The following is a 288,358-nucleotide window of genomic DNA, read 5'->3' as shown; positions in this document are numbered from 1 at the left end:
TTACATTTTGCCGTAATATCAAGGAGGAATCTATTTTTGTTATTCCCAGAGGACGTATCCATCACACTTAAGACCTGTCCCCTTAGGGTTCTTAGGTGCAGAAGTTTTCTGGACGTATGGGACAAGCACTCCTCATATGTCCTTTTCTACCGCAGTATAGACACAGACCCTCTTTTCTCCTATATTGTCTTTCTGCCTCTGACAGCCTAGTGACTGCATAGGTTCAGGTTTGGACTGTACAGGGAGGTCAGGAACAAAAGGTCTGGAGAAACAAGGTGCTAATGACATAGCCATACTATTACTGGTTGTTTCTCTAGTTCTAAGTCTGTTATCAATTTGCATGACAAATGTTATAAACTCATTTAATTTTTTAGGTAGATCTTTGACAGCAATCTCGTCCAGAATTGCTTCAGATAATCCTTTTTTAAATGCAGAGATTAACCTGCTATTAATCCAGTCTACCTCAGAAGCCAAGGTGCGAAATTCTATGGCATAATCTGAGAGACCGGTTTCCTTGTTTGGGTAGACTAGATGGGCTGAATGGTTCTAATCTGCCGTCACATTCTATGTTTCTATATGCATTAGGGCAGTTTTCCCCAGGTGGCCCAACCTACACACGACCAGTATGGGTAAAAGTTAAAATCCCTATTCTGACAGTCAGGATCTAGTTTTTTTTTTTACTAGAACACAAGTACTTATCATTGAACCCATAGGTCCGTACCCAATCCAAGTTGCTGCATCTATTCCTGAAATTGCTTTACAAGCATCAAAAAGTCATATGCCCAGGGATGTGATGGTACTTATTAATGTCTTATTTATTAAAGTCCCCTGGGAATGTGTATTTCAGAGAAACAACCAAATTGTACGAGGTTGAAGTCGTGGGTCAAAACATTTTGGTTTTCCTGTAGCTGGCTGTCAGACACTATAACCAGTGTCTAAGTATCTGCATTTAGACACAGATCCTTTGCACTCATAGTGAGAGTGCCAAATGAGGGTTTGGGATATCTGATTGCCTGTTCTAGTGGTCTTAATACATTTACTGCAACTTGTTGGATCAGATCCCACCCACTGCATAAATAACAATAAAACAAACAGGAAAACCACGCATTATAGCAGGAGTCATCCTATAATTTTTCAGCACCTCAGCTTCCGGATGTGAGGGCTGCAAGGAATGTAGTACGTCTGATCCTCTCTACCCTTCACAGAGGTCCCTTATGGATGCTCTGACAATGTACCATTGGTAGGTGGTCAGGCGTTATTATGGCCATCAAAACACCTACTTGTAGCTTTTTAATGTCCACTCGATGAGGATACACAGGTGTGGACTTGAAGTTATGTTTCTGTCCTTGTTACTGCTTGGTCACGCCCTAGTGACTGGGTGATGCGCTTTAACCGAATTTTGCAAGGATTCTTTGGATCAGGGATGGCTTGCCATGAGTCTGCAGCTGTTTTAACCATAGAGTAATGTATCCAGGGTGTCACTTCTGCCACCTTTACAGCTGTTGGGGTAGATAAAAGAACAGCGTAATTACCTCTCCAATTGGAGCCCAAGGGAACAATATTCCATTCATTAATCCACACTCAGTCACCCGGGTGGTGGAGGTGGATGGGTGGATATATATTGACAGGCATCCTATCCTGCACCCATTTCTGAACCTGTTCCATAGTTTTACCTAATTCTATAACTTGTTGCCGGGTGATATTATCACCCAGCTGACATACATCGCCTTGTAGGTGACCGATTATAGGTGTTGGGCGACTGTACATGATTTTGAATTGGGATAGACCCATACTTCTGGTGAGTGTACTATGAATGCGTAATAGTGCTACTGGCAGTAGGATATTTAATTTGAGCTTAGTTTCTTGGCATATTTTGGCCAGTTGGATCTTCATTTTTCCATTTTTCCACTTTTCCAGAACACAGAACCTTTGCCCCTCTAATTTAAGACTATGTCCTCTTGTTGTGGTAGTTTTTCTTCTTTAAATAGTTGTCAGGGTACCTGTGGTCTCTACCTCCGAAAGAGGTAGAGACTTAGCTGTTCCTCCATGCAGACGGTCTGATGGCTCCCTTCCCTGCGGTCTATCCGGTCATGCTAGGCCGGCCGCGAGGGAGTGAGTGCCTTTTACAGCATCTAGGCAGGAAGTAGTCATCAGGACACTCCCCCGGAACGACCTGTCAGTCAATTGCTGCAGGACCAATCAGGACGCCTCGGAGGCGTGGTTACTGCTCTGAACAGGGTATTTAACAGAGCTTCTTTCATTAGCTCATTGCCCTGTCGTGGTTCTAGCTTGTTCTAGTCACTCAGTGCTTGTGTATTCTATTATCCCTTTTGGTTTTGACCCGGCTTGTTTACCTTACTCTGCTTATCTCTGTTACCCTTGATTCGGCTTGTCTCTCGTTTACCTGTCTTCTGTTACCCTCGACCTCGGCTTGTCTTTGACCATTCTATACTGTACTACTTACGTTAGTCCGGCCATTCTAAGGTCCGGTATACGTATCTGGCTACTGTTTGTACTCTGCGTGTTGGATCCCTGTCCCGATCCTGACATTACGACAGGGCCAATGGATCCTGCAAGTACAAACAGTCAGCTGGCTTCTCCTGATCCTAGGTTTGAAGCCATGGATCACAGAATGGATCAGATGGCGCTTGCGCTACAGGCTCTATTATCTCGTGCCAATAACCCACCAGAGGAGATACGTAATACCCCTGTTTCTCCTGTCGGTTCAGGTCTAGAGGTAGCCACAGTGGGTGCTTCTTCTCGCATTACCCCCCCAGTACGCTATGGTGGGGCTCCTGAGAAGTGTCGTGGTTTCTTAAACCAAATTAGTATCCACTTTGAATTGCAACCTCACTCTTATCCTACAGATAGGGCAAAGGTAGGATTTATTATCACCCTACTTATTGAGAAAGCTCTGAGATGGGCCAACCCATTATGGGAGAACGATAACCCATTAGTTTATAACTATAACGCCTTTGTAACTGCTTTTAGAAGAACATTTGACCCTCCAGGTAGAAAGGTTAATGCAGCCAGATTACTGTTGCGTCTGAAACAGGAGAACCAAACACTGGTGGATTATGCACTAGAGTTCAGGTCTCTGGCGTCAGAGGTCAAGTGGAATGAGCAGGCGTATATGGATGTATTTTTGAATGGCTTATCTGAAGTAATCCTTGATGAGGTTGCTACCAGAGAACTCCCTGAGAATTTAGAGGATTTAATTTTGTTCATCTCTCGTATAGATGAACGTTTAAGAGAGAGACAGAACACTCGAGAGAGGAACCGGAGACCTTCTTTTAGGTTAGCCCCCGCTTTTCCAAGTCCTGACTCCACGGTATCTTTGCTTCCTGAACCTATGCAGATAGGGTATACCCGCCTCTCTGAGGAGGAAAGACAGTACAGGAGAAGAGAGGGTTTGTGTATGTATTGTGGAGCTAAGGGTAATTTACTCTCGAACTGTTCTAACCGCCCGGGAAACGCTCGCACCTAAGTCTCTCTAGAGGACAGGCCTTGGGTGTTTCTATTTTGTCCTCTACTCCTAATTATAAAGATCACAGGCTTCTGCTACCAGTTTCCTTAACTTGCGGGAGGGAAGTAGTAAGGGCTATGGCTTTGATAGATTCCGGTGCTGCTGAGAATTTTATCGACCAAGCCTTTGCTAGTAAAAACAATTTCCCATCTCAGCTAAGGGAGACACCCTTGGCCGTTGAGGCCATAGATGGTAGACCACTACTAGACCCTGTTATCTTTCGTGAGACCATACCCATTGAGTTAAATGTTGGTATCCTACACGTGGAGAATTTATCTCTTCTGCTCATTTCGTCTCCTTCCGTTCCCATAGTTCTGGGGTACCCATGGTTGAAAGAACATAACCCTATTATCGATTGGGAGTTAGGGGAGATACTCTCGTGGGGCCAGGGCTGCCAGGATCGGTGTTTGTGCAAGGTTTCTCCATTAGCTAATATTAACATACAGGAGAATCCTACTCAGTCCACAGAGAGACAAATACCAGACCTTTACCTAGACTTAAGGGCAGTGTTTGACAAGAAGAATGCTGATTCTTTGCCGCCACACAGGTCATTTGACTGTAAAATTAAGCTTCTACCCGGGACTATGCCTCCGAGGGGCCATGTATATCCTTTGTCTGTTCAGGAAAACTCGGTTCTAGAGGAGTATATTCAGGAGAATTTAGAAAAGGGATTTATCAGGAGGTCTTCTTCTCCGGCCGGGGCGGGGTTCTTTTTCATTAAGAAGAAGGATGGCACGCTGAGACCTTGTATCGATTACCGAGGCTTGAATAAAATAACTGTCAGAAATGCCTATCCTATCCCACTGATTACCGAGTTATTTGATCGTCTTAAGGGCTCCAAAATCTTCACCAAGTTAGATCTCAGAGGGGCTTACAATTTGGTGAGAATCCAGCAAGGTCACGAGTGGATGACGGCATTCAATACCCGGTATGGCCATTACGAATACACTGTTATGCCATTTGGACTATGCAATGCTCCTGCAGTATTTCAAGATTTGATTAATGAGGTACTTAGGGAGTTTCAGCATGATTGTGTCATTGTTTACCTGGACGACATACTAATACACTCTAAGGAGATTGAGACTCACCATAGACAGGTCAGAAAGGTGTTACACAAACTTCTGCAACATGGCCTATACTGCAAATTGGAGAAGTGCAGTTTTGATCAGTCTCAGGTAGACTTTCTTGGGTACGTGATTTCTGGGGAAGGTTTTAAAATGGATCCTGGTAAACTCCAATCTATTTTAGACTGGCCTTTGCCCAAAGGACTCAAGGCTATCCAAAGGTTTATTGGTTTTTCCAACTACTATAGGCGCTTCATTAAGGGTTACTCCTCTATCATTGCGCCTATTACCAATATGACCAAACAAGGGGCTGATACTAAGTTCTGGTCTGAGGAAGCTCTTGGTGCTTTTAAGACTCTCAAGGAACTTTTTGCCTCAGCTCCCATTCTAGTTCATCCTGATACGACTCTGCCTTTCTTGCTCGAGGTCGATGCTTCTGAGACAGGAGTTGGGGCTGTTCTGTCTCAAAGGTTAGGGGTGGATAAACCGTTACACCCTTGTGGTTTCTTCTCTAAAAAATTTTCTGGGCCTGACAGCAGATATGACATCGGGGAGAGGGAACTGTTAGCGGTCATTAAGGCTTTAAAGGAGTGGAGACATTTACTGGAAGGGACACTACACCCTGTTACTATTCTAACGGATCATAAGAACTTGTCTTATATTGGGGAGGCGAAGCGCTTGTCCGCCAGGCAGGCTCGCTGGGCCTTGTTCCTCACTCACTTTAATTATGTACTTACGTATAGACCTGGTTCTAAGAACTCTAAAGCCGATGCATTGTCTCGTCAATATGAACCATCCACTATAACTGAACCACTTCTGTCCTCCATAGTTCCTAAGGGGAATATCATCGCGAACACGAATCTCAGGATTCACTCTCCATTGCTTTCTGAGATCATGAAGTTTCAGCATTTGGCACCCAAACAGACCCCTGGGGATCGACACTTCGTTCCTGCCGCTCTCCAACTGGAGGTGCTACGCTGTCTCCATAACAGCAAGGTGGCTGGGCATCCTGGCATCCGCAAGACTTATGCGCTGGTCTCTAAAGATTTTTGGTGGCCTGACTTACGCAAGGATATTAAAGAATTCATCGGGGCATGTGAAGTTTGTACCAAGACCAAGCTACCCCATTCGCTTCCATGCGGATTTCTGCACCCTTTAGAGGTTCCTGAAAAGCCTTGGTCCTGCCTGGCAATGGACTTCATTGTTTATTTGCCTATCTCTAAAAAGCAGACTGTCATCCTCACTGTGGTAGACAGATTTACTAAAATGGCTCACTTCATTCCCTTACCTAAACTCCCATCTTCGCCCGAATTAGCGGAGATATTCGCCAGGGAGATTTTCCGTTTGCATGGGATACCTTCCCAGATTGTCTCTGACAGAGGCTCCCAATTTGTTTCCCGTTTTTGGAGATCATTCTGCTCCCAACTAGGCATCAAATTGAATTTCTCCTCTGCCTATCATCCTCAGTCCAATGGAGCTGCTGAACGCACTAACCAAAAAGTTGAACAATATTTACGTTGTTTCGTTTCAGAACACCAGGACGATTGGGTCGGTTTGATTCCTTGGGCGGAGTTTGCACATAACAATCTCATTTGTGATTCTACGCATTCTAGCCCTTTTTTCTTGAATTATGGCTTTCATCCTTCCATCCTTCCTTCGGAGTCTTCTTCTCAAGGGATACCGTCGGTGGATGTTCATGTTGCCAATTTAAGAAAGTTGTGAGATCAAACTCGACAAATCCTTCTGCACAATTCTACGCTGGTTAAAAAACACGCTGACAAACGTAGAAGGGCAGCACCGGTGTTTGTTCCAGGCGATAGAGTATGGTTAAGTACTAGAAACATTCGGTTAAGAGTGCCGTCCATGAAGTTTGCTCCTCGATATATTGGACCTTACAGGGTACTGTCTCAAATTAACCCAGTTGCGTATCGTTTAGCGTTGCCTAATGCTTTACGCATTCCTAATTCATTTCATGTTTCCTTGCTAAAACCATTAATATGTAACAGGTTCTCCTCCACGATCGCCCCTCCCCGCTCAGTTCAGTTGGAGGGTCAGGAGGAGTATGAGGTCAATTCCATCGTTGATTCTCGAATCTCCCGGGGGAAACTGCAATATCTGGTCGATTGGAAGGGTTATGGTCCTGAGGAGAGAAGTTGGGTACCTCAGGAGGAGGTGCATGCTCCCCGTCTCCGCAGGGCGTTTCACTCTCGATTCCCTTCTCGCCCTGGTGTATTCCGCCCGGTGGGTGTATCTGAGAGGGGGGGTACTGTCAGGGTACCTGTGGTCTCTACCTCCGAAAGAGGTAGAGACTTAGCTGTTCCTCCATCCAGACGGCCTGATGGCTCCCTTCCCCACGGTCTATCCGGTCATGCAAGGCCGGCCGCGAGGGAGTGACTGCCTTTTACAGCATCTAGGCAGGAAGTTGTCATCAGGACACTCCTCCGGAACGACCTGTCACTCAATTGCTGCAGGACCAATCAGGACGCCTTGGAGGCGTGGTTACTGCTCTGAACAGGGTATTTAACAGAGCTTCTTTCATTAGCTCATTGCCCTGTCGTGGTTCTAGCTTGTTCTAGTCACTCAGTGCTTGTGTATTCTATTATCCCTTTTGGTTTTGACCCGGCTTGTTTACCTTACTCTGCTTATCTCTGTTACCCTTGATTCGGCTTGTCTCTCGCTTACCTGTCTTCTGTTACCCTCGACCTCGGCTTGTCTTTGACCATTCTATACTGTACTACTTATGTTAGTCCGGCCATTCTAAGGTCCGGTATACGTATCTGGCTACTGTTTGTACTCTGCGTGTTGGATCCCTGTCCCGATCCTGACAATATCCACTTCAGTTATTCATAGGGAAGGGTTTAAGTAGAATGCTCTAATTTAATAATTTAATAATATAAAGGGAATTGATTATAAATACAAGTATAACATATTAAGCACAACATATAAGGTACAAATCACTAAATATTAATTTATTAAAACTTCAAAAAAATTAGATATTTCAAAAGTAGTTCACTTAATTGAGATAATGGGCATGTTAATATATGATTCAATATCATCAAATAGTGCACATATGATATTGATATAATGTAATATATTAAACAAGCATTATATAAATTGTCCAATTACAAACATGTTTATCACACAATTGATTATTCATAAGTGTATATAACACATATGGAATGTATTATAGGCATTCTATATGTGGTTATGCAGTGGGACTATTTATAAGTATATTTTTGTGGCTAGGCAATGCAGATCGTCAATGGAACGCATGAGAAACAAAGATGGAACGCACGCAATTTCAGGTTTTGCGTGGGGAGATGGAACGCATAGCACTTCCGGTCTTGGGAACGCACAGAAGGGCCGAAATCTAGCAGAGGATTATTGACGTGGTGAGGATCAGCTGTGAGGACGGACAATCTAACAGGAGACTACCAACAGATGATATCCATTCACACAGGACCAATGAGGAAGGAAGAACAAGCCCATGTGATTGAATTGTACTTAGGGATTAACCCTATTTAACCCATTAAGGACACATGACATGTGTGACATGTCATGATTCCCTTTTATTCCAGAAGTTTGGTCCTTAAGGGGTTAAAGGACTTGCGAGTGGGGGGTTGTTAGGCTGCTTTTTTGGTTGTACTGTATTGATTGATTTGTTTTTAATATTGTGGTCCCTAAGGATGTTCCATATTTTGTAGAAGGGACGAAACACGTAGGACCAACTTTTGTATTTTTTTTTTTTTTTTTTAAATTCTTTATTTATTGTGCTTTGAATAACAAACAGCTTTGCTTCGCCACGACAGCTGGAGCAAGCAATGCAGTAACAAACATTGGCATGGCATAACAAGACAGCACATTTTTATATTATAGTATAGAGAATAACAACAGTTGGTATCTTAAGACCTGCTTTCATCAGTAAGTTAGGGAAAATAGAGCGGTGTCTGAGAAGGTCTAAGGCAGATTAATTAGAGTGGTAAGTAAAGATTGGAAACAAGAGTAAGCTCCCAGGGGGGTCCCAGGCTGGCGACATTCAGTATGCTGGACATCAGTATAATACGATATTGGCAGCACTATTTTGGCGTTTTACATCATAATGAAGGTAAAGCTGTGTATATAGCACATTACACATGGAGAACTATGCTTTATGTAACACATGAGACGGAGAACAGGCTGGGTCTAGAGCTTAAAGTTCACCTTATCACTGGTCCCTGCACAATGCCAGCTGACAAAATTAAGTTAATAAGTAAATAGCATATACACAAGGGCATGGTACATCTACTGGTGGCTATCTAAACACTTTCAACGCTTAAGAATTAGACAGCAGGCTTATGCCCATTAGAGAGTCACCGGTCAGCCGATTCCAAGGCTCGGGAAGAGGAGTGTGCTGTAGTAGGTAAAATGTCCTTGGCAGAGTTGGTTGCTCAGGTTGGTGATGCATGCCCCTGATGCCCTCCATTGTTATCAGTTAGCAGTGGAAGAAGCTGGTCTGTACGTCGGGTCCAGGGTCGTTGAGGTGTTTTCGACGGGTGATACTTTATGGCTGTCCGAGGGTGATTTGCAGCATCTAGCATGGGAGGCTGGTTTGTGTGGGCGATGTGTGGCGCTAGGCTGTGTCTCTGTCCCCTCCGCCTGGCTCCAGTGTCCGATGGTGAGTGTCATAAGCATCATGCTTGGGCACTTGTGTTTGAGTGCCAGGCTGGCTGCTGCGGCCATTCAGGTTTCAAGTGGTGCAGGGAGAAAGTTTGTCCCTCTCCATAGGTTCTGGCGCACGTGGCCTCCGCCATCTTTAATGGAGGCTGCGGGTCACAGTGGTGATGTCGCTTTTGCCCTGGATGCTTTGTAGCGGTCGGGGCCCCGGGGCGTGGGCCGGGATCACCCCCCCGGCCCAGAGGGGGGGAAACGGGGCCGGTACCTCGTGTGCTTAGGTCCCTGGGTGGGCACCGTTAGGCGGGATAGCGGAGCAGCGGCCGTCTGTCCCGCTCACCGCCGGAGTAGGCCTCCACCGGGGTAACGAAGGTCTCTCCTCCAAGGGACTGCAGCTCAAGGAGCCAGCCTCTCCCTGGATCCAGTGTCCCACACTCATCGAGAGCTGCCGCTGCGGGTCAATATCACCTTCCAGGATCATAGTTTCATGGTTGAAATTTAGCTAAGTTGTTGGAGCTGATCTGTCTTGCGGCCATCCAGCTCGGCGGTCCGGCCCCGCCCCCGACTTTTGTATTTATTTTATATATTTTTATATATTATTAAAGCCGCTATTTTTTTCAACCTTCACCTTGAGTCCTGTACTTGAGTGGAAGTATCCAGGGAAATCTCCCAGGCCCCCCATGCCATCAGGGGAGGCACCATAAATGCCTGAATCATACAAGATCCTGTGAGTGCATTTCAAGTTGCGCAGTATTGTAATTGTACAACAGTATTACACTATATTACTTTTGTATATTTTCATTTAGATATCAGCCGGTTCCCTCGGTTTGTGTGTATATATGTACAGAAATTGGTGTTAGACTACTTGGCCTCCTAGGGAAAATGCGCAGTTCATGAGGACTAGTCTAGTGGTCTCTTTCCTTGTAGCCCCTATAATAGTGACGTTTTTTCCTGATTGTGGGGCTATTAATTTTGTTACCACTGAATGTTCAGCACCTGTGTCAACCATAAAATAACTTTTCTTTCCCCCTATTATTAACTCCACCATAGGCTCCGCTTGGTCAAGGGGGATGGACCCCGGTCTGTCTCAATTGTCTTCCAGGATTGTATCAACCAGATCCATGAAATCCCTATCTCTCGGTCTCTGAGTACAAGTGTTATATCTATCATCCTGAACCTCACCTCTATGCTGACCGTTATTCCCTTTGTATCCTCTTCTTCCCCTCTTCTCATCTTGCCTGTAACCTGCTTTGTGTCCTTACTGTGGGCATTCATTCTTCCAGTGGCCTTCCTCTTTACAACAGGCACACTGGTTTCTACCTAACTGTGGCCTGTCGTTCCTAGTCTCACCTCCCCTTCCCCGTCCTCTCCCTCTGTCGCACCCCTGTCTACCCATTAGTGTAATTGCTATAGCTAACATATCTACTTTCCTTTTCATCCTACGTTCCTTATCACGCTTAATTTCCACTTCCCTGTTCATATATACTTTGTTTGCAACCTCCATCAACTGTGTAATAGACACTCCTGAGAAACCCTCCAACTTTTGTAACTTTCTCCTAATATCACCATTCAGGAAGCAAATAGGTTTATTATAACCGGCCGGGTCTCAGCCGACTTGTGTCTAGGTCTGAGCGCTGGAATTTTGAATCACAGGTTCTTTTATAGTCTATACATCCCCCAACTGTACCTTTACACTAATCAGTCAGCCCTATGCACAGGATTACCTTATATGGATTGCAACAAGGAGAGATTGGAATGTGGTTTCAGATTTACACTAGTTGTAGGTTTGATTGCTGTAACTTAGATACAGTTCAGAATGCTTGGTTCTGTTACATTGTATCTGCGATCTGCTGTGTGATCGATACAGTCCAGAATTAGTGGTTTTGTTACATTGTATCTGCTATCTGCTGGTGATCAATACAGTTAGTGAAGATTTTGGGCTTAAAGCGGCACTGTCATGGCCGAATCCCGTTTTTTTTTTTTTTAACCCCCCTCCTTCCTCCACTACATCTAACTGACCCCCTAGTCACTCCCAAATGCCCCTAAGCCCCCCATATTACCTATTTATTAATCTGTATTTTCTGCCCTGATCTATATTCAGGGCGCCGCCATCTTTGTGTGGGTATGCGAAGTCCCTGTGGGACACGTCATCTGCCCACACTAGATAGCACTGAGATTCCCGCACATGCCCAGTTAAACACCTGGACATGCGAACGGGAATTTCATCTATTCATTCATTCATCAGACAGACGAATGAATGAATAGAAAAATCAGACGAACAAACTAACACTGTGTATCAGTGTTCACTTGTTCGTTCAGTTTATTACAAGGAGGGAGCTACCGGCACGCAGCTCCCTCCTTGTAATATGTAAAGATAGAAGCGGCAGGGAGCAGTGCTCCCCGCCACTTCATAAGCACCCCAGGTCCCCCTCTCACTCTATGGGGGTCAATATGACCCCCATAATAGCACAAGAGAGATTAAAATCTCCCAAATGCCCCTACTCGCTATACCGAAAGTAGGGGCATGTCCACTAAACAGTGAGCAGCCTGTGGCGCTCGGGTTTTTTATTTTATTTTAAGTTCGACGGGTATGATGGCTTTTTATTTGCCCTTTTTTGGGGCTGAAAAATGAGGATTTTAGAAAAAAGAAGACGCCAAATGGTAAGTTGAATTTTTGTTTACAGGTTAGTTATTTTATCCCCCCTCATTATTTTTAGGGTGAGGGGGCGTAGGTAGGGGATAGTTTTATTTGGGTGGGGGGGGGGGGGGGTGACTAGGGGCTTGGGACCCCCAGTCACCTTGATTGGGGGGGGGGTTATTTAGGGCCCCCACCCGCCGCTCTGGGGTGGGGGCGGGGGGGACGACAGTAGGTCCCCCCCTTATTGTTTTTTTAGGGCCCCCACCCACCGCTCAGGGGTGGGGGCTGGGGGGGGAGAACAGTAGGTCCCCCCCTTATTGTTTTTCTAGGGCCCCACCCACCGCTCAGGGGTGGGGTTGGGTGGGGGGCAGAGGACAGTAGGTCCCCCCCATATTGTTTTTTAGGGCCCCCACCCACCGCTCAGGGGTGGGGGCCGTGGGGGGGAGGACAGTAGGTGTCCCCCCCTTATTACAACATACTGGGTAGTGTTTGCACTCAATTACTCGGTGGTGCTGGTATTTAAGAGGTATCCCCCTACTATAACCTCCAAAATGTGAAAACCAAAATATAAATAAAATACCGCACTCTTAATGTAGTATCAAAAATGAAAAAGAATAGAAATAATGTAGTATGCAAAAAATAATTTAATAAGATATATATGTAATCAAAAATTGATAAATATACATACAAAAAAAATTGATGATCTCAACCATTATTTGAAAATTCATCTGCTTACTGCTCCAACCATTATTCTAAACAATATGTACTAGTAGTCAGTCCTACGAAATGTATCAAATTAGAAATTACTTGAATAAAGCAGAACCTGCCTCAGAATACATGTTTATACACATACGCCTTTGATAATCCAGAAAATGTCTCAAAATTCATATATATACACAATCACAGCTCTGCATAAAGGACAGACCATAACTCAATCCTTTGAAATTCATTGAGTTAAAGTGACGAGAATATAGCAGAACCTGCCTCTAAATTCATATATGTACACATTCAAGGATCATTCTATAACTCAGATCTCTGTATAAACGTCAACCAATAAGTGAATATAGAAATTGTATCAGTTATCATATCTATAGAAAAACAAACAGATAAATACACTGCTTTTGCATAAAGGTCAGTCCTTAATCAATGCCATGGATCAGAGACTTATATCACCACATATAAATCTGTATATAGCACTCTAACATAACACAGTCCTGATGGATCCAAATCCTTGCAAGGATAAACGAAAGAACCATATGAAAAAATGAAAAAATATGGAGAAAAAAAAATCAAAATTGAAAAAGATGAAAAAATGAAAAAAAGAAAGAAAAATGAACGAAAAAACAAAGAGCAAAAAAAGTCCTGTGCAAAGTCACTATACACATGTGTAATATTTCTATGGATGGATCTCACCGCTTAGTGTGTTTACAATTCCAACTCCCAGTTGTTTTGCCGTCACTAGTACGTTGTTGTGAGCTGTCCTGGTAAGTGATATTGGTGTGAAAGGTTCTGTGTGTTGAAAAATAAAGTAAATTCCACGTAATTAAAGGTGTTTCATACAGCAAGATGAATGTCGATCAGCTGGATAAAGTAACAGATCCACGGATTGTATTCCTCGGGCTGCGCGCTCGGGACAAACCATCCCTTCAATGGCCCTGGTTTCTCTTCTGAGTCAAATCTTTTAAATGCTGAATACGGCGGTAAAACACAGCGTCCACTTCCGCGTGGACGTGATGACGTCATCCTAATACGGAACGTCATACAAAATACAAAATAAACTTTATTGACCTTGTGACAACGGTGTAAAAGACACCAAATATAATATTTTGATTATAACACTGATAACAATTAGGAACGTAATACAAAATACAAAATAAACTTTATTGACCTTGGTGTAAAAGACACCATATATAATATTTTGATATAACCCTGATAATAAATAGGAAGGGTTGTAAATACTTGGTTATTGAGTAAAAAGAGGGAACCCTCACTAACTACAATGCAGAATATTAAACAACTAGTAACCATTTGTACCAGAATACTTAAAGGAACATCATGCAAGTAACAGGGAACTATTATTATGAATTGGTTACAGTCCATAGCTTAATTGTTCACACGTAGCAGAGTGTTAGGGGTGATTGTCAAAAGAGTATTCATGACAAAAAAATTTTTGTTTGTTAATTATATTTTTTTAAATAAATTGTAAAGTTTTAAAGATATCTTTCAGTAAAATTGAATAAGAAAAAATTTGGAAAAGTTTTTTTAAAATTAATGTATATACTCACCGACCTTGGGGTGTATCCCCATGTCTCGGGATATCCTAGGTGAGGGACCCTGGGAAGATACAGCCAGGTAGCGGACCCACAAGGGTCAAAGAATTGCCGAGAAAGAGAATCGGACCAAACGAGATGGTCTGTTGGGAGCACTGTAGAGAGCACAAGGTATACATTAGCCCAAAAGTATAAAGAAGACTGGTTAACTTCACAGAAAGTGTTTCAAGTCATAATCCTCATTAAGTCCTGAGGGTGACAGTGTTTCTAAGATACTAATCCATTTGGTCTCCCTTTGCATAAGTAATTTTTGTCTATCCCCACCTCTTCTCAGAGGGGGTATTCTGTCAATGACTTGAAATCTTAATTGGTTGACCGCATGGCCCTGTGTCTTAAAGTGTCTCGCTACTGGGGCCTCACTGGTTCCCCGTTGTAGGGCTACCCTGATGCTTCTCTTGTGCTCCCCTATCCGCTCTTTGACGGGTCTGATGGTCTCCCCCACATATAGATATCCACACGGACATTTGAGGATATATACCACAAAGTCTGAATTGCAGTTGTAATAGCCATTCACATTAAATTTTCTCCCTGATCGGGGATGAACAAAGTACTCACCCTTGATCACACTGCTACAATGTGAGCACCCTAGACAGGGAAACGTACCTTTCTTTGGTGCTGAAAAAAATGTGGTCTGTCTCTTAGAGCTGCCAATGTCAGATTTAACTAGTAGGTCTCTTAAATTAGGAGCCCGTTTATATGAAAAAAGTGGTGGGTTCTGAAATTCTAGAGGGAGTTGTTTATCCCCCGCAAAGAGTTGCCAGTGTTTCATAATTACTTTTCGTATATCTCTGTTGATCGGGGTGTAGGGAGATATAAAAGATATCCTGTCCATCTTATTCTGTCTAGATGGACAGTATAGAACCTCTTGTCGGTTAAGAAGTTGGACCTTTTCTTTTTGTGCTTGTACACTCTGTGTTGGGTAACCCCTATCGATAAATTTTTGAGAAATGAAATCCAATCCTATCGGTACTTTCTCCTCTTGTGAGATTATCCACCTCACTCTCAGTAGCTGACTGAATGGTAACCCTTTCTTTAGGTGCGTAGGGTGATAGCTATCATGTAGTAATAAGTTATTCCTATCGGTAGGTTTAATATAAAGGTCACTGCATAGTTGGTTGTCCAATCGATAAACTTGGACATCTAAGAATGGAACTGTTAACCTATCACACTCCATAGTAAATTTAATAAAGGGGTCTTGTTCATTGAGTGAATTAAAGAAATCCTGTAGCTGGGCTCTAGTGCCTCTCCAACACACGAACACATCGTCAATATAACGTCTCCACACCAAGCAATTGGTGTAGAGAGGATGATTGTAAATGCACGTCTCTTCCATGTGGTTCATATAGATGTTGGCGTATGTTGGAGCGACATTAGAACCCATAGCCGTACCCTTAATCTGTTTGTAATAATTGTCACCAAACATAAAATAATTCTCGGTCAGGATGAATGTCAACAAATCCGTTATGTATTTTCTGGTGTCTCCTTGTTGTACAAGACTCAAATCTTTATCTAATGTCCAATTTACGGCCTCCACTCCTCTCTTATGGTCAATGGAAGTGTACAAAGATTGCACATCCATTGTCACCAGCCAGAAGTCTCCTTCAGGCACTACTATGTTGTCAAGCAATCTAAGGAAAGACGTAGTGTCCTTGATGTAAGATTTTTGTGTCGACACATATTTAATAAGAAATTTGTCTAGAATTTCAGCCGGTTGTTGTAATAAAGACCCTGTCCCACTGACTATGGGTCTGCCTGGTGGAAATAAGGGATTTTTATGAATTTTGGGCAAGGTGTAAAAAACCGGAATTATTGGATGTTTAATATTCATATATCTGTACTCTCCCTCCGAGATGATGCCTTTGGATAATGCCCATTTGTTCAACAGATCTAATGTACTTTTCAAAATATGTGTGGGGTCTTGTGTAATGGGTAAGTAGTTATTAGTATCCCTCAACTGTGTTTCTATTTCCTTAACGTAATATGAACGATCCATTATGACCAGGGCACCCCCCTTGTCGGCCGGTTTGATCATAATGGATTTATCCATTTTAAGGTTATTAATATTTGACCAATCTTGTTGTGTGAAATTGATATTACTTTTTTTTACCTCTATTTGTATGGTTATATTTTTTCCTAAGTTTCCACACATCTCTCTTTACTAAGTTGGTAAATATCTCAATTGAGGAATTGACATTATGAGGAGTAAAAGTGCTCTTAGGTTTCAGACCTGTGTTCAATGAGAGTGTCAGTTCCTGTTCTCCCTGAGTCGATCGTGCGAGGGTAGCAACTGTGTTCCCTTCTTCCTGTGACAATGTTTGTGATGTATTAGTCAAGAGGTTGGTATTTCTCAATGTTCCAGCTTGTCTGGCTGCAGTATCTGAGGTATAGGTATCTGTAGAAAAAAAGGACCGTAATTTTAGTTGACGGAAGAATTTGTATAGGCTAACATCATATTCATACCAATGAATTTTAGGAGTAGGAATGAAGGAGAGCCCCTTATTAAGAGTGTTTTCTTCATCTAATGTAAGTTGCCTACCTGATATATTATGAATCAGAGACGGCGTCTGGATAGAAGTAGTTTCCCTTTCTTTCTCTCGGTCGTACCTCTTGTTGTAACCCCCCCTCCTGATTAGTCTTCGTATCGTGTGTCCCTCTCTAAAAAAGTGGGTCTGGATGATGATATTTATTATCAGGGTTATATCAAAATATTATATATGGTGTCTTTTACACCAAGGTCAATAAAGTTTATTTTGTATTTTGTATTACGTTCCTAATTGTTATCAGTGTTATAATCAAAATATTATATTTGGTGTCTTTTACACCGTTGTCACAAGGTCAATAAAGTTTATTTTGTATTTTGTATGACGTTCCGTATTAGGATGACGTCATCACGTCCACGCGGAAGTGGACGCTGTGTTTTACCGCCGTATTCAGCATTTAAAAGATTTGACTCAGAAGAGAAACCAGGGCCATTGAAGGGATGGTTTGTCCCGAGCGCGCAGCCCGAGGAATACAATCCGTGGATCTGTTACTTTATCCAGCTGATCGACATTCATCTTGCTGTATGAAACACCTTTAATTACGTGGAATTTACTTTATTTTTCAACACACAGAACCTTTCACACCAATATCACTTACCAGGACAGCTCACAACAACGTACTAGTGACGGCAAAACAACTGGGAGTTGGAATTGTAAACACACTAAGCGGTGAGATCCATCCATAGAAATATTACACATGTGTATAGTGACTTTGCACAGGACTTTTTTTGCTCTTTGTTTTTTCGTTCATTTTTCTTTCTTTTTTTCATTTTTTCATCTTTTTCAATTTTGATTTTTTTTCTCCATATTTTTTCATTTTTTCATATGGTTCTTTCGTTTATCCTTGCAAGGATTTGGATCCATCAGGACTGTGTTATGTTAGAGTGCTATATACAGATTTATATGTGGTGATATAAGTCTCTGATCCATGGCATTGATTAAGGACTGACCTTTATGCAAAAGCAGTGTATTTATCTGTTTGTTTTTCTATAGATATGATAACTGATACAATTTCTATATTCACTTATTGGTTGACGTTTATACAGAGATCTGAGTTATAGAATGATCCTTGAATGTGTACATATATGAATTTAGAGGCAGGTTCTGCTATATTCTCGTCACTTTAACTCAATGAATTTCAAAGGATTGAGTGTATGGTCTGTCCTTTATGCAGAGCTGTGATTGTGTATATATATGAATTTTGAGACATTTTCTGGATTATCAAAGGCGTATGTGTATAAACATGTATTCTGAGGCAGGTTCTGCTTTATTCAAGTAATTTCTAATTTGATACATTTCGTAGGACTGACTACTAGTACATATTGTTTAGAATAATGGTTGGAGCAGTAAGCAGATGAATTTTCAAATAATGGTTGAGATCATCAAATCTTTTTTTGTATGTATATATATAAATTTTTGATTACATATATATCTTATTAAATTATTTTTTGCATACTACATTATTTCTATTCTTTTTCATTTTTGATACTACATTAAGAGTGCGGTATTTTATTTATATTTTGGTCCCCCCTTATTGTTTATTAGGGCCCCCACCCACCGCTCAGGGGTGGGGGCTAGGGGGGAGGACAGTAGGTCCCCCCCTTATTGTTTTTCTAGGGCCCCCACCCACCGCTCAGGGGTGGGGCGGGTGGGGAGGACAGTAGGTCCCCCCATATTGTTTTTTAGGGCCCCCACCCACCGCTCAGGGGTGGGGGCCGGGGGGAGGACAGTAGGTCCCCCCTTTTATTGGTTTTAGGGCCCCCACCCACCGCTCAGGTCCCCCCATTGTGATTTATAGCCCCCACCCACTGCGCAGGGGTGGGGGCCGGGGTAGGGGAGGACAGCACCCCCCTCCCTCATTGTCATTTAGGGCCCCCACCCGTCGCCCATGTGTGGGGGCCAGGGGGGAGGACAATAGGTTCCCCCTAATTGTTATTTAGGGGGCCCCCACCTGCCCGTGCAGGGGGGGAAGGGGGCGCGGTTAGTAGTTTTTTTTGTTTTTTTTAAACAGTGAGCAGCCACAGGCTGCTCACTGTTTAATAGACATGCCCCTACTCGAGGTATAGCGAGTAGGGGCTGAATTTACTAATACTAAGTAATATTTACTTAGTATTAGTAAATGTGGCTGAAAGACTAATTTAGGTCTCGATACCTGCTGTAGTTATGTCGGGTTTTTTTTCTTCAATCCTTTCTTGTTTTAACTACTCTGACTTCAATGTATTCAATGAACTTGGCTTGATTTTCGATTACGTGTACCTCTGTTATCGCTGATTATTGGCTGTATACTGACCTTGCTATTCCTCTGCATATTTACTCTAAGGCCCAGTAATATGTATCTATCCGTTTCTTTTTCTTGTCTTGCGTGACTGATTCTGCTTGTTGGGTGACTACCTATCCTGACACTTTTCTTGTAAGTAGCTGGGCAAAACACCTAATAATAAATATCTGCTTACCTCAATCCGTCACAGATTGAAAGCTCGTTTGAGGATGGCCTCCTTCAAATATCCTCTTACTGTAATTGTAAAGTGCTGAGAAATATCATCCATACAACATTTTTTGGATAATTGATTTTAGCAAATTTAGGTAATTAATAAAGGTATATATTTTATTTATACTGTTTATGTGTTCCCCTGATTTCTTGTAACGTATACTATTTGTTACCCTTGTTGGGAACATGAGGAAAATTGTTTAGCAACAGTTTGCCCTTTAGCTGAGTACCCGCTGTGTTCTGATGCTCCCTTGTGGTCCAGTGATGTGTTTCCGGCTTTTAGAAAAGCCGGGGTGGTTGACATTTATTGGCTAAGAGCGTCAGTCAGTCAATGACTGACATGAGCCAACTCTAGTTCTTGACTTACTAATGACACCTCTTTGGCACTGCCAGAGGTGGAGTTACACCTTGGCAGCAGAGGGATTAATCTTCGTATGTGCAGCATTTCAAAATGAAAAGTTGCCCATATGGGTTGCAGGCACTTCAAATCACTGAATTAGTCATGGTACTTGGAATAACCCATGAAACTAGGCTTCAGATCATCAGCCTCAAGTTTGCTAGTTTAACTGGACAGAAACAAGGGTTTAGAGATGGAGTCCGAATCAAACCTCAGGGATGGAATCAAGTGTCCCACCATCTCAAAACTTCAGCATCTACCATTAATTAGAATGCAATCTTTGCTTATGTACTTGTAAATTCTCTGCCAACTAAGCTTGCCTGTAGTATATTAATTTACTTACTTGCTTATACTTTTCTTCCCTAATTACATTCTCAGCTAAAATCTTTTTTTATTTTGTTCAATGTTTACTGAGTTTTTGTAACTAGCATAGAATAACATAAATACACCAAAACACAGGTAGAGAAACAACTATCTGCTTATTTGCAAATATTCATAAATAATCACAAAACTTGTGCATTTTGAGGCTCTGACATTGCCCAACCTATCACTAGTATCCTACAATGATGTAACTTGTGTTTGTTTGTGTATATACCTATAAAGTGATATATAGAAAAGTCAACACTGTATAAACAAGATATATTGAAGCGATACATTGGGCACCATAACCACTTCAGCTAATTTAACTGGTTATGGTACTAGGATACTCTTCCTATTTTCTTCCCAGCAAGTTAGAAAACTAAGAAAAGCTCAGTGCTCCACCTAGGGACCATGATAGTCATAGAACTTGGAATTACACTCCTTGGCTTCCATACCAAGTCATAACAATGTGTTGGTACATCAGCACTGACATTAGAGTGACTTAGAGTAACAGTTACCTGGGAAAAAGTGATTGCAAGTCCAATAATCTTCAGAGAGGCCTTTACATCCGTGTGGTTTCTTTTCCAAGCAGATGTCTAAAGCCAAAAAGAATTATGACATAGGCAATCGGGAACTCCTTGCCATTATTTTAGCACTTAAAGCGGCACTGTCATGCCGAATTCCGTTGTTTTTTTAACCCCCCTCCCGCCTCAACTACATCCAATCGACCCCCTAGTCATCCCCAAATGCCCCTATGCCCCCCACATTACCTATTTTTTATTCTTTATTTTCTGCCCCGATCTATATTCAGGGCGCCGCCATCTTTGTGTGGGTAGGTGAAGTCCCTGTGGGACACGTCCTCTACCCACACTACACAGACTGTGAGATTCCCGCACATGCCCAGTGAAACAACTGGACATGCGAACGGGAATTTCATCTATTCATTCATTCATCAGACAGACGAATGAATGAATGAATAGAAAAAATCAGACGAACAAACTAACACTGTGTATCAGTGTTCGTTTGTTTGTTCGGTTTATTACAAGGAGGGAGCTACCGGCGTGCAGCTCCCTCCTTGCAATATGTAAAGACAGAAGCGGCAGGGAGCAGTGCTCCCCACCACTTCATAAGCCCCCCAGGTCCCCTCCTCACTCTATGGGGGTCAATATGACCCCCATAATAGCACAAGGGAGATTAAAATCTCCCCAATGCCCCTACTCGCTATATCGCGAGTAGGGGCATGTCCACTAAACAGTGAGCAGCCTGTGGCTGCTCACTGTAAAAAAAAAAAAAGAAAAAAAAGGGTAATAAGGGGGGGACGGGGGACCTACTGTCCTCCCCCGCCGGCCCCCACCCCTGGACGGCGGGTGGGGGCCATAATGGGAATGAGGGGGGACCTACTGTCCTCCCCTCAGGCCCCCACCCCTGGGCGGCGGGTGGGGGCCATAATAGTAATAGGGGGGGGGGACCTACTGTCCTCCACCCCCCGGCCCCCACCCCTGGGCGGCGGGTGGGGGCCATAATAGTAATAGGGGGGGGGGGACCTACTGTCCTCCACCCCCCGGCCCCCACCCCTGGGCGGCGGGTGGGGGCCATAATAGTAATAAGGGGGGGGACCTACTGTCCTCCAGCCCCCGGCCCCCACCCCTGGGCGGCGGGTGGGGGCCCTAATGGAAAAAGGGGGGGGGACCTACTGTCCTCCCCCCCGGCCCCCACCCCTGGGCGGCGGGTGGGGGCCATAATAGTAATAAGGGGGGGGATCTACTGTCCTCCCCCCCCCCGGCCCCCACCCCTGGGCGGCGGGTGGGGGCCATAACGATAATGGGGGGGGACCTACTGTCCTCCCCCCGCCCCCACCCCTGGGCGGCGGGTGGGGGCACTAAGTAAATTCCCCCCCCCCCATCAAGGTGACTAGGGGTGCCCAAGCCCCTAGTCACCCACCCCCCACCCAAATAAAAAATGCCCCTACCTACCCCCCTCACCCTAAAAAATAGTGAGGGGGGAATAAAATTGCTAACCTGTAAAGTAAAATTAAACTTACCATTCAACGTCTTCTTTTTTCTAAAATCTTCATTTTTCAGCCCCAAAAAAGGGCAAATAAAAAACCATCATAGCCGTCGAACTAAAAATAAAATAAAAAACCCGAGCGCAAAAAAAAAACCCGACGAAAAAGAAAAAACCCGAGCGCACAAAAAAATAATCCATCTTCACCCATGGAGGGCTCCGCGCAGACTGAGCTCCGCAGGGCGGGGCAAGGCTTATAAAGCCTTGCCCCGCCCTGCAATTAGCCTAAGAACACTCTGATTGGTGGGTTTAAGCCAATCAGAGTGCTCTTTGTCATTTTACAAGCGTGGGAAAGTTCTTTGGAATTTTCCCACGCTTGTAAAATGACACAGAGCACTGTGATTGGATGGATTTCAAGCCATCCAATCACAGTGCTCTGTGTCATTTTACAAGCGTGGGAAAATTCCAAAGAACTTTCCCACGCTTGTAAAATGACACAGAGCACTGTGATTGGATGGATTTCAAGCCATCCAATCACAGTGCTCTGTGTCATTTTACAAGCGTGGGAAAATTCAAAAGAACTTTCCCACGCTTGTAAAATGACACAGAGCACTGTGATTGGATGGCTTGAAATCCATCCAATCACAGTGCTCTGTGTCATTTTACAAGCGTGGGAAAATTCCAAAGAACTTTCCCACGCTTGTAAAATGACACAGAGCACTGTGATTGGATGGCTTGAAATCCATCCAATCACAGTGCTCTGTGTCATTTTACAAGCGTGGGAAAGTTCTTTGGAATTTTCCCACGCTTGTAAAATGACACAGAGCACTGTGATTGGATGGCTTGAAATCCATCCAATCACAGTGCTCTGTGTCATTTTACAAGCGTGGGAAAGTTCTTTGGAATTTTCCCACGCTTGTAAAATGACACAGAGCACTGTGATTGGATGGCTTGAAATCCATCCAATCACAGTGCTCTGTGTCATTTTACAAGCGTGGGAAAGTTCTTTGGAATTTTCCCACGCTTGTAAAATGACACAGAGCACTGTGATTGGATGGCTTGAAATCCATCCAATCACAGTGCTCTGTGTCATTTTACAAGCGTGGGAAAATTCCAAAGAACTTTCCCACGCTTGTAAAATGACAAAGAGCACTCTGATTGGCTTAAACCCACCAATCAGAGTGTTCTTAGGCTAATTGCAGGGCGGGGCAAGGCTTTATAAGCCTTGCCCCGCCCTGCGGAGCTCAGTCTGCGCGGAGCCCTCCATGGGTGAAGATGGATTATTTTTTTGTGCGCTCGGGTTTTTTCTTTTTCGTCCGGTTTTTTTTTTGCGCTCGGGTTTTTTATTTTATTTTTAGTTCGACGGCTATGATGGTTTTTTATTTGGCCTTTTTTGGGGCTGAAAAATTAAGATTTTAGAAAAAAGAAGACGTCGAATGGTAAGTTTAATTTTACTTTACAGGTTAGCAATTTTATTCCCCCTCACTATTTTTTAGGGTGAGGGGGGTAGGTAGGGGCATTTTTTATTTGGGTGGGGGGTGGGTGACTAGGGGCTTGGGCACCCCTAGTCACCTTGATGGGGGGGGGGGATTTACTTAGTGCCCCCACCCGCCGCCCGGGGGGGGGGCAGTAGGTCTCCCCCCCCTTATTACTATGATGGCCCCCACCCGCCGGCCAGGGGTGGGGGCCGGGGGGGAGGACAGTAGGTCCCCCCCCCCCTACTACTATTATGGCCCCCACCCGCCGCCCAGGGGTGGGGGCCGGGGGGGGAGGACAGTAGGTCCCCCCCCTCTTATTACCATTATGGCCCCCACCCGCCGCCCAGGGGTGGGGGCCGGGGGGGGAGGACAGTAGGTCCCCCCCCCCCCTTTATTACTATTATGGCCCCCACCCGCCGGCCAGGGGTGGGGGCCGGGGGGGAGGACAGTAGGTCCCCCCCCTACTACTATTATGGCCCCCACCCGCCGCCCAGGGGTGGGGGCCGGGGGGGGGAGGACAGTAGGCCCCCCCCCTCTTATTACCATTATGGCCCCCACCCGCCGGCCAGGGGTGGGGGCCGGGGGGAGGACAGTAGGTCCCCCCCCCCTACTACTATTATGGCCCCCACCCGCCGCCCAGGGGTGGGGGCCGGGGGGGAGGACAGTAGGTCCCCCCCCCCTTTATTACCATTATGGCCCAAACCCGCCGCCCAGGGGTGGGGGCCGGGGGGGAGGACAGTAGGTCCCCCCCGCCCTTTATTACCATTATGGCCCCCACCCGCCGCCCAGGGGTGGGGGCCGGGGGGGGGAGGACAGTAGGCCCCCCCCCCTCATTATCTTTATGGCCCCCACCCACCGCTCAGGGGTGGGGGGGGGACAATAGGTCTCCCTCCCTTATTTTACTTTACGGCCCCCACCCATCATTTAGGGGTGGGGGGCAATATATTTTTATTTTTTTCTACAGTGAGCAGCCACAGGCTGCTCCCTGCTTACTAGACATGCCCCTACTCGCGGTATAGCGAGTAGGGGCATATTATTTACTAATACCAAGTAATTTTTACTTGGTGTTAGTAAATTTGGCCGAAAGACCAATTTAGGTCTTTCAGCCTTTTACTAGATAGCTCCCTGATACCGTGGGAATTAGGGAGTTATCTACTAAGCGGCTGCAAGATGCAGCCACAGCAATAAATAGGATCGGAGTTTCATTCATTTGAATGAAATTCCGATCCGAACAAAGTACCGAATTGCATCCTAACACCAATGGAGAAACAGTGCTCATTCTGTTAGGATGCAATTCGGCAGTTTTGCCGGCGTTCTGTCTAAGTGACAGGACGTTCGGCAATACTGACATTAAGCATTGTGGGAACAGGGAGGAAAGCTAGGGATCATGGGAAAATTGCTCTGACCAGCGGAAATGAAGCACACTTTGCTCCTCCGCTGGTCAGAGCTGGTCAAGCGGAGGAATCCTCCATAAGACAGAGTCCCTACTTTGTCTTATGATTTTAAAGAAAACTAAAGAAGAATGGAAGAAATGAATAACAGATCCCGAGAGAGGGGGAGAAGAGGAAGAGATTGAGGAAAGGTAAGTTCGGCATGACAGTGCCGCTTTAAGGAATGGAGGCACCTTTTGGAAGGCACTAAGGATCCTATCCTCATACTTACAGATCATAAAAACCTTTCCTACCTTAGTGAAGCCAAGAGATTGTCTTCTAGACAGGCCAGGTGGTCTCTGTTTTTGTCTCGTTTCAATTATATCATCACCTACAGACCGGGTGATCGTAACACTAAACCTGACGCTCTGTCCAGACAGTTCGAAACTATCGACAAACAGGAGCTTGATGATACCCCTGTCATTCCCCCGGACAGGATCATCGCTACTACTGTTCTTTCTATTTCTTCGTAGATATTTCTGGTGGGCCTCCTTGCGCAGGGACATCACCGATTACGTACGGGCATGTGTTACTTGTGCCAGTATGAAGTCTTCACATAGTGTTCCTTGTGGGTTGTTGCATCCATTACCCATACCCGAGAAGCCTTGGTCTAATCTGTCCATGGATTTTATTGTTGAGTTGCCCCCTTCGAATGGTAAAACAGTCATCCTGATGATCGTGGATAGATTTTCTAAGATGGCTCAATTTTGTCTCTCTTGTAAAATTACACTCATCTAAGGAACTCGCCTCTATCTTTGCCAGGGAGGTGTTTAGGTTACACGGTTTACCTGAGTCTATTGTATCCGATAGGGGTAGCCAATTTATTTCTAGATTCTGGAAGGCCTTTTGTTCAGAGATGGGTATTACTCTCTCGTTTTCCTCAGCTTACCACCCCCAGTCCAATGGAGCTGCTGAACTAGAGCAGTACCTTCGCTGTTTCGTATCCCACCATCAGAACAATTGGGCTGACCTGCCTCCTTGGGCTGAGTTTGCTCGTAATAACGCTACTCATGAATCTTCCGGTATTAGCCCTTTCTATGTTGTTTATGGCCGGCATCCTGTGGTTCTTCCATCTGCATTCACCTTGCGGGGCATGCTAGTTTTGGATGAGCTTTTGGCCGGTTTGCGTACTACCTGGGAACGCAGTTGGATCTCCGCTGACGCTATTCACGCCCCTCGCCTTTTGCGCTCTTTCCATTCTTGTTTTCCTGGCAGGCTAGGTCCTCCCCACCCGGTGGGCGTGTCTTCTGGGGGGGTACTGTAGCGGTACTTACCCTCTCCAGGGGCCGGGCGAGGTCCTCCTTCTTCGCCGCACGCCGTCCTGCATCTGAAGGGGAGGCGTGCACGGACCGCGAGAAGCGGCCACGTGACGCGCCTGGTACTGGGAGCGCGCCGCGCATAGCGGGCGCGCATTTAAAGGGACAGTGGGAGCAAAAAATAAAAAAGGTCTCCCATTGGCCCATGTCATTCCACATTCCCCATACTCACGTTTTGGGGGCGTGGATATGACAAGGGCCAATCAAATCAATCTAATAGGTATTTATACTCACCTTTCCCTTAGCTCCCTGCCCTATCGTGGTTTTTGGTTCAGTTCCCTTTAGTGCTTGTATCATTCAGTTGTGGTTTTTGGTGCTTGACCTTGGCTTTGTTCCTGACTCCGTTTTCTCTTTATCCCTGCTTTGTCTTGTTCGCTGGTTTCCTCTCCTGTGTACCAGTTCTTGGCTTGTTCTAGTTTACGCTGTCTCTCTGTCCCCTTGACCTCGGCTCGTTCTGGACTCTGTATTTTCCTGTCCTCGTCAAGTCAAGGCAATCTGCCTTCTGGAATCGTCTCAACAAGTGACCATCCAAACTTACCCCTCTACTGCCAATGACAGCTTTTGTTGCAGTATCTGCTACCCGTTCCTCTTTTAAGCTGGTGGCCCAATCGGAGTTCCTTCCTAGCTGCCATCCAGATACCCATGGGAAGACTGCATTCTGGAAGACCCGTGGACCCACAATTACACTACCGTATAATTGCGCAAACTATCCTCCATGCGGACACATGTCCTTGTTTTTGTAATGTCACATTATTGTGCCTGATGAAAATGTGACGGCTCCACGATCATGACAATGTCATCACCAAATGATGCATCCTCAAAATCATACAGCGAGCAACCAACAACTGTATTTTTGGGAGGCTAGTAAAGAAGCCTTAGATTAGAATTTCCCTTTTATCAGGATTATTCACTAAAGTGAGAATTGTTGGGAAGTGAATTTAAAATGTGAGGCATTGCTGAAATGAAAGCATAGATGACTTTGAGAATTTTTACAGTTCGATTATTTAGGCTTTAAATTTGAAATTCACTTTGAGTTAATGAATTCCCAGCAAAGCATTTGGGAAGAACTCCCAGAACATTTATTTTTTAATAGTGGTACTGTTAAAATTAAATTGTTTTATAGAAAATACGTAAAATGCACCGGCATTCATGATACTATTTATTCAGTCACTGCCTATAGTACATCTGTCTGACCTGTCTAGATCCATTGATGGCTATTTGTGCTTTATATCTGACTGCACTTGGAATGTACGTTACACAGATAATCGGAAACCTTTCACAGATATTATGATATTCATGTTAATTGACCTGTAAATAAGGATGATGTCACTGTCACCACCCTCCTCCTACCAAAGGTCACAAAATTTTTTACTGCAGTCGCACCTAGTAAACACACAAGTGCATACATTTGCAACACAGTGTCTCACTTCCTCCTATCTCAGCTTGGATTTCCCCAAATTTTCCAACAGCTAAATTCCTCATTTTGCAAGAAGCTCCTATTGTCATTCATGCGACAACAAAAAACTCTTAATATCACAGACATGACTATAATCTACAATGCAATAATGATGTGTATAAACTTTAAAGGGATAGTCTAAACACCGACTACTGCAATGTGCTGTAGTAATCATGGTACCAGAAGATCCGGGCTGCATTGCCAAGTTAGAGTTAAACCATTTTTTTAATGTGTGTCCAGACACATCTGGTATGTCCTCCCCCTCATCTGATCCCTACTTCCTCAATTCTGCACTATTTGAATTGAATTATATGGGTTGAAACCATCCAGAAAGATAGCAGGAGTCTGGTTTATTAAAAATTATTCTAGCAGAAAAAGTTAGTATTATCTCAGCTCGTATAATAATAATGAGTACTTCCCAATCCTCTGAATAAGATAGAATGTAGTGTTGCTCCGTGATTGCATAGAAACATAATCCCAAATATATACCCTAGGACAGGGAAACCAACCACACTCCTAGATACACAGAGCTGCAAAAGATACCTCCCAGTCATACAAGTAATACAAACAGTCCAAACATAACACAAAAACCACACAAACACAACACCTCTGACAATCCACATTCACGCATACAACCCCAAATCAGCCCCACACATACAAACACCACCAAACAACAAAGTGACATCATCCAGACACACAAATCCACAAGCATCCCCCATACACAGCCCACATTCATAGGTATCATACACAATATTACCAACTACTCATGTACATATACAATATAGCAGCCCACATATGCACAAATACAACACTACAAAGCGACTGCAGCATTAAAAAATAATACAAGCAGAATATGGCAACATACACACCTCAGTTTAAACAAATAGGCCAAGGGATTTCAAGATCTTGTTTTGGCACAGTACCACTAAAAGGGTGCCTACTCCTGCTTTAGTAGATGCTCTAGTACAAATTAGTACTAGAAGAGTAACAAACACCTGCCACCAGGGCCGGATTAACATAGGGGCTGATGGAGCTGCAGCTCCAGGCCCAGGCCCATGGAATAGGCCCATTGATTTAAAAAAAAAAAAAAAGTTATTTTTTTTTTACATTTTTTTTTTTACACACTACTCTTAGGGATTCCACCTGGCTTTTATTGTATTGACACAGCCAGTATTTGAGGCTGCCTGGCTGGTGCCAATATTACAGTGATACTGGCAACACAAATGCTGGTATTTTTCTCAGTATAAACAAGAGATTACTATGCAATACCAGCACTGGCCAGTAGGGGTCGCTGTGTGTGGAGACAGGCAGGGATAGGAAGTTCCAGCATATCCCTCCCTGCCTATCTATACTTACTGATCTGCAGGGGTGCAGCTACAGAGAGTCCAGACAGCAACTCCCACCCTGCAGAGAGAGCCTACAGCTCAGGGAAGTAAGGGATGGGGGAAAGGCTGCAAGGAGACATACACTGAGACACATGTGTCCCAGCCAGAGTCCCCTAGTCTTCCAGTGTCACTGGTGTCTCCGTGTCCCTAGGTCTCCCCGTGTCCCCAGGTCTCCCCGTCTTCCTAGTGTCCTAATGACATGGGGACCCTGGGATACATGGGGACACAGGGAGACATGGGGCATTGAGACACTGTGATACATAGGATCACTGGGAGACCTGGGGACACGACACTAGGGGACACTGGGAGACATTGATACCGGAGAAACTGACGGAAGCCAAGCACAGAGAGATGGACACAGGTTTCTTCAGGAAGGAAGAGATTCTTTATTGGATCACCGATCGGGACTCAGAGGGACTAATGTCACCAAAATACAGCAAGTTCTGAGCCCCGGACAATAGTGCAGGCTCCTTATATAGGCACATAACTCCTCCCATATTAAGCTCCACCCGCACATTCTCTTGACCAATCAAATACAAATAAGAATTAACTTCCTGCTTGACCGCATGGCTTGTCCAGCACAATGGAGGAGGGGAATACTACATCCTGTATTCTTGCACATGCTCCGTACACTACTGATCGTATCTTGCCTCGTGCAACCAACTGATCGATACGTCAGCATATGCACGTACACATGCCACGTGGTAATCTCGGCCTACTAAATTTATTTTTACCGAGATTCCACCACATTCCCCCCTTTGATGCCTCTTGATATTTCACAATTACTTGAGGCATCACTTAACCTTGGTTTGCATACACCGCAAGTTACCTTGAACCAGACCAGGCTTATCTTATGATGTGAATCTTCAACACTCATCTTCCTGCATTGGTTCTCCCTGATCTAAAGCCTTATATTTATAAATTGCCATTATCTGTGCAGCAGCCTTCCTCTCTGCTATATTTTCTATCAGGCTTTGCACAGACCTAACTACTAAGGGTATAAGACACGGCAGGAGTAGACACAACATTAAAATTAGTAGGACTCCACCTACCACTGCCTTAAGCCCTCCAAACCACTCATACCAGCTACCAAACCAACTACTTGGATTATACCCTTTCCATACCTGAGTAGGCACATGCGCTAGTTTAACCATATGGCTAGTAAGCTCAGCTATTGCTTGCCCTTCGTCATCTATTTGAAGACAGCAATTGCTCAGGTTAAACTTCCCACATACACCTCCCTCTACTGCCAATAGGTAATCCAAGGCTAATCTATTTTGGTACACTGCTGTCCTCATCCTGGTATTATGCTTCGCTAGAAGATTGAGCGCTTGTGATGTCTCGTTAGTAATGATCTCAACCACTGCCTGTAATCTTATAATACGGTTGAGCATATAAATTGGGGTTCTATAACCAAAGGTACCGTCCTCTGCCCACGTGGCTGGCCCATAGTAATCTATAATACGCTGGGGAGGCCATTCATTATCTTCCCAGGTACCTATCTCTATGGGTCCTCTTTTCTTCCTATGATTCACATCATATACTTTAACACCTAAAGTCTCACCTGTTTCAATAGGTAACAAGAAGAAGGATGGTTTGAGCATACCCAACACACATGCCCCTTCCCAGTCCTGTGGCAACTCCGAATAGGCTTTCTTACCACAGATCCAGTACAAATTTGCTGGGGCTCTCCAGGTAGATGTGATGGATAGATCAAACCACACATCCTTTAAATTGGCGTATCTAGCAAACGGGTTAGATGGTTCTGAGACATTTGAAGCCGACCACCAAGTTGTATTCTTCGTATCATCATCATAAGCTTTTTGCCCTAGACAAGTTAATTCTCCTACAGAAGTATTATACATCCTTCCTTTCCTTGCTATGCAAACATAACCTATGATGGAGGTCTTTAATCTCCACTCAGATTTACCTCTAACACTCATGTGATAATCGGCTTGTGTAGATATTAATTGGTCAACTGCCTCAGAACCGGACATTACCTCCTTTGCTTCCCAAGGCCATTGGTCTCCCATGTTAGTACCTCCACACACATAGCAGTTGGTAACATTAAGACTACCGGCAATACTTTCAGCTAAATCAATGAACAGGTTTTTAGCATTATGGGGGATCTTATTATCTATGCTCATCTCTTCATAAAAGGAATGGTATACTTGATGAGTCTGGGAGGATACCGTATCAGTCTCTATCCCTATAAACAATACTGTCCCAGGATCTAAACCCGTCCCATATATTTGAAACCCAAATAAATTACCATATTTATCTAAGAACTTGTCGGGGTTATTTATAAGTATATGGACTGGATTGCATTCCATAGACTTACAATATGGGCTGGTAGGCAACTTAGTCACAATCATGTCCTTGTCTACTGTCTGTCCCCAAGTTGCCCACCCCACACAAGACCAATATGGGCAAAAGTTATAATCTCTATTTGGGCATCTAGGGCTCACATACTTATTTTTACTACTGGGACAAATATATTTATCGTTAGACCCATACGTCCTCTCCCATCTAAGATCCCCACATACATTCCACAGCTGTCTACCACTTGATATCGCCTTACACGCATCAAATAGCAGAACACCTGAAGAATATACGGATTCTAACACCGTTTTATTAATTAGGGTCCCCTGAGGATCTCCATTCCTGAGAGTCAACCAAATTGTACAAGGTTGATACTCCAGACTGAAGCACTTAGGTTCTCCTACTCCTAAATGGCACACACTATATTCTATATTTAAGTATCTACATCTTGATACATCTCCTTTACACTCGTATTGCGAATGCCAAATTAGGGTTTGGGAAACAACATAAGGACCTCTCCACTTGGGCCCTAACGGTACATTATTCCACTCTTTAATCCACACTTGGTCTCCTGGGTGGTAACTATGAACTGGGGGATAAATATTCACAGGTAATCTATCTTGTACCCATTTCTGTACCTCCTCCATAGTCTTACCCAACTCTACAACCTGCTGCCGGGTAATTCCTTCTCCCAACTGACTCAAATCCCCCCTTAAGTTACCAAGTACGGGAGGTGGTCGCCCATACATGATTTCAAAAGGAGAGAGGCCCATCCTTCTGGTAGGTGTACTGCGGATTCGCAATAGAGCTATGGGCAAGAGAACGTTCCACTTAAGTTGGGTTTCCTGACACATTTTAGCCAACTGATTCTTAATAGTTCTATTCATTCTCTCTACCTTACCAGAACTCTGGGGTCTATATGCCGTATGAAGCCTCCACTTTATACCAAGCATATGAGTCAGTTGTTGTAGGCACTGATGAACAAAAGCTGGACCATTGTCCGATCCTATAGAGCAGGGTAGTCCATATCGGGGTATTATTTCTCGTAGCAGGAATCTCACAACTTCCCCTGCTTTCTCCGTACGAGTAGGACATGCTTCTACCCAGCCTGAATAGGTACACACAACTACCAGCAGGTAGCGATGTCCACCAGATTTAGGCATCACTGTATAGTCAATTTGTAAATCGGACATGGGGAGTCCCCCCATAAACTGGACTCCTGGTGGCTTTACTGGTCCTTGCCTTGCATTATTCTTAGCACACGTTACACATCTTCGTACAATGGCCTGAGTCAAGTTGGACAATCTTGGTATGTAGAAATGTTTTCTGAGAGATTCTTCTGTGCTGTCTCTCCCAGAATGTGTCCCGTTGTGATAGTTTTGGACAATTTCTACCGCTAGTGATGCTGGAATGACTATTCTTCCATCTTCTAACTGATACCATTTGTTCTCCAAATACTTTCCAGGTTCAGTCTTTAACCACTCCTCTTCTTGAGCTGTATAAACTGGAGTCCATTGAGACAGTGGAGTTGGTATAAGAGCAGCTATATGCCCCACATACTCTTGTCTTCCCGATTCAGCGGCACGCTTAGCTGCACTATCTGCCATCCGATTTCCTTTGGTTACATCACCATCTCCTCTCAGATGCGCTCGACAATGTATAATACCGACTTCTTTCGGCTCCCACACTGCTTCCAATAGTTGTAGGATTTCAGCTGCGTACTTGATTTCCTTGCCTTCTGAATTCAATAGTCCTCTTTCTTTATACAAAGCTCCGTGGGCATGAGTGGTTAAAAACGCATACTTGGAGTCCGTGTAGATGTTCACTCTTAAACCTTCAGCCAATTGTAACGCTTGTGTCAGTGCTATCAATTCTGCCTTTTGTGCTGATGTTCCTTTTGCCAGTGGCCGAGCTTCTATCACCTTGTCTATCGTTGTTACTGCATATCCTGCATAGCGGATCCCTTCTTTCACATAACTACTGCCGTCGGTGTAATATTGAACATCGGGGTTCTGGATGGGAAAATCACGAAGATCTGGTCTACTTGAAAATACTTCATCCATTACTTCCAAACAATCATGTTGACTTTCAGTAGGTTGTGGCAAAAGGGTAGCTGGATTTAAGGTATTTACAGTCTCTAAATGCACTCTTGGGTTTTCACACAACATTGCTTGATACTTGGTCATACGGCTGTTACTAAACCAATGATTTCCTTTGTAATCCAACAACGTCTGTACTGCATGTGGGACTCGTACATAAAGTTCTTGACCCAGAGTGAGTTTATCGGCTTCAGCTACTAGCAGGGCGGCTGCAGCTACGGCTCTTAGACAAGGTGGAAGTCCACTGGCCACTGCATCCAGTTGCTTAGACATGTAGGCAACAGGTCTTTGCCATGATCCCAAGTACTGTGTCAATACTCCCACAGCCATTCTTCTTTGCTCATGTACATACAGGTAGAATGGTCGTGTGTGATCAGGTAGACCTAATGCTGGGGCACTCATCAAAGCCTTCTTCACATCTTCAAATGCCGTTTGCTGTTCTTGAGTCCATAAGAAGGGGTCGTGCTCTGTACCTTTGATAGCTGCATACAGAGGTTTTGCCAGTATCGCGTAGCTGGGAATCCATATCCTACAGATGCCTGCTGCCCCCAAGAATTCTCGCACTTGTCTTCTATTCTTGGGTATCGGTATTTGGCACACAGCTTCTTTTCTCTCTGGCCCCATAATTCTTTGACCTTCAGAGATATGGAATCCCAGATATTTGACAGTTGGCAAACACAACTGAGCCTTCTTTCTAGACACCTTGTATCCTGCCTTCCAGAGAATGTGTAGTAGATCGTGCGTTGCTTGCTGACATATTTCCTTTGTAACTGCTGCTTTCAACAAGTCATCTACATATTGTAACAATACACACTCTCCTGGGATGGACTCGAAATCCAGTAGATCTTGACTTAGAGCTGAACCAAATAGGGTAGGTGAATTTTTAAACCCTTGGGGCAGTCTTGTCCAGGTCATTTGGCGTTTTGAGCCCGTTACAGCGTTTTCCCATTGGAAAGCGAAGATACATTGACTTTCTGCAGCAATTCGGAGGCAAAAGAAGGCATCTTTGAGGTCTAAGACTGTAAAGTAAGTAGCCCCGCCCGGAATTAAAGCAAGCAGGTTATATGGATTGGGTACAACTGGATGTATACTAACAACCGCATCATTGACTGCTCTCAAGTCCTGTACAGGTCAATACTCATCTGTACCGGGCTTTTGAACAGGCAGCAATGGGGTGTTCCAGGGGGAAGTACAGAATTTTAGGATACCATACCATATGAACTTATCCAGATAAGATTGGATGTTCTTCTTAGCCTTCTGCGGGATGTGATATTGTCTTAGGCTCACTGGATAAACCCCAAGTTTTAGTTCGATTTTAATAGGTGGAATATTGCGGGCCAGTCCTGGTGGGTTGTTCTCTGCCCAAACTCCTGGTATGTTGAATAAGGACTCATCACTCCTAGGGTTTTGGATAGTCAACGCTGTATAAAGTCGCCACTCTTCTTCCTTTGGTACGGATAATGTCATAATACCTGAAGGTCCATTAAACTTTAAGGATGTTGTTCCGTTTGGTAGGAACGTAATCTGCGCTTGTAACTTAGATAGCATATCACGTCCCAGCAATTGGACTGGACATTCAGGCATATAAAGGAATTGATGTTTTACTACGTGGCCTCCCAATGTACAGAGTCGACTTTTAAGAACCGGTTTTGCAGCACTTCTTCCAGTTGCTCCTATTACAGTAATAGTTCTTCCAGATGGAGGAGCAACTAGGTCAGTCACCACCGAATGTTCAGCACCAGTGTCGATCATGAACGCACTCCTTTTTCCCCCTATTGATACATCGACCATAGGCTCCGCTCGACCAAGGGGGATGGAGCCCGGTCGGTATCAATAGTCCTCCATGACCGTGTCAGCCAATCCTACAAAGTCCCTACCTTCTCTATCGCGGGACCTTTGCGCTGCTGGATAGTACCTATCTTCCCTTACACTTCCTCTGTTCCCATTACTCCCTCTATTACCATTGCTCCCTCCGGGGCCTCCTCTACCTCTCGCTCTGCCTCTAAAGTTTCCGTAACCTGCCCTGGGTAGGTCTCTCTCGTACTGCTCTCTTTGCGGACACTCGTTTCTCCAATGCCCTTCTTCCTTGCAATACGCGCACTGATTCCTACTCAAAGGCTCCCTATTCCATCTACTATCGCCTCTATCTGGGCCCCGTCTATCTACGCCTGCGATCGCTACCGCTAGCATATCAGCCTTTTTACGCATCTTGCGCTCTTCCTCTTTCTTTGTCTCTGTTTCCCTGTTCATATATACTTTATTTGCTACCTCCATTAGTTGGGTGATAGACATTCCTGCAAACCCTTCTAACTTTTGTAGCTTGCGCTTAATATCTCCGTAAGCTTGGCTGACAAAGGCGGAGTTTACCATTCGGGAATTATCAGCGTCTTCCGGATTAAAGGGGGTATACAAGCGGTATGCCTCCAATAATCGGTCATAAAAGACACTGGGCGCTTCATCACTTTTCTGAATCACCTCAACTGTCTTCGACATATTAATAGCTTTCTTCCCTCCGGCTTTCATGCCAGCAATTATAGCGTCTCTATAGGCTTTGAGTTGGACCATATCTGCGCCATTAACATTCCAGTCGGGATCGGTGTTAGGATAATGTGTTGCGGCCCATGCTGCCGGATTGGCTTGATTTAAAGCACGGGCTCTATCCTCTAGCACTTTAATGGCCGCTTGGTTAATCCTTGTCCTTTCCTCATTATTAAACAATATCATTAATAACTGCTGGCAATCAGCCCATGTCGGATTATGTGTCTGAACTATCGAGGTGAACAGATCGGTCATAGCTTGTGGTTTCTCAGTGTACGAGGAATTGTGGGTCTTCCAATTCAAGAGATCGGTAGTCGTGAACGGGACATATACGAAGACTGGGTCAGCATGTGCCATTTGACCTGCGGCATCGAGATAGGCTGACCCAGGATTCAGACGAAGAGGCATCTGATAATGTCTAAGTTGTTGGGTACCGGTCAGTTGTCGGGTTAGTATAGGGCTACGTGGAGGGGCGTCAGTTATGGGTTCCAGTCGGGGGAAATAAGGCATGAGGATGTGGGAGCTTGATTTTGGGAAAAGCTAGTAAATAGAATACTCCCAGCCGAGCTAGAAGTAGCTTGACCGGAAGTTTGAAGTGGCGCCAAATCAGGATATTCAGATCTAACGGGGGTTGGTTCTGGTTCCGGAAGGGGAGGTTTAATACGAGGGGGGTGGATTCTGTACTGGAGGAGGAAGCGGAAGTGGATGAGGGCAATGAGGGGAGGGGTATAGAACTTCCTGCACTCGTGTCACCTCTTCCTGTAGGGAAGTAAGGGGGCGGCAAAGGGATCTCGGACTCAGGGGGCGTGTCCAAAATGGGCCTAACCACAGTCCTAGTGGACAAACAAGTCCTGGCCACCATGAGGCGACATTGCTCCTCGTGGCATATCTGAATCCATTTTGGCGAGTCGTTTACGGCCTGTCTCCAACAATCAATATATGGAAACTGTCCGTAAAGTTCAGGCCTACCTGACACAGCCACGTGTACACGCTGTATCAGGGTTGGATCCAAACTACCACGTGGTGGCCATGCCGCAACCAAAATAGGCCACTCCCTAGTGCACAAAGTGACCAAACGTACAGGAGACATTTTAACCCCAAAATCACATGTTTTAAATCCCTTTTTAAAATGCTTTACCATACAACCTAAGGGATCCAAAATCGTTGACTCCGACGCGCCCATACTTATCAATGGAACGTCGTTGACAACGAATACTATGCACGCGTTCTATTCAACAGTCACACCCGTTTCCTTCGGCAACAGCACCACGTGGTACGGTTACCAAGTGAAACGTACACAATAACACGATAAACACTCAGGGAATTCCCGTACACACACAGCTGTTACACCAGTCACTAAATAATCAATATTATGCCCTTTGGCGAAACTATACAGTCACCCGCGCTATAATTCTCTATATATGAATTACCCGTCTATAACACACCCCAGTAACATCGTCTTTTACAAATAGCGGTTACAGTACGGTTAGCATAGGTCAAAGCACAATTTAAGGTCACAATACAATTATTAGTGGTTATGGTGTTAAACATGCAATGGACGACAATGATTAGTACTTATATACAGTGTCAGTAAATATACAGGGTTATGGTACCGTGCACTATAATACAGCAACACACTATTAACACTCTCGCTAGACGGCTGAGCTCGCGCTATCTAACAAGATATACACTTTACTAACAATCTTTAACACATTTACAATCCCAACTAAACTATTGGCCAGTACCTTGAATGGACTACCTTAAACTATGTACACCCGTTTTGGTTAGCCACACTGCCCAAGCACCACATATAGCGAACTAGAGGGCGGAATTTACAACAGAACCCTCTTAGTCTATATACTCTATCAAAAATCTAGTGGGTTCCAAATTTACACGCCTTCCCACTTAGCCAAGATAGGTTGAGATCTAGCGAACCGAATTTACACAGATGCCGCTTAGTCTCCCGGTCCCTCCGACCTAGCGAACAAAATATACACCCTAGAACGCTAGTCTAGACAAGACACCGGTGTCCGGCTAGGGCTATTTACACAGAACCCCGCCTTACTCCAAACCAAATAAAACGGTCTTACTAAAGAGCGTTCGATTGAGCGGTGCGCCTTCGCTCCTTCCCTCCGACAGAGGGGGCAGATTCCATACACAGATTTAAACCCCTTTTGGGCCTACCGCACAATCGGTATACCCCTAGTGGGTCTGCCGTCTAAAACAGCAGTTGTCTTACCTCCTCGTTCCTGAACCTGAGTTCACACTCATCGACGGGGACACCCCAGCACTTCTTACGTAGAGGCCGATGATCTCCTGGACAACAGACCAGTGGCGCCGAGACGAAGGGAGGTCCACGCAGAAGTTCAGGGGTGCAGCCGTAGAGAACGTGGGCAAAGATAGACCGTCTCACGCCTCTGCCTCTCAGCTACCGTTGAACGATGAGCTTCCCGGCCAATGCACCAAATGAGAACGGAGAAACTGACGGAAGCCAAGCACAGAGAGATGGACACATGTTTCTTCAGGAAGGAAGAGATTCTTTATTGGATCACCGATCGGGACTCAGAGGGACTAATGTCACCAAAATACAGCAAGTTCTGAGCCCCGGACAATAGTGCAGGCTCCTTATATAGGCACATAACTCCTCCCATATTAAGCTCCACCCGCACATTCTCTTGACCAATCAAATACAAATAAGAATTAACTTCCTGCTTGACCGCATGGCTTGTCCAGCACAATGGAGGAGGGGAATACTACATCCTGTATTCTTGCACATGCTCCGTACACTACTGATCGTATCTTGCCTCGTGCAACCAACTGATCGATACGTCAGCATATGCACGTACACATGCCACGTGGTAATCTCGGCCTACTAAATTTATTTTTACCGAGATTCCACCACAACATGGGGCACTGAGACACTGATACATAGGAACACTGAGACCTGGAGTAATCGACACATGGGGGCACTGGGAGATATGGGGGCACTGGGAGGAATCCATCTATACAGCAGAATCAAACTAAGTAGTTTTTTGGTGATTTTACAGATTTTCTCTTATGTCACTCCTTGTGATTTACATCATGTGATGTCACCCATACATATTTAATTATGCAAATTAGCAAGGCCAGTATGTTTTTCCAAGAAAGGTGGCAACCCTAACTACTTTTCACATACTCTTACTTAAGTATGGAAACTTAAGAGGGATGTATGGGAACAAAACTTGTGTGGACTGGCTGACAATGAATATAGTTAAAGGGACACTTTAGTCACCAGAACAACTACAGCTTATTGAATTTGTTCTGGTGAGTAGAATCATTACCGTCAGACTTTTTGCTGTAAACACTGTCTTTTCAGAGAAAATGCAGTCTTTACATTACAGGCTAGTGATAACTTCACTTGCCACTCCTTAGATGGCTGTTAGAGATCCTTCCTGGGTCATGGCTGCCTAAAATGCATCCAAACATTCAGTGTCTCCTCCCTCTGCATGCAGACACTGAACTTTCCTCATAGAGATTCATTGGTTCAATTCATCTCTATGAGGAGATGCTAATTGGCCAGGGCTGTGTTTGAATCATGCTGGCTAACAGCATGCAGAGTTACAGCTTCAGGCTTGAATACAGTAAGATTTTGCTATATTAATGGAGGCATGAGGGGCCCATGGGGGCTAGATGGTGGTGTTAACACTATAGGGTCATGAATTCATGTTTGTGTTCCTGACCCTATAGTGATCCTTTAACCCCTTAAGGACCAAACATCTGGAATAAAAGGGAATCATGACATGTCACACATGTCATGTGTTCTTAAGGGGTTAAGGTAATGCTGACTTTGGTCTCTCTAACACTGTGGCATGTTCCCTTTCTTCTACACTCACTACATACAGCTTTTCTCTGTCCCAGGCTATATACCAGGAGCTTCTGTCTGTTAGTAAAAAGATAAGGAGACATGTGGACCAGCGAGTGCTAGGGGACAGTCCTTAGAAAGCATTGAGCGAGCGCATCATTAGATGCATTATGCCAAGCTCAGGATGCTGTCTGCATAGTACGCCCTTAGTTGGCCAGCTGCATGATTGGCAGGCAGCCTGACATGCATTCATGCCAGGCTGGCCTAATTCTTTGGGCAGACATGTCCTCTTTTTGGGCATGTTCGCACTTTTGGCAGGTTACGTGATTTGTGTCAGTGGCACACCCTTTTACCGTGCCCATTGACTTCCTGCTTGACTGGACACTGCTGTAAGGGGTTATGGATTTACTTGAAAGATGAAAACATGAATTAGTGAGAGATAAGCCTAGGGTATGTGTTTTCTTATAGCTGCTGTTTTCTTTCTCTCCAGCACCATCTCCATCAGATACATGACGCTTGGGAGTGTTTTACTGTTTTTGGTCGATATGATCCTGTAATTAGGCCCGTCATAATTGTCAGCACCAGGCCCACTGGGCTCTTAATCTGGCCCTGCCTGCCACGACAGTAAGAAATTACTAACACTTTAAAAAAATCCCAGAGAGGATAGTATGATTAATGGCAGATGTACTTCAGTATCTACTTTGGTTAATGAGGAGTTTAAGATAGTGTAGTCACTGTCACGGAGCTCTTACCCCAACTTACAGGAATGCAAATTCCACAAATAGAGGTACTAGATGTATAACCTGACCTTAGAGCGGCCGGGCTTAACTTTAATACAGATAAAGACAGTCAGGAATAGCCAAGGTCAGGGATATAGAAGTATGGATAAACAGAATAAAAAGGTAGGTCAGGATACCAGAAATACACAAAGTCAGAAACAAGCCGAGGACTATGAGCACTAACGTGTATTAGGGCAGAAACCACGATAGGGCGAGGAACATGGGCCCAAATTAGTTTGAAATAGACTAATAATAATTCTGATTGGTCCACATCATCTCTGCACTTCAAAATAATTGATAATGGGGTTGCAGAGATGACGTGGTCACTTAAAGGGTGGGCATGACATCACAGTATTTGAAGTATAAATGACGCGCCAATAAAATGGAAAGAATACAGGTGACAGGATTTCGGAATGCGTGAACCAACCAGCAGAGGGAGCTGTTCACTGTGCCAAATGGTAAGTATACCCTGCTTAGGTTGCGTGGGCATGTGGAGTGCCTGTAAGAAGGGAGCAGCGCGGGTGCCCGAGCTGAGAGGAGCAGTGTGGCGCCGGGCACAGGTAAGTTTGTGACAGGCACAAAGAGCTGGTGCATAATAGCTTATGTGTCAGAAAGAGGTTTATTAAATTTGCGGTGAAGGCAGCTCAACTATTGGCAAATAGCATGTAGTTTACTAAGTTTCATACAGCAGAGATGACTAATCCAGGAATACTTAACCAGGAATACTTTTATCTTTTTTTTTTTATTATTCTTTATTTAGATTGTACATGGGTTAACAAACAGATTTGCACTGCCACAATAGCTGGTGCAATCAGAAAAATAAAGAGTGGTGAACGACAGTGTGGCTTCATATACAGTGCACATTTTCTTTTTTACAATAGAGGATTATTTTATAAGCTAGAGATACTGGTCTAGACTGAGCATATCATACATATTTACCTGAGGGTGTACATATTTACCCTAGACCAGGGATAGGCAACCTTCGGCTCTCCAGATGTTGTGGACTACATCCCCCATAATGCTCTTACACACATAATGCTGGCAAAGCATCATGGGAGGTGTAGTCCAAAACATCTGCAGAGCCGAAGGTTGCCTATGCCTGCCCCGAATAAAAAGATAGATTGAAATACAACGTGCTTGAGTGTGAGTTATACGATGTTTGGGCGCAAATAGTATTTAGTTATAACATAACAGGATTATACTGCACATTTTTTTATTCTTTATTTTTGTTGTGCATTGCATTACAGAGATGTATAATTGACATTTTTAGCAAAATAAACAGTGTGATATTGTACGTGTTACACATATTCAGTAATCGTGATTATGCACATTTTTGTTTATGTTTATCATGGGTGGATCCCTAGTGGGCTACTAGCGAGTATGGTACATGGTACACAGGTGTTGTCTGTTCAAGCCCCGGGAGGGTGGTGCATGAGGTGCATGTTCCTAGGGCAATGTAGGGGTTTACAAGTTGGTCGTGTTCGCTCATGTGTGAGCAAGCTTGGAAACATGCACGGGTCTAGGGTTAAATCGTGTGGTTTCCTGCACTTGGGTGCCGATATTGTGTGTGCTGCCCTCCAATATGGTGGGGGTGACTACCTTTGACTACCTTCGTGCATGGCTTAGCCGTGCGGTGGAGGTGTTGCCCCTAACCAAGGGGGTAGCAGGGGGGGTGTTTGCGGTGCAGGGGCGAGTAATACGTGGCTTTATGGAACCGTACTAGGGCCTTATGTGGTACTGCTTCGAGGGTGCCTGGTCATGATATAGTGAGCCTGGTCTCTCTATTCCTAGGCGAGCTAGGTCAGTGTTTGTGTCCTCGTATGAGTGAGTCTACGTTAATAAATGAAAAAATAAGGCAATAACTGTGAACCAAAATCAAAATGTTACAACTTAACAACTTTGCAGCCTAAGGCTGCTGGATCGGGGAGTCTCTCCAATGGGTTTGGGTTGGAGCTGGTGGCTTCCCTGCCAGTCAGGTGTCAGGCGGGAGGTCAGCTGCAGTCCTTGGTACAAATGGTACCACACTGGATGGGTCCCATCCGTGGGCGCGGTTTAAGCCCGCTGGGGTTGTCGTCGCCTTCGGTATGTCCAGTGTTGCGAGGAATGCTGGAATATCAGTCCCAGTGCTCAGTTTTTGTACAGTCCCTTTGTGTGAGACGAGGAAGGTTCGTGGCGTTCCCCACCTGTAGGATACTCCTGCTGCCCGCAGTCGGGTGGTGACCGGGTTCAGGGATTTTCGCCATTGCAGTGTGGCTTTGGATAAGTCCTGGTAGAAGGACAATTGCGAGTCTTCAAATGCAAGTGGGGTCTTATTCCTATCCGCTGTCATTATTTGCCCCTTATCTTGTGGCAGTGTGCAGCGGAGTATGACGTCGCCGGGCGTTGTAGAAGTGGTTGTGGTGGGCGTCGGTAGGCGGTATAGCCCAGCGATGGTAATTTTTTTCGCGGTAGCGGGTGGCAGCACCGAGGCCAGCAGCCTTCTCACATAATGTGGTAGTTCCTCCTGAGAGACGGTGGTCGGTATGCTCCTTATCTTTATGTGGTTGCGGCGGTATCTGTCTTCCTGCGCCGCTACTTGTAGTGAGAGAGCCTATTGGGCTGCTTGTAGGTGGAGTATAGATGCTTGCATGGTAGAGGTGTCTTGGCGGAGCTCTTTAATACCTGCTTCAGTTGTCTCTATTCTGCCTGTCAGTTGTTGTATAGATGTTTTTAGAATGGGCAGGTCAGTAGTGAGGAGGCTTTGAATACATTTTTGTAAGCAGACAAGATGGTGTTATAATTGCCTGAGGGTGCTTAAGTAGGATTATTAGTTTCAACAGAGGCGATATGAAAATTAAAGTGAATGCAATCAACGTTGAGGTTTTTCTTCCTGTTGTTGTGGTTGACATGTTCGCTCTCTGCCAGTTTAGTTTTTTGTAGTCAAAGGAGAACAATAACAGAAAACAAACAAGCAAATAACCTTGGGGAGTGTTGCTTTCAATATGTTGTGTTGGAGTGGGGTTGTGTTTGTTGCAGTGGTGTTCAAGGGCTTTGTTAGCTCTTTTTATCGTGGGGTGTGATCAGTATCTGAGTGTGTTGAGTTGGTAGAGCAATGAAAGAGTGGTTATGTAGTCGGCGGTACATGTCAGAGTGACATTTTGTATTGGAAGTCATACAAATTTAGCTGCTTTACTACATTTAACAGATTTGCTTTAGTTATGTTTATCTAGTCATTGTGTGCTCTTTATGTCTACCTTGCTTTGATTGTTCTGCATCCCCTAAATCTATATAGGTTTGCCTTTCACCCCTCCCTCCCCTCAGATTTTTCCAACGTCAATAACTATTTACAATTACCGGTCCACTGGACATCCCCGTCCCCCAGGAGCCGTGTATAGGTTTATGGATAAGTGGCACTGGGCAGCGCCAATGTCTAGTGTGTGGGGGAGTCAGAGGGGTGGATATTGCCATTGTGATGGGTGAGATGATCAGATATCACTAACGATTCAATGGTTGTTTTTGGTAAGTAAGGTAGGAGTGTTGGGGTCACTAAAAACATATATATTCTAGAGAAGGAATTGTGCACCAGGGAGTGGAGTGTAGTCCCTTTCACTGCCATGGAGTATCCTCCAAGGGTCGTGTAAGTTATAGGTGGATACGAGTTGGGAGAGATTGCGGTCACTGTCTGTGGGAGCAGTCGCACCTCTTGATGATCTGTCCCTGCCCAGTTCCATTACCGCATTGAAATCCCCCCCCCAACTATAACTTGATCTACATCTATCTGAGCAAGCAGGGTCAGGAGTTTTGTAAAGAAAGGGCCTGATGAAGAATTAGGGGCATAAACGTTCACAATGCAGTAACAGATTGAGTTGATAGTAAGACATCATATTACATATCGACCCTCCGGGTCAACCTCGCATCTGTGTATTGCGTATTGAAGGATTGAGTGCAGTAAGATTGCCACCCCCCCGTGTTTTGGATTTATATTTAGCTGTAATACAGGACTGGATCCAAGGCGCTTTAAGCTGCGTGTCAGCCGATCGTGACCAATGAGTCTCCTGTAGAAAGGTAACATGCGGTTGCTGTTTATTTAAATATGTCAAAATCTTCTTTCTCTTTATGGGCGTGTTTGCCCCTTTTACATTCCAGGAGAGGAATTTGATAGTAGAAATAGAGAGAGGTCCTGGGTGAGAAGACATTGGTTTCCTAGTCGATACCTCGGCGTGGAAGGTGGTATAGTTGTGATTGTTAGTATAAAAGGGGATTCCCAGTCCAAGCGGACGGAGAGTCCCAGAGTCAGAGGTAAGCAAGGAGTCCAGTGGGTCCGGTGTGTGGAAGGCCAAGTGGCCCAAACTATAAACAGATAGGTAAACCAAATAACAGTGAAAACTGCGGGTTCATCACTCCTCCCTATGTGGTGAGGATCCGGCCGAGGAGGTTGGTGAAGGCGCCCCCCAGTTCGGGAGAACATTCTGGAGAAAGGTGGTGGCCTCTGATACTGAAGATGTAGATAAAGTACGATTTGCGATACGTAAGCGGAAAGTGGCAGGATATAGCAGGGCAAATCTTATGCCTTTCTTGTGTAATGCTGAGCAGATGGGAGTAAAGGCTCGCCTCCGCTGTGTGACTTGTACGGAGTAGTCTTTGAAGATTAGAATTCTTTTGTCTTGATAGGTGAGTCGGGACAGTTGTTTATAAGCTGTGAGGATACGAACTGTATCGTTGAAGTTGAAAAATTTAGCTATTATTGGTCATGATTTAGTGGTGTCAGTGGGCCTATCGGGCCCTAATCTGTGTGCTCGTTCAATAACGATGGGAGTGGATGTGGGGGTATTGAGCTGTAGGGTATCCTTTAGCCAGCCTTGAAGAGTGGGAATAATGTCAGCCGAAGTTATCGATTCAGGGAAGCCCACAAACCGTAGGTTGTTTCTCCTACTCCGGTTTTCGAGATCGTCTAATTTGTCCTGTAGGGTTGTTAAAGTATTGTGTTGTCTTCGTATGGTCGATTGTAGTTGGTGCAGTTCGTCTTCAGTTGCGCTTTTCTGGTTTCTAGTAGAGTGATTTGAGTGGAGTGGGATTGAAGTAAATGGACTGCATTATCAATAGATTCTTTAATGTCCCTGAATTGGGAATCAAAGATCGGTTTGAGGAGATTTGACACTTCACGGGCTGTTTCTGAAGCTCCCTGTGAGATGATGAAAGTAGATGCTGTGGAGGGCATAAGGGAATCCCCGCCGGGGTCAGAGCCAGCAGAGGATGTGGTTTCCCTTGGATGTTTCTTGGCAGGTCGTTGTGGTTTGCTGTTTTGTCGTTTAGAGGAGGATTTGTCAATGAATTTATCCATGACGTGGAGATAAAGGTAGGTTATAGTAGGTGGAAAAGAGATGGAAAGCAACAACACACAAAAAAAAAAAAAACACTTTTCTGATGCGCTGTCAACGCAGGCTTTCTCCTCTCCCTTCTCCTCCCGTTGTGTCCGGACGTGGCTATAGGGGAGCTACGTGAGGACCCCTGCACGTGGGGATATTAGATTTGGGGCTTGGAGGTATCCAAGGTTTTGCAGCGTTACAGGGTGCAGTAGAGGTCTACGGGTGAGATATGGCAAGGTAGAGCCCATAGGGGTGTCCGGGGTTTTGTCATGACTCAGGATTTGATGGGGGTTTGCTGATTAATTACAGCGAGGGATAGTTTTCAGCCACCGGTGTAAACCCTCCATCAGGTGGAGGTAGAGGAGAAGGAAAAAAAAAAGAGAACAAAAAATCGCCTCTCTCCTCTTCCAATTGGAAAAAGGAATAATAGAAGTCAACCAAAGTATGTACAGTCTGCGAGTGCCTATAGGTGTGGAAACACCACTATTTATGAGAGGAGTAGCTGTCAGACATCAGCGCTGTATAGCTGTGGTCATTTAGCAATGAGGTGAGAGATAGTGGTGACAGGGTAGGGTTTGCAGGAGTCTGATTGATAGGCACTGATTATGAGTGAGATGCCAGTTCCTTATTGTAGCACAGGAGTGCAGTAGGACCAGTGGGCGGGTTTGTCTTTATATTGCAGCTAATGAAAGGAGTAGAAGAAAAACCCAGGAGAGGGAAAGAATAAAATAAAGAAAAGTAAAAAAAAAAAAAAAGGAATAAGTACACAAAAAAAAACTCAGTTATTTCCACATGAAGCAGCTGTGTGGCAGCCTGGAGTCCAGGTGGGGGCCAATGAGGTATTTGAGACAGTGCCCCTTGGTAAGATGTTGGAGTAAGCAGGGACTAGGTGTGCCTGGTGTCCCATGCAGGACTGGGGCTCAGCTGTGGTTGTGGGGTTCTGTACCTGGCGCGGTAAACACGTGGGTATCCTTCCACCGTTGACGTCGGGAGCCCTCAAGGGGTCTCTTCTCCGTGCTGGGAGAGAAATCTAGCTGCTGCTGCTAGGTGGCGGCGGCAGCCCGTTTTACTGGCCTTGACGTCCGGTCTTCACTCTCTGATGACAGAGAGCAGGTCCCCAAATGAAGTCCGGTCGATCGGCAGCGATGCAGGAGCGGATCTTGTGCGCAGGGCAGCTCCACAAAGCCAGAGAGCGCCAGATGGAGGTGGATGCTGTTTTTCTCGAGCGGAGGTGCGATGAGGCGCGGCCAGCTAAGATGGCGGCGGAACCGGAAGCCCTTATTTTAGTTTTAATACGCTCTCTCACTTCTGTGCCTTCTAGATGTCAGTAATCTCTTCACTTATTAGAAATACTCTACCTAGATCTTGTCCTTCCCACCAGCTTTTGACCGGTCTCCCTTCTTCCTGTAAGGACATTTCCTCTAATGATGATTCTGTGTCAATCTGTCCACAGTCCCAGGGCTCTGCTTTCAAATGTTGCGCATCCATGTCAAACAAGAATCCCCAGCCAAAAATATGACGCAACCATGTCAATATCATCTCTTTTAACTCTGATACTCTGTGTGTGACAACCTGCCAGTTCGTTTGCTTGGAGAGGAACTCACTTGCAGTGGAACGGCAACCCCTTACAAACAAAACCTTCCCAAGTGCCTGAGAGTAATACAGGAACCTGAGAGATCTATGAGGAATGGGTTTTAATTCCTTCATAGATTTCTCAGGGAATTACAGAAAAAGTGAAAAAAGCAGAAAGGTGCAGGCAGGAGGTGAAGTCAGGCGATCCAATAGTCAAGGCTGGAAGCTAGAAGTCAGAATCAAAGTCAAATATCAGAAGCCAGGAAATCCACAAACAGGAGCTGGAAGGCCAGAAGTCAAAGGTCGGAGACTACGAAGCGAGGTCAGAAACAGAAATCCACAAAGAATATGAACTGGAATAACAGGAATCAGGAAACTGGGACAAGCAGCAGAACAACCAAAAACTTACCAGGTGAAGTGCTTGGGTATTTATAGGCAGACTCAGTCACGTGACTAGCCCCCACTCTCGTACAGGCAGAGCCCCTAGTGGCTATAAAAGAAGAGCAGGGACTCCACACCATATTGGATATACTGCAGTCTCTCCCATCTGTCTCTCCAAGCCTCCCTTCCCGATCCCCTCCGCATGCTGCGCAGGTGTCTATGTGCCGGGCACCATCTTGCTGCAGGGGCGCCTAAGTGGAGGCGTACACCTGAGTCAGGAGGAAGATTGAGCCATGGGAGAACCAGGTAAGTGCCAGTGGGCAACATGACACTGTGTCTACACAAACGAGCCATGTCAATGTAAGCAAAACTTTATCTGCACAAGGTAGCACTTGCAACATTCTAAAACTAACTAAACTTGAATTATGCAAACTGGCACCTTTTTTTAATTGGCTGGGCATGCATCATTGAAGTTTTGATGATGCAAGGGCCTATATATACATTGTTTTTTTTATTGTTCCAGTGCCCCTTCATGGTCTAATAGCCTAGAAGTGCATTATTATTATTCCTGTTCTTGATTCTTGTTATTTACCTGACTTATTTATTGACCCTGTTTTTCAGTATTATCCCTGTGTACCAAGCCTGGCTATGCTTGACCACGTCTTAACCTGTTCCTTTATAGTACTTGACCCCGATATATTCCTGTTCCTGCATGTGTACCAGACTCCTCTTGTTCCTGAGCTAGAGTTTCCAGTGATCCTGTCCCAGTGTAAGTTCATTATACACTGATTAGCCACAACAATAAAACCACCTGCCTATGTAATTCTTCCTCGTGCTGACAAAACAGCTTTGATGCATCAAGGCATGGACTCCACAAGACCTCAGATAGTGTCCTGTTGTGTCTGGCACCAAGACATTAGCAGCAGATCCTTTAATTCCTGACACATTGTGAGGTGGGGCCCCATTGGCTTGATTCATTGTTCCAGTTCATACCATAGTTACATAGACTGAAAAGAGACATGTGTCCATCAAGTCCAATCTTTATCACATCTGTTTTTGCTGTTCATCCAATAGAAGACAAAGAAACAGTTTGAAACACATTACAATTTTGCAACAAACTCCTTCTTGAAAATGGCAGTCAGATCTCTCATTGGACCAAGACGCTATTGGATTGATATTTGGGGAATTTGGAGACCAAGGCAACAACTTAAACTCTTTTTCATGTTCCTCACACCATTTCTTAACAATTTGCCATCAGAGAACACCAATGCCATGAAGGGGTGTACATGGTCTACAACAATCTCTAGGTAGAAGGTGCATTTCAAAGTAACATAAATGGCACATGCCACATGAATGGCAGGACCCAAAGTTTCCAAACAGAACATTGCCCAGAGCATAACACTGCTTCCGCTGGCCTGCCTTCTTCCCATAGTACATCCTGCTGCCTTCTCTTCCCCAGGTAAATTACACACACGTGCCTGCTCATCCACCTGATCTAAAAGAAAACGTGATTCATCAGACCAGGCTCCATTCTTCCATTGCCGCATGGTCCAGTTCTGCCATTTATGTCCTCATGGAAGGTGCTTTAGGCGGTGGACAGGGGTCATCATGGGCACTCTGATCATTTTGCAGCTACACAGCCCCATAGGTAGAAAACTGCAATTATGTTCTGACACCTTTAGTAGCTCTTCTTTGTGATCGGACCAGATGGGCTAGTCTTAGCTCCCCATGTTCATCAATGAGTCTTTGGCATCCATGTCCCTGATGCCGTTTCAGCAGTCTTTCCACTACTATTGGTAGGGTGGGTACTAACCATTGCATACTGGGAACACCTCACAAGACTTTACGTTTTGGAGCTCTGACCCAGTCATCTAGCAACCACTATTTAGCCCTGTTAGTGGTTTTAATGCTGTGGCTGCTCTGTGTATATTTGCCATTGCTGTTTATGTTTATATTATTCTCCTAATGGTTTGTATAAAATCTTTGTATAGTTCTGTTACTTCCTAGTTCCTACTAAGCATTAAGCTCAGTCACGGTAATATGCTTATCACTTCTTACTTTGCTTTTGGTAGGATTTTTGCCTTGCCTTGTAACTTGCTGAGGATCTGTCAGTTATAACCTGCATTAATATTGGAGCTAATAATCTAAGCTCCAGTATATCGTATCCTTCCTTTGTCAATTTTGATGAGAGACAACATGCTCATAAGACATTGTGTCCAGTGTTGAAATAGACAGAAGGCTACCTGCTTGCTCCGTGTCACTCTAGTGAAAAGACCGACACAAGGCAACCCACTTGTACCACGTCACGTTAAACTAGTGTTTAGATCGACATGAGGCAACTTGTCTTGTGTTTATCATGCATTAATAATGATGTGGACCATTATGTCCATGCCAGATTTACAGCTGAAAATGACACAGGTATGGTACCATGGTGTCACAAGCCAATGACGTTCTTGTATCACTCAGATGATATCAGACACTAGGGCTATTAAAACTCTACTAGCCCAAAACGGTGTATATGTTGTGACAGCTTATTTGGATTTTGACCTTAGCCAATTATTTGACTACTCTGATTTTTTCCTGTTCTCGTGTCCTGACCTTGGCTTGTCTCACTGTCTTGGTGACCTCCTGTATTCCTTGACCTTGATTTGTTGTTGACCATTCCTGTTACTATTTATAGCATTAAGCCTGGCCATCTCTAAAGAGTGGTAATATGTTTTCCTGCTATCATAGCATGCTGGGACCTATACAAATCCTAACAAGATGTGTTGTGACCTTCCCTTACTTCTCTAAACTACTTGAACATGTCATCTTAATTTTCAATTATTTATATAGTGCAGTACTGTACAATAGGTAGAGAAGACAAATATTTAATTCTAAAAAGACATGTTTAATATACAATAGGTGAAGAGGGCCCTTTTCAAATGAGCTTACAATCTAAAGGGAAGAGAGACAAATACACAAAGAGACAATAGGAAATTAAATGAGTGAAATGTACCTGAAGAATGGGGGATTTTTGGGAGGATGGAACACAGTAGATGGAAATGGAAAAGGGTTATAAGGATGAGGAGTTAAGGGGTGAGCAGATTTAATAAGGTGTGTGTGTGTGGGGGGGGGTTAATTAAAGTACTGCAGAGACTAGGAGAGTCTTATGTGCTGCGGAAAGGTATTACTTGAAGGGGCAACCCTCGTGAAGTCCTACGAGTCAGAGTTTTAGGTACGAGAATAAGATAGTAACAAGTTGTTGGAAGAGCAAAGAGCTGGAGCATATCTGCTAATCAGTGAGGAGGTGTAAACATTGGCATGGTTATTGAGAGCTTTGTAAGTAAGCATTAGAAGTTTGAACCAAAACTTGAATGAAACAGGAAGACTCACAAATGGGTGAGGTGTGGGAATTGCTAGACCTAAGGTAGATGAATCTGGAACGAAACACATTGCACATGTCTAGTGAGGAGAGACCACTAAGGGAGGGAGAGAGGGTGGAGGACATACCAGAATTCTTACGTCATACAAAGGCATTGGTAGGTGACCTTAGTGTATGCGAACAATACGACTGGGGAGGATTTTCAGCAGCAGCATGTCACTACGAACTCGTATGTACCCAATGCCTTTCATTTTGTCATCCATAATCTGGTTTAGGCCTCCCCCCTTAGCAGAATCTCAGACTACTGCAAAACACAGAGCATACATTGTTCATACAGGTACGTTCCTTAAACACTGATTTAATATAAGATTTCATTCCATAGAGGCGAGTTGATATGGCCACCTAGGTATTTCTCCCAGGCACCTCATGCCTTAGAGATAGAGGTCCTGCGAGGCCAACACCATCCTATTTATATTACTAGTGGCCCTAGTTTTGTGGGGCATCTGGCATGTATTATATGCCCACACAACACGTGTCACATTTGTTTTGACGTCACACTTGACGCATGCCCATAAGAAGACACCGGGTCCTATATAAAGCCCTTATAGCCTTTCTTCATTGTCCTGTCATGGTTGTTTGTAGCCAGAGAGTGCGTTCATTATTTCCCTGTATTTCTGGTATCTGACTTGGCTTGTATATGTTTATTCTGTATTCTGCTAAACTTACAGTCCTGCTTTCTCGATTATCAATCTTTGACTAATCCCTTAGACCAAGCCTGTATTTGACTACTCTATATCCTGTACTTTCCATAAACATTAGGCCCGACCAAGGTCCGGTTATAAGTCTTTTTTAAGTATAGGACTCCACTAGACCCATTGTTTGTGAGTTAGGGTGTTTAATCCTGACAGTCTTAATTACAGGACAAAAAAAGGTTGAAAATAATGGATAAGCAGGAGGACAATATCCTGTACAGAATTTGGAACATGGTGAGATGTGGCTTCCCAAACTTACACACCAGAGACAAGGACAGAATAAAGGACAAATAAGATGCTTTAAATGTCAGGAACTTGGACATTTTGCATGAAACTGTCCAAATATCGAAGAACCCACGTAATTCAACATGCGAACCAGGAATAGACTGAATACTGTATTGACTTGCACTAAGATGTCTGGGGTAACTAATGTTATGTTTACTAACTCTTTAAGGATTGTGCAGATTAAAAGTAAGAATATAGAAAAATCCAAAAAGGGGGGGGGGGGGGAGGGGGGAGATGAATATACTTTTCTCCTGCTGTTGCAAATATAATACCTCCTACTCCCAGCAAGATTTAAAAAAGTATTAGGGTACATCACAGTAACCTCCCAGAACTAGTTATTCAGCAATGGAAAGTCATGTGAGGGAACGTATTCAATAAAAAAAAATTAAAAAAGGAGGGATTGATGTTCACTACGAATTCATCATTGCTCCTTCCATAAAATAAAAAAAAACATTATTCCACAACTTGCATTATGATAAAATAGTTTTTAAACATACAGTGATACACTCCCAATCGCATAGGATCTAGCAACCTATGCGTTTTGTGTCTCTTGACACTATGAAGGATTTTCCATGTACTTGCCTGTGGGCCCTCAGTTAAACCCTCTCCCTGCTGTTTTAATGCCTGTATCCGTTCGGTTCAATATGTATAAAAGAAATGTATTAGTTTACCGAACAGAGACCACACACCCTGGGTAGCAATCAGCAACGGCAACTTAACTGCTACTAGGTGGCCGCCATTTGACATACGAATACGTGGTGAGAACAAAGGATGGCGGCCATCTTAGAACTTAGGGATTGCCTGGAACTAATTTCGGCACGGCAACCATGCGAACGCCCGGTCCCCATGGAAGTACTGGATGAATACGTTCCCCTCCACGAATCAAACTGGCATTCGGTAGATAGAATCTACCGAATGAGGGGAACATTCACATGTAACCAGCTGCACCATACGAACGGTGGTTTTCGTGTAGTTAGATGCGAACGGAGACCGGCTCTTGCTACTGATTCTATGGAACTCTAGATCGGATACCTCCACATGGCAAGCCGGTCAAACTTCCACACGATGCGACACGGAAACTACCGAACGGAAATTCGTGAAATTATGTTTGTATGTTGTATAAAAAGTACTTTTCTGAAATTGTTAAAAACTGTAAATGTTCTGGCCAGCAGATAATTGAGCTGTGTGTATTGTTAAAACTCAATTATCTAGCCTGGCCCAGAGGAGGAGTTTTATGTTGCATAGATTGTGACTTCTGCCAGTAAATGTGCTGTGCCAGTAAATCAGTCTTGTTCCAGCATTAAGCTTTGGCTCATGTGTGGATTATTCGGCGATTCCAGGGATATTTCTACTCGTGGAGTATTGGGTGATTTTCTTTTATGGGAAGAAGGGAATACTTGACGGAGTAACGGATTGTACCGTCACAGACACCTTATGAAATTAACTTGATAAAGTGTCAAGAGACACGAAACGAGTATATTGCTGTATCCTATGTGTTTGGGAGAGTATTACTGTATGTTGAAAAACTATTTTGTTATGCAATGTTATGCAATGCATGTCATTTAAAAAAAAAAAATTATGGAACAAGTAGTGATGGATTAGTAGTGAGGTAACATTGGTAAAAAGTGTTTCCTTAACCCCTTAAGGACACATGACATGTGTGACATGTCATGATTCCCTTTTATTCCAGAAGTTTGGTCCTTAAGGGGTTTAAAGGAACTTTTGGGTCAGGAACATAAACGTGTATTCCTGATCCTATAGTGTTAAAAAACATGCTAGCCTCCTTTACCCCCTTAAATGACTAGAAAACTCTCATGTGATAAACTGTTATCACTCCTTCTGCTAAAGCGTTGTTAGCTGTTGCAGTTACTTATTTTCTTTTTTTTTTAAAAATGCGCAGTCCACTATTTGACACTTACCTGATATAGTATATGTAGCATAGGGCTAGTCGACAGGTGAACTCTGAGCATTGTTAGAATTCCTGCTGTTCAGTCTACTACATGCTGCCTTTTGTTCTCTCACTCTACATGTCATGTTTAGACGTGCGCTACCATATTTCAAACTGTCTACTCTAATGCTTCTCTATCAAAATCTATGAAAGTATAATTACACAACAAAAATAGAAAGTAGAAATATTATCTTCTAGGAAGAATATTTAAACTGATTACCGATTATGCACCTTTGATGAAGCAAAATAAAGAGAAAAATGCCAGCATGACCAAGTGGTTTCTGAACCTTGAATCATTAAATTTTTCTACGGAACACAGGGCTGATAAAGCTCAGGGTAATACAGATGGTGTTTCTTTTGTGCACTGCTTATTGATGAAGGCTATCCCATAGGAATGAGGTTGGGGGGAGGATATGTTACACAGTTACAGAGTGTCTGGAAGGGTAATGGAGGGGAGGTATTTAGGACCCAGAATCCTTCATAGTCTCTACTCACTCACCTCTCCCTTATTCTCTCCTTATTTAGCAGCAGGTAAATTCTCAGCCTGCGGACTTCTAGAGAGAGAAGTGTGTTTTGTTTAAACTGCTGAGGGTAGGGTAAGGCAGGGCAGCAGTGAGCATCAAAACTTATCAGAAAAAAATAGGTATTTTGTATTGCCACACGCACGCCATGAAACAAGATCCTAATAGATGGCAGATAGAAGGGTAGTACTAAAACAAGACACTGGCACAGCGACCAACAAGAGAAGCACTACGACCACCCCAAACCACGACCCTGCTCCAGAACCTAAACACAATAATCCCCAGGGCTAGAAGAAAGAACTCGAAAGGACACCAAAGCCCTTGACTGGACTGGAACCATGGATAGGGAAACGCACAGGGTGGGAAGATAATAAAAGCTACTGCCAGGAACAGACTTGCACGACCTTAGCGACCAATAACACATGAGTTCAATTCAAACGCAACAGCAGACATGAAAAGCAAACAAATGCACAACATAATAAACTGCTCCTTACAGATACACTGAACGCTTCAGCAAATGTGAGTCTGTTTTGTCTAGTCTAGTTTTGTCTTGCTTTGTTTTTCCTTGTTTTGTTATATTTTATATTTTTTATATGGTTAAGTGGACACGATATGTCCACCAAAATTGAAAACGCGACATTGAGCGGCAGACCAAGAATGTTATTTAACCTGTAACACCATTTCTCTTCTGTAACATGCAATGTAAAACTTATCTATAACCGGCCCCTGCGTGAGCCAAAGTATACTGTGATGCCGTTCTCAGTGTCGAGACAAAAATAAAGAATTTTTTAAAAAAAAGTAGGTATTTTGTTTATTAGGTTATTCTATCTGGGATTGAATGTTTAGTTAGTGCTCTAAAAGAGCTAGGCTGTTCGTTGTAGTATTTTTGAAATATCAGTGAAAGTTGATTTATAGCTAAATTTGGCAAATTTATTCATGTTTATTCACACAAAACTTTTCTTTTCTGCAATTTCAAGTCTGTGGGTGTTCGAAGCATGGAGGCAGTGGCGTATCTACTATGGTCAATGTGATCGGGGCCGGCCACAATAAAGACCCCTGCGACTGTGAGCCGGGGCCCGCGGTTGCCGGCATATGCTGTGCTGCTCCCCTCCTGCTCTGTGTGTAGCGTGGCCAAGCGGTCTCACTGAGAGAGCACTTCCTGTCATACGGGAATTGCGGTGGTGAGCAGGTAGAGGAGGGGGGAGAGACACATGGAGAGGTTGGGGGGAGGAGGGAATAGGACACATGGAGGGTCTGAGGGGGAGGGAATGGGACACATGGAGGGTCTGGGGGTGGGACACATGGAGGGGCTGGGACAAATGGAGGGGCTGGAGGGAGGGAATTGGAACCAGGGCCGGCCTTAGGGGTGTGCGAGCTGTGCGGCCGCACAGGGCGCCATGAAGCAGGGGGCGCCCTGCGGCCGCACAGCTCACATATGGCCGGCCGGAATATTAAAAAAAATTTAAAAATTTGCGGCAAGGGCGGAGCTTACCATGCGGCGGGGGCGGAGCTAAAAGCGCCGGAAAACTGCTGCAGGGGAAGCAGGAAGGAGTCCCCACCAAACAGTCTCCAGGAGCTGCACTGCCTCCACAATGAACTCCACAGGTAACTGTGTGATTGTCAGTGTGAGTGTGACTGTCTGCTTCTGTGTGTGATTGTCAGTGTGAGTGTGACTGTCTGCTTCTGTGTGTGTGTCTGTGTGTGTGACTGTCTGCCTGTGGTTGTCTGTGTGTGTGTGTGACTGTTTGCCTGTGTGTGTGACTGTCTGCCTCTGTCTGTGTGTCTCTGTGTGTGACTGTCTGCCTGTATGTGTGTGTGTGTGTGTGTGTGTCTGTGTGTGACTATTTGCCTGTGTCTGTGTGTGTGACTGTCTGCCTCTGTCTGTGTGTATGACTGTCTGCCTGTGTGTGTCTGTGTGTGTATGACTGTCTGCCTGTGTGTGTGTGTGACTGTCTGCGTGTGTGTGTGTGTGTGTGTGTGTGTGACTGTCTGCCTCTGTCTGTGTGTCTGTGTGTGTGACTGCCTGTGTTTGTCTGTGTGTGACTGTCTGCCTCTGTCTGTGTGTCTGTGTGTATGACTGCCTGCCTGTGTGTGTCTGTGTGTGTCTGTCTGCCTGTGTGTGTGTGTGTGTGACTGTCTGCCTGTGTGTGTGTGTCTGTGTGTGACTGTCTGCCTGTGTGTGTCTATGTGTATGACTGTCTGCCTGTTTGTGTGTGTGTGTGACTGTCTGTGTGTGTCTGTGTGTGTGTGTCTGTCTGCCTGTGTGTGTGTGACTGTCTGTCTGTGTGTGTGTCTGTGTGTGCATGACTGCCTGTGTGTATGACTGCCTGTGAGTGTATGTGTGTGTGTATGACTGTCTGCTTGTGTGTGTGCGTGCGTGACTGTCTGCCTGTGTGCGTGACTGTCTGCCTGTGTGTGTGACTGTCTGCCTCTGTGTGTGTGACTGTCTGCCTCTGTGTGTGTGGATGTCTTCCTGTGTGTGTATGGCCGCCTGACTCTGTGTGTGTGTGTGTGTGTATCACATACAACCAATACACGCATATCACACACTGTTAATACACCCATTACAAATATCACACACAGTCAACACATAGCATACATATCACACACAGTCATCACACCTACTATCACATACACAGACAACATAAACATTACATCATACATGGATGATGGGGGGGGCGCTATGAAGATTTTTCGCACAGGGCGTCTAAAGGCCTAAGGCCGGCCCTGATTGGAACTTATGTAGGGGTTTGGGGTGAGGGAATCTCCCTCCCTGGGCAGCAGGCACATTGTTGGCAGCCGGCAGGGGAGGGAGGGAGAGAGGACACGGGGGAGCTTTTACCTGCAAAATCGCATTGAGGACACACTGGACGTCCATAGGAAAGCATTGAGTAATGTTTGCCTACGGGTGGTTTGCCTACGGGAGGACACCAGTGCCGAAGGAGGGGTTTTAACCCCTTCAACCCAGCAGGAGGGGGCCCTAAGGGAGGGAAGGACCTAATAACCCTATAGTGCGAGGAAAACTAATTTGTTTTCCTGGCACTATAGTGCTCATTTAAGGGTTATTAAGTATGTAGGGGTTTAGAAAAATACCCCTCCCTGTCTCATTAGAAATTTCTTTGCCTGAAGGTCAAGGAAGCAAGGTGAATTGTAAGCGTAGGACCCACCTAAGAGGTTTGCCTTGATGTAGCAGGTGGGCTTACATCTAATGGCCATTGGAGTTACTAAATAACCTTTATTTAAATATGCATAGGGATTTGGGCTAGTGCGCAGGTTACATATGTCATCCTGGTCCATTTGGTGCTCTATGATTGCCTGCGGCCCACCAGTCATGGGAACCCCTTTGACCTGGGGCAATGATTACAGTTGCACCGGCTTGCACTGCCTCTAGTTCCATTTCTTATACAGAACATGACACAGGATTTGAGTAACGAAGGAGCTCTGACAAAAGGAGACTGAGAACAAAAATAGGAGTAGGAAGGAAACAGAACTGAAAGATAAATATTGAATTTGAGATGTAAACTGGTTGGCAGGAGAAGAAAAGGAAGATAAAAAGGAAAGTAATTGCTGGGAAGGTGTCAGGATCGGGACAGGGATCCAACACGCAGAGTACAAACAGGTACAGGGTACGTATACCGGACCTTAGAATGGCCGGACTAACGTAAGTAGTAAGTAAAGAATGGTCTAGAGACAAGCCGAGGTCGAGGGAACGAGAGAGCAGGTAAGCGAGCGACAAGCCGAGTCAAAGGGTAATAGAGGTAAACAAGGTAGAACAGACAAGCCGGGTCAAAACCAAAGAAACTAACAGAATACAAGAGCACTGAGTGACTAGACAAGCTAGAACCACGACAGGGCAATGAACAAATGTAGAAAGCCCTATTTTATACCCTGGTTCCAAACAGGTAATCACGCCCCCGACGAATCCTCATTCGTGCTTGGGGCTTGAATGACAGATCGGGTTGGGTTGTCATCATGACGTCGGCTACTGAACGCCGCGTCATAAAAGGAAGTGGATCCCTCGCGGCCGGCGTGTAAACGACCGAGGGAACCGCGAGGAACGAGTGATTCAACCCTTTTGCGAGGAAGAACGTCCAAGTGTCTCACCTCCACAGAGGTAGAGACAACAGGTACCCTGACAGAAGGAAATTTGTGAAGGGTATTCTGAGGGGAGAAAAAATGGCGAGTGATAAAGAAAGAGGACCTGAAAATGGAAGACATGAAGAATGGAATTACGAGGTATGAGAAGGATAGGGGACATCTGGGATCTGATGATGGCAAAGGGTACTGATGGAAAGAGAGATGTGCATTTAAAAGGAGGAACTTTGGTGGTTTGCAAAAGCATATAGCGTTTTAGGGTGTGGAGAACATGACATTGTGGAATGGTATGCTTCTGTGTGAGGATTTAGGAAAGTGGAGCAGCTCCTTGAACTCTAAATACGACCCTGCTCTTCAGATTTGCTGAGTGGAAGTGAGGCTGGGTGTTGAACTAAAACATTCAAGGATCAACAGCTGAAGCTCAGAGAACAGTATTATAAGGTAACAGAAAAACTTTTCATACAGCAGCTTGCTGTAGTGGAATCAATCACTTTATTAGATGCAACAATAAAATATGCACCAGGGGCCCTGTGACGAGACCAATCTCATTATCTCGCCACTGTGCATTGGAGGAGCCTGGTTGCCCGCCTGCTGCATTTAGACTATGGCCCCATGTTGAAACGCTTGATTTTCCCCTGCAAAGACACGAAAGCCGGGTCATTCGGTGCTTGCTCTGTTTAAGCGGTGATACCCCAGATAGCTATGCCATGGAGCCCATTCGTATAATGAAAGACTATGGGAAAGACTTTGGCTCCATGGCAATTGAACTGTATGTGTGTGATCTGAGCGCCATTCAGTAATAATGTGCGCTCAGATCTGAGCTATCTGGGGATATGTTGAATGCGCCTGTTTTATGCAATGGCTGCACAGTTATATATTTTTATGTATTTTATTGTCTTTTGCTGCCATGTGTTCAATGGAGTTTTGCCTCTGTCCTTGGAGATAACTGGATTACTTCCCAATTATCTCCAGGATAGAAGACTCTGTGGAACTGGTTTTGGGCAGAAAAGCCATGCTTCATTGACATGCATGATTTTGACGTATGTTTATTATTTGGAGTATGCTGATTCTGAAAATGTAAGTTTTATGTGAATGTGATGCATACTTTTAAAGTTATGAATAATGTGAAAAAACTGTATTTCTCTGCCTGTGATAATTACCCATTGTGTAAGGTAATTGTATCACAGGCAGAGGAGAGGATTTTTTGTGGGAGTGTACTGTACGTGTTTATTGGTTGTTTTCCAAAACCTTGTGGGTGGTACTAATGTGTATATAAGAACAATAAACCCACAGCTCTGTCTGTTCCTGTTTTGACCCTCAACACGGAGCCTTGTCTCGTTCTTGGGGGGATTTATTGTATGCTGTTCCAGTTCGACTGCTACGAGTGTAAACCTTTCTTATGGTTTTTCCTATTCGACTGTTTACAGCATTCGTATGTGTGAGAGCATTCGTTCGGTGGATTGGTGTCAACAGTAGCTGTGCCTGTGTCTCTGGAAGGGGAAGATCTACTAAACGGCGGTTTAACCCTTTTATGCCTGGGGGTGCCGTTATTATAATTATTATTATATTCAATGCTTTCCTATGGGGATTCCGGCCACGCTGGAGGTCCTCATGCATAGCGTGAGGACGTCCAGCGTTGTTTAAAACACTTTTCGTGTACCGTCTTATGGATTTAAGGAGACGTTTCTGCACAAATCCAAAGCAAAGGGATAATAGACAGCAAATACATATAAATCTTATAAACAAATATTAAGATTTATACAAAATAATTCCAAAATTATCTAAATAAAAAATAAAGAAAATAATACAATACGGCTAAAAGTACAGTGGAAACTGTAAATGTGACTACAATATCAGTTTGAAAAACAAAACAAAAAACACATAAAAAATAACAATAATAAAACCGACAGTGGTGAATTATACAATTACCCTACAAAACAAGGGACATCAAACTCAGAATTGAAATAGTGTCCATCTAATATTCACACCCCTAACAGGCAAAGTCAACTTCAGAATTTCACAAAACTGTAGATATCTCAGATCAAAACTGTTACACATCTGAAAATGTTTAGCCACAGGTGTTCTTTTTATCTGTGACTTAATATCATAAACTGATCCTTTCTTTCAGGGACCTCGAGGTATGTCTGACGTATTGCATATTGCACCTATTGCACCTAGTGCACCTAGTGCAGGTGGGGGCTAAACTATATTTTACATATATCCCTGCCGTCTAGTCTGGGATGGAGCGTCTCCTGCTACTGCTAAGTGACCTAATAGTGACAGTGCCTATATATATTATGGATTTGCCCCCTATTCCAAACATTGAAGATTTTCTGCAGACGACTGTGGCTAGCATGTTATTATTATCATTAGGTTTATTTTAAAAGTCAGTGGAACCCAGGCCCGGACTGGCCATCGGGCAAATGCCCGGTGGGCCATGATGGCCATGGGCCAAGGCCAGCAGTTCTATCCCCTCACGGGCTGGTGGAAGGCTGGTGGAAGGAAGATTGCACAGTGAGCAAAACGCTCCATGCACACAGGACAAGCAGTCTGTCTTCATGTGAGTGACGATATTATCAGAGTGTTGCCATGGTAACCCACGGCAACACTCTGAAAAAATGGCGCTTGCGAGAGGCAGAGATGTGGTCTGTACCCTGCAGGGCAAAGACTAAAAAACCTGCTGACTGAACCACCAGGTATTACCTTCGGCATGCCCCCTCTCACTGGACAACCAGAGATCTGTGTGCTCCCTCTCCGCCCTGCGAGGTAATAAGGGGAAGGAGGAAAAAATGTTTAGTTTTTTTAAATTGTATTATCTAATTACTGTATACTAACTATATCCACACACCCTCTCATACTTACACACAAGCAACCTATACATACTCTAAACTCATATACACACACCACAGCCCCTGAACTAACACTAAAACACACTCTACACACTCTAAACCTATATACAAACACTACAGCCCCTGCACTAACACAAAAACACACTCTAAACCCATATACATACACTACAGCCCCTGCACTAACACACAAACACATCACACACTTTATACCCAAATATACACACACTACAGCCCCTGCACTACCACACTTCACACTTCACACACTTTATATCCATATATACACACTACAGCCCTGCACTAACACACAAACACACTACATACACTCTATACCCTTATATACACACTACAGCACCTGCACTAACACAAACACCTTCACACACTCTATACCCCTATATACACACTGCATCCCCTGCATTAACACACTACACACACTCAATACTACTATATATACACTGCATTAAGACACTACACACACTTTATACCCCTATTTACAAACTGCAGCCCCTGCACTAACACACTACACACACTCTGTACCCCTATGATGCACAAACTACAGCCCCTGCACTACCACACAAAGACTTCACACACTTGCTATCCATATATACACACTGCAGCCCCTGCACTAACGCACAAACACACTACATACACTCTGCATGTTACTTTAACCCCTTCACGACCATTGACGGTTGAGGACCGTCATCGGAAAAATCCCCTTGAGGACCGGTGACGGTCCTGAACCATAATTACGGTATTATGTACTTACTCGATCGTCGTCGTTCCCCCCGGCAGCGATCGGCGTTGCTCCCAGTGTGGGGAGACTGCCTGACAGCCCAGGCAGTCTCCCTGCGGCGAGACCCGGCGGCCAAGTGATCGCTCAACAGAGTGGTCACATGGCCACAATAGCTGTCCAAGTATCTGCCTGCAGGGGGACTGTCAGTGCTGACATACGCACTACAAACTACATCCCCTGCACTAACACACTACACACACTCTATATCTCTATATGCACACTACACCACCCACACTCACACACTGCATCCCTGACACTCACATATACACACACACACACACACACACTGAACACTAGTCACACATGATATGCCACTAACAGACCCCTTTACACACACAAAACAACACAAATAGTCTGACCTATACACATGCAATCTCAAAAACAGCCTTCAAACACATACAACACCACAGGGAGCATCTCCACACATGCACAACACACTTTGACAGCCCTGTTCCACTTTTTTTCTCTGGTATCCCACTATTGAGAACACCACAGACAAGTCGCCAGCAAAGGCAGCACATAATTAGATTGCACAATGCCCTCTCCTCCCCCCACAAAACAGGACATTTACTTCACCCAAGAGCACTGGATGCTCTGGAGGGGCATAAAACTAACATACTTATTTGACAGGGTAGGAGGGGGACATGCTTGTCAATGGTGATGACAAAACACACCCTTTCTGGCCCCGCCCCTCCTAGTGGGCTGCTCTGTCTCCATGTGCCCGGGCCGAATTTTTGTCCCAGTCCAGCCCTGGTGGAACCATAGGATCTAGCACAGGTAAATCCGACAGATCTGGCAATTACAGACTACAATCCATATATATGTATTTTATTTTAGAAATTATTATGAAAGCATCCTATAAAATGATTCTCCAACACAATTGCCAGAAGTACTCCAATTTGGCAAATTGTCTTTATCACATCAGACTTAGCAAATTGGTTCATGTACAATATTAATTGTTAGGCTGCAAGACATTGAGAGAATGGTGCTGTCCCCTAGTGGTGAGTTTTATTGATCAAAAAAAGATTACAGTATACGTGAACTGGATATTCAAACTACAAACCAGAAAATAACTTGGTATTAATTCTAGCAACCTACTTTGATTCTAGCAACCTACTTTGATTCTTTTTGATGCTTCCAATTTAGAGGCTGCCTATTTGAGAGTCAAACAAAAAGAGTAAAATGCCAGATACCAGGTGAGTATATTTACACAATCCTTTCTGGATTTTAATTGTCAAAAGATATATGGAATCTGGATGAACCTTTAACTATAAGAACCCTTGATGGAAGTCTGTTTGGTTGAATTTTTCTGCTCTTGCTAGTAAGTTGAAAAGTTTCCAATGTGGTCGATTCCAAATTGTCTACAAGTGAGTATAAGTCACAAATGGTATAAGTCATTTTACACTCTGAACTAGACCAAGGATCTCTTGAGCTTCCGATCTCCTCCATTCAGCCTTGTTGTTGCTTTTAATGACAAACGCATGAGGAGAATTTTGAAGTGATCTTTGGTTAAATGAAGGTGTTATCACGATATCTGCCCCTCGTGGTGCTGTGCGATCACAAAAATGATGTGTTTTCTGAGTTCTGATGCACACACATTTATCCATATCTTCCTGGTGCCTTATTATGACATCATACGTAATGTTTAGTCCCATTAGTCCTCTTTTATAGCATAGACATATTATACATAGACGCCGCATTGACTTCTGAGGGGCGAGAAATGCGGGCGCCATTTTGGGCCGGTTGTACTTCCATGTGCTTCAAAAGACATATATGGTAGTATCGTTTTATTTAAACTTTATATACAAGCTAGAATGAAGTATAGGTATATTAAATTAAACATGTCACTCCAGGTTACCGATAAGCTGTAACAAGTCCCAAGGCAGTAAATATATAACATTATATGTAATGTAACAAGGATAAATTTACCGGTAAATATTTGCTTAGCGGACTGTTATAGCATTCCTTACTTTCTACACCTCAGTTCAGCACTTTCATTCCCAGAGGATCCGTGGGTACTAAACTGTTGTAACACCCACTGACTAAAGCAGGCAAGCTGACTTCACCATATTCCTCCTGCAAGCATGCAAAGTATGGTGTAATGACCCACCACAGCCAGGCTCAGCACTGACACCAAGTATGGTGTAGTGACCCATCACATCCAGGCTCAGCACTCACAGAAAGAAGTAGAAAGGACAGCTTCATTGCTAGTTATGAAGTTATGAACTGAAATGTTTATATACTTTTATTTTACAAAAAACACACATTCTTTATAGCTGTTGCTCAAAATGAGCAACTACTGTAGTACAAGACATTGTGACCTTATTTTTCTTTTAACAATGTGGCTCCATTGCCAAAAGAAATAAATGGGAAAGTTAAAATATGCCAAACCTATATGTCTATGGTGTCCTGTATTCTAGTGGGTGACCGATCCAAGATGGCGGTCCCGCGGCTCATTAGCACCAATAGGAAGTAGCGGTCAATGCGGCGTCTAGGTATTATATGTCTATGTTTTATAGTGTCAGCCCATGTGTTGCTTTTTGATGATGTGTACAGGCTTGTGACATCATGAATACAGAGAAAACAAACTCAGTGTTTTGGTGATCAACCCCACTACCTAGCATCCAGAAGTGCAGCGCTTCAAATAATATATTTACACTTACCCCATGGTATATATAGGGGATTTTCCACATGTAAAAAACAAATATATATAATAGTGCAATATTGTATGTTACTTTAAAGATATATATTAAGGTGAGTATAGAAAAAAATAAATTTTTTACAGCCTTTTTCGATATCGGCTCTAAACAAAAACTGTTAGTTAACTGGCTCCAAAATTTCCACTTAGTGTCAAATTCCTAGGGTAACACTTCCCTGTTGGAACCGGAGTAGCAAATGCAGGATAAAGATAAAAAAGGGGGCTTAACTTTAAAAACTATGATTTATTCCAAATCAAAATCTATATATATATATATTTTTTTTTATTTCTTTATTTTTGTTGTGCGGGAGGTTACAGACATTTCAACAGACGCCACAACAGCGTATCTCAGGATTCACATAGGTTAGACAGTGGCAGGATAATGCGCACAATTTTTATATTTTTCAAACTTAGCGAAACATTGAATCTAACAGAGTGAGATTTAGCTAAAATAGCTAGCATAAAGAAAGCACTTTTTTGTAAATAACGTGAAAACCAATGATGAAAACTAAAGAGTGCGTAATGAAACAAGTTTCGTTATAATGAATTCATGTCTTAGGCACTGATAGTAATTGCCGTCAATAATAACGAGCTTAATCAATTATATGCAGAGTAAGGTAAAGTGACTCCTAGGTTGTATAGCAATGCTTAGTTTGGTATCACTTTTGCTTGGAATGAAGGGTGCGTGCACCTCTGAGCCTTAGGTTGTGGGTAGCTTGTTAGTGGGGAGAGGTGCCTAGACATATACTTCAGCTAATATTCCTAAGAGCGTATGGCATTAGTCTGGCTTATAGGCGTTGCTAACTTTTACGGAGAGGATAGCTATTGCAGATTGGAACGGGAAACCTTACAGTTGAACAGGAGGACCGTGTTAAAACAGGTGTAGGTAACATGTTAAATGTAGGCACATATCAATCGTAGGTTCATATTAATTATTGGCACATAGTAAGCAGTCATCGGCACATATCAATTATGGGCACATAAAGGATGCAACTGGGGTACTCTTGCCTCCGTCCTTAGGGAAAGAGAGTCTCTGCTCTGTAGGCAAGGTCGCGGGCTGCAATCCGGGTTGCATCAGCCGATGCCCGTTCTGGATGCCTTGATTGCGTTCCCTGGAAGGCGATTCAGGTGTTCCTGTGGGTCCAGTCTGTGATGACAGGTGGATTCAGTGTCACCTCTATGCTGCGATTCCGAGCCTCCAACGGGTGTCAGTGTGGACACGCTTACCGTGATCCGGTAGGCGGCTGCAACTGCAGAGGGGCCCCGAGTGCCGCGCTGGGCTCTGATTCTCTGGCTCAGCGAGGAACTTGCTTGTGGGGCTTGCGCGTCACTTGGGTTCCTGCATGGGTGAGGTTGGGTGTTTGCGCCCGTACGCCCGGGTAATGTTTCCTGCTTTACTGGTCGTTTGCGGCCGGGCAGTTGTTCTGGGGGCCCTCGGCATGGCGTCGTAATGGCGGCGTCTGGTGGCCGGGCGAAGCCACGCGGTCACTGCTCTCATAGCTTGAACGTGTGTGGCTCCGTTGTTGCGGAGTATTGCCCAAAAGCTTTTACAGAGCCGATCTAGCGCTGCCATGGGCTGGAGTGATGGCTGGGTGTCTGTACCTTTCGGCTGGGGCCTGTGATGGGCCGCCATCTTGGCCTTGCCTTGGCTGTGTTGCGCCTCTACAGTCTGCTCAGCCCGTCCTCAAGTGTGCTTGATGTGGCTGGGGAGGACCGGGATGACCCCCACCGGTCCAGAGGGGGGGGTGGGAGGTTGTTTGCCGGGTTGTTCCGAGCTCCGGGGGAGCGGCCGTCTCGCCCCGGTTTCAGCTCCTCTAGGCCGCGGTGGGCGTCCAGTGCTCCCGGACCTGACGGGCGTCGGGAGTGTGTCCGTCGCTTGCTTGGTGCACCCCTAGCTTGGGGAGTGCACCCTGATATGTCTGTGGGATTTTTAATTGCGGTTTCTTCGATTGATTTTGCCCGTCGGGCAGGAGCTCATGCGGTCTGCGTCCACTCCGCTTGGCGGTCAAGCTCCGCCCCCTTAGGTTTCTTTAAATTGAACGATCAGTGACATTTTTGAAGAATATCCAAGATTCAGATAACCGGTAAACATCTCTACAAAGATAATGATCGAGCGAATGTCAACCTGACCTCTGGCGTCCCAAGCAATCGGTTTGAAAGAATGTTCCTCTTTCTTTCTGTTTATGAACATTTTATGTTTTTTTGAGGGTGTCACTTGATGGAAAGATATTCAAGCAAATCATTTTATGCTGTTTCTCATATGATGCTCTTTTCTTTTAAAACGATAGTAAAGAGTTGGCAAATTCAGTTCAATCCCGGCACAGTGCCAGGGCACACTGTGAGTTGGTGGAGAAGGAACACAGAGCGTTGCTTATGTTTGTTTCTGTTTCTCCTCCACTCTGTATGCTCTCTATAAGGTGACTGACAGGTGCTAGGGATGGAGCTTATAACAGTAACTAGGAAGCCAAGATAGAGGTAAAGAGAGCAGAGTGAATTTCCTACATTTAATTTTTAACACGTCAAACACATTTACTAAACATAGCAGTTAAGCAAATCTAATATTAAAAGTCCTTGGAATGGACTGTAACATCTCTGGTAGGCAAGCTCTACAATATCATTTAGATCAACAAGGCATTTACCTTGTCAGCGATACAAGAATTAGACTTGTGCATGGCGAGAAAATTCAGCTCACTTAGAAAATTTTCCACCCGAATTTCAGCAGAAGGTTGAGAACCAAATCAGTTTGCTTTTGGTTGCCTGGAGGTGACTTCCTGGGGATGGCTGCTGCTTATGGGAGTCTGCCTGCAGTGCTCTTCCTCCTCACTCTCTGTACCTCCTCCTGGTCCCCAGCCCGCGCGGTCAGTAACAAAAATCTATATTTTTTAAATCAACATAAAGATACAAATTAATAGGCAATAAGTCCTTCTTATCAGTCCTTCTTATGAGCCCAAGACGCGTTTTGCATTCCACTTAGGAATTTTACACTAAGTGGAATTTTGGAGCCAGTTATCAAATGGACCCAAAGAAATTAAAAACAGTGTTAGGATGGCCTCTGCCACTGGGTATCAAGGCTATCCAGAGATTTGTGCATTTTGCCAATTATTATCGAAGGTTCATCCAGGGATTCTCTTAGATAATAGCTCATATCAACAACATGACCAAGAAGGGTGCTAATACCAAGCAATTGTCCAAGGAAGCCAAGCAGGCTTTTGAGACTCTGAAACAAGCATTTTTCTCTGTTCCCGTGCTTGTCCACCCCGATCCTCATAAACCCTTTGTTCTAGAAGTGGACGCATCTGGAGTTGGTGTGGAGGCAGTGCTTTCTCAAAGGTCATCTCCTGAGTCTCCTTTACATCCTTGTGGCTTCTTTTCAAGGAAATTGACACTGACAGAAAGGAACTATGACATAGGGAACAGACAGCTGTTGGCTATTATTCTTGCCTTGAAAGAATGGAGACACCTCTTGGAGGGTTCTAATATACCAGTTATGATACTTCTGGATCATAAAGATTTGTCCTACATAAGCAATGCCAAAAGGTTAAATTCTAGACAGGCTTGTGGTCTCTTCTTTTATCACAATATAACTATGTGATGACATATAGACCTGGTAGTCCAGGCAATTTGATGCTCCTGACTCTGATAACCAAGAGGAGTCACCTATAGTACCTCATGACAGAATCGTAGCTATCCAAAAATTAATAAAGTAATAGAGGTCCAGACACTCCTTGGTTCAAGACAGGTACTAAGCACCACAGCAAAGAAAGAAGATACAGTTATTAATCTTTCTTCAAAAGAACTATCTAGTGAAGAACTGGTTTTGTTAGAAAAAGGTTTGAATTTGTGTCCTATGTATACTCCCAAAGCTCTAGATATTAATCTATGTAGATTCTTTCGTAGTCTGAGACTCAAAGTATTCTTAAGTAAGCGAAGGGATTAAATCAGGAACCTGACCTCATATCGTTAATTTTATTTGATTCTAAATTTTGGTTACTTATAAATAATTTTTTCTGTTTTATGTAATTTACTATCTTGTCTTTTTTTGTCATTACAGACATTCTTCAATTGATGGGATTGTTACTGGTGTTAGTCTTCTAGATACATTATATTTTATAATCTGACCAGTCTTATATTGTGAACATGAAATTCCTTAATATAATAGTGAGCATGTCATTCCTTAATATAATAGTATAATTATATGATTAATGTGTTTTTTACATCTTTATTCTTACTTTTCTATTAAGTATCCAGATTATGTTTGTAGTTGAACTGAGATGACCGTCCTCTATTATATCCTTTGTGGATATCTCTTTACTTAAAATTATACAACTGCCATCTCTCGTCATTATTTTTTTTGCAATATTTTTTTAACATATTTTATTATTTACACTTCCTTACACTTTGTTTGCACTATTAACACTTTTAATCTTTCATATACTTTCTTATTTTGTATGGTATTTATTTTAATTTCATAACCAATGACTTCATTCTTTTATATATATATATATATATATATATATATATATATATATATATATATATATATATATATAGCCACTTATCTAATTCTTTTTTTTTTTTTTTTTAAATTCTTTATTTTTGTTCGTGTATGAGAAAAGAACATTCAGGTCTACTACGCCACAACAGCTGTGGGAGACCCGGCAACAACAATTATGAACATGGCGTTTAGATTACATTACACAATTTTTAAGTATAATATATGTTAAGACCAAGCTTGTCCTATAGTGGGAAACACATATGGAGAGTTGATGGCTTGCTTAAGCTCAAAAAACGGTCTATTATATCGTATTAGGTTACATGCATTAAGTATGTGAGTAGCGGTCTGATCATCGAAACTACGTATGTGAAGTACAACAATGTATATATTATGCCTATTAAGCTGCATTACGTGGAGTGCTTGGCTCTAGGGATTCAAGTAGAGGCACCGTATATGATGAGAGATCCGCGTAGCGTGCACAGGCTGGAGCTAGGCTATACAGGGATATGTTTAGCTACTGGGCTTGTAATCTCAGGTGGTGCTATAGAGGCTGTGATAACTTATAAGAGCCTGCAGGGGGGGCTTGTAAGGTCGCTTGCATGCATATAGTCATCGTTCGTCCGCATGACGTGAAAATTAAACAAAGTAAGGTAAAAAGCAAAAAATACCGTTAACATATTAAGCAATATGGTACCACTAGGGGGACAGAGGTTACTTTGTGTCCTAACGTTAGGCAGGGTGGTATTAAGGCATGAATGGCGGGGTCCGATAGTCCAACATCAGGATGCCTGTCAGTAAGGTCGGCATTGTACACAACATCATGTTCCAACATTTAACGAGTTAAGTGTTTTAAAAGATAAAAAAAGTATAACCATAACGTGGGATATATAATGTCCGTGTCAATTGGCAACAGGAGCGGTGAGGTGTAAACGGATCGCCGCCACTGTTAGGGATATTATCTGGTAAGTATAGGTCAGTCAGTACCTCTCAGGTTGTGCAATAACTGTCCTGAGCGTGTCTTTATGGAAGATGGGTTACGTCCTGTGTTAAGCAGCAGGTAACTGGTGTCTCTCCGTCCTCATGTTGTGACCGTGGCGTAGGCGATCTCTTGGTTTCTCCGGGGTACGAAGGCTGTGACGTTCCCTGGGTCCCAGTTATGCTGTGTGCTCGACGTTTGGTGCATGACTTCGGGGATGGAGTCGGGTGGCAGGCCCAGGTTCCTTAGAAGTGCAGTCGCGTCCTCCATTTTGTGGACCGGGTATGAGTTCCCCTCGTGGGTGACCATCAAAGTTTGAGCTGCTCGCCACCGGTAAGTGATGGTGCGTGAGCGGAGTAGCGTTGTAAGGGGTTGCAGAGACTTACGCCACTTTAGCGTTTCCCCGGTTAAGTCCGCATAAAAAGTGAGAGCAGAGGCTTCAAATGTGTAAGGGGAGTGTCCCCGTACGGCAGCCATTACCGCCGCTTTGTCCTGTTTAGTCTGGAAGCAGATTATCAGATCCCTGGGAGCTTCTTTAGGAGCTTTCTGGGGTTTGGGTATTCGGAACATGCTCTCCAGAGTTATTAGTTTTGCTTGTTTCGGGGGTAATAGAGAGCACAGGAGGCGTCTCACGAAATGCGGTAATTCCGCGTCCGGCACTGTCTCCACCACTCCTCTGACCTTGAGGTTCTTGGATCTCTTTGCGTCCTCCATGGATGTGACTTTCCGTTCCAGGGCGGTATGTTGATCCCGCAAGGACTTTAACTCAGATTGCAAGTGAGTTGTCTGTTGTTTGACGTTGTGGGAGTCTGTTTCCAGAACTCCCATGCGGCCTGTCAAGCCTTGAAGGTCGGCACGGAGTGCGGCCACGTCCGCATGTATGTCTCGCCGAAGGCCCGCCAGCAGTTCTTGCATGTCGGCCTTGGTTACCGGCGATGAGTCTTTTTTAATCAGGGATGACGCTGGGGTCACTGTTGGTCGTGGAGGGTCTTGTAGGAGGTAGTCTCCGGACTCCAGGGTGTGTTCTTCCGAGAAGTCGGAGCTATCGTCTGGGTAAGACGCCATCTTGGCTGATGTGGCTCCATGTGCCTGCCGCCATAAATCCCCAATGTTCATACCAAAGTTAGGTTTTTCGGCTTTTTGTTTCTTTGTTTTGCGCCCCATGATGTCGTGTGTGTGTTCAGGGGTCCCGCAGGGATGTTTTCACAAATTTCTGCCGGGTTTATTGCTTGTTTCAGGCCGAGTTTGTCGGAGCTCATGGAAGATGCGACCGCTCAGGTTGGATGCTAGGCTCCGCCCCCACTTATCTAATTCTAATACAGTTTAACACTGGTTTAAATCCTATACACTTTGCACTTCGCGATCACCTACAGTGATTATAGTCAAATTTCTGTCTCTTTAAAAGTTTTAGGGGGCGGAGCCTGACTCTCACAGAGAACGGACGCACATGTGGAGGGCTCCCGAGTCCAAGGCCTAGATTCGGGGTTCATTGCCCGACCGCCTGACCACAGGGACTGCTGCACACGAGACTCGGAACGAGGAGACTGCATGGCACACGGGGACACCCGTTAATGGGCTCTCCGGGGCAAAGCGGACCTAAGCGAGGCTGGCAGCCTGTGCGGGCGGGAGCCGAGGTTCTCTGGCAGACAAGGGGGCACCCACGAACCACCTCAACCCCCCCCCTCTTTGGACCGGGGGGAATATCCCGGTCCCGGGGGACAACCTGCGAGCCCTGCAACACCTCCACAACATGCGGGAAAAGAAATCAAGATGGCGACCGCACCAGGCTCTACAGCACGAGGTCCGTCGTTGCCGCAACCGGCCTCAGCAGGCCCGAAGACCGTACACCAGACGCCCTGGGAATCGTTTCCGACACCCTTTGGGCTCAACAACTCAACTGGGCAGAGCAAACAGTGGAGCCAGGCAAGGCACACTGAGCGGGCAGAGGGAAACGGCCTGAGAGACCCCCCATGGGCCAACAATCATACCGCACTAACCTGCCAACACCACAGGTGAAAGCTGCACTGGCGGCAGAGATAACAAGCCGAGGATCGGCGTTCTACCCACCGCTACCACGAGACTCCGAACCTCAACGTTCCGCCACCAGCCCCAAACCACAAGGAAAAGCCCACAAGACCTCCTCAAGCCGCGAAACCTCAGCATACTTACTATAACAGGACCATAGGCGTGCGCAGCCTGTTGCATTAGGGTGTGCACCCTAAAGCACAAACACACGCTGCGTGTATATGTATTTTTATATACACATACACACACATACATATATATATACATACATGCATACACACAAATACAAATATACATAGGTGCAGTGTGTGTGATTGTAAGCAGTGCAGCGTGTAAGGGGTGCAGTGTGTGTGATTGCGAGTGGTACAGTGTGTGTGTGTAATTGTGAAAGGTACAGTGTGTTGTAATTGTGAAGGGTGCAGTGTGTATGATTGTGAAGGGTACAGTGTGTGTAATTGTAAGGGGAACAGTGTGTGTAATTGTGAGGGGTACAGTGTGTATGATTGTGAGGGGTGCACTGTGTGGGCGACAGGGTTTAGGTGGTTGGAGGGGCAGTAGCAGGGGGTAGGGGGTGGAGGGGCAGTGACAGGGGGTAGAGGGGTGGAGGGGCAGCGACAGGGGGTAAGGGGGCAGAGGGACAGGTAGTAGGGGGGGTCGAGGGGCAGTGACAGGAGGTAGCAGGGGTAGATGGATAGTGACAGGGGTTGGAGTAGAGGGACAGTGTAAGGGGTTAGGGGTAGTGACAGGGGTTAGGGGGTAGAGGGTCAGTAACAGGGGGTGTGGGTGAGTGGAGGGGCAGTGACAGGGGGTAAGGGGGTAGTAACAGGGGTTGGGGTAGAGGGCAGTGAAAGGGGTTGGGGGTACTGACAGGGGTAAGGGGGGTAGAGGGGCATTAACAGGGGTGTGTGGGGGAGTGGAAGGGCAGTGGCAGGGGGTAGTGACAGGGGTTAAGGGGTAGGGGGTAGTGACAGGGGTTAGGGGGGTAGAGGGGCAGTGACAGGGGTTAGGGGGGTAGAGGGGCAGTGACAGGGGTTAGGGGGGTAGAGGGGCAGTAACAGGGGGAGTGGGGGAGTGGAAGGGCAGTGGCAGGGGGTAGTGACAGGGATTAAGGGGTAGGGGGGTAGTGACAGGGGTTAGGGGGGTAGAGGGGCAGTGACAGGGGTTAGGGGGTAGAGGGGCAGTAACAGGGGGAGTGGGGGAGTGGAGGGGCAGTGACAGGGGGTAGGGGGGTAGTGACATGGGTTAGGGGGGTTGAGGGGCAGTGACAGGGGTTATGGGGGTAGAGGGGCAGTAACAGAGGGTGTGGGAGAGTGGAGGGGTAGTGACAGGGGTTGGGGGTAGAGGGGCAGTGGCAGGGGGTAGGGGGTAGAGGGGAAGGGGGTAGGGGCAGTGACAGGGGGTTGGATGGGGGGCAGTGAGTGACAGGGGGTAGAAAGGGGTGGGGTGGGGGGGCAGTGGGTAGAAGGGGGTGAGTGAATGGGGTGGGGGGACAGTGAGTAGATGGGGGTGGGGGAGCAGTGAGTGACAGGGGGTAGAAGGGGGGTTTATAAATACCTCTGGTGGTCCAGTGGGCGCCCTCTCTCTTCAGTCTGCAGTTCCGCTGGGAGTGAGCTGCAGACCTCATGGTGAGTCTCGCGATCTCCAGTCAGAGCGTTGCCGCGGCAACGCTCTTACAGGCTGGAGATCGCGAGACACCTCAGTCTGCTGCAGACTCAGGCCGGATCTCTGTCAGGGCAGACTGACAGGAGGGGCCTCGCACCCGGCGGCATTGTGGGCACGCCGCCGGGCCCCCTCCTGTGTCGGTTCGAGGACCCGACATGTCAGTCTGCCCAGAGGCAGTGCAGCACAGAGGTGTGATTAGGGTGTGCCCAGGCACACCCGGCACACCCCGTGCGCACGCCTATGAACAGGACAGTGTGCCCAGTGGACTGTCAGCGGTACCAGCGGTCGAAATGACGGACCTATAAACTAACACGTTCCAGCAAGTATTTTCTTAACAGTGTCTTTAACCCGGTCCCCTGACACTTGCTTTTTCAGACCAGACCTAGCAGTATAGTCTTAAACTAGAGTGTTTAATGTGTAAACTGTCTGTCTAATGTTTCTGCCTAGCATCTGACACAGCATATTAACCTACTACGTAGAATCTAAAGCGATGTTTTTATATGTTAGGTTTTCAAACTTTCTAAGCAATGTATATCATTACCGTTCATATCCTTAACTAAAAAAAAAAAAATTGTGTGCAAGATCTTATGTCTACCCCTGTTGAAACTGTGCCTAACATGTAGAGGACTGCCTTTGGGGTACCTCCTAAGCAACTGTTGTAACTATGCGCACTTCAAAAATAAAGAATGTAAAAAAAAAAAAAAAAGTTTTACATTATGCAGATATTATGTACACTTCGACTCCAAATGAGTCGTTATAGCCTATTTAAGGTTATTTTTCTATATACACTTTCTTCTATATATAACAATTCTGTGAATTTGATGTGTTAAGGATACTTAATAGCAATACTCTGTGATCTTGATCAAGGATCTCTAACCGATAATGGAAATAACTTACTTAAGGGCATCTTTTTTTTTTTTTTTGACAATCTTTATTTATTGGATTTTTCAAAAGATAATGTAACATTAGTCAGTCAGGTAAAGTACATTTAGTCTGAATGAACAACATTGTGCAATCAAGTTTATGCTCCTGCCACTACATAGACCCGTCTGTAGTTCTTTCTGTTGGACCCTCTAACTGTTGAGACTAGAGCCTGCGGTTACATAGCGCTCTTACGAAGCTAGGTCGGAATCACGGATCTTTGTGGCGATAGCCGCCTCGGGCTTTAACTGATTTAGACTGCGATTCTAGCTGTCCGTGTTTGGTACGCTGTCACTGGGATACTTTCCTAGCTTCTTTCGTAGCCTTAGAGGGTTACCCCTTAGGTGCACTGTGCTACTTGGAGTGCTGTGTTTACGGTTGGACCCGATTATCTGATTCCCGGTTCCTCGGTTTGGATCTGTCGTCCTAAGGTGTACCTTCCCCACTGCAGACTGCGGTGCTAAGTGTCGTGCTGGGAGGTTGCCTGTGCATCTCAGATTCGGGGGGAGCCTCCGTTTTACTTAGTGGCAGTCTACCAACTGCAGGTGCGGTGTTCGGGGTTATTTGCATGAGCTTTGGGGTCTTACTATTTACCGGGTGTCGAGTGAGCCTGTGTCTCAAACCTGTCTCTGTGCTACCGGCTGATTCAAGTTGTCCGTCCTGGATTGCTCCAGGTCTCGGTGGTGTGGGTAGTTTGTTCTGCTCTGCTCGGCCACGCTACACTCAGTGGTGTATACACACTGACAGTCACACACACTCAATGACAAACACACAGATGTCACTGACAGACACAGACTCACTGATCTGACACACACTCATTCATCGACATCTGGTAGTCTGTGTGGAGGGGGTAAGGGCTGTGCCTGGGGCTAGTACAGTAGTCTATAACAATAAGAACCAGACCAAATGGTCTAAATGGAGATAAAACAGCAAGTAGGCCTATGCGGATAATAATACAGTAGAGAAAAAAAAAAGTCTCACTAAGACAACAATAAAATAGGGGTGTGGTCCTCAGGAGTTGATCTGTCCGGATAAAAAATATAATATATAAAATCTAAAAGTCATATAAAAGTCTCACTAATATATCAGGATAGGTGGGGGTGAAATCCTCCGGACATGATCCGTCCGGATGGTATAAAATATCCGTATGTGGAGAGACAAAGGGGAAACACGACAAACAGACAATATTGTAATATAGCCAAGATCCAATGATAAAAAGGTAAAATTAAGGTAATAAACTCATAAGGTAATAAACTCACATTTGAGAGAGCTTTATATAATATAATTCCCGCTAGAGGATATAGTGGAGAAGTCAGTCCATTAATCCGGTCTGGTTTTTCAATGCTCCAGGATATATAAAAAAACATCAATAGTGCTCTCAATATATAAAGAATGAGTAATAAAATATAAATATAAAATATACTCACAAACATAGAGCAGAAGGTACTGGACTTGCTGTTTTATCTCCATTTAGACCATTGGTCTGGTTTTTATTGTAATAGACTACTGTACTAGCCCCAGGCACAGCCCTTACCCCCTCCACATCTGTTATCTTGTTTTAAAGAGTCTTAAGGGATTCCCTTTTTTTAGGTTGCTGCCCTTCAGTCTGTTATTTAGCGCTGACTCTTCCCCCCTGTTTTTACACACTGATAGTCACACACAGACTCAATAACAGACTCACTGATTTGACAGACTCTCACAAACACACGCTGACAGACACACACACATTGACAGACACACTCATACACTCACATGCACACACATACACTCACAGATACACAAACATACACTCATTAATTATTATTATTATAATTACAAATTTTCCACCCAGCCTCCCTATCTGGAGAGCTGGCGTGGTTCTCTCGTTGGGGGTCCAGTGGGGCTGCTGGGAGGTGTGCGGCTGTGTTTGAATCCGAGGTGGTAAGGGAGCTCTGATTTTTGTGCTTTACTCCCTCGAGGGCTGACTACTAATGCCGGGAGCCAGAATGAGGTCATATTCCGGCTCCTATGGCATCAGCAAACTGTGGGGTCCAGAAGGTGGCCTGGTAGGTGGGAGCGCTTCTCTCCTACCGGTCACTGAAATCTAGCGCCCCCAGAGCCTGTGCGCCCTAAGGCAGCCGCCTTATAAACGCGCCGGCCCTGCCCCTATCATGGCATTCCATTTGCAAAATTAGACAATCCAGGGTATTCAAATGGGGTATGTGTCCAATCTTTTTTTAGTCACAAACCCTGACCAAAGTTAGTGTTTTTTTGGGGGGGTTTTGACATTGGTATACCCAGTATTCAAATCATACCACCTTCAGTACATTAATTTCGTAGAAAGCTCCACTGTCTTGACCTACAGCAATTCTCCACCAACCTCCAAACTCTCCTGTTATCCATCTCAAACCTCACCTGCCCTAACTCTGCAACTCCCTCTAGAACTCAACCCTCTCATCTAAACTAGATATCATGGTACCTCCTATATTTTAACATTCTAATCGACCCTAGTTACAAGCTTGGCACACTAAGCTAACCTGCTACTTTCATAAATGCTCCAGAACTGCTGATTGCTGCTTGAGAAAGTCTCATTCTGCGTCTGAATTCCTCCCCTATAAATTTATGCTCATACAGTTTGGCTCTTTCTTCCGCAAAAGTAAACTTCTTCAGTACCCTCATTTCCACGCTTTCCCGAGAACCCAAATGCCACTTTCACACTATTAGCTTTCTTCTTCACCCTGTCGCTGCTCCTCCGCCTTCTAACTTGACCTCTAAAAACTTTGCAACTCCCTTTTCTGAGATGTCTGCAATCAGGGAAGAGATCTTAAATCTCTCTCCTACTCCTACCAATACTTCCCACAACCACGCTCCCTCCTATATTCTATGCTCACATGCACCCGCCACACCAGAAAAGGTTTATGCTTTGCTACAATCCTCCATCCCCACCACTGTTCCCTTGATCTTGTATACTCACATTTCACTTATGCTCTGTCTCATTCTATGTCCCTCACTAAAATATTTAAATTCTCCCTCTCCCCTGGCATATTTCCTTCACCTTTGAAGCATGTAACCATCACCCCGATTCTAAAGAAGCCCAACTTTGACCTTATGTCCCCATCCAACTACCGCCCTATCTCACTACTAATATTTGCTTCCAAGATCCTCGAGACATCTAGAGAGAACTAGATTGACCCACTCTCCAACTCTCTGCTCGTCCTGCTTCAGTCTGGATTCTGTACTCGTCACTCCATCTTAATGGCCCTGACCAAAGTATCAAATTATTATTTCATTGCTGCTAAATCTAGTGGTTGCTACTCTCTTCTAATTCTTCTTGACCTTTCTGATGTTTTATACATGGTTGTTCATCAAGAACTTCCTCTCATCCTCCATAATGTTGGTCTACGAGACTCTGCTCTTTCCTGGTTCTCCTCCCACCTCTCCCAGGGCTCTTTCAGGGTTTGTATTTCTGGGTCTTTCTCTCTTCCGCAACCAATCTCTGTTGGAGTTCCTCAAGGTTCTGTCCTTGGTCCTCTAGTGTTCTCTGTCTATTCTGCCTCCCTTGGTAAAATCATCAGATCTTTTGGCTTCCAATACCACTTCTAGTGGATGGCATACAAATCTATCTGGCCACTCCTGATCTCTAACCGTCCCTCTTGACTCGTGTCTCTGACTGCCTCTCTGCTATTTCTAACTGGATGACTACTAATTTTCTTAAACATACCCTTTGGTCTTTCCTTCGTCAAGTGTTGCTACTCCCGTGTCTGTCTCCCTACAAGTCAATGGCACTACCATCACCGCTACCTTGTAGGAGTTGCTTTTCAACTTCAAACTCTCCTTCATCCCTCATGTCCAGTCACTTGCCAAATCCTACTACTTCCAATTTCAAAAACATAGCTTGCATCTGCCCCATCTAATGTCCATGCCGCTATCACCTTGACTACTTCAATCCACTTCTTTAGGAAACCTCACCTTTTTAGGAAAGCATATCAATTAAACTGTTCATAGTTTTCCCTCCCCGCAACCTGATAACCAACGCTGCTTGTTCTCCTGCAAAAAAAACTATCCCTTCATTGTAAACTATTCTAATAACCTACTTTTTCACATACATGGAATACATCTTACTCTTACCTTTTGTGGCAATTTGCCCAACTCTCTTTAGAATATAAGCTTGTTTGAGCAGGGCCCTCAACACTGTGTCAAACTCATCTTGTTGCAATACTTGTCTATTAGTCCACCTATTGTGCAGCGTTGCAGTATTTGTTAGCGCTTTATAAATAATAATAGGCTTTTCAAGGAAACTCAAATATGACCTTCACTGACACACATGATCCCTGACAGATTGCAGGTGCCTTATCTCAAATTTAGTATTATTTTGTAATAATAATACAATTGTCTTATTTAATTAAAGGGATATAACGATTTCTTCTCCATCTCTGTTCTTTAGGCCTCACCTTACACTCACAAAAATAATACTGAAGCTCTCCATTTTTTTCTCAGCACTACCCACTCATCCTCCCTTCCACCATGGTACTAAATATATAGAATGCTCCTCCGGCTGTTTGAGAGTCTCACTCAATTACCACCTTATTCGATTTATGTTTTACCAACAGCTGCAACTAACTTCTTTTAGTCATCACTTCCAAATTCCCCCTGCTACCTCGTCTCAAATCCCCATTATATCCTTTAGATTGTAAGCTCATGTGCTATCTAGCTAAGTACGATGTATAAAAGAGCGTCAATGACTAGATCTAAGCTTACGGGCAGGGCCCTCTCTACCATTTGTATTTGTCTGTGTATATTGTATGTTCTCTCCTAATTGTACAGCGCTGCAGAACTTCTTGGCGCTTTATAAATATCAGAAATAAATAAAGGAATACTCCGGGTACCATAACAACAGCATTTGTTTTTTGTGTGAGTTGGTCACCAGCTTATCTCAAGATGAATGATTTAACTCAAAAGTTTTGTATCTGAGGTACGGTATGTAGTGTTTGCATAGGGCATATAGTGAATGTAGATAGTGAATGCAGTGTGTGTATATGGGTTAAAGTGTGTATAAGTAGGGTGCAGTGTGTATGTAGGAGTGGGGGCTTTATTTAATTATTAAATTTAAAAATTATAAAGAGAAATGTATTCCTCCCTCATGTTTACCTTGAAGGGATGGGTACTCTCCGATCTCTAGTGGTCCAGTATGTGGTGTATAATGAATGCATGTGTGTGTAGACTGCATACAGTGTGTATGTTTAGTGTGTACAGGGGATACAGAGTGTGTGTGTATGTATATAGTAAATAGAGTGTGTATGAGAATTTGTGGTCTGTTGGGAGGGGGCAGAGAAGCAGTTTTAGTTTATTAATTACAATTTTTTTTTTGTCTTTGTAAAGGTTTATCCCCCCTCCCTGCTTCTAACGTCTGGCAAGGAAGGGGGGAAACAACATTCCCTAATGGTCCAGTGGTCCCATGGTGACTGCACCTCTGCCGGGGGCACTGTCTGCTTGCGAGCCCGGAAATTGTATAGCATTGACATGTGGAAACCTGCAGCAATGCTCTGACATGCCGAAACTCATGAGAAAGTGAGTTGCAGACATAGAATCTCACAGGCTCCCCATCCAGCTACGAAAGCCTGCAATGGCCTTTCATCTCTCTCACTGGGCAAGACTGCGGCTGTGTGTAAACACATTTTCTCTGAAACACCTATTTTGGCCTCCAGACAACCACCAAACGTCCAACAAAAATGTATAAACAGGAAGCTACCCACTGATGGGAAGAATAAAGAAAATGGGACCAGACAATGCAAAAACCTCGCTGCAAACTGTGCCAGCACATATGCAGCGACAACACAGCCACACACAACAATAAAACCTACAACATTAAAGAATCATACTCCTGCACATCCAGCGATGTGGTATACATGATTCAATACACCAAATGCCACCTAGGATGCTACATTGGGGAAACCACCCAGCAATCAAATGGCAGAATGAATGTGCACAGACACCCTATTAAACACCACAATGAAGAATCCTACTGCACTCCTGTGGGACACCACTTTACCCAGCCTGGCCACTCAATCAAGGACCTAAAAATCAAAGTACTGAAAGGGGGTTTTTAAAATACCCAAGAAATAGAAGCTTTTGAAGCCAGAATGATCCAATTGTTTAACAGCAAGAATAGAGGACTAAATATTGATTTGGGTTTCCTGTCCCACTACCAACACTTTACATGAACACTCCCCCCTATATTATCTCACTGTTGTGTCATATGTATCCACATCTTGAATGGCACTCCAATGACATGTTTATTATTTCAATATACAAAGTACTATGTATAGAACTATGCTTTCTCATACTCTTATGCATGTATGCTTATATATGTAACTGTGCATTTATATTTGTGCATGTATGTATATGTTTGTGTATGTACATGTATATGTATGTATATGTGTTCATATGTGTATGCTTATAAATATATATTTGTGTGTGTGTATATGCTTATATGTGTATATATGTGAATAGGTGAATGTGTACATATACGGCCCTATGTATGTGTAGGCACATTTGTACAGGTGTAGGTATATGTATTGGTGCTTGTGTGTCGATGTACATATATTTGAGCATTGGTTGTATTTATATGTATATTGTTGTATGTACTTGTATATATGTATATGAGTGTGTGTCAGTGTATGCTGGATATAAGCCTTCATGCATATTCTGTAACTCTTGGATGGGAATTCAAGCATTCTTAATATAAGTAACTATTTTTTGCTCTCCCCTTTTAGCACCATCTTCTGCACTGTTTGCTTGTTTTTTCTCTCTCTCTCCCTCCTCACTCTGTGATCTTTACACAAGATACTTAGGCCCTCTGTGAGAATGGTGTCTATTTTCCATCAAACCTGTGTCTCATCTGCACTCATGTCGCTTTAACCCCTGTATCACAACTCAACTTTGAATTCTATGTGACGCCTTTTCTCAGAAAGAGAAATTCTATGTGACGCCTTTTCTCCCAAAAGATTGTCATTATAAAATTCTGTTAGTCTAATAAAAAAGGTATTACAAGATATTAATTTTATCTATGTTTTACATATGTGTCAGGGTACCTGTGGTCTCTACCTCCGAAAGAGGTAGTGACTTAGCTGTTCCTCCATCCAGACGGTCTGATGGCTCCCTTCCCCGCGGTCTATCCGGTCATGCTAGGCCGGCCGCGAGGGAGTGACTGCCTTTTACAGCATCTAGGCAGGAAGTAGTCATCAGGACACTCCCCCGGAACAACCTGTCAGTCAATGGCTGCAGGACCAATCAGGACGCCTTGGAGGCGTGGTTACTGCTCTGAACAGGGTATTTAACAGAGCTTCTTTCATTAGCTCATTGCCCTGTCGTGGTTCTAGCTTGTTCTAGTCACTCAGTGCTTGTGTATTCTATTATCCCTTTTGGTTTTGACCCGGCTTGTTTACCTTACTCTGCTTATCTCTGTTACCCTTGATTCGGCTTGTCTCTCGCTTACCTGTCTTCTGTTACCCTCGACCTCGGCTTGTCTTTGACCATTCTATACTGTACTACTTACGTTAGTCCGGCCATTCTAAGGTCCGGTATACGTATCTGGCTACTGTTTGTACTCTGCGTGTTGGATCCCTGTCCCGATCCTGACATTACGACAGGGCCAATGGATCCTGCAAGTACAAACAGTCAGCTGGCTGCTCCTGATCCTAGGTTTGAAGCCATGGATCACAGAATGGATCAGATGGCGCTTGCGCTACAGGCTCTATTAGCTTGTGCCAATAACCCACCAGAGGAGATACGTAATACCCCTGTTTCTCCTGTCGGTTCAGGTCTAGAGGTAGCCACAGTGGGTGCTTCTTCTCACATTACCCCCCCAGTACGCTATGGTGGGGCTCCTGAGAAGTGTCGTGGTTTTTTAAACCAAATTAGTATCCACTTTGAATTGCAACCTCGCTCTTATCCTACAGATAGGGCAAAAGTAGGATTTATTATCACCCTACTCATTGAGAAAGCTCTGAGATGGGCCAACCCACTATGGGAGAACGATAATCCATTAGTTTATAACTATGACGCATTTGTAGCTGCTTTTAGAAGAACATTTGACCCTCCAGGTAGAAAGGTTAATGCAGCCAGATTACTGTTGCGCCTGAGACAGGAGAACCAAACACTGGTGGATTATTCACTAGAGTTCAGGTCTCTGGCGGCAGAAATCAAGTGGAATGAGCAGGCGTATATGGATGTATTTTTGAATGGCCTATCTGATGTAATCCTTGATGAGGTTGCTACCAGAGAACTCCCTGAGAATTTAGAGGATTTAATTTTGTTCATCTCTCGTATAGATGAACGTCTAAGAGAGGAGGAACCAGAGACCTTCTTTTAGGTTAGCTCCCGCTGTTCCAAGTCCTGACTCCACGATATCTTTGCACTGAACCTATGCAGATAGGGTATACCCGCCTCTCTGAGGAGGAAAGACGGCACAGGAGAAGAGAGGGTTTGTGTATGTATTGTGGAGCCAAGGGTCATTTACTCTCGAACTGTTCTAACCGCCCGGGAAACGCTCGCACCTAAGTCTCTCTAGAGGACAGGCCTTGGGTGTTTCTATTTTGTCCTCTACTCCTGATTATAAAGATCACAGGCTTCTGCTACCAGTTTCCTTAACTTGGGGGAAGGAAGTAGTAAGGGCTATGGCATTGATAGATTCCGGTGCTGCTGAGAATTTTATCGACCAAGCCTTTGCTAGTAAGAACAATTTCCCATCCCAGCTAAGGGAGACACCTTTGGCCGTTGAGGCCATAGATGGTAGACCACTACTAGACCCTGTTATCTTTCGTGAGACCATACCCATTAATTTAAATGTGGGTATCCTACACGTGGAGAATTTATCTCTTCTGCTCATTTCGTCTCCTTCCGTTCCCATAGTTCTGGGGTACCCATGGTTGAAAAAACATAACCCTATTATCGATTGGGAGTTAGGAGAGATACTCTCGTGGGGCCAGGGCTGCCAGGATCGGTGTTTGTGCAAGGTTTCTCCATTAGCTAATATTAACATACCGGAGAATCCTACTCAGTCCACAGAAAGACAAATACCAGACCTTTACCTAGACTTAAGGGCAGTGTTTGACAAGAAGAATGCCGATTCTTTGCCTCCACACAGGTCATTTGACTGTAAGATTAAGCTTCTACCCGGCACTATGCCTCCGAGGGGCCATGTATATCCTTTGTCTGTTCAGGAAAACTCGGTTCTAGAGGAGTATATTCGGGAGAATTTAGAAAAGGGATTCATCAGGAGGTCTTCTTCTCCGGCCGGGGCTGGGTTCTTTTTCATTAAGAAGAAGGATGGCACGCTGAGACCTTGTATCGATTACCGAGGCTTGAATAAAATAACTGTCAGAAATGCCTATCCTATCCCACTGATTACCGAGTTATTTGATCGTCTTAAGGGCTCCAAAATCTTCACCAAGTTAGATCTCAGAGGGGCTTACAATTTGGTGAGAATCCAGCAAGGTCACGAGTGGATGACGGCATTCAATACCCGGTATGGCCATTACGAATACACTGTTATGCCATTTGGACTATGCAATGCTCCTGCAGTATTTCAAGATTTGATTAATGAGGTACTTAGGGAGTTTCAGCATGATTGTGTTATTGTTTACCTGGACGACATACTAATACACTCTAAGGAGATTGAGACTCACCATAGACAGGTCAGAAAGGTATTACACAAGCTGCTGCAACATGGTCTATATTGCAAATTGGAGAAGTGCAGTTTTGATCAGTCTCAGGTAGACTTTCTTGGATACGTGATTTCTGGGGAGGGTTTTAAAATGGATCCTGTAAAACTCCAATCTATTTTAGACTGGCCCTTGCCCAAAGGACTCAAGGCTATCCAAAGGTTTATTGGTTTTTCCAACTACTATAGGCGCTTCATTAAAGGATACTCCTCTATCATTGCGCCTATTACCAATATGACCAAACAAGGGGCTGATACTAAGTTCTGGTCTAAGGAAGCTCTGGGTGCTTTCAAGACTCTCAAGGAACTTTTTGCCTCGGCTCCCATTCTAGTCCATCCTGATACGACTCTGCCTTTCTTGCTCGAGGTCGATGCCTCTGAGACAGCAGTTGGGGCTGTTCTGTCTCAAAGGTTAGGGGTGGATAAACCGTTACACCCTTGTGGTTTCTTCTCTAAGAAATTTTCTGGGCCTGAGAGCAGATATGACATCGGGGAAAGGGAACTGTTAGCAGTCATTAAAGCCTTAAAGGAGTGGAGACATTTGTTGGAGGGGACCCTACACCCTATTACGATTTTGACGGACCACAAAAACTTGTCCTATATTGGGGAGGCTAAGCGCTTATCCTCTAGACAAGCTCGTTGGTCCTTATTCCTGACTCACTTCAATTATGTACTGACTTACAGACCTGGTTCTAAAAACTCTAAAGCCGATGCATTATCTCGCCAATATGAACCTTCTACTGTACCTGAACCAGTTCTTTCTTCTATAGTTCCGAAATGCAATATCATTGCTAATACGAATCTCAGGATTCATTCTCCATTACTGGCCGAGATCATTAAGTTGCAACATCTAGCACCTAAACAGACTCCTGCGGGCTGTCATTTCGTTCCTCCTGCTCTTCAACTGGAACTTTTACAGTGTTTACATAATAGCAAGATGGCGGGACATCCTGGTATTCGCAAAACTTACGCGTTGATCTCTAAGGACTTCTGGTGGCCTGCTTTACGGAGGGATATTGAGGAGTTCATCGCTGCATGTGAAGTTTGTACTAAAACCAAACAACCCCATACGCTTCCATGTGGATTCCTGCAACCCTTGGAGGTTCCAGAAAAACCATGGTCCTGTTTGGCCATGGACTTTATTGTCGATCTACCCATCTCTAAAAGACAGACTGTTATCCTCACCGTGGTTGACAGGTTTACTAAGATGGCACACTTCATTCCCCTGCCTAAACTCCCGTCTCCTTAGATATTCGCTAAGGAGATTTTTCGCCTACATGGGATACCCTCTCAAATTGTATCGGACAGAGGCTCCCAATTTGTTTCCCGCTTTTGGAGGTCCTTCTGCTCTCAACTTGGTATTAAATTAAACTTTTCTTCTGCCTATCATCCTCAGTCTAACGGAGCTGCTGAACGTACCAACCAGAAAATTGAACAATATTTACGATGCTTTGTTTCTGAACACCAGGATGATTGGGTCGGTTTGATTCCTTGGGCGGAGTTTGCACACAACAATCTCGTTTGCGATTCTACTCATTCAAGCCCCTTCTTCATGAATTATGGTTTTCATCCGTCTATTCTTCCTTCGGATTCCCCTTCCCAGGGGGTGCCGTCGGTTGATGTTCATGTTGCCAATTTGAGGAAGTTGTGGGATCAAACTCGACAAATCCTTGTGCACAACTCTATGTTGGTCAAGAAACACGCTGATAAACGTAGAAGGGCGGCTCCGGTCTTTGTTCCAGGTGATAGGGTATGGCTGAGCACGAGGAACATCCGTTTAAAAGTGCCCTCCATGAAGTTCGCTCCTCGTTATATTGGACCCTACAGGGTGCTGACCCGTATCAATCCAGTTGCGTATCGTTTAGCTCTTCCTAATACCTTACGCATCCCGAACTCGTTTCACGTTTCATTGCTGAAACCACTCATATGTAACAGATTTTCCTCCACAATAGCCCCTCCTCGCCCCATTCAGGTGGAGGGTCAGGAGGAGTATGAGGTTAACTCTATTATTGATTCTCGAATCTCCCGGGGGAGAGTACAATATCTGGTTGATTGGAAGGGATATGGTCCTGAGGAGAGGAGTTGGGTACCTCAGGAGGATGTTCATGCTCCCCGTCTCCGCAGGGCGTATCACTCTCGCTTCCCATCTCGTCCCGGTTCATTCCGCCCGGTGGGCGTATCTGAGAGGGGGGGTACTGTCAGGGTACCTGTGGTCTCTACCTCCGAAAGAGGTAGAGACTTAGCTGTTCCTCCATCCAGACGGTCTGATGGCTCCCTTCCCCGCAGGAAGTAGTCATCAGGACACTCCCCCGGAACAACCTGTCAGTCAATGGCTGCAGGACCAATCAGGACGCCTTGGAGGCGTGGTTACTGCTCTGAACAGGGTATTTAACAGAGCTTCTTTCATTAGCTCATTGCCCTGTCGTGGTTCTAGCTTGTTCTAGTCACTCAGTGCTTGTGTATTCTATTATCCCTTTTGGTTTTGACCCGGCTTGTTTACCTTACTCTGCTTATCTCTGTTACCCTTGATTCGGCTTGTCTCTCGCTTACCTGTCTTCTGTTACCCTCGACCTCGGCTTGTCTTTGACCATTCTATACTGTACTACTTACGTTAGTCCGGCCATTCTAAGGTCCGGTATACGTATCTGGCTACTGTTTGTACTCTGCGTGTTGGATCCCTGTCCCGATCCTGACAATATGTAAAAGGCCATAGGTCTGAATTTGTGGGAGGAGTTTTCCCTATATAAACTCACCCCACCTCTACATACCTATGCCGTTTTCCTGTTCGAGTGACTTGATGTTGTCATGACAACCAGCACTTCTGGTTCAGTCATTCCTGCCAATTTTCCAGCAGCAGCCCACGGACCCGGCTCTTAGTCTCTCTGACCTGTCCTGCAGCTTCTCCGACCGGCCTTCAGGACCTCCGACCCGGCTCCTGTATCACAGACACCAGCTTCTGGTCACGAGACCCGGCACGCTTACTTTTGTACTCATGGGAACCCGTTCGCTGTGTGCCCATGTTCGGGCCTACCAAACGCGGGGATTGGCTCCCATTACGTTCGCATATACGTACCATTCGTGTGCTTTCGTTTAAAATTCCTGTGCTAATACTCACGTTTGTGGGTTTCAGCTTGTTCCTATATAGCCTGCTCATTCACGTATCCTGTTCATTCGTCTGGTTCAAGCCGTACGTTTGTTTACTTGTCCCGTTCGTACGTTGGTTGAATCATGCGTTCATTTGTTTAAATCCTACCTAGATGCTGACACTTAAGCTTTCGTTTAAAACCGGTCGGTTGGGCATTCTCCTAATTTCACTGTTCGTTTGTTTTATAAACCATAGGGCTTGGTACAAGGCTCACTGTTCGTTTCAGCATGCGCTGAATTTCACTCAATTCATGCAGGCTTTTCTGTTCAGTTTTCCTGCACTTATTAATGGACATTTGGTTCGGTTAGATAAACCTGCTTTTCAGGTTCCACTCTTAAAAGCACACATTTTTCCCTACTGTTAGTCACTGTATTTTCCTTCTATTCTTCGATTCGCATCACAACCGCTAGTTTCATCAGGTGTCTTCTTCCTGTCCTTCTCTCTCTGATTCTATCCAGTTTGCTCACGCATGTACGGTTATGTTCACGTGCATCCACAAAGAGACAAGTCCCGCCAAGGGTAAGAGAACTCGCTTTTAGGGATAAGAGCTTGCTTTAGTCGAATAAATATTGAACATAACGGTTCTGTGAAGCCAACTCCCCACCTCAACACGGAGGTTCCGCCCAACGGCCCAACTCATAGTTAGTGCCTCGCATACTCTTCTAGCTAGGGCCTCACATGTCACGGTATTGTCTCATTTACCATCACCAAGAGGCCAACACCCCGCTACAACGCATTGTAGCTACGAGTCCACACGGCCCAAATCAAAGGTAGAGCCTCTCACAGCCACTTGGCAACTAGCAGGGCCTCACCTGTCACTGGGTAGTTAACTTGCTAACTAGTGCCTACTTTTCCCAATCATACTCCCGTTCTTTCCTCATATCCCATTACAACAATCTCCTAAGGCTTAACAAACAGACCAGTCTCTTTCATCCATTAAACTACTCATAACCAAACATACATTCATAAGCCTATCCAATTTATCGGATACCAAACCAGTCGATAGTAAGAACGCAGTTTTCAAGTAACAATTATATTGCCTTTTACATTTTATCGAGGCCCAGAGAATTCACGGTGGTACACCATACGAAGTCAAATCCGACCTTGTCACACACATCGTCTTTTACATTCTCACCCTTAAGGATTTCCAAATTAACCAGATCAACCATCTAACCACAATATCGCTACTCCTGACAGGCAACATCTGTCCCATGTTAATACTAGAGACACGCATACCCATACGAAACAGCTTCCACCTAATCTGTTGCAGTCACTTCATGGGCATCCACTCAGCCCAGTCCACATCCTTAAATCGAATAGATGGCTATCCCTATATTCAGTTCTTAGATTCTGCTTCATGAATAGAGCTCAGGGAATCACTCAAGTTTATCTTTGTAAGCATGCTAGAGGAGTGTTCTTCACCGATACCTTTATGGCCCTCTTTATACAGGCCTGAATTTGTGGGAGGAGTTTTCCCTATATAAACTCACCCCACCTCTATGTACCTATGCCATTTTCCTGTTTGAGTGACCCCACCCACCACTGCCTCTAGTAACTTATTGTCACATTATCTCTGGTGGGCCCTCTTTATACAGGCCTAACTGTACGTTGGTTTCAGCACAACACTACCAACTTTCTCCCTATCCTCTATTTTCATATACGAATTTAAGTTCCGAACACAAGTAAAAGGTCATAGGCCTGAATTTGTGGGAGAAGTTTTCCCTATATAAACTCAACCCACCTCTACGTACCTATGCCATTTTCCTGTTCGAGTGACCCCACCCACCACTCCCTCTGCTAACTAATTGTCACATTATCCCTGGTGGGCCCTCTTTATACAGGCTGGTTGCTGCACAACACTAACAACTTTTTCCCTCTCCTCTATTTTCATATATGAATTTAAGTTCCGACCACAAATATTTGTATATTTATATATATATATATATATATATATATATATATATATATATCTACAATACCTTGCACTCTGGATTTAAAATTCCGTGGCCGGGTGCACTACCAGGGCTCCAGTATTCAAGTAGTAAAAGTACATGGCTGCACTCTCAGACTTAAATAAAATGTAACTTTTATTTCGGCTTCTTAAAAACAGGATCAACATTTCAGTCCTCCTTGCAGCCATCTACTTTTACTACAGTGTATTGACTATATAGTCAATACAATGTTAAACAACTATCTGCATACCAGTCAAGCCATATGACTTGCTTTTCCCACAGAAATATATATTTGTGCTCGGAATTTATCTAATACGTAATGGAATGTAGAAGGAGAAGCAAAGTTGGTTGAGGTGTGCCGAAACCAACGTACGAGTAGGCCTGTAGAAAGAGGGCCCACAAAGGTGGGGACATACGGCTTGCAAGCCAAAGGTAAGTAAGGGGGTAGGGTTTCTATAGGATCATTACTCCTCCCACAAATTAAGGCCAAATGGCCTTCCAACTTGTGCTCGGAATTTATCTAATATGTAATGTAATGTAGAAGGGGAAGCAAAGCTGGTTGAGGTGTGCCGAAACCAACGTATGAGTAGGCCTGTAAAAAGAGGGCAAAAAAGGATTCAAAGAAACCACACTTTATTGCAAGTTAATACAGCATGAGTAATGAAAGCTTGTAAGGTGCTTCACTCTGATTGAGGTATGTAAGTACCTGAGCTGATGCTTCTTGTGACCCCATTGTTTGTGATGTAGACTGGGGTGTAAGTGTTTGAAGCTGCTGCTGTAGTGCCTTTGGAGACGTAACAGCTTAGTGACAGCATAGAAGCAATACTAGAAATATATTCAGCATATAGGATGCAGCCAGTTTTTTTGCCACAAATTTTGAGGTAAAAAGCTGCGCCCTGTATTCCAAAAGCTACAGTATACAATTTTGTGCAGTGGTTTTGGATTCTATAGAATAAATATATATATCAGCATGCCAAAATTTGAAAAGTGTTAAAACAGATATGTCACTTGTGACAAGACCAATCTCGCCACATTGCATTGGAGGAGCCTGGTTGCCCGCCTGCTGCCTTTGGATTATGGACCGGCAGTTAAAGGGTTAATTTTACTGTGCAGAAAGATTTATTTCTTCCTTTCTGCACAGCCGTTCGGTAGATTCTATCTACCGAACAAACAGCCTTTTTTCAACCTCCCCAGAGCCGTGGGAAGCCGGCCGGCGCTGTTAATGGGCCACCCAGAAGCTGGAGTGCGCCCTCCATTTACCTCCCTGAAGCCGCGGTTAACCGCGGCTTAACGAGCGTGTGCCGGCAATTGACCACCCAGTAGCTGCGGTTAACCGCAGCTTAATTGATTGTTACTGGGTGGTCACGGTTACACCTAGCCGCCACACGATGGCGGTGTTCTGGAGCTCCCCGGGCAGCCAGCGCTTTTCTGCCCGGCTTTCCTACGCCAAACCCGGACACTGTGTCATCTAAGCACCGCTGAGCCTCCAGCCCCTGGTTCTAATTCGTACTGATTTAACGAATGTATGTAAAATCGGTATTTTATGTTGGAGGAATGTTTTAACCCAGATAGCCATGCCATGGAGCATATTAGTGTAATTAAAGACTTTGGCTCCATGGCAATTAAACTGTATTCGTGTGGTCTGAGTGCCATTCACCTAATAATGTGCACTCAGACCTGAGCTATCTGGGGATATGTTACATGTATATATTTACTGTACCATTTGTCCCATTAAATATTTTAAAGTGATAGTCTGTCTTTGTGTCCCCACGTGCATAATGGCGATTTGCCTTTGTCCTGGGAGATAATTGAATTACTTCTCAATTATCTCCAGGGCAGAGGGGAGGAAGCCAGGATGCATTGTGGGGATGTTTTACTTCTGTATGTCTGTAATTGGTACATGTCTGTCTTTTGTTGCAGTCTCAAATTTGGTCCCCTAGGGGAGTGTCCACCAGGTGGGAGACCTGCATAAATACAGGGGTAGGTAGCCCTCATTAAAGAGACCACTGCTTGACCCTCAACACGGAGCCTTGTCTCGTTCTTGGGGGGATTCACTGTATGCTGTTAGAGACTGATTGCCAGGAGTGTAAGCCGCTTGGGAGCTTTTCCTGTTCATCTGTTAGCAGCTATTCGTGAGGTTCCAGTTCGGGAGTTTGGAGTGCTACCTTATTCCCTTGTATGCAGTTAGGGAGTTTGGTGCATTCACTTGTATCCAATTTGTGAGTTTTGGTGATTCTACAGTAGCTGTGCCTGTCTTTGAAAAGGGGATTATCGTCTAAGCGGTTTTAACCCCTTGTCTGCTGAAACGGTACGTTACATCACTTTTAGGGACCTTTTCATATTTCGGAAAGAAAAATCTGATGTGTGTCCTCTTGCCTCGAGGTGCAGTGGAGGTATGTTTTACTTAACTCATACTGCCATCTTTGGTTCCTGGCGCTTAAAGGACCACTCTAGTGCCAGGAAAACATACTCGTTTTCCTGGCACTAGAGTGCCCTGAGGGTGCCCCCACCCTCAGGGACCCCCTCCCGCCCGGCTTTGGAAATGGGAAAGGGGTTAAATCTTACCTTTTTCCAGCGCTGGGCGGAGAGCTCTCCTCCTGCTCTCCTCCTCCGATCCGCCTCTTCTCCTCCCCGTCGGCTGAATGCGCACGCGCGGCAAGAGCTGCGCGCGCATTCAGCCGGTCACATAGGAAAGCATTCATAATGCTTTCCTATGGACGCTGGCGTGCTCTCACTGTGAAAATCACAGTGAGAAGCACGCAAGCGCCTCTAGCGGCTGTCAATGAGACAGCCACTAGAGGACATAGGGGGAAGGCTTTACCCATTCATAAACATAGCAGTTTCTCTGAAACTGCTATGTTTATGAAAAAATGGGTTAACCCTAGAAGGACCTGGCACCCAGACCACTTCATTAAGCTGAAGTGGTCTGGGTGCCTAGAGTGGTCCTTTAAATTGTAATTGCCAGGAGCTGCAAGAGCACAACTCTGAGTTTTATGGAGGATCCTGAAAGACCCTCCAGTGGCAGAACCTGAATGCCACAGCAGTCATTTGAGACAAAGGTTTTCGACAGAGCTTTGCTTTTTGTCAATTTCAGGCTCTACCATGAGATAAAATTGTTTCTACCTTGTCTTAGGGTATCTTTGGATTGCATTGGACTTTCAATGAAATTAAAACGTAGTCTTGATCAGAATTTCCCAAAGAATATATCCTTATGAAATACTTAAAAGTGACAGGTTTTAAACCCATAATTAATTCCTTGCAAATGCCAAGTATGTCTAGGGTTTTAGTTAATTTTTAGATTCTAAAAATTAACTGAAACCCTAGACATACTGGGCATTTTATCAATCAGGGCTAATTAATTAATCTGTTTTGATTTCGTTTTCGTAAGTTGCCCTTGATATGCATAAATTATTAAAGAAACACTATAGCGTCAGGCATACAAACATGTACTCCTGACACTATAGTTATAAAAACACATTTTAGGTCACCGGCCTCCCTTTAAAAAGTTAATTTACTCAACTTTTTTCCAGCGTCCTGGTGCGCTTCGCCTCCTGAGCTGAGATCACCAAATTTCCAATCCAGTGCTTTCCCGTAGGAAAACATTGGAAGGCTATTGCACATCCGTGGCAAAATGCTTTGTCAATAATCATCTTCTCAAAGATACATTGAATTAATGCATCTCTATACGGAGTGTTCAGCGCTTCCATGCAAAATGTGGAGATGCTGAACATCAGTGCACTGACCCAGGAAGCACCTCTAGTGGTCCTCTGAGTGTCGCCCACTAGAGGTGTTCTTAGGTTGTAATGTAAACACTGCCTTTTTTATGAAACTGCAGTGTTTACATTAAAAGCCTGCAGGGACTGACTATAGAGACCAGAAACCACTACATTAAGCTGTAGTTGTTCTGATTATTATTATTATTGCCATTTATATAGCGCCAACAGATTCCGTAGCGCTTTACAATATTATGAGAAGGGGGATGTAACTCTAAATAGGACAATTACAAGAAAACTTACAGGGACAATAGGTTGAAGTGGACCCTGCTCAAACGAGCTGACAGACTATAGGAGGTGGGGTATTAGAAACTTTAGGACAGGAAATATCAAATAGGGTGGGAGTGAAGCAGAGCTGGAGAAGAGATTAAAGTTTTCCTTTAAATGTAAAACTAAAGTTTCAACAACAAAAAAAATAAATTTTTTTTATATTTTATTCCTATTTGATATTATATTTTGATTTTTATTATAAATAAATTTAAAGGTATTAAAAGACCGCCGTAAGTCTCCTTTAAAAACAATAAATAATAATAAGTGACATAAATATATGTGTATGAAATTATGGAAGAGTGTACGCCTGGCAAAAGTGTTAAAATGGCCTTTAGTGACAAACACGTCGCATCTCAGACCAGCTTTGGTCCTTAATGGGTTCAAGACAAAAAAAGCTTTATAGCGGACGGTTCGCATGACAAACCAAGTCCCTGCAGCAGAGCGGTTCTCCACTGCGCATGCGCGTTTCTAGGCGGCGCAAGGTGTGCGTCTGTTATCGTGCCTTGACCCGTGACGTCACGCCGCCGAGCACGAACATGACATGCGCGGCAGCTTTTGACCCTCCTGTCAGGTCTGCGCATGCGCGCTGGTAAAAAGCCCTTACCAATCGACAGAAGCGTCGGTGGCGCGGAGGAGCCGGGGCAGCAATTAACCCACTTTTTTTTTTATGCTCACCGGCTCGTATATGGATCACTTGCCAGCATGGGCGGGGCATGATGTGTGATACGGGTCTGTCTTGAACTTTGATCTACCTGCGTGACGTAATTTTTCCATGCCTGCCAGCGGGGGTCCCTGGAATATGCCGTCATTCTGACCGCTGCCGTGACGTCACGTGTGTCATAGTTGTGCTCTGCGCGAGGTGCGGTTTCTCAACCCCCACCCCCCCTCCCCCCTCCCCCCTCTCGGTGGCAGCCCCCTCTCCCCCCTCCGTCCCCTCTTTGCTCTGCGCCATGACAGCCCAGTGAGAGGGCTCAGGCCTGCGCCCGCCCAGCATGGATGAAGGGGAGTCTCAGGAGATCGGCTTCCTGAGGGACCTGTCGGTGGGGATGGACACTTTCATCCACCGCATTGACTCCACCGAGGTCATTTACCAGCCCCGCCGCAAGCGGGCCAAACTGGTGGGCAAGTACCTGATGGGGGACCTCCTGGGGGAAGGCTCCTATGGCAAAGTGAAGGAGATGCTGGACTCGGACACCCTCTGCCGCCGAGCTGTCAAAATCCTCAAGAAGAAGAAGTTGCGGAGGATCCCCAATGGGGAGGCTAATGTCAAGAAGTGAGTGTGGCTACAGGTGACCGCAGCATGGCTACTAATATGGGCCAGGCCGAGTGAAGAGCGAGTAATCCTGTTGCCTTACAAGCCTTCAGCCAAAAGTTATCACTTCTTAAACACTTTTGGCTGAATGCTTGTAAGGCAACAGGATTACAAATTCTAAAAAAATGTCCAAGGTCTACTTTTGGGCCTCCTCTTCCTTGAACCATCTTTTATAGATTTGATTTAAAAAAAAACAAAAAAAAAAAAAAAAACTCTGCTTCATTGTGGGGATTGGTGCACATGTATCTTCTGATACTAACCGTAAGAGTTAGCTTAAAATCTAGTACCAACAGGTTGCATACATTGACTTGTTTTAACGATATGAAAGGGTGTCGTTTGTATGCCTCTTTGGAATTCACAGTCCAATGTGTTCACAAACATGTATAATACACATTGTCTGTTGTCCAAGAAGTAATGGAAAAAGGCAGCATGGCTGCTAATATGGGCCAGGCCGAGTGAAGAGGGTGTTAGCCAGAATATGTTATCACTTCTTCTACCGGTTGGCTGAATGTTTGTTTGTGTTGAGATTGTCAGGCAACATAATTACATATTGATTTGTTCCCTTTTAATCCGAGATAGTCAGTTGGTTAATCTCTATAAGTTGCAGGTCTAAGGTCTACTTTCTTGCCTCCTCTCCCTTATATTGTCTTCTTTAGTTTTGATTTTTGAATGTAAAAAAAAAAAAAGCCTCTGCTTAACTTTATCAGGATTAGTGCACCCATCATTCAAGACTTAGGTGTGCTGAACATACATAAACCTTGTATTACAGTACGAGTTACCTTAAAATCTAGTACCAACAGGTTGCATATAGTTACACACATCACACAAGTTTATACAAACATAAAGCTTGCTGGCTTGTTTTAAAGATTTGAAAGAGTATCATTTGTATGACACCTTGGAATGCACAGTCCAGTGTGTACACAAACACACATAATATACATTGTAAGTTGTCCATGAATAAATGGAAAAAGGCTTGGTAGTTACTTTTCAATATTGGTGTAAACAACATCTCATCCATTAAGGGCTGCAAATATATATATATATATATATATATATATATATATATATATATATATATATATATTGTGTTTTTGTATTTATTTTATTTTTTTACAAGGATTCAGTGTACTGGAACACCATTTTGCCAATGGTTATACTTTGTTTTTAAAATAAGTACAATATACTTGAGAGTCCAGCAAGTCTAGTAATACAGTGAACTAATTTGCCAGTGTATTTGAAAAGTGCACATATTTGCAGTTTATTGATAAAAGCAATTGCAACTTACCCTTTATTCTATGCTTTTTTTTTTTCTTAATTACTAGCTTTTTATATATTGACCCTCATTTCATATATTCTATTGTATAAGCTCTCTGCAAGATAACTGTGTCCCTATCTTTCACCTCGATTTCTTTTATGATCTTCTTTTGCCACAAGGAAGCATTTTTTTTTCTAGTTGTGACTTCAGCACTCTTTTCTTGTTAGTCTTTTAGTACCCAACATCTAAAAATGATCATCTTATATTTGTAGATTTTGCACTACTAGTACAAATCCTCTCTGTTTATTATGTGCATTACACACAAGTTGGAACACTCCGACTTCAAAGCTTTTATATACTCATCTGCCAGCATCAATCAATTCTGTCTCTCACCACTGTTTCTTACCTGTGATCAAATTGTTCTGCCATTTTTTTCCCATCCTTTCATAGGGAGATCCAGCTACTAAGACGCTTGCGACATCGGAATGTGATACAGTTGGTGGATGTGTTATGCAATGAGGAAAAGCAAAAGATATATCCTTTTTTTTTATATATATATATATATATATATTATTGTGGCTCCAGGGAGTGTTTGACAGAGTGTGCATATCTATTGTAAACATCCATGGTAAACTCCCTTGGGGGGTGTGTGTGTATATTTATAGAAAGGTATAGAACCAGAAAACTGTCAGGGTTATTTACTAAAGTAATTTTAAAGGGACACTATAGTCACCAGAACTACAGCTTATTGAATTTGTTATGGTGAGTAGAATCATTACCTTCAAGCTTTTTGCTGTAAATACTGTCTTTTCAGAGAAAATGCAGTGTTTACATTAAAGCCTAGCGATAACTTCACTGTCCACTCCTCAGATAGCTGTTAGAGATCCTTCATGGGTCATGGCTGCCTAAAATGCATCCAAACATTCAGTGTCTCCTTCCTCTGCATGGAGACACTGAACTTTCCTCATAGAGATTCATTGATTCAATTCATCTCTATGAGGAGATGCTGATTGGCCAGGGCTGTGTTTGAATTGTGCTGACTCTGCCCCTGATCTGCCTCCTTGTCAGTCTCAGCCAATCCTATGGAGAAGCATTGTTGTATCAGGCCACCACTTCTGATGATGTCAGCAGACAGCTTGTTTTTCTGAGGCAAACAGCATACAGAGCTACAGTTTCAGGCTTGACAAGTAAGATTTTGCTATATTTATGGAGGCATGAGGGGCCCAAGGGGACTAGATGGTGGTTTTAACACTATAGGGTCAGGAATACATGTTTGTGTTCCTGATCCTATAGTGTTCCTTTAAGGTGAAAGTAATCAAACTGAAAGCATAGCTGACTTGGATACATGGCCATGCTGTAATGAAAACGACAATTAAAAGTAAATAGGGCGAAAAACACCATAGAAACAGAAGGTTGAGATATCATTGTAGCACGGTTCAAAATTTCAAGTGCAATGCTTTCTAACCAGGTGTAAATGTTACTTGCCACAAAAAAAAAACACCCTCACTGCAGGAGGATAGATGTACTTGAGGAAAGGCTGAGGGGAAAACTTTGACAGCACTGAGTGCAAGGGGCTGTGCTGCCCTTCTAAGGATGTAAAATGCACCTTTACTTAACTTTTCACTTTTCTTTCCCATATATAAGCATATGGGGGCTAATGTGCATACACAGCAATCTCTATGAGACAATCTGATAGAAAGAGCAGAGTTTCAGAGGACATGCCTCTAGTGGCTGTCAGTGTCTTTTTAAGGAAAACTAAAGCGATTTGAACAAAGAGAAAAAAATACAGCATAGCTATTAGATCAATACCTTTCAAATGTACTTAAAAGAACACTCTCTAAGCATCAAAGCCATGACAGTGTGCTTCAGTGGTTATGGTGCCAGGAGTGCCCTTAGACACTGTTGCATTCCTACAGTTTAATCAAATAAGGTGGATAAAGAGCTGCACTTAGAAGGTTTGGAGCTGCGAGATAGCTCTGGTTGGATGCGCTCGAGCCGTAAATCCCAGCTTAAGACTGTGTTTTATCTCTTGATCCTGGTCAGTGATCCAACGTATGCAATTAAAAACACTGTTTAGTGTAGTAAATCAGGATAACATGGGCCTGTCAAATTGAATAGAAGTGAACTCACATGTGATGGAGCCTCCATAATGGCTCCCTTAAACCACGTGAAGTGCTATAATCCCCACTCTAGGACCTATAGGTAGGATGGTGTACTATCCATGATATATAGATCATATATAAATTAAGACCGAAATATAATGCACACTGTATGTAATCTCAGTACAATAAATAAAAAGGTACTTACTAGCTTTAGAACAAATGTATGGTTTTGCTCAATACATAGAACTTCAGTGGTACGTTCTCTACTGTGGAAAATAGTCCATAAGATGTTTTAGGAGTAAAACAAGATGGTCCAGGGATCTTGAGAATTTTTTATATTTAACTATAGTAAAAACAAGGTTTAATAGTAACCATAATGTGTTTCACAGGAGCATGGGGCATTTGACGTGATATATACATTTTATTTAATTTTCATTTCTTTGTGTGCTCTTCTACACGAATAAGATTAGCAGAAACCATGTTGTGAGTGTCCTGATAAAATGTGCTTACAACCTAGTTATTTAAACAGTTGCATCGTCCTGCTTTCACGTTAAAACTATAGTTAAATTATAGGATGGAAGTCAGCCTGTTTGGCTACACCAATCCCTTGGCCCCAGGTTTTTCCATTAAGTGGTGCTTTCATCAAGTGTATAAGATGATTTTTCTGTTATAGGGACTTTCACTACCTGGTTCCTGTGACTTTTTTTTTTTTTTCACTTGCATTTCTCAAAATGTTTGACCTTATATGACTTGGTATGTATATATTACATACAAGGGTTAGAACAATATTGGATAGCGGCCTTTTTACTTGGTTTCCAAGAATTTCACTTCCAGCTCAAAGAACAAATAATTACACCCCTGCACTTGGTTTTCTATTAATGGCCTTGCAAAGCAAGTGTGCTCCAAATAAAGATCTATTACGTGCACCAGTCTTATTTGTGACCTCCTTTTCTTTACCCATAATATTTGCTCCATTTTGCTTGTCTTGTCCTTTCTCCATTTTGGTAGCGTTTTCATCTCCCCCACCTGTCCTTCCTAGTGTAAATCGGTTTTAGAAAAGATACAGTTTTACATTGGTGTGCTTGTGTCTGAAAGGGGCACACAAACCAGAATGTCCCATTGTCAGCAGGCAGTCTTTTTACTCAAGCAATAAAATTGTAACTGCATCTCGGTATCCCCCAGCATTTGTCCCAGGTAGACCATGCATAACAGTTCTGCATTTCCACTCCTACACAGTTATTTACTAAACTGAACATTGTCAGGAATTCACAGTGAATTTCAAATTAAAGGTTCCTTTGCTTCTTTTGAATCAAATATAAAATTCACTTTATAATCCCCAAATTATTAATTTGTATTTAACTCTGTTATAGGCAGTTTTAATGTGTGTATATAACATGCCCCTGTAGTGACACTGCTCAATTCGATGTCATTTGGAAGCTAAATCACTTTGTTTATGCAGCATTAGACATACCTCCACTGGCTGTGACACACAGCCAGGGACAAAAACAACAAACCAAGCAGATTTAATTTTCGCATTGATCTTACAAAGCTGTGTATTAACTATAGAAGTTGCTGATTTTATAAGTTTTAAAATCTACAGCTCTGTTAATTAAACTTTGATCACACGCAGCAGGGCATTAGAGTGTTACTTTAATTTTATAATGCCATAATACTGTCATTAAGCATCAGGGGAGATGTAGTTCACAACATTTGGAGTTACCTAACTCTTGTTTATACCGGTATGGCTTCTACAGTGGATGTGCACAAACTTGATTCTTGTCTTAAATTTGGGTGTAGCATCCCAAGTTTGGGTATTTTTTCGTGTACTAAATGACTGTGTTTATTTGCTAAAAACCAGTGCTGCAGCCATTTTGGTAGAGACCGAAGGCTACTTACCCATATTTGCTACCATCTTTATCTCCAGTCAGATGAAGCCAAAAGGATTAGTTTTGGTTTCATCTGACTTTTAAGAGTGACTTTTGTGAGACTGTGGCCTATTCCTGAGCAATCACAATTCGAGGTCATTCTCACAAGTGCTAGCTTCTATGCAATGGCAATTTAGCTTGCTTTTGCATGTTTTGCAATTTAAACTCAATCTATGACATGTAGAAGTATAAGATAGAGAAATTACTTATCAAGGTTTGATAATGAACGTTAGACAGCTGGTAACAAATCAATTATAATTTTGGAACATAAAACTATTTTATTATAGAGACACTCCAAGCTCCTTACATAATCTGTTGTGCACTAGCTCATGATTTCACTTAAAGGACTACTTTAATCACCCATACTACCTAATGTCGATGACTTCAAGTATTTTTAGTCCTGCAATGTAAAACCTTGTAAAAATAATTGTACTGCAGTGCTTAACACACACCTAGTGGCAGCCACTAGATGGTGCTTCTGCTGCGACAACTGAGTCAGACTTGATTATGTGACGTTCAATGTCCTTGTGCATTGCAGTTTATTGGACAAATGCAGCACACACTGCGCATGCACTTTGCATCCCCCAGTGCGGTGGACTAGCAAAGGAGATTACCTGCAGGACAATGTCACTTTTGAAAAAAACATTTCCTAAATTTAATTTACAGGGGGCACTAGAAATAGGTGTTTCTATAATTGACAATATAGTATTTCTTTAATCCTGTTCTTTACAACTGAGTTTTGTAGCACCATATGATGTCAAGCTATCTAACAATAAATAGACATTTTATATATTTATGCTGTAATTTAATATTGGTAAGACTATTATAGTATTAATTTAAATATCTTAAAGGGAATATCTGTTAGAAAATTCATCTACTTAATGCATTTAATTTTCTTTTGAAAAAAATTATGTATTTTAAAATCCAGCATTTTTATAGCTGCAAAACTTGCTTCTGCAGGTGTTGTGATGCGCACCCCCTTTTTGCACAGGAAAAATATGTACTCGTTTTTGCTGGGCGGTGTCACACAAGAGAAGCATTATAGACACAGGTAGCATAATATAACATATGAACTTTTATTCAAAACAGTTTAGCATGTCTTTTTGATGAAATCTAGGGATTATTGCCATAGTGGAGCAACCCATCTCGTATATTTGTTTCATTTCTAGAATTAATTCAATTTATAATTTTATATTTTTCCCCTCTACGCAAGACAGACATGGTTATTTTAAAGTAATATACTTCCACTTCTAAATGTTCAACATTTTTGTTCATTCATGTTATTATTGGAGACAACCGGGGCCATTTACAAATTTTAAGTATTTTTGCGCATTACTTTATGCGATGTGTATTTTATACACACCTTTAGGTGCAAATTTGTTTATAGAACCTTATTTTAAATGCCTAATCCATGTATATTTGCCTTCCTTGACCTCAAATGTACGTATATGGTGATGGAGTATTGTGTATGCGGGATGCAAGAGATGCTGGACAGTGTACAGGAAAAACGTTTCCCTATTTATCAGGCGCATGGGTAAGTGCATCGTTATTTTTCCAGTTGATTTTGTTTCTTGTGTTTTTGTGATATCCACAGCTTATTTGTCTTATCAACATAAGGGTACACAGAGCATACCAGGATTGCTGCTTTGGTATTTCTGTTATCAGTTAACAGAGCAGTTCAGCTCATATGTTTAGAGGAACTTCCATACTGATGTTGTTAACCTGAGGAACATAACTATCACAAGATGCTAAATTTGTCACTTACCTTTAGTAGAGTACATCCACTGGATCCTTCCCTGTAGTGTTTTGTCTCCAAGTTAGAAGCTGCCCTTCCCAGAGAGCACTGTACTCTTCAACACACTAAGTTGGTGAGCGAGCTGGAGGAATTTCTAAGACTTTAAATATTGGACTCCAATTGAGGGTTACTTCTATGTGCCCCATTTTCTGTTTATTTTAGTTCTTAAACAGCGTTTCTATACCCTTTTATGTGTGTTTTTGTGATTTGTGTTCCAGTACTCGGGGCTCTCGGTTGTGCCTCGAGTTGTGGGTTCATTTTGGGCTGTTGAGGTTTGCCAGGTGGAGGCTCTGTAGGTCTGTGGCTGCCCGAGAGGCCCATGTGTTGTGGATGGGCTTAGCCGTGTGGTGTGGCATGCTGCGTGTGTGTGTTTGGTGGGGGGCGGGGGGGATATCCGTGTGCCGGTAGGGTGTGGGAGGGCTATTTTTTATCCATGAGTGGGCTCAGAGCCTGTCATGGCTTGAATTTGATGATCCTGTTTTGGGGGTTCGCCTGTGCGGGTGTAAGGTGGGGGAAAGGGGGAGAGGGTGTGTAGGTTTGTGTCTCTTGTTTTGATAGTGGTTTATGAGGGGGGGGTGGGAGCATGACCCTCCGTTGGAGCTTAGTTTTTCAGTCGGGGGCATGAGTTGGGGGGGGTCTGTGTCCCCTTCTGAGGGGCTTCATGCTTGGCCGTTCCCGGTGTTAGTCCCCGGTGGTGTGGTTCTGGACCTGGTTTTATGGCTCTTGTATGTGCCGGCCTTAGGTTCGGGTGTTTGGGGCGTCACCTACCGTGGTTGTGCCCCGTTCCATCCCATTCCGATCTACCCAGGTATTGTGTAGGGTCAGCAAGGGGGGTTGTGGGTGGCCTTGGGTGTGGGCTGGTCTCCCACCCCGCGCCAGCCAGGCCCTGGTGGTGGTGGGGGGGGGGGGTGCGGAAAAGGGGGAAAGGAGTGGGGTGCAGGAGGGGGGGAGGTTCCTTGTTGTGGTGTCTTGGCTGGGTATGCTGTTGTTGTGTCTGTTGCGGCTTTCGTCGCGTGCCGGGTCTTTCCTGTTTCGTGGAGATTTCGGTGGTGGAGTGGAGATAGGTAGTTAAGGGCGGATAGCCTTTTAGTTTACGTTTATTTTCATGTGGTTCATATCCCAGAGGTCCCAGATTTGGTGGAATGTGTTGTACGTGTCGTGTATCTGTGCCGTTAATTCGTCCAGGTCGCGGGTTTCTTTAAAGGACCACTCTAGGCACCCAGACCACTTCAGCTTAATGAAGTGGTCTGGGTGCCAGGTCCAGCTAGGGTTAACTAATTTTTTTATAAACATAGCAGTTTCAGAGAAACTGCTATGTTTATCAATTAGTTAAGCCTTCCCCTATTTCCTCTAGTGGCTGTCTCACTGACAGCCGCTAGAGGCGCTTGCGTGATTCTCACTGTGAAAATCACAGTGAGAGCACGCAAGCGTCCATAGGAAAGCATTATGAATGCTTTCCTATGTGACCGGCTGAATGCGCGCGCAGCTCTTGCCGCGCGTGCGCATTCAGCCGACGGGGAGGAACGGAGGCGGAGAGGAGGAGGAGAGCTCCCCGCCCAGCGCTGGAAAAAGGTAAGTTTTAACCCTTTTCCCCTTTCCAGAGCCGGGCGGGAGGGGGTCCCTGAGGGTGGGGGCACCCTCAGGGCACTCTAGTGCCAGGAAAACGAGTATGCTTTCCTGGCACTAGAGTGGTCCTTTAATTTTGCTGATTATGGTCGAAAGCGCGGGAATCCTTTTATCTGCCCATAGTTCCGCTATCGCCCTGAGCGTCGCCAGTGTGATCCGGGCGGCTAGTTTGTTCTCGCTCCTGGTTAGTGCTTCCAGCGGTTTGCTCAGTAGCATGGTCCATGGTTGCGGGGTGATCGGTTTGTCGAGTATCGTTTCGAGGAGGTCGCCCACCTCGGCCCAGAGTGGTTTGATTTTGGGACAGTTCCACCAGCAGTGTAGATAGGTGCCGGTTTCGCCGCAAAGCTTCCAGCACCCATCATTGGGCTTCTGTCCCATTTTGTGGAGTCTTTGTGGTGTCAGATACCAGCGGAACATGGTCTTGTATGCTTATTCCTTGTGCGTGACACACACGGTCAGGGAGGTCGTCGCTGCCCATATGTCGGCCCAATCGCTCGGGTCGTCTGGTGGTCCCAGGTCTCGTTCCCACGCCATGATGTAAGTGAGGTTAATTTGAGTAGCGTAGGTTTTTCAGGGTGTTGTAGATGTTGGAAATTTGGCCTGTTTGGAGAGGTGCATCGAAGCATTGTTTCTCGAACGCCGTTAGGGGGGGTGTGCCTGCTTGTTTAATCATTGGCTGTTGAGCCAGGTCTCTGAGTTGTATATACCGGAAGTGGTCTGCTGTGGTCAGCGTTTCTGCGTTCGGGAGGTCGTTGTACTTGCGGATCTCACCTTGGTTATATAAATGTAGTAGTCTGGAGATGTCACGCTGGTCGAATGCTATGAAGTGTTTTGCGGTCATTCCTGGTGGGAAAAGTTTGTTGTGGTAAATTGTAGTTACCGGGGAGAGAAAGGAAGATAAGTCTATCTGGGGTTGAGTTTGTCCCATAGGGTTAGTGTGTGGGTGATTGCTGGGGAGGTGGGCGGTGGAAGTGGTCGGTATGTACGAGGCACCCACATGTATGAGGATGGTAGGTCCCAGCCCATGGTGTCATGTTCCAGGTCCACCCACCTTTTGGATCCCAGGGGTGCGTGCCATTGTTGGATGTGGGCCAATTGGGCGGCATGGTAGTATTGCTGGAAGTTGGGCAAGCCCAGTCCTCCTCTGAGCTTGGGGACATACATCGTTGTCCTGCGTATCATGGGTCGTTTGGCTTTCCATATGAACCTGTCTATGGCGGCTTGGAGGCGTTTGAAATCTGTTTTCTGTATCGGGACGGGTAGTGTTTGGAAGAGGTAAAGGAATCTCGGAAGGAGATTAATTTTGACGGTTGTGACTCTTCCCAGCCATGACACTCCCAGTTTGTCCCATCGCTGCAAATCTGTGTGCACTGTTGTGAGTAGCGGTTTGTAGTTGAGGCTGTATGTGTCTCCAAGTGCGGGGGTTAGCCTAATGCCCAGGTAGGTGAGGGAAGTCGTGGTGATGTGGAAAGGAAATGAGTGGCGGAGCAGGTTAAGTTGTGGGGGGTCCATTGCTATCGGCATGAGTATTGACTTAGTCAAGTTGATTTTGTATCCCGAGATGATGGAATATTCGGCAATCAGGTTGAGTGTGGCCTACAGGGATGGGATGGGATCTGTCAGTGTTAACAGGACGTCGTCCGCGTATGCCGCTACGGTGTACTCTTCTTGTCTGATCTGTACCCCCCGAATATCTGGATGGTTGCGGATAGCTTGTAGTAAGGGCTCTAAAGAGATTGCAAAGAGCAGTGGGGAGAGGGGGCACCCTTGTCTGGTCCCATTGGCTATCTTAAAAGTTTGGGCTTCGATGTTGGGGAGTAAGAGTTTACATGTTGGGTGGTGGTATATTGCTTTGATGAAGTTTAAAAATCCAAGTGGGAATTTTAGGGGAGCGAGAACTCTATACATGTATGGCCAGAGGAGGCGATCGAAGGCCTTCTCTGCGTCCAGCGAAAGCACCACTGATGGAATATGCCTATGTTGGGTGTACCAGATTGTGTCAAAGGCCCTTCTGGTGTTGTCTGCTGCTTGTCGTTTGGGGATAAAACCGACTTGGTCTGGGTGGATCTGTTTTGAAAGGTATAGGTTGAGGCGATTGGCCAGAGCCTTCGTTAGGATTTTCAGGTCGGTGTTCAAGAGAGAGATCGGGCGGTAGTGTCCCGGGTCAAGGTGTTCTTTCCCCGGTTTAGGCAGGAGGCAGATGTCGGCTGCCAGCATGTCTGGGGGGAGTGAGTGTCCCTCCAGCAGTGAATTAAAGGCTTTGCAAAGTGGTGGTATTAATATTGCCTGAAAGGTCTTGTAGTAAAGGGCTGTGAAGCCATCAGGTCCCGGGCTCTTCATTGGTTTGAGTGTCTTGAGGACTTGGGCGATTTCTTCTGCTTCTATAGGTGCTTCCAGCCGTGCCTGCGCCGCGCTGGATAAGGTGGATAGGTTGAGGGGCCGTAGATGGCTTCCGATCGGTCCACGTCCCCCGGGGGTGTCGTGGTGTGGTTGTATAGGTTGGTGTAGAATTGGAGGAATTCATGGGCTATTTTTTCTGGGCTCGTCGTGATCTCCCCTGTTCGGGTTCGTATTTTCGAGATTTTCTTGTTGTCTTGCCTTTTCTTAAGGCAATGCGCTAGGAGTGAGTCTGCTTTGTTGCCCTTTTCATAAAATCGTTGTTTGGACCACATGAGATTTCTTGCCACATCTGCGGCCGCAAGTTGTTTGATGAACGCGCGTGTGGCCATGAGTTGCGTCATCAGTGTCTCTGTGGGGTGTTGTTTGTGGAGGGTTTCAAGCTTCGTTAGGTTTGTCAGGGCGTCCGTCAATTTTGACAGTCGTTGCCTTTTCAGGGCTGTGGCTATCGCTATGAGGTTACCTCTAATCGTGGGTTTGTGAGCCGCCCAAACTGTCGTCTGCGCTACATCGTCAGTGGTGTTGAGGTCAAAATAGGATTTGAGTTTCTCGGTTACCGTCTGGACTGTTGCCATGTCTCGTTGGATCCATGGGTTTAGTCTCCAACGCCATGGGAGTGCAAGTTGTGGGATTTGTATTGTCAGTGTGACTTCCGCGTGGTCTGACCATGCGATGTTGCGTGTGGGTGGTCCAAGGTTGGACAGCATGAGAAACGAGGAAGCCGTCGATGCGAGAATATGACCGATGTGTGTGGGAGTAGAAGGTGTAGTCCTTGGATGACGGGTGCTGGATTCTCCAGGCGTCCAGCAAGGATGTGTCGTTTAGGAATTCAGCGTACAGTTTGTCATTTCTGGTCGGGGCTGGTGTGCTTCCCAAGGCCGTTCTGCGGTCTGTAGCGGGCGAGTGTGTTGCGTTAAAGTCGCCCCCGATGATTACGTGTTTAGCGGATAGGCTGGTTTATTTTTGGTTCCGAGGAATTGGCTAGGTAATATCTTTTAAAGGGTCTGTTGACCAACGGAAAGTGTTTGCGGTCGGTGAAGTGGGTTTCCTGGAGTAGGACGATATCAGCCCCCGTGCGGTTGGCCCAGCGTAGGATCCCGTGCCTCTTGCCTGGTGAGTTCAGTCCTTTTACGTTGAGTGAGGTGAGGCGGATCTTGGGATTCTGTGGTGCCATGCCTAGTTGGTGTTTACGGCTGTGCGGGGGAGGGGTGATGGGGGACTGTAGGGGATGGATCCCTTTTGGGGTGGATGGTTAGTTAGTAGGTGGTTAGTTTGGTGTGGGGTCAGTAGGGAGGGCGGGTAATAGCAGGAGGGGGGGATTGTTTGGGCCCCTCCCGCGCGGCCGCGGCGGGCCGCCCCTTGAGGGTTGGTGGATTGTGAACTGGACATATCTAGCTGGCTAGTTGTGAGGTAGGCAGGGGACTCGGTCTCTTGACCTGAGGTCCGTGTAGTGGCTCCCAGGGGAGTCGAGGCCTGTATGGGAGGACTTCGCAAGCAGTGACAGGGTCCACCTTTGACCTGCCCCTGAGTGGTTTGAGTTGGCTGAGCCAGGGGTGGGAGTCGGGGAGGGGGGGAGGCGAGGAGACGGGTGGGGGCGCCATGAGGGAGGGGTAGGTCTTTCTATCTGCTATGAGGTTCACAGTTAGTGGCCACTGTGTGTGTGATCTGCATGTTGTGGCATGTCTAGAACATTGGCAACTATGCCGTAACTTTGTGCTACATGGGTGCGCTATCCTGTTGTCCGGAGGCTTAATGTTGTACAGGGGCTGCTGAGTGTGGGGTAGGGCTAAGTCGTGTCCTGTGACTCGCTGTTTCGTGGTGTCCCTTCGTGGGGTTGCGTGGGGCGTTTGTGTTTGGGGAAGCTTTGTGGTGGGTAGGGTCTACCCTGAGCTGTCTTTTCCTATCACTGTAGTTGTACCCCCTGTTGGTGGCCCAAGGTAGCGTGTCGTGCTGAGCGGGTTGTGGGGCAGTGTCTTATTGGCGTGTTGTCTTTTTTTTTTCTAATTCTTTATTTTGGTTGTGCATTGTAACATCAAACGCCACAACAGCGTGCATATAGATTAATAGGATTGACAGTGGCATGGGAAGTTGCACATTTTATAATTATGTAGTGAAGCTTAGCATAACATGAGATGTTTAAAGATAACGTTAACTATGCATAAAACTGAAGAATGTATTACAAGAGTATTATATGTTTTAAGCAGGCAAGATTCCTAACATATAGCGCAGATAAGCTATGTTTGTAGACTTAGATTATAATCAGATAGATAGATAGAGAGATAGATAGAGAGAGATATATATATATATATATATATATATATATATATATATATATATATATATATATATATATATATATATATATATATATATATATATATATATATATATAATCTCTCTATCAGATAATTTATAATGTTGAAAACATGTTAGACTGTAATGATAAACCACAATGTTAAACTGGCGAGCTGTGGTCTGCCCGGCAAACACATTAATAGAGGTGAGATATCTCCCAACCATACATGATGGTAGCTTGGCTGTTATCAGGTTAAATTATGTAATGACATGTAATTAGCCAGCATAGTTGTATCTGTACAATTTGAGCAATAAAACAAAAATGAAAGAACAAAAATAAAAATAATACTGCTTCTCTCTGGACATAAATGTTAAACACTAAATCACCCTGCTATAACCAAGGTCAAGCATAAAGTGTTACTGTAGATGTAGTCACATGTTGCCTACCGGCATATAGTCATTATGGGCTCTTTGTGTTTGAAGTCTTTTATCTCACTAAGGGTTTAACCGGCAGGTTGAGTCGGAGTGCATCCTTTAGCCAATTCCGCTTGCGGGCCATGCAGATGATGCCTCCGCCCGGCTTCTGCTGTTCGAGTGAGGGCTCTGCCGATGATTTTGGCTCGGTGGGTGCCTCAGGAGGTCGGTGCAGTGATCCTCTCGCCTTTGTTGTCGCTGCTGTGCTTCTCTGGGTCTCCGTACCGTTCGCCGTAGGGCCATGGGCTTTCCGAAATTCTTTCCCGGTGCCCCTCCGGGTGTGTGGGCGTTGGGTCGGTTTTCGTCCTCTCAGGCTTCCTTGCACAGTGGAAGGGTGAGTGCTTGGGGCAGTCGTTTGTGCCCACGGTGCATTGTGCGGGGTTGTGCGGTGTCGTTGGCCCTGCGTGCGCCGATTTGTTTTTGCGTCGGCCATTTTGTGCCCACCTCGTGGTTGCTTTGTTGGACGGACTCCATGTGTATTTTCAATGTGGCATTGCATGCGCCGTTCCAGCTTGTGCCAAAATGCTGTAAAGATCGCCTCTAGCCTCACTGTGTAGTCAGCCTGTTCTGAGCGGCAGTCGGCAGGTCCCTCTGTGCTCTCCCCGGGTTGATCAGGAGCCATCACGGTATCTGTCCCAGGGGCACTCAGAGTCTGGTAAGTTAGTCTTTATTGTGGGGGTAATCGTCCCCAGTGAGGACCGGGATGACCCCCGCCGGTCCATAAGGGGGGCTAGCAGGGCTGTGTTGGGCTCTCGTGTTGGAGCGTGCCCTCCGCCGGGAGATCGTCCGCCTCCCCCAGACATCAAGCTCCACTCTAGATTAGGCCGCATGGCCGGTATAGGCAGTTCTGTTGCGTATTGGTCCGAGGCAGGAATCGTCCTGTTCCCTGGTCGTTCCTTCATCGCTTTCTGGGCACCGTGCGCCAGTGGCTTTAGTAGTTTGGTCATAAATCGCTTATGTTAGCCTGCCGGTGCCGGAGCTCTCAGAATACACGGCCGGCCATCTTGGCATCTTGTACCCCTCCCTTCCCTGTCCCTTAGTGTTACCTGTCCCTTAGTGTACCCCTCCCTTCTCTGTCCCTTGGTGTACCCCTCCCTTCTCTGTCCCTTGGTGTACCCCTCCCTTCTCTGTCCCTTGGTGTACCTCTCCCTTCTCTGTCCTTTAGTGTACCCCTCCCTTCTCTGTCCTTTAGTGTACCCCTCCCTTCTCTGTCCTTTAGTGTACCCCTCCCTTCCCTGTCCCTTAGTGTTAACCCTCCCTTCCCTTTCCCTTAGTGTTACCCCTCCCTTCCCTGTCCCTTAGTGTACCCCTCCCTTCTGTCCCTTAGTGTACCCCTCCCTTCCCTGTCCCTTAGTGTACCCCTCCCTTCTCTGTCCCTTAGTGTACCCCTCCCTTCTCTGTCCCTTAGTGTTACCCCTCCCTTCCCTGTCCCTTAGTGTTACCCCTCCCTTCCCTGTCCCTTAGTGTACCCCTCCCTTCTCTGTCCCTTAGTGTACCCCTCCCTTCTCTGTCCCTTAGTGTACCCCTCAATTCTCTGTCCCTTAGTGTACCCCTCAATTCCCTCTCCCTTAGTGTACCCCTCCCTTCCCTCTCCCTTAGTGTACCCCTCCCTTCCCTCTCCCTTAGTGTACCCCTCCCTTCCCTCTCCCTCAGTGTACCCCTCCCTTCCCTGTCCCTTAGTGTACCCCTCCCTTCCCTGTCCCTTAGTTGTACCCCTCCCTTCCCTGTCCCTTAGTTGTACCCCTCCCTTCCCTGTCCCTTAGTTGTACCCCTCCCTTCCCTGTCCCTTAGTGTACCCCTCCCTTCTCTGTCCCTTAGTGTACCCCTCCCTTCTCTGTCCCTTAGTGTTACCCCTCCCTTCCCTGTCCCTTAGTGTTACCCCTCCCTTCCCTGTCCCTTAGTGTACCCCTCCCTTCTCTGTCCCTTAGTGTACCCCTCCCTTCTCTGTCCCTTAGTGTACCCCTCAATTCTCTGTCCCTTAGTGTACCCCTCAATTCCCTCTCCCTTAGTGTACCCCTCCCTTCCCTCTCCCTTAGTGTACCCCTCCCTTCCCTCTCCCTTAGTGTACCCCTCCCTTCCCTCTCCCTCAGTGTACCCCTCCCTTCCCTGTCCCTTAGTGTACCCCTCCCTTCCCTGTCCCTTAGTTGTACCCCTCCCTTCCCTGTCCCTTAGTTGTACCCCTCCCTTCCCTGTCCCTTAGTTGTACCCCTCCCTTCCCTGTCCCTTAGTTGTACCCCTCCCTTCCCTGTCCCTTAGTTGTACCCCTCCCTTCCCTGTCCCTTAGTTGTACCCCTCCCTTCCCTGTCCCTTAGTTGTACCCCTCCCTTCCCTGTCCCTTAGTTGTACCCCTCCCTTCCCTGCCCCTTAGTTGTACCCCTCCCTTCCCTGCCCCTTGGTGTTTCTTTTCCCTCCCTTCCCTTCCCTGTCCCGTGGTGTACCTCTCCCCTCTGTCCTCCTCCCTGTCCATTAGTGTTCCCCCGCCCACCCCTTAGTGGTCCTCTCTCCTCCCTGGTGTGCCTCATTACCTCTCTTGTAGCTTGGCAGGGCAGAGCGGAGCGCACTGCGGTACAGGAGCTTCTGATTCCTGTACCCGCCCAGACTGACAGGAAGTGCTCTCTCAGTGAGCACTTCCTGTCAGTCCTGCTCGGTACAGGAAACTGAAGCTCTGCTCCACTCGACCACACTACACCAAGTGACTGGCATGAGGGAACATGGTGCACTTCCTTCCTGCCAGTCACTCTGTCCTTGCGCCCCCGGAGCTGCAAGAAGCTGCCTTATGGACGTGTTCAGCTCTGCAAGTGCTGGGCCACCACCTCATCTCACATTATCGGCAAAATCAGTATCAATAGTGGCCGATACCGATATTTGCCAAAATCTGGAATATCGGCCAAACCGATAATCGTTCTATCCCTATAAATGATAACCAGAATGTTCCCAAAATTTTCTCATAGAATATGCAGAGACTTATCAATTTCTTAGACTTGGACATTACCAAAAAACGACGAGGGCAGATAGTTACCATGTTTTCAGTAAGATGTGTTGTATACACATTGTTGTCTAAGAAATTAATGCACATCTCCAGAACAGTGTGTCCACTGGCATCTGTGGATTACCCTAATCTCTACCTGCACTTCCCTGTAGACCCTATTCTATATTTTCCATCCTTTCTTGATTCTTTATTACCTCTATACCTTTATTGTATTTGATTTCTATTGTGTGGTGGTTCACTTATATTCCATGTAACCCAATGTTTCTAAAGACTGCTTACAAACAAGGGCTCAGTACTAGACTCCATCAGTTAACCTCCTACCGCGTGACTAAACTTGTATTTGCAATGCTGAAAAAAAATGCTTCATCTAATTTTAATTTTTTAGTTTAGTTGTTACATATGCTATACTTTAATTTATTTCTTACATAGAGTAAAACTATGTAGAATTTTACTCAGAATCCTTCTGGCTAATTGATGTATTGTACTTTTTTCTTATCATTGCATTTTATTTAATTTACCAGACAGTTGAGGCTTAACTTAGTATGTAAGCAAATGAAAATGACTGTCCAATCAAAACTAGAAGGGATGAAGCAATTAGCCTTTGCCCTAAGCAAGGAGATATGTGCTCTGAGGAGTAAGTCTCTGGAGGGCCGAGGTGTGGTTATGATTGATGGTTAGGTTATGGGCATTGCCAGCCACACAAAGTGGCATAAAGTCAAAAGCTGTTAAATGCCCCCTTTCCTATTTGTGTGGCCTCAGATTTCTATTGTGTACATGTATATATGTGCACAGTATTCTCTTTATTCTGTGCTTTCACAGACTAAGTTAATGGCATGGTTTCAATGCAGCCCAAGATTGCATTTTGCTGGTGGTCTTCGTGGTCTTGCATGTTGTTGCGGTCTGTGTGTGTGATTTTTATTTTCATTTTTGTTTCTTGCATCTTAATGATTATAATTCCCCCACTCCCCCCCCCCCCCCCCCCCCACCCCGCCATTGACATGCTTTTATTTATATATTTATTTATTTTTCTTCCTTATGCTGACCCACAATATCTGGGTGCCTTCTGTTTCTTCTCTCTGTCCATGATGTCTGCAATTTGCATTTCTATGGAAATCTTTTGATTGATGGATTGTGGGTAAATTAGCGTAGTAACTGAAACGGAACTTGGCTTAAGCTTTGCCCATTGCCAAAGGTCACTCTCCCCATGACAAAAATAGTGTCTACTTTGTGTTAAAGGAACACACCTTAGGGTCAGGAATACAAATGCGTTTAAATCCCATAGATGATCCCTGGCACCCTCCTTGCCCCCTTTTAATATAGTTAAAAACTCGCCTTATTTCCAGCGCCACAGGATTCTGCCAATGTTCACAGCCAATCACAATGCTTTCCCACAAGAAAACATTGGATTGGCTGAGATTGTCAATTCTGATTCCAATGAAGCAGGCCAGGGGTGGGGCCAAATGCTGCCCTTGCCAATAAGCATTTCCTCATAGAGAATACATCTATATGTAATAATACATCTCATATTGATACAGTGCGTCTCCATGGGGCGCAGGGCGTGGAGATGCTGATTAGCAGTGCTGCAAATTGTGCAGCCCTAATACAGGAAGCACCTCCAGTGGGCATCTAAGGAGTGGCCACTGGAGGTGTTCCTAGGTGCTAATGTGAACACTGCCTATTTTTCTGAAAAGACAATGTTCACAGCAAAAAAACATGCAGGGACATGGTATACACACCAGAGCAATTGCAATAAGCTGTAGTTTTTCTGTGATTAAAGTGTCCCTTTTAAGTCAAGAATGTCAAACTTGCGGCCCGCCTGCCCTGGGGCGGGTTTGTGCTGTGGCTGCGACCAGCCGCTAGGCAGGAAAGATCGCTGGCGTCCGCTAGTGCGCAGAGTGTCTGTCTTCAGAGCAGGCCAGCCACTCCCCCTTTCTTCCTGCTCGCAGTGCCAGAGGAGCGTATGGCCTCCTTAAATAGACAAGAGCATACCTGGAACTGGAGGACGGGCAGCTCATTCTAAGGTAGGGGAAGAGGTGCTTGGGGAATTTTCCTGTGTAGTGTGTCAATTTGGGGGAGGGTGAGGGCCAGTGTATTTAATTAAGGAGGGAGGGGGGCAGTGTGGCAAGTTGTATTAAATTGGGGGAAGGAGTATGCAATTTATTAGTGGTGATGGGGGGCAGTGTATTAGAGTGGTGGGACAGGCAGTATATTTCAGTCCCATTACCAAACTTTTCTTAATATGTCAAGGTAGCAGGACTGAAACATTAGTTATATGCAAACGCACGTCTCTAAGAAAAATGTTGAAGCCCTACGAGTGTGAGGACGTCCAGTGTCGGTTAGGCAACTTTTTTTTAATTTATTTTTTTATACTCTACTTTTTGAAATACACCTGCGTTTCTATGAAAACTACATTTGTTTTTTTTACTTTTTTTTGCAGCCCACATGAACGTAATCCTTGTTTATTTGGCCCATGTAAGCCTTTGTGTTTGCCATGCTTGCTTTAAGTATAACAAAATAAAAAAAATAAAGTGAATTTAAGAAAAAAAAATATATTTTTTTTTAAATGTTGCAATGGAGGGACAAAAAAGGACTTTGAAAATCTGCAAATTGATAATGCCACCTAAAGTTTTGACTGCTTTACTAAGCCTGTGTGATCCAAGTAGCAGCACTCTAATGCATATTTTCCTCGTAGTAGTATTTGCAGTATACAAAGATAGGACCCGTAACAGATGTTTTGGATGGGTTGTCTGCTTTATATCAGTTCTTGCTGACCCCCTCATGTCTGATGCATGCAGCAATAGCCCTTACATGCGGTGATTGAAATGTACTAGAGTTCACAGAGGCTCCCCAGTATCACTCTTTGGCAATGGACATTCTTTGGCTGTAGTATAGTGCTACATTGCTGCATCACTAGTTTGGTTCTCCGCAATAGCCACATCCCAACATGATCTGTGAGACATGCTGCATAGGCAGCCTTTCAATGGCAGATGTACTTCAATCCTCATTAAAACTGTTAGTGATGGCCACATGCACTGTAATTCAGCTGTCAATAAGGTGTTAATCAAGGTGTACCTTTTGTGTCAACTAGCTGTTTGCTTGCATTTAGTTCACCTTTTAATTTTTTTATATATAATCTGTTTTATTTTCTTGTTTTGCCATTTTATTTAGATTTCATTAATATTACTTTGGCTACCCTGCCCACTTAAACAGTATTTATTTATTTATATATATATATATATATATATATATATATATATATATATATATATATATATTTTTCTCCTATACAGTTATTTTTGCCAGCTTGTGGACGGTCTGGAATATCTTCACAGTCAGGGCATTGTCCACAAAGACATCAAACCTGGGAATTTGCTGCTTACAACAGACGGGACGCTCAAAATCTCAGACCTAGGAGTGGCGGAGGTAGGTTGTGAGGGATCAGGTGGTCACTCCCGAGGAATGCCGCCTCTGCAGTGGGGCATGGCAGTTTGGGGTCACCTCCTCTCTCTCCACAGGCCTTACACCCATTTGCTGAGGGTGACACATGCAGGACCAGCCAGGGGTCCCCAGCTTTCCAGCCTCCAGAGATCGCCAATGGTCTGGACACCTTCTCAGGGTTTAAAGTGGACATCTGGTCAGCTGGCGTGACGTTGTGAGTTTTCCATAGTGCACATGTCACCGAATGTTCCATGCCAAGGCCTCCTCCCCCACCTCTTTTCCTCTGTATCATCTGTTTTATAGCTTTCATCATTTTTAGTAGATACAGGAAACCTTTTGCACGTTTGACATCCTTCTTATTACTAAAATCCCTCTTAAGGTGCTTCTCGTTTAACTGCCTTCTCCTTGCACAGGTATAATATCACAACTGGGCTGTACCCCTTTGAGGGAGACAATATATACAAACTGTTTGAGAATATTGGTAAGGGAGACTACACCATACCTGAGGACTGTGGGCCCCTTCTTTCTGACCTACTGAAAGGTGAGCGAGAGGTTAAAGGCAACAGAACATTGACACCTAAAGAATTGTTGATTTTGGCAGGTCTGATGTTGCATTAAGTAAGTCATTTGGGCATTAATCAACAAGGAATCGTGCTGGGAATTATATATGTTGTAACATGGTATGAAGCATAACGTGACTTAAATGTAAAAAAGCAAATGCTAGGATGGTGCATAGTAAGATATATCGGATAAAAGGAACCTGTATGAAATGTAGTATTGGTGGTACTAGTGGGATTTTGCAAGTAGGGGAGAATGTGTGGGAGTGAATAAAAAGACAGCAGGAAGTTGGCCTATAAAGAAGGTGCTGTAAAGTATTGTAGCTGTAGGATGTAGATCAAACAAGTAGGTGTGGGAGAGTTAAATCTGAAAGACTAATCAAAAAATGAATATGTAGTAAAAATAGTTTAAAGGCGAGAAAGCATAGACTGTAAACTTCAAAGAGAACGGTAATTCACACCACTAGCAATAATGGATAGTTTTAAAAATACAGCACTTTTTAATGCGTTTTTTTTTTTAACTGCATTTATCATTTCGCTTTTTGAGAATGTTGTGCTAAGTTTACATCTTGTTGGAGTTTGTAGAGTTTGAAATACAGACTATAATATGGAAATGTTGACAGAGGCAGAGGAGCAATGTATGTGGATGAGCGAATTGGGCTTATGCAGGGATTAAGGTAGAGAGAGTTGTGATTGATACTGTAGTACCATACTTAGAATTGGGTTATAAGTGAGGAATGCAGAATTGAGTGAGTTATGGAGCAATTGGGGAAATGTTAGATGAAGAAGATTAATGTCTTTGGTAAAGGAGTGGAAAGGAATAAGAAAGTAAATGGTGTGTAGCTGAACGAGTTGGTATATACATGCATTGAGTAAACATATACACTGTTCAGGTAAACAGCAGACTGGTGATAACCGTTGATGCCCAGAATTGAAGAGTGGAAAGGCTGATGGCTTGTAAGACAACAGAAATATGTGAAAAATGGGCCTTTAGCTGAAAAGATCATAATCCTTAAGATACACTCTAGTTATATAAGAACACTTAGGAAATACTTGAAAACGAGCGAAATCTCAATGTATCTTTCCTGGTAAAATATTTAATAAATAAATACATTTTGACATTTTCAAAAAACATATAAGTTATGAAACACACACATTTTAGAAATTTATATAATTGCTGTTTAATGCTGCATGCACTGTGATTGGAATTCTGCCTTTATTCTGAATGCCTTTGGGGAGTACAGTTACTGACTAATGTCAAGGAAGTGATCCACGCATCCCTTCTTGTTATCCCCTTGCTTACCTGCTTTCTCTGATTTAGGATTACAGCAATACATTTTAGAAGATGCTAATCCTAGAACTAATCCTAGATGCATGTTTTAAATGTATGTTATCGTCTTTGTACTTTTTATTTTAATTTTTTTTATGTGTACGACATTTGTCATTAGGCATTGCCAATTTTTAAAATGTGTAATCTATACTGGGTAATAATTCTGGAGCACACTTTGTTTGACAGTCTCCTGCTGCTGATATTGGGTGTGGTACGCATTGCTACAGAATACATAGGGTCTCCCTTCTTCTCTGGTGCAGTACCAATGATGTGCAGTGTGTGGCGCTGTCTCATCACACCATACAATACCTGAGTATTTCATATGTACCCCAACACCTCCTACCCCCTCCCCATCTCGGTCTGTCCAGGAGCAGCTCTGACGTCTTCTCATTCATTGAAATTTCTGCTTCATTCAGTTTTGTAGAGCTGTGCGTGTGTGCGGGGGTGGCTGGCATACAGAGGAAGGGAGAGCCTTGGGAAGACGTGGGTGGATCCTTGGCCTGGGGAGGGAGAAGAGGGTGCCGTGTGTGAATATGGAAACAAAATACATATACACACCAACTTACAACCTGCTCAGTCACAAAGGGAATTAGATTTGACAGGCTGTCTTAGATTTAATGTACTCTATTGCAGCAGTGGTATGAACGGATTATCCTGTCTTCTGTAAAGAACATTTTCTCAGATCTCTAAAAAGCACAATGCACCCCCCTCCCCCTGTCATTCATTATTGGTGCTTCTGTTAGGATCCGTGGTTTAACCCATTGCTTACATTAGTAATGTTTATAAATGGGCTTAGCTATAATAGATAATCATGAGAACTGTGTTTCTCAAAAATGTCCTCAGGTCCTCCTTAACAGATGCCTGTCTGAGCACATCAGGCCTGCTTTTTTAAGACATTATTCAGAAACCGTGCTTGATGCGGAGACTGAAATCTCTTAGGGGAATAAAATAGATAATGTAAAAGCAATCCTACTTCACTGTTTTAATAGGAGAACATTTCCAATTCTCTGTGGTATAAAATGCTCTACCCTAAATATGAACAATTCTGGTCCCTTGCAGAAATCCACATTTGTTGACTCATGCCGCATCAAGAATTTATATGGTTGATAGTGGTGTAACTTGCCGAGTTACTTTGGGCTTTCCTAGAAGTTATGTTTTGAAATAGGATGACCAGTTACACTTCCCCCTTTCCATCTAAACAGCAATGTTTTACATTGAAGGTTAAAACTATAGGACCACTGTACCAAGACCACTTCATTGAGATGTAGTGAAGACCGTTTCATTATAATAATAATAAATCAAAGCCGTAAAACTGTGTACTCACCATAGTTAAACACACTTCTTCTCATTTATGTACTATGTTTAAGTCCAAGTGGCCTACAAGAACATGATTAGTAAAGGTAAGGAACGTTATAAATTTACACCAGAGTGGTGGTGTAAAGTATTTTCCACAGAAAAAGTGAAATGTTCACGTGTTGGTGAGAACAGAAAGGTGCACTTTGCGCTTTCCATTCCTATTCTACTAGTGATAGTAATTTCTATTTTGGACATAATCCTGCCTCCTCTTCTACGATTTGTTTTTTTTCTTGCTCCCCTCTAGGGATGTTGGAATATGACCCAGCTAAGAGATTCTCAATTCAGCAGATCCGCCGACACAAGTGAGTCCCGTGTTGCTTTGAAGTCTTGTATTTGTGTGTAAAAAAAAAAAAAAGAATTCTCTACACCTTTCTTTTCGTTCCCTTCAATCAGCTTTCCTTTCTCTCTTAACAACACTTCTTAGTATCCATTATATTGTATTGTTATTTTCAACCTTTTACTCTAATTTATCTATTGTTAGTCTTTAGCAAACCTGTATTCCTCTCCCCAATTCTTTTGTGTGTTTATTGTTGAAAAGCATTTCCCTTTCTCTTTTTAGTCCTTTCCTTTTCAAATTTTCTCCTCTTGCCATCTTTACTTTTGTTTAGCTGCGTTATCCTCTGATATTACTTTTAGCCTCATTTGTGTGTTCTCTTCTTATATTCATTTTCCGCAAACCATGCTCTTTCTGCGTCATCATTTTTTCCCCAAAGGGCACTGTAAGAATAGATAGTGAGCTCCCAAATGCTGATATTCGGTGCATACTGAGATTCGTTAAAGCTCCTACCCCACCACTCTTTCATGTTTTCTTCTCCTGACGTCTGAGCAACAGGAATAGCCTTGAACTGTATCCCTTTCATTTCTCCTTTCCAATGCTGCATACAAGCGTATAGACATCGAGTTGTTTATCTCACTGAATGCTGCATGCAGCTTTTAGTGTATGATTAAGCATCGTGCTTGCAGCCTTAATTTATTTTGTGTCTAACGGACTGCTTTCTGTCTCAGCTAAATATCCATTTCATCATTATTTCTGCAATTTCGGGATTCACGATTGTAGAGAGGAAATATTTGTGATTCACTGAAATGATGAGTGATCCCTTCAATATAACTTCCATTAGAGGTGTTCTTTATGGAGACAGCCTTTGTAGGTCATATAGTATTAGACATTGGTGTTCTGTACAAGACTACTGTCCTGCATGCACCTGGTTCTAAAAGAACCCACTAAGTTATTCTAGTTTGATTTGATCTTTCAAGGCAGCCCAGAGCAGTGATGGAGTTGGACACTGGATTAAAAATTACTGCTGGAGATTACGATTTAGGTTTATATTTAGAATTAGAGGTTCGTGAAGTTTTTGCATAAGCGGTAGTAGTTACTGTTGTAGGGATAAGGAATTCAATAACGGTTAAGTTAAATCTAAGGTCTTGGGCCAGAGGCATTCTGGAGTTAAAAAAGTGTTTTATTTTATTTTATTTTTTTTAATATAAATTATACAGATAATGCATTAAAAGTATTGCAATATAGACTGCCTGCTGCAGGCAAACCCGTCTCACACTAGGATGATATTCTCTTATTTAGGAGTGAGATTCTGATGGCAATAAAACAAGAAAAATGTCTGGGTAGGCTTGACGAAGATAGAGTATGAATTCCAAATTATTATTTTTTTTCTGAATGTTTATAGTGGGGCTCTGGTGTTTGGAAGGTATTGATCTAAGCTAAAATGATGATGATGGTTTTTATCTTGTGTTGTTTTTTTTTTTTTTTTAAATAATGTTTGGTGGTGTTTGGTGGGTGGGAGGAAGTCAGATAACTTTTATGGTTGATGATGAAATGTGTAAAAGGCTTGCAGAAATTGAAAAACAAGTATGCAGACTTTTGGGGAATTTGTGCTTGTTTATTGAATGAGGGATGGTTGCTTTGGCATTTAGGGAGTATAATCAGATATTTCTGCTCGGAAGTCATATTTCTCTTTTTTATTGTTGTAGTGGTTGGATGCTACTCGCAATGAGGGTACATTTAGTTAAAGGATTAGTTCAACCAAAAAATACTTTATTTTGGGTTAACCCTGCCTCCCCCTCGAAAAAAAGAAAATCTAGGTGTAGTTACATCTCTGGTAGCAGAGGAGTTTAACTTTGTAAATGCAGTGTTTAATGGCACAATGCTGCGGCACCATGACCACTTTAAATCTGTGAAGTGGTCATGGTACTTGGAGAATCATTTCAAGGGATTACTTATGAAAAAGGCTATCAAGTTTTAAAATCATTTACAGTGTGCGGATTGGGTGGTGGGTGGGGGTTAGAGTGGTGTTCATAAGGTGTTTCTTGGCTAAGAAACTGCAGACTAAATTACCTCTTATCAAACATTATCTGCAGAGCTCTCTGAGCTCTACTGCTAATACAAACTTTAAGCATTGTTTTTTTTGTTTTGTTTTTTGCACATATATTTTAATTTTTTTTTTAAACAAAAAGGGAAACGTGGTATGTTGTTACGTATAGACATTTTGAGGGTTATATATAAAGTACAGTAGTGATAACAATTCTAAAAGCGGAGCATTCCATTTTGTTTCCATGGTGACTGGTTCTAATGTATGCTCCACATTCAAAGCTTGCCCCAGATTTTCTCTCTTTAGTTATACATAAGCCTTGTCCTATTTCATTGCCACCACAAGTGTGTCTTGAGATATTGCACCAGTCTTTTTCTGACTATAGACATCTCAAGCTTTCCGAACAATGACCATCTTTGATGCTGCCCGAACTCCACCCATGTGCTAAGTTAGCAATTATCTAAATATTTCTATAATTGTAGAGGTGTTAAATATGCTTTTCTCTTTTTTCCCCCCCATTTCAAAGGGATATATATTTTATCATTGTCATCTCTACCAAATCTGATATTGTTGCATCCATTCAGTTCTGTCTTTCTCACATTTCCCTGTCTCATTCTCTCTAGCTACACCTTTCTCAAGCCCTCTATTTGCTCTGTCTATGCTCTCCCTCTCTATCACTGTTCTTCCTCCCCCCTCCTTGGTGACAGGGTTCTTATAAGACAGTGTGTGACTCATCCGTTGTGCGTGAAGTGATGTGCAGAGTAACTGCGTGCCCCCCCTCCCTCCAGTTGCCATAGCAACTGGGTCACCTCTCTGTATGCTTCTTTCCATCAGAGAGAATAGAGGGAGCGAGTAAAAGGGAAAAAATATATATTTTCTTGACTGTAAGCTCGCAGGAATCTTAGCGCAGCATTTCCTATTTCTGTCAACATTTGGTCCCCTATTTTTAGACCTGTAGAAATAGGACTGCAGTTACTAATTAAATAGCAGGATGTGGGGAAGGTACAATGTATCTACGTGCCCTTTATTTACATAAACCCTCAAGTATACATTTCACACTTTGGAGAAGAACATGACCGTCAATATTATAGCTGTTTATTAAACATGTCTGCACAAGTTGGAGAATCAGTTAGCTACAATTTGACATGATGGTGATGGGAGGTCCTTAAAATTAGTCCTATTACCCACCCAAAAAGGCTTAGGTGCTAAGTTTGAAACCTGGGCTATGAGTGTACATTTGGATTATAATTGCTAATATACACAGGGGTGTCCACTACAGAATTTGTGAGATTGGGAGTCCATGTTTTGGCCTGTCACATTTAGGCCCTATTTAAATCAAAGGTAAATGAAATTGATATCTGCTACATAGTCCACAGCTTTTTTACAGCGAGTAAGAGACTGGTTAATGAAAATAATAGATGGAGAGAAACAAATTCTCTCCAACCTGCATGCTTATAAATTGATAACCTAACCAGAGGATGCTCATTTAAAAATTAAAATCCCCCAAAAAACAAAAGGAAAAACACAACTTGATACTCTTTGTATCATTTTTTTTTTCAGTTGGTTCAGAAAGAAGCATCCCCAAATGGACCCCCTAGTCCCTATTCCCCCTAGCCCAGAAACAAAGGACCGCTGGAGGAGTCTGACTGTTGTGCCTTATCTGGAAGATCTGCACGGGTACAGTGAGGATGAGGACCTATGTGATTTGGAGGACGAAATCATCTACACACAGGATTTCACAGTGCCAGGTAAAGGCAAATAATGGTTGACTGTGCCACATATGAGAGAGATGTTGGCACAGAGAACAGATCAAACTATTTGGCTCAGTCCCTATTGCTGTCACAGATTGATTTCCTGCACAGTTACATCATCAATATTATGACCTGTACTAACCATAACTGGCTTACACTGAGCACACTACATTATAGTATTTCCCAGTTACTCCTTTACTACTTCAAGCATTAAAAAAAAGCTTGGACATACTTTAGAAAGTATCTGGAATTAACATTCTCTGCACCTGTGAGTCAGTTGGCTGCTTAGGCTCCTCTGCCTTTCCAGACGAATTAACTGGCCTGCTAAAGATCACTAGTCATGCTTTGTTGATACCTGGTAAACTACGTGAGGCCTAAATATCTAGTATTTATATTTCACTGGAGAGCAGAAATAGTTGTCATACCACACGTGAGCAATATATTTTACTTGATACATGCCAGATGACATGATATATCTAGCTGAGAACGTAGTCAGGCCAACAGCTGTAGACAAAAGGGGACAAGGCAAGAGGCAAACTCAAAAATAAGAATCTTGGACAGCAGCCCCCAAAACCTCTCAAGGACATACCATGACACAGATGGGTCAAGGAAATTAACTCTCTTAACCAAATGCATGGATAATGTAGGGTAATAACTGCTTGATCCAAGGATAAATCTGACTGCCATTCTGGGGTCAAGAAGGAATTTTTTTCCTAGCTTGTTGCAAAATTGTGCTTCAAACTGGTTTTTTTTTTTTTCCCCTTCTTTTGGATCAACCGCAAAAAAACAAATGTGAGGAAGGCTGAACTTGATGGACGCAAGTCTCTTTTCAGCTATGTAACTATGTAACCCCTTAAGGACACGTGACATGTCATGATTCCCGTTTATTCCAGAAGTTTGGTCCTTAAGGGGTTAAACACACCTACTCCTACACACTACTGCATATTTGGGGATCCATACATGCACCACTACCCCGTTACTATATAAATATATATATATATACCGTATATATAATATACACACACGCGGCATAATATGTGCGTGTATTCACTTTTTTTTTTATTTATTTATTGTTTTAAATGATTACAGTAGTTTTTTTTTTTTCTGTTTTGTGTCCCCTGCCCCCTCTAAGTTGTTGCCTTTCTTTAGATTAGCAGAGTTGGAAGGGTTGGGGGGCGCTTGAGGATTCAGTTCCTACACGTGCTCATGTAAATTTGTGCCTACAAAAAGATACCTTTTAGTTCTACAGACCAGAAGGGCGTTGTATAAAGACTTGCCAGTATAAGACTGACTTATATGCATGGTTTAAAATAGAGAGTGATTGAAGAAAGTTATGTACATTCCATATGAACTACAAGACCTTTTTTGACATATGAAGATGAAGTCTAAGGGGAGAGGGAGAAAGAGAAAAAGACAGAGTGCAAATGCATGGATAAAACCAGAATTGGTTGAAACGTAATAGGAAGAACTCAGTTTCGAGTCCTATGCTACTAGCCAGGCTTAAGTTACTTGCCTCTGCAAGCCAGGAGAGTCCATGGCAGACTCACAAGGGCTGACTTTTTTTCACCAATGACTTGTGCAGCGTGGAACAACAATTTCCCATAATTCTAAATATGAGCATCATAAATGAACAATTCTTATATGCAGCAAGTGCCGAACACGCATCCAAGCTTCCCCATAGTGGTGGGCTTCCTTGTCACGTGACCGACAAGGACTTTGTCAGTGCCGCAGCAGTGCTTCTAGTGGCTGTCCGGAAGACAGCCACTAGAGGTGGATTTAACAGTTACATTGCAAAACTAAAGAATGACTGCACCCAGACCACTTAATTGAGGTAAAGTGGCCTGGGTAAATTTGGTGGTCCTATATAAATACAGAAAAGAGCATGCGCTACCAGCTCATCAAGAAAATAGACAAAAATTACCAGTAGGCTAACCTTTTCATCTTAATTTCATATTCTTAAAGTCAGTAAGCCCAAAACGTCACATGAAGCAAGCAGAGGCAGCCATATCTTGCATGTTTTACCAAACCGGCCTTTTCAAATAAATAATAGACTACAGACTATAACTATATAGAATAAGCCTGTTTGGTAAAACGTAAGATTTTGCTGCCCCTGCTTGCGTCATCTGATGTGCTTGATTTACTGATTTTAAAACGATTAAAACTTTAGCCCACCGACGAGTTTTCTATATTTTTCTTGAAGGGCTGGGAGTGCAGGACATTTTTTTGTTTCTTTTTAAGGTTCACATGAATAAAACGTATTTACATATAGTTGTCTTAATAAACAAAAATAAAAGTATACATATGCAAATGTACACCGTGCCACATGAAATGCAGTTATTTTTTTTTTTAATAGACTGGTAACTACATTCAAGTTGATTTATGCTCACCCTATCTATCGTAACCTTTTAAAATCTTCTCTCCCATCACGAATCAGGACAGGTGCCTGAGGAGGATTTGTTTGCACAGACGCAGAGCCATGTTCCCTCCAAACAAGTGTGTATGAATGGCACAGAGAGCCAACTTAAGGCAGAAAGGAGGGTCAGCTCTGCATCACAACGCAAGACTAGCACTGCGGGGAGCAAAGTACGCAAATTATCAGCCTGCAAACAGCAGTGACCATAGGGATCGCTTTGTAAGGTAAGGATTTACCATCCAGCAAAATAATGTAGTTTTTGTGATGACAAATGTAGGCGTGACATAAATTCAGTAGCAAATTTACTGTACAAAAAATAACTGCTTACAAGCCTAAGATCTCACCGTTTTTCAATAAACCAATAGAAAGATTTATAGTGTACAAATAATTGCCTATTGGATGTAATGAAAGATTGAGTACTTGGTGGAAAATTTGATTGATAACATGACATGCATGGGTAGTCAAAAGCTCTGGGCTGTTAAACTAGACCCCATGATACACATCCAGGTTGCGTGTCAAGAGTATTGGAGTGTAGCATAATGCTGGAGAACTAACTTTTTAACTACCCCACTTTTTCATTATTTGCTTTTTTACTTTGTTGAGCCAGTGTGTGTTTGCAAGTTGAAGAGGTCTCCCTGTACTTGGACCCATTCTCTTTAATGTTTTTATTAGTGATATTGCAGAAGGTCTTGATGGTAAGGTATGTCTTTTTTGCTTTTGATACTAAGGTATGTAACAGGGTTGATCCAGGAGGGATAAGCCAAATGGCAATTGATTTAGGTAAACTAGAAAAATGGTCAGAGTTGTGGCAACTGACATTTAATGTGGATAAGTGCAAGATGATGCATCTTGGACGTAAAAACACAAGGGCAGAGTACCGAATATTTGATAGTCCTAACCTCAAAATCCGAGGAAAGGGATATAGGGCTGATTATTTCTAATGACTTAAAGGTAGGCAGACAATGTAACAGAGCTGCAGGAAATGCTAGCAGAATGCTTGGTTGTATAGGGAGAGGTATGAGCAGTAGAAGGATGGAAGTGCTCATGCCATTGTACAGAACACTGGTGAGACCTCACTTGGAGTATTGTACGCAGTACTGGAGACCGTATCTCCAGAAGGATATTGATACTTTAGAGAGAGAGTTCAGAGAAGGACTGATAAACTGGTTCATGGATTGCAGGATAAAATTTACAAGGAAAGGTTAAAGGATCTTAACATGTATAGCTTGAAGGAAAGACGATACAGGGGGGATATGATAGAAACATTTAAATACATAAAGGGAATCCACACAGTAAAGGAGGAGACTATATTTAAAAGAAGAAAATCTACCACAACAAGATGACATAGTCTTAAAGGACCACTCTAGTGCCAGGAAAGCATACTCGTTTTCCTGGCACTAGAGTGCCCTGAGGGTGCCCCCACCCTCAGGGACCCCCTCCCGCCCGGCTCTGGAAAGGGGAAAGGGGTAAAAACTTACCTTTTTCCAGCGCTGGGCGGGGAGCTCTCCTCCTCCTCTCCGCCTCCGTTCCTCCCCGTCGGCTGAATGCGCACGCGCGGCAAGAGCTGCGCGCGCATTCAGCCGGTCACATAGGAAAGCATTCATAATGCTTTCCTATGGACGCTTGCGTGCTCTCACTGTGATTTTACCCCTGAGAATCACGCAAGCGCCTCTAGCGGCTGTCAGTGAGACAGCCACTAGAGGAAATAGGGGAAGGCTTAACTAATTGACAAACATAGCAGTTTCTCTGAAACTGCTATGTTTATAAAACAATTAGTTAACCCTAGCTGGACCTGGCACCCAGACCACTTCATTAAGCTGAAGTGGTCTGGGTGCCTAGAGTGGTCCTTTAAGTTAGAGGGGCAAAGGTTTAAAAATATCCAGAAGTATTACTTTACTGAGAGGGTAGTGGGTGCATGGCATAGCCTTCCAGCTGAAGTGGTAGAGGTTAACACAGTAAAGGAGTTAAATCATGCGTGGGATAGGCATAAGGCTATCCTAACTATAAGATAAGGCCAGGGACTAGTTAACGTATTTAGAAAATTGGGCAGACTAGATGGGCCGACTGGTTCTTATCTGCTGTCACATTCTATGTTTCTAAATTAACACTGGAACAAGGTAGGAGAGGACTACTTGATTGATTTATAATAAAAAATGTGAGTCTATATTTGTAAGGGTTTCCCTCAGCAGCAATAAATTATGCTCTGGCTGAATTAAAAAAATAACAACCCATACTGTGACAAGCTTAGTGGGAGAATGTTACTCCTTGGTTTTCCAGGAGCAGCACTGAAACGGTTAGAAATCATTAACATGTATACCATGTTCTTTCCCCACTTCCCTATAGAGGTATGGGGGAGGGTCAGATCAGGCGCCTGGCACTGAGGCAGTGTGGGCGGCTGTAGGAAGGAGAGGCATCAGAAGAGATAATAAGTCTGAATAAGAGGTGTCTTCATTCACATCCTACAGAGAATGAGTCACAACCACTTCCAATAGCAGTGAGCCTTTACTGACGTGGATTCCCCTCTATCCCCCTCCATATCTATTCTGTTTTTATCTTTCATCCTTTATCGCTGTACTGTTTTTGTAACCCCTCCTCTACTCTCTGTCTCTGTACAGTGAGAAGAGAAAGAAATGAGGGTATACAAACTCCTTTAAAATCCTAGTGTCCATTCTTCTCTTTAATTCCTTAACTTCCTTTTTTTTTTTTTTTTTTCTTCTTAATATGATCTCAAGCTTTGTTTTCTATCTCCTGGAATCCTGATAATCTTCCTTTTTCCTATATTAGCAGTACTAATTTATCTTTGTTTTGTAATACTCTAATAATGGTCTACCAGCTGCTTTCTGTACTGGGTATTTCTCTCAACCTCTTATTTTTAACCTACCCACACTCTTATGTACTTGAATTACTTTAGTCTCTTGTTTGTCACTGAGAATCAAGTTCTCGTTCAGATATTTTGTTCTTGTAATGCCACCTTCTAATTTGAACTTTTAGTTTTATTTGTGTATTTGCCTCCTTAGTAGTGGCATACACTAATTAGTATGGGAAAACAAGGGGCTGGCTGCACTCACCTAAACATGCTTAAATGGGGTGCTGCTGGGGGCCAATAAGTACAGTAAAAATAGAAATCCAGTGCACTCACTTATCAACTAAACAGCTACTTTGATGCTGACAGATTTGACTAGTTTTATTAAAAACACCTAATCTAGGCAAAAAATAATGGGGGTTTAGTTACACTATATGATCATACATTGCATAAGCCTGCCACAAACGTCAATGTACCCCATCTTTGGCAGGTCCTACTCTCACTGCCAACTGTCTACTAAATGAGCTACTCACTTGGGGGAAATCCTTCCATCTCGTGTTCTCTGCAGTACAAGGAATTGGTATACCACAATTGCACTATTTCTTTAGTGTATGTGAAAACTGTGAAAGACAATCTGGTTGTCAAAGGAATGGAATAAAAGACTCTGGTAGAGAGGAAATAATAGTGTCAGAACTGTTTTGAGCCCCCTCAAACGTGTTTACAGGGCGGCCACAGCGGTCTGCCAAAAGATCATCTTTTCCCTTCCTAATGTAATCACTATTTTTGTTTCAAATTACCTGTGCCGTCTATTTCTTTTCGGTATTTCTTTCTCTGTTAAAGATGCACTCTAAATATCATAACTATTACAATTAATTAGTCATTGTGGTGGTATGAGTCTATTGGTGCATCGCCAACTGTTCTGTCATACTGTTTTGTAGTGATTTGACAAAAGGTTCTTCCAGACATCCATAGCCTGCTCCATCTTTAGCTCCTCTGATAATGGGGGAATTAGACCTATTCATTATCTAGTGTAAGTCCTACCAACCTTGCACAGCATTGATAGGTTGTGAGACAAGAGTGGGTTAGACTCCTAAAACCATAATCACAACAATGATCTTATAGTGGTTACTGTGCTTAAATGGTCTATTTAACACATTTGAACCCTTGCACCAATCTATTTTTTTTTTTAAATAGTTAAAGGACCACTATCTTGCTAGGTCCTGAAGTTGGAGGAAGGGGTTAAACACTTAAATTTCTTTGGCGCTGGGGACTCTCCTCCTCTTTTGGCCGTGCATCGGCTGAATGCGCATGTGCGACAAGAGCCGCGCGCATTCAGTCCATAGGAAAGCATTCTCAATGCTTTCCTATGGACGCTGGCGTCTTCTCACTGTGAAGAGGCTGGATTAACCCATATGTAAGCATAGCAGTTTCTCTGAAACTGCTATGTTTACAGCAGAAAGGGTTAACTCTAGATGGACATGGCACCCAGTGTGCCTATAGTGGTCCTTTAAACCACACTCTGAGGGCTTGAGTAGGATAAATAAACCTAATTAAATAAACTTAATTAGTCTATAAAATGTTGACGTTTCAGCTCCAACACAGAGTTTTCATCAGGACAAACAACAAACTTAAGTTTCACTCATCCTACTCAAGTCCTCAGAGTGTAGTTCAGCCTACAACTTTGCCAATACCAGCACCGGGCATTATCAGGATTACCAGGAGTGCAAGCCACTCTTTGGATTAGCTGTATTAGTGCAGTAGATTGATCAGTATTGCCTCAGACCTGAGGAAGAAAATATATATATATATATATATATATATATTTATTTGGGGGGGTTCCCTGCTCTGGTGCTTTCGTCTATGTTTGGGGAAGTTTCCCTGAACATAGACGAACACACCATAGCAGGGAATCCCTTAGTTTGTGTTTTATATCCCCTACTGGTAAGAATAGCTAGTGTGAATTGTGTTTTGTTGTAACATGTCTAATCATCTTGATTGGTGCTTTCTTCCCATCAGCTCACATCTGGAGACTTCGGCCCCCTCAGTCTCCACGGGGAGAGAGAATACGCTCCACTGAAGAAACATCAGATTGCTGCAGCAGAGGGATCTGCCCATTAATTCTGCTCCCGCAACCTTTGCCTCATCATCTTCCCCACACACCTCTGGACCTCTAGGACATGTTCAGTGTCCAGCATCTGCTGCACTTTATGACTTGAACTTGACCCTGCCCCATTTTGTTTGTTTGACTGTATACCACATGTATTATACCTAAATGAGGCAAGGGGAATTGCCAGGAGCCCTATCTGAGCCCTTATTACAAATAATGCGAATAGGGGCTGCTGGACTTTTTTTTTTTTCACACCAAACCCATCTGTTGCTTGTGTGTTTGGGGTAAAGGAGCCCTGTGTTCACTACCACAGGTTGTTTATTTTTTCCTTAGTGATTAAACGTTTATTTGGTTTCCACCATTCTGGTTCCCAAGCGTAGATTTAAAGTTCTTGCAGCTGTGCTGTTTTTGGTGTTTTTGCTTTGAGATTTTTATTTATTCTCTCTCTTCTCACAAAGTGGTTTAATAATATAAACTTGTGCATTAAATGACCGTTAATGAGAACAAGGATGAGATTATGGCTGGGAAATAACGGACATTGGTACATTTTGAGGAAATATTTCTTAAATTGTTTTATACCACTTTCTCGCATACACACATGCTCCCAGTTACAAGGGTGTTATATTAATAAGGAGAAATACACAGCAGAGGTGGAAATAGATTATTTAAAGATCTCCTCTAGTCACACAATCTGTTACTGTAAGACTACAGGGCAAGAACCCCATGTACCAAGAAACCTTTTAATAAATAAAAAAAAAAAAATCCACCCACCCTCGTACAAGAAAACATTAGCCCCTGATACGCTCCACTCCCCTCCCCCTTCGTGTGCCAACCATTTTAGTTTTTGAATAGACAGAGCCAGATGTGTAGTAACCACACTGAGTGAGTGCTGGTGGTCCACACTCCAATCTGCTGAGCTCATTATATGGGATCCAGGAAGAACAAGGATGGGATCATGGCTGGAGGAAAACTAAAATCACATTTTCAGAAAATATTGCTCCAGTTGTTTATACCACTGTCTTCACTTTCTTACATACACACATGCTCCCAATTATAATGTGCTGTCTTATGTAATAAGGACAAATACACAGCAGAAGTGGGAAGATATTATTTAAATACCTCCTGTACCCCACCATGTGCTACTGTGAGAATACAGAGGAAGAACCACTTAATCTCCAAATAACAAGAAATCTTTAAAAAAATAAATACATTCCACCCTCCCACCCTGGTGCAAAACAATCTAGCCCCTGAAGCCCTCCTCCCCCAACCCACCCTCTCTTGTGCCAGACAGTTCATTTTTTGGGTAGACAGAGCCGGATGTGCAGCAACCACATTGAGAGCTGAGGGTCCACACATTGCCACCCCAATTTGCAGGGTCCCTGAGGGGAGTGCTTATTATCCGGCATTCAGGAAGAAACTTCATATTGCTTGGAAGATAACTGTACCGCTTTCCATGAATGAATGCGTGATGGTGTTGATCTCCATGCTGAGTACAGGAGTGCAGTGTGTATGTGCTGTATGTCTTTACAGTCATGCTTTGTGTTTGTATGGCACAATGTGTAGCAGTGAGTGAATGGGCCTTCAGAGGTCTATCATTTGGCACTGTGCTTTCTAGTAGTAGTGATCTGTATATTAACTCTGACAACTCCTCACACATTTTGCTCCATGTTTCAGGAGATGACACTCCTGCCTTGTATGTGAGACTTGAGATGCTATTTTAACTGCCTTAAACAGGACTGTGATCTGGTGATACATGTGCCACTGTGCAGAGCCTCTCAGGGCTGCGTGCTGTCCTCTGAATGCTCTGATACAGATGTGCTTCAAGTCCTGCACCTATTTTATCAAGCAACTCTGTGGTTTGCGGCCCATAGCCATAGTCTTGCTCAGGGTCCTCTGGGACAATAGGGGGTTCATCAGGGGCAGGGATATGCTCAGAAGGCTCTTCCTCTATGGCCTGAATTTTCTCTTCTGGGGTAAGGGAGGATGGGCTCTGTGGACAGCCATCTGTCCCTTCCTCATCAGTAGAGCTTGCAATACGTGGCAAAGTGCTGTGGTATCGAGTGTCAGGTAGGTAATTGGCACTATCTCCCCTGCGCATTTGGGGAGCACGATGTTTTTCAAGTGCTGGGGGGAAACGAATGCCGGGATCGCTGTACTGCTTGGTTCTCTGCCATTGCTTGCGCAAGTGAGCACGGGAACGATGTTTCATACGAAGGGGAGAGTCATCATACTGTGGATCATGCCTTAAAAATTCATTAAATAATGCATCTGTTTTCTCATCAATGCTGTAATCTCTGCGTGACACTGCCTCTCGAGGAGTCAAGGTCTGGGCATGGTGTGGGAACCAGGCCTCCTCCTCCCCTCCAGAAGCTCCTTGTTCATACAGACGCCCTTCCAAGCTTTCAAATACTGTTCCTTTACGCCCAGCATGTGTAAAAAAGAGTCTCTTCTCAGATGCAGTTTTATCTCGATGTGGACTGCATGACTCTTCAGGGGGCCTGCAAGGAGCTTCAATGGAGGCATAACCACTGTCCATCTGTAAAAGCTTACGTGGTCCTGTTTCCGGCTCAGCACTCCGCGCAGGACGGCCATCTGGAAGGTCTTGAGAGGGGAGGCTAGGGAGACCACTTAAGGAACTTACACTGTCTGCATCACTGCGAACTGAGTCACGGTCATTGTTGCTGCTGCTTTGGTCGGAAGCACAGATCTCTAGCGATGCACGCAGGCTCCATATATCACACTGGGGAGGGAGCTGAGTTTGCTCGGTGGTCCCTATGTCTGAGAGAGACCCATCCTCCCCATGGTCTAACCTACAGATTACAAAAGAATCACAATTAGGGAAGAGAAAAGAGAATTTGGATGTGTGGCCAGCTCAGGATATATGTGACAAAAGGGATAGGAGAGGTTGCAGTTTTGGGAATAGAGGAGAGGGACTATTTAGGTGTGAAAAGGGTAATAGAAGAATACCTGCCGAGAGATTGTGGTGGGGTCCCGTGGTGTGAGATGAACGTTCCTTGGCTGGAAGGGAATGCAGTGTCTTGAGTATGGGCTATGTACTGTATGATATCATCACGTTCAGCACTCTCACTTGCTGCTCTCTGCCGCTGAAACTGGTGCCGCTTTGGAGACCCTGTAGAGGAAAGAGATAATAGTAGTATTGTATTAACTAATATAATTTTTTTTTTTTTTTTTAGGACAAGCTGGTTACCACCTTTCTACCTATTTAACATAGTTAAATAATGTGATCTTGCTTTAATCACCTAGTACAGTCACCTCCACAAAGCTACTGGATAGCTTCCATACACAGCTTTTCACTTCATAAAAAAAACATTTACAAAAACGGTTATTCTATTTTAGTTGTTCGTGTTAGCACTCTAGACTTGCGTTAGATTACATTTTTATTAGGGATGTGCATGGGCAAAAATTCAGTTTGGTTCGGAAATTCAGGTAAGAAAAACAATTGTCTGCTTCGGCAATTTGGACAATGGCATTCGGTTCGGCACTTCTGAAATTTGTGAATTCGGAACTTCAGTAATTCGGATCCTAACCCACTTTGGCGGTTATGTTCGGCAATTCGGACATCCGTAAGCATCCGAATTGCACGAAATTCGTCCGAATGTATATTCGAAACTAATTGCACATGTCTAATTTTTATTATGATGCAAACTTTCCACATGTGGTTAACACTAAAGCAACATTATTAAGTAGAATAAAAAAGTAGGGAGAAAAAAATAGCGCCATTTTTTGTGTGTCAAGGTGTGTATCTGTGTTTGTATGTGCATCTGTGTGTCAATGTGTATGTATGTATGTATCTGTGTGTCAAAGTGGGTGTGTCTGTATATTAAGGTGGCACACAGTATGTATATCTGTGTGTGTGTGTGTGTGTGTGTGTGTGTGTGTAAATATATATATATATATATATATATATATATATATATATTCAGACACACAGGCACAGTGGAACACAGATACATCGTGACATATATACACACTTGCACCCTCCCACTTTTACAGACACATACACACTCCCTGACAAGCACACATATACTCTTTGACAGACACACAAACACATACAAACTCCCTAATAGACACACATACAATTTTTTTTTTTTTAATTCTACTCCACCCAGCCCCCCCACCTTTGGGAGTGCTGGCATGGAGTCTATGTCCCTGTGTTCCAGCGGGCTGCTGTGTTTGCTGTGGAGGATCCCGTGGGCTTCCTGCAGTGATGTTGGCTCCTTGTCCTGAAAATAACCCGCCGGAGGAAGAGGGCGGCCGCCGCAAAGGACCGGTTCAGATTCCGGCTCCGGCATCACTGCTGTGCGTGCAAGGGAGCTGAGGAGGCATTGCCCACTGCTCCCTCGCTGCCATTTTGTTTGTTTTTTTAATTTTGACGGAACCCCAATTGTGTTCTCGCGGAACATCAATTGGGAAATGCTGCCTTAGCAGATTACAATACAGGCTTTGAAGCAGCAATGTTACTGGCTGTGGACTTTACAGAATTTGCAAAGAACCCCCAGTGGTGACTGCTGCAGGGAGTAGCAGGCAAAGGTGAGGTCTACTTATCTGAACCGGTCCTTCGCGGCGGACAGCCTCTTCTTCTGGCGGGTTATTTTCAGGACCAGGAGCCAACATCACTGCAGGAAGCCCGCGGGGATCCTCCACAGAAAACACAAATTCCCTGCAGCGGACTGGGGGGGATTGACACTTTAGAAGGTGTTAGCTCCGCCCAGAAACTAGAATCGTCAGGTATTGGAGAAATACTGAGACAAAGTAGTCTTTATTTTGTCTCAGTACATCTCTTGCCTAGGTTGGAATTTCAGTAGGAATCTGAAATACTTATTTTTCCATGGGGGTTGGTGACATTGCTGCTTTAAAGCTCTAAACACGTAAGAAAACGTACATGTTTCCTGAGCTTAGATGGATCAGAATGTTTGTTACAAAATTGTTTCAACATCTGCCATGACAAAAAGTTTTGAGAAGGGCAACATTGCGATATCAAACGTTACTCCTTAATGTCTTACCTCAAGTATATTGGTTGATTTATTCTGTGTTCTAGAGATTAGAATGTCCTCTTTTGGCATTGAATATAGAATTGAGCCCTCTCTGTTCCCTGACAGCCTCCCACCACCAGTTTCATATTGTTTATTAAAGCACATCATCTCACTTACCTCTGGTATCTAGGCTGCTTGCTCTCTGCACACTGCCTAGCTTCCATTTCTTGATTTTAAGATAAGGGCTTGCTCCTTCCAAACTTGCATGGCGCCGTAGACGATTGAAGAAGTGAAGGACAGCACCATGACTTCGAGTGGGAGCCACATCTGAGCTTCCATCTCCCTGAGATGGATGACTGCTTAGATCAAACTGAAGGAAAGAGGAGGTATATAAGGTTCATCTTTAAACACTTACATTTTGGCCCCATCATTAAGCATGTTTTTCTTCAGGTGTTCCTTACTCACCCTAGCACTGGCGGGGCTCTGTCTTGGGGTAAGTGGGCTGCGCTTTGGAGTATCCATAAAACTTGTGTCAGCCACAGAGTTATATGCATCTCCTGGAAGGGCAGAGCTTGGGCTGAGTGACAGACGCGTGAGTGGAATTGGAGAACTGCGAGGTGGCTAAAGAGAAGTCACATCAGTAGAATTACTTAACAATTAAATTAGATAGAACTGTATTAAAACATTTGTGGAAAGAATGTGCTGTGCAGTTCATGAAACATTGCCCAATGCAGTGAAAAATGCATTACAGGTGATCATGATGAAGCCATGCACTGTCCCCACACATACCTGATATATAGAGATGTTGGACTTGCTAGGGGAGGTGGGTCGAGTCTCTGATGTGCCACCACTACTGCTGCTTTCCCCTCCCTCACTCTCATGTATGGTTAGGATGTGTAGAGCAGTGGGAGGTAGAGAAGGAAGTGGGGGAAGTGTCAATCGTGCATTCTTAAGATAGTGGAAGTCTCCTTCAGTCAGAGTATACCTAAGGTGGATAATAATATTCAGACATCCTGTCAAGTTCCACATAGTGGATTCGCATAAACTATTAGTATCACTTTTTTTTTTTAGTTTCCTCTACTATATAATTTTGTTCTTACTGTTGTGCCCCGATACTGATCACTTTATGTTCTCTCTTATATACCCTTTTCATTTAAAACATTTTTCTTACTTTTTAACATTCTTCCTATTCATTAATTCCTTGCTAAGTCATCCCCTTTACTTTTTCTACACTTGTTTCAACTCTGGTTTACTGCACACGGAAGACTGATGTCTACAGCACATCATGTATTACAAACCTACCACCACCCACCATCTTGACATAACCTCACCTTCTGCCACGGTCCCTTTCTTTCTTCTCTTGTCCACACAGGGCTCCCTCATTGAATGAGACCCTTCTGCCACTTGAAGCTGTACACAAAAATCTGCCTGATTCTGCATCACGGAGACCTGAGGCCAACAAAGACTCTGCATCCTCAATGTGTATGGTTATGTCTGTGGGTTAAGAGCCAGGAGTCAGAAATAAGATCTGTCTGACAGAAGTCACATGCTACTATTATATAGTCCTTCGTACCATGGGTGGGTTGAGATTCATCCACATAAGAAGTGTTTGTTTTCTCTGCATCATCACTTGGCCTGGAAAAAGATGAAAACCTCTTAATTTCTGACCAACAAAACTATGGATAAAGGCACAACTAAGTACTACATAACAATAAGGCTAAACAATAAAGAACACAATGCAGGCAATACATGGAGCATCTCTTTGCACCTAGAGAATCGCAGGCGAGAATCACAGCAACGTCTGCAAAGAATCAGGACCCCGGTGAGCAGAAGTAGTGTTCCACCAATGAAGATGGAAAGCAGAACCAAGAGTAGCACGTACCCATCCTGAGGTGGGGTACTCGGAGCAACCTAGTAAAAGTAAATAAGAAATATGTCAATAGATTTTCATGTAATCTTAGCTCCTCTTGGCTGCAGGGATGAATTTCTGTTTTTGAAAATTCTTCAAGTTTGTTTTTGGCCAGATAATAAATACGTAATAGATATGAACTTTCATTTCATTAAATGTTTTATATTTAATACGTGCATTGGCGCAGGCCTTCAATTTCTCCACGTTGCATAAACTGTTAGAGCTAGGAAATATTTACTAACCATATCTAAGCTATTTTACTCAGTAAGAGTTGTTGAGCAATTTAGTTGGTCTTCCTCTGATTATTTGAACATACAAAGTGTTATTGGATTCTTATGATTTATTGCTATAGGTCCATTGGCTATGAGCCAAAACAGATTCCCCAATATTCTTTAAACAATAAAAAGGTGGATAATGCGGTTTGATATTAAATCATTAATCTCAATCAATAGAGAATTAAGCATATAACCGTTCTATTTGGTTTTTTTAATATATATATATATATATATATTCATATACATCAGCAGATCCTCACAGAACTCGTGCAATGGCTTATCTCTGTGTGTATATATAATATATATTTTACTTCTATGTAGAAAGCTGTTCTTACCGTGGAAGTGTCAGTTATATTCTCTAGTGCAGGTGACTCATAGCTCATGATCTGACACCTGCAACAAAGGAGAGATGATAAAATGGGGTGGTTGAGATGAAATTATGAGGACTTGTAATGAGTAGAAAATTAATTGGCGCAGAGTAATGACAAAAATAAAAAACAATACACGTTACAAGAATAGGTATGGGACCAAGGAGCAAATGAATGAGAAATGTAATACCCAAGATAAACAAGACAAATTCCCCTAGGATTTGATATAATCTATATCAGAATACAGTACTGTATAAGGTTAATAACATATACCTCCCATCATTAACCTGTGATAAGAGTATAAACACAACAGATTGACAGTATCATGACACCAAATCAGTGTACTTTTGAGCCCTAATTTGGGTAAAAATGTGCTGAAGACATGTTCTTGGAGTTTGCTTTATATAAATGTCTTCTATCAAAGACTACTTTTTTTTGTTTTAAATAAGAAGTGTAACCAAACCAAGCAATTATTTGGATACAAGACTTGCATTGATATTAGGGAAGCCCCACCATATTAAAAAAACAAACAAACCATAAAACAATGATTCTTACTTGTGACCTAAATATGTGAATATGCTAAATCGTTAATGTTTTATTGGATATATTGGTGGTCTTTGTATCTATAATAGCATTGTGAATATATGTATATTCTATATATGTAGGCTTTTGACAATACAGGGTCTGATTTTAGATTTATCACATTTATGAATAAGTGAAGAAATTACATTACCATTCAAGTTTGCTGACTGCTTCATTTTAGAACTCTGCCTTAGAATTGTTCTTTATAAATAACAACCAAACTAGCACTTTAGGTTGGTCTAGAGATTACAGAGGCTGCTAGTGAAATACATCCTGATTTTCTGAGCCTACAACCCAAAATAGTCACAGTATATGCAGTATTTAGTCTGGGGAACAGTGGTTGGGACTTGCCTGTTTGTTTTTGTAAAATATGTAAGTTTTGTTGGACAATGAATTTGTGTAAATGATGGAGACTTGCTTGTTCTGTGTGCATAGGAGGCTCTTTTGTAGAAGAGCTGTATGTATATATATATATTAGGACTACAGTGTGATGTGTAATGGATACTGTTCAGAACCTTGTCTGTTTTATATTCTAATACTGTAATAATTATCTACGAAATAGAATAATCTGAATTATTGACTATTAAACTGTATACATGTATAGCAAGTTATAGTTCGTGCAAACATATTACATATCAGTACATAGTGAATGCAGTAGAAGAAAAACAAAACAAAACATCTAACTAACCAATATATATAATCACAAAAATACACATGGACACGAAAAAAAAATTCTAAAACACTCCATATTACAGCCAATTTAATCAGCAATATTATACAATAATAGATATGCCCAGGGCATATCGCTGCAACACCCTGAGGATTCTCATATAACACCTATATAAAATATTATACTGAGATTGATAGAAGTCTATTGAGTTGTGTTGGGATTTATTAACTAACCGGTGAATTATGGTGCATTGTGAAAAGCAGAGTTGGAAAACCATTCACAGCGTGCCTATGAAGAATCGGGTTTAAATTTACCACAGTATTTTTAGTAAACAACCCCCATGAGTAAATGTTTTAACATATCATGTATAGGCAAAGCCAATATAATGCCAAGTCAGGGATTCATTATCCACAGGAAGTGTGTACACAAAGGTGCCTATACGCTATTTTGTATACACAGGTTGGTGTATGAATATAAAATAACCAGAACAGTCACAACAAAGCATAATTCTACTCACAGCAATAGCCATCAGCTGCCCATAGAATGCCCAGGAGGTGAAACAATGTAACAAGGACCAAACAGAGAATTCTGGTTCAACATCATTTTCCCAGTGCCAAACAAAGCTCAGTCCATATAATACTCACTTATAGGGTTAATAATACAGCCATTAATTGCACGTGTATTTTTATAGCATCTCTCGGTAGTTTCTCTATAATAATGGCATTCGATGGGCAGTATGTGGGCATGCTATAAACAATGATGGTGTATGGGCACAGATACACGGACAGCGCCCACATTGTACCTGATTACAGCTGGTGGGGCCTCCAGTGACTGATTATACAATGCCCGGTCAGTGCCCACATCGTGCCCCATCAATTACCATGTATTGACACCCGGCATTGGCCACAGAATGCCCACACTTCTCCCAGGCAATGCCCACCCTCAGCAGCCTAGCAGTACCCTAACATTACCCACCTTCAGTACGGGCCCCGCTCATGCCCACTCCTCCCTCCTCCTCCCCCGGGGGATGCTGAATGCCCGGTACCCGGTTCTCACCTCCGGGTCCAGTTCTGAGCTGCAGCTCCGTCACCGGCCTGAGGATTTATGAATGAAGCCCGGAGAAAAAGCCTCCGCCCACCAGAGACCACGTGACTCGCATGGCTGCAGACAGCAGAGGGGGGGTGGAGGGGGTATGGACCCTCTGAGCATCTAACAAGAGAGAGGTGTATGGCAGGAGGAGAACAAGGGATCCAATAGTACCCCACAAAATATACTCTGCTACAGATGGAGCAAAGGGGTACATAAATAAAAATACGGAATATAGATAGATATTACAATATGTCTATATATATATATATATATATATATATATATATATATATATATATATATATACACACACACACACACACACACACACACATATACACATATACATACACACACACACAGCGTTTTATTTATTTTTATTTAATTTGTTCTTATTTATTTTTAATTCATAGACAATTATTATTGCTAGTATAAATCCTGGCACTGATAGGGTAAGCTTGGGTACAGACAACCACAATATGTTACAGTTTGTTAGGAACAGTGAGTGGGGGGGGGGGGGGGGGGCGGGGGGAGATTGGCACGGGGGCCAGCAAGTGAGTCATAGTGTGTGATTATTTATAGGCTGTGGCATATATGGAGCAATGAAAAAGGGAGAAAAGAGGGGGAGAGAAATACTGTGCAATGAGTAGAAATCAGGGGGTCTGAAGAGAAAAGAATGAGGTAGAATATGGCTAAATTACAGAAATAATGATGTAACTAATAAGGATAAAGTATGAACTTATGTTTAATACAATGTCGTATAATTTAATACAGTGTAATGATGTGCTGTTACATAGTGGTAAAATAATAAGAATGGATTGAATGTATTTCAAAAATACAATTTTAAAAAAATCAGAATGGTAATTGTAATAAAACACCCTGCTGTGATAATATTTGAACATGCAATATATACAATAAATGGCCACACCTATGTGGGTATCCCATCAATTTCAGTCACACCCACTGCTGACAATAGGTGCTTAAAATTAAATGCTGGTAATAGTTATGGCGCCTAGACTGCCTGTTTAGACGTACAGACGTGTAATCTCCGTAGAAAACCATTAGCAGTAGAATGGCCAATACTGCATGATTCATGAACACTCACTTTCATCTTGGCAACTCTAGGAGGCCACCTTTCCAACAAGTCTGTTATTCAAATTTCTTCTCTTCTAGAGGTGACCCTATCAACTCTGGAATGGAAATGTCCAGAAACACCAACAGGCTACTGAAGGAGATACAAACACACTTATTTAGCACATCAATTCTGTGGCCAAGTTATCCCTGCAGCCAAATCCTCCATCCATTACATTGCTTTCCCTCACTTCAAGGGGAAGGATGTCAGTTAGATGTGGCTAAATGATGCTTTTGGCTGCAAAGGCAGGAGTTGTCATGCCATTGAACATCTGTCAGCACCATGCGTGCTATTGAAGGTTGTATATCATGCACATTATTCAAATTAGCACTCAGAAGGTCTCGTGTCGGGGTGCTAATGATGCTGCCAGAGGTGATGTTAAACCACCATCAGCAAAATTTATTATTTGTGCAATTGCAGCATTTCTTCCTGAAATGCTTCACATACAGACTCCGAGCACCATGACTTCTTCCAATCACTGAAGTGGCAATATTGTTTAGAGTAACCCTTAAAGCTTTATTCTAAGCCAACTTGAGGTACAGAAGTATGCCGAGTCCTGTAATAAAAGACACTATGGGCACCAAGACCACATCATGTCAATGAAGTGGTGTGGTTGTCATGTCTCTGTCATTTTGTCACTGCAATGTAAAACATTGCCGTTCTACAGAATGGCAATATTTTCTTCTTTTTTTTTTTTTTTTTTTTTTTATGTTATTCTTTATTTTTTTGCATTTTAAAGGTTTATACAGAAAATCGGTATAAAAGTACCGAGATATGTCATGACAGAAGTGTACCATTGCAAACGTTACAATACACATTAAAGGAACACTATAGTCACCTAGATTACTTTAGCTAAATAAAGCAGTTTTAGTGTATAGATCATTCCCCTGCAATTTCACTGCTCAATTCACTGCCATTTAGGAGTTAAATCACTTTGTTTCTGTTTATGCAGCCTTAGCCACACCTCCCCTGGCTATGATTGACAGAGCCTGCATGAAAAAAAAAATGGTTTCACTTTCAAACAGATGTAATTTACCTTAAATAATTGTATCTCAATCTCTAAATTGAACTTTAATCACATACAGGAGGCTCTTGCAGGGTCTAGCAAGCTATTAACATAGCAGGGGATAAGAAAATCTTAAACAGAACTTGCAATAAAGAAAGCCCAAATAGGGCTCTCTTTACAGGAAGTGTTTATGGAAGGCTGTGCAAGTCACATGCAGGGAGGTGTGACTAGGGTTCATAAACAAAGGGATTTAACTCCTAAATGGCAGAGGATTGAGCAGTGAGGCTGCAGGGTCATGTTCTATACACCAAAACTGCTTCATTAAGCTAAAGTTGTTCAGGTGACTATAGTGTCCCTTTAATGCATTCTTAAGTCGTTGGTATCATCAGTTTCATGACAAAGGGTAAAACACAACTTAATACAATACAATACAGTATTTCTTGTAATTGAGACAAAGTAACATAAAACTTCATTAACATAAATGATTGAGAATGGCAATATTTTCTTTATAGAAAATGGCTGTCACTCAGAGGCATTTCCAAAGATATAGTAGAGCAAAACATGATCTCAGAGAACCATCAGATTGGTGCAGCGCGTTTTGCCATGCATCCTATAAGAAAACATTGGATTGGCTGCGATCATCGATACCAACTGGACTTTTTTTTTTGATAACCAGTTTTTAATTGTGAAATTGTTAGAAACATACAAGTGTATCATAAAGCAGTGAAGCAATGCTAAATTTTCATGTATAGTACAATTGTGCTGCTATGCTATTAAAAAATAACAGTATCCCGATGTATGCATTAAAAGTGTATATAAACACTGAAAAGTCAGTAGTACAAGATTAGTCCTCTACAATATCATCAAATAGCTCGTTCTCAGGCACAATATAACCGCTAATGGATCAGAGGTTGACGTTACAATATGAGGGTATGCTAGAGGGAGAGAATACTTAGCTAAAATGCATTATCAAGTAGAGTCTGCGAAACCATTGTTTGCCAGTGTGAAGAACTGGGCTGGCCATTTGACATATTTATTGTGTTTGAGTGGGTGTCCTCTACCCGGTGCCATAAGGAGTTGGGCATTCCCCTAGTGTTCACATCTTAAGGGTGTTTACTCTGCGTCCCCTGTCCATGATTTGTAAACTTGTGGGGTCCACGATCTATCTTTCTGTAAAGAAAAGTTATTACCGTAGTTATGTCCTGAGCTACGTTGTGGGCAATGTTTTCAAATCATAAGCATCTAAAATGATCCTACACCAGTCCTCATCCCAATCGTTTCTGTGTCCTGTCTAATCGTTCAAAGTCCATAGGCCCTTTACTACAGTCCGTGCGATTAAGTATAGTATCATGCTGAACTATGTAGTGGTTATCCCTCAGTGATAATATCGTTTTTTTCTTCCGAGTCATCTCCCTTCGTTTCCTCTGCATAGGGGCTATGAAAACCTACTGTAGATTAAGTGGCAAAGATAGAACAAGTGGAATAATAATAAGGAAGGTACATGAGAAAGGGAGACGACTGGACTTTTAACTATTATATTTTTCTGTCCCTTTCTCCGACCATCATTACAGAAGAGAAACAGATCATGTTTGCCCATCTATATGCCCTTAAATTATCTTGTGTTTTTAATATCTGTATTTGTGATTTCTACTACACTTGTGCAAAAAATTGTTTTGGCCAGTTCGTCCAAATCATCAAATTTCAATAATCAATCAATTCATTTTAAAACACGGGGCGGAGCCTGGCAGCAAGACGGGCTGGATGCCATTTCTGGGAGCTCCTTCCCGGCAATCAAAATCTGTCTCAAATCACCCATAAAAAGACCCCATCCAGCCCTGAACACAGCGGGTACGGGCTGGGGACATCCCGCGGCATCGCCAGATGCCCTTTCAATACATCCCAAGGCAGACCAAGCCGAAAAGGAGAACTGGGGCCTACTACGCGCCGACGCTCGCCGACCTCGAAAAACTTTTCGGCGGAGCGGACGCGCACAAAGCAGCGGACATCCCCACTTACCCCTCTACAACTCTCCATAGCTCCTCCACAGCAATGGGGCGCCGCTCCCAGAGACCTCAATCCGTTCCAGCAGCGGACCAGCAGGATATCGGCACTCTCCTACAACGTCAGGTACTATCCAAAATGGCGGCTGCCGGCGGACATGACACCCACATGTCCTCTGACTTGCCAAACCAGTCACACAATACAATATCAACAACACAAGGGAATCCAAACTCCATGACTGGGGATATCCCCGGAGGCACATCCCCTGCCACTAAGCAGGATCTGCACAACATGCAGAACACACTGCTGGAAATACAGAAGCTCCTAACTGCAGACATGGCCTCCCTAAAATCTAATATGCAGCAGCTCAATGATAGGACAACACACACTGAAGGGGACATAGGGAAACTACAGAATGAAGTAGCTGAACTGAAAACAGCAATGAACCACCTTAAAACTACACAGCAGGCTATGTCACTTCAGATGACTGCACAAGAAGATAGGCACCGCCGCAATCATCTTAAAATCCGCGGGGTCCCCCATGAGATCGACGCAGAGGAATTACCTCACTATATAAGAAGGCTAATAGCCTCACTGTTGCCATCAACACTAGCCAAGAAACGCACTATAAATGGACTGTACCGACTGCCCACCATCACCAAAACGTCAACCCCAATCACTGGCGACGTCATTCTTCGCTGCTGTACACCACAAGATAAGGGCCAGATCATGGCAGCAGTGAGGGGAAAAACCCCATTACCATTCAAAAACGCACACCTAACCTTCTACCAAGACCTCACTAAAACTACACTCCAATGGCGTAAATCACTGCAGCCTCTCACCAGCCGCCTGTGTTTCGCAGGGATAAAGTACAGGTGGGGTGCGCCAAGATCCCTACTAATCACACACAACGGGATGACCCACAAGCTCACAACTGAATCGGAAGCACCTGCAATACTCTACAAGCTGGGCCTTACAGAAGCGACAACCACAACTTCTGCTCTCCGAGTCGAACACGCCTGGAACCCCGAGTCAACGATCCCATTCGTACCGAGAGTCGCACCAACAACCTGACCGACCAAGGAGAGGGAGCAGCCACCCCACACCGACAAACAAACTATGACACATCACCAATGTTCTTGGTTCCCATCTTAATGGTTATCCTACTCTTACCTGGCACATATACTAAACAACCTACTATTACCCGTTCCACATACTAACGGACCTGGAGAGGGGCAGTCTCAGACCCGTCTCACATACATACATGATATACACCCACAAGAGGTTTACGACCCCCCCGTTACCCCCTTGGTTAGGGTTACCTACCCACAAGGGAAACCGAAACAATCCTCAGGTCAACACCACTCACACCTTGGCTACCCACACGCTTCCCTTATCAGCGCACTCATGATCTAACACATTACTACAACATAATCTACTAGTAACCTCATGTACAAACTTTAACCCACTCATGAATACCCAGTAAACTAACACTTAGCCTCCACTGACTCTTAAACAACATAGTATACTACCCAACTTGGACCAGAGGGAGGAAAACAACTTCCACACTGCAGAAACCACACATTTTACTCCCTCCTTCAAACATAGAGTTAACACCTCATAAACAAAAATGTGCGAAATGTTTATTATGATGCCTTGTCTACTAACCCAATATCTAACATTGTTACCCTGCATTACTGTTACAATGCCAGTCCTGGCTGTTGTGGCCGGACGGGTTTGTGTTAATCTGAAAACGCACCAAAAATAAAGAATAAAAAAAAATAAAAAATTAATTTTAAAACACAAGAATGAACCAATCCATCCAGGAATAATAACACTGTGTAAAAAGTTGTTTTCACCAGTCTGTCTAATCTCTGTTTTTGGGTTAATAAAAATAGAACGTTTTAAATAGTGGGAGGTATTGGATGAGGGGTTGGTAAGGTTATGACCAGGGAAGATCTCATTTTTTTACACAGGGCACCTAAAGGCCTTAGTCTGAAATCGGGACTGTTTGGATGCCTGCAAATGGGAAAGGAACTGCCATAGTCGGCCTGTTTATGATTTTGTTCCCCTGTGTCCACGGCAACCACAGAACTATTATCTGGCAGCTCAGTAGGAACGCTCTGCCGCTGTGAATTGGCACTAGGACCATTCAGAAAGTGCTTTAATTTGATGCCAGGCTGCCATGCCCCTTTAGTGGATGTGCCTGCCCTTTTCTGGACAGTCTGCCCATAATGGGCAATGCCAGTGACACAAGTCACATAACTGGTGATGCCCATTCAGGGCCTGCCCACCAGTTCAGATCTAATACCTCCCAAACTTGGGAGGTATTCCTTTGCTTTCCCCTGTTCTCAATTAATACCCGTCAATACATTAAAAATAATACTACCTGTATCCCCTTAACAAGTGTTAATGCCTTGATAATTCATCTTCGGAAGGATTGGAATAGCTTAAAAGCTTGACTGTTTAATATAAGGTATATTAAACTTGACAAAGCATTGGCAAGTTTTTACTGAACTTGACAATGGGGCTCTCAAAAAGCATCAGAATAGTGTGATTGCTTCGGCATTGCTCATCAGCAGTCATTAACATGCTGTTAGTGATAAAATTATTAATTGTTGTTAATGATCAAATCTGACAAATAATGACAATATAGAGCAGGGGTAGGCAACCTACGGCACTAGTGCCATGCACGGCACTCGAGGTGTCTTTGCACGGCACTCAAGGCTGCTAGAGTCAAACAGGCTCTGGCCTATCAGGAGTCCCAGTAAAACTTCAGATATCTGCTAATCCGAAAAGGTGGTGAAGGACAATCCTCAATTTATGCATTGCAGCACGTAGAGGTAGTGATCTCAGATCACTTCCTCCCAGCACTTGTCAATAGGAAGCCACACTGCAGTAGAGCAGCTCGCAGTTGCTGTTGCAGCTCCTGTCCTTGACATGTACCTGGCCGGACTAGTCCCTACTGGAACCCAGGGAAGCCACCCACACTGCTAGATATACACAGAAATGCAGAATAATCCTCCCCTCATACAAATAATACGGACAGCCCACACACAAACATACACACAATCCGCACAAACGAAACACCACTAACAATCCACATACATGCACACAACCCCACATGCAATACCCCAAACAGCCCCCACACACTACCAAACGCACACTTTCACATATCCATCCACACACACACAATACCACAAGCAGCACCCATACACAGCTTACATTCATATGTATCATACACAATACCATAAACTACTCATGAACATAAACAATATAATAGCTCATATACGCAGGGCCTTCTTTAACGCGGGGCAAACTGGGCAGCTGCACCGTGAGCCCTGCTGGCCTCAACTATTTCTAACCCTCTGGCTGGTAATCTGCACACTAAGGAGGCCCACCGGGTGGCCCATGCACAAAGGTCAGCAGGGACCCGGCACACGCTGAGGTGCTTTAACAGCGCGAGCGGGCCCCTTGCTTTTCGGCAGCAGGCTGGGAGTAAGTGACGGCCATGCATCACTTCCTCCCACAAAGAGAGGAGCGCGCAGGAAAGAAGAGTAGGCAGATTGGAGGGGGGCTGGCCAAGAGCTCTAGACCCCACCTCCCAACGCCTTCAGCCACCAACAGGAAAGGTAGGAAACTGGAGGGTGAGTTTTAAAGTGTATGTCTGTGTCAGTATGTCTGTCAGTGTGTGTGTGTGTCATATCTGTGTGTGTCAGTATGTTTGTGTGTCAGCATGTGTATGTGTCAGTATGTCTGTGTGTGTGTCAGTATGTCTGTGTGTGTGTCAGTATATCTGTGTGTGTGTCAATATGTTTGTATGTCAGCATGTCTATTTATGTGTCAGTATATCTGTGTCAGTATATCTGTGTGTGTGTGTCAGTATGTTTGTATGACAGCATGTCTGTGTGTATGTCAGTATGTCTGTGTGTGTGTGTGTGTGCTTGCAATCACGCCAACACCACATACAAACATATTCCACAAAAACACACAAAAACTGCTTAGTGCTAAATACAGACCTGCAAACATGAGTAAATGGTAGAGCCCCAGCTGTCAATGCATTTCTGGAGTTGCACGACAGATGGGGATCTACCTTTTAATCACCCGTGCAACAGGGAGACCGCCAAGAATTCTTGCACCTCTCTACTTTAGGTCCACCACTGTGTTGAGGTGTAGGACGTGATTGCATGCCTGGGAAGGGGGGGACAAGGTCCAGGGGGCCCTAAGCAAATGCTTTGCCCAGGGTCCAGTCATTATTAAAGACAGCCCTGCATATATACGCACAAATACAATGATACAAAGCAATTACAGTACAAACACAAGCAGAATACGGCAGCACACCCACCTCGATTTATAAAAAAAATAGGACCGGCACGCTACAGGACATCACAATCCTATATCGGCACAGTGCTGCTAAAAGGTTGCCTACCCCTGATATAGAGCAACATATATAGACCAAAACAACAATATAGACCAAATATGACAATATAACAATATAGACCAAAAATGATGATGTACACGTTTACTTTGAATGCCATGTCAGTTTTGTGGTTACTGGTGACAATTCTCAGTGACATAAATTCCATAAGGAGTGGCAAAATGTAAAGATTAAAATACCTACCAAAAGTATCACTGTCACTTTGCATTGGTCAGTATGATGGTACTGCATATCCTATCTCACTGCATTAGGCATCCCTCTTTATGGGGCCCTTATGCCCTCCAAGACGTCAAGCCACCCATAGTGTATAGCCAACATTACTTTATTTGTTTTTGCCGGAGCTGCCAAGCCTACTTATTATTATTATCACCATTAATATAGCGCCAACAGATTCCGTAGCACTTTACAATATTATAAGATGGGGGATTTAACTATAAATAGGACAATTACAATAAAACTTGTAACGATAGGTTGAAGAGGACCCTGCTCAAACGAGCTTACAGTCTATAGGAGGTGGAGTGTAAAACACAATAGGACAGGAAATAGCAATCAAATAAGGTGGGAATGAAGCATAGCAGAGCTGGAGGAGAGAGTAGAGTGCTGCCCTTTAGGAGAGAGCAAGAGACTGGTATGTGAGGTAGAGGCTACTCTTTCCTAAAGAAATTGGTTTTAAGACACTTTTTAACCGAATGAAGACTAGGGGAGAGTCTGATGGCGGTAGGCAGGCTATTCCATAGGAAGGGAGCCGCCCGCGAGAAGTCCTGCAGGCGTGAGTTGGCCTGTACGGGTGCGAGCAATGAACAGGAGAAGGTCATGGGCAGAGCGGAGAGACCGAGACGGAGCATACCTATGGATCTGTGAAGAGATATAAGAGGGGCTAGAATTGTTCAGTGCTTTATAGGTATGGGTTAGTACTTTGAATTGACTCCTATAGGATACAGGAATCCAAAGTAAGGACTGACAGAGGGGTGAGAGGACAGACTAGAGAGGAAAATCAGTCTGGCGGCAGCATTCATTACAGACTGTAGCAGAGCAATACGTTTTTTGGAAAGACCAATTAGGAGAGGGTTACAATAATCGAAGCAAGAAATAAGTACAGCATGGACAAGCTCCTTAGTAGCATCTTGCGTAAGAAAGGGGTGGATGCGGGCTATGTTTTTAAGATGGAATCTACAGAATTTAGTAACATACTGGATGTGAGGCCAGAATGAAGTATGATGCCAAGACAGCATGCTTGCAAGGATGGACTGATGTGGATACCACTAACTTGAAGGGAGAATGAAAGAGGAGGATCTGTATTAGGAGGAGGAAAGACAAGGAGCTCAGTTTTAGAGAGATTGAGTTTCAGAAAGTGGGAGGACATCCAGTCAGAGACGGAAAAAAAGGCAAGAAGTGACACATTGCAGGACAGCAGGGGAGAGATCCGGGGAGGAGAGATATATCTGGGTGTCATCAGCGCACAGGTGGTAATGGAATCCAAATGAGGTAATAAGTTTGCCAAGAAAGGCAGTATAAAGAGAAAATAGAAGGGAACCAAGGACAGAGCCTTGGGGGACTCCATCCAATACAGGACGAAGGGAGGAGGTATCATTAGAAAAGGAGACACTGAATGAGCGTTGGGAGAGATAAGAGGAAAACCACGAGAGGACAGAGTCACAGAGACCGAGTGTCACGGGTGGCCGTCCGGAGACTGGGACCCCTGTATGCCTGATGATGGTAGGAGTTACAGCGTAGAAATGAACAATCAGGGCCTGGTGCAGGGTGACCACACGCCCCCTGGTGTTGAGCACCAGGGTTTGTGTGACCACATACCAGGGCCCTGATGAAGCTTCTGCAGATCCCAGGAGCTTCATAATATGCAGATATGTATCCAGTACTAGAAACAAGGCAAGGCTAGAACAGGCACCAAACAAGATAACAAGACAAGACTAGAAGAACTCAGAACTGGAGCAGGACAGAAAGTAGAACCCAGAACATGTACACAAGACATGATGGAAACAAGAACAGGGCATGGACTGAACAGGACAAGACTGTACATGAACTAGGAATACAAGACAAGAGATGCAAGGCAAAACAAGAGGAGAAATAACCAAGTACTATATATGTAATAAACATTGTAGATTTAGACATGCATAAATGGCTAAGATGTATGCAGCCCACCACTGCGCCAAAGTACTCCAATTACGGTGGGTCCTAACTGCCTAGATATGCATGGCTAAAAGTACAACAATAAAACACACACAGTACTTACCTGCAGGGCCAGACTGGGAAGAAAATTCGTCCGAGGCATTTTTTAATTACAGCGGCCCACTAAAAAGGGGGGGCCAGGTAGGGTGTGTTTTGTCATCACCAATGACAAGCACGCCCCATCACAAAGTGAGCATGTTGGTTCAATGCTCTTCCAGGGTAGACCATGCGCAGAGCTCTGCTGAAGAGCTCTGGCATGAGAAAAAGACCCTGTATTTGTTCTGCACAGCGCAAGCAAATTTAATAACATGCTTGCACTGTGTTTGCTTGAAATTTGTCTCTGGTGTCTCCATAGTTGGGATACCAGGAGACAAAAATGCCAAGAAAGCATATTGTGCAGCGTGTGTGTGTGTGTGATGGGTGCTGTTTGCGTGAGGGTGCTATGTGGGTAAGGGTGCTGTGTGTGTGGTGGGTGCAGTATGTGTGTGCTGTGTGAGTGGGTGTTGTGTTTGCGTGAGGGTGCTTTGTGCGTGTGAGGAAGCTGTGTGTGAGGGTGCAGTGTGTGCACGTGAGGAAGCTGTGAATGTCAGGGGTGCACAGTGTGTGTGTGTGAGGGTGCTGTGAGTGTATGTGAGGGTGCTGTGAGTGTCAAGGGTGCAGTGTGTGTGTGTGAGGGTGCTGTGTGTCAGGGGTGCAGTGTGTGTGAGTGAGGGTGCTGTGTGTCAGGGGTGAGGGTGCTGTGAGTGTCAGGGGTGTAGTGTGTGTGAGTGAGGGTGCTGCGAGTGTCAGGGGTGCAGTGTGTGTGAGTGAGGGTGGTGTAAGTGAGGGTGCTGTGAGTGTCAGGGGTGCAGTGTGTGTGTGAGTGAGGGAGCTGTGAGTGTCAGGGGTGCAGTGTGTGTGTGAGTGAGGGTGCTGTGAGTGTCAGGGGTGCAGTGTGTGTGTGAGTGAGGGTGGTGTGAGTGAGGGTTCTGTGAGTGTCAGGGGTGCAGTGTGTGTGTAAGTGAGGGTGCTGTGAGTGTCAGGGGTGCAGTGTGTGTGTGAGTTAGGGTGCTGTGAGCTGTCAGGGGTGCAGTGTGCGTGTGAGTGAGGGTGAGGGTGCTGTGAGTACCCCTGTAAGTGTGCAGGGTGTGTGTGAGCAAGTGAGGCTGATGTGACTTGGGTGATTATTTCCCCCCTCCCTGCTTACCTTTAGCCTGGGAGGGGGGAATCCTGCTGCTGCCATCCATCCCTGGTGGTCCTCGTGGTGAGTGAACTCTAGCCTGTGGGGCTAGAGTTCACTTTCGTGAGACCCGGAGCGTTGCCATGGCAACGCTCCAAATCTCGCGAGAGGAACCCAGGGGAACTGTAAGTAGGAGCTCCGCCGGGTCCTCTCCTGGCTCCCTCACTCTCTCCCCCGGCGGCCGCAGTATACTGTATGTGGGCCGGTGAGGGAGAGCTTTGATCTCCCCACCGGCTTGCCGTGGACTACTGCAGGGCCGGCCCTCGGATAGTGCTGGCCCTGCAAAGACCGGCAGGGGAGATCCTGTGATCTCCCTGCCGGCCTCGGCCCATGGCCACTGCGGCCCACCGGGCATTTGCGGGTGTGCCTGATGGCCAGTCCGGGCCTGCTTACCTGCAAGAAAAGGAGCAGAGGAATGAGACCACTGCTAGCATGGAAAACTCTAAACAAAAAGGATAAATGGCAAAGGAACAGGTGTGGCAACAAAAAACAAACATTTAAAGGAATCCAGGAGACTGGGAATTTCCAGGAACGGAATAAAGAAATGAACCCAGAAAACCCAGCATAAAGAAAACCATTTAACATCCTGCACGAACTCCCACAACTCCCAGGCTTTACCTTATGCTCCCAGAACCAACAATACAGGAGCCCTGCATTTAACATCCTGCCTGAACTCCCACAACTCCCAGGCCTCAACTTACACTTCCAAAACCAACAATACAGCAGCTAATCATTTAACATCCTGCATGAACTCCCACAACTCCCAGGCCTCACCTTACACTCCCAGAACCAACAATACAGGAGCTCTGCATTTTTCCTGAGCACTACCCGTCCACCTAGGTTCACCCTAAATATATAGAATGCTCCTCCAGCTGTTTGAGATTCTCACTCAATTACCTCTTCATTGCCTTTACATTTTACCAATAGCTGCAATTCTCTGTGAACTCCTTTTAGCCATCACTTCCAAATTTCCCCTGCTACCTCTTGTCTCAAATCCCCACTGTATCATTTAGATCAGGGGTCCTCAAACTGCGGCCCTCCAGATGTTGCTGAACTACAACTCCCATGATTCTTTGAATTACATAGATAGCCAGAGAATCATGGGAGTTGTAGTTCAGCAACATCTGGGGTCCGGAGTATGAGGACACCTGATTTAGATTGTGAGCTCACGAACAATCTAGCTAAGCACTTTGTATAAAAGAGCTTCAATGGCTAGATATCAGCTTACGTTCAGGGCCCTCTCTACCTTTTGCATTTGTCTGTGTATATTGTGTGTCCTCCACTAATTGTACAGCGCTGCGGTATCTGTTGGCGCTTTATAAATACCGGTAATAAATAATAAATAAATAAAATAAAACCAGACATAGAATAGAAAACCAGACAAAAACAAGAAAAACTAAACAAGAATTGTAAAAAGAGTACTGGATACCAGAAACCATGGCCAAAAATGATCTGCATTTCAACATGGTCTGTAACCAGGGCCGGCGCTACCATTAAGGCGAATAAGGCATTCGCCTGGGGCGCCGGCCTCTGGGGGGCGCCCACCGGGTGGTTTCCTGGTGGGCTGCCCTGCTGCTGTCTGGGGATGCTGTGCTGGGTGAGCAGCTCCTTAGCCACCCCCCAGCGCAGCCATTCAGCTGCTGGGCTCCCTCTGCAGGCGATTACCTGCTCAGGGAGTGGGGTTTACTGTAACCCCATCCCCCGAGCAGAACACTGTGCTTCCTGCAGGCTGGGGGAAGCAGGGATGTAAACTGGTATCCCGGCTGCCCCCTGTCTGTGAACACAGGAAGCACTCGGAGGGGAACAGGAAGCAGCCTGTGCTCACAGTGCACGGCTCTCCTGCTCCCCCAGCAGCAAGAAAAACAACATCCTGGATCCTGCTGTCTGGAACTCTTCACAGCACCCAGGTATGGCATGGGGGATTGTTTATAGTTTGAATGTTTGTAAATTGATGTGTGTGTTAAATGACTGTGTTTGTGTGTGTAATTAAAGTGTGACTATATGTAGAGTGGTGTGATTTTGTGTTTGACTGACAGTGTGTGTGTTTTAATGAGTGTGCAAGAGACTGTGTGTTAGGGAGATTGTGCAAGAGACTCTGTGTTAGTATGTGCAAATGACACTGTGTGTGTGAGAGAGTGTGCAAGAGACTCTGTGTTAGGGAGAGTGTGCAAGAGACTGTGTGTATGAGAGTGTGCAAGTGACACTGTGTGTGTGTGTGTGTGTGTGAGTGTGAGTGTGCAAGTGGCACTGTGTTGTGTTAGTAAGAGTGTGTAACTGGCAATGTGTGTTGGTGAGAGTGTGTAGGTGACACTGTATGTCAGTGAGAGAGTGTGTGTGTGTTAGTGAGAGTGTGTAAGTGACATTGTGTATGTCAGTGAGAGAGTGTGTGTGTTAGTGAGAGTGTGTAAGTGACACTGTGTATGTCAGTGAGAGTGTGTAAGTGACATTGTGTATGTCAGTGAGAGTGTGTGTGTGTTAGTGAGAGTGTGTAAGTGACAATGTGTATGTCAGTGAGAGTGTGCAAGTGACAATGTGTAGGTCAGTGAGAATGTGTATGTGTTAGAGTGTGTAAGTTAGTTAGAATGTGTAAGTGTGTATGCCAGTGAGAGAGTGTGTGTATTAGTGAGATTGTGTGACACTGCAAAGGTAATTATTGCAATTTTTAAGAAACTGAAATAATTACTGTCCTGGGTTAACGTTAACTCCTCTAGTGGCTATGCATTGAGACGTCCAGCGTCACGCAAAACCTAGTGTCTTGGAAATACCACTGCGAGCGCGGCCATTAAGGAGCGAAGGCGGACCCAAGCCAGCACGAAAGACATGCTGGACCCAGGTAAGTGACAGAAGGGGTTTTAACCCCTTCTGCACCACAAGGGGGGTGCGTTTAACAGAGGGGGAAGCTATAGTGCCAGGATAATAAGTTTTTTTCCTGGCACTATAGTTTCCCTTTAATGCTTACTCAGTGCGTCTCTTTCCCTAAATGTCTCTTCACTGTAATTCAGAGTTTAGTGAATAAACATCTAAAGGGAATGTAGTTGCATTCATGGGGGGGGAAGGGGGGGGGGGAGGGGTGGCAAAATGGATTGTTGCCTAGGGCGGCAAAAATCCTTGCACCGGCCCTGTCTGTAACAAAACGTGGCACAGAGAGATTGAAGAGTTTGAAGAAGGAGAGCATCGTCAACGGTTCCAAAGGCTACAGAGAGGTCAAAAAGAATTAGTATGGAGTAGTGGCCTTTTGATTTAGCTGCGATTAGGTCGTTAGTAACTTTGATAAGAGCAGTCTCAGTAGAGTGGAGGGGGCTGAAGTCAGGTTGAAGGGGATCAAGGAGAGAGCTGGAATTGAGGAAGTGAGACATACAGGTAAAGACAAGTCTTTCCAGAAGCTTTGAGGAAAAAAAAGAACAAAGACTTGGATAGTTAGAGGGGGAAGATGGGTCGAGAGATTTTTTTTTCAGGATAGGTACTACAGTGGCATGTTTAAGGTCAGCAGGGACAATGCCAGAAGAGAGAGAGCAGTTGAAGATGTGTGTTAATGAAGGCACAAGGCAAGGGGAGAGAGATCTGATAAGGTGAGATGGGACAGGATCAAGCCAGCAAGGGGTGGGGCGATAGGACAGGAGAAGCGCAGCCACCTCTTGCTCAGTAGCCGGGGAGAAAGTCTTAAGGGTAGGAAAGGCATGATCTACGCGTGGTTGAGAAAGAGAATGGCAGGGTGGGGAGAAGTCTTTCCTTAGCTGTTCAATCTTGTCGGCAAAGTAGCATGCAAAGCTATTGGCGATAAGGTTAGTCTGGGGGATGGCCACAGGGCAAAGAAAAAAGTTAAAGGTGTCAAAGAGGGGGGCGGGGCCTGAGCTAGACATGTTTTCTGTGAGCTCCCTTCCAGATCTCAATAATTAGCTATTAAACTGACTTCCAGCACTCTATTAAAGCCAAGGAGTTAGCTGGGGAACCTCTGGAGTTAGCTGGGGAACCTCAAATTGTTTCTGTGGAGAACCCTCTTCCCGTCTTAGGGAGTCTCCTTTGTGGCCTGGTGCAGCTGTCGGGCGGGTGAGGTGGCTGATCATCTGCTATACACGGCGCTGGGCCCTCGCAGGGAAAACTTGCAACCCTCTCCCCCCTATGGACCGGTGGGGGTTATCCCGGTCCCCACTGGCCTAAAGCACACAGCAGCTTTGCACATAAGACCGACATCAGCTCAATTGTTGATTGCAGACCATTTATCGCCTGAGGCATCTAAGATGGCTGCCATGTCCAAGCCTGGTTACTGCCAGGCGAGACAAACATATAAGGAAGCCTTTGAAGCCAGATTCAAAGCACTCTGCCAAGCATTCTGGCACAGCTTGAGCAACCGACCATACACCCTTACCTCTCCTACAAAGATGATGATCCCGGAGGTCAATGCAACCCCACGCTCCTCTTATGGGCTGCGGGGTCACCTGGAGTCACATCCAACCCGTCGTCCACATACCCAAAGGGCCCGGATTTCTGAACTCCTGCGGGCCGACAATCCTGCCACACAGAATAGGGGGATCAGTGGATATGGGGCTCTGGCCCTCCTAAAGGCCTGGGCTCGAGCTGGTGGGGAGCAGAACCAACCCGGAGCAACTATCACTTGTCAGCAAGGAGCTTATCAAGCACTTATGAGATCTTGGGGGATGAGAGATGACAGAGAACCCTGCGTGCTTCATACAAAACACCACTGGAGATCTCAAGCTCCGCACAGATATCAGATCCGACTCGCAAACTCACCCTGCCTGACGGTATCTGAGACCAGCGGTATCTGATTCTGACCCTGTAGGCAGACTTACCACATCTGAAGGCAGCTGGGCCCAGAGGCATGCAAGACCTCAACACGCTGCAGGACTGTTCTGTACTTTCGGCGGGTATCGGCGGGCAGCAGCTGACTGGGCTTCCGGACTGTGCAAAAGTGGACAGACACCGTAAGTTACTAGTCTGGCAAACCCATAGCTTTTAATATTGTTTATATTGTTGACCACTCTTTCAATTTTATTTTCTCTCATGTTGCGTGCTGTATGTGTCTCACAGACTTTGATTGGTGTCCCAGTGAAATTTAATTACATGATTTTGCTATTTCATGACGAAAAGTCATTATTTTCTGAAAGACACGGAGGCGAGTATTGCTTAACCCTTCCTTTACTGTCCACCAATAGCAGCAAAGAACACAAATAGAAAAAAATATAACAAATACAGTGAGACACCAGCCAATCCCAATCCAAGTCCCAGTATAACAGCAAGCACTGCCTCTAAAGCTTCCTCTTTGTTTGGAGATGTGACACATCACGAGGAGAGACAGAAAACAGGAACCGACAGACAATGCGAACATCCAAAAAACACGGTAATGAAATCCAGTGAATGGCAGTCCATGGAACTTCTCAACCGGAAACAAACTTCAAGACGGTAACAGAATCCAGCCATCTTAAGCGAAACACACAGGGAAGAAGTGAGGACCATCGAGCAACACCGAATCAAGCTGTGAAAACACAAAGAACAGGAGCCCAACGGTTAAATCATTACTGAAACCAAATTTCAAATGCCAAGACACATGAAACCCCACAGATAGCAGGTCATATTACAAACAGAGCAAAACCCACATTACAAGAACATGAAAAATCAAACCAGGCCACTTGTGAACATAAAGCCACTAAATAAAAATAGTGCATACAACAGAATGCCTACCACACCCTGGAATCCCTATATGAGAGAAAAAATCAGCAGGGAGGGAGAAACAAGTTAAACAAACTTAGAAGGGTGGGACAATACTCGCCCCGGTGTCTTTCATAAAATCATGACTTTTCGTCATGAAATAGCAAAATCATGTAATTTTATGTCAAGACATGAAGGCTCATATTGCAAGTTTAAAGCTGACCAACAACACGACAAAAAACATGAGGGACCGGTCGAAAATAAACATTGATTCACGCGACCAGTCCACCACCCTCATCAAGTCTTCCAGACGCGCACCTGAAGCCACCATAGACGTGGCTGACGCCCCCCGAGAAGAATGAGCGCCAAAAACTGACGTATCCACACCAGCCTGCGACATCACCCACTTCACCCAGCGAGCCAAGGTAGTACTGGAAACAGGAGAAAACGGTTGTCGAATCGAGAGAAATAGTTGCAGAGACGATACAGAACGATGTGCACCCATCCGAAGCTCATACTCGCGCAAACAAGCAACAGGACACAACGCAGGAGAAGCTGGAAAAACCGGATACGATACCGACCAAATAGGCGTCTTAGTACGTCTGGAGATGTCAAAGGTAACCCCGTACAGAGTGAAGGACTGACACTGACAGAGTGAAGGACTGACGCCCCCCCGAGAAGAATCTGCGCCAAAAACGGACGTATCTACAACAGCCTGCGACATCACCCACTTCACCCAGCGAGCCAAGGTAGTACTGGAAACAGAATGTGCGCCAAATGTGCGCTAAAAATGGACGTATCCACCCACTTCACCCAGCGAGCCATGGTAGTACTGAAAACAGGAGAAAACGGTTGTTGAATTGAGAGAAATAGTTGCAGAGACGATACAGAACGATGCGCACCCATCCGAAGCACATACTCGCGCAAACAAGCAACAGGACACAACGCTGGAGAAGCTGGAAAAACCGGATACGATACCGACCAAATAGGTGCCTTAGTACGTCTGGAGATGTTAAAGGTCACCCCGTACGGAGTGAAGGACCGTGCATCGTAATCCAGGGCACGAACATCTGAAACCTGCTTGCACGAAATGAGGCAAAAGAGGGAGACCAACTTGGCTGACAATTGTCGTAAGGATAGGTCTTAGTTAGGAGGCCAGGAACTGAGGAGAGACAACACGGGAGCCCCGAAGCAACCGGCACACCAATGGGCGTTGGCCCGTGGGAAACCGTAAAAACCTTGATGAGCCGAAGAAATGGCCGACCGGTACAAATTAATCGTGCAATACACATGGCCAGTCTCGAATAACGAGGTAAGTAATTGAAGGATTGTAGTCACAGGTGCTGGAACGGGATCCATGTTCCTAGCCAGGCACCAGCCAGCCCAAACTTGCCAAGTGGTCCCACATGACCGTCTAGTACCGGGAGCCCATGCATCTGCTAGGAGGTGGGACATCCCAGGGACCATGGAACTCACCAATTAAGCAGCAGGAGGGATCCATCCAGCAAAAGCGGGTGCCGTAGGCTTGCTGGATCCAGAAGAAGGTCCGGGGAAGACGGCAACAGCCTGGGTAAATCCAGCTCCAGTAACTGTGGGAACCAGGATTGAGTCCTCCAAAATGGGACCAGCAGGATCAATTCAGCCTGTTGGCGGCAAACCTGGAGTAGGACTCGAGGGATCATGGCAAATGGAGGGAAGGCATAGTGGAGCGAGCCGGTCCAGTCTTGCTGGAAAGCGTCCACTGCTTCCACAGCCGGGTCTGGGCGCCAGCTGTAGAACCGTGTAAATTAGGCATTGAGTCAGGATGCAAATAGGTTGATGGCAACAGGACCCCAGAGAGACGAGATAGCTGAGAACAACCCCATGTCCAATCTCCAGTCGCTGCTGTCAGAACCATAGTGTGAACTCCAGTCTGCATGAATGTTGTGGCGCCCCGGAAGGTATTCTGCCTGGACCACCAGATCCCTGGCCAAGCAATACGTTGAAAAGTCCTTCGCCAGGTGAACCAGAACTGTTGACTGTGTGCCGCCCATGTGAACTGTTGACTGCGCAGCCGGATGCATGTGCTGGCAGTCCCGTTCGTAAAACTCAGAATCGCAAAAGAACCGACCAGGAGCTCCAGAGTGTTGATGTGGAATCAAGTTTCGTCCTCCGACCAACGTCCTCCTGTAGTCACACCGTTGCAGTGGGCACCCCAACCATGGAGACTTGCATCCAAGTTCTCTGTGAACTCTCGTTGGGAACCGAAGACGGCCTTGCCATTCCAAGCAGAGAGGTTGTGGATCCACCAAGTCAGTTCATCTCGCGTCTCAGTGTCCCGAGAGATCATGTCCGTGTTGGAGGTGCCATTGCGGAGTTGTGCGATCTTCAGTCACTGGAGGGCACGGTAATGAAGAGGAGCCAGGAACACGGCTTGGATTGAGGATGCCAGCAGGCCAATGATCTGTGCCAGATGGCGTAGTGTTATCTCAGGGCACGCCAATGCGCGGCGCAACTCCTTGTGGATGGTCCGAATCTTGGATGTTGGAAGGCTCAGAGACTCCGCTCGGGAGTCTACTGTGAAACCGAGGAACTCCATACATCTCGCAGGAACTCCATACATCTCGCAGGATTTCTCCCAGTTGAGGAGGAAACCCAGGCGAGAGAGGAGGTCTATCATCCATTGCAGGTGCTGTTGGAGGATGGACCTCCTGGGGAAACTGTATTCTTCATCAAGTACGTTGTCCCTACCCCATGTCAAACACTCTGGTTCAGCAGTATCTATTAGGCGGGATCATCATCACCTACATAGGACACAGCATAAATATATACTTATATGTTGCAAACGATTGAGTGTCATCAATACTATCCAGATCTTGATTCATGGAATACCTTTAAACACGGTCCTTACTTGACCTTTATTTCATTTGCTTCACAAGGCCCTCTATGGGCAACCCAATACAAGACAATTTTGGCCCGGCACTTGGGCTTGAAATAAGTATACCTGTCTGCGTCACAAGGGTTACATATGTCTTATCGTACTTTGTTCAGTTATACACTAGGCCTACACCAACCCAACCTATATGGCCCTCCTCATCCGTTATCCTTATTCCACATATTAAGCCACCTCGGTCTAGCATGGTATTGACAATGTTACATATGACACCTACATCTAGAAACTTAGTTAATAATCTATCAGGATGCAGAATCAGGATGCAGAATAATGCCGACAGAAACTGAAGCCCCTTGGTGGATATAACTCACAGCTCCAGCATCCCAGTCAGGTTCTCTGCCATGATATCCACCAAGGGGCTTCAGTTTCTGTTGGCATTATTCTGCATCCTGACCCCTTGCCTGGATTGAGCAGTACTGAGGCAGAGAACCTGACTGGGATGCTGGAACTGTGAGTTCAAACCCAGCCAGGTCTCTTAAAGGGGCAGTTACACCTTGCGGTCTGCAGGGTTTGTATGTTCCAACATGCTTTCTATCAATCCATTATGTTTCTATTCCCTACATTCCTTAGGGATAGATCAACTGGCTGCAAAGGGTTTGGTGAAGGCATTTTCTAGTATGTTCATAATTCAGTCCCGCAAGGCCAACACCTATCCTCACGCTGAGGTATTCACCCATCGGCCCAACTCATAGCTAGACCCTCACTTCAACCTCTACAGGGTTTTTGGTAGGGCCTCACCTGTCACAGTCAATCTCTTACTTGTCACTGAGAGGCCAACATTCGTGCCACTTCTTTCGGTGGCCTCAGTTCCTCAGCCAACATCACAGCTAGAGCCTCTCTGAGCCTTGTAAAGCTAATTTACTTAACGAGCTGCCAGTTGATACAGGGCTACACTCTTATCGATATGCCCATTACATTTACTCATTGTTTATTCATCATAGTATGTCTCTCACCATGGAACTAGAAGAGGGTATTTCATTCCCAACTACCCCGCCAGACCCTCCACCCCAGCTAGTTCATTGTACTCTGGTCAAGTACCAGGATACCACTAACACAGTTCCTAATTGCTGCCGAACACATGCATAAAGACTTACCGTTCCCAGCAACAGTACTGAAGCCGAACTGTACAGACTCATAATTGTCAACTCTTAACTTCCCAGCCGGGAATCTGCGCCCGTGCAAATATCACAGACAACATGGCAGAGCTGCATGCTAGGATGACATCCATCCTTTCATCATAATTATGTTCTATGATAGTCTACATAATTAGAGTCTCCTAACCCAGGAGTTCCTAACTCTCACACAGAGTACTCCACTATGTACCCCTTACTTTCATCCACTATGGGTAACATCACAAGTTACAGTCCGGCACACATTCCCTCCCCTCACGTTTTTTCAAAGACACATTTAATTCTTCCGTCATTAGGAAGTACATATTGGTAGGCAAAGACATCAATTTGGTCTCCTTGTAGGTTGTCTGATTTCACTAATTCATTCCAAAGTAATTCCCTGCAACATGCCACAGTGGACGTCTCTGTGGCATTTGCACAGTATTAAAAGAGGGAATCGGCACCCCGCATCATGAAAAAGTAAACATTTTCATTATTATTTTTTTTCTTCTTTAGATCAATTTCATTCATTTGCTATTGTCTGCATTTCCATAGTGACACAAATGAGATTTTGGCTAAACATGCTGTATCACATTCTGAAGAAATATAAACCTTGATGGAACTCATTTTACATTTTTAAAGGTGCTGTTCCAAATAGCATGACTCATATATAAGTTCTCCACCATGTAAAGGGAAACCAAAGAAACATATCTTGCATTATTTTTTGTTTCCTAATCCTCCCTGTTCCATAAAAAAAAAAAAGAATAGAAAGGAATTGAAAGTTCCTGAGGTTTCCTGCATTCAGGGCCGGTGCTAGGATTTTTAGTTACACAGGCGAAGATGCATTTTGGCGCCCCCAACCTTCATTTAAAAAAAAAAAAAATGCATCTTCACCTGTGTGTCTTTCCTCCCAAGCCACAGGCACACAGGCATAATTTTTCAGTCACACAGTCAAAGTCATACAGGTACACTGTCAAACAAAGACAGCAATAATCATACAGAGACATACAGACACATACAGTCAGAGACATACAAGCAGAGACATACATGCATACATGCATACCGTCATACAGACACATACATACAGACAGGCATACAGAAACATACATACAAAGACATTCAGGCACATACATACAGACATACAGGCATAAAGAAACATACATACAGAGACATACAGGCATGCAGACACATACATACATACATACATACATACAGGCATACAAAGACATACACACATACAGATACATGCATGCATACAGAGACATAACGTCATACAGACACATTCATATAGACAGGCATACAGACACATACATACATACAGAGGCATACCGTCATACAGACACATACATACATACAGAGGCATACCGTCATACAGACACATACATACATACATACAGAAACATGCATACAAAGACATACAGGCATACAGAGACACACAGACACACACATACGTACATACAGAGACATAAAGGCATACAGTTACATACATGCATACAGAGACATATATACAGACATTCATACAGAGACATACAGAAACATACGTACAAGACATACAGGCATACAGACACATACATACATACAGAGGCATACCATCATACAGATACATACATACATACAGACAGGCATACAGAAAAATACATACTCACTCACACACACACACACACACACACACGCACACAAACTCACAGACACATACTCGAACACACACACACACACACACATACTCACATGCGCACACACACACTGACATACTCACACACACCGACAGACACACTCACTCACACACAAACTCATAGACACACTTACACACACACTGACAGACACACATACTGACAGACACACACACTCACTCACACACACACACACTGACAGACACACACAAACTCACAGACACACATACACACTGACATACACACTCACACACACCGACAGACACACTCACTCACACACAAACTCATAGACACACTTACACACACACTGACAGACACACACACACTGACAGACACACACACACTCACTCACACACATACACACTGACATACACACTCACACACAAACTCATAGACACACTTACACACACACTGACAGACACTCACACTCACATGCACACACACAGTAATTAATAAAGTAATTACTAATAAATTACATTTAAATGTCCCACCCAGCCTCCCTACCTGGAGTGCTGGCGTGGGTCTCTCATTGGTGGTCCAGTGAGGCTGCTGCGCGGCGTGCGGCTGAAGTTGATTAGGAGGCGGCGAGGGAGCTCTCTGATCTCTCTGACCGGCTCCCTCGCAGGCTGTTTTCTGATGCCGCGGGAGCCGGAATATGACGTCATATTCCGGCTCCCGCGGCATCAGAAAACAGCCTGCGAGGGAGCCGGTCAGAGAGATCAGAGAGCTCCCTCGCCGCCTCCTAATCAACTTCAGCCGCACGCCACGCAGCAGCTCCGGGGATCCAGGAGGTGACCAGGCAGGAGGGAGCACTTCCCTCCTGCCGGTCACTGGAATTTTGCGCCCCCAGAGCCGGTGCGCCCTAAGGTGGCCGCCTGTGCCGCCTTATGGACGCGCCGGCCCTGCCTGCATTCACTCAAACCCTTTCGCACTATATGAAATCACTGTAAGGAGAACTCGTACACATGAAATAGCAAAGATCCATATACAATGCTTTCCCAAATAATGCCAATAATAATCTGTGTTATCAGCCTCAAATCATAAATATATATTTACATGCACATATTTAGACTTGTGTGATGATGGTGATGTGCCAAAGGAATGCTTGTCACCATATTTAACCATAGTAGAGGCACATCACACCTTATGACAAGCAACACAGGCCATTACACCTTATTGCAAACACAACATTAATGAATTACACCTTTTTACAAGCATAATGCTGGGACATCACACCATATCAGTGCTGGATTGGGGATAAAAAACAGCCCTGGAAAAAGTTTTATACCAATTCACAGGACTTGCCCCAGGACTTACATCAGCAAAGAGATTTTACTCACAGGACTTGCCCAAGCACTTACCCTAGCACAGAGATTGCGCTCACAGGACTTGCCCGAGTACCCATAACTTACCCAACACTGAAATTGCACTCACAGAACTTGCCCCAGCACCCATTACTTACCCTGGCATTTAGATTGAACTCACAGGACTTGACCGAGGACTTTAAACAGCCTCCTGCATGCACCACGCAGAAGGAAAAAGATGCCAGATATGAGATTTCCGGCGGCAACAAAAACGACATCACATTGGCCGAGAGAGTACTTTCTCACACTCTTACGGCCGCATCTGCATCCTGCTGATGTGGAATTATTAAAAAACTATTATTGTACTTGTATTGAATTATTGTACTAACTCCATTTTAACCTTATATTGTGACAATCCTCCATTTTGTCCTCCTAACCTGACTTCTTCAAATCCTCCATTTTGTCCTCATAACTTAACTTGTTCATTTTAAAACTACATTACGTGACTGAACTTCTCAACCCAATTAATATAGTAGACAAAGACTGTGTTTTCCTACAAGGACAAATGCCAGGAGGTGCTGGGTACTCCTTAAGACTTGCCGGCTACTCCTTAGGACTTGTAAGATAGTATAGTTTGAAGGCCACAAGAACACAGTAGTAATGAAATGTTCTATTCATAAGAGACCTTGCACCTGGACATGAAGTCTGATATTATTGACCGTGTAAAATGACGCTTAGGACCCCCCTTATCCCCACCCGTGTCCAGAATAATCCCACCTCTGATGGGTGGGCACGGGACTAACCTCTTTATTTTTGAACCAATAGGTAAGACACTAACACCGACATTTAACAATTAATCCAATTGATGATGTTTATTTGCTGATATTCTAATAATCAATGATGACGCAAAATGCCTCTTAAAAGGGCCTGCGCGCCCGCTTTTTACCCACTTGCCAATAAACTTTCTCGAAGTTATTTTAACCTGAACCTTGTGTGTCAGACTTAATTACTTCAGCGTATATACGCAATTTAATTTTATTGATTTGGACAGGAACAGATAGACATTTGAACATTTTGGTTTACTTTTAAAAAGTACCATAACAACTTGGCGCCCAACGTGGGGCATCGGGCTATGTCCGGCCGGTGAGCCGTCCTAAGGAAGACAAGGGTGGACGGAGGAATCCGGGGGGAAGGAAAGGAGATTGATCACCTCCAGGTACACGGTAGAGACTTCTGCAGAGCCACCGGTATGTTCCGGCCCCTTTGATTGACCCGTCCACGTGTCTGTGACTGCTTCCCGGGAGGACATCAAAGACAGGTAATATCTTGCCCGGTGCCTCGTTACTCACTTGTTTACCTGCATTTTAGTCTATCTGTTGCCTGGGTGTGTTTGAATTGTTTGCCTGTTTCCCCATTTTGAGATAAAGGGGGGTGGACCTGCAGGGGATTTGCCTGGGGTTCTGTCTTGCTTGTTTTCCCCTTTTTGGGATAAAGGGGGGTGGACCTGAGGGGATTTGCCTGGGTCTTCAGTTTGTCTGTCTATCTGTTTGTATTTTACCCCTTTTGGGATAAAGGGGGATTGACCTGTGGATGTGTTCCTGGGGGTCTTCTTTGCCTGTTTACTTCTTTTAGGAGCCTCGTGGCTGTGGCTGTATGGAAAAAGAAGTTTGTGGAACTGTGGGATCTGTGTAGAATCATAGTTTCCTGTGATCCAATTTTGTGTCACTTTGATAGCCCAGCTAGCTTCACTGTGCGCTTTCGGACCATCCAGCTCTAGTTGAGTTGGGGACGTCCTGACCCGGACCATCCAGCTCTAGTTGAGTTGGGGACGTCCTGACCCGGACCATCCAGCTCTAGTTGAGTTGGGGACGTCCTGACCCGGACCATCCAGCTCTAGTTGAGTTGGGGACGTCCTGACCCGGACCATCCAGCTCTAGTTGAGTTGGGGACGTCCTGACCCGGACCATCCAGCTCTAGTTGAGTTGGGGACGTCCTGACCCGGACCATCCAGCTCTAGTTGAGTTGGGGACGTCCTGACCCGGACCATCCAGCTCTAGTTGAGTTGGGGACGTCCTGACCCGGACCATCCAGCTCTAGTTGAGTTGGGGACGTCCTGACCCGGACCGTCCAGCTCTAGTTGAGTTGGGGGTCCACTGATTACTTAATTGTGGTAGTGGGACTTGAGGAAGTCATTCTCCGAGTGGGGACACTACGAGGTTGAGGGAGGTGACTTTGGAGTAAGCACATGTAAAAGGAAAGGGATTATTGTTATTGTTGATTTTATTTGAACTGTAATGCATGCACTGTATTTCAATTGTATTGTTGTATTGTCTGTTTAATTAGGAGTCTCATGAACTCCTGTGTCTGTCTCTAAGGATTTTTCCTTGCCTTTCATCTTTTCTAAAACTTCCTATATTATTATACTATCCACTCCCATTCCTCTTCAAAGAGAAGTGATTGGTTACACACTTCTCACCTCGCTCCAATCCGTGTCTACCACCTCGGGTAGGCGGATTCAGTGACCGGTCTACGTTTTGGGAAGACGCACTTGAGAAAGTCCTACGGTTCTCGGGTGGCAGTCGAGCATTGTAGACGTTCTTGTTCAGTTTTTCCTTCTCTCTCCCTATATCTAGGACGCTGGTATAGGGGTAAAGGGATTATGGGACAGGATTTAAGCAAGCCCAGTAAGGGCTGGTTAGCATGTGATTTAGTTGAAGACAGAGAGGGTGAGGAAATGGTTAAAGGTGTTGAAAAGATTGCGAAAGTATGTAGAATTGCTGTACCGACATGTGGAAGATTGCAACCAGAAAGTTGGCGTAGGTTACTGACAGAAAAGAAAGGCAAACTTACAGATAATGGTTTATTAAAGACTGCTGAAGCATGGTATAGAGTAGCGAAGGCTATTCAGCTAGAAGGTTGGGTTGAGGAAGAAATAAATCACAAAGGTGTGAAATTGTTTGTGTATCATCAGAATTGTGTTTCTGGGGTCTACCCTCAGCCAGCGCCCCAAAGTGGCACCCAGGGGACGTCTATCCCCAAGGTTCAGTCAGCAGTAGGTGATAGCCAGCTGACTATGTTCCCCACTCCCAATCCTCCTAACACCCATCCCACCACCTCCCCTGTTTGCCCGGTCCTGAATTCTGATGGATCTTTCTTTTCCCCCTCCCCGTCCCTAACATTCCCATCATCCTCATCCATCCCTACGCTACCTGCTGTACCTCTCCCTAACATTTCATCTGCCATTCCTTCCCTACGCTCTCTCTCCGTTAATGATCCCCTCCCCTCCTCATCCGCCCAGCTAACCACCTCTTCCACCCTTGCCCCGGCCCCTCCCTCTACACCCACCTCTACCAATCCCTCTCCGTCCCCTCCCATCTCCACCCCAGTCCAATACCCCACCTCCCTCCCCTCCCCAGCCTGGCCCTACCCCTTCCCATATCCCATGACCCTGCCCTATCCCGGATATCCACTACCCCTTCCCCAAGCCACTCCCCAGGTTCCGGTCATGCCCAGTCCGACACAGTCTGCCCCGGATGTGCCCTCATCCAACATGGCCGCCACTTCTTCCCTTAACCCTAATGTAGTACCTTCTCCGGCCACCAATATGGCGGCCCCCAGTTCGGCCCTGATGCCGGTAATCCCCGGCGACTACCTATCCCCAGGTTATGACTCGCTAGCCACCCCTGCATCTGGGGCTCGTTCCCAACCACCGATCCTTTCACCTCATGCGGGCCCTGCACCACGCAAAAGAGCCAATATCATAGAATTCGATGATGACGAGATGGACAGGGTGTCCCATGTCTCATCGGAACTTGCCGCGGGAGCCCCAACTCATCGTTCTATCGATGACCCCTTTGGCCACAAGGGTCGGGGAGAACAGGCCCCTCCTAAATATGTTGCTTTCAATCCCACTCAAGCTAGTGCTCTAATGAAATCACTCCCTGACCCAGAAAAACAGCCTATGCCCTTCTACCGAGGGATAGTTCAAATTCAAAAGACTTATTCCGCCGCATGGCGTGATTTGCTGAGCATTTGTGCTATTAAAGCAGGGGATGCATACTGGCCGAGCATGGCCCGTCACCTCAGTACAGATCTGCTTTCCAGTGATGTTGATTACCCCTCCGGGGTAACCTTTTGCACCCAATTAAGAGAATGGGCTAAAGACAAACTTGCAGATCAGGCTGCTGGCCTCACTGATGTTATTCAAGATAAAGGAGAATCAGTAGAAAGGTTCCATGCAAGACTGTATCAAATGTTCACAGATTTAGGATTTGATCTCACTGACAAAATTCATTCACAAATGCTGTCAGGTGCGTTTGTCCAAGGTGTTAAAGACTCTATACGTAAGGGAATCATTGCCGCACGCCCTGAATATAAGGTTGTTCCCTTGGATACCCTGCTTTTAGTTGCTAGAGGTTTGGAATCTGTTCAGACCCCAAGGAGACCAAATCCAGCTCCCCTCATGGTGGCCCGCGCTACCCCCATCACCTCCGGCACCAAGGGAGTCAAGATAGAGGATGTAATTTGTTTTAATTGTGGGGCTCAGGGACACTACAGAAGTGACTGTCCGGAACCTAAAAGGGAACCAGGGGCACCCAAAAAGTTCTCCAAGCCTGCCCCAGGCCCCAGGACCGAGAAAAAGGTTCCAATTGTTGAAGAACCAGATTATTAGGAAGCTGGCAAGCCTGTGTCTGTAATCCCTGTAATGGCAGTGTCTACAGGGGATAAAGGGGGGCCACTTGCCACAGTGACTTTGCCCATTGAAGGCCACCCCACCACATTTCTTGTTGACACAGGTGCAGCCCGTAGTGTTCTGCGAGAACAAGACCTGCCGGACCCATCTTTTCTGTCAAATATTGATGTCTCTTGTGTTGGAGTGGATGGCCAGCCAAGACATAGCCCTTTAACAACTCCACTACGAGTTGGTTCTAGCCTGCTCGCTCGCTTTGTAGTATCCTCCACATGCCCAATTAACCTGTTAGGTGCTGATGTCCTCTCACACCTGCAAGCATCCATCACCTTCACCCCAGACGGGCAAGTAGAAATGTTCACACCTTTATCTGTATCAGACACCTCAGCCCTATGCTCCCTGCCCTTGATGCTGCATTTGGAAAAGCCCCGTGAGAAAGCAGCAGAATTAAGGTCCAATTTCCCAGAGGAATTAAAAACACAGGTGCCCGCCAAGTTATGGTCCTCAGGCCCAGAGGACATAGGTCACCTAAATGTTCCCCCTGTGGTGGTAAAGCTTATTCCAGGAGCTAAGTTACCAAGGAAACCACAATACCCATTAAAACCAGCACAGTCTGCTGCAATCTCTGTCCACATCAAGGCACTCCTGGAGAAGGGTGCCCTGGTAAAATGTAAGTCTGAATGCAACACCCCGTTATTTCCTGTGAAAAAGAAAACTCCAAAGGGTGAGCCAGAGAAGTACAGGATGGTCCAGGATCTCCGTGCTGTTAATGAAGCTACCGTCCTGGATACCCCTCTTGTACCAAATCCCCATACTCTGCTCTCTGGAGTCCCACCATCTGCAAAATTCTTCACAGTCATCGACCTGGCCAATGCCTTTTTCAGTGTCCCCCTGGACCCTTCCTGTCAATACCTATTTGCTTTCACTCATGAGATGCAACAGTATACCTGGACTGTCATGCCCCAAGGGGCACAAAATTCTCCAAGTCAATTTGCAAAGGCCATGGGTACCATCCTTGATCCATGGCAAGCTGAGCACCCAGAAGTTGTCTTGCTTCAGTATGTGGATGACCTACTGCTGTGTGGAGATGATATACCCACTACTGAAAAGTGTTCAATTAGTCTTCTTTCCTATTTGGCAGAACAGGGATGCAAAGCTTCACTCATCAAGCTACAATTCTGTCAATCTTCAGTGATCTTCCTTGGACATTGCCTATCTCAAGGTACCAGACATCTTACTCGGGACCGGGTAAGAGCTGTTCTGGACATTCCACCTCCAAGGACTTCAAAGTCTCTTCATGCCTTCCTAGGCCTCATTTCCTACTGCAGAGCATGGATCCCAGAAGCCTCTCTGCTTATGCAACCTCTCTATGATGCTCTTAAGTCTGACCCGTTCTGTCTGACCAACGAAGCTCTGGACAATTTCGATGCTTTAAAACGTGCCATTGCTTCTGCTCCTGCCTTGGGCCTACCTGACTACTACAAACCCTTCAAATTATTTGTCTCTGAAAGACAAGGCCACGCAACAGGAGTTCTCACCCAAACGAATGACTTAAGAGGCCGCCAGAGGCCTATTGGATATTTCTCATGTCAACTAGACATTGTGGCCAGAGGGACTCCTTCCTGTCTCAGGGCTGTTTTTGCCGCAAGAGAGCTCATAGAAAGAACCTCAGACCTGGTCCTTGGCCACCCTCTGGTTGTTTTGGCCCCTCATGACATTTCTGCTATTATCACCCAAGTCCAGCTCAAGCACGTGTCTCCAGCCAGACACCTGCGCCTACAGTGCCATCTTCTTTTGCCTGACAACATTTCCATCCAAAGATGTCGAGTGCTTAATCCGTCCACTCTTCTTCCACTCCCTGAGGGGGGTATCTATTATGGATTTATCACAGATGAAACCTACATCTACCTGCTCTGTGGATGTATCAAGAAAGTCATGCATCCACATTTGTCATTTTATGAAGATGAGACACCTCTTTGTGAAGGTCCGGATTACGCCTTCTGTACCATGTGGTACAAACCAAACATTACTCCCGAGCCTTGCTATGAAGACGAGCTTTACCACTGGACTGATGTAAAGCTCACTGCACAAGACTTCTATTGTGACTCTGAAGGTAATAGCATGGTCTTGGTCCAGCTACCTCAACAACTTAACTACCTCTACCGCCATTGGGATACCGCTATCCCACATATTCCTGTTACCAAGTTGAAGACAAGGTCATGGAATGATCTTGGGCCCATGGCAAAACTATGGGCCACCATGAATGAAGAACAGCTACAGGAAAATGGTATTGCCAAATACCCAACAACTGACCTTCTGGAAGCATGGCCACGCCATTTCCTGGAAAAGGAATTTCAAGACCTAGTCATAAAGAATGATTATGACCCAGAGACACCTCATGACTGTTTTGAACAGATGAAAATGGAAACAGTACACTTACCAACTGTACATGAGAATCCATTACCAGATCCGGACTTTACCCTGTTTGTGGATGGATCAAGATATGCCGATGAAGGAGGAACATATCACACAGGATATGCCGTAACCACAACAGACGAAGTCATCAAATCATCATCCTTACCGCCAGCAATGTCTGCGCAAGAAGCTGAATTACAGGCTCTGACTTCAGCATGCAGAATTTCCGAAGGAAAACGTGCCAACATCTATACAGATTCAAGATATGCTCTGGGTGTGGCACATGACTTCGGCCTAATTTGGAAGACAAGAGGATTTCTTACCACCGCCGGTACACCAGTCAAACACAGCACTGCAATCAAGGAGCTAATGGATGCCCTCCTACTTCCCAAAGAAGTGGCCGTTTTGAAAGTCAAGGCCCATGGGAAATTGGATACAGATGAAGCAAAAGGCAACCATCTAGCTGATCAGGCTGCTAAGCTAGCGGCCAGGGATCTGCAGGAAGTGGATGAAGAAGTGTCCGGACAAGAAGAAGAAGAAGTCCCTATTTTTGCTCTGCAAACTCTTCCTACTGATTTGCGAATTTTACAAGAACAACAAGCTGCAGTCACTCCTGAAGACATCCAGAAATGGAAAAAGAAAGGAGCTGTCCAAAAGGACGGAATATATTACAACAACCTCAAATTTTGCCTTCCCAGAAATTTGTATCCAGCAGTTGTCCAATGGGCACATGGGCCTGCACACCTGTCAAAAGAATTGATGGCCGCCCTCATACAGAAGTATTATGAAGCACCTGGAATCACAACATTGATCAATAGCTTCTGCAAGGCCTGTGTCATTTGTGCAAAATGCAATCCAGGAAGACCAATTAAGGTGCCTGCGAAACACCTGGCAAAGCCCATGTACCCCTTCCAGCGAATTCAAATTGACCACATCCAAATGCCCAAGAGTGGGCCCCATGAATATGCACTAGTAATAGTGGACATGTTCTCAGGCTGGCCAGAAGCCTACCCAGTGGCCAATATCACGGCAAAAACAACCGCAAAGCGCCTACTTACAGATATTGTATGTAGATTCGGACTCCCAGAAGTCATTGAGAGTGATCAAGGCCCAGCCTTTACAGCAACTGTGACTAAAGAAATTTGGACTGCTCTAGGGGTGACTCTAGCCTTCCATACCCCTTACCACCCACAAAGTAGTGGCAAAGTGGAACGCATGAATGGCACTCTAAAAACCAGAATGTTAAAAATGTCACAAGAAACAAAGATGCCCTGGCCAGAAAGCCTACCAATAGCTCTATTTAGTGTTAGGCACACACCTAGAGGGAAGCATTCACTGTCCCCATATGAGGTTCTATTTGGGACTGCACCCAGACTAGGTTGTTATTATCCACAGCAGTTGCAGCTCCAATCAGATGTTTTAGTAGACTATGTAACTAAACTTGCAAGTGTCCTAAACAAAATACATGCCCAAGTTTTCTCTTCAATTCCAGATCCCGAATTGGATACAGGTTCCCATAGCCTACTTCCCGGAGATTGGGTCCTGGTCAAGAAGTTTGTGCGGAAAAATACCCTGGAACCAAGATTTGACGGTCCATTCCAAGTTCTCCTGATTACCGCAACCTCCGTCAAATTGGCCGGTAGGCCAAATTGGATCCACGCTTCCCATTGTAAGAAATCTCCTGCCCCAGAGGAAACGAATATCGCACAAACATGTATCTCTGGTACATCTTCTCCTTAATTAGCCTCATGGAGGCCCAGCAAGTAGCCATTACCAAAGACATTAGTGGATACACCTTCTGGTATAATTCATCGTGCACCCAGGTGGCTACTTATACCTTTGACTACTGTGATATTGTAGAATGCCCATTTCCCACACCACAAATCCAGAGCATCTATAGAGATATCCCTCATTCGAAAGACCCATATGTTTGTGTAGTTGACAAACAATGGGGGCACAATTGTGATCATTGGGGGGCGGCGGGATGGAATGCCGGGCCTGCCTGGGGTTATAGACCAAAAAGTGCCGTATCTAAAGTAGATGATCGTGGTAGATCCCTCCTCCAGAGGATGACTTTGAGGAAGCCTGGGGGGAGTACACCAATGAAATTAATTCTTAACATTGAGCATCCAAGCCCAACAGATGCAGACCAGTATGTGATGGGAATGTATTGGAAAAAGGGTTCCTATAAAAAGTTAGGGCATTTCTACCTTAAAGATATGTGCAACTCTTCTGAGTGGCAAGGGGCCACCCATATGGTCCCTAACCCATTAAAACCTCATATCCAGACCTTCCAAGACATGATGGCCATTGCTAACCCCACTTTTGAAGATACCATGGCCGCTGAAACAGGTTTTAATGATGTAAATTTATGGTTAGAATGGATGAAATATAATGCCAATAAGCATAATAGAACTGCATGTTATGTGTGTGGCGGTGCCCGGCCTCACTTGGGTACCGTGCCTTTAATCCTACCAGTAGATATAGAAGAATGTGTTTTAAGCCTTTTTGCCTACCACTATAATTTTAACAGGTCCATATGCATTGCATGGACAAAGGAGTATCCTCTTCTAGCCAAAGATGTCAAACCCCCTGATGGTATTACCGTATATAAAGGTAATTACACTTGCTATGCCATGTACGATGGTATTGGTAAATTTGTAGGTAACTTTTCTAAAGGTTATTGTGCTACATACAGAACTGTCCCTGTACGCTTGCTGCAACACCACACTAGGTCACTGGGAGACATTTACTGGTTGTGTGGGGATTTACAGCTAAGATCCAGAATGGACACGGAATGGTGGGGGGAGTGTACTTTGACTAAGGCCATTATGCCTATACACATTATCTCTGACACACACCTCAACACCCATGAGTCCAGCCACACTAAGGTTAAACGTGATGCCCCAGTGAAAGGAAGTTTTGATCCTCATGTGTATATTGATGCCATTGGAGTGCCCAGGGGGGTGCCCAATGAATTTAAAGCAAGGGATGAAGTTGCTGCAGGATTTGAATCAATTTTTACCATAGTTACCGCAAACAAGAATTTAAACTGGATTAATTATATTTATTACAACCAACAGCGTTTCGTTAATTACACCAGAGACGCCCTCCAGGGGTTGGCCGAACAGCTGCAGGCCACATCCCAAATGACTTTCCAGAATAGAATGGCCCTAGATATGATCTTAGCCGAGAAAGGAGGGGTTTGTAAAATTTTGCCCAACACCATGACATGTTGTACATATATCCCAGAAAATACAGGCCCTAATGGTAAAGTTACATTAGCCATAGAAAAATTAAATGACCTGTCTGAAGAATTAAAAAGGAATTCTGGGATAAAAGATCCCTGGGAAAGATGGTTTGGTTGGATGACAGGATGGCAAAAGGCTTTAATGCAGATTGGTGTGGCTATACTAATTTTTCTTTTTATTTTTGCTCTTCTCTTTTGTTGTATCCTCCCATGTCTGAGAAAATCCCTCATGAAGACTGTTGACCAAGCGGCACCCACTTTCACCCATCTCGAAGTTGATGACCAAGAGTCCCAAGACATCAATTCACCCTGTCTGCCGCTGCAAACATTCCCTTTTGTTGATAAAGTGCAGGAATTCTAGGAAGGGACTAGCTCAGGGACAGCATCTGTCAGTGAATGGTAAAGGCCCCGTGCGGAGAAGTGGTGGGTTAGCTGCCATGGGATACCCATGGGTGTGAAGTGTTCGAGAGCCATACTGATGGATGAGTTAGCCTATTAGGGTCAGTTCTAGGGACAGACTTGCACTTTGCATTAACACCTAGCTAGCGGCCACGGGGTTTCTGTGCCTTTGGGTTAACACGTCTTCTGATACTAACATAATAAAGTTTTATCTCTTAGAATCTAACATTTCATAGGGGGGACTGATGTGGAATTATTAAAAAACTATTATTGTACTTGTATTGAATTATTGTACTAACTCCATTTTAACCTTATATTGTGACAATCCTCCATTTTGTCCTCCTAACCTGACTTCTTCAAATCCTCCATTTTGTCCTCATAACTTAACTTGTTCATTTTAAAACTACATTACGTGACTGAACTTCTCAACCCAATTAATATAGTAGACAAAGACTGTGTTTTCCTACAAGGACAAATGCCAGGAGGTGCTGGGTACTCCTTAAGACTTGCCGGCTACTCCTTAGGACTTGTAAGATAGTATAGTTTGAAGGCCACAAGAACACAGTAGTAATGAAATGTTCTATTCATAAGAGACCTTGCACCTGGACATGAAGTCTGATATTATTGACCGTGTAAAATGACGCTTAGGACCCCCCTTATCCCCACCCGTGTCCAGAATAATCCCACCTCTGATGGGTGGGCACGGGACTAACCTCTTTATTTTTGAACCAATAGGTAAGACACTAACACCGACATTTAACAATTAATCCAATTGATGATGTTTATTTGCTGATATTCTAATAATCAATGATGACGCAAAATGCCTCTTAAAAGGGCCTGCGCGCCCGCTTTTTACCCACTTGCCAATAAACTTTCTCGAAGTTATTTTAACCTGAACCTTGTGTGTCAGACTTAATTACTTCAGCGTATATACGCAATTTAATTTTATTGATTTGGACAGGAACAGATAGACATTTGAACATTTTGGTTTACTTTTAAAAAGTACCATAACACTGCCACTGATAAATTCTTAAAGGCCACATCCCACAGCGGCCCCAAAGTAGTCTGACCCTGCACCCTATTACAAACAGGAGTATTTACTGTCTTCACTACATTTGTTTTATAGCTAACAAATACTTTGATTGTGACCGAACTCAGTCTGTCTGAGTATAGTGGGGACCAGCAACCACCAGGAGTGGCAGAGCCACCACTGGACCCCAGGGAAGTCACCCTTCTGCATCCAAAAGTTAGGAAAGAGGAGGGTGGCTGAAACATTTTGCATATGTGTGTTTGTTTGTATGTATGTGTGTGTGTCGGTATGAATGTTTCTCTGTATGTGTGTCTGTATATATGTATGTGTTTGTGTGTGTGTATGTATGTGTGTGTGTCTGTATGTATGTGTGTGTGTGTTTGTTTGTATGTATGTGTGTGTGTGTCTGTCTGTGTGTGTGTATGTATGTGTACTTGTATGTACGTATTTGTGTGTGTGTTTGTATGTATGTGTCTGTAGGTATGTGTGTGTATGTCTGTATGTCTGTCTGAGTGTGTTTGTGTCTGTACGTATGTGTGTCTGTATACATATGTGTATGTGTGTGTTTGTATGTATGAGTGTGTCTCTGTATATGTGTGTGTCTATGTGTGTCTGCATGTGTGGAGAGGCAACGTATGGGAGGGAAGGGTAGAGGTATGGGTGGTTGATGGGGGGTAGACATATGGGGGGGGCCCAGGGCAATTCTTTAAATGCTGCAGCCGCCTGAGCACTCTATAGAGAGCCTCAGGCGACTGCAGCACTACCTCTCTCCTCACCTCCCTTTCCCTGTGGGGTGGAGAGGCCACTAGGGGAGGGGGGTGAGGAGAGACCACTAAGGGAAGGTGGGGGGAGAGCAGAGACCACTAAGGGAGGGAGAGGGGGGGTGGAGGAGAGACCACTAGGGGAGGGTGGGGGGTGTGGAGAGACCACTAATGCAAAGGGGGGGGGGGTGAGAAGAGACCACTAAGGGTGGGGGGAGACCACTAATGGAAAGGGGGGAGAGGAGAGACCACTAATGGAAAGAGGGGGCAGAGGATAGCAGAGACCACTAAGGGGGAGACAAGAGAATACTAATGCAAGGGAGGTGGGGGGGGGGAGGAGAGTAGAGACCACTAAGGGACAGGGGAGGAGAGGAGAGACCACTAAGGGGCAGGGGAGATCTCTAAGGGATCAAAGGGGGAGCTCTATAGGACAGGGGGCAGGACAGGGAGCTCTTTCACACTACGCACACACACACACACACACAATGCATCCCTATACATACTCAGAAACACACAATGCATCCCTACACACACAAAAACACAACATGCTTCCCATACAGACAGAGAACACACAATGCATCCATTACACACACACACACACACAATGCAACCTTTACACATAAAGACAATGCATCCTTTGCACACATACACGCAAACACACTACTTCTCTTACACACAAACAGAAACACAATGCATCTCTTACACACACTCAATGCACCCCTTACAGAAACACATTTCGCATCCCTTATGCATACAAACACAGATTCTGTAGCGGTACTTACCCTCTCCAGGGGCCGGCCGGGGTCCTCTCTTCTCGCCGCGCGCGGTCCTGCGCCTGCACGAGCCGCGTGCGGCTCAGCCAACGATAAGATCAGTCAGGCGGGCAGTGACCGCGAGAAGCGGTCACATGTCCCGCCCGACACTAAGAGCGCGCCGCGCGTCTCGGGCGCGCTCTTAAAGGGACAGTGGGAGACTAAATTAGAATCAGTCTCCCATTGGCCCCTGTCATGCCACGTTCCCCATACACTCACGTTTTGGGGGCGTGGATATGACAAGGGCCAATCAAAGTGAACATTAGGGTATTTATACTCACCTGTTTCCTTTGCTCCTTGCCCTATCGTGGTTTCTGTCCAGTTCCCTTTAGTGCTTGTATCGTTCAGTTGGTTTTTTGGTGCTTGACCTTGGCTTTGTTCCTGACTCCGCTCTCTCCTTATCCTTGCTTGCTTATCCGCTGTTTTGTCCTCTGTGTACCAGTCCTCGGCTTGTTCTACGTTACGCTGTCTCTCAGTTCCCTTGACCTCGGCTTGTTCTAGACTCTGTCTTTCTTTCTCGTCCTAGTCCGGCCATTCTAAGGTCCGGTAAGACGAACCCTGGTTTCTTGTCTCTTGACTATATGTACTATTCCTGCCAGTGGCGTACACATGACCCATGGGGCCCCGGTGCGAAAATTGATCCGTGGGCCCCCCCCCTCGCGCTTACTCTGCGCGGGCCGGGGCAGCAACACATGGCGGCGGGCACCTGGTCGCAGGGGTTGCGACCGCGGTATGTACGCCACTGCATGCAGATGCACACACACTTAAAGGACCACTACAGACACCCAGATCACATCAGCTCAATGAAGTGGTCTGGGTGTCAGGTCCCTCTAGTTTTAACCCTGCAGCTGAAAGCATAGCAGTTTCAGAGAAACTGTTATGTTTCACTGAGGGTTAATCCAGCCTCTAGTGGCTGTCTCACTGACAGCCGCTAGAGGCGCTTCCGCCATTTTAAGACACTGAACGTCCATAGGAAAGCATTGAGTAATGCTTTCCTATGGGCGGTTTGAATGCGTGCGCGGCTCTTGCCGTGCATGCGCATTCGGAGCTGAGAGGCGGAGGGATCCCCAGCGCCATGGGAGTCCGGCGCTGGAGAAAGGTAAGTGCTGAAGACACACACACACTCTCACGAACAAATGCATACACACTAGCTAACAGACACACACATTTACTGACAAAGACACACTCAGCGGCAGACATACATACACACTCACTTACAAAACATACACTCTCACTGACAAACACACACTCACTAACAGACATCAAACAGACTCACTAACACACACACACTCAGTAACAGACACACACAGTAACACACTCACTGACACTCACTAGCAGACACACACTCTAACACAAACACCAACACTCACACTAACACACACACACACACTAACGCTCACACACTAACACACACACACGCTCACACACACTAACACACACACACTAACACTCACTCACACACACACACACACACTAACACTCACTCACACACACACTAACACACACACACTAACACACACACACTAACACACACACACACTAACACTCACACTCACACACACTAACACTCACACACTAACACACACACACTAACACACACACACTAACACTAACACACACACACACACACTAACACTCACACACACTAACACACACACACTAACACACTCACACACTAACACTCACACACACTAACACTCACACATGTTTTTTTTTAATTTAATCCCCCCAGCCTCCTTACCTTTTGGAGTGCTGAGGGGATTCCCTGGGGTCCAGTGGTGCTGCTGGGCTCCTGGGGGGGGGGGCGGTCACCCGGCGGGCTGGCTGGTCCTGCGGGCGCGCGAGGGAGCACTCTCCCCTGAGTGCTTCCTCTTCAGCTCCCTCGCGCGCCGCGTACTGATACCGGCGCCGGAAGATGACGTCATCTTCCGGCTCGTATCAGTGCGGTGCGCGAGGGAGCTGAAGAGGAAGCACTCAGGGGAGAGTGCTCCCTCGCGCACCAGCCGGCCGCCGGGTGTAAGCAGGGCCAGCCTCGGGGGGCCCGGAGGTGGCCGGCTCCTGGGCCCCCCAGGAGAAGAGGCTGGCCCAGAGCGTACATACCGGGTCGCAGGGGCGGCCGGGCCCCCTGGTGGGCCGGGCCCGGTCGCAGCCGCGACCCCTGCGACCCTGGTATGTACGCCACTGATTCCTGCGTGTTGGGGTATATTACCGTGACATTACGATAGGGCCATGGACCCCGCAGGTTTAGGACAACGGATGGCCACTCATGAGGCTAGATTCGCAGAACAGGATCACCGTATGGATCAAATGGCTCAAGCCATCCAGACACTGTTATCCAGATCAGCTCCGGTACCTGTACCTGCGCCTCCTGTAAACCCTATACCAGACACAGCTAATATGCCTAATGCTTCAGCACATCTAACCCCGCCACCTAGGTATGGAGGGGACGCTAAGACATGTAGGGGATTCCTTAATCAAGTGGAATTCCACTTTGAAATGTACCCACGTTCATTTCCCACTGATAGATCTAAGGTGGGTTTTCTTATGCACCAGCTTACGGATAAGGCACTAGAATGGGCAAATCCTATTTGGGAGGCTAATGGGCCTATGGTACACGACTTCAATAGCTTCCTCACAGCGTTTCGTAGAACATTTGACACGACTAAAAGGTCAAAAAATGCCGCCAGGGCATTAATGAGAATTAAGCAAGGATCTAAATCTGTAGCCGATTATGCTATTCAGTTCCGTACCCTTGCCTCACAGGTAGATTGGACTAATAATGGGCTTACTACTGCGTTTATGGAAGGTCTGTCTGAAACTATGTTGGATGAGGTAGCAGCTAAGGACCTCCCTGTACCCCTGGAGGACCTGATTGACTATCTTATCGATATAGATAACAGGATCCGTGACAGGTTATATACCAGGTCCAGAAATAGACGTTTTGTTCCCGTTAACTCACCTAAAGCTGAGACTCCCGAGGGATCTAAAGGTTCTGAGGAGGAACCTATGCAGTTAGGGGTTGCCAAACTTACTGACGCTGAAAAGCTTTATAGGAGAAAGGAGGGACTTTGTCTTTATTGTGGTAGGAGGGGTCATATGAGACAAGAATGTCCCGTGCGTCCGGGAAACTATCGCACCTAAGACCGTATAGAGGACTGGCCTTGGGTGTGACATCACAGTCCTCACATTTGCCTCTTAATAAATTACTTCTCCCTGTTTCCCTGCACCTTGGTAGTAACTGCATAGCAGGGAATATACTAGCCCTGGTTGATTCCGGAGCGGCCGAAAACTTTATTGATTCCAGTTTTGTCAAGGAGAATAACATACCCACCAGAGAGAAGGAAACACCCTTGGCCGTTGAGGCCATAGATGGTAGACCATTATGCTCTCCAGTTATCACACATGAGACTGTTCCACTACATATGTCTACAGGGGTGTTACACTCTGAGACTATTCGGTTTCAGATCATTACTTCTCCTTCCTCTCACCTCGTGTTAGGGTATCCTTGGTTACGTACTCATAATCCCACCATTGATTGGGAGTCAGGACAAATAGTTTCTTGGAGTGATTCTTGCCAAGAGTCTTGTATTGTTAAAATCACCCCTTTGAATTCTACTAATATTCCTCCCGTGCCTACGGTCATACCCCCTCAGTACCTGTCTCTTAAGTCTGTTTTTGATAAAAGGGAGGCTGAAAAATTGCCACCTCACAGGCCTTACGACTGTGCTATTAATTTACTACCTGGTACGATGCCTCCCAAAGGGAGAATATATCCTTTATCTCCTCAGGAGAATCTGGTTATGGAGGAATATATTAAGGAATCTTTAGAGAAGGGATTTATAAGAAGATCCTCTTCCCCGGCAGGGGCGGGTTTCTTCTTTGTATCTAAGAAAGATGGCGAATTAAGGCCTTGTATTGACTATAGGGGCCTTTATAAAATCACCGTCAAAAATGCGTACCCCATACCTTTGATCACAGAACTATTTGATAGGCTTAAACAGGCCACAGTTTTTACTAAATTGGACCTTAGGGGTGCTTACAATCTCATACGTATCAAAAAGGATCACGAATGGAAGACCGCTTTCAATACCAGGAGTGGCCACTACGAATATACTGTGATGCCCTTTGGCCTTTGTAACGCCCCAGCAGTTTTTCAAGAATTTATTAATGATGTCCTACGTCAATATATACATACATTCGTTATAGTATACTTGGACGACATATTAATTTATTCTACTGATCTACAGACTCATCACATGCATGTTAAATTAGTGTTGAGAACTCTTCTGGTTAACGGTCTCTATTGCAAACTCGAAAAATGTTCATTTGATCAATCTGAAGTCCAATTCTTGGGTTATATAATCTCTGCCAAGGGTTTTCGTATGGATCCCAAGAAACTGTCTGCCATTATGGAATGGCCTCTACCTCAGGGTTTGAAAGCCATTCAGCCTTTTCTGGGGTTCTCAAATTATTATAGGCGTTTTATTAAAGGGTTTTCTGCCATTGTAGCACCTATAACCAGAATGACCAAGAAGGATGGTAATACTCATGTCTGGAAACCAGAAGCACTCGAGGCCTTTGAATTCCTGAAGGCTTCATTTGCCTCTGCTCCTATTTTACAGCATCCTGTCTCTTCACTGCCCTTTATTCTTGAAGTTGATGCTTCTGAGATAGGGGTAGGTGCTATCTTGTCTCAAAGAGATTCACCTGAAAAGCCGTTACACCCTTGTGGCTTCTTTTCCAGACAGATGTCCAAAGCAGAGAAGAATTATGATGTAGGCAATCGTGAACTCCTTGCTATCATTTTGGCGCTCAAGGAATGGAGACATCTGCTAGAGGGTACTAGGGATCCCATCCTCATTTTAACAGATCACAAAAACCTCTCCTATCTCAGTGAAGCAAAAAGATTGTCTTCTAGGCAGGCCAGGTGGTCTCTGTTTTTGTCTCGTTTTAATTACATAATCACATACAGACCAGGTGATCGTAATACTAAAGCTGACGCTCTGTCCAGACAATTCGAGACTACTGACAAACTCGAGGTCGATGTTACCCCTGTCATTCCGCCTGACAGAATAATAGCTACTACTGTTCTTTCTATTTCGTCTTCCCTCTTACAAGCTATTCAGGCTAAACAAAACTTGGCTCCTGGGGAGAGGCCTGCTGATAAGCTATTCGTTGATATACCGGAGAGACGAGACATCTTGTCATTATATCATGACACTAGAACTGCTGGACACCCTGGTATTTCTAAGACATTCTCAGCAGTTTCTAGATATTTCTGGTGGGCTTCCTTGCGCAAGGACGTCACCGATTACGTTAATGCCTGTAGTACTTGTGCCAGTATGAAGTCCTCCCACAGAGTTCCTTGTGGGTTGTTGCATCCGTTGCCCATACCTGAGAGGCCGTGGTCCAATATATCCATGGATTTTATTGTTGAATTACCTCCCTCTAATGGTAAAACTGTCATCCTGATGATTGTGGATCGTTTTTCTAAGATGGCTCATTTTGTGTCTCTTGTCAAATTGCCATCATCCAAGGAACTTGCCTCTATCTTTGCCAGGGAGGTGTTTCGGTTGCATGGTATTCCCACTTCGATCGTGTCCGATAGGGGTAGCCAGTTTATCTCCAGATTCTGGAGAACGTTTTGTACAGAGATGGGTATCTCCCTCTCGTTTTCTTCCGCCTACCACCCCCAGTCTAATGGAGCTGCTGAACGTGCCAACCAATCTCTAGAGCAGTATCTTCATTGTTTCGTGTCCCACCATCAGAACAATTGGGCTGACCTTCTTCCTTGGGCTGAGTTTGCTCGTAATAATGCTGCTCATGAATCCTCCGGTAACAGCCCTTTTTACGTTGTTTATGGCCGGCATCCCTTGGTTCTTCCAGCTGCATTCTCCTTACAGGGCATGCCAGCTCTGGACGAACATTTGGCTAGTCTACGTAATACTTGGGAGCAGGTTCAGTGTTCTTTGGTGGCTTCAGCTGCTCGCCAGAAGGTTCAGGCAGACAAGCATCGCAGGGCGGCTCCATCCTATGCTGTGGGGGACCGGGTTTGGCTTTCTACTCGCAATATTCGTCTTCGTGTGCCTTCTATGAAGTTGGCCCCTCGTTTTATTGGTCCTTTTCGTATCTTGCATGTGGTTAATCCTGTCTCGTATGCATTGGATCTTCCTAGGAATCTACGCATTCCTAACGTGTTTCATACCTCTTTGTTAAAACCCCTCCTGTGCAACCGTTATACTCGGCATGTCCCTCCTCCTCCTCCGGTTTCTGTGGAGGGCCATGAGGAATTTGAAGTGGCGGCTATAATTGACTCTCGTTTTCTTCGGGGTCGCCTCCAATATCTGGTACATTGGAAGGGCTATGGGTCTGAGGAACGCAGTTGGATTTCCGCTGACGCTGTTCACGCTCCTCGCCTTGTGCGTTCTTTCCACGCTCGTTTTCCTGCCAGGCCTGCTCCTCCCCGCCCGGTGGGCGTGTCTTCAGGGGGGGGTACTGTAGCGGTACTTACCCTCTCCAGGGGCCGGCCGGGGTCCTCTCTTCTCGCCGCGCGCGGTCCTGCGCCTGCACGAGCCGCGCGCGGCTCAGCCAACGATAAGATCAGTCAGGCGGGCAGTGACCGCGAGAAGCGGTCACATGTCCCGCCCGACACTAAGAGCGCGCCGCGCGTCTCGGGCGCGCTCTTAAAGGGACAGTGGGAGACTAAATTAGAATCAGTCTCCCATTGGCCCCTGTCATGCCACGTTCCCCATACACTCACGTTTTGGGGGCGTGGATATGACAAGGGCCAATCAAAGTGAACATTAGGGTATTTATACTCACCTGTTTCCTTTGCTCCTTGCCCTATCGTGGTTTCTGTCCAGTTCCCTTTAGTGCTTGTATCGTTCAGTTGGTTTTTTTGGTGCTTGACCTTGGCTTTGTTCCTGACTCCGCTCTCTCCTTATCCTTGCTTGCTTATCCGCTGTTTTGTCCTCTGTGTACCAGTCCTCGGCTTGTTCTACGTTACGCTGTCTCTCAGTTCCCTTGACCTCGGCTTGTTCTAGACTCTGTCTTTCTTTCTCGTCCTAGTCCGGCCATTCTAAGGTCCGGTAAGACGAACCCTGGTTTCTTGTCTCTTGACTATATGTACTATTCCTGCATGTTGGGGTATATTACCGTGACAGATTCACACAATGCATCCCTTACACACAACCAGAAACACACAATACATCCCTTATACACAAACACACACTGCTTTCTATCTCTTACACAAAAACACACTGCTTCCACTACACACAAACACACTGCATCACCTACACAAACTGGTATCCCTATACACTACATTCCATAAGATCACATTAGATCCTCTACATTAACACATAACACATCCCCTACACACTCCACTCTCTGTGAGCAAACTCATGGGTTGAACATGTAGGTGGACTTATGGGGCCCAGACCTTGAGGTGTGTAAGGGGCCCAAAAAAATTGAGCTGCTTCCCGTCCTCCCAGAACATTTAATTTTGTGACCACAGTTACAAACAGCCTCCAGAGATCCTGTTCTACACCAGACCGGTGGAGCCAAACTGCAGCCAGAGCCCATCACCATCCTCATCTGGTTGTAAGTAGGCAATGTAGTATATTATTAGTGACACTAATCTCTAATTTACCTCACATTAAAGGGACACTATAGTCCCCAGAACCACTGCAGTGGTTCTGTTTTTTCCAGGCTTTTTAATGTAAATACACACTGTGTGCAACACTGGCATTAGTTCATATGGCAGATCATATGGGTGGGGCATTGTGATGTCACGGGAGGGGGGGGAGGGGCTTTTAGTTTGCCTAGGGCGGCCAAAATCCTTGCACCAGCCCTGACTGCATGTGATGTAGTATATTGTCTGTGTGTGATAGGAATAGTTTGTGTGTGATGTTATTGAGCTGTGTGTTAGCATTGGGCTGGCTGTGTGTGATGAGAATGTGTGTTATCATTTATTGCTGTAAATGTGTGACGGAGACTGCTTATGTTTGTGATGGTTGTGGGCTTGCTGTGTATGGTGGGATGAACTGTGTTTGTCTTTGAATGACAGTAATAACCAGTGATGAGTAGATAGCATCATGTAACTGGTCATCTGTGACCTGTATAAAAGTTGCTGAATCCTAGAGCAACACAAACTAAAATTATGTGTTTCATTCTCACACAATATGTAATCCTGGGTACATACATATCATTTACTCAAAGGCTACACTTCGTTACATAGTTACATAGCTGAAAACTTGCGTCCATCAAGTTCAGCCTTCCTCACATTTGTTTTTTGCTGTTGATCCAAAAGAAAGCAAAAAAACTAGTTTGAAGCACAATTTTGCAACAAGCTAGGAAAAAAGTTCCTTCTTGACCCCAGAATGGCAGTCAGATTTATCCTTGGATCAAGCAGTTATTACCCTACATTGAAAGATTATATCCTTGAATATTCTGGTTTTGCAAGTATGCATCTAGTAGCTGTTTGAACATCTGTATGGACTCTGATAAAACCACTTCTTCAGGCAGAGAATTCCACATCCTGATTGTTCTTACAGTAAAAAATCCTTTCCTTTGCCTTAGATGAACTCTTCTTTCTATCAGTCTAAACGCATGACCTCGTGTCCTATGTAAAGTCCGGTTTGTGAATAGATTTCCACACGATGGTTTGTATTGGCCCCGAATATATTTGTATAATGTTATCATATCCCCTCTCAGGCGACGTTTTTCTAAACAAAATAGGTTTAAATGTGTTACCCTTTCTTCATAGTTGATATGTTCCATTCCTTTTATTAATTTTGTAGCCCGACTCTGCACTTTTTCTAGTGCCATAATATCCTTCTTTAGAACAGGTGCCCAAAATGGCACAGCATATTCAATGTGTGGTTTTACCAGTGATTTATAAAGAGGCAAAATTATATTCTTGTCCCGAGAATGAATGCCCTTTGTCATTGTAGTGTTACTTACCTTATCCAGAGGCCGGCCGCGGTCCTCTCTTCGAGCCGCGCGCTGTCCTGCTGCTGCACGAGCCGCGCGCGGCTCATCCGACGGCTTCAATAGGAAGGCGGGCAGTGACCGCGAGAAGCGGGCAGTGACCGCGAGAAGCGGTCACGTGTCCCGCCTGAATCTAAGAGCGCGCCGCGAGTCTCGGGCACGCTCTTAAAGAGACTGTGGGAGCCTAAATTGCCAAAAGGCTCCCATTGGCCCCTGTCATACCACACTCCCCATACACTTACCTTCTGGGGGTGTGGATATGACAGGAGCCAATCACATTAGTTTAGAAGCTATTTAAACGTACCTCTCCCTTTACTCCCTGCCCTATCGTGGTTTCTGTTTCAGTTCCCTTTAGCGCTTGTTGTGTTCAGTTGTGTTCCTTCGTATTGACCTTGGCTTTGTTTCTGACTACGTTATCTCTTTATCCTTATCTGTTCTGTTTGCCGGCTTGCTGTTTACTGTGTACCAGACCCCGGTTAGTCCTAGTTTACGCTGTCTCTCTGTGCCCTTGACCTCGGATCGTTCCTGACTCTGTCTCCTCTCATATACGTCGAGTCCGGCCATTCTAAGGTCCGGTAGACGTATCTCTCCTCTGTGTTGTCTTTTGTCGAGTTGAATCCTGAGAGTTGGGGTATATTTACGTTACAGTCATGCATGACAATACCTTACTGGCCTTGGCCACTGCTGATTGACATTGCATATTGTTGCATAGTTTGTTGTCTATAACAATTCCCAAGTCCTTTTAGTGTGTTGTTATCCCTTATTCGCTTCCATTAAGGGTATACGTTGCTTGTGTATTCTTTATGCCAAAGTGCATAACTTTGTATTTTGCAACATTAAATTTCATCTGCCATTTGAGTGCCCAGTCCCCCAGTCTATCTATATTGTCTTAGTAGTAATGCCACTATATGGAATGTCCACTCCAGACGCTCCCTCAGTCCTTATGCCAACTGCAGGTAGGTAAGGTGTCAAACCTTAGGTGTAGCCGCATTATCCGCTCTGCTCGCTCCCTACCTAGTCCCTCTGCAATCTCCAGGCAGGGTAAGATGTGACTGCACTCTCCGTTCACTTCTATTCCTCTCCCCTCCATGTCTCTTCAACAACCCCATTCTGTTCTCTGTTCCCCTCTCTTCAATGTCTCTCCCTCCTTCCATCCATCCATGTATCTTATCTTCTACCCATATCTCTCTCCCCCTTCCATCTCTCTCCTCCCTTTCATTTATATCTCCCTATTTCCATCCATGTCTCCCCATCCATGTCTCTCCCCCTTATGTCTCCCTTCCATCCATGATTCCCTCCCGCTTTCCATCTACATCTCTCCCTCTTGCCAGTCTCCCCCCATTTCATCCATATCTCTTCCCCCCTTGCCAACCTCCCCCTTTCATCCATTTCTCTCCCCCCTTGCCAACCTCCCCCTTTCATCCATATCTCCCCCCCCCTTTCCAACCTCCCCCCTTTCATCCATATCTCTACCCCCCCTTGCCAACCTTCCCCTTTTCATCCATATCTCTCCCCCCCTTGCCAACCTCTCCCCTTTCATCCAAAATATTCCCCCCCTTGCCAACCTTCCCATTTCATCCATATCTCTCCCCCCTTGCCAACCTCCCCTCTTTCATACATATCTCTAGAATACAAACAAAAAATTCCTGAAGAAAGATAACAAAAAATTCCTTTTATATGTGATTTTAATAAAAATAGTCGTAAAATAAAAATAATTTTTAATAAATTTTGGCTTATTTTAAAAATGATAATTTTTCAAAGCAAATTTTACCAGAAAAAACAAATAATTTATAGAGGAGCACCAAATTTAAGGAAGAAACTAGTTCATGGCCATATAAAGAGAGATCCCAAATCAGCATTTAAATAAAAAAAATTTAAAAAATGGTTTATTTGGCTGTGAGGTCTGCTTAGCATGTAGAAACACAACAAGCCCAAAGTGACACATTGCCAATTTTCAGGATCCTCATACAAACAATAAAAAATATAAAATTGCGCAATGGGGTGGCCATCCTTGTCAGAACCAGCTGCCCCTTTAGGAAAACGACCCAAGAGTCAGACCCGGAGGGGCGGTATATTATAGTCTCGGGCATCTTGCACTCGCATACGATTCATCTAATCAATGTGTATGCCTCAAACCAGCCGGACCCGGCCTACTGGCAGAATCTCCAGGAGAAAATTGCGGCGTTGCCCCATGGTATGGTTTATGTTGGAGGGGATTTCAATGCCACTCCGAACCCGGCAGTAGACAGGAGCACGAGGGACGGTACTCCGAGGTCCCAAGGCCGCGGGGGCCAAGACCGGTTGCTCAACCGGTTTTTGACGGACTCGGGTCTAGTGGATGTCTGGCGCGCCCACCACCCGGGGGACAAGGATTACACGTACTACTCGGCGCCGCATGGTACATATTCACGGATCGATCTCTTCTTAGCCAATGCAGTCGGGATGCCCAGGATAGTCGACTCGAGATTCGGTAACATCTCATGGTCGGACCACGCCGACATGACCATCACTTTGGGCAGCCTCTGCGTGGCCTCTCCATGGAACTGGAGGTTAAACACGTCCTTATTACAGGACCCCGCCTTGAGGGAACAGATCCGACTGGAAATTCTTGAATATTTTGACACGAACGATACCCCGGATGTTCCTGCGAGCACAATCTGGGCAGCCCACAAAGCTGTCATCAGGGGATCCCTCATAAAGCTGGCTACCAGACGAAAGAAACTGAAAAATTTCCGATTGGAAAATCTGCTGGAACGGCTGAGGACCCTTGAACTGAAACACCAAACGGCCCCGGATACGGTGACCTACGAACGATTGGAGGTGGTTAGGAGGGATATCCGGACTTTGCTGTTAGACGATGCGGCGCGCTCCATGGTATGGTCGAGGCGGTCTTTTAACGAAAAATCCAACAAAATGGACTCGCTCCTTGCCAGGACTCTGCGTCCCAGACAGGAACGTTCTCATATAACAGCCATAAGACACCCAGATGGCACGACCAAAACGAGGCCCGACGAGATCGCTCGGGTGTTTGAAAACTTCTATAAGCAATTATACAACCATATGCCGGATCAGCAGACATGTGATGAAAGTGAGGAAAGGACCATACTCGAATACCTCAATAAACTTGGGATGACTAAACTCAAGAGGGAGGCAGTGAGTACTCTTGCGGCTGATATCTCCGAGGAGGAAGTATGTAAAGCCATTTCTACCTTGAAAGGCAATAAGGCACCGGGACCTGATGGTTTTGATGGCTCCTATTACAAAATATTTAAGGAAGAATTAGTGCCTCCACTGACCAGGCTCTTTACCGATCTCAGGCAGGGAGGTCGGCTGGATCCGACCATGGCCCTCGCAACAATCGTACTGATACCCAAACCCGATAAGGACCCACTCGTACCGGAAAACTACAGGCCTATCTCGCTGATCAACCATGATCTTAAGATCTTGGCGAAAATACAAGCAGACAGACTGAATCCGTTACTGACCTCTCTGGTCCACGCCGACCAAGTGGGCTTCATTCCGGACAGACAGCTGTTTGAGAACACTCGGAGGAATATCGATCTGATCTGGCAGCAAGTGACCTCAAAAATACCGACGCTGGTGGTCGCTATTGACGCAGAAAAGGCTTTTGATAGGGTGCGGTGGCAATTTCTGTTCACGGTGCTGAAACACCTGGGGTTCCCGGACGAATTCATAATAACCACGAAGGCCATGTACCACAACGTACAGGCACAAGTGCGGATCACAGGAGCCCCTATGACGCCATTTCGGCTGTTTAACGGAACAAGACAGGGTTGCCCACTCTCCCCCTCCTATTTGTGCTGGCTCTGGAACCTCTGCTCCAAGCTATAAGGCACCATCCAAACATACAGGGAGCACGGGTGGGAGATAGTGATTTCACCGTATCGGCGTACGCCGATGACATCCTCCTTACCATTACCAACCCTCTGGATTCAATGGCTGCTCTACAAGAAGTCATCAGTGAGTATGGCGCGACGTCGGGTTATAAGGCCAACATGGGCAAGACCAGTGCAATGCCGATTCATTTGCCAGATACCGCCGTTCACCGCATTCGAGAGACCTACGGCCTTAAAATAGAAAGAGACGACCTGAAGTATTTGGGTATACAACTTACGGCTGACCCTCTACGCCTATACCCAGCAAATTATGACCCCATGCTTCGAACATTGACCAGAGACCTGGAGAAGTGGACGGACAAGCCTATTTCCTGGATCGGACGGATTAACTCGGTTAAAATGAACGTCCTCCCACGTTTCCTGTTTTTATTCCAAGCCTTGCCGATCCGAGTTACAAAAACCCAACTGATACCGTTACAAAGATCAATCGGTGCATTTATATGGCAGAATAGGAGACATAGGATATCTAGCCAGGTCCTCTACAGACGTAAGGATAGAGGGGGACTGGGCCTACCAAACATCTATTTTTACTATCTGGCAGCCCAGTTGACCCAGGTTGCGATGTGGCACTCGTCGACAGAGGAGAGGCGATGGGTGGAAATAGAATCCAAGATGACGGGGTGGGATGTCCCCCACTTTACCATGTGGGTCCCGAAGGAATACAGGCCTCCGACACGGGCACTTTGCCCGTCCATCCAAAATTCACTCCGCATTTGGGACGAGAACAATCGCAAATACGGACTGGCATCTTCCCCCTCCCCCTTAACCCCGATACTCTGGAATAGGGAATTTCCACCGGGTATGGCTCCTAGAGATTTTCGGAATCTGGAGGGAATAGGGTTACGGCGGATTCACCAACTTTACCACAATGGGCAGATAGTCCTCTTTGACGACCTTCAACGTGATTCCCACTTAACACCAACAGACTTCTTTCGCTATCTTCAGATTCGTGATTTCGCTAAAAAAAAACCACATAAAGGGAGCTGCGCAAACAGGGTTGACTTTCTATGAGAAGCTATGCCGAGAGGGATCCATCCCTAAGGGTATGATAACACTCTTGTACGCCCACCTTAGCACGGAGAACAAAGAATGGGGCCGTCTGGCCTACGCCGACCAGTGGGAGGCGGATCTGGGGGAGGTTCTGGAAGGAGTGGACTGGCAGGACATATGGGAGGCTAACAAGAATTCCTCCGTCTGCGTCACTCTCCAAGAACAAACATGGAAGACCATGTTCCGCTGGTATACCACCCCTCTCAAACTATATAAGATGCACAAACTGGATACAGATGATTGCTAGAGGGGATGTGGTAACCGGGGTACATATCTCCACATGTGGTGGGATTGTCTGAAACTACGTAGCTTCTGGAAGGCAGTTGAAGACCTATTGACACAGACCTTTAACAAACCCCTACTACTAGATCCGTGGGTATACTTACTGAACAGATCCCTTGACGGATGGACCAAACGGGAGCAGACTTTGGTACACAAACTAACCCTTGGGGCTAGACTTACTATTGCCACAGCTTGGCTCTCTCCTGAAGGTCCGGAGATCTCAGGCGTGATATCAAGGATCCGAGACTGCCGATTGATGGACGACCTGACAGCACGGGTGAAGGGTACGACAGAGAAGTTCATAAAACTTTGGGAGCACTGGGATAATAGTGTAGCAGGATCTGCGTAAATGGACCATATCAGCCAGGAAGATAGGGTATGGGGGGGCCTTGTGTTTTTTCCGGTCCCGCGATATCCCTGGCTGGTCGTCCCGCTCTCGCCGTGTCCCGGTTCCGACACCTCACCTCTTCCTCACTTCTCTCTCCCTGCACTTTTTACTCTTTTTCTTCTACGACCACCCCTGTTTCTCGGTTTCCGGGTTTCGGGGGTAGGTCTTTCTTTTTATCGAAGGTCTTATTCTCTTTGGTTCCTCATTTTGCCTGTCTAACCAACATCTCCTCAGATGCGATCAGTGTGATAAGGGACGGTGGAGACTTGGTATTCTCCGGATACCTTTTTCCTGACAGGTCCCTTATAGGACAAATTGTAAATGCCTGAGACTTATAAACTACCTCCAATTAGAGTCAGTTGACTGAGATGACCTGTACGGGGAAGCTCGGGGTGGTTTTGCATTTGCTATAAGTTGACATCTTGTATCACCACCGTTGGCTACTGCTAACCGGACACGTTACCTTGTGTTCCTGGTCCTTTAATCGAATCGAAATCGGAAGACGAAAGCCAAAACGTATAGCATAATACCAAATCCCCGATGGGGAGCAGGTGCCATGGAACTTCGGGATAGGCGTGTCTAGGGGACAGATGTCGACTAAGATTGTTTTCTTAAGATTGCTCTCTTACACTAAGGCTTCTGTGCAGGACACACAATCGTACCGTTCCTGTTATGACACCCTCGGGCAACAGTGAGGAATTTAAATACTGATGCTGTATAAACAATATAAAACCCTCGATGGGGGGCAAGTTGTATAGAATTTCCAAGGTGGCTTGTACTATGTGCTGTTTTTGCATTATTGCATTTACAAAACTGTTCGTGTGTATTTTGGCTTCTGCGCAAGCCTTCAAGTTGTATGATTCTTGCCTTAACTATCGTGTGCAAAAATAAAGAATAAAAAAAAATATATATATTGCCCGCTTTAAAATCTAAAAAAAAAAAAAAAAAAAAAAATAATAATATAAAATTAAAGAACTAATCACATGCCATACGAAAAAAGTTATTTATGCACTTAGATATCCGGGTAACCTCATGTATGTAGGCAAAACCAAATGCCCCATCCATACAATAATTGAATAACATACATGAAACATTAGAAAAGGGTATGAAAAACACAATGTATCCTTGCACTGTAAAACACATCATAAAAACAACCCACGTCTGTTAGAATTTTTTGGGATTCAAAAGGTGTGTACTAACTGGAGAGATGGTGACATAATGAAAGATTTAGGACAAACAGAGATGAGGTGGTTTTTTAATTTGGACACTTTGACCCGTCGTGGTCTCAGTGTGGATTTCGAACCATGTCATTTTCTATATTTTTTATATTTTTTATTATTTATTTTTGTTGTGAAAGGTATAACAACAACACTTGCGCTGCCATGAAAGGCATGTCATTAAAAAAACAGCACATTATTTTATAGTGGGAAAAGGAGAAATGCAGGCTAGTGTGTCGCTTAAGTACAGGAGTGTTGCATAGCCTGTTATGTTACCTGCTATCGCCTCCTATGAAAGAGTAGGTAGGTGTAGTTAGTGACGTTTTGAGGCGGTATAGGCCTTATGCCTCTTGGCTTAGTAGGGAGGAGGTCAATGTGGGTCTACATGTACAAGAGGTTAGCACCCACGGGGTGACACGATGGCACAAATGTAAGATCAGAGGGAGGGGGGGTTGTGTTAAGAGGTGTAACCCTCAATCCAGCAGATGGGGGAAATTATGTATCAGCGGATATCGTACTTAGTGTTAGGGTTCATACAAGATTAATGTAAAACATAATTTAAACTGTGAAACAAACAATTATACGCAAAATGGAGCTAAAACTGTTATGAGTTGAAGAGGTACTGAGAACTAATGAGTGTTTCAGGAGATAGCTGCCAAAGCACAGTTGCACCGTTTGGCAGCTGGCACAAATGAGTGAACCTTAGCTGGGTCCCAGGTGTGTGGTTTGCGGTGCTTGGGTTGTTGGTAACGCACCCTCTGGTGTCGTGGTCAGTTCCAGTTGCTGTAGGGTGCTTTTAATTTCCGAGGCCTCTTGGACTTTTAGATTCCCTGAGTCCCGAGGTATCAGCAAACATTTTGGGGTACCCCATTTGTAAGGTATGTTGTGTCATATCAATTCCATTGTCAGCGGTTTTAAGGACCTGTGCCACTCCAGTGTTGCTCTGGATAGGTCTGGATAAAACGTTAGCGTGTGTCCTTTGAAGTCATATGGTGATTTATTCTGCAATGCTGTTAGGAACGCTTGCCTATCCAGCCCATTTTGAAATCGGACGATGACATCCCTGTTCCCTTCGGTGGAGCGTGATGTAGGCGCTGGGAGTCTGAAGCATCCATCCAGGGCCATCATTTTGGCCTGCTTGGCTGAGAAGAGGTGTGACTAGTTTGAGTAGTTGAGGGATTTCGACTATGCCGATCTGCTCTGGTATGACACTTATCTTAAAATCTTTCCACCTCCTGAGGTCTTCCATCACTGCCATGCGGCTCTGAGTCTGGGCCTGTTCATGCCGCATCTCAAGTAGCTCTTGTTCCATGTTATTTAGGCGGGCCTCATGAGTGGCCGTGGTTATCTCTGCGTCGTGGAGGCGCTTCGACACTCCGCTAATCTCCTCCTTGAAGTAGTTAATATCAGCAGCTGGATTACGGCGGAGGTCGTCCAGCAGGGCCTTCAAAGTTCCCTCCGTCACCGGTGAGCCCTCTGACCGCTTTGCAGGTAAATCAGCTCTTGGTCTTCTAGAAATGGTGGCCAGCTCCTCCATGTCTGGGAGGGATGTTTCGCTGAATGAGGAATACAGCCCATCAGAGAAAGGCGCCATGACAGGCTTCACTGCTGCTTGCAGCCTTCTCAGGAGGTCTCCGATGTCGGTGGTTGTTGTTATTCTATCCACTTTATATTTCTTTGTTTTCCGCCCCATCGTTAGTGGGAATGATTCCTCTCTCTTGGCGGTCAGGTGCCGTGTTGGAAAGGCAAGTATTAGGGCTTTATTTGCAGAACGTCTCTCTCGTTATGCGTCCAGACAGTTTGGCAGCTGGCTCCACCCCCCCCCATTCCTCCCCATTTTTATTTTTTTATTTTTTTAGAATTCTTTTTTGTGGTTGTGCAGGTGATAACAATCATGCTTGTGATGCCACAATATCATTAAGAAGTATTTCAAAGTGGGCGGGGTCAAGCCGCTGAACTGCTCAGTCGCAGGTTCCCTGAGCTCCTGACTCCTGAAGCCTAAAATGTGGAAAATAAACGCTAACCAAGCGATAAGCAGACTGCAGACAGGGGAAAGGCACTCTGGAGAGAGGGCTGCCTGACCCCACGACAGACAAGTTGAAGCTCTGGTTGATCCAGCGACCTCCCGCGGATCGCGGCCTAGCTGAGCAAAGGACGGGGCGGACGACTGCTGCCCTGCCCCACTGCCACAGGCTGCTGCGGGCACAGACATGTCCCCCTACCTCTCTGGACCAGCGGGGGTTATCCCGGTCCCCACTGGCTGCCTCACCTATCCTCAACTCCAGCGAGTGGTGATGACGGCATGGGCCGGGACCACCATGCGCTCCCACAAAATGGCGGACGGACACACAGGACTGCACTTGTCTGAACCACCAAACATCTCAACCCTACATGCCAGCCTAGAACAAAGGCTCGACGAGCTCTTCCTCCGCTTCTGGGCAAAGCTTGAAGCCCGAACTGAACCCACACGTACGCAGAGCCGGGGGAGCCAACAAGGGGGTAAGGGGCAGCTGGCACAGGTACACCCTCCGGGCACTCAAAACCCACGACCCAAGACCACAAGCAGACAGGGCCCACCCGGGCTGAGGGCCAACAGGGGGAAACATCCCTCGCTCTGGCCACCACCACAGAAAGCTCCCCGTCACAAGAGGCGCAAGCACACCGGGGGCTTCTGGCGCACCCTACACGGGAAAGACCTGGACTCAGACAAGAGCCCCAGAGTCTGTGGCCATTTCAAGAGGGGCCCGGGGCAGGAGGGCCACCTCGAAGCATGCAGACCCAGCCCCCCCTCAGGTATACACTCACCTGTTCCCGATTACTGGGGTAGGGTGAACACCTCAACCCAAGCTCAGGACTGATACACTGCTGCCAGTCATAAGCAATACCCACCACCACAAATATACTCGCTTCCTGACCCGTTCCTTTGACCGTCGGACAGCACCTTACAGCCAGCGGAAAACAGGGACGCTTGATACTGAAGATCCAGCATGTAGGACTTTGTGCTTACCCAGGGAGGAGTCGTCCGTCACAAGCCATACAGGTCTCAAAGACTGTGATTGCAGCTCCAGTGGGAATTTAACCCTGTTCGTATACTGTTTAAGCATGATTAATACTCTTACGTAAAGCTATTTGACTAAGCTATGTTACACATACTTCATAAAGCATTTTCCGCATAAACTTTAACATAACTACTTATTCTAAAAGGTGCACGATAGAAATAACAACTTGCAGCAGCATTTGATGTCTAGCTAATATAATGTTAAATTGAATGCTCATCCAGGCTGTGTTAGCACTGTAAGCCAGATTAGCAACGTCTCAACCCAGTGGCGTACATACCAGGGTCGCAGGGGTCGCGGCTGCGACCGGGCCCGGCCCACCAGGGGGCCCGGCCGCCCCTGCGACCCGGTATGTACGCTCTGGGCCAGCCTCTTCTCCTGGGGGGCCCAGGAGCCGGCCACCTCCGGGCCCCCCGAGGCTGGCCCTGCTTACACCCGGCGGCCGGCTGGTGCGCGAGGGAGCACTCTCCCCTGAGTGCTTCCTCTTCAGCTCCCTCGCGCACCGCACTGATACGAGCCGGAAGATGACGTCATCTTCCGGCGCCGGTATCAGTACGCGGCGCGCGAGGGAGCTGAAGAGGAAGCACTCAGGGGAGAGTGCTCCCTCGCGCGCCCGCAGGACCAGCCAGCCCGCCGGGTGACCGCCCCCCCCCCCAGGAGCCCAGCAGCACCACTGGACCCCAGGGAATCCCCTCAGCACTCCAAAAGGTAAGGAGGCTGGGGGGATTAAATTAAAAAAAAACATGTGTGAGTGTTAGTGTGTGTGAGTGTTAGTGTGTGAGTGTGTTAGTGTGTGTGTGTTAGTGTGTGTGAGTGTTAGTGTGTGTGTGTGTGTGTTAGTGTTAGTGTGTGTGTGTTAGTGTGTGTGTGTTAGTGTGTGTGTGTTAGTGTGTGAGTGTTAGTGTGTGTGAGTGTGAGTGTTAGTGTGTGTGTGTGTTAGTGTGTGTGTGTTAGTGTGTGTGTGTTAGTGTGTGTGTGAGTGAGTGTTAGTGTGTGTGTGTGTGTGTGAGTGAGTGTTAGTGTGTGTGTGTTAGTGTGTGTGAGCGTGTGTGTGTGTTAGTGTGTGAGCGTTAGTGTGTGTGTGTGTGTTAGTGTGAGTGTTGGTGTTTGTGTTAGAGTGTGTGTCTGCTAGTGAGTGTCAGTGAGTGTGTTACTGTGTGTGTCTGTTACTGAGTGTGTGTGTGTTAGTGAGTCTGTTTGATGTCTGTTAGTGAGTGTGTGTTTGTCAGTGAGAGTGTATGTTTTGTAAGTGAGTGTGTATGTATGTCTGCCGCTGAGTGTGTCTTTGTCAGTAAATGTGTGTGTCTGTTAGCTAGTGTGTATGCATTTGTTCGTGAGAGTGTGTGTGTGTCTTCAGCACTTACCTTTCTCCAGCGCCGGACTCCCATGGCGCTGGGGATCCCTCCGCCTCTCAGCTCCGAATGCGCATGCACGGCAAGAGCCGCGCACGCATTCAAACCGCCCATAGGAAAGCATTACTCAATGCTTTCCTATGGACGTTCAGTGTCTTAAAATGGCGGAAGCGCCTCTAGCGGCTGTCAGTGAGACAGCCACTAGAGGCTGGATTAACCCTCAGTGAAACATAACAGTTTCTCTGAAACTGCTATGCTTTCAGCTGCAGGGTTAAAACTAGAGGGACCTGACACCCAGACCACTTCATTGAGCTGATGTGATCTGGGTGTCTGTAGTGGTCCTTTAAGTGTGTGTGCATCTGCATGCAGTGGCGTACATACCGCGGTCGCAACCCCTGCGACCAGGTGCCCGCCGCCATGTGTTGCTGCCCCGGCCCGCGCAGAGTAAGCGCGAGGGGGGGGGCCCACGGATCAATTTTCGCACCGGGGCCCCATGGGTCATGTGTACGCCACTGTCTCAACCCCTACACTTAATCATATGTAATTTCATATTGTATTTTTCTACTTAACCTTAAACCGCACCTTTACTGATAAGCGGAACTGGTGAAACCACCAGACACACGACAATAATATTTATATATAAAACTGTGCAGTGCCTCCTAATGCCTAACTACTGTAACACTACGTCTGCATAACTGCTTACTCCAGCTGTTGTGGCATTGTAAGCCTGATGTGTTATCACCTTGCACAAATAAAATAAAGAATTAAAAAAAAAAAGTAGTAGTATGACACATATGAGTATTAGATCATTATAACATGTCTAACTATAAAGTAAGGTGTAAGCTGATCATAAACAAGCTAGGTGGTAGTTCGATTTAGAACGTTTATGCAAACATGCTGTACAAACTAGACATGTCGGTAGTTGGTAAATAAATGATTAGGGTAGTAACCATGCTAAACTATGCTGGCATTTAAATAAGAATAAGTGGACAAACAAATAGCAATTTCAATGTCCAACAAGATGTGTAACCCCTGGGGACTAATATCTTGGAGATACTGAGAAGAAACTAACATTGGCATCAATTACAGTGAGTCAGGGATAATAAGCTATTAATCTGGTACCATGAGTTGCCTTGTGTAAGAGGTGAGTCCCGTATCAGAGTCTGTGGATCATGGAGCAGGCTTCCAGGGTCACAGTACTGCGCAGTCATCCCATACCCTTGCGGGGCTGAAGTCCCAAGCTGGTGTACAGAGCAGCAGAGCAAAGCCCAGATAAGGAGCTGTCCCAGCTCCAGATTTGCCGGCTAGCAGGCACTGACTTCGCAGAGGTTTGAGGTCTGGCACGGTTCAGGCTCATCTCCAGTGTGGTAAGACGATGGGCTCTATGGGTCAGTCGTGTGGATCCCATGCCTTGCATCCCGGCATTTGCTTGCTTGGAGCCGTCGGTGTGCAGCCTTTGAAGCTTAAAAAGGCGGCGTGCACTGGGGTCTGAAGCCTGTGAGGGCCTCACAGCTGTGCGCACCAGGGGACGAGCAGGCTTCCCACTCTGTGTGGCTCTTGCAATAGGCTCCTTTACTTGCTGCTGCCAGGCTTCCCCTTCTCCTGCCTGTTGTTAACTTTGGTGTTTGAGAGTCTGCGCTGCAGGTTCAGCCAAAAGCGCCGAAAGATTTCGTCGAGTCTCCTCAGGGAGTCTGCTGTGAACTCATGTGGTGCCCGTCACTTGAGGTCTTCGCCATGAGGCTGCAAGGGACAGATCTCCACCATTTTGGAGTGCCAAGTGAGGCAGTGTGGCCTGAATAACATAGTAGGTTTGAGCAAAGTCTCTAAGTCGCTTGAGAGGGACCGGGGCTGGGGGGTGGGGGGGGCAGGGTAGGAGTGCCACTAGCTCAGTCCCTGGCCCGGAGCACAAGAAGATCGGTCGCTGGAGTTTGTAAAGGGATACAAGTAAGAAGATTCCTGTTGCTACCTTAAAGGCACAGAAAGCCAATATGTTCAGAGCGATAATGTCCAAAAGGCTCTTTAATTGTGAGCATCCCCTTTTAAAAACGTACTTTTATTTATTCAAATTGTAAACACCATTATATATTTTATTTGTTTTTTTCACGGTATATGTATGAAATCATTTTATGCCGTATGGGTAAACTCTGATTTTCTAGCGCTGCACTATACATTGTTGTGTCAGAAAGGGGTATTATCACATAAACCCCATTTTAGCACATTGTATTTTTTGTTCACTATTGGATTTCTGGGTAAATAGGAGAACGCATAGAGTGCTATAGCTGCTATTAAAAATAAAACCATTTATAGTATTATATTACAGCACCCGAGCACCCACATAAAAACATTAACCTATAAAAAAAAAAAGCCCTTCATCAATGAGAAGCAGGCTTAGGTTTGCAAAAACATAGACGACTGTAGTAATGACATCTTATCTAATGAGTCCAATTTTCAGCATTGCCCAACACCTGGCCATCTAATAGTTAGATAGAGACCTGGAGAGGCATATAAGCCACAGCGTCATTCACTGTGAAATTTGGTGGATGAGATCGGTGAAGATCTAGGGGGGCATTAGCAAGACTGGAATAAGGCAGGTTCATCTTTGTTAACCATGCATGAAGCAAGACACGTACAAGGTTATCTTGGAAGAAAACTTCCTTCTGCTCTGAGGGATTGTTTTTTTCCAGCAGGACAATGCTCCATGCCACACAGCCAGGTCAATCAAGGTATGGATGGAGGACTACCAGATCGAGACCCTGTCATGGCCAGCTTAATCTCCAGACCTGAACCCATTAAAAACCTATGGAATGTGATTGAGAGGAAGATGGATGGTCACAAGCCATCAAACAAAGCTGAGCTACTTGAATTTTTGCACCAGTAATGGCATAAAGTCTCCCACCAGCAATCTGAATGACTGGTGGAGACCAAGACGCATGAAAGCTGTGAAGAAAAATCAGGGTTATTTCACCAAATATTGATTTCTGAACATGTTTTCTTTGGATTTTTGAAGGTCTGAAAAACTGCCTCTTTTTTTAATAAATGCTCAAAATTGCAATATATTTATTTGGAATTTGGGAGAAAAACATTTCTGTAGTTAACAGAAAAAAACAAAAATGTTTATTTTACTCAAATACATACATATAAATAGTAAAACCAGAGAAACAAATAATTTTGCAGTGGTTTCTTAATTTTTTCCAGAGCTCTTTGGATGTATTTTCTGTAGCTTATAGAATGTAAAATAGAGCTAAAATACACAGTATATTAGACTTTCGGGAATGCATTAAAACATTCAAAACTGCATGTATTTTCTTTTTTCTTTGAATTGTAATATTCCTTAGCAGATCAAAGACATATATAGAAAGTATAAAATTACCCAATGACATAAACAAGGTAATATTTGGAGTTAGAGCTCTCTCTACTGGTGATACCAGTCTGAGCAGTGGATGGAAACAGCTGGCGCAGGAAGAAAAACAGGTTGAGAATTGTCAGAAATTCAAAGTGAATTTCTAATCTTAGACCAAAATAGCTGAACTGGAAGCATAAAGGACTGAGGATTTTTCCAGTTCAGTTATTTTAGCCTTAAATTTAAATGTTGGCCTTAAATTCATGACAATTCTCACTTAAGTAATAATTGTAAACCATTCCAAATCTCACAGGGTGATTCACAAAGATCTGATGTTTTGGGTTAATCTGTGGGAATTTTGAGAAAGAAATTAGAGATAATCCACTATAATTAAGCATCCTTCATATTTTTATTGAAATCTCTATGAATTAGCTTTTATTACCCCAATACTTCACCAAGATTTCACCATTCTGGGCACTGTAACAACTTAATCCAATAAAGTTGTTATGGTGTCTGGAGGTCCTAGACCCCAATCCAAATGGGGCAAAACCATCCGGCTGCATATGGGGCCATGTGGATGGCATAATCCGGACATTGTTGATTCAAATATTGTGTTTTATACTCCGCCTCGTATAGACTGTAAACTCGTTTGAGCAGGGTCTTCTTCAAACTATCATTCCTGTAAGTTTTCTTGTAATTATTCTATTTATAGTTAAATCCCCCCCTCTTATAATATTGTAAAGCGCTATGGATTCTGTTGGCGCTATATAAATGACAATAATAATAATAATAATAATAATGGAATTCATCCAGATTTTTGCAATTCAGCCCTGAATTTGGTCTGGATTTCAGCTAAACGCCGCTGGAATTAAAAGCAGATGTGGAAACTTAAACTCCTGGCCTACATAAATAAAACAATAAAGAACAAAAAACTATTTGCCCACTGGCAGCACTAGCAAATAGTTAAAAACCCTTGGCATGGCGTGAGGGTTAATTATATGGTGGCTGAAATTAAATATATAAAAATCCTCTGGGGTCAGTAAGACCTTCATATTACTAAAATGGAGGTTGCAAACATCCATATGCCCCAAGCTGCCATGTGATGGGGGGGGGGGGGGGGGGGAGCATACCAAGAGCCGTATTAACATAGGGGCTGATGGAGCTGCAGCTCCAAGCCCAGGCCCAGGCCCATGGAATAGGCCCAATTAAAAAGAAAAAAAAAGTTAAACTTTTTTTTTTACACACTACCACCTGGTATTTTAAGGCGCAGACGGTATTTGAGGCTGCCTGGCCGTGATGGTATTGCAGTAATACCGGCAATACAAATGCCGGTATTTTTCTCAGTATAAATGGAGATTACTCTGCAATACCAGCACCAGCCAGTAGGGGTCACTGTGTATGGAGAGAGGCATGGATAGGAAGTTACAGCATATCCCTGCCTCTCTCTAATCACTGATCCGCAGGGGAGCAGCTACACAGCACAGAGAGTCCAGACAGCAGCTTCCAGCCTGCAGAGACAGACTACAGTTCAGGTATGTGAAGGATGGGGGGAAAGGCGGCAGGAAGACATGGGGACACTGGGAGATGTGGGGACACTGAGACACTGTGAGACATGGGGACGCTGAGACACATGGGGACGCTGTGAGACATACGGAGACACATTGGGACATGGAGACACTAGGGACACAGTGTCTCCATGTCTCCAAGTTTCCCCTAGTCTCCCAGTGTCCTTTAGTCTCCCAGTGTCTGTGTCTCTCAGTGTCCCCATGTCTCCGAGTGTCCCCAAATGCCTGTGTCCCCATGTCTCCCAGTGTCCACATGTCTCCCAGCCAGTGTCTCAGTGTCCCCATGTCTCCCAGTATCACTATGTCTCCCAGTCAGTGTCCCTAGTGTCTCAGTGTCCCCATGTCTCACAGTGTCTGTGTCCCCATGTCTCTGTGCCCCCAAATGTCTCAGTGTCCCCATGTCTATGTCCACAAGTGCACCCATGTCTCCCAGTGTCCCCATGCCTCTCAGCCAGTGTCCCTAGTGTCTCAGTGTCCCCGTGTCTCCCAGTCAGGGCCAGATTAAGAGCCCAGTGGGCCTGGTGCTGACAATTATGATGGGCCTAATTACAAAATCTTATTGACCAAAAACACTAAAACAGTCCTTCCTCCTAAGCGTCATGTATCTGATGGAGATCGTGCTGGAGGGAATCTCATAGGATGCCGCTATGAGAAAACACATACCCTATGCTAATCTCACGCTTTCAGGTAAACCCATACCCCCTAACAGCAGTGTCCAGTAAAGCAGGAAGTCTGTGGATGGGGTAAAAGGGTGGGTCACTGACACAAATCACATAACCAGAACTGCCGAAAGGGACAAACATACACAAAAAGGGTGCATTTCTGTGTCCCCTTTTCTCCCAGTCCCTTAGTGTCTGTGTCCCCATGTATCCCAGTGCCCCCATGTCACTGAGACACTAGGGGACATTGAGAGACATTGCGACAATGGGAGACCTGGGGACACTGAGATACTAGGGAACACTGGGAGACATGGGGACACTGGGTGACTTTGAGACACAAGGGGGCACTGGGTTACTTTGAGACATGCGGGGACACTTGGAGACATGGGGCACTGAGACAATGTGATACATAGGGGACACTGTGATATATAGGGGACACTGGAGACTTGATAAAGACCTGGGTACAGGTCAAAACATTGCGGTGTCCAATAAACCTGTTTAAATCTATCACAGTGAGTGCCTGAGATTTTTTTCTTTTATACTTGGGGACACTGAGACACTAGGGGGCGCTGTGAGACATGGGGACACTGGGAGACTAGGGGATTCTGAGAGACTAGAGGACACTGAGACACTAAGGACACTGAGACACTACGGACACTAAGAGACACCAGGGACACTGGGAGAGATGGGGCACTGAGACACTCTGAAACATAGGGGACACTGTCCCAAATTCGGATCGAGTTGAGTATAGCTGGACAAGTTATCCGTATCGCAGGTCTATGTTCCTTGGGAACCCACATCGTAAACTGGGGGACATCCACCCCCACCATCATAGACTCAATGTCCACCCACCTTCTCTCTTCCGGCGGGAAGTGCCACATGGCCACCTGCGTCAATTGAGCCACGAGATAGTAGAAATATAGATTCGGGAGGCCCAACCTTCCCCACACAGACAGACAGTCACACATACACACAGACACAGGCAGACAGTCACACATACACACAGGCAGACAGTCACACACACACACACACACACACACACACGCAGACAGTTACCCACACACATATAGAGGCAGACAGTCACACACACACAGGCAGACAGTCTCACACACACACACACACAGACAGTCACACACACACACACACACAGGCAGACAGTCACACACACACACACAGGCAGCCAGACACACAGGCAGACAGTCACACACACACACACACACACACACACACACACAGACAGTCACACATACACACAGGCAGACAGTCACACATACACACAGGCAGACAGTCACACACACACACACACACAGGCAGACAGTCACACACACACACACATATAGAGGCAGACAGTCACAAACACACACACACACAGGCAGACAGTCACACACACACACACAGACACTCACACACACACAGGCAGACAATCACACATAGTTATATCGATTCATTATGGAGGTGAAAGTAGTGTAGCTCCTGGATTCTGGTTGTTGGGGAAGCAGGGACTCCTTCCTGCTTCCCACGCAGCAATTACCTGGATCTTCGAGCCCCGCCCCTGCCTCCGCCGCACGCTAAGCCCCCACAATGTTTTTTTTTGTTTGTTTTTTTTTTGTGAATATATTTTTATTCGTTTTTAAGTATTTCAAAAGTCAAACCAACAGGGTGGACTCGCAGGTCCACTCAGAAAGAAATGTTTTACAGTCATACAAGACATCCATAAGTTTACAAGTGGCAACCATAGCGGACTCGCAGGTCCTCATCGTTCCGTGATATGATAGATATGGCTTCAGGTTCCTAGTGTGAGTATTATACCCGTAGCTAGTGATCACCTTGGTGGTCTCGTTTGGGGTTTCCCCTGTTATGGGTAGGTGCCTCATTCCATGTGAGGAGGAAGGAGATATACCGAGTGTCTCCTCTCTTTGGGTTTTCTGGTGGCTATGGTTATATTAGCCGGTGTACATCCCGTGGACCTTTTTCGTTGTCCAGCTATCTCTTGTAAGTGGTCTCTTAGTATGTGGTCTCGGGATTGTCGATCTGTTTCTCTCCTCCCCTCTAATACTAAGGTGTTGGGGCACCCCTTTCGTCGTTTGGCTACATCCCTGTGCCTAATATATCCTGTGAGCCGTGCTTGGGCCTGTCTGTCCGCGGTGGCTCGCCACTTTCTCTTATCGTTTGCGCGCTCCCGCCCTCTGGCCCGCGGGGGAAGGGGGGGGGAGGGGGCGAAGGGAGGGAATAAAAGGGGGAGGGAGGGGGGATGGGAATGCCGTATCTCTCCAGTTTCGTCAGCAGTCTAGTCTGTGTGTGCATGGTTAGTTTAGCATGTCCTGGAAGTCCGGGCGTCCGGTAGTCAAGATCCAGTGCGTCCATATCGTCTGGTATGTCTGAGTCCTCCCCTCTGCCATTAGGGAAAGCTCTTCCAGTGCCCTGAGTTCCTCCATGCGTTGGTACCATGTTCCTATCGAGGGTGCGGACTGTTTTTTCTAATATATGGGGATGAGACTTTTAGCCACATTGAGTATTCTAATTGTGAGGGACTTCTTATATGTTGACGCTTTTATTGTGGTATGATGGATAAGGAATGTAGCAGGGTCTTTTAGCGGTGGTGTGTCTGTGAATCTCTTAATGATTTTGTGTATGTTTTCCCAGTATGGTTGAATGAGTGGACATTCCCACCATATGTGGAGGTAAGTACCCATTTGGCTGTTGCATCTCCAGCATGTGTCGTCCGTCGTGGGGTCGTACATGTGTGTTTGGTATGGGGTGCGGTACCAGAGTGTCAGTATTTTGTAAGCCGTCTCCTGTGTCCCGCTGGATGGTGCGCAGTGTAGTGTGAGAGTGCATATCTTGTCCCATTGGGCCGGAGTGAAAGTTGTTCCTAGCGCTACTTCCCATTTTCCCATGAAGCTCGGGGGTGGCTGTCTCTTCATTCGCCTGAGTATGTCATAGAGTGCGGAGAGGCCTTTTGCAAGGGGGTCTGGTTCCATGCATATTCCCTCAAATGCTGTCAGTGGCCTGGTGGTGTTGTGTATTTGGAGTAATGGTTGTGTGAACATTTGCAATTGCCGGTATCTGAACTGTAGCATGAATGGGTTGTTTGAGTTTCCTGTTATGTCTTCGAGGGACTTGAGGTGGCCGTTGGCAGTCGCGTGGCATAGTCTCGGGGTCTCACGTCCCAGGAGACGTGTCAACGTCTTTGGTTCCTCTCCCGGGGGGAAGGCCTCGTTGTGGGTCAACGGGAGTAGTGGGGATGGTGTGGTGGTGAGTGACAGCAGTGTGGCCACCTTATGCCACACTTGTAAAGTCGCTCTGATGAGGGGGTGTGGGACCGCCAGTCGTCTGGCCTGTTGGTGGTCTAACCAGGGGAGGATCGAGATGGGTCTGCCTACTTGTGCTGCCTCTACAGCTTTCCAGGGTTTGGTCACTCCTGGTTTAGTCCATTCTACTATCCGTTGGATATGCGAGGCATTGTAGTACCCTTTAAAATCTGGGAGGGCTAGCCCTCCTTTTTCTTTTGGCAGTGTGAGTGTGTCGTGTTTTATCCTAGCTTTTAGTTTCTGCCAGGCGAACTTAAGGGTCATAGTTCTTAGTGATACAAAGAAGGTCTCCGGGATGGCGCAGGGAACAGCTTGGAACAGGTACAACACCCGTGGCAAGATATTCATTTTAAGAACCCCTACCCTTCCGAACCACATATTGCGTTATACGCGCTTTCTTATCTACAAGTGCCCTGTCCGTTGTGTGTGGGTCTAGTGTATATAGGTCAGCATAATAGGTCCGTATGGCGTCAGCCATGTCCTGTGGCAAGCTCTGGGTCTTCCCCTGTTTGTCCCTGATTTTAGGGATGTATGCCGTTGCTCTTTTTTTGGCAATCATGTGGGCAAGGAGTGCGCCGCATTTGTTGGCGTTGGTATAGAAAAATGCCTTGGTGCGCAGATAGGCCCTATGGTAGTTGGCGTTGAGAATAGAGGAGAGCTCCCTGCGGAGGACCGTCAGTTGTGCCCTGTCAGCCGGGAGGTGGGTCTGTTTATGTTTGTCCTCCACTGTCCGTATATCAGTCAGTAGGGTAGTGAGTCTGGCGGCTTTAGCTTTTTTAAGGGCGGCTCCCTTCGCTATGAAGTGTCCCCTCATTACACATTTGTGTGCTTCCCATAGGCAGAAGGGCGTGACGTCAGGTGTGTCATTGTCTGTGAAATATTGTGCCAGCCTCGTTTCGGCCTCTGTCTTCACTACTAGGTCGTTAAGGAGAGAGTCGTTGAGCCTCCAGTTGTTGCAAGTGGGTCTAAATAGTGGGGATGTCAATGTCATCAGGACCGGGGCATGGTCAGACCAGGACGCTGTGCCGATAGCAGTCAGTCGGATGTCTGTCAAGTGGTAATGTGGCATTAGAAAATAGTCTATCCTTGAATATGTCCCATTAGGTGTCGAGTAAAAGGTGTAGTCCCGGTCCTCTGGGTGTGTCGCCCTCCAGCAGTCTACGAGTCGGTGGTCACGTAAGGTCTTGTCAATGTCCTGTAGGATATGGTGGGGCAGCGTCGAGGTGCCTGTGGATGTGTCTACAGTCGTTTTCAGGGCTACATTCAAGTCTCCACCAACTATCAGGCATCCCGTGGCAAATTTTTCTATGGTCCTGGTGGTGGAGCGTAGGAAAAGGTGTTGGCGTCTGTTAGGGGCATAGAGGCATACAAATGTGTAGGGTCGGTCAGCTATCAGTCCCTTAACGCAGATGTAACGTCCCTGTTTGTCGCTGAGGCAGTCAGTGAGGGCGAAGTGCAGTGATTTATGTATCAGTATCGCTGTGCCCTTGGTCTTCCCTTCCGGGTTATTACTGAGGAAGCATTGGGTATATTGTTGGTCCGTGAGTTTTGGGGCGTGACCCTCCTTAAAGTGTGTTTCTTGAATTAGCACTACATGTGCTCTCTGACTGTGGAAGTGGCGTAGTGCATTAGAACGTTTTTCTGGTACGTTCAGGCCTTTAGCGTTGATGGAAAGGAGGTTAATCTCCGCCCTTGTGTGTGCGGGTTGTGTGTACATCGTCTGAATACAACTGGGTGTGGCTCTTGGAGGGTGAGCCCGGGTGCTTGCCGCGCAGCTGGTGTGGGGGTTAGGTCCCCCCCCTCTCCCCCGGGGGCCCGCCGGGCGAGAGCCGTTTATCTTGGAAAGAATCAAAATTAACCAGAAACAATTAACAAGAAACCAAACTGTAACTAAGTAAGGTAAAGGTGTGGGCTAGGTAGGAGTCGGCCTGGCCGTACCAGTCGGCCCAGCCGAGTCCCCCCGCCGTGAACTGTACATCCCCGTCCGGTGGGAGCGTGGCCTATCTACTTGTCGTCTCCTATGTTCTATCTCCGTCTCTCAATTGGGGGCAGGAATATTGTGTGGTAGTGAAGTGTGCCCTACCAGAGGGCGGTGTGTGGGAGAGTGTGTCCTAACTGGAGTCATCTGTGCCCTCCGTCGTTACCCGCCTGGGAGATCGTCCGGCTAGCCTCTCTCTGTCAGGTATGTCTGTTTGGGTGGGGTGGGGCCCTCACGGGGTGGGGGTTCTTATGTAATTTAGGCATCTAGCATGACCTGTATGGCTTGTGTGGGTCAGTATGATATCGCGTGCCGACCAATCTCCCTATCCTCCCGTGTCCCGGCCTCCTGAGCCGTCTGCCTTGCAAGGGTGGTTTTTGTCGAGTGGGAGGTTCCCATTGGTGCTACCCCCGTGGGCCCCGGGTGTCAATCTATTGTGCTACCCTCCCTGGTCTACCTTGGAGAATAGGAAACTTCGTTGTTTCACGTTATCAGAGGGGGCCTACGGGTATGGGGACTGACCCTCTGGGACCCTCAAATCTGTGTGCTCATATCCAAGTGGTGACCTCTCTACTGGCCCTGTTGGGCTTCAACTCCGGGGGGGGATTTACTCCCATACCAACCTTCTCCCTCCCGCCAGTCCCCCCTCCCCAAATTGTTAACATCCTTATTTAGCCTTTCCACGGCCACCATAGTCCCGGTCAGGGAGAGCCCGTTCATTAGTCCAAGTTCCCATCGTGCCTCCGCTGGCCCCCTCCCCCATACCCCATCCCCGGCTGCCCTCCCAATGGTCTCAGCGAAATTTGAAATGTATGACCCATGTGCAGAGTACGTGTCTATGTGGGGCTTAGAGCCCAGGTGTGTGTGATCATATTTACGTGTCCTGTGTGGCCCCTCTTGTCGTCAGATTCGCTCCACATGGCTAGCGGGTCGCACCGGCTGGTCTCACTGTTTCCATCGGATTTCTTGGTCGTCGCTGTGGCTGTGGCTGTCCCCGCGGTGGTGGCGGTGGGTTAATATAGTAGTCCAGCGGGTCCGGCCAGCGCAGATTAAGTGGGGGCAGGTGGAGTTCCTCCGTGAGGTCCTGCAGGTCCTGTGCTGTGCGGACCTGTCTGGGGCCGCCCGTTGTGGTGGCGATTAGTCCTGTCGGGAAGGTCCATCTGTATCTGATCTTCTGTGCCGCCAGGGCTCTGGTGAGTGGTTTCAGAGCTCTGCGGTACCCCAGTGTGGCCGGGCAAAGGTCTGGAAATAGCTGAAGTTGGTGACCGTCGTGCATAATCTCTCCTTTGTTGCGTGCTTCGTGCAGTATCTCTTCTTTCAGCGCATATATCTCCAGGCAGCATATCACATCACGTGGGGGGGCTTCTGGCGGGCCTCTGGGTCTCAGCGCTCTGTGGGCCCTGACAAATGCAATAGGGGTCTCCCCGGCGCGTCCCAGAAAGCCATTGAATATGGACGTGAGCAGATCTATTAATTGGGCGGCAGTTTCATCCCCCTCAGGTAGGCCCCGGATCCGTAGATTATTTCTGCGGCCCCTATTGTCCAAATCCTCTATGTGCCGTGCCATGGCCTGCATTTGGGTCCTTTGTTGCGTCTGGGTCACTGCCTGTGCTGCCTGTGCTGCTGTGAAGTGGTCATGGTCTGCCTCTATTTGGGCCATGCGGTCTGCAATCCCCTGCATGTCCGACCTCATTAGTTGGAGGTCTGCCCTGATGGAGGTTTGGAGGGCTGTGGTGGCATCTGCCAAGTCTGCTCGTGTTGGCAGTGCCTTCAGCAGGCTTACCCAGTCCGGCGGTGGGTCCGTCACGTGGTCATCCCTCTCTGGGGAGTAAGATGCTGGAGTGGAGGCGTCTGACAGCGTGCAGGCCTCAGATGCCGCCTGGGAGTTCGGGTCCGGTGTCGCGGCCAGGAACTGCCGCATAGAGGTGTGCAGCATGGCCTGGCGTGTCCCTGAGGGTTTGGGGGTGCTCCCCTGTTTGGAATTTTTCCCCATTTCTAGGTAGGGCTGCGGCTTTCTCGCGGTTTGCGGGCGAGGACGGAGGAGCTAGAAAGTTATGCGGCCATTTCGTCCGCCAGGCCACGCCCCCCTGTTTGTTTGTTTTTTATCCCAGCTGGAGAATAATGAAATCCTCCACCCGGGTAGCCGGCAATGTGTGAGCTGTGTCTGGCGCATGGCGCTCCCTGCTCCATGGCGCCCTGTGCGGCTGCACAGCTCACACACCCCTAAGGCCGGCCCTGTCTCTAGCGCATCCTCACTTACCGACCCAATTCGTTTTACATCTGAGTCATAAGAACGAAACCCGGTCGGTAAGTGAGGACTGTCTGTATCTAAAAATAGCTTGCAAAAGCTGCCGTTCTCTTGTCTATTGCCTTTGCCAGTCCTCTTCTTTTTCTCCAGCCCAGAGTTTTTTGTAGGACCTGTTTGATTGACAGTCAGGGGGTGTAATAAGGTTAATTTATAAAAGTGCAAATTTCTATTTAAATCTGCACTTTCCGTGAAATGAAAAAAAGAGGACAAACTCTTCACACATAAAGCATTTCAGCAACCTGAAGTGCTCTAGGGGTCTGAAGTATCCCCTTAAAGTGTATATTTTGGTCCATTTAAATATTGGTTAGAATGTAATATATTGCCACTGTAATAACCGAGTCAATCTCTGTTATCGCAGATAGACTTCAATAGGAGCGCAGCTCTACCGCGCATGTTCTTTTAGTGGATTGGACAGTTAGATGCGAGACGTCATGTCGCGGCAGGCAGGACAAGTTGAATTTTGGAGCTTGAAAAAAATTAATACCCCTTTTTTTCCTCAGTTTTAACTTAAGAGTTAGGGGGTCCTTGAATCTAAATAAAGAGGAGAACACTACAGCTCTAGTGCTACAAGTTTCTATTTCTAACTTTGTCCTGCTTCTTTAAAGTGTCTCTTTTTATTGTAGAATTATGCATTCAGGTGACACTACGTCCTATTGGTCTGTTACGCTACATGGGAATCGAGTTGCATTTCGGGATGTGTAGTTTTTCTTTGCCAGTGGGCGGTGCATTTCCCCACCTATCGTACTACATGTCCCGTGATGCTCTGTGACCGGGCCCTGTCTTGTATCCGGTGTCCTTGCCTTCGGTCACAGTGATCCCGGCTTCACCATGCTATCCTCCCGCGCTCTCCTCCTTCTCCGCCGGGCAGCATTAGCCCAAGTCCGCGGCTATGCTGAGGCAGCACCGTCAGGGGCCCCAGCAATGAGCTTCACCTTCGCCTCCCCGACCCAGGTCTCGCCATAACTATTCTCTGTAATGTCTGTGTACTCTGTATGCGTGTGTTACCTGTACATTGGTGTAACATTGTGTGAGTAAGAGAGGTAGTGGTTATGGTATGCAAATTATATCCTTTTGAAACATTTTTTTTTATTATTACTAATTTTTTTTTACCATCTACATGTGTGTTATATTATATTCATTTATGTGATGCATACCTGAGTTTGTTTTAAATATTTAGAAATATTGCCTATTAAAGTTAATAGTTTAATTTGCTAAAAGGGACTGCAGTGTAATAGTTGGATACAGCTGCTCCAATGTCACTCATTGATGTAGCTCTGCAGTGTATGTAATACAGGAGATAGAGGCAGGGATCTGACAGCAGCCAGGATTATTGAAGGCCTGTCTAATCTCCTATCCTTTGCATTGCTTAATCTGGAGAATAAAACCCTAAAATCTGGAAGTGAATATATTTTCAGCTGTGAAACGGAGTGTAACCCACAGTGGTGTCTAAGGGAGAGAGAGTAGAAAGAAGAGTTGAGTTGTAGCTTAAAGGGCCACATGTCACCTTCTGTTGTGTGACATTGAAGTGCAAACCAATGGTTGTTTTTGTTTGTAGTATTATTCAAACTTAATCAAGTGTACACACCCATAGCCAGTAACACATTTTGACCATGAAATGTAATTTCAAGAACACATGTATGTGTGTGTTCTTGCAATACGTTTTTTTATTTTTTTTTATTGGGCTAACAGAATTTATTAAGGACAAGCTTTCGGGAGAACCACCCTTTCTCAAGTCTAAAGCATTTCTGAGCAAGACGAATTACTGGACTAATACGGCTGCAATCTCTACTTGAAATATATATATATATATATATATATATATATATATATATATATATATATATAATTATTTTCGCCAAATTTCACAGCGCTGTATAAAAGCCCTATGCTACTAGCCAGGCCTTAACCCCATAAGGACACATGACATGTCATGATTCCCTTTTATTCCAGAAGTTTGGTCCTTAAGGGGTTAAAAGTTACTTGCCATGGTATGCTCACCAAGAGTAAATTTCTACTCGTCAGGAATACATTTTCCCTCGCTAATGTTTATTTTTACTTACCTGAACCTCTCCCTCATGGGTGCCACCCTCATCTGACAGCCAGTCCTCGACTGTTGGCTGAAGTGCCTGGAGTTGACGTCACTGCTGTATTCTCACACATGCGCGAGAGTTAAGCATTAAAGGGACACTGGGCACCGAGACCATTTCAGCTCATTGAAGTGGTCTGGGTGAAAACACCTTTCACCCTTAACCATGTGCATGAAATGAATTACCTGCTGGGGTTAACTCATCCTCTAGTGGCTGTCTACCAGATAGCCACTAGGTAGACTTCCGGGTGGATAGGCTGCTTTTGGTCGCTTAAACTATGCTGACGTCCTCACACTATATATATGAGGACTTCCAGCGTCACCCAAATCCCCATAGGAAAGCATTGAAATGCTCTCTTATGGGGAAAACATAATGCTAGCGCGACAATTGAGGGATATCGGCGCTGGACCTAGGTAAGTGACAGAACCCCGCAGAACATCCTGCGATCTTTTGTACTTACCCGGTCCTCGGCGATCCCACGCCGGCGATCGTGGTATGGGGGACTTAATTGGGAGCCCAGGGAGTCCCCCTCTGTCCTCTTCGGCCCCCCAGGGCCATGTGATCGCGAGGTCCTTGTGAGGACCCCGCGATCACATGGACGGCATAGCCGTCCATGTCAATGCCGGCAGGGGGAGTGCCTGTAATGACAGGTACTTCCCCCTGCTGTCTGGAAAAAAAAAATGAAACGTTAAATAAGTGTAAAATTAAATAATATATACTTAGATCATATATATATATATATATATATATATATATATATATATATATATATATATATATATATATATATATATACACACACTGTCTACGTGTATTTTAATATTAATATATACATAATTATATATATTATCAAAATACACGTACAATGATATTGATTAAATATATATATAATTTTCATTATATATATATATTTATATATAATAAAAATAAATATGTTAAAAAATAAAATTAAAAAAATAATAAAAAATAAATAGATTAAAAATATATAAACATGCGTCATTTCGTTCTAACTGTATTTTAAAATTAATATATATATATATATATATAATATATATGTATAGACGTATATATCACTATATATATATATATATATATATATATATGTATATATGTATATATGTATATGTATATATGTATATGTATATATATACATATATAAAATTATATATATATATATATATATATGTATATGTATATGTAATAATTTTACATAATTAAGTCATTTCATTAATCACAATTTGCATAACCTGCCTGACAACCCAGGCCGAAAGTTCAGGGAATTAAATTTTCTAGCACTATATTTAACCCTGTAACTTTCCAAGACACCATAAAATCTGTACATGGGGGGTACTTTTCGCTGAACACAAATATTAGTGTTTCAAAACAGTAAAATATATTATGATTACGATAACGTCAGTGACAGTGACATTTTTTGCATTTTTCACACACAAATGGCACTTACACTGACGATATAATTGTTGTGATACGTTTTACTGTTTTGAAACACTAATATTTGTGTTCAGCAAAGTCTCCTGAGTATAACAGTACCCCTCATGTACAGGTTTTATGGTGTTTTCAAAAGTTACAGAGTCAAATATAAGGTTTGCGTTTCAGTTTTTTCACATTTAAAATTCGCCAGGTTGCCTTTGAGACAGTATGGTAGCCCAGGAATGAAAATTATCCCCATGATGGCATACCATTTGCAATAGTAGACAACCCAGGGTATTGCAAATAGGGTATGTTCAGTTTTTTTAGTAGCCACTTAGTCACAAACACTGGCCAAAATTTGCGTTCAAATTAGTTTTTTGCATTTTCAAATATTAACACTAACTTTGGCCAGTGTTTGTGACCAAGTGGCTACTAAAAAAGACTGGACATACTCCATTTGCAATACCTTGGGTTGTCTACTTTTGCAAATGGTATGCCATCATGGGGGTAATTCTTATTCCTGGGCTACCATATGGTCTCAAAGGCAACATAACCAATCTGGCGAATTTCAATGTGAAAAAACTGAAATATGTAACACGCTATATTTGACCCTGTAACTTCCCAAAACACCATAAAACCTGTACATAGGGGGTACTGTTTTACACGTGAGACATCGCTGAATACAAATGTGTATTGTATTGCAGTAAAAGCAAACAGTATTTTGACATTCACAGTTAAAATGTCACGTAGAACTAAAACAATTAAAAAAAAATCTTATTTTTTTTAATATTTTTTTCATATTAAATTATGTTCCATACCTAAATATTTGATGTTTGAATGTTTCCCCTGAATAAAATGATATATAATAAGTGTGGGTGCATTTAATATGAAAGAGGTGAATTACGGTTGGACAGACATATAGCGCAAATGTCAGGTTTTGTTTACAATTTTTTTGGATCACAACTTGTACATTTGGCTGCGGTCTTAAGGGGTTAACTTAGAGCTGGTGTTTTAATCTCAGGGCAGGACTGAAAAGATGCTGGGAGAGAACTGCACTGTCTGTCTTCCAGGCACCCCTTATGGCATATGAGTATGAGTATAGATTCTAAATTAAGCACTCTAAGCAACGTAACCTCAGTAGTCTGCTGCAGTGTTTATGGTGCCAGCGGATCCATGGCACCATCTATTGTTAGGCGTGTCAGTTGATGATCCAAGGCACGAAATTCAGTCCAGAGATGAATGGAATTGATATGGCTAATGTGTAGTATACTTCTGACATCACTGACTACTCCACTGCCCTCTCCCGTGCATGTTCGTTTCTGTAAAAGGGAAACAATAGTGATAGGAAAACAAAGTTGTTTTCCTGGCACTATAGTGCCCCCCTTCGTCCTTAAAAACCTTTTCTGTCACTTTCCTGATTTCATCGGGATGTCCCTTGATGACGGATCGGGCTCTGCCTCCGCTCCTCACGTGCCGGCGATGGCCGCACTCATTTTTTGGACTTTTCCCATAGGAAACCATTATATAATACTTTCCTATGGATTATTAGGTGACGCGTGAGGGAGTCCAGCGTCAGGTGACCAAAAGTTGCCTTACGACCCGGAAGTCCCTCTAGTGGCTGTCTGGTAGACAGCCACTAGAGAAGTTAACCCTCAAAGGTAATTATTGCAATTTATTTAAAACTGCAATAATTACCTTTGCAGGGTTAAGTGACCTGGGACATTGCACTCAGACCACTTCAATTAGCTAAACTAGTCTAGGTGCCTATAGTGTCCCTTAAACGCAGTCGTAAACACTGATCTGGTGTGCACAGGAGATGGAAAGTCAACATAACATCTATGTGCACATAAGACTTTATATGATGTCACTGGAACTGCTTGCATAAATGAAAATACCCTTGTGTTTTATTCCTTATCTAACATCATAGTCTTTAACGGGATGTGGGCATTTTACTGGTTTGCTGTCTTGAAATTACTACTAAATGTAATAGCAATTGCAAAAGAACACAAAACACAAGAACCTTCTTAATCCCTTAAGAATGTGTGATGGTATTATTCTGTCATGGATATCCTTCTCTTAAATTCATATTTTGGAATCCAGCTCGAGCAGTGGCTCCGCTGAATGGCTGAGAGCAGTCAACTGATGTTCTCAGCTAATCAGGGAGTGCCCTGTAACGGATCGCCTGGCACCCCGACCGGGTACCTCCGTTAATGGATGCTCCTAGTGCTTCCTGAGGACTCCAAGCACTCTGGCAGACACCACAATCACCGAATCCGAGAAACCTTTTAAATTCTCCCAAGCATATGAATGCTGTAGACCATTGAATAGGAACCATACGAATAGGCTTGTACTCCTAGCAGTCAACTGGAACAGCATGCAATAAATCCTTCCCCCCCCCAATAATGAGACGACACATCACTTTGAGGGTAAAACAGGAACTCTGGACTGGCTCATCCAGCCTGGCTTTTATTTCCAACTCACACATACAGGCCACACCCAGGGGGAGGCATAAAAGAACCAATGACATAGATGTTACCTCCCACACATCCCCTCCCCTTAGTGTGACACATAATCCCATTATGCATACAGTGTAAAATATACTTTTACACAACTTTCATAACTTTAAAACCATACATCACATTCACATAAAAATACATATCCACAATCAATCCATTCAGGGGAACAACATATTAAAAAATGGCATGAATCCGACCAGGGGTTCAAAAGTTACTAAAAGTATCTTTTGTTCCTTTCTGGCTGGCAGAAAAACATCCCCACAATGCACCCTGGTTTCCTCCCTTCTGCCCTGGAGTTAATTGGAGAAGTAATCCAATTACCCAGGACTAAAGGCAGACTCCATTAACCACATGGTTGCAAAACAACATAAAACACTTTAAAATACATAAAGTCACATTTACACATAACACACAGACATTTCACCTATCCCCAGATAGCTGGGATCTGCACGCACAAAACTACCGAATAGCGCGCAGATCCTACTCACACAGTACAATTGCCATGGAGCTAAAGTCTTTCCCATAGTCTTTCATTATATGAATAGGCTCCATGGTATGGCTATCTGGGGTATCACATTCCCATAAAGTCTGGTCCATAGTCCAAAGGCAAGAGGCGGGCAATCAGCCCCCTCCAAGGACACGTGGCGAGGTCGGTTTCGCCACACTTCTCCCCTTTACCCCCCAGACTAACAGGGTACTTGACCTCCTGCCGGTCAGTGCCCTTGTTAGTCCAGCAGCCCACCCACAAGACAGAAACAGCAGAGCAGCCCACCCACAATAAACAGTTACTACACCTGGGTGGGGGAGAATCTTGTCCAGGTTCAGGTGCCTCACCACGGCTGTGTGGGGGACTGGTAGGCTGCCTTGGTAGGTTGCTGAGGGGGCAGAGACCAGCGGTACTCTGTCCTGTTGCCAGCACTACCACGGGAGTAGTCTGGTTGGAGCCTGGTTGCTGGAGACCGACTGTCTCCCCTTTAAATACACCGCTCTGCTGCTGGAGACCGACTGTCTCCCCTTGAGTTACACCGCTCTGCTGCTGGAGACCGACTGTCTCCCCTTGAGTTACACAGCTCTGCTGCTGGAGACCGACTGTCTCCCCTTTAGTTACACAGCTCTGCTGCTGGAGACCGACTGTCTCCCCTTTAGTTACACAGCTCTGCTGCTGGAGACCGACTGTCTCCCCTTTAGTTACACAGCTCTGCTGCTGGAGACCGACTGTCTCCCCTTTAGTTACACAGCTCTGCTGCTGGAGACCGACTGTCTCCCCTTGAGTTACACAGCTCTGCTGCTGGAGACCGACTGTCTCCCCTTGAGTTACACAGCTCTGCTGCTGGAGACCGACTGTCTCCCCTTGAGTTACACAGCTCTGCTGCTGGAGACCGACTGTCTCCCCTTGAGTTACACAGCTCTGCTGCTGGAGACCGACTGTCTCCCCTTGAGTTACACAGCTCTGCTGCTGGAGACCGACTGTCTCCCCTTGAGTTACACAGCTCTGCTGCTGGAGACCGACTGTCTCCCCTTGAGTTACACAGCTCTGCTGCTGGAGACCGACTGTCTCCCCTTGAGTTACACAGCTCTGCTGCTGGAGACCGACTGTCTCCCCTTGAGTTACACAGCTCTGCTGCTGGAGACCGACTGTCTCCCCTTGAGTTACACAGCTCTGCTGCTGGAGACCGACTGTCTCCCCTTGAGTTACACAGCTCTGCTGCTGGAGACCGACTGTCTCCCCTTGAGTTACACAGCTCTGCTGCTGGAGACCGACTGTCTCCCCTTGAGTTACACAGCTCTGCTGCTGGAGACCGACTGTCTCCCCTTGAGTTACACAGCTCTGCTGCTGGAGACCGACTGTCTCCCCTTGAGTTACACAGCTCTGCTGCTGGAGACCGACTGTCTCCCCTTGAGTTACACAGCTCTGCTGCTGGAGACCGACTGTCTCCCCTTGAGTTACACAGCTCTGCTGCTGGAGACCGACTGTCTCCCCTTGAGTTACACAGCTCTGCTGCTGGAGACCGACTGTCTCCCCTTGAGTTACACAGCTCTGCTGCTGGAGACCGACTGTCTCCCCTTGAGTTACACAGCTCTGCTGCTGGAGACCGACTGTCTCCCCTTGAGTTACACAGCTCTGCTGCTGGAGACCGACTGTCTCCCCTTGAGTTACACAGCTCTGCTGCTGGAGACCGACTGTCTCCCCTTGAGTTACACAGCTCTGCTGCTGGAGACCGACTGTCTCCCCTTGAGTTACACAGCTCTGCTGCTGGAGACCGACTGTCTCCCCTTGAGTTACACAGCTCTGCTGCTGGAGACAGACTGTCTCCCCTTTAGTTACACAGCTCTGCTGCTGGAGACAGACTGTCTCCCCTTTAGTTACACAGCTCTGCTGCTGGAGACCGACTGTCTCCCCTTGAGTTACACAGCTCTGCTGCTGGAGACCGACTGTCTCCCCTTGAGTTACACCGCTCTGCTGCTGGAGACTGACTGTCTCCCCTTGAGTTACATAACTCTGCTGCTGGAGACCGAGTGTCTCCCCTTTAGTTACACAGCTCTGCTGCTGGAGACTGACTGTCTCCCCTTTGGCTAAACAGCCCTGTTGTGGGGGGGCAGGACCGACCGTCCCTACCCCCTGTGCTGGAAGTGCAGAGACCACGGTCCCATCTGCACAGGTGTGGGGCCTACAGTCTCCCCCTGGTACATTAAGCTGCCGCTGGGGAGAGGTGGTAACCAGCTCCTCTCCCATTAGAACACTCTGCCGCTGGGGAATGGAGACTGGGCTCTCTATTCCCTGTACATTAATGATCCGCCGCTGGGGAGAGGTGGTAACAATCTCCTCTCCCATGCATACTTCCCGTCTCTGCGGAGGGAGACCGACTGTCTCTCCTCCCAGCACAGAGTCCTGCTGTGGGGGAAAGGGGGCTGGGCTCTCTATTCCCTGCTGGATACTCTGCCGCTGGGGAATGGAGACCGGGCTCCCAATTCCCAACAAATCACACTGCCGCTGGGGAGGGAGGACGGCTCCTTCAGCTCCCTGTAACTTGGGCGCAGAGACCACGGTCCCATCTGCGCTGGTGTGGGGCTTACGGTCTCCCCTTGGTGGGTTAGGCTGCCGCTGGAGAGAGGGTGTAACAAGCTCCTCTCTCTGAACTGTAACCTGCCGCTGGGGATCTGGGCCGACTGCCCAGCATCCCTGTAGGGCCGGTAGAGAGACCTCGATCCCATCTCCACCTGCCATCTGTGGGTCTCTCCAGGACCAGTCTATGAGGTCCCCTACTTCTGCAACTGGTAGTGAAGCAGGGGGTACCTCTGCCGCGTTTTCCCAGCTATAGACTAGCAGGTCTGGGTCTGCCACCCAGTTTTCCCGGTCTGCGTCCCTGCTCTGCGGCTGGCAGGAATTTAATAGTTCTACATAGTCCATCTCCAGCTCTCGTTCCATGGCAGCGAAACGGCGGAGGTCTTCTCCCAGTCCAATAGATCTCGGGCCCTGTATCATCTCACCTCGGTAATGAAAGATAGCCCAGTACTGTGACTCTGCTGGACTGCCGAAGTCGACATCCTCCACTAAGGCTTTCCACAACAGGCCAGGGCTTGTGTAGTTCTCCCCCTCTGGCTGGATGCCCTCTGCCCTCCACGTCTCTGGCTGGACAGTGCACCACCACAGTGCCCGGTATGAGGCGTCCAGGCTCAGTTCCCTTTCCACGAGGTACTCGAGTTGTCTTACCCGCTGCCCTCCAGGTTGGTCTCCCAGAAGCGGCATCCGCCAGGCCATTTGTTCCTCCAACTGGTATGCGACACCAGGAAGGCGCTGCTGCCGTTGATACTGGACTTCCTCCAGGGCATCGTACCATAATTCTTTCCGGGCATTATCTCTCCATTCTAATTCACTCTCTTCCTCAGGTGTGTGTGTTGCCCAGGGGTCTACGAACCCCATTTTCCCAAATCTTTGTGTAGACAGGGATGCTGTAGGCACACTAGCGTCGCCCTCAATTTGTAAATCCAAACGTACTGTGTCTCCGAGCTGCTTTACCTCGCACTAGGACGCCATCCCACCGCTTGCCACCAATGTAACGGATCGCCTGGCACCCCGACCGGGTACCTCCGTTAATGGATGCTCCTAGTGCTTCCTGAGGACTCCAAGCACTCTGGCAGACACCACAATCACCGAATCCGAGAAACCTTTTAAATTCTCCCAAGCATATGAATGCTGTAGACCATTGAATAGGAACCATACGAATAGGCTTGTACTCCTAGCAGTCAACTGGAACAGCATGCAATAAATCCTTCCCCCCAATAATGAGACGACACATCACTTTGAGGGTAAAACAGGAACTCTGGACTGGCTCATCCAGCCTGGCTTTTATTTCCAACTCACACATACAGGCCACACCCAGGGGGAGGCATAAAAGAACCAATGACATAGATGTTACCTCCCACACATCCCCTCCCCTTAGTGTGACACATAATCCCATTATGCATACAGTGTAAAATATACTTTTACACAACTTTCATAACTTTAAAACCATACATCACATTCACATAAAAATACATATCCACAATCAATCCATTCAGGGGAACAACATATTAAAAAATGGCATGAATCCGACCAGGGGTTCAAAAGTTACTAAAAGTATCTTTTGTTCCTTTCTGGCTGGCAGAAAAACATCCCCACAATGCACCCTGGTTTCCTCCCTTCTGCCCTGGAGTTAATTGGAGAAGTAATCCAATTACCCAGGACTAAAGGCAGACTCCATTAACCACATGGTTGCAAAACAACATAAAACACTTTAAAATACATAAAGTCACATTTACACATAACACACAGACATTTCACCTATCCCCAGATAGCTGGGATCTGCACGCACAAAACTACCGAATAGCGCGCAGATCCTACTCACACAGTACAATTGCCATGGAGCTAAAGTCTTTCCCATAGTCTTTCATTATATGAATAGGCTCCATGGTATGGCTATCTGGGGTATCACATTCCCATAAAGTCTGGTCCATAGTCCAAAGGCAAGAGGCGGGCAATCAGCCCCCTCCAAGGACACGTGGCGAGGTCGGTTTCGCCACATGCCCTTTCAGTAAACTGGTTGGAAAAGGAACGCAGGGAGATCCGGTGCTGGAAAACAGACTTTGGTGTTAAACCGTTCAAGAACAGATTAACCTCCCATTATATATGCTTTTTCTTCACCATAATATGTTTTTACACATGCAAAATAGTATTGCATCGCACAAATAGAAGCGGAATGTAAACCTCAAGGATTTAATACATGGCTAGCTGATGAAGTAGTTTAATGCATGTGAATCATTGATTTTTAAATTGGTGTTTACAAATGACATGCCTGTACTGTAAATTTATGGTAAAAAAGAAAATAAAGATTGTCAAAAAAAAAACCTAAAGGTGAGCCAGTCCAGTTGCCTCCTGGCATCAGAACAACTTCAGTTCAATTAAGGAGTTAATTGCCCAGGGTATTCCTTTACGTACAAAACAGAACCTGTGTCCTTAAGGTGTTAATGTTAAACTTTCTATATTGTGCCCATGTTCACTTAGTTTTGTTTTGAGATGGTACCAACTACGAGTTTTTCTATCCACAGGTGTTTTATAGTAATGCAAATGTGAAACAGGTGGATGTCCCTACTTTAACAGGAGTATTTGGAATCCTTCAAGCTCACGTCCCAACGTTACAGGTACTGAGGCCGGGTCTGGTTACAGTGTTTGATGGTGAAGGAAACCCAAGCAAGTACTTTGGTGAGAACATGGAGTTTAATCTCTACTTTACTATGTCATATTTTCTAAAACTGTCTAACCTTTCTACGATCTGCAGTTGTCTGTGTCCATATTCTCTTGTTGGCACTATGCTGCTTGTTTTGCTGTTCAAACCCGGGGCTTAAAATTTTAAGTCCTTCTATACTAGTCCATAAATTTATTTCCACTACAAGCCTGGAAGGTTTATGTCATACTCACCAGAGGCAAATTTCTACTCGCCATGGCTACATTTTCACTCAAATTTTGAGCCTTGCAAATGTGCTTCCCACCAATGGAATTGCTAGTGTCTGTTAATTTTACCTTATTTTCTAGCTCTAGGAACCAGTTAAAGTTAACATCCAGTTTATTTGTATTTTTTTTTTATTCTTTATTTGGTTGTGCAAATGATTACAAACAAGCTTGCATTGCCACAACAGCATGGACAAACATTATACTGTCACTTAGTTAGAAACAGTAGCATGGCAAGTGTAGGTGCTGCACATTTCTTATCTTTAAAAAAAAATAAAAAAAAATGTTATTGTGACAAGAGGAAACAGGTAAACATAACACATGCGGTTGGGTTTTTCACCATGAGTTAGCGTGATGTATCATAAGGGGTGATGCATTTGTGAGAAAAATTAGACATGGACACAATTCTATGAGGTTGAACAGAGAGAGCGTGAGAAATGCTATTTCATAGAACTGTAGTAGGTAACATAAGAGAGATTCCACTGGACGGGTCGAGTTAAAGGGACACTCCAGGCACCCAGACCACTTCTGCCCATTGGAGTTGTCTGGGTGCCAACTCAAACTACCCTTAACCCTGTAACTGTAAATATTGCAGTTTTCATAAACTGCAATATTTACATTGCAGGGTTAACTCCTCCTCTAGTGGCTGTCTACTAGACAGGTCACCTGCAGGCTGCAACGCACTTTCACAGTTACCCGGTGCTCTGAGAGCGTGGTCAGTACCACATGCCCAATACAAGTAGGGTGCAGTGGTCTCAGGATCAGTGCTCCTCAATGTGGGGTTTTCCCCAGTTAATTGCCAAAGTTAGCGGGAGCTCGTGCGGCATGCGTCCGCTCAGCTAAAGGTCTCAGCTCCACCCCCCAGTTTTTTTTTAGTTTTTTTTAAACTGACAAATCATCATGTTTAACAGCTGATGCCCGACGCAGCGCCTGAGTATCCTGTGCGCTGGTATCAAGTGAGTGTGAGCAGGGTTGTTTTTAACCCTTTATTTCCTGGACGAGGGGGCAGAGAGACACTATAGTGTTGAGAATACAAAACTGTATTTCTAACACTAGTGTTCCTTTAAACAAGGGCTCAGCAAATCCTAGGTCACCATGGCGACTAGAAATTTCGCCCTGGCACCTTGGATGTTAAAGCCAGCCACCCTGGTGAGCATGGAGGCGGCCGACTCAGGAGGGGGGGGGGGGGGGCGCGAGGGAGCAGTAATGTACCTACGGCATCTCTCTGCTCTCTCGCGCTGTTTAATGATGTCCCTCTGGCAACAGCATCACTGCAGGCAGCAGAGAGGAGCTGCAGGAAGATTAAAGAGCAGCCCCACTGGACCCCAGGGAAAAAATCCACTCTGCTCTCCCAAAGGTAGGGAGGCTGGGTGGATTTCAGTTAAAATAAAAAAATGTATGTGCGTGTGTGTGTGTGTGTGTGTGTGCACGCGCACCTGCCAGAGAGAGAGACAGTGTGTGTGTGTGTGTGTGTGTGTGTGTGTGTGTGTACCTTCCTCCCTCCAATCGCACGGCAAAAGTGTTTTTGCTCAAATTTAATCCCACACCGTGGGATCCCAAGCCAATACTTTTCTATAGGAAAGCAATGGAAAGATATTGCGTATGCGCAGCAAAACTGTGCCAATCAGCATCTCCTCATAGAGATGTTTTTAATCAATGGTCTCTATGGGGAACAATCAATGCCTCCATGCAGAGCGTGTCAAGCCTGTCATTTTCATTTATCACCAGTGATGACTGTAGGTGGGGGGAACTATCCTCTTTCTGTGGAGGCTCCTACAGTCTTGCATAGACCTCAATGCTACACTCTTGCGCAATCGTTGGAGTACATCACTGACTTCTGCTCCTGGCAGCTGTAGTGTCTCAAACATCAATGTCACTGTCTGGGATCTTTGCAAATTACCAGTGACAACTGTAGTGTTAAAAATGCTCCTTGTATGGAGGATGCTTCTGTCTAAGGGTATCCTCCATAGACCTCAATGTTGTAGTTTTATACATTACTGAGAGAATAGTACTGACTGTGCCTCTTGGCAGTTAAAGTACCAAAAGCTGAAGAGGATGGAACAGAATATCATGGTGGCACCTGTGAGGGAAGTAAAACCTACCATCCCAGCACCCCAAGCGGAAATGTCACCGCGTGGGGTTTCTGCAAATTATGTAAAGACCCCAAATGGTGACCGGCGCTTTATAATTTCTCTGAAGAGCCCCGCCATTGATCACAAACCTAAGAGTAAAGTCAATTTGGCCATCTAAAATGTTAAGAGGTAAACTTTGTTGCTTTCTCCATCTGTTTCTTGTTTGATGTACAAAGATATATTTGCAGTGTCCCATAGGTTACTGGTTAGCCAAACTGTTTCTTTCAGTTATTGTTTAACTCAAACTTCTATGATGCACTGATGCATAGACAGCCCACACACTCGCTTTAAAAAAAATGATGAGCATCAAGAATGGATTTGGGGGGGGCGGAGCCAACAGCCGAACAGAACGGTCGCATCTCCAGTGAGCTCCGTGATAATACCAGCTTATTTCAACAAAACTACAAATTATTATCCCCCAAAAACCATACGACCAAGCTGATAGCTCCTACAACCTAGGTAGCATGGGAAAGAAGAATAAAAAACTGAAATCGGACGGAACACGTCCGGGAGCAACTATTGGAGAATTGTGGCGGAGAGCGCAGGGGGCCCTGGAGCCCAACATGGCAGACTACACAAGCTACGTAGACGACTTTACTAACTCCGACCCATTCTCAGACCAAGAGGAGATTGCCTTACCCGTTCCGAAACCGCCGACAACACCCTAGGCACAGACGGATGCAACTCCGGTCACAAAGGTGGAGATGAGGGAGCTGCTGGCCGAGCTCCGACGGGGCATCCAGGCCGACCTGGCGGAAATGAAGAGAGACATCCAAGGCCTGTCGGACCGTGTGGATGTTGTTGAGCGAAACACAATGAGCCATACGCAGCAACTTGCCACTCTGCAGAGAGATGTCGCCGCCCTACAACAGCAGCACATCCAAGCGGAACATAAAATGGCGGCAATGGAGGACACGCGGAGGGCCTAAAACCTTAAGATCAGGGGTGTAGCGGAGTCTGTCTCGGATGCCGAGGTGCCTCATCTCATTCGGCGGCTGGTAAGCACGATCCTCCCAGTGAGACAGGCCAAGGGCATAAACATCGACGGCGCATTCCGTATACCCAAACCCACAACAGCGCTACGGACGGCACCCAGGGACATCATTGTTAAATTCAATAAACGCCAGGACAAAATGGCAGTAATGACAGCCACCAGGGGAATCGCGCCATATGCCTTTGAGGATATGTCCCTCCTTTTTTACTCGGACCTGTCTAGAGGAACAATGCTATGGCGCGCGGCCCTCAGGCCACTTACCACCTTACTCCGCGCACACAACATACAATACCAATGGCGCCCACCCCGTAACCTAAAAGTACTTCACGGGGCTGACACCTATCTCATATCTGACCTCCCAGAGGCAAAATAGCACCTGGCCGCATCGGGCCTCCCTCAGGATGCCATTCAGCAGCCTAGCAGGCCCTCCAACTCCCGTATGGGGAACCCGGACACCTCCAAGATATTTGTCCCGAGAAACGTCACCCAATCGACATTATCGGCAGACTCTCGCTGAAACTACAGGCGGACTTAAGGCTCCTCACTTGCCTTTTTGTTGTTGTTCCTGGGACTATGAGGACTAATGGACACGAGGTACAACTCAAAGATCGTCCCATGAGATGCACCTGGAATACCGGCCGAACGACACCTGTGGCCTACACCCAGGCTGATCGCCTGGATGCAGCATGGGACCCCTAACGTCCTTGTCGAAATGCAACTGATGGCACATCCAGAGACTTACACTCTCCCTTACGTTTTGTTTTATTAATGTTTTGTTATCGTTACTTGCTTTGTTATTTACTCTTACTCAGACACCAAGATACGAAGACGCATAAGTTTAATGTTTAAGGGCAACTCTCCGGCCATTCTTAGGGATATCTGACCTCTTTTAGGATACTTACTAGGGATCGGGACGGTTATGTAGGCAAGTTAACCTCACTGCACCCACAGGGCCTTTCCACAGACACCTACCTCTACCTTGTGTCTTGCCACTTACACACCTGCTCGACCTTCAAACTATCACTTCTAGGCCTCCTACTGTGTCAGACTGCCCCTAGATAACCCAGGCAAAACACTGGGCTCAAGACAGGGTAGCTACCACATAGACGGGCAATTCCAAAAATAACGCCATCAGCACAGGCAGAACCATTCCGAAGTCACCGCCTCACAACTACATTATGCTTCTATGCTGACTGTATGTTTTAGCCCCTTCTGTTAAGCGATCACAGTACATAGCCCGACGCTAGCCTAACACGGACAGCTACCGTTACGAGTAAGATCCACGGCATACAGGGGTAAATTGTCCCCCTTGGGCTTACGGAGTGCCCGAGCGCTCCAACCACGAGCCTAATTCCCCCCCAACCACTTATTGCGTCCTAGACCCGCTAAAACCCACACAGAACTTGACCGGACCGGTGCGGGTAGTATGAGGGATAACAAGAATTACCACAAGCCCCTATCTGCCCGCCCTGAACAGCAGGACAGGGTACACACTCTCTCACTTTCCCACTCGGTGAGGGTAGCAAGGGATATAACCTAAGCAGCTTCATCTCATGCCTGCCTAGTGAGAACTCAGCTCACATTCACAATTAAGCACACTGAGCGCGCACAGTCATTTTTAGCAACAGCCACATATCTCAGAACCTAGAACCACTCTCTCGTTCATCAGCATTGTTTTTGTTTCTTGTTTTATATATGTTTATCGTCAATGTACAACCTGGCAGACTCTTATGCGAAATGCAGCTGTAAAGCGTGACTTTACTCCTCTCACTTACTTTATCACTCTACGCGCAGCTAGCCACATTTCAAAGCAGGTTGTGACATGCAAACGATGCCAACTAGTCTGACATACTCGTGTAATTTGCACTATTGCCCTACGCTTAAGCCTGTTTCACTATGCAACACTTAAACAAAAAAAAGTGCTTTGTCTGCCTAATACCCACTGTAATGAATAATACTCAACGTATGGATTGCCGTTGGGGTACCATACGTACGCCTGTAACCGTTGCAAGCACTGCAAAAATAAAGAATTGGGAAAAAAAAAAAAAAAAGTGGATTTGTGACAAATGAATGCTGCAAGTGGTATCAGGACTGGTTTGTGAGCATGTTCTAAAAATTAGCCTTTTGTATTTTTGGAGTGACTGTATCAAAGGTCATGTTGTTTGTAAATAGTTGACATTAGCCTAATGTAACAGTGGGTTAAAGAGTTTTGGAATGAGAAACCTAAATATTCTTTCAGAGGACTAGCCATGTGCTCAGTTTTTCATTGGCTGCTTCTACAAAAACTTTGCAATGGGATTCATCAGCGAAGATAGAAATGACAACTATAATATTCACTTTGTTAGTGTAGTTGGTCATGTGTTTCCTTATGTACAGTACTCACTCTGTAAAGGGACAAAAGTAACATTGAATGCTGTATTATGGTGGCACAGGCCTGGGGTAGGAATCAGTACCAATCTTATGTCAGAGAAATTATTTGGTTTGTTCTATGAACCTTGTGCAAAAAATTGTACATTTTCATCTTGGAGAAATTATGTAGTTTAGGGTGACAGTGACTCCATGCATATGTCACAGCATGGTGCCATGAGCGTAACTGTCAATCTTCAATCTTGCCTACTTTTTATTTTTTTTAAAGGAAGGTGTAAAGTTAATTTGTGTGTCTGACACTTGGGAGAAATATGTCTGTGAGAAACAGTATACACTGCACTCTAGTTCTGCATGAATGCTGCGGCCTTCCACCAAGTAGGCACCCAGTGTAAAGGATGGACACCGCTGAATCCACCAATGCAGTATTAAAAGAAGAACACAGGCAGCACTCCAGGATAATGAAGGTAAGTTTTATTTGTGGGTTCACCACCTCACCAAAAAATAAGTGCGATGTTTCGGCTCAGCAGAGCCTTAATCATGCTAGATCACCAAAAAATAATTGCGACGTTTTGGCTCAGCAGTGCCTTAATCATGCATGATTAAGTCTCTGCTGAGCCGAAACGTCGCACTTATTTTTTGGTGAGGTGGTGAACCCATGAATAACCCTTACCTTCGTTATCCTGGCGTGCTGCCTGTGTTGTTCTTCTTTCAACACTTGGGAGAAATATGTGATGGCACATGTTATTTTAAACCTGCTATTAACCCCTTAAGACCGCAGGACGTACTATGCCGTCCTTATTTGGGCGGCTCTAAACGCCGCAGGACGGCATAGTACGTCCTGGGCGGTCTTCAGCCCCACGTGGCCGGCGGAACATGGCCGCTGCAGATCGCGGTCGGGGGGCATGCCTGGCCCCCCAGGCAGCCCCCCTGTGCCTGGGGACCGCGGTCTGCAGCTTCTGATCGCAGTGACAGGATGTCACTGCGATCGGTATTTACCATGTGTCAGCCGATTTGAAATCGGCTGACACATGGAGCCGGCTGCATTCTTCTGCAGCAGATCGCGGTCGGGGGACATGCCTGGCCCCCCAGGCAGCCCCCCTGGGGTCAGTGACCGCGATCTGAACTGTCAGGCTGCAGTCTGATCACACTGACAGGCTGCCATAGCCTGTCAGTGCGATCAGTGTTACTATGTGTCAGCCCATTGGCTGACACATGTAACTGCAGCCATTAGCCCCCTACAGATCGCGGTGGGGGCATGCCTGTACCTCCCAGGCATCCCCCTGTGGCCAATTACCGCGATCTGTAGGAGGTGATCACAGTGACAGCCAGTCACTGTGATCACTGTTAGTATGTGTCAGCCAATGATCTCAGATCACTGGCTGACACATTGTCTCTGCCCCTCTCCTCACCTCACTTCGATCTGAGAGAGAGAGGCAGAGAGATCGTGGTTTTTGCAGCTCCTGTGGAAAAAGAAAGTTTAAATTTTTTTTTAAAGTTTTAAAATTTATATTTTATTTAACCCTTTCAGTGCTGATCACAGCATATTACTGTGATCAACCTGATTAGGGTATTTATTTATTTATTTTTTTTGGATCAAAAAAAAATTATTTCTAATTTTTTTTGATCCTTTGTGTCAGTCGCAGCAACCCAAATCTCCATTACCCTTTCCCCGCTGCCGTGATCACTATACTGTACAGTATATCTGCTGTACAGTACTGTATCAGTGATCACTGTGATCAGAGGGCTCTCTGATCAGACTGACCTTTTTTAGGGTTATTTTTACAGATCAAAAAATAACCCTTTCAGTTTTAAAAACTTTTTTGGGTCAAAAAAATTATTTCTAATTTTTTTTTACCCTTTGTGTCAGTCGCAGCAACCCAAATCTCCCTTAACCCTTTCCCCGCTGCCGTGATCACTATACTGTACAGTATATCTGCTGTACAGTACTGTATCAGTGATCACTGTGATCAGAGGGCTCTCTGATCAGACTGACTTTTTTTTTAGGGTTATTTTTATAGATCTGAAAATAACCCTTTCAGTGTACTGATTGCAGCTGCCTATACTGTGATCAGTACATTTATATTATTTTTTGAGGGCGGGTAGTAGGTGTTAGGCAGGTAGATAATTAATTACCCACTTTAGTATATAAATTAATTAATTTGTCCCCCTAGAATGGCACGTCGCTACTCAGCCGAGGAGGCGTATGCCATTCTGGCAGGCAGTGATAGTGACACTCTGCAAGACAGTGACACTATCACTGCCTCTGACATTGAGCCTCTGAGTGAGACCTCAAGTGATGGTGCCCCACCACCACTCACAAGAGGACGCTCAGCAAGCCCAATGCCAGGCAGAGACTGGGTGCCTCCAAATATGATGGCCCCAGAAATACCGCCGTTCACTGTTACACCTGGCATCACTGTAACAGTGGACGACTGCGAGCCAATTCGTTTTTTTGAGCTCTTTATGTCAGACGATATATTTGAGCTCATGGCTCAGCAAACGAATTTGTTTGCTATGCAGTATCTCTCTGCACATCCGGGGTCCCATCATGGTCGCAGGAATATGTGGAGACCCACGGATGTCGCAGAGATGAAGCGGTTTTGGGCTTTAACCCTAATGATGGGTATTGTAAAAAAGCCCAGTATCAGGTCCTACTGGAGCAAGCAACGTATCCTGGCTACACCTCTTTTCCCTGAGGTTATGTTGAGGGATCGCTACCTGCAACTGCTGCGATTCCTTCATTTTAATGATAACTCGCTGTGTCCCCCTAGAAACGACCCACTGTTTGACAGGCTATATAAAATTCGGCCCTTTATTCAACTCCTGTCAGACAAATTTTCTGAAAATTATGTCCCCGATAAAGATATTTCAATTGACGAGTCCCTTATGAAATTTAAAGGTCGACTGCTATTTAAGCAATATATTCCATCGAAGCGGTCCCGATATGGCGTTAAATTTTATAAATTATGTGAATCCTGTACTGGTTACACATGGGCGTTTCGCATTTACCAGGGGAAGGATAGCCATCTTGTACCCACAGAATCAGGGCATCCTGGTGGGTCAAGTGGCAAGATAGTTTGGGATCTAATCCTTCCCTTGTTGAATAAGGGATATAGGCTATGGGTTGACAATTATTATACCAGTATAGAATTATTTAAAAATTTATATTGTTTTGAAACCCTAGCCTGTGGCACAGTGAGGAAGAATCGCAGGGGTTTCCCCCAAGCCCTGGCAAGTGGCAGAAGCAGTAGAGGTTCCTCTTCAGCTCTCCGCCAGGATGAGTTGCTTGCTCTTCGCTTCAGAGATAGGAAAGATGTATACATGCTGTCTACGATGCATGACGAAAGTACAGTGCCAGTGTCTGTGAGAGGTAGCACTGAGCATCTGGAAAAGCCGAAGTGCATTGTAGACTACAGCAAGTTTATGGGGGGAGTAGACTTGGCTGACCAATGCATACAGCCCTATCTGATGAACCGAAAAACTAGGACCTGGTACAAGAAAATTGCAATCTACATGAGCCAGATTGCAATTTTCAATGCCTATGTCCTCTATACAAAAGAGGTCATAGGTAGGCCCTGCCCTTTCCTCGAATTCACATTAAGCATTTTGTCCCGTATGTTATTTACCCAGCCCCCCAATCCCACTTTGGAATCAGGAGATCTCCAAAGACTTTGTGGCAAACACTTCCCTTCCCGAATCCCATCCACCCCTAGTAAAAAAGCTCCCCAAAGAAAGTGCCGTGTTTGCTACAAGAAAGGAGTCCGAAAGGACTCCAGTTTTTATTGTCCAACCTGCCCATCTCTACCCGCCCTCTGCATAACAGACTGTTTCAAAGTCTACCATACAGAGCTGAATTTCTGAATCACTCTGTATGGGACTTTGGCAGTTTGTTTGCTTGATTTACCTGGATTTCTGACCTCGGCTTGTCCTGACTACGCTTTGTTAGCTGCCTGTACCGACCCATTGGCTTGTTTTACCGACTACTCTGAATTCTGGATTCCCCTGACCTTGGCCTGTCCCTGTTTACGCTAGCCATTCTAAAGTGGCTACACCAAACAACTCAAAATACTACATTTGTAGTACTTGAAATGTGACTTCCCAATAAAAAACTGATCACAGGGTTAATGCTGTGATTAGCACTGAAAGGGTTACAAAAAAGTTTTTTTTCTTCTTTTTTTTTACTTCTCAAACTTTTCGCACAGTGACTCTCTATGTGATATTAAAGATCTATCTGCCTCTCTCTGCCTTCAGATCAAAGTGTATGTGGGGTACTGTTCTATTCATGTGATATAATAAAAACCTGGAAACATGGTACATGTAGGTACTGTTATATTCAAAAGACAGTGTTAAATCAAAATACTAAGTCTCTAGTGCACTAACTAATATCAGGATTATGACATTTCCAGTGAAAATGCTATTTATCTGATTAAAAAGACAAAAATCAAAGTAGAAATCGCTACATGGGCCCAGCATTTCTGTTAAAATGGCTAGACCTAACATCTCAAATTATGCCATTTGTTATACTCTGGGGTGCCTACTTTTGAAAATGGTTTGCCATAACGGTGGGAATGTTATTACCCAGGCTGCCATACTCTCTGAAAAGCTACATAGGCCCAGAAAATAATATTGGCAAACTTACAAGCTGAAAGGGCATCTAATATATTTCGCCCTGTGACTTATCAGTAAAATCTGAAATAATAGTACGTGGGGGTTATATTCAGAAGACAGTGTTAAATCAAAATACCAAGTCTCTAGTGCACTAACTAATATCTGTATTATGACATTTCCAGTGAAAATGCTATTTATCTGATTAAAAAGACAAAAATCAAAGTAGAAATCGCTACATGGGCCCAGCATTTCTGTTAAAATGGCAAGACCAAACATCTCAAATTATGCCATTTGTTATACTCTGGGTTGCCTTCTTTTGAAAATGGTATGCCATAATAGTGGAAATGTTATTACCCAGGCTGCCATGCTCTCTCAAAGGCGAGAGACCCAGAAAATCACTTTGTTAAATTGCCAACTTTGAAAAGGACATCTAATATTTTTGTCCCCATGACTTCCCCCCCCAAAACAGAGAATCTAGTACATGGGGGTACTGTTACATTCAGGAGACAATGTTAAATACAAATAGTGAGGCTTTGTTGCAATAACTCATATCAGTAATATGAAATGTCCTGTGAAAATGGAGTTCATATGCGTGAAAATGCACAAATAAAGCTATAACCCCTATGTGGGCCCTTCATTTCTGATAAAGTGGTTAGACCAAACATCTTGCAATGCACCATTTCTTATACTCTGGGTTGCCTACTTTTGAAAATGGTATGCCATAATAGTGGAAATGTTATTACCCAGGCTGCCATGCTCTCTCAAATGCAATATAGGCCCAGAAAATCACTTTGCCAAATTTCAATGTAATAAAGCCTAAATGGATAAGCCGTATATATGACCGTGTAACTTTCCAAAACACCATAAAACCTATACATGGGGGGTACCATGGCGCTCGTGAGACCTCACTGAGCAGAACTAGGAGTGTTTCAGGGCAGTAAACTATATACTAACAATAATATCAGTGAAAGTACAGATTTTATGTGAAAAATGCAAAAAAAACAAACACTAAATTTGGCTAGGGTTTGTGCCCAAGTGGCTACTACAAAAGACTGGGCATACCCCATTTTGAATACCCTGGGATGTCTACTTTTTCAAATGGTATGCCATGATGGGGGTAATTTTCATTTCTTGGCTGCCATACGGTCTCAAAGGCAGCCTGGACACTGCAAACTAATCTGACAAATTTCAAGGTGAAAATGCATAAATGGATAAGCCGTATATATGACCCTGAAACTTTCCAAAACCCCATAAAACCTATACATGGGGGGTACCATGGCGCTCGTGAGACCTCACTGAGCAGAACTAGGAGTGTTTCAGGGCAGTAAACTATATACTAACAATAATATTATCAGTGAAAGTACAGATTTTATGTGAAAAATGCAAAAAAAAAATAAACACTAAATTTGGCTAGGGTTTGTGCCCAAGTGGCTACTAGAAAAGACTGGGCATACCCCATTTTGAATACCCTGGGATGTCTACTTTTTCAAATGGTATGCCATGATGGGGGTAATTTTCATTTCTTGGCTGCCATACGGTCTCAAAGGCAGCCTGGACACTGCAAACTAATCTGACAAATTTCAAGGTGAAAAAGCATAAATGGATAAGCCGTATATATGACCCTGAAACTTTCCAAAACCCCATAAAACCTATACATGGGGGGTACCATGGCGCTCGTGAGACCTCACTGAGCAGAACTAGGAGTGTTTCAGGGCAGTAAACTATATACTAACAATAATATTATCAGTGAAAGTACAGATTTTATGTAAAAAAAAGAAAACACAAAAAAAAACGCTAACTTTGGCTAGGGTTTGTGCCCAAGTGGCTACTACAAAAGACTGGCCATACCCCATTTTGAATACCCTGGGATGTCTACTTTTTCAAATGGTATGCCATGATGGGGGTAATTTTCATTTCTGGGCTGCCATACGGTCTAAAAGGCAACCTAGGTCACTCAAACCAATCTGTCAAATTTCTATGCAGAAAATAAAATAATGGACAAGTCGTATATTTGACCCTGTAACTTTCCAAAACCCCATAAAACCTATACATGGGGGGTACGGTTTTACTCGTGAGACATTTCTGAATACAAATATGTATGTTTTATTGCAGGAAAACCGAATAGTATTCTGACATTAACAGTTAAATTGCCATGCTGAAATTGAAAAATAACAAGATTTCATAATTTTTTCAAGTTTTTTAGATTTTATTCATATAAAATGGAGTTCCATACATGAATGTTTGATATTAAATGAAAGCCCTGTTTCCCCTGAACAAAATGATATATAATAAGTGTGGGTGCACTTAATATGAAAGAGGTAAATTATTGTTGAACAGACATATAGTAAAATTCTGTGGTTTGTTTACATTTTTTTTGGATCACAACTTGTACATTTGGCTGCGGTCTTAAGGGGTTAAACAGACCAAAATACTGTACATTAAAGGGCAATTGGCAGCGAAATATGTTAAGGTAATATATTGTGATTCACAGCTTAGATCAGAGTTCAAATTTGGACTAGCTATTGGCGATTTAAAAAAAAAAAAAAATCGGCAGTGGCAAATGTGCCACATGGACCCTCCAGGCTTGTAGTGTGGCGTAACTTTTAGGCCTGGCTAGTCACATGTTAATCTCTGCATCCCCCCACCTTAAGTTATTTTTTTTTTTTTTTAAATGTATAATCCTTTACACCCAAAAACATTTTTTTTCTTTTTTTCTCCCCTAGTAAGCAGTGGGTCAGTGACTGTGAATGAAGATTCCACTGTACAGCTGTTGGCAGAAGAAGCAGTGCCTCTTGACATGTTGGACCTGAGTGTAAGTTCCCCAATGTTGGCTGTTTCACAAGCGGCAGATATAAAATTATATAGCAGGGGATGCTCTTGATCAGATATCTAACCAAAGAAAAAAATAATTACGTATTGACTTTAATAATGCTGTTTTCTGTGTAGTTCTGTCAGGGTTTAAACATGTTTCGATTATTCATCAGGCTGCAAAGTCAAACCTGGAAAAGGCACAAGCAGAACTTTTGAAGGCATCAGATGAAGTGGCAAAGGCAGAGGCTCAAATCACTGTGGAGGCAAACGAGGCCATCGTTAAGAGTTTAGAATAATATCAGGTCTGTATAAACTAACCTTTTTGCAATCTACACTAAATTACTTTATAGGTTTTTGTCGGTACATTTATAATGTAATAGGATCTCCTATTTTTCTGTGCATGTGTTTGTTTTGCCTGTGAATATAATTCTATAGCACATAACCTTACTATTTCTCCCTCCTACATGCATTGTGCAAGATTCCTTCTCTTGCATCCAAACATCTGGATGTCTGCAGTCCCCCACCCACTCACATTCTACCTGTCAATTTTCTATACACACACTCCACCTCCTGATGTGCTCTGCTGCTTCTTGTGTGTGGTGTTTAGTTTCCCAGATTTCTTTTTGCACTGCAATTATTTCTCCTCTGTTGTTTTGCCAGAAGCTTGCTCTTGGAAATATTCGAGCCTACACCCATATGTATCAGAGCTGCTTATTCTTTAACCTTTCTGTATGCTAAACTTGCTATACTCGCTTACTGATGACAGACAACAACAACAACTTTTTTAACAGATGCATTTAGAGGTGATGACCTGACCATATCTTTATTTATTCTTCATTCCTGACTCACCTTGTGGACACAATACATGCAATTCCCCACTGGGTGGCAGTATTAATTTGATTCTCGAAACCTCTGTTGCAGACCAGTATTACACTTATCAAAATGAAATCTCACGATTTTCTTATGGGAAATATTTAATTCAGATCTATTTTAAAGTCATTGGACAGTCCAGTATTGATATATATTTTTCAGGTACCATTTATGTTAAAGGATTACTATAGGGTCAGGAACGCAAACATTTATTCCTGACCCTATAGTGCTAAACCCACCATTTAGGTGGCTTGCCCCCTATAAAAGTTTAAAATTCACCTTTTGCCGGCGTTCGATCCGCCACCTTTGTGACATCATCAAAATGGGCGATTTTTTTTTTTTGACATTTTTTTTAGCCAATCTATGGGAAAGCATTGGATTGGCAAAGGGGCGGGGCCATTTTGCCATTTTGACTAATCAGGACCTCCTTATAGAGATGCATTGAATCAATGCATCTCTATGAGGAGTATTCAGCGTCTCCGTGCAGAGCGTGGTGACGCATAATGGCAGGCCTGCTTACTGTGCAGCCCTGAGCCAGGAAGCCCCTCCAGTGGCCACTTTGAGGTGTGCCTAGGGGCAATGTAAACACTTTACATGAAAATTCCTGAAGGGACCTATTATACTCACCAGAACAACTACATTAAGCTGTAGTTGTTCTGGTGACTATAGTGTTCCTTTAAGTGAAAAGCAAATTCATCTTGGATATTCTTTTTCTACTTGATAACTTATTTTCATTTAAAAAAAAAAATAATTGATTTTTGACTTTTTCTTTTTTCTTATTTGCAGATTTTGCTTTTTATGTCAACTAAGGTATCCAGCACACACCTACCCAAACAATAAAAATATAATACAACCAAACTGTGTTTTTTTTCTTTTTTTTGATAGGAGTGCTTATATGGTATGGAATATTCCTAGTAATTACACTGATATTAAAGTTTTGCTCGATGATTATGTATTATTTAATTACAGCCTGATTTCTCTTAATTGTGGGTCCCCTTATGTCTGTACACCATGCATTGGCATGGTTTGCTAACGACAAACTAGCCCAGATGTCTGTAAATTTTGACATACTCATGTGTATGACACATACTTGAAAATGTGTAATTTCAATGTATGCTTCCTGGTAATGGGGGAGGGAAGATGCACACGCTCTCTCTTTGACTTTGTATGGGTGACACATTGTTCTAGGTTAAAAAGAACATGAATGTGCGGGTTTGTGAAATCCATGGCACTCTAAAAGCTTTGTATTTCTCTTTCTCCTATTCCTCTAATGATCTGGGTTGATTTAAATTGACAAAACTGAACTACGTTAGCAAAGCTGTTCTACTAGGAAATTGAAATAGGCCTGTTTTGTGTCCTTTTATTTAGACATTCCTGGCATGCTCAGTTGGTCTGTTTTGCTTTGGTGTTGGAAACCGACCTCCCAAGTGTGCTTGACAGTCTTTTGGGGTTACTGGCACTGTGGATGATAAATGTAAACCTGTATCTTTCCTATATCAAGTATAAAAATCCTATGTGTTGACTTTTACTCTCATACATGGCACTTGAATGGTTGTCAAGGTTGGAATGTGCCGACTAAGAATCTGGTAAAATGTTTCATATATATATATATATATATATATATATATATATATATTTTTTTTTATGTTGGACACTCATGTATTGCCCTTTGTCTACCCTGCATTTTGCTGAGGTCATATCAGGTCCTGTCAACATTTCCTTATGCGCACTGTTACATGTATGACTCAGTCAGGCCATGACCAGGGATATTTAACACCTTCCATGTCAGAAAAAAACCTGCCTACTGATGACTAGACTACAGACCTGCCTAGTGGCTAACACTTTCCCAAGCCAGGCACGTGAATTGCAAAGCGGTGACTCATTCTTCCGGCAAAATAGTTAACCCTCTTCCTAGGACAGAAATACGGGACAGTGATTTCCTTAATAGGCATTTCAGCGTAATCCTGACATTTTTCACTGCTCAAACAACCTGCAGAGCTACTGTGTACAAAAGCCAAATCCTTTGTTTCCAAAGAGGAAAACCACCAGAGCACCTCAGCTGCTAAATGCATATGTAGTGTAGGTTTGCACAGGCAGTGAAGATGTTAACGCCCACTCTCATTTGCCCCCCTCCTTTTGTCCTCTCCTTCACAGACTGTTCTGCTTTTTCTTGGAAGACCTTCCCTCCTTCCCTCCCTCATTCTCTACCCGGCTCTGTCACCCTCCCTCTCTTCAATCACCACCTCCTTTATTCCTTTACTCTCCACCCTTTAGCTCTTCCCCACCCCCCTCCTTCTTTTCTTTCTTTCTTTTTTTTTTTTTTTTTTTCCTTCTGCTTTGTGCTCCACCCATTCTGGTCACAGCTCAAGAACTTTCCTAACGAAGCTTTACTAGCGGTATAGAATAGTGTACGGTCTACACATTTTTCTTCTGACCAGATATGGCAGTGAAACACCTGTTTCTAATGCAATGACTGTGCAGTGTAAAACATGCCCTAGCCATATTATTTGAGCATTCTATTGGTAAAACTTGATCAGTGAAAAATCTCTAGAGAGGATTCCAGATGCACAGTGGTACACACACAAGAATATTAGGAGAAACACATATGTCTTACACATGTTGGAATGTAGCCTGTATTGCTCACATATATCCTTAGTTGGGTGTTCGTTTGGGAACACATTCTTAAATTCTTTGTCATTGGCATGTTCATATCCTGTGTGTCACCACCACCCATGCCTCTCACACACACACACACCTGGGCAGGTGACAGGATTCAGCGATGACTCACTGAAGACATGTTTAGCTATACCTTTTTGTATAAACACTGCTACCTAGCCAGAAGGGGCAATGTCTAACTGTAACCCTTTATTTGCAACTGTAGCTCCAAAAGGACAAAACAAAGCCCAAAGGTCTCACCTTTCAGAAAAACAAACCATGAAGAAAACTTATTTGCTTAATCTGTAAGTGAAACATAAAACCAAATCTACCTTTTGTGTTGAGATTTTTAAGGTGTATACACTTAACTGTAAATAATGAAAAAAAAAAAAATTTGAATTGCAAAATGAATGCTAAAATATCTGATCTGAGACTTTGAATTAGACTGTTCTGTTTCACTTGCTGCATAGTGAATAAAAACCCTATATGTAACAGCTGTTTTGTTTAGTGATAATTCGCACCTGAGACTGTTTGTTTATAATGGGGAAATATTGCCATTGAGGCGTTTTGAAAACCAAGAGATACATGTGAAGTGGTTTTAGAAATGTCTGAGTCCTGAGATGCGTTTTCACGTAATACATGTTTGCTGTTAAACACCTGTTCTGTGCCGATATTTTGACACACAATCCCAGCAACTTGGTTGTTCCTCTCAGTGGTGTGTGTGTGTGTATATATGTATGGATGTATTATTATGTTATATATCGCCATCAAATTCTGCAGCGCTTTACATTATGTGTGTGTATATATATACATATACACGTGTGTGTGTGTATTTTTTTTTAAACTTTATCTAATAAAGAATCTACATTTTAAGAGACCGGTGAGCAGCCATTCTATATTGTGTGTGTGTGTGTGTGTGTGTATATAATATATTTAATTATTGAACAAAACAACACCCCTTGATCCAGAATGAACTAGGTCAGGGATGAAGAAACTGGTTATAGAGGTAGTAAGGGCCTAACCCTTGGGAAGAAACCACTAGAAGAACAAATGGAAACTGGAGAGGAGAGAGGACCCTTGCTAGCAAGGGACAACAACCACCTCCCCAGTACTACCTCCTATATTAAACTATAGAAAAACTTGCACATAATAATCACATTTTATTAATAATCAAGTGGAAGACCGTCTAGTGGGTCTGAGGTGTGAAAAGAAAATTAATTAAAGACTGCTCAAGTGGAAACAAAGATATTCACCATAAAAGAGCATCACCTTATATATAGATATAGTAGTGATACATATTATGGGAATATAGTCCCAAATAGATTCAATCTGGAGCACTAAGGTAAAGGACTAAACATTTTGCAATTCTGTAGCTGTATACTGTTGCAATCTAAACAATCACCTGTGAATTTATCTATAGAACATAATGTTAGAAAAACAGAAACTGTTGCGATTCGTATTCAGTTACTAGAACCGTATACTACAGTGCAAAATCTCCTGGAAGAATGCCAGAAGAGAGTCCAATTTAGGCAGAAGATTCAAAATAAACCTCTATGGAGCAATGGGGATCAGGATTATATATACAGTATAAATCCTCACCTTCCATGTGAGAGACTAGAAAGGAGACTAGGGTGTACAGAGTATTAAATCATATATCGGACTGATCCCATAATTCCCTACAGTTAAGGAGCCAAATACATACTGGGATGTACCGAGTGTTAAATCGTATATCGGACTGGTCCCATAGTCCCCTACAAGTAAGGAACCAAATAAATAATGATGGAATCCTGCAGTGTCTCACATCTCCTGTCCAAAAAACGACTAGTAGTCGTCAAGAAAAAATACAGCCATTCTTAGCCCGTGTGGTGGCAAACTAAGGGTCTATTTAAATATAACTATAATAGTTGTCACACATAAGGGTGCCAATTCCCTAAATCCCGCTACTAGAGTGTAAAAGACCCCAAAGAATACCACTAAATGGGCAAGGGAGTAATCCACTCAAACTTGTAGCAAAAGGAGGGTGAATCGAAAGGACAGGAGGTTGAGGATAGTTGAAAATAAAGTAGGAAAGGTAGCTTGAGAAAAGCCAGGTAGCTGTAGATAAAACCCAACAGTTCAATCCCCATGGCTCTATGGGATAGTCGGGGAAAGGTCAGCTGGCAAAAGCCACCCCTAACTATTAATCAAATAGGTAGATGGTCTAGCACTCTACTAGTGCATAATAAAAACAGGAACAGCATCGGAAGCCCCGATATTTAATTATAAATACACAATTTGAAAAAAAACAAAAAACTGAACACCTCTTTATTCTGAAACTTAGCATATCCATCTTGTCCATTTGCCAAGTCTTAAACATTATTTACAAGAAAACTGAGAATCTCATGAAGAAAAGAAAAAAGGCTAACACAAGTCATAGGTGATATTTAATGTTTTAAATGTTTTTTTGTGTTGGAAAAGGCCTTGTACGGCATGAAGTGCGTTAGTGTCTCCCCGCTTTGTGCCGCCCTCTGCACATTGTGTGTTAATGTATTTGTAAAACTTTGTGTTCAATAAAGCTCAACTCTTAACGGATCATATTAAGTCCGATATTTTTGTTCAACATGTGGACCTGGCGCTATGGAACAATTTGCATGTTAAATGGACAAAGAACCCACACACCAGGACTCTGTGACAGCAGAACCATTATTTTTTTTACCTGCTTTGACACTTGTCTACTACATTTTATGTTATTAAAAATGTTATATTTATTTACGGTCACTACAACTGAGCATATGGCGAACACATGTTATGAATGAAGTTAAAGGACCACTATAGTGCCAGGAAAACATACTCGTTTTCCTGGCTCTATAGGGTCCTTGGGTCCACCTCACCCTCTGGGTCCCCCTTCACGCCGGGCTGTAGGGTGAGGAAGGGGTTAATCCCTTACCTTTTTCCAGCGCCGGGATCTCCTCCATCTTCTGCCGTCATCGGCTGAATGCACTGTGAAAATCACAGTGAGAAGCACCTTTAGCGCCTGTCAATGAGACAGCCACTAGACGCTGGATTAAACCATTTGGAAACTGCTATGTTTACCGCAGGCAGGGTTAATCCTAGATGGACCTGGCACCCAGACCACTTCATTGAGCTGAAGTGGTCTGGGTGCCTATAGTGGTCCTTTTAATAGTAGATTGTGCAACTAGCCAGACAGTCTTCCATCCTATTTCCAAGATGTCTACAACTATCCCAACACTCAGATGAGTTAACAGTAAGAAATCTTTAATCTGCCTGTTGTGATTGTCATGTCAACTGTTCTTGCAGCCTCCTTTTTCTACACTTGTCATAAAAGTGTTAATTTTGGTGCACACAGCCATACACCAGCTAACCCTGGCCCTTTTGGAATTTGATTCCTTGGCTTGTCTTGACTACACTAGCTTCTGTAACCCTTGACCTTGGCTTTGTCTATCGTCATTGGGGCTCACTGTAGTTTTTTACCTTTATTTGTATGAATGAATTTTCTATTTATTTTTATTGTTGTATTACCTCTAACAGGCAATACATTGCTATGTATTATACTTTTGCTTAGTCTAACATAGCTCTAACATATTGGGCCAAGTCTAATCTGACAGATTTTAAGGGCCTCCTTCACATGGTTAATTCAATAGATTTTCCTGGGATTTGGTGTTACGTGTTTGTTTTGTTTTTTTGTTTACTTGTTTGTTTGTTTTTCTTCATTCAAATGCAAACTCTCCAATATATCCATTATGACTTATTCCCATCCTGGATTTCAGAATACATTCCTTTATTGTTAATGGGTTCCCTCATTTTCTCCTCCCTTTTTGTGAAGGGCAGGATTGGTCCAGTTGAAGAATTTGGTGTCAGCGATGCTGATCTCCCCAAGTTTGGTAACTTTATTAGTTCAAGATTTACAAATTCAAACCAACATATTTCTGGATTTTGCACCATGCCATCTTTTGTCTGTAATTCTATGTGCTCTTTTTCATTAAAGGACCACTCTAGGCACCCAGACCACTTCAGCTTAATGAAGTGGTCTGGGTGCCAGGTCCAGCTAGGGTTAACCCATTTTTTTATAAACATAGCAGTTTCAGAGAAACTGCTATGTTTATAAATGGGTTAAGCCTTCCCCCAAATCCTCTAGTGGCTGTCTCATTGACAGCCGCTAGAGGCGCTTGCGTGATTCTCACTGTGAAAATCACAGTGAGAGCACGCAAGCGTCCATAGGAAAGCATTGATAATTCTTTCCTATGCGACCGGCTGAATGCGCGCAGCTCTTGCCGCGCGTGCGCATTCAGCCGACGGGGCGGAACGGAGGAGGATCGGGGGCAGAGAGCTCCCCGCCCAGCGCTGGAAATAGGTAAGTTTTACCCCTTTTCCCCTTTCCAGAGCCGGGCGGGAGGGGGACCCTGAGGGTGGGGGCACCCTCAGGGCACTATAGTGCCAGGAAAATGAGTGTTTTCCTGGCAATATAGTGGTCCTTTAACCCATTCTCCTCAAATAAAGTTTGTTGTGTGCAACGCAAATTTCACTTCCCTAACAATAAGGGTAATCTTTTTTTCTAGGATAAGCACTTGAAGGTTTTCTGTGTTAAAGCAGCGGACATTATTAAAACACTGTTCCATGTTTGCTTAGTGTTGCTATTCACTTTAGGAACATAGAATGTGATGGCAGATAAGAACCATTCGCCCCATCTAGGCTGCTCAATTTTCTAAATGATTTAATTAGTTGCTGGACATATATTATATCTAAGATAGCCTTATGCCTATCCCCCACATGCTTAGACGCCTTCACTGTGGTCACCTCTACCACATCAGCTGGAAGGCTATTCCATGCATCCAATACCCTCTCAGTAAAGTAATACTTATTTTTAGACCTTTGCCCCTCTATTTAAAAACTGTCCTCTTTTTACATTTTTATTTTGTTTTTTTGGTCAATCTCTCTTTATTGAAATACGTACAGTGTTGGTAGTTTTTCTTCTTTTAAATATACTCTTCTCCTTTACTGTGTTGATTCCATTAATGTATTTAAATGTTTTTAATCATGTCCCCCTGACGTATCTTTCTTACAATTGCAGACTTGGTAAGTAACACAGTTGGTGTTTTTATTCTATTTTTTTTTATATTGGAGCTCTAAAATACTCTTTAGTCCACCAAATAATAACTCTTCTAGAAACTGTTTAAAAAGTTATGTTTACTGAATAAGCCTCCACATTGCAGTTAAACATATTCTGCTATGACTACCCCAAAAAAACACAAAAATATGTTTTCATAATTCAAAACACTTCACTTTTACTGCCACCTACATCATTTACTCTGTTCTTATCCCCGAGACACCTTAATAGTGAATCGCAACCAGCGACAATTACAGCTATTTTACAGGTTCTAGAACACCTGTCACTTTCTGTTCCTTTTTGGGTCTGCTTTTACCATCCTGCATTCTGAAGCATCATTGAAACTTCCTGTAACAAGGTTATCCAACTCTGTCGTTCATAGTAATGTAAACTAGTGTTTTACAGGATTTTTCACTAAAGTGGAAATTCAACGTGAATTTCAAATTTAATTTTAAAACTGCTAAACAGGAAAAAGAAAAATACCTCTAAGTCTGATATACTTCCAGTTCAGCTACTCTGACTTTAAATTTTAAATTAAATTTAAATTCTCACTTTAGGAAATAACTAAATTAACATCTCACAGCATATCACTGAAATGCCATAAAATTGTGAAAATATTTTTTTTTTCTTCAACATTTCCTGTACCTATTACACTGGATAATTTGCATGTTGATAGCTTGTCTGGAGAGGGGTGTTTTATTGACTAAACACTAAACTGTGAAGAATTCAAAACTAAATTGCAAAAATAGCAGATTGAGAGAAAAAAAATCTGCATTTTGCTATTTAATGTTTAGTTAACTATAGTTTAGTGTAAAGACTCCTCAAAAAAGTACATGCTCTTTTTTGTAAAATTCTAAGTGCACTGCAAAAAATGTTTACTTCTAGAATACAATACAGGCAAGTGTGTGGTATTTAGTGGCATACTACGAGAAATGGTCCCAACACAAGTTCAATATTCTGACTGTTCCATTGTGGATATTGGTTACTTGGGAAGTGTTTATTTATAGACTTCATGGAGTAAGTACCTAGCTACAAACTAGGGATGCACCGAAATGAAAATTCTGGGGCGAAACAGAAAATTCAGGATGCCCTTGGCTGAAAACCAAAACTGCAAATTACTTTTTTTTTTTTTTTTTTCCCCCAATGATTTTTTAAAAAGTTTTTTTTTCCTATACTTTTTTTTAATATTAGACTTTTTAATAAATTTTATTAATCTAATATGAAAAACTTCCCTTCTCTGTTAGTGGTCCCCCTCTAGTGTTCCTCTCCCCTGCCTCTTTTTTAGTGTGCTTTCCCCTTTCCTCCCCAGTCCCATAGTGTCCTTTTTTCCCCTCCCTTGACCTAGTGTTTCCCTCCCCTCCCCTCTCCTGGCCCATAGTGTTGTTCTTCTCCCCTGTCCCATAGTGTTTTCCTCCCCTGTCCCATAGTGTTTTTCCCCCACCTCCCCCGTCTCCCCCGTCCAATAGTGTTCTTCCCCTTCCCCATAGGGTTCTCCCCCCCCCTTTTCCATAGGGTTCTCCCCCCCCCCTTTTCCATAGGGTTCTCCCCCCCCCTGTCCCATAGTGTTCTTTTCTCGTCCCCTGTCCCATAGTGTTCTTTTCTCGTCCCCCCTCCCCTGTCCCATAGTGTTCTTTTCTCGTCCCCCCTCCCCTGTCCCATAGTGTTCTTTTCTCGTCCCCCCCCCCCATGTCCCGTAGTGTTCTTTTCTCATCCCCCCCTCCCCTGTCCCATAGTGTTCTTTCTTCGTCCCCCCACCCCTGCTTGTACAGGAATGCATTCATAATGGAGTGAAGTAGAACTCTGTATGGCATTATTTTCTTCACTTATAGGGTCTCATTTGCCACTGGCTGAACCCCTGAGCTAATGGTTACCACAGAACTTCTTAAATCCAAAAATAGTATTGCACACAGGTAATTTGGAAATAGCTGCTGCTACTCCTGAGCACACAGTCCCTCAGAAATCTTCAAAATAACGTACTCCACGCACAGTACGGTGTGGTGCAATAAACGCTTAAAGCTTAATGCTGAAACATTTGATTTGATTATGCTCTACTTATAAAAAAAAAAACAACTTTTCCTGTATTGCACCACACAATGATGCCTTTGGAGTAAGTGATTCAGGGGACCTGGTAAAGGTTTATTTTAAATGCCTAAAGCACTTTAGCTTGCTGAATTGCTTTATGTGTGAAGAATATCTCTCCCCCACTCCTTTTTTGTTTTTCTTTCCAACAAAATGCAGCTTTATAAATTAGCCTTGTTACACCCACAGGCTGTCAATCAGATTATTGATGTTACTTTCTGGTAGCGTAGCTCGGTGGAGCTAAACTCAAGAAGCAGGAATTGCCCAGAACAAATATATAAAGGGAGTACTATAGCGTAAATCTAGAAGTAAAGAAGTGCTATCACCAAGAGTGTGCCTCACTCACTCAATAACAATAGAAAACAAATCAACTAATGAAACTTGCAAAAAGAAACAAAAGCTAAAAAATGGGATAGCACACAATATAGAGGATACAAAGTCAAAAGATACAACCTGTTTGATGGAACGTAATCTCAGGTAGATCTAAATAACAGTAAAAATATACAGTGAAGTACGAATAGCAAGCAAAATCTACATCCAGGAGGTAGAGAACTTACAAGAGGTATTTGATGGTCTGCGTATATCACCCCTTAGGGGTATCTGTATGTAGAAGGGAAATTCTCCTTAGATTGGAATCCTCAAAAGGATAGAAAGAATATACATAGAGTAGTATTGTTAAAAAATATACAAATCTATTGCACAGATTGCACTTACATTCAAGTCGCAATCAGCAGGCATATCTCCACTACCAAGTGGAACAAGATGGTAATTGCGTCTATGCTGTAGATGGAAGTACTGGCTGATAGCAACTAAATGTAAAAAATAACAATATAATACAATTATAAAATAAAATGAAGATAAAAGTCCATCCAGGTACTTAATCCAACGCGTTTCATCGATAACCGACTTCCTCAGGGGTATAAGTGAAGGTCCAGAGTAATTTCTTTATATATCCTTTGCCACAGCTGTTCTTCATTCGTCAAATTTTCCCACGGGATGAAAATACTTCCGGGTTCGGACATACGCTACTCCTCATTGGACGGATCGAAAACGTGATATAGCACATGACCATTAATATCAGCTTCCGCGTTCCAGCGTGGAACGCAAACCGGAAAATGTCATGCAGCATTCATTTAGATGCGTTCCACGGTGGAACGCATAACAACACAAAAGCCAACGAACTGTAACCAGGGTGACAGTGGGTAAAAAAACAAAAAACGTTGTCCTGGACATGTATAGCTCCACATACAAAAGAAAAAAGTATATAAGCCAATCCACAGGAGACCTTAAAGTATTATACCCTAAAATACTAAAATATGATATTAAATAATAACCTATAAAATTGTTATAAAAAATAGATTACAAGAAAAATACTGTAAAAAATACTGCATAAAAAACACTATATTAAATAGGTATCCTGTGAATTCGTTCATATGTACAGATTTCATCAGACACCAGATTTATGTTTATACATAGATCTCTCAGATTTCTATAAGAGAAAAGAAACACAGATTAGTATAATCTAGAAATATATCTATACATATAAATTCCTCAAAAAGTGGTCTAATGGGAATTCGTTCATATGTACAGATTTCATCAGATACCAGATTTATGTTTATACATAGAACACCTTGCAAAAACTTCTCATTGACCTGCATTGGACGTTTGTGGTTGGGCAGCCACCGAGAGTCAGACCTGGAGCTTTTTGCAAGATGTTTTTCAATATACTTCCAATGGGGAAAAAATGCAGCAATAAATGCATGCATGTTTTCATTTAGGGTATATCTACTAAATTGCTAAACACAATAGGCACACAGATAACTTTGTTTCTAAGAAGTGGTCTAGCTGCTATGCCCCCTCATTTTTAACCCTGCACAACAGCCATGTTTTCATTGCAGGCATAAACTCATACGGACATCCACTAGAGGAGCTTCCTCCATTTTGTCAATCAGATGGTCTGATAGCACCCTCTGAATAGCATAGGACCATCTGAATAGCACAGAGCAGTGTTTTGCCCTGTATGTGCACTAGTCTCTCAATGCCTTCCTATAGGAAAACACTGAATTGGCTGAGATCGTTGATCTGTTGATTGGCTGATATTGTTGATCTAATCTGAACATTATGGGATAGTTTAGGATAATGCCTGTGTTTATACATTTACCACAAGGGTGTATATGCAACATTTCTACCTTGTTGGCATAGCTCCTTATGCAATTCCAATGTATTCTTGGTAAAGAAAACGAATATGCACAAGGGAATTAGTCTGTATGTTGAGTTTTTGCCATTTGTAAGGCAGTTTGCTCATCTATCTAAAACACTTTAAAGGGACACTATAGTCACCTGAACAACTTTAGCTTAATGAAGCAGTTTTGGTGTATATAACATGCCCCTGCAGCCTCACTGCTCAATCCTCTGCCATTTAGGAGTTAAATCCCTTTGTTTATGAACCCTAGTTACACCTCCCTGCATGTGACTTGCACAGCCTTCCATAAACACTTCCTGTAAAGAGAGCCCTATTAAGGCTTTCCTTATTGCAAGTTCTGTTTAATTAAGATTTTCTTATCCCCTGCTATGTTAATAGCTTACTAGACCCTGCAAGAGCCTCCTGTATGTGATTAAAGTTTAATTTAGAGATTGAGATACAATTATTTAAGGTAAATTACATCTGTTTGAAAGTGAAACCAGTTTTTTTTTCATGCAGGCTCTGTCAATCATAGCCAGGGGAGGTGTGGCTAGGGCTGCATAAACAGAAACAACGTGATTTAACTCCTAAATGACAGTGAATTGAGCAGTGAAATTGCAGGGGAATGATCTATACACTAAAGTAATCTATTAGCTAAAGTAATTTAGGTGACTATAGTGTTCCTTTAATTACCGCTATCATTTTATTGATCTTTCTGTATGATCTCCTGTTCTTCATTTATCTATTTATTGATCTTCTTCAAAGCCGTGTTTTCTGGCCTGCTTCCATTATATCAGAAAAGTAGTCGTTCATATGGAAGTTATTGCCAAGTAATCGCGTATATGTGTAGCTCTGTGACCTTGTGAACCTTCCCAGTGTTGTGGGACCTAGAATTTGAAGACGCTTGTGACATTGTGCCTTGGATTGCAACTGTTACAGCTCGAGTGCAGACGAGGCTTGGTCTAAGTGAGATCTATTCTTCCATTCCGTTTTTCTTCCTGGCATAATCTCTCCTACTGTGCCTAATGAAGGGAACATCTGACTGTAGGACTTACAAGGTCAGAACGACCTGCGGAAGGAAGAGCAGCTTCCGGCCTTCCGTACACTGTGTTCTTTGTCAGGCCAGGATGTGTGTCTCACTCACAATAGTAACTCACGGGTTGCGGAAAGCCAGGGTACAGAGAAGTAGTGTGAATCCTATTAATGGAGTATTTCATGTCAGGGAGCACCCCATGAAATCAAATGCCATTTATATATAAAAAGCACAGCCAAGTAAGCACACTGCAGATGGATTTTGTAATGTAGAAAGGTCCGCTGACTGCAGATTATCAGGACAGGTTGAAACAGTGCTGGAATTGTATTTTTTTAATCTCTCTCTCAAGACAATTCTTCTCGGGAAAGTTAAGCAAAACCATTCACAAATGATGCTATGGGTTGTTTGACTGCTATAAAGTAGACAGAAGTTTGCTTGCATCATAGGCGCAGCTGGGGTATTTAATGGCAGGGTTTTCTAAATGAAGTTTATCAGGGCTGGCATACATTGAACTGGATTTCTGGCTAGAGATGACCCATCACTGACGATTAAGCAGTTGTGAAATAAACGGAAAAATACACAGAGATATAAACTGTATGGCTAAATGGAGCAGCCTTTTTTTTTTTTTTTTTTTTTTTTTTTTTTATAAGCAGATGGCATTGGAAAACTCAATTAACCCCAGTGCTACCACCTGTCTAGCTGACACAGTCCTCATATACTCACCCTTGAGGCTAGCTTTCTACTGCTTTCTCATTCCCTTGTGTAATCAAAATGGATACTACATGGCTAGCTTAAAATGACTGTTACATTGAATGACGCATTTTATAAACATACTTGATTAAAGAGGTATTAATATATATTTCAATCATATTATGTCGTTTTTGTAACATTTTATGCATTTAGATAGTTAACTCATCACAATGTGCCTACATTGACCATTCAATTTAGGATACTTATTAATAAAATATATCATACACGAAAGCAAGATATTTTATGCACTCTGGCAGTATATTACCCACAAAGCCATTTGTTTGAAATGAGATCAAGCCACATTGCTTAAAGGGACACTATAGTCACCCAAACAACTTTAGCTTAATGAAGCAATTTTGGTGTATAAATCATGCCTTTGACTTTTCACTGTTCTATTCTCTGCCATGTAGTTAAATCACTATTGTTTTTGTTTATTCAGCCCTAGTCACATCTCCCCTGGCTTTCACTCACACCGCCTGCATGAAAACAAAATGGTTTCATTTTCAATCAGGTGTAACTTACTTTAAACATTTTTATCTCCTGCTCTGTAAATTAAACTTAGATTGCATATAGGAGGCTTCTGCAGGGTCTAGCTAAGCTATTAACAGAGCAGGAGATAAGAAATTCTAAATTAATCAGAATTTGCAAAAAATTAAGTGTAAACATTAGATGACTCTTACAGGAAGTGTTTTGGAAGGCTGTGTAAGTCATATGCAGGGAGGTGTGCCTAGGGCTGCATAAACAAAGTAATTTAACTGTTAAATGGCAGAGATTTGAGCAGTGACACTGCAGTGGCGTGATCTATACACTAAAATTGTTTTGGAGACTATAGTGTCCCTTTAAGGAGATCGTAACTTGTTAATTTTGAAGCACTGGGGAACTCTTTAGGCCTTCATCAATAATGATGGTATGAACTCACCAGAAATAAACTGAACTACATGGAACTGCCTTTACACATGAAAATGTTCCTTTAAAATTAATTAATTCCAGTTTTTATTTTAAAAAAATTAATAAAATATATATTGCAAAATATGCACCTTTGTTAGGTGCATCGTTCATAAACATTCATAATACAATTGTGAGGTTTGTTTCCCATTGCTGTCGTATTCATATGCTGTGTAAAATCTGTTAATTGTGGCAAAGATCCCTTTTGATATGGTTCTTTTTAATAGTTTCTCTCTACATGCATATCATGCAGCAATTGGAATTTATATGGCCAAAGTGGCAACCCTAATTATACTGTGCATCAGCTCCCACACTGTCAGTCCTGCGTGGATGTTGGAGACACCGCTTTGTGAGCATTGGCAAAAAAGCATATCTATATTCCTACATAGCATTGTTGTGTACTCTGAAAACCGGTGTTTGGAAACAGAAGGTATAATTTCACAGGTGATTCAGAATCATCTGAGGTCATGTAATAAAATCCAAAAAATTTCCAGGTATATTTAAAGGAACACTCCCGAGCACCATAATCGCTATAGAACACTGTAGTGATTATGGTGTAAGGAATGTCTTGGTGCTCTCCCACTATAATTAGTAAAACGGTTTTAGAATGTTCTGACTTCTTATCTTGGATGTGCCGGATGTCATTCCCTGCCTATGCTCTTCCGCTCTGGAGAGCCAGAAGCCCTGCTCAGTGCTTTGGCTGAGAGCAACAATTGATCAATCTCAGGCAATGAGCTAAGTCTTGTGCCAATACGCTTAGCTCAGGCAGAGAGCTGGCTTTCTGAGAAGCTAGGAATGGTACTTGGCAGACCAGACTAAGTAAGAAGTCAAACCAGTTTAACTACTTACATAGAGGGTTGTCAGGGCATTCCTGGCACCATAATCACTACAGGACACCATAGTGGTTATAGTACTTGGAGAGTATCTTTAATACCCATTCACTTTACAACCGATTCTCAGGGCATCCTTCATACTCTCCCAGTATTTCAGGACCACTTTTGAGCACAGCTGGATCAATCATTTATTTTTTAAATCTTTGCTCATCATTATTCAAGTGAATAGATAACAAAGGTAGAATATAAAGGAAAATCCACAGGTTCAACAGGTAGGATGCAATGTATTTAAGCAGTGAACACCACAAAATACAAAATTTCAACCCACAAAGTTGTTTTCCTGGCACTATAACTCCCTATGTTGCTCCACCCCTCCCCCCACCAGCCCTATGATGCAGAAGGGGTTAAGTGAGGGTAAGTGAGTGAGTGAGTCGGGCAGGGAAAGATGTAATGTGCATGCACGGCAATGGCCGCACTTGCATTGGAACAGCCACGTAGGAAATACAATCTTTTCTATTGGGTTTTGGGTCCTACTGGATGAGGACGTCCAGCGTCAGCTGACCAAAAGTCACCTAATGACCCGGAAGTTCCTGTAGCGGATGTCTCGTAGACAGCCAGTAGAGATGGAGTTAACCCTCAAAAGGTATTTATTGCAGTTTATTAAAAACGGCAATAATTACCTTTGCAGGATTAAGGGGACAACGACACTACATCCAGACCACTTCGATGAGCTGAAGTGGTCTGGGTGCCTATAGTGTACCTTTTATCATGTAGACCCTGAAGGTATGCACTGTCAGGATACTGAACATGATTTTCACCAAAAATAAACGTTATCTAATCTTCTTCTATATAGCTCACTGTGTCTGCACCTCTTATTTTTTTCTTTAATAATGAAGAATCAAAACAGCAATGTTGCCAATTTTCGACTACATCAATTGGCTGGGGATAGTGGGTGCAGGTTAGCTAAACAAAAGAGGAGATAAGGTTGCACCAAAACAGTATAGACAAAGTATAGTTACAAATATATTAAAAAAATTATAAAAAGTCTAATAAAAGTTCCAATAAAACTTGCCAGAAGATATAGCCTCAAATATGTCCAGAATAATTATTCTAAAACAGTGTCAGATCAGGGTATTCTTCCGTATGTAAAAACAAAAGGAAAGAAATAGATAATACCAGTATAAAAAGTCTAATATAATCTTACTCACGTGTTTTAGAGCTAATAACCAGTATGAATAGCGAGCAGTGATACAATCCCCACTTAAGGATACGTGATGATATGTTGTTAGGTAGATGTTTTGTCAATATGTACACCATAAAAGAAATTTAAGAGAAACAACAATAGTGCTCACTGTGTAAAAAAATACCAGGAGAATAGATAATAAATGGTTACTCATAATAACCACCAAGGATTCTTTAGGAGTAGTCCTCGCTGGAACATAAAATGGATACCAGGTAGAGAATAAAAGAACAAATAATAAAGTAGAATGGCACACTCACAAGTGGAAGTAGCCAAAATACCTTTATTAAAACAATGTAAAATATCCACAGCTGTATAAAATATCCACAATGTGTTTCACCAAAAGGCTTTATCAAGTGGAGATAAAAGCAGGTTAGCTAACATTCAAAAGCTATGCTCTCTACTTTTCCTTACAACCCTGTTAACTAGGGCAGCAATCAGACATTTTGGGGCTCCTTACACAGCCCACCTCCCAAGCAGGGCCGGCGCTTCCTATAAGGCAAACTAGGCAGCCGCCTAGGGCGCCATATAGGAGGGGGCGCCCTGCGCCCCCATCGCCGGCCCTTTAAATGCCACAGCCGCCTGAGCGCTCTGTAGAGAGCGCTCAGACGGCTGCTGCACTGCCTCACCTCCCCTTCCCTGTAGCGTGGCCGAGCTCCTCTGCGGTCCGCGACCCGGCCGGACTAACAGGAAGTGCACACTCTCAGTGTGAACTTCCTGTCAGTCCGGCCGGGTCGCGGACCGCAGAGGAGCTCGGCCATGCTACAGGGGAGGTGAGGAGAAGATTGGAGGGGAGGGGGAGAGTATGGGAGGGAGGGGGGAGAGAGTATTACAGGGAGGGAGGGAGGGGGGAGAGTATTACAGGGAGGGAGGGGGAGAATATTGGAGGGAGGGGGGAGAGAGTATTACAGGGAGGGAGGGAGGGGGGAGAATATTGGAGGGAGGGGGAGAGTATTACAGGGAGGGAGGGAGGGGGAGAGTATTACAGGGAGGGAGGGAGGGGGAGAATATTACAGGGAGGGAGGGAGGGGGAGAATATTACAGGGAGGGAGAGAGGGGGAGAGTATTACAGGGAGGGAGGGAGGGGGGAGAATATTACAGGGAGGGAGGGGGGAGAGTATTACAGGGAGGGAGGGGGGAAAATATTAGAGGGAGGGCGGAGAGTATTACAGGGAGGGAGGGGGGGAGAATATTACAGGGAGGGGGGAGAGTATTACAGGGAGGTAGGGAGGGGGGAGAATATTAGAGAGACGGGGGAGAGTATTACAGGGAGGGAGGGGGGAGAATATTACAGGGAGGGAGGGAGAGTATTACAGGGAGAGAGGGGGGAGAATATTAGAGGGAGGGGGGGAGTATTACAGGGAGGGAGGGAGGGGGAGTATTACAGGGAGAGGGGGGGGGGTATTACAGGGAGGGAGGGGGGAGTGAAGAAAATTACAGGGAGGGAGGGGGGAGAAGATTACAGGGAGGGAGGGGGAGTGGATAAGATTGGAGGGAGAAGAAGAGAAGATTACAGGGAATGAGGGGGGAGTGGAGAAGATTGGAGGGAGGGGGAGAAGAAGAGAAGATTACAGGGAGGGAGGGAGGAGGGAGAGAGTATTACAGGGAGGGAGGGGGAGAGTATTACAGGGAGGGAGGGGGAGAATATTACAGGGAGGGAGAGAGGGGGAGAGTATTACAGGGAGGGAGGGAGGGGGAGAGTATTACAGGGAGGGAGGGAGGGGGGAGAATATTACAGGGAGGGAGGGGGGAGAGTATTACAGTAAGGGAGGGGGGAGAATATTAGAGGGAGGGCGGAGAGTATTACAGGGAGGGAGGGGGGGAGAATATTACAGGGAGGGGGGGAGAGTATTACAGGGAGGTAGGGAGGGGGGAGAATATTAGAAGGACGGGAGGAGAGTATTACAGGGAGGGAGGGAGGGAGGGAGGGGGGAGAATATTACAGGGAGGGGGGAGAGTATTACAGGGAGAGAGGGGGAGAATATTAGAGGGAGGGGGGAGTATTACAGGGAGGGAGGGAGGGGGGAGTATTACAGGGAGGGAGGGAGGGCGGAGAGTATTACAGGGAGGGAGGGGGGAGAGTATTACAGGGAGGGAGGGAGGGGGGAGTATTACAGGGAGAGAGGGGGGGCAGAATATTAGAGGGAGGGGAGGAGTATTACAGGGAGGGAGGGGGAGTGAAGAAAATTACAGGGAGGGAGGGGGGAGAAGATTACAGGGAGGGAGGGGGAGTGGATAAGATTGGAGGGAGAAGAAGAGAAGATTACAGGGAATGAGGGGGGAGTGGAGACGATTGGAGGGAGGGGGGAGAAGAAGAGAAGATTAAAGGGAGGGGGGAGAAGAGAAGATTAGGGGGAGGAGAAGAGATTACAGGGAGGGAAGGGGGAAGAAGAAAAGAAAATTACAGGGGGGAGGGAGAAGATTACAGGGGGGGAAAGAAGAGAAGATTACAGGGGAGAGAAGAAGAGATTACAGGGACGGGGGGAGAAGAAGAGGAGAACACAGGGAGGGGGGAAGAAGTGGAGAACACAGGGAGGGGGGAATAAGAGGAGAAGACGGGGGAGAAGAAGAGGAGAACACGGGGGAGATGAGAACACAGGGAGGGGGGTTGAGGAGAACTTGGGGGAGGGAGAGACCACTAAAGGAGGGAGGGGGTGGTGGAGAGACCACTAGGGGAGGGGGGTGAGGAGAGACCGCTAAGGGAGGGGGGTGTGAGAGGGGGGGCGGCAAATCTTTCTTTTGCCTAGGGCGGCAAAAATCCTTGCACCGGCCCTGCTCCCAAGTCCACTCTTTGTAGTGTGTGTGTGTGTGTAAAGGTTGGGGTGTGATAGATGCTGTGTTTGGTGGGGGCAATTTTATTACTTCATTTATTTATAATTTTATCTTCTTCCTGCCGCGCATGCGCATTAGGTCTCCTCGGCCGGCGGGCGAGATCAGTCTCGCCCACCGGCCGACGTAACCAGAAGGAGGAGCGGCGGGGGAGGAGGAAGCAGCGACGTGGGACCTGTCGCTGCCCCTGGTAAGTGACTGAAGGGGTTTTCACCCCTTCAGCAACTGGGGATTGGGGGGTGGGAGGGAGAGGGACCCTCCAGTGCCAGGAAAACGGATTGTTTTCCTGGCACTGGAGTTTCCCTTTAAATCACTTTTGTTTCTGTTTATGCAAACGTAGCCACACCTCCACTGGCTGTGACTTACATACCCTGCATGAAAAGAAATGGTTTCACTTTCAATCAGATGTAACTTACTGTAAAAGTTTTTATTTCCTGCTCTGTAAATTGAACTTTAATTACATACAAGAGGCTCCTGCAGGGTCTAGAGAGCTAATAACAGAGCAGGAGATATGAAATTCTAAATTAAACAGTATTTTCAATACAGGAAGTGTAAACATTAGATAACTCTTTGCAGGAAGTGTTTGAAGGCTGTGTAAGTCAAATGCAGGGAGGTGTGGCTAGGGCTGCATAAACAAAGTGATTTAACTCCCAAATGGCAGAGAATTGAGCAGTGAGACTGCAGCGGCATGATCTACACACCAAAACGGCTTAATTGTGCTTAAGTTGTTTTGGTGACTATAGTGTCCCTTTAAAGTATGACGCTACACATATATTTAACTCCCTGAGCTTTCCATAGACTTTAAAATTGGCAGATGACCCTCTCTTAGTTAATGCATTGTGTAGATAGTGTATTTAATAACCACACTGCCAAAAAAATAAAATTAATTGTTGAAAAATTAGAAAAGGTGCTTACATTTGAAATTTGTGAGTTTGTTGCAAACCTTTAGGCATATTGCTTTTGCAATAATCAACCATAAGGTGATCCTAAGGCCTAGGGGTAAAACAGGGGCCCCAAACCACGAATTTGCTTGGTCCCATTAACCATCCCTATCTGAAGGATTAAGGGGGAGGGCAAACTGGTAACCTGCCTAAGGCCCTGTGGGATCTTAATCCTTCCCTGGATCTCGCACCAAAAAGAAATTGGTGTAGCTATTACTGATGCTCCCGTACTTTTGCATTGGGGTTTATAGTATATCCCGTAGTTGTATGCACAGCAGGGTTTTCATTTTAGTTTAACTGTCAGCTTTCTGTTGCACAAAGTTGGAAGCTGAACTACAATTCCCATGCCCCTGCTGTGAGGCCTCTAAGGATTATATGTGATGACATCACATATCACTGAAACAAAAAAAAACAACACTCAAACTGAAGACGAGAGACAGCAGCAGGGTTTGGGTTTAAAAATTAAAACTGCTTTATTTTTATATGACAACATGCATTGAAAACTTTAACTCTCGTTTACAGCATTCTGTCCACATAGGCCTCGATTTAATACTGTTAGTTAAGATTTTCGAACAATTTAATATTTTTGGATACATTTTTAATTATTTGAATTTTATGAAAATTATTTGAATGTAATATTTTGTTTTCATATTTTTTTTAAATATACAATATATTTAAAAATAAAAAATCTTTTTAAAAGTTTTGTCAAAAATATGAATGTGGCACTGTCAATGTCTGGGGACTTTGCAGAATTTTTGACATCACCATTGGGGGACTGGGGTAACCGGGGTAGGCAGGTAAAGGTGAGTTTACTTAGGACTTCAACTTTGGGGTTACAGGAGCTGAGCTTAGCTGTCTATACCCAGTGTACAACTCACATCACATGCCTAAAGTGTGCCAGGGACAGGTTATTCAGTGAACATTGAATTTTAGCAAAATAACTTGAATGCCCAAACTGAGGCTAAAACAGCTCACTGAAATATTCAACTTAGCAATAGTAACAGCTCGACTTTTAGCCTGAATTCTTGTACTCAGAATTTGGACTCTGTTTAATACTTTTGGAAAAGGTTTTCAAACAAAGTTTTTAAAATACTAAAATAAAAATATATATTATAAATATAAAATACATCAATATATAAAAAAAAATGTAAATATAATTTTTTGAGAATATTAAATCATTTAAAAAGTGTATCCAAAAATGTTAAATAATTTGAAAGGCTTATCCAAAAATATTACATTGAGACTTTGATTTGCTAAAATTCAGTGTTTAGGGAATAACCTTGTGTGACCATGCCATCTATTAAGCCAAAAACTGAGAATATTTACTTTTCAGGGCCTTGAGCTCTACTGACTTAGGGTTTATTCAATAAACCAGGAACTATAGGATTGACCAGTGGAATTGCACAATACAAGCCAAAGTTCAACATATCAGTTACATTCATATTGTGGTACAGCAAATTGTATTAAATAGAAATGGAAATACTAAGGCTAGTTGTGACAAATGTTGAATTTGAAGAATTTTAACAAAACTGCTAAGTTTGCCTTAAAACGGCACTATAAGCATCCAGATCACTTTATCTCAATGAAGTGGTGGGGGTGCCATGTCCCTGTCTGTTTAACCATGCAACTGAAAACATTGCTGTATTATTTACCTAGCAGGGATAACATGATCCAGTGTCTGTCTTTCTGACAGCCCCTAGAGTCGCTACTCCATGTCTCTGTACATATCCTACGCCTGACTTTCTTAGACACTGGACAGAGTCACAGTGTTAATCCTGACAGCCGTCACCAGTGACGGCTGCAAGTAATTGGCTCTGTCCATGGAGAATCCCCCGGTTTCCTCCGTAGAACTCAATCTGTAGTAGCAGTGAAGTGCCAGTAGCTGAAGAGGACAGGCTGGAGGAAGAGGGCCATGATCAGGTTAGCAAATCTCACCTTTACTTGCCAATGGACCACCTGGGTGATCTCACCATTGGGGGAGGGAAGGTCGTTGCGAATTCGGCATTGTCCCCAGATGGTGACAGTGCTGCTTTAAACTTAGCTATTCAATCAGATGGTCTCATAGAGACCATTTAACTGGCTCTGTGTGGCATTTTGTCGCGCCTGTGCACAAGCCTCCCAAAATTTCCATATGGGGGTAGGTAACTAGGGCAGACCAGAGGTTTTGTACTCCATCTCCCCTAATGCATTATAGCTGTAAGAGCATCATGGGAGATGTACTCCACAACTCCTTGTGTGTAAGGTTGCCTGCCCCCAATCTACATGGATGAGCTGAGACAAAGGGGTGGCGCACAATTATGGAGATTGGTGCAGCGATAGTCAAAGGTAAGTAATACCTTTTAAAATTTCATAGGGGGTAGTTGGGGGACCCTAAGTAGGTATAAGGACACTATAGTGTTCGGAATTCATGTTTGTAGTCCTGACATTAGTGTTCCATTCTTATTATTATTATTTATAAAGCGCCAACAAATTCCGTTGCACTGTACAATAGGTGGATTAACAGACACGTAGTTGCAACAAGACGAGCTGGACGCACGGGAACAGAGGGAGTTTAGGGCCCTGCCCAAAAGAGCTTACATTATTCATTGTCTTGCAAGATTATTAACTAAACCCTGAATTATAGCAGAAACTGAGGTTAAAATAGCCACTGTGAAAATAGCTGGAGATCTCCCCCCCCCCCAACCCAGCTATATTTGCCCTAGCTGTTACACATTTTTAATTCTCGACCTTAGCTGTTCTGTAACCCAGCAGGATGTGCCACTTCTGCTAAAGGCAATTAATTCTGACTCATTGATGAAAACGCTGGCTGTTTCTCACTCTCCCTGTTCCCACGTTGTCAGGAGACATGGTAAAACCCTTGTTACCAGAAGCCCAGCGGCCCTCCTGGTCATCCACTCAGTATAATGCAATGAAGGGTGACCCACCCAGGCCCCCAGCCGGTAAGTGCCCACTCTCCCCCAGACTGCCAGCTCCCTCAGCAGCCAGAGCTGCTTTGTTGTGAATTCCATTTATTATGAATGGCTGGTGGAATGGGGCGTGGCTTGGCAATGAGGGCGTCATTTTTTAATTTTTTTTAACAATAGTCCCGCAGGCTGATTGGCTAGGTTGCGTCAGGGAGGAGTAACGGTTCTGCCACGTGGGAGATGCGAGAGTGCGCTCTGATTGGCTGGTGGGCGTTGCCGGACGCCGTTGCTCTGTGAGTGTGTTCGGCTGGAACTTTTAGAGGTTAGTTTGGCGTCGAGAGAGCGGACACCGGCAGTCAGTGTGAGTCCGGATGGCGGAGCAGGCACAGCCACACACTAGTCGGAGCTGCGGCAATGGCACCCGGGAGCCGCTCATCAACCTCAACATACAGAGCACCACCGGGACCCGCTACGAGCTCTCCGTGTCGCCCGAGGAGACGGTGGACGGCCTGAAGCGGCGGATCTCCCAGCGGCTCAAGGTGCCCAAGGAGAGGCTCACCCTGCTGCTTCGAGAGACGTGAGTACCGCGGAGCGATTCGGTAACGGCTGACGTCATGTCTTGGGGGGAGGGGGAATGATAGGGTATAGCCGGTATAGTGACAGTCTAGCTGGGGGAGGGGGGGATTACTACAGCTGATTGTATGGACTGCAACTCCCATCACCATGACAGCTTACTGGCAGCTTGAGTTGTAATTAACCCTGGCTTGTATTGAGAGCATTGGACGGTAAGTATACAGGGTGGGGGGAGGGGGTGACTACCACAGCGGTTTGTTTGTATGGACTGCAACTCCCATCACCGTGACAGCTTGCTGTAATCCTCCCTGCCTTGTCATGTAGGCATTGGAAGGTAAGTAGACAGGAGATCCAGTGCCAGCCCGGCCCAGGCAGAGGGAATCTTGGAGACCCCACTTCTTTGTTCTCCCCAGTGGTGGTCTTTGTTTAAAGTTCAGCCATAGCTCTGTTTGTGTTCATCCCCTGCTTTGTGTGTGGGTGGATAACCCAGCACTGTGCCACAGGCTATTAACTGCACACTCACTGTATTATAGTATATTTATCATGGCTGAGTGTTCTAGGGTCCCATCTTTCTTACCAACCCCAGGGGTGCCTGTAGTGATGAACAGTTATTCACGGTGTATTTCTATGTTTGGGGGTTGTACTGAGCATTTCACAGTCCATGCTACTTAGTGCAGCTATTGTCTATATTTATTGTTATTGTAATGCTTTGTTCGTTCTTACTTTGTGGAACATCCGCATAAGTAGCTGCTATTTTGCTGTAACAATGTATTTTCGCAACTACAAACTCTCTAAATGAATCACCCAGCCTTACTTAAAAAATAATAATAAAAAAAAACCTTAAATAGTAGCATCCAGGCAATGAATCACAATTGTCTTTTGATTGTATGTATAAGAAGTTATGGTTTAGAATTGTGGGGAGCTGAGCTTCTTCTATTGTCTAAGGTCCCTCATAATTCCTTTCTTCTTCAGTCGTTTGTCTTGCTCTCACGGTGCTCTATGCTCTACTTGTACCATGGTTTCAAAATGTCCCCATGCTTGGCCCCATCTACCCCCTCTTCCAGTAAGCTGTCTATTCAGGGTGTCTCTTTGCAGAGCAATGACCTCACCAGTACTTTTCACCCCACTGCATATTCTCACACCCAGATTGGCCCAGCTGTAACCCTTTGTGTGCTCAAGTTAGTAAAACCAGGAAGTTCCTTCAAGCTATGAAAAGAGCAGTTGAAGTGAAATGACAAAAGGGTTTATGAGAATGTATTGCTTGCAGTGTAATATGTAGTGTTTCCCCCCTGTAATTTTAAATATATGTATTTTTTTTTTTTTTTTCCTCCAGCCGTCTAAATTCTGGAAAGCTACAAGATTTGGGGGTTTCGGATGGGAGCAAACTAACCCTTCTACCTAGTGTGGAGGCAGGACTCATGGTGAGTGATTTATACAGAGGTTTTGTTTTTAATCTGTACCCATTGCTGTGTAATTACTCTCTTCCTCTTCTAAACCCCTTTCCTCAACAGTCGCAGGTGTCCCGCCCGGAGCAGTCTGTGATGCAGGCCCTGGAGAGTCTGACTGAGACGCAGGTGAGATATCACATAGTGGTATCAGTGTGTGCTGGTGGGGGTTGCCTTATGCTGCCATGGTGTCACTTTGCTTCTCAGAATACTATGACGCAGAACATCACCCGTTCTGACAAACCTATTGCTAATGGGGAGGGGTTAGCTCTTTTGACTTCACCCTCCTTGCCTTCTACTCTTCCTTTTAAAGGAACAAACTAGCCTACTTTATGAAAGCTATATATTCCTTATTGTTCTGTTGACAGCAGGATGCCATTTAACTTGTCCACTCAATGGATCATAACATTCTTATGAGGTCTACATACTTTTAAATGTCTGTTGCTATTATCATGAAATTATTTTTAATAGCCCACGTTGTAGAGTTTTAACCTAATTTTTATTAGTCTTACAATTTGTATGTCCCCTTTTCCCCTGCGATCCATTAAGCTTACCTGCATGTCTGTATTGGCACCTGTGCCAGTGAACAATTGTTAATTCTTGGAAAGTGTCTCCATTCTTCTCCTTGGGTACCTTTTCACTATTATGCGTTCCTCCATCTGTACAACACTAACTTCCCAAGATTTTCTTTTCTATATCTGTACCTGTGAGGCTCCTTCCCCCACTCGTGGCCTCCTTCTCCAGGCTGCGTGCTGGACTCTGCTATTTTTAGCTGTTCCTGCAGGCGTGGGCTGGAGGGGGGTGAGTCAGAGAGAGCAGCCTGATAACGCTAGAGAGGAGCTGTATGCATGTAGACATAGTTAGGGTACATTCTGTACCTGCCACATATATACACACACACTAGTTTCTCTAGCTCTCGCAGGGTTAATGTTCTGCTCTTTGTCCAGTGATGCGGGGGTGGGGTAGTCGTGATGTGCAGGAGGGAGCTGTATTCATAGTGCTGTGTGTATGATTGAATCGTGATGGTGTAATGCTCCAGGGTAGCTCTTGTCTGTTTTGTACAGCTTGGTGAGGTTGAGATTCCGACCTCTTCTGTTCGCTTTTAGCGTTTTCAGTATTCAATCTGTTTCTTCGATTCTATTAACCCATTCAGTGTCAGCACAGCAACAGTTTATTCCCATGTCCTGCTCTTGTCTTGAGGCTGTGGTTGTTTTATCTCTGCGACCAGAGAGGGTTGGCTTTTGTAATCCTATCTTGGCGAGGTTTATATAAAAAAAAAAAAGTATTTAGGCTTGCCTTTTAATCCAGACCTCCTAGGAGGAAGTGTGATTGGTTAGGCAAGAATGAATGAGTCATTAAATAACTGATGATCTTGTCCAGTCCAGGAGCTGATGGTTTTCTGGTGTGCAAACTGGTTAGTTTGTTAAAGAGAATTGGTGGTGCATCTGTGAACTATTAATTTGTGTGTTATATCATGTTAAAGTAGACTGTAGGTGCTCCATTTTCACATGTGCTTTCCCATTTCAGGTAAATGACTTTCTGTCTGGCCGATCCCCTCTTACGCTTGCTCTACGTGTTGGAGATCACATGATGTTTGTGCAACTCCAGTTGGCAGCACAACAGGCCGGCGGGCCACATGTTCAACACCGTCACCTCATCGCTAGGGGGACAGAACCAAATGCAGCCCAGCAATACCGTACCCTGCATTCCAATACAACACCTGCCCTATCCCGCTTGACAAGTTGCACACAGAACACTCCGCCATCATCCTCAACACCAGCTTCTTCCACGCACTGCGATGCCCCTCACACAGCCTCGGTCACCACCAGCGTCTTCCGTTCTCATGGGGAAGGTGTGGCAGTGTCTTCTTGTTCAGAGGTGAGTAGACTGGTTCATGAAACTGAGACAATTTACGACCTGACTATCTTGTACAGTAGTCACAACACAGTTGTCTGTGTGGTTTCTCCGAAGACCACTAGAATATGTTAACTTCATCTCTTTTAGTTATTACCATTGGTAGCTTTTTTTTTTTTTTTTTTCTCTACTGGGTGCTGAATTAATTTTATTTTCTAGCAGGTGCCATGTAATCGCAACAATGAAGCTACCCCTTCCCCTGCATCTGGTAGACCTCGAAAACCTGGAGCCATTATTGAAAGCTTTGTAAATCACGCTCCTGGCGTCTTCTCAGGGACATTTTCTGGTCAGTATTTCCATGAGCTACCATATAAACCCTTCTTTGTATCCAACATTCACCCCATTTCCTGGACAATTCAGTTTTTAACCATTCCTTTTTGAGGCTTTGGATTTATTTAACGGTAAGATGTGGGAACTCGTATACAAGAGTTAACCCAAATATGAAGCAAAACAATTTTTTTCTTCTCCATCCTTATTTTGCCACTGACACCCCAATCCAGTTTGTTTAATTAAGAAATCTACAAGTCTATTCTACAAACTTAAATGGTTACTCTACAGTTTCTATGTCCTTGATTATTTTTACTTAAAATGCCCTATTGGGGCATTACTAATAGAAATTAATAAAGTTAACATTTACCTAATATCCAATCCCCAGTGTTGATCTCCACTCCTCTGTCTGACGTCATGCCTGCCCTTGCATGGTCAAGTGACAGGTATTTGTGACAGACCTAAAATACATACAGAATCGACATTTGGAAGTCCGAAGTACTGGCCTTCCAAAGTCATGTGTGCCGGAGGTGTAACTAGCCCATGACATAAAAGCTAATCAATTTCAGTATGTGCATTTCAAACAAAAACCCTGTACATAAAGACTCCTACCACCATGACCACTGTAAATTACTGTAGTGTTCACGGTGGCTGGATTAACTCCTTAACTAAGGGTTCTATTCATAGTGATACATCCAGATATATAGTGCAAAATTACCTCTTGTATTCCAGGATGGCTATGGATAAATAGTTTTTGAATCTTACCACGTTAGCACTTGTCCACCTCCTTTATTAGACAGTGGTGTGAGATATGCTGCAGAATATGTATAGATGTAGATCCTTTTTCAGGTGAATGGAAAAAGTACAAAACAACCAATTATTACTTCTTAAACACCTGAAAAATAAACACAAGCTACTTCCAAAAGTGACTGTGGGATCATAATCTGCTGGAGTATGTCTACACAGGCTTATATATCTTATGTAAAGTTGTCTGAGGGCCACGATTAAACATCCCTCAGCAGTTTTGACTTCATGAAATCCGCAAAGTGATGCTTAAAGGACCACTCTAGGCACCCAGACCACTTCAGCTTAATGAAGTGGTCTGGGTGCCAGGTCCAGCTAGGGTTAACTAATTGTTTTATAAACATAGCAGTTTCAGAGAAACTACTATGTTTATCAATTAGTTAAGCCTTCCCCCTAATCCTCTAGTGGCTGTCTCACTGACAGCCGCTAGAGGCGCTTGCGTGATTCTCACTGTGAAAATCACAGTGAGAGCACGCAAGCGTCCATAGGAAAGCATTATGAATGCTTTCCTATGTGACCGGCTGAATGCGCGCGCAGCTGTTGCTGCGCGTGCGCATTCAGCCGACGGGGAGGAACGGAGGCGGAGAGGAGGAGGAGAGCTCCCCGCCCAGCGCTGGAAAAAGGTAAGTTTTAACCCTTTTCCCCTTTCCAGAGCCGGGCGGGAGGGGGTCCCTGAGGGTGGGGGCACCCTCAGGGCACTCTAGTGCCAGGAAAACGAGTATGCTTTCCTGGCACTAGAGTGGTCCTTTTAAAGCGGAAAATATATCTCAAGGTTACTTTTGCTTTTGTAGCAGTCATTTTTTTTTTTTTTTTTTTTTTACATAAACAGTGCATGTAAAAAAAAAAGATACTTAAAGTTTGGAGGGCAAAGGGCTAATTTCTCTTAATTATTTTGCTTCTCTGATATGATGTTGCCTCCTGTTCATTTTAGAGCACTGCAGAGTATTTTGTTTTTATAAATGTGAACATTTTGTTTAGTCAGTTTTTACATATGTTTTGAATGTTGTAAATTACATTTTTGTTTTGATCAGCAAGTTTATAGTGTTATTTACTGGTGGTACATCCTATTAAGCGTGTCTTACTGCGGTATGTGTTTTCAGATGTGTTCACTCCTGTTAAGTATTGACTCATTTCACAAAGTTCTGTTATGACTCAACTACTTTTATAAACATCATCAACATAATCGGACCCACCTAGTGGAGTCAGGGTTTTTATATTCTCACATGGACTCATATGGTCAGTTAGTATCTCATTCCAGAGAAACCCCTGTCCTTGTGTGATTAGATGGTGAAAAACAATTTAGTGAGGATTGTTTTATTTGGCAATTTCTTGTTAGTAGAATATGCAATAACAAGTCCGGTTCACAACCACATACCATAAAAATATATATTCATTTACGCCTGTAGTTTTTTTTTTTTTTTGTCCTGTGTGTCATTAGACTGAGCTGATCTTTTGCTGTATTTTAAGAAATCAAAACCTTAATTAAAACTTTTTTTTTAATCCAATGATATATGGACTTATATAGTCTTTCCCTTAGACAGAAGGTTGCCTAGAGGAAACTGTAAACTTAAGTATATCATATACAGAGTCAACTAGCATTTTACAAGTACATGTGGATACAGTACTATTACAGACATTACAGGGTGCACAACACACTGATACCTTTAGAAAAATTGTTGCAGTTTAACACCTATAAGTCCACTTGCTTTGCATTTGTTTTTGTTTTTTTGTTAAATCTCTTTTGCTGTTTTGTAGGTACTTTGCATCCGCACTGCCAGGACAGCACAGGTCGTCCCCGCCGGGATATTGGCACAATTTTGCAAATTCTTAATGACCTGCTGAGTGCCACAAGACACTACCAGGGCATGCCGCCCTCCCTCACCACACTCCGCTGTCACACACAGTGTGCGTCCCAGGTCAGGACTTCTAGGCCTACCTCACCCCGAAATGTGGATCCCCAGCAAACTCCCCACACCGCAAGCTGCCAGGCCCAGAGTCGTCTTAGCAAGCCTACTGGTGAGTAGATAGCCCTTATGTATTTTGAATGATTATTAGTTTGGGCAGCTTTTTTTTTTTTTTTTTTTTTTTTTTTTTAATGGGTTACCTGACCTCCTCCTGACAGAAGTAGGGGGAGGCTGTTGAGTGTGTTTGTGTAGTTGGCTGCTGAAGAGTGGAGGAAGGGAGTGGTTCAGACAAAGACCTTTTAGACAGGCCTTACAATTCAGTTTCAAACCCCCTACTATTTACAGCCTGTGTCTGTGGGTGTATTTAGGGGAAATCAAAGACCCTCTGCACGTCTTCATCCTTACACCCGCCTACGCAACCACATTCTAAAAAAAAACATGTATAATGTGCTTTTGATTTGTCCAGCATATACATGTGAGAGGCAAAATTTAAAGCACACCTTTTCCTCTTGAGATGTGATCACTTGTCCTGGCTCCCCTTCTAGTATCCTAGGGCACAGCAGAGAATGGAAGGTGTTTCCTTGTAGAAATTGACTTGACATGACTTGGTTCACAAGCATTCTAACCTCAGGGCCTGTGGTACTTCCTGCAGAACATCTCCTGGCTATTAAAATGGCTGGGGAAGTATGAATACATTCTCACACTTGGGTTGCAGGAGCCAGTATAAGACCCTGAGAAAGGGATGCCCTCCCCCCACCCTTCCATAGAGGGTGTGGGTAAGAGGAGGGGGAGGGTCTGCATGCATCTGGCCAGTTTCATTCTGTGTGTTTTGTGCAACAAGAACAAAGAGCCACTGAGTGTGGGAGGGGTGAGCAGATCCCATTATACGGCAGGAAGCTGTGGGAGCTTCATGATAAAATATTCAATGCCTGTGTGCAGCTGATAATCCGCAGGCTGTTTCTGTTTTCATTCTCTCGCCCCCCACCCCCCGTCCTTCTCTTCAAAATGGTAGTTTAGCAAAATGTTAGTCACCATTGGTCAGCAGCCTATTTACCCTTTTTTGTACTCTTATTTCAGCACAGCATTAAATACTTTGTCTTTGGTCGGGCCTCTGTCATTTTCCCAAAGACCAGTTTGATCTGTGTTTCAAGCTATTGTCTTCCCTTTTAAGGAATCTGAGGTCATGGATTACTTCGAAAGCTTGTGTAAAACACAGGCTTGCTTGAATATACAAGCCACACCCAGTCATTGACAAGCACGGGCTTATATGCTTTTTTTTTTTTTTTTTTGTAATTTTTTGGTTGTGAGTGAATGGTAGGATGCATACTATTGTTACAGCTGCTCTGTCACCTTTTTGGGTCTCTGCATATTTTGCAAAACCACCGAAGCAGCCATCTACTGTAATCTGCAACTACTACTTTATCTGCGGGAACCTCTGTAGATACTGTCTCGCAATTGTTTTGTGATGTCTTCTGGCTGTATTGGAATTTCAGTGAAATTCCAATACAGTCTATATGAGCATTTCATAAAGATATGTTTTCTTTAGGAAATGCTCAAACTTAATTTTTGGAATTTTGGCAGGATTATAGGGGACTTAGTAAAATAAAAATGTACTTGTATTCTCATAGAAACAAATGATCTTTCATATTTAACAGAACCTGATCCAGCCTTTCCACATTATATTTTCAGGTGATCGTCTGCGTCAGACTGAGAACCGGGCAACTCGCTGTAAAGTAGAGCGTTTGCAGTTGCTAATGCATCAGAAGAGACTGCGTCGAAAAGCACGAAGGGACTCCAGGGCTCCATATCAATGGCTGCCCACACGAAAGTCTAGTCGGACCAGCAGTAACAGCAGTGCATCTAGTGGAGACGCCAATCTAGAGATGGACTTCGAAGACTCTCTATGGAAGCCCGAAGTCAAGGCTGAACTGAATTCAGAGTTCATGGTGGCATAAGTCTTGTGGCCACAGAATCGCCTTTTTATTTTTGGGTTTTGTTTTTTTAGGAGGTGCTGCTCACAATACATCAAATGGACCAGAAGATGGCATGGACTTTTTATTTTTTATTATATTTTGTTTTAGTTTTATGAACTGGGGAGATTTGTGATTAAATAAAGGTGGAAAAAATAATGGCCTGGTTGTAATTTGAAAACGTATTCCAATGACTAATTTTCTGCCTTAAACGCTGGAATCCGGAGCGTTGCAGGGTTTAAACTGTGTGCTTATGAGATGGAGTATGAAGGCAATAAGACATGCTCTTGTTCTTGGAGAGTGAGGGACCCTACTCCAGGAGATGCTCTGTCACAAGTTAGTAGTACACACAGTTGGGAACATTCAGGGCCTGGCCGGATCTTTCACAGTTAATCTGCCCTGGGCCACAGTCTCGACATGCTGCTGTTCAGGACACGTTCAACTCTATGGGACCTAGTGTTTGAAAATTGCAGAAGGAGGGTGACCAGGGACTTGAATACTATACCTCCCCACCTCTGTCACACAACTATTGTTATATGTAGCATCATAAACGTAATATACTGTGGGCCCCAGTTCCTCCTCTGATGTGTTCTGGGTTTGCCTGCTGTGCATGCTGTGACTCCCCCCTGCCTTCCCTTTTGGTGACAGTGATGGGGGTTGACCAGAAGTGGGAGCGCTGTCCTGATTGCTGCGTTTAAGCTTTCTACATCTGACTATGTATTTACCTCACACATTGGATTTTTTTTTTTTTTTTTGTTCCACAAAAACATTTTTAGGACTTTTTTTTTTTTTTTTTTTTTTTTTGTTTTGATTGAAAACTGGCGTTTTTATTAAATGTTCTTGGAGCAGAATATTTTATTTTTGGGGTTTTTCTTTATTCTGTTGAAATCTAAAATTACGTGCAGTATTTGGTATAGATGCAGTGTCTCTTCCTCTCTGTTTAACATCCTCCTTTCCTTTTGGGTCTTTCTCTTCTTCCCACCTCCCTTTCCTTCTTGCAGTGTCAGTCTGTCCCAGCTGTGACGTACTGCCTATTCTCTGCGTGTGCAAGGCATGTTTCCTGGCAGCCTGTGCGTGAGAAATGTGGTTTCATTTACTGTCCTGGGGGTGTTACAGTGGGAGGTAACGTTTAAGGTCTGTGAGTGACATCCAAGAGTAGAATAAACTTCCTCTACCTCCCCTGTGCTTATGTTAGTGATTTCTAATACTGCTCTACGCAATGTCTTTTTAAAACCTTAATCTGTGGTTTACATTTGACATTTTGGTTTGTAAGGTGGATTTGAGCCCTTTTTTCATTATGTCAGTTTCTTTTCTGTACTCCTGACCTTCTCTTGTTTGCCAGTCTGTAAATTAACCCTTTATAGGATCACACTACCGTGCTGTTATTGAATAACCTGCTTATTTTACATTTGCAGGGCTACACATTCATCTTGCTTTCTTAAGAAGTATAACGTTATTGGTCCTTAAGGAGTTAATTTATTAGATTCTGCAAGACGGAAACTACCACATATCTGAAAATATTAGTTTGTACAAGTGGTAGTTAACCTTGGTATCCTCTAATTCTGAAGTACATTTTCCATGGTGCTGAGCTTCTTGTGAAATGTATTTCAGACATCTGAGGTGCCTCATCCCAATATCGCTGCTTTTATATCCTGTTTGTGCCTGATACACACAAGACTGTGATCCCTTTGTGTAGTCATTTATCCAGTCTCGATACAAATACAAGTCTATGGCATCTTTCATAGCTGCTGTCATCAAATTAATTGTCTTTCTAGAGGGCTAATCTTGCATTGATCTGTATTCTCTAGATAAGGTCTTCTCTTATGTTTCTTGTCAAATCATTCCATTTCCCTTTTTCCAGTGTACCTCTAGGATCTGCATTTCCTTTCTGGTTGCTTGAGAGGGGGGACATATCCTGTACCATGTGTAGACCGAGACTGAGTGGAGGTTAAACAGGTTTTAAATTAAATACCTTCCTCCAAATAAAGGATGTAGCAGGATATCTGTGTTTTTTGTTATTTTGTTTGCTTTTGGGGATCATGGCAGCTTTGACACATTACTAGAAAGAGTAGTTAATGGGTTAAAAACTACTTGAACAGGAACTTTTTTTTAGTGCACAGCCTCTATTTCCTCATATACCTAGTGATATGTATTGCTTCTTGGAGAGCCATATATAGCGGTTTACCTCTCCTGATTTTTTTAAAATTGGCACAGGCTAAACATTGCATGCAAAGAGTGTAAGGTGGGAGATAACTACCTGTAAAGCAGTTATGGCATGCAGAGTAAAATGAAATGCTATATTGGGATATCGAGCGGTTAAAGTGATCACAACAGCTGGTTTTCTGTAGCTCAAATGCTTGGCTGCAAATTAAGCACAATATATGCACAATCCATTTATTGTCTTAAATTTACTTTTCAATGTAAAATGTGTTAATAGTGCTTCACTGTAATGTCCGCAATTTTGTAGACCTCTGCTAGGACAGTGGGTCTTTAGGGAGGCCATGGCTTTCCTCAGTTCAAATTTAATAGGGTTATTGTTTAAATCCAGAACTGCTCTGAACATCACTATAATTGGGTGGCCTGTGAGACTCCTTGTTTCACAGCTACTTTGGGGCCCTTCCTTTTATGATGGCATTTTGTCCACAGTGAAAAAATGCTGTTGTGAACAAAAAATTCCTCACCATAAAAAGCAGTTTAATGGTAATTATGGAGAAATCCAATTGCTGTTATCCCTCAAATTTTGGTATGAAAAACTGCAAAAATAATGTTTAGGGCATACTCTTACTCTGTACTTGCTTTTTCGCATAGGCGTTGCAGTTTTCATTTAACATCAGTTTAAAAAAAAAAAAAAAAAAGTCTCTACAGAGGAACTACATTTCATGCATTTTATTGGGAAATACTTTTTTTTATTTTTTATATCTATAGTATATTCTGTCAGATTGTAGGATCTCTATCTTTTCTTGATAGAATGTTTATCTGCTATAAAATAACTGTAGCGATCTTAAGGTTTAAACAGTAGGGTTGTTAATTTGAGGAATTGAAAAACTACCTCAGTAAAAACCTCTAGAGCTGACTTGTTTCAATCTAGATTCACAACTATACAAATAGTGGACTAATTGTTGGCACTCCTGGAGTTGCATGCTCACGTATTTAGTAGCAAACTCATTTTAATATGTTTCTATCTTATAATGAATTCCTGTTAATATTAGCAGACACAAGCAATTTCAAGAATCACCTTTTTGATAGGAGATTCTTCAAAACACATTAATATAGGAATCAGGGCAGCTTTTACAAGCCTCCTCAAGATGAGTATTTTCTAATATGTGGTTCTCCAAAATAATTCAGAGCTATCAGAAAATAATGGATTAATCAAATAATATTAACTATGCTTTTCTTTTCCCCACGAAAATAAAATATATTTTTCAGTCTTAAAATGAGAAGTGTTTTAAAGCTGTTGGGTAAATGCTGTATGGGCTAAAATTTAGAAAATACTGTCCATGGCAGAAATATCCGTTTTGGTACAATAAAATGATGGAAAAAAAAAAGCCAATGAATAAAAGTTACGGCCGGAACACAAAAGAAAAAAACATTGCCAATATGGCACACTTTTAAAATCTCATATTTTCAACGTGAGCGTTAACAGGCGGAACTTTCCATATTTAGTTATTTTCCTACTACAAAATGTCTTCCTTTTCATCAAGTGCACATTTTGTTTAAACCCAAAGTGTATTTAACTCAATCCTGGAATTTGAAATGGTGCATGGTGGGAGAGTGCACAGACGAATTAACAAAATGGTGCTTTTGATATGTCTGATGAAACGAAAATAATGTAAATGTGTAAAATTCTGTTATTTTTTTTGTTTTTTACATTTTCTTTGTGTGTGTGTGTGTGTGGAACCAATGCAATTTTGCACAAAACATAATTCCGCAAAATGACATTAGTTTGAAAGAAAAGTCCACCTTGAACTTTGAGTGGGAAAAAAGTGATTCACTCAGATTTCTGTATTTTAAATTCTCCCAGAGTGTTAAAACATTTTATTGTGAGAAATGACAGATTCCAGTGCCATAGTACAAAACCTAAACATCACCATGTTTTAAACTAGTTCTATGTGGAAGGATATATACTGACATGACTTTATCTTCTCTGGTCAGGTTTATTTATTTTATATTGTGCTGCCAAGAGAAAGGTAACTGCGAAAAATGCCAGAAAATAAAATTGATAGACTGGAAAAAAAAAAAAAGCGTTTACTACCCCTTTAAAGGAGGCCATGTTCTGTTTAGAAGTAATTTGTATTGTATCTTTTTGACTGTTGGTTAAAAAGTAATTTTGTCTTTCAATAGAAATAACTGTATCTCTTGTTCAGCACTGAATCTCGATTTCTTATGCATTGCGTGATGTGCGATTTAGAACACGCCGCTGTGTGGTCAGATAACTCTTGTTGCCCCTGGCTGTAGTTATGTATTTTTTACAGGCTTCGTGTCATTTTTTTTTTCATATTCTCCCACCTCTGCTTGGCAGGGGAAAGGTTAAGCTTGTGCTGTGGGGGAGGTTAGCGCCGTGGCTGCCGAGAAACAGCTGTGCATGTTCCTGTTACAGGACAGGAAAAGACCGGGGGTAACCTGGGAGATGGGGGAGGGGTGGATCTGAAAGATACCCAAGTGCTATCTCCATCTATAAAACCCACCTGTCTTTTGTGGTTACAGCTTTGTGCTTACTGATCCTCAACTTATAGGGTATACAATGCTCCCTGACGCTGTCTACAAAGGGCAATTACTTGTTAGAAAGATGAATGAGCATTGTTGAATGGGGGGGTGAGCACTTGCAGGTTGCTATAACAACCTGGTGTGGGCTCTGACGAAAATCGTGAACGTATATTTAACAAATGCGTGCGTGTGAAAATACATTACACATAGCGAAGAAGCTTTTTAGTTTTTTTTGCGTAGATAAGATTGCAAAAATTAAGCAGTGTGTCCTCTTGTATGTAATGCTAACTGATGAAATCAAATTGTATGTGATACTGCCTTACATGGACCTGAGGAAGAGTATATTTTATGTTTATACGTGTGGCTATATGATGCTAACTGATGCCTGCAGCCAAGCTATGTCCTCATCCTGTATGCGAGGAGTGAGTCCTCTATATGTTAAAAACATTTAACACGAGGGCAAGTTTGCATTTCCATGGCCTGTTTGGTGCTAGATTAGGTGCTTCATGGGCCTGGGACTGAAAATTAAAGTCTAATTTTGAATTTACGTTGCCGGTATCTTAGAAGAGCATATACCTCTGTCTGCAGTTAGAATTTGCAGATGTGTGTATGTATGTATGTATATGTGTTCTATATCAACCATTCCCATGTGGAAATTTCAAGCTATAAAAGCCATCTTTGTCTATCCTATTATGGGCCGTAGGGCACTGTGAATACAGGCTGTGGGCACAAGGCTTAGATGTATATGACCTTTCTATTTGCAATGTCTCTTCTTGGACACATTTGCGGCTTCAACTGTTATTCAGAACACATGTGAAATACAGATTAGAGTATACACTGCAAAACCTGTTTTTGTCTCTTTAGGTGCCATGGACAGTGCTTTCCTTAGCCAGGCCAAAGAAGGATATATTCTGTTTTTCTCCTTTGTGTCCCTCGCTAATTGTAGGGGATTATAGACCAACTGCAATAGATGTTATTGTCATGCTGTTCGGGCCCTTCACATAAATAAAACAATAACATAACACTTTTGCACACAAAAGGGGGCACCCTATTAAATCAAGAAAATGGTAGACAAACTACAAGCAGATAGATTGGACACCAGCTATGTCATGCCACTAGATGTTGCATTGTATGAGAGGCTTCACCTATATCAGGGCACTGAATACCGAATGGTGATGCCAGGGTACATGTGCAGACGAACTATACTCGCTGATTGAAACTATATTCCAGTGTGGTCCAGGAAGATGAGTGTTGGTTGTTGGTTTAAAGGTGTAATGGGACTATTTGCAATGGTATGACCTCAAACCTCTGTGCATGATCCTAATTAATCTACTTCTGCTGTCTTGGCATCCATATGAAAGCTATGGTTCAATGCTGATAAACTCTGATGCACTGCATATTACTCTTTAGACAGTGCAAATACTTCCAGACAAAAATAATTTCATCCAATTGGCTATTTGGTTTGTCTGAAGTTAGGAAAAAATAATTTTTGGTTTGAGAATTCCATTCTGACAAATAGAATGCCATGAACGCCAGCAAATCTTTCACTGGTTTGATTTGCTAGCCCTACAAATACAGGCAGATCAAAGACTAGAGATATGTCCCTATCTTGGTACCTTTATGTAACATGCCTTATTTGAAGGGACACTAGAGGCTCCCAGGCCACTTCTTCACAATGAAGTAGTCTGGGTGCAGTGCCCCTGTCTAAGCCTGAAATGTAAAACACTGCTATTATGTAGGAACTCTGTTTCCATTGCAGATTTAACACCTTCTACTACTAGAGATGCTTTGTCTGCTATAAATGAGTAAACTGTGGGTAAAGATGCAAGCTGTTCCAAGAGCAGCATTTGATTGGAAGAGCATGGCATTTTGCAATATCAACATTGTTGTGTTTAGTCGATAGCTCCCTTATTTGGCAGTGGATTTCCATGTTGAAGAGTACCCCTACCAAGTGTAAGGGTTTTTTGTTTTTTAGATCTACATCCCTAATTTGTTACCGTTTTATGGGATAGCCATATTTAAAGGGTTTATTCAGTCACCATGACTACTTTGGTGATTTGAAGTGGTCATGATGCCTGGCATCTGTATTTGCAGCTAATGGAGGTGCAACTTCACCTGTGGCAGCATTATTAGTGTGTCATCTGGGAGCCTGGAACTATAGTTCCAGACTGCCTAATTTCAATTATGGGAAAATTTCAATGCACTGAATCTAATTTGTGAAAGTGGTAAGCTGAAACTCTAAGACAATGAATGAGTGGCAGGCTATAGTAAATTCTGCTTCAGAGGAGTCTAACTGCCCGGCAGTTGTAAAACAGTTAGTTCCCCATTTCCTGTGAGTAGCAGTGATGTACTCCTAACATCATAACGACGACATCAGACTTCCTAATTGACTTGTGTTGATAAAGAAAATAAAAATAATACTTAAGCATCATAACCACAGTTGGGCGCTGTACTTGTAGTTATGATGCCTGGAGCAATGCACTGCACTTCCTGACACACTCTCCTAAGAAGTAGAGTGTGCTACAAACAAATTACCTAGGCTCCACTTGACACTGGCCACCGATCACAATCCATTTGTCTATGTCAGGGGTGGGGAACCTTCAGATGTTGTGGACTACATCTCCCTTGATGCTTTGCTAGCATTATGGCTGTAAGAGCATTATGGGAGATGTAGTTCCAAACATCTGGAGGTCCAAACGTTCCTCACCTCTGCTCTATGTAATGACTCTCTTCATTGAGCAAAACCTGGCGGTGCAGGGCTTAACTCATTAGGTGAGCTGGCGGTGCTTGGCTTAGCTCATTAGGTGAGCTCATGTGATGCTTTAATCCAACAAGCTAGCTCTGCACAGCAGGGCTTGGCTCTGGAGAACAAATTAAAGCTCCATGCAGGTGTTCTCCTTAGCGTTATACTTACCTACCACCAGGATTCCTTAAAACCCCTTAAGGACCAAACTTCTGGAATAAAAGGGAATCATGACATGTCACACATGTCATGTGTCCTTAAGGGGTTAAGGGTACCCGTCACTTCTAGTTTACTACGAATACTGCACACATAAAAAAAGTGACCAGAGACCTTCTGTACCATGCCTAACCATTAAGAAACTGTTTTACCACATATATTGTTTAAGTACAAAGGCACTCCTGGGTAATAGACAACCACAAAAAACACAAAGCTTTGGGATACGGCTGAGAATAAGTCTAAAAGGAACATAAAGATATATACAAAATAGTGAAATACAGTTAACACATTATTTTGCACTGTACATGAATGCACTCGCAGAGTTGTGTAGAATATATCGCTCATAGGGTGCCTCCCCCGATGGAAGTGGGTGGCTGGTAGTCCCTTGGCTCCTTGTGAAATTTCTTAATAATGCTCAGGACTTCAAGCGGGCAATGGTAGGAAAACGGTGCTTTTATTGATAAAAGGTGAATAATCACCATCAATGTAAAATATAATATAAAAGAAAAAACGGTATGGTCCTATGCGTTTCGTTCTGCGAAGAACTTCTCCACTACGGTTACTACCCATAGTAGTGTTGATATTGTATTGTATTACTCCTGGGTAATAACCTCAACAGTGGTACCAGGACATTATATCATATTATAATGAAGCAAAACAATCCAAAAATATGTTCACCTTAAGGTACAGCAGCAGGATCATTCTGTTGTAGTCCAGTGTTGATTGGTCAGTTCACTGATCACTTCTATTAGTTTCTAAGTTGCAATTCACAGATTTTACTATTACCATGACGTAAAGTCATGATTTTATTAACGACACGGAGGCGAGTATTATGCTGCACTCTTTCTTTATTTCCCTCAGCAGCAAAGAAAATTTGTAAAAACATAACCAGACACAACATTAACAGTCTGAGAGTAGTATCTCCTTAGCAACAGGAACAGCCAATCAGGTTCCTCTATCCAGCATAATAGGTTCTGTCAACCAATCCTTTTCCTCTTTATTTGCGATCCCGAATAATAATAACCATCCAACCGAAAAGGGGGTCGAGTACAAAGGGAATAGCCATAACGATCTGAGGTAGATTAGGCTGTAAAAGAGGAAAGATATGGTAATATTCTAGTATAAAACTGGATGTATGCATAAATCACCGGTCATATTGAAAATAAATAATTTAATTATTTTAAGCCATAGTGGTTGAAAAACTCTATGATATCAGAACTTACCGTGAAATTAACTTATTAATATTCCCTCCCTTGTGGTTAAGTTCGAGTAATGACAAACATAGCATGAAGAGCAAGCTCCATGATATCAGAACTTACCTTGAAGTCAACTTACCCATATTTCATCCTTCTTTGGGATGGGAGGGAGGGATAATACTCGCTAATAAAATCATGACTTTACGTCATGGTAATAGTAAAATCTGTGAATTTTATTAAGATACGGAGGCTCCTATTATGCTGGTTTAAAGCTGGGAGATTACCGTTCCCGCAAAGTGTTGAATGGGTCTAAAGGTAGATTCTGAGGACCAATCGGCCGCCTTCAAAATGTCTTTAAGGCGACAACCAATCGAGAAAGCCTTGGAGGCCATCGCTCCTCATACTGAATGAGGTGAGAATAGTGAGGTGTTAATGCCCGCTAGGGACATAATCCATTTAACCCAGCGAGTCAGGGTAGGGGTAGACACTGGTAGGTGTGGTTTCTGGAATGAGATGAAAAGTTCGTGTTTTGCTGGATCTCTTAAAGTGGAGGTGCGAAGTTCATAAATTTGTAGGCATTTGACCGGGCATAAGGCCGGTCTGTCAGGGAATGATGGGTATAAGACCTTCTTTGATGACATCTTCATTCTTCGAGATATATCGAACGTGATCCCTTTCGGGGTGTAGGAATGTGCAGTAATGTCCAGGGCTCTGACATCGGAAACCCTCTTGCAGGATATGAGGCAAAGGAGCATAACCAGCTTTGCTGACAGTTGTTTCAGGGATAGAACTGCATTATCTGGCCATGATTCAAAGAAATTGAGGATGATGGAAACGTCCCACAGTATTGAATATTGTGGTAGTGGGGGACGTGCAAATTTGATGCCACGTAGGAGTCTACATATCAGCGGGTGATGTCCTATCGGGATCCCCTCTATACCTCGGTGTGTAGCCGAAACGGCTGATCGGTATAGGTTCACTGTACGATAGGCTTTACCGTCCTCAAATAATGACGTTAGGAATTGAAGGGTCGAAGTCAGAGGAGCCAATATGGGATCCAAATCTCATTCCAGGCACCAATCACGCCATATGTTCCATGAAGATTTATACAAAAAAAAATCATATATACATGCACTCTTTTATCCGTATTGGTGCAAGGTATCCAGGTAGCCCATTAACCGACTAATAATCATAAACCAATAAATGATACCGCACTCAATAAATTTGAGAATATAAAGTTGTATTTAATAATTCATGAATTTCAAAAGTATTTCATAAGTATTTAAATATATACAAAAAGTGAAAAACATGTGAAAAAAATAATTTAAGGAAAATGTATCCTATAGCGACCAATATAACTCCATGTATAAAAAAAAAAAAGAGCTGGCTCACTAATATACAACAAATGCCAAACTGTATGGTATCATAGAAAATTCCAAATTTGGAATATAGATGGATGCTGACAAGGAGATATATACAATAGTGGAAAAAAGAAACATAAAAAAATGTGTATAAAAATGAAAAAATACAGAAAAAAAGGAAAAAGAAAAAATGTATATACAGTCCCAGTGTGTACACACTATTGTATTTAGGTGGATCTCACCAAACTGTCCTATTGGAAAAAAGTCCTGTTCCAGGTGAAGTATCCATACTGTGCTTACAATCAAACTGTTCCTCCTTGCTGGATGAAAATGTTTTACGTCCTTGGCAGGTCCTTGTCAGGTATATGGGGAGTGTTCAAGCTCTTGAAAAGCCGGGCTGCGCGCTCGGGACCCTTCAGTTCCTTCAGTGGCCCTGTGCAGGTAAGGGAAAGAAAAGCGTATCTGCATTTATATCGTAACTGGGTCGCGCCCAAATGACATCATGACGCACATGATGTTATTGGCGTGCGGCTCCCAGTCTGCGCATGCATATTGTTCTTGTCTTGCGCATGCGTCTCCCATTGAATGCGCTTGTGTGCGCTACACTGGAGGCCAATTCTTATGTATCAAAGTTTAAAGGTGTACCATCCATATTGTATATGGTGTACATCCACAACTATCAATAAAAACAATTACAACAAAACCTGTTTCACCTAAAATTATGCAAAAAATGCAAAAGAATGGATAATAAATGCTAATACACTTTTCATCCTGCATATATGTATAAAAAAAGTAAAAGTAAACATGAAGTAACCTGCTGTTATTGCAGGATACACAGATAGTACACAGATAGGTATTATGAGATATCTGAACACTATCTCCTGTACCTTCCCAAATATATCTAAGGTACAGAGATGCTTCACAGAAATTTTTTTTGAATCTAAAGGAAATCTAAGGTTTCAAATATAATATTGTTTTGTGGGAGGACACTATCTCAAGACAGAATTCATTTAAAAAAATATAAGATAATGTTTGGTATTCAAGAAGGCTGTCTATTCCTATTTAATACCTTTTCTCATAGTTGTTTATAGAGCTCAAGTTTTTAATGAATATATTATATTTAAAGAAATAGTATTGCAACAGATAATCAGAAGTTAGCGGTTCACTCCTCCAAAAGCTTATAAATTTAACAATATAAAGAAAAGGGCATACTCACCAGCAGTGTAGTGTGTGAAAGATGCCCATGGGCTCCCTTAAGTTGGACCCCGCTGACAGTCGGGTTACGGACCACAATTGGTCAACTTCTTTAAAGATTTTTAAGGGATAATGGAGCCAGACGCACCATATATGGACCCAATAGCACGCTGTACAGACGCACCATATATGGACCCAATAGCACGCATGAAGATTTCTAAGCCTGTCTCGTGCCGGGTGCCCATGCGCCCTCGAGAAGGTGGAGAGTTGATTCCGAAAGTCCCTTGATTGCCCAAGGTCCCCTGATATCAGCCACACTGTGAGATGTAGGAGGCCTTGTTGTACCAGGGGGTGAGGGGAACCGTCTGGGTCCTGAAGCAGGTACTCAAAGTGTGGGAGGAGGAGGGGTATGTCTATCGCCATCTCCAGGAGGGAGGGAAATCATGGTTGGGAGGGCCATAGCGGTACCAGAAGCACCAGAGTTCCCGTCTGGCGTCTTAATTGAAGTAGGCAGCGGGGAATCAATGCAAACGGTGGAAAGGCATAGTTCCTTGTGGGCGACCAATCTTGGGTGAACGCATCTGTTGCCAGAGCTGATGGGTCCGGTCTCCAACTGAAAAATCTGGGGAGTTGTGTATTCAAGCGGTACGCGAAAAGATCCTTGTCCATGGGGCCCCATAATGACTGGATGTCTCTGAAGACTCTGGGGTCCAGTTGCCAAACGCTTGAGTCCCTGAGGTGACGTGAGTACCAATCTGCTGTGGTGTTGCAGAGACCCGGGATATATTCCGCTGTGACAGAGATCCCTTGTGTCAGGCAGAATTGCCAGAAATCCCGTGCCATGTTCACCAGGACCCTCGATTTTGTTCCTCCTAGATGGTTGATATATCGGACTGTTGATATATTGTCCATCTTCAGAAGGATAGAGCACTGTGCTTGAGTAGGTGAAAAACTGCGGATTGCAAAGGATCCGGCCAGGAGTTCCAGGCAATTGATGTGGAGGGATGATTCCACGTCGGACCATCTGCCATCTGTAGACACATTTCCACAGCGAGCACCCCAACCGTGCAAACTCGCGTCGGATTCTATTATGAGATCTGGTGTGGTGCCGAAAATGGCGCGACCATTCCAGGCTTCCATATGGAAGAGCCACCATCTCAGTTCGTCTTTTGCTTCTGAGTTCAGAGTGTTTAAATCTGTGTAAGAGACCCCGTCTCTCAAATGGGAGGATTGTAGACGTTGTAGCGCACGATAATGGAGGAGGCCCGGGAAGATGGCTTGTATGGAGGCTGCGAGGAGACCTATCACTCTCGCCAATTGTTTGTGAGAAAGCTGGGGAGTCGCCAGCGTGCGTCTGATTTCCTTCTTGATATTGTTCAGTTTTTTCGTTGGTAGGTGTAGGGTCTGAAGCGTAGAATCCATGATGAGACCCAAGAACTCTATGTGTTGTGTGGGGACCGAAATGGATTTCTCCCAATTGATGAGGAAGCCTAAATTTTGTAGTAGTGTCTGAGGGAGGCAGGTGAATCTCCATTTCCTTCCCTGCCATATGAATTGCAGGAAGTCTTGGTGTTGCAGGGCAATGGACACTGTGAGATAAGCGTCTTGAAGATCTAACTTCACCATCCAATCCGATGGTTGTAGGTAGTGATGTACCGAACTGTTCACCGGCAAATAGTTCCTGGCGAACATAGCGTGTTCGCGTTCGCCACGGCGGGTGAACATATGTGCGGTTCGATCCGCCCCCTATTCATCATCATTGAGTAAACTTTGACCCTGTGCCTCACAGTCAGCAGACACATTCCAGCCAATCAGCAGCAGACCCTCCCTTCCAGACCCTCCCACCTCCTGTACAGCATCCATTTTAGATACATTCTGAAGCTGTGTTCTTAGATAGAGGAGGGAAAGTGTAGCTGCTGCTCATTTGATAGGGAAATGGATAGCTAGGCTAGTGTATTCAGTGTCCACTACAGTCCTGAAGGACTCGTCTGATCTCTGCTGTAAGGACAGCACCCCAAAAAGCCCTTTTTAGGGCTAGAACATCAGTCTGCTTTTTTTTACCTGTGTAATCTAATTGCAGTTGCCTGCCTGCCAGCTTCTGTGTCAGGCTCACAGTGGATACTGTGCCCACTTGCCCAGTGCCACCACTCATATCTGGTGTCACAATAGCATTTAAAAACAATTTTTTTTTTCACTGTAATAGATTGAATAGCAGTTAGTTGTCTGCAAGCGTCAGGCCTACAGCATCTACTCTGCCAACCTCTGCCAGTGCCACTCATATCTGGTGTCACAATAGCGTGCATTTAAAAACAAAACATTTTTTTCAGTGTTATAGATTGAATAGCAGTTAGTTGTCTGCAAGCGTCTGTGTGTCAGGCTAACAGCGTGTACTCTGCCAACCTCTGCCAGTGCACAGTGCCACTCATATCTGGTGTCACAATAGCGTGCATTTAAAAACCCAAAAACTTTTTTCACTGTTATAGATTGATTAGCAGTTAGTTGTCTTCAACTGGGTGTCAGGCCTACAGCGTGTACTCTGCCAACCTCTGCCAGTGCACATTGCCACTCATATCTGGTGTCACAATAGCGTGCATTTAAAACCCAAAAACTTTTTTCACTGTTATAGATTGAATAGCAGTTAGTTGTCTTCAAGCGGGTGTGTCAGGCCTACAGCGTGTACTCTGCCAACCTCTGCCAGTGCACATTGCCACTCATATCTGGTGTCACAATAGCGTGCATTTAAAACCAAAAAACATTTTTCACTGTTATAGATTGAATAGATTGAATAGCAGTTAGTTGTATTCAAGCTGGTGTGTCAGGCCTACAGCGTGTACTCTGCCAACCTCTGCCACTGCACAGTGCCACTCATATCTGGTCTCACAGTAGCTTGCACGCATAGTACCACTAATCCAAAAAAAATGACAGGCAGAGGCAGGCCACCTCGCAGGGGCCATCGTGGTCGTGGTGCTGTGATTCCCTTTTGCCCTAGAATAATGCCCAGTTTTCAGAGGCCACGTACCCTGAACTTGAAAAGTTCTGAGGACATAGTTGACTGGCTAACACAGGACACCCAATCTTCTACAGCTTCCGCTCGGAACCTTGACGCACCATCCTCCTCCAGCTTAGCTTCGGGCACCTCTCAAGATACCACTCACCCGCCTGCCGCCACCACCAACACTAGCACCACAGCCGCTTCACTTGGTATGTCAGAGGAGTTATTTACATATCCGTTTGAAGAAATGAGTGATGCGCAACCATTATTGCCAGAGGATGTAGATAACAGGGATATGTCTCAGTCAGGCAGCATTACACACATGGACGTACTTTGCTGAGTTGTCAGATACAAGTGAAGCTGTTGATGATGACGATGCCTCCATGGATGTCACGTGGGTGCCCGCTCGGCAAGAAGAAGAACAGGGCGAAAGTTCAGATGGGGAGACAGAGAGGAGGAGGAGACGAGTTGGAAGCAGGGGGAGGTCGTCGCAAGGAGCTAGTGGCACAGTCAGTCATGCATCAGCACCCGGGGTCAGCCCGACAGCACGCCAATCAACGCATGCTGTGTCCACCACCAGAATGCCGTCATTGCAGAGCTCAGCAGTGTGGAATTTCTTTTGTGTGTCTGCCTCTGACAACAGCGATGCCATTTGCAACCTGTGCCAAAAGAAACTGAGTCGTGGGAAGTCCAACACCCACCTAGGTACAACTGCTTTGCGTAGGCACATGATCGCACATCACAAATGCATATGGGATCAACACATGAGTACAAGCAGCACACAAACTCAAAGCCGCCATCCTCCTCCTGGTCCAGCATCTTCAGCCACATCAACCACTGCTGTCCTCCTTGCCCCCTCTCAACCATCCGCCACTCCGTCTCTCGCCTTGAGCAGTTCCCGCTCATCTGCCCACAGTCAGGTGTCTGTCAAGGACATGTTTGAGCGTAAGAAGCCAATGTCAGAAAGTCACCCCCTTGCCCAGCGTCTGACAGCTGGCTTGTCTGAACTATTAGCCCGCCAGCTTTTACCATACAAGCTGATGGAGTCTGAGGCATTCAAAAAGTTTGTAGCTATTGGGACACCGCAGTGGAAGGTACCCGGACAACATTTCTTTTCACAAAAGGCAATCCCCAACCTGTACTCGATTGTGCAAAAGGAAGTAATGGCATGTCTGGCACACAGTGTTGGGGCAAGGGTCCATCTGACCACTGATATCTGGTCTGCAAAGCATGGTCAGGGCAGGTATATCACCTACACTGCGCATTGGGTAAACCTGCTGACGGCTGCCAAGCATGGAATGCGTGGCTCTGCAGAGGAGTTGGTGACACCACCACAACTTGCAGGCAGGCCTGCTGCCACCTCCTCTACTCCTCCTACTCCATCCTCTTCCATAACCTCCTCGGCTGAGTCCTCTTCTGCTGCTGCGTCTTGCACCACATCAACGGCACCCCCCCAGCTCCCCAGGTACTATTCCACATCCCGGATACGGCAGTGTCATGCCGTCTTGGGTTTGACTTGCTTGAAAGCAGAGAGTCACACCGGACAAGCACTCCTGTCCGCCCTGAACGCACAGGTGGAAAAGTGGCTGACTCCGCAGCAACTGGAGATCGGCAAAGTGGTTTGTGACAACGGAACAAATTTGTTGGCGGCATTGAAGTTGGGCAAGTTGACACATGTGCCGTGCATGGCACATGTGTGTAATCTGATCGTACAACACTTTGTGCATAAGTACACAGGCTTACAGGACGTCCTGAAGCAGGCCAGGAAGGTGTGTGGCCATTTCAGGCGTTCCTACACGGCCATGGCGCACTTTGCAGATATCCAGCGGCGAAACAACATGCCAGTGAGGCGCTTGATTTGCGACAGCCCGACACGTTGGAATTCCACACTCCTACCGCCTGCTCCAACAAGAAAAAGCCGTTAATGAATATTTGTATGGCCGGGGTGCTAGGACAGCCTCTGGGGAGCTGGGAATTTTTTTGCCACGTTACTGGACGCTCATGCGCAATGCCTGTAGGCTCATGCGTCCTTTTGAGGAGGTGACAAACCTAGTCAGTCGCACCGAAGGCACCATCAGCGACATCATACCATTTGTTTTCTTCCTGGAGCGTGCCCTGCGAAGAGTGCTGGATCAGGCTGTAGATGAGCGTGAAGAGGAAGAGTTGTGGTCACCATCACCACCAGAAACAGCCTTATCAACATCGCTTGCTGGACCTGCGGCAACGCTGGAAGAGGATTGTGAGGAAGTGGAGTCAGAGGAGGAATGTGGCTTTGAGGAGGAGGAGACCCCCGGTATAAGCAGAAAGTGGCTGAAATGTTACCAAATTACAACAAGTCATAAAGGATGCAGCATTTGCAAAATAAATTAAAAAGTATGCTTTACACAGCGTATAAGGGTGATGTCACAGCACAACGGGAATCTAACAGGGGAAGAGGTGAAAGTAATCCTCCTCCTCCCACGACCACGCCGGCAAGGACAGGACGCTTTAAAGACGTGTTGTTGATGGAGGACATGCTGAGCTTTTTAAGTCCTACGCATCGCCACAGCCCTTCGGGATCCACCCTCAGAGAACGACTCGACCGACAGGTAGCAGAATACCTCGCCTTAACTGCAGATATCGACACTCTGAGGAGCGATGAACCCCTTGACTACTGGGTGTGCAGGCTTGACCTGTGGCCTGAGCTATCCCAATTTGCAATAGAACTTCTGGCCTGCCCCGCTTCAAGTGTCCTGTCAGAAAGGACCTTCAGTGCAGCAGGAGGTATTGTCAATGAGAAGAGAAGTCGTCTAGGTCAAAAAAGTCTAGATTACCTCACCTTTATTAAGATGAATGAGGGATGGATCCCGAAGGGACTGACAGTGGGCGATACATTCGACTAAAAAAGGCCTGATGAGATGAGCTGCCTTGGGCTAAAAATGGTCCACACGCTGCTGTATTTTAGCTCTGAATGCCGGTTGACTTGCGTGAATTATACGCCACCAACTCGGGTTCAAGCCGAGGGCACTTTCTGCCTGGCAAACAAACATCAATTTTTCTGGCCGCTGCTACAGCAGCGGCTGCAACAATACCTAATTTTTCAGGCATGTGTACATGCCTAATTTTTCGGGCCTTTGGTGCTGCACTGTGGCTTCAAAAACCAAACCAAAAAAAAAAGGCACATAACAGGGATTAAACTGATAGGAATAGTACTACTTAACACACCACTCCTATCTGGTGGAACATTAGATTGCACGCACAGTGCCCCAAATTTGAAGTAGGAGGACCGACCAAGCATCTTTTTCCATCTCCCGGTTCCTAAAATCGATGCCATATACACGTCCCCTGATAGCTCGTTATTCTCTTGGGCGCCAGCTCGTAATTCTCTTTTTCATTTCACTAGGGACACTTTACTGCACTATGGGCACTTAGACCCACTCTTTGTCTTGCACAGTGTTATTCCTAGCCAGCATCTGTGATGCAAAATCAGGCAGTCATCTAAACGTTTAGATTGAGCCCTTGAAGATGTTTAAGGAGATTAGGGCTTGTTTAGAGGATTCTTCTTAGACCTCTCTGAGTCTTTATAGCCCTTCTACCTATCCAGCATTTCTGGAAACTAGCTAAGAGAAAGGGTGGCTGTGTGTCTGTGATACATTTAACTTTATATCACCTTATTGACACTTTTTATGACAGCATCACTCCGGTCTCCATTCTCTCTGCCTATACCCATCTATTTAGAGGGAATTTCCTTGCCCCTGGCAATATTATATAATAGGTAATAATATTACCATTATTACACAATTAGCCACTATAGGGGAATGAGTATAGTATCCCTTTGTTATTTATAAATGATAATATAAAGACTTTTGTCCATTACTCAATTTACTTTAACAAAGGGTACTAACCACGCTATTAGGAAGCATTACTCTGCTTTCCCTTTCTCCCTCTATTATACACCTATGCTCACTAGGATTTGTAGGTATCACTTTATTATAGTTGTGTACCCTTTTCCTATGCCAGTTTTAGATCTCCTTCTTGGGCGATTTTTTCTTTTTCCAGTTTATTAGCATACCTGGGTAC

General features: G+C 44.4%; 4 protein-coding genes across 7 annotated transcripts; 3 read left to right on the top strand and 1 right to left on the bottom strand.

The window, feature by feature from the left end:
- The first annotated feature begins 95,063 nt into the window (after nucleotides 1–95,063).
- On the top strand, nucleotides 95,064–130,767 carry STK11 (serine/threonine kinase 11). Its single transcript, XM_063455555.1, has 10 exons — nucleotides 95,064–95,433; nucleotides 97,178–97,261; nucleotides 102,199–102,288; nucleotides 115,621–115,753; nucleotides 115,846–115,982; nucleotides 116,182–116,309; nucleotides 119,256–119,313; nucleotides 122,893–123,080; nucleotides 125,518–125,720; nucleotides 130,316–130,767. Exons 1-9 carry the CDS (start codon nucleotides 95,153–95,155, stop codon nucleotides 125,697–125,699), a joined length of 1,281 nt encoding a protein of 426 aa, XP_063311625.1. The 5' UTR covers nucleotides 95,064–95,152; the 3' UTR covers nucleotides 125,700–125,720; nucleotides 130,316–130,767.
- A 227-nt stretch (nucleotides 130,768–130,994) lies between these two features.
- Nucleotides 130,995–263,722, bottom strand: CBARP (CACN subunit beta associated regulatory protein). 3 transcript variants are annotated; one of them, XM_063455546.1, is made up of 10 exons: nucleotides 263,589–263,722; nucleotides 137,920–137,977; nucleotides 137,169–137,311; nucleotides 136,974–137,035; nucleotides 136,732–136,894; nucleotides 136,190–136,385; nucleotides 135,866–136,021; nucleotides 135,578–135,770; nucleotides 133,374–133,536; nucleotides 130,995–133,216 (listed from the first exon to the last, which is right to left on the bottom strand). In XM_063455546.1, exons 2-10 carry the CDS (start codon nucleotides 137,965–137,967, stop codon nucleotides 132,133–132,135), a joined length of 2,208 nt encoding a protein of 735 aa, XP_063311616.1. In that variant the 5' UTR covers nucleotides 137,968–137,977; nucleotides 263,589–263,722; the 3' UTR covers nucleotides 130,995–132,132. The 3 variants fall into 3 exon arrangements, with proteins under 3 accessions (XP_063311616.1, XP_063311615.1, XP_063311614.1); XM_063455545.1 differs by lacking the exon at nucleotides 263,589–263,722 and adding an exon at nucleotides 140,261–140,349; XM_063455544.1 differs by lacking the exon at nucleotides 263,589–263,722 and adding an exon at nucleotides 140,180–140,343.
- ATP5F1D (ATP synthase F1 subunit delta) lies at nucleotides 212,475–238,380 on the top strand. Its single transcript, XM_063457363.1, has 5 exons — nucleotides 212,475–212,674; nucleotides 223,341–223,494; nucleotides 236,565–236,653; nucleotides 236,826–236,954; nucleotides 238,309–238,380. Exons 1-4 carry the CDS (start codon nucleotides 212,552–212,554, stop codon nucleotides 236,946–236,948), a joined length of 489 nt encoding a protein of 162 aa, XP_063313433.1. The 5' UTR covers nucleotides 212,475–212,551; the 3' UTR covers nucleotides 236,949–236,954; nucleotides 238,309–238,380.
- Nucleotides 261,240–270,638, top strand: MIDN (midnolin). 2 transcript variants are annotated; one of them, XM_063455548.1, is made up of 7 exons: nucleotides 261,240–261,593; nucleotides 262,923–263,010; nucleotides 263,101–263,163; nucleotides 264,562–264,912; nucleotides 265,111–265,234; nucleotides 267,775–268,035; nucleotides 269,613–270,638. In XM_063455548.1, the coding sequence occupies exons 1-7, from the start codon at nucleotides 261,388–261,390 to the stop codon at nucleotides 269,876–269,878; spliced, it is 1,359 nt and encodes a 452-aa protein (XP_063311618.1). In that variant the 5' UTR covers nucleotides 261,240–261,387; the 3' UTR covers nucleotides 269,879–270,638. The 2 variants fall into 2 exon arrangements, with proteins under 2 accessions (XP_063311618.1, XP_063311617.1); XM_063455547.1 differs by having other exon boundaries at nucleotides 261,241–261,593; nucleotides 265,108–265,234.
- Nucleotides 270,639–288,358: the final 17,720 nt, after the last annotated feature.

The sequence above is a fragment of the Pelobates fuscus genome, chromosome 5, assembly GCF_036172605.1.
Source record: "Pelobates fuscus isolate aPelFus1 chromosome 5, aPelFus1.pri, whole genome shotgun sequence".
Lineage (NCBI taxonomy): Eukaryota > Metazoa > Chordata > Amphibia > Anura > Pelobatidae > Pelobates > Pelobates fuscus.
The sequence above is the reverse complement of the archived record's forward strand: the minus strand, read 5'-3'. Positions and strand labels throughout refer to the sequence as shown.

Coding starts and splice junctions, on each gene's coding strand:
- ATP5F1D (XM_063457363.1), top strand. CDS start 212,552: ATGCTATCCTCCCGCGCTCTCCTCCTTCTCCGCCGGGCAGCATTAGCC. Junction 212,675..223,340: donor CCTTCGCCTCCCCGACCCAG/GTCTCGCCATAA, acceptor TTCTATCCACAG/GTGTTTTATAGTAATGCAAA. Junction 236,654..236,825: donor TTGACATGTTGGACCTGAGT/GTAAGTTCCCCA, acceptor ATTATTCATCAG/GCTGCAAAGTCAAACCTGGA.
- CBARP (XM_063455546.1), bottom strand. CDS start 137,967: ATGAGCTATGAGTCACCTGCACTAGAGAATATAACTGACACTTCCACG. Junction 133,537..135,577: donor AAGCAGCCTAGATACCAGAG/GTAAGTGAGATG, acceptor TTTCCTCTACAG/GGTCTCCAAAGCGGCACCAG. Junction 133,217..133,373: donor CCACCACAATCTCTCGGCAG/GTATTCTTCTAT, acceptor TGTAATCTGTAG/GTTAGACCATGGGGAGGATG.
- MIDN (XM_063455547.1), top strand. CDS start 261,388: ATGGCGGAGCAGGCACAGCCACACACTAGTCGGAGCTGCGGCAATGGC. Junction 263,164..264,561: donor AGAGTCTGACTGAGACGCAG/GTGAGATATCAC, acceptor TTCCCATTTCAG/GTAAATGACTTTCTGTCTGG. Junction 265,235..267,774: donor CTTCTCAGGGACATTTTCTG/GTCAGTATTTCC, acceptor GCTGTTTTGTAG/GTACTTTGCATCCGCACTGC.
- STK11 (XM_063455555.1), top strand. CDS start 95,153: ATGGATGAAGGGGAGTCTCAGGAGATCGGCTTCCTGAGGGACCTGTCG. Junction 115,754..115,845: donor CAGACCTAGGAGTGGCGGAG/GTAGGTTGTGAG, acceptor CTCTCTCCACAG/GCCTTACACCCATTTGCTGA. Junction 123,081..125,517: donor ACAGGATTTCACAGTGCCAG/GTAAAGGCAAAT, acceptor ATCACGAATCAG/GACAGGTGCCTGAGGAGGAT.